The sequence below is a fragment of the Myotis myotis genome, unplaced genomic scaffold (assembly GCF_014108235.1).
Source record: "Myotis myotis isolate mMyoMyo1 unplaced genomic scaffold, mMyoMyo1.p scaffold_m19_p_5, whole genome shotgun sequence".
In the NCBI taxonomy this organism is placed as follows: domain Eukaryota; kingdom Metazoa; phylum Chordata; class Mammalia; order Chiroptera; family Vespertilionidae; genus Myotis; species Myotis myotis.
The window spans coordinates 42,137,230-42,420,984 of NW_023416357.1; the positions used below are offsets into that span (position 1 = coordinate 42,137,230).

General features: G+C 38.2%; 2 protein-coding genes and 1 pseudogene across 10 annotated transcripts; 1 reads left to right on the forward strand and 2 right to left on the reverse strand.

Annotated features, from left to right (window-relative positions):
- Window positions 1-38,535: 38,535 nt before the first annotated feature.
- AP3B1 (adaptor related protein complex 3 subunit beta 1) lies at window positions 38,536-243,274 on the reverse strand. 9 transcript variants are annotated; one of them, XM_036307711.1, is made up of 28 exons: window positions 242,980-243,273; window positions 211,740-211,815; window positions 208,610-208,684; window positions 200,923-201,018; window positions 200,168-200,328; window positions 197,493-197,559; window positions 189,201-189,383; window positions 176,196-176,351; window positions 168,715-168,812; window positions 167,984-168,038; window positions 167,824-167,895; window positions 165,710-165,772; window positions 164,112-164,244; window positions 158,282-158,391; window positions 148,613-148,789; window positions 140,019-140,205; window positions 138,919-139,049; window positions 132,740-132,848; window positions 130,338-130,491; window positions 122,932-123,073; window positions 113,146-113,218; window positions 105,403-105,509; window positions 72,502-72,733; window positions 66,751-66,835; window positions 55,631-55,728; window positions 50,583-50,721; window positions 40,248-40,283; window positions 39,712-39,849 (listed from the first exon to the last, which is right to left on the reverse strand). In XM_036307711.1, exons 1-27 carry the CDS (start codon window positions 243,105-243,107, stop codon window positions 40,253-40,255), a joined length of 3,138 nt encoding a protein of 1,045 aa, XP_036163604.1. In that variant the 5' UTR covers window positions 243,108-243,273; the 3' UTR covers window positions 39,712-39,849; window positions 40,248-40,252. The 9 variants fall into 9 exon arrangements, with proteins under 9 accessions (XP_036163602.1, XP_036163604.1, XP_036163601.1 ...); XM_036307708.1 differs by lacking the exon at window positions 40,248-40,283 and adding an exon at window positions 40,591-40,786 and having other exon boundaries at window positions 39,720-39,849; XM_036307710.1 differs by lacking the exons at window positions 40,248-40,283; window positions 242,980-243,273 and adding exons at window positions 40,591-40,786; window positions 223,513-223,531 and having other exon boundaries at window positions 39,720-39,849.
- Window positions 142,733-144,883, reverse strand: LOC118655643 (uncharacterized protein C9orf85 homolog). The gene has a single exon (XM_036307717.1). It carries the CDS (start codon window positions 143,237-143,239, stop codon window positions 142,763-142,765), a length of 477 nt encoding a protein of 158 aa, XP_036163610.1. The 5' UTR covers window positions 143,240-144,883; the 3' UTR covers window positions 142,733-142,762.
- A 37,646-nt stretch (window positions 243,275-280,920) lies between the features above and the next one.
- On the forward strand, window positions 280,921-281,387 carry LOC118655675 (annotated as a pseudogene).
- Window positions 281,388-283,755: the final 2,368 nt, after the last annotated feature.

Below are 283,755 nucleotides of genomic sequence, written 5' to 3' on the forward strand. Positions count from 1 at the left end.
CTCTGTTGCATATTTAATTCACTTGTATGTGCCTAAGAATAAATACAGGCCAACACCCAACAGGGAACTAGAAAAGAGATGTAGAAATGAAACAGCAACTCTGCTGGGAATTTATCTGAAGAAACCTGAAACACTAATTCCAAAGAACATAGGCACCCCTGTGTTCACTGCAGCGTTGTTAGCCAAGATTTGGAAGCAGCCCAGGTGTCCACCAGTAGATGAGTGAATGAAACGCGGTGGGACATTTACACAACGGAGTATTACTCGGCTGCCAAAAGGGGGAAACACACCCTTTGCCACAGCATGGAGGGACCCGGAGAACATTACGCTAAGTGAAATAAGCCAGTCAGAGAAAGACAAGTACCACATGACTTCACTCACATGTGGCATTCAATGAACAAGCTGAACTAACAAGCAAAACAGAGACAGACTCACGGAGAGCAGGCCGACGCTCTGAGGGGGGCGGGGGTGCGGGGGAGGGGGTGCTGGTGGGGAATGGATGGATCCAGCAACAAAGTAAAACAGAGACAGAACTCAGGGGCACGAACAACAGGATGCTGAATGAAGGGGGAAGGGTGCGGGTGGAAATCTCCTAGGAAGTGTTAAAGGTTCGATCGCTCTCGAAGGCCCAGCTCTGGTACGCGGGAGGCGACCCAAGCGCCTCCGAAACAAGACGTAAAAAACAAAACAAAAGAAACAAAACACCGGCTCCTCTTTCCCCGAACCCGCCCGCGGCGCTCCCGGCAGGGCCGCCCTCCTGGCTCCGGCCGCAGCGCGGGGCGCGGTCCCACACCCTCCCGCCCCGCACCCCAGCCCCGGCCCTCCCAGCCGTGGCCCCAGGCTTCCTCTTATTAATGTTTTTTAAAAGAAAAAAAAAGTAAATCATTACTCAGCCCAGCTCAGTCACCAGGCAAACGGTGTCTAATAAATTAGCCTAATCTATGCCGCAAGTGGGTTGTGAGCGCCGCGTTTCCTGCGGTTAAGGGAAACATTTATATTCTCTCCTCGCCCGCGTCCCGGCTCCCGGAGCCGCTCCCCCGGCGGCGGGAGCGGGGTGGCCGCGGGGCTTTGTCCCGGCCCGGCCCCGCCCGGCGCACCTTCCCCTCTTCCACGGGGCCCCCTTCGCGGCTCCCCACGAAATCATAACTCACGGTGTCACCGGGAGGGAAGAAAGGGATGTAAGTGCCTTGATGGGATTAGAGGAAACCCCCGCAGCGATGATTTAGGGGCCGTGATAATTCACTTAATAGGGGCCTGGGGCAAATTGCTAGACAGGGAAATGGAACTGAACCAGCCCAGAAAGGGCGCCCGGCAAGGCTGTGTGGGAGAGCTGGCTTCATTAGCAATATTTAAGAGATTTCATTTAAGAATAAGTCATAAAACGCAGTCCTATTTTATCCACCTGGTTTGGTGGCCTTTCGCTCTCCTCCGCATGAATATTAAATTTGAAATGGCACTACAGCAACACATTTTGGAAAGTGTTCTTTGGGCTGTTATTTGTATGGTTGGTTTAGTTTCTCGTTTGTTAACCTTTTAAAATGAATATCATTGAAAATGGATAACTGTAAAACCAGAACTCGCAAAGATTAGGGGGAATATAATGCTTTAGAATAGGTTGTTACTAAACTGGGTAAAGGATTTAAGTTTTTATTGATCAACACAAAAAAGGCATAGAGAGTGAGTCAGTAAATGGCCAATTACTCTGACAATTCCCAATTTTCATGCAGATTTTGTGAAGCTGCCCCATTCAAAGCCGCCACCCGCAGCCTGGATGAGACCACAAAGTGGGGAGCACAGATGGGGCCTGCCCACCACACCCTGGAAAGTCAGACAGCTTCAGTATTTCCACAGAGTGCTTTCCTGGGCAGGAAATAGGACATATTCCCACTTACACCTATATAGGAACTTATATTTCATATATAAGATGAAAAGATTCCATTTTGTTCCCAAGAGGCAAAGACTAACTGTAGTTTGATCCTTAAACTATGTCCTTCAAATGTAAATTTTAATCTATGAGAGTGGGGTATGGGGGTTGCTTGGGGTTTTATAGGTCTAAGCAGTTTAAATACAGAAAGAGGTGGGTTTTCCAATGACAGCTATAATGCAAAAGCAAACAAACACACAAAACCTCTCTTTTGGTGTCTATCTTCCTGTCTGGTTTCAATGGCCACTTTCCCATACATACCTGCCACTGAATTGCAGCGTCCCAGCCAGAAACATTTTAGCAAATCAACTTTCACTGGACTGTGTCCCACCTATTAGTGTGGCCTATTAGATGCTCACTTCATTTAATCCAATGCTCTTCCTTTCAAAAATCCTACATTTGCAAAATTAAACATTAACGTTGATCCCTCCCGTTAAAAAATTAAAAATAGCTCTTCTAGTTATGCTGCAACCAATTTTTTTTTTTTTTTTTAAATCACAGCTGCATTCTGTTATTTTCGAAAAACAACTGGCAGGTCTCTATTCACAGAGCTCTTTAGCCACATAGGATACATAAGATGCATAATTAATATGTTCTTTAAAAGACTCGCTTAATCAAAAAAGACACTAACTACATGTAAAATTATTCACTTACATATATTGGTTTGTGCAGTTTTCCACAATGACAGTAAAGTTGGTAGCTAACTATATTTTTATATATCACCAAACTTAGCAAACGTCTTCTGTGAGGCCTTCATGGTGCGGGTTGTATTAATATTTGTGTTCCTCCTGTTTATATTCCACCATCTCCTGGTACAGGGGTTGTATTTTATACCGAGTTGTAAGCCACTTTGAAATATGGTGAGAGGTTCTATTTCAAATAAAATAAAGGTCACTAATGTGCCATATAGGCTGTCTCTGGACAAAGAAGCGTCGTTTAAGGCTGGTTAGTTCCCTTTAGAACCTCTTGCCAGGTCCTCAGGCTCCTGACTTTTCTCAGGGCTTCCCTTCAGGGGAAAGCAGCCAGCACCGCTAACAGGCATGGTCAAAGCTGGGCCAAGTTCTGAGAAAGTAATTCTCTTGGACTTAAAAACTTTCATTCTTTCCTTCCTCTGGTGAAAAGTCAAAGTCTGGCCAAGGGAACCAAAAAAGAAAAGGAAAAAAAAAAGAAAAAGATGCCTATTTTCAGCATCTATTTTTGCTTTCAAGAAATGGGATTTGGCTGCCAATCAGAAAGTAAAGAAACTCTGTGAAATGGGTACGCAAACATACCAAACTCTTGAGTCTTGGTGTAACTGACGTATTTAAATGACACCGCAGATTTAAACAGTTTCCAGCACAGTAAACACAATGCCATCAGACAGTGTGTGTTGGGAACCCACTGTGTGCAGAGACAGCATCTCCAGGGAGGAGCTACCACGCAGGGCCTGTTCTCTGCTGCCCAGAGCCAGCCTCCACACACGGGTCCCAGGACATGCAAAACCTGTCCTCGCCAACAAAGGGAACAGGATTGCAACATTGTGCACATAACCAAACCCTTCGAGGACAGCGGTACTGGGGACAAAATATTTAAAACCAACAAAACTGGGAGGTGGGTGGGTAAGGCAGTATAAATACTTCTACAGTCCCATTTTTCTAATAATAAACCTCAGGGTTTTTCCTCATTACAAAAAAAAAAAGTGGAAAATGCATAGCAGATATTCGAGTTATCTTCTCTTTTAAAAATATTAACTGTTAAAATGTTAGATACTACTTATGAGGACCATACACTTTTTAGAAGGAAGCAAACCTGCATGTGAGTGCACCAGAACCAGCAGATGCAGGCGGCACGCGGCCAGGCCTGGAAGCACTTCCCTGCCGCGTGTTCTGAGCAACCAGGACACCAGGTCCACCATGAATCTCAGCAGATCTCTGCTTTGGGAATCTGCAACAACTTTGTTACAATAATGTGGGTGAAACACATCAAATTTCATTAAAATAAGTTTATACTCTAAATTGGCCCATGCTTTGTGAAAAGTAATTTGGTAATATGCAGCAAAAGCCTAAAGATGCTCACTTCATTTAATCCATTAATTCATCTCTCTGACTAGTTCCTGGGGAGATCATCTGAAATGCAAACAAAGATGTAGGTAAAAAGATGTTTATCTTCTGTATTTATAGTAGGAAAATAAACTAGAAACCACCTGAGCACCAGGGAGGTAAATTATGGCATCATACAATGGAATTTAATAAATCCATATTCAATTTTATACATCTAGGATGCTCTAAATTGTGTAAAACAGTACAGAGGAGACAAATGTTAACATAATTATCTCTGGTTGGCGGAAATATGAGCTCCCCCCCCCCTAAAATTTTGTGTTTTATTGAGATTGCAATACTTTTAAAATATACATCTTTTTAAATAACATAGCAATTTTATATACACACGCAAATGCACACACACAATTCATTAATTCCTTCAACGTTTCTGACATAAGCTGAAAGGCAAACCAGAAATCTCAGTCAAAATATAACTGAAATCAGTTAATTAGATATTTCCCCCTTAACTAACCACATAAAAATAAACATGCATTTCTTTATTCATGTCAAATAATGCATATCTACATATTTTTTCTCCATCCAATAAATAAATTTAATTATCATTGTGGTTTTCTTTCGTGGGCATGTACAGGTAGCACATGCTCCGTGGCTTCGTTAGGAAAACCAGCTTTCAAGTGACAAGCCCCTATTGCATCATGGTCATCGGTGGCTCACACTTGGCACCCCGGGGTGCACATATTTATTTATTATTTACACAAATAATAGCACACGGTGAACCTGCAAGCCCAGCCCTGTTCTCAGGTCATGGTGTTACCTGCAGAAACCTGTTTTTAGCAGCAGACTATCCATACGTTTGACCCCTTGCCTCTTTCTTTTTTTTCTTTTTTAAAACTAGGTCAAGTGGCTGTCCCTGTAGCACCATCAGTATGTTCAATAAAAATCAAGTGTATCTTGTGTTTGGAACATACATTATAAATAGATGTATAGATGGAGCAGATATTGAGAAAAGAAATGGTAAAGATCATGAATATTAAGATTTATATTAATCTATAAGCCTATTAAAGTACAGTAAAACCTGTCCTTCAGACCACCTTTTTAAAGCTATCACCTCCCTGATGGGACCACTAAATTTCGGGCCAAATTATTTTCCCATAAAGAACAATGAAAAGAAAATGATTATATTAAGACTACTTCTACAATGGTTTCTTTTCATTGTTCCGCCAAAAATGATTCCAAACAGTAAAATAACATTGATTTTGACCTTGTTAATGAACCCGAAGAACTTCCTGGAATACTCAAGCACCCATTTCCATTTTTAACAGGAAAAAAAATGGACCCTCTGCCTCCCATTGCCAACAACACTGGCAGCAGGTAGGATCGTTTCATTGGTATTCGGCTGATGTAGCTTATTTTATATTGCTAATGTTCCGTAAGCTTTGTCATGTGGATTTTTCTTTGTGCCAAAAGCTGGAGATGATTGTGTGATTTGTAAAATATTGAAGAAGCCTTCAAACTGAGAGGCTTATTGCATTTCTTTTTGGTTACCAAGATTCCCACATGCAATATTACAGAAGCGATTTTCAGCTTTCCTAAATGCCACTCTCTCCAAGGGAACAACTTTCTCTCCTTTGGCCTTGCAAACACTCCCTATGGCTGTGACAGGCTTTTCTCCCAAAGAAAACTGCCATGTGACTCATACTCCCTGAGCCCCCGGAGGTGGGCCCTGCTTCTCTTAAGCAGGTTTCTTCTCCAGCTCATTCATGTCCGTCAGACACACGAGGCCCTGCCCACCCTTAGGTTGGACTTTCAAGGCATGTTTCCTCTTGAAGTCTGGAATTGCTTTTCTTTGCAGCCTCCAAGAATACAACACAACGTCGTTGCTGTGTTCAGGTCTCCTCACTTGAAGTAGAACTTTTTTCCCACAGTGGATTTAAAGCAGGATTAGTCATATGTAAATACTCTTTAAATTACTCTTCTGCGTACAAGCAACACATCTTAGAATTCTTCAGTGAAAGGTAAACGTGTGAGCAACTGCACAGTGTTGTGGCTCCTTTGAGAGGCTTCACTAGACACCATAGTGAAGGTGGCAGGAACCACGTCCTGTTGTGTCAGCTTTGAGCACAGTGCCTGCCACCGTCAGCTCTCAGTAAGCCAGTGTGGATTTGAACAAAGTTTCAGCCACGCCACCCCAGTCCTGCCCCTGTTCTTTAGCTCGAGGTCTCTAGCAGTCATCAACTCAGACTCACAGGCTCTTGGTGCTAAAAGGGGTCTGAGAGCACAGTGGTCCAGCCCAGCCCTCTCATCTCAGAGGTCAAGTTATTGAGGTGCTGAGGGAAGAGATCCCTCAAGTGGTGTCAATACACAGCCATGAACCTTATGGGTGAACATCATAGGTGTTTATTTGTTCCTAAAAGGAGAGGCCTCTCAAGTACATTTTAGCTGATAGCTTAGGGTAGTAAGCAGCCAGCTGTGTGGTTTGAGCTAAAAAATAAACTATACACATTCACAACATAATCCTGCAAGTATTGGCATGCCATAACAATAAAGTTTCTTTTTCCAAGCAGGATTTGTTTTTTTCACTTTGAGACAGCAAGGCCCAGTGGGCAGTGAGCACCATCTAGTAACTTGGGTTTGAAAGCAAGCTCTATCATTTGCTAGTTGTGTGACCATGGGCAAGTCACTTATTCTCTCCAGGCCTCAGCTTCCTTGTCTGTAAAATGAGCATAATAGTATCATCTGCCTCCTGGAGCTATTTGAAGAACAAATGAGATAACAAGATCTCATACACTGTATAAGGCAAAAGTTATTTGCTTGAAAATGACTGTCAATGAAGAAAAGAAAGCACAGGTAAGGAGGAATGCACACACCTATTTTAACTTAGACATTCCCTGTCTCTTTTGAGCAAGCTAACTGGGTGGTCAGATGTGTAATGAAACACAGACACCAGGGTAATAGTCCAACCAGAACCACAAGGAACACCTTACCAACTCTTCCCGAACAGGCTCCTTGGGGACTGCCACTGCTTTGGAAGAATATCATAACTTGCTTTCTGTTCCTTCAGTGGCCATCTCCTTGCCATTCCTAAACCTGCACAAGGCGGGACGATGTCCTCTCCTTAGTCGCTCCATAGCTCTCCTTCTGAGCTGAGCCTAATGTCTGCCTGCTTCTTCCTTCCCTCTGTCCTTCAATCTGCAAGTAAAGCGAGCACCGTTGGCTTCTTGCATCAGGAATCAGGGGAGAAAAAGCACAGGGCATTATTTCTGTTCCACTTTCGCTGTTTCTATGGGGACACGGCTGGCTCACTTTGCATGCTCACCGCTAAGGTAGACAGTACAAGGCAGTGAATACCGTCATTCTGGATTGAAATTTCCCTTTCTCTGACACCGAAAAGACACTTTGCATTTGCATGTTTTCACTCAACAAACATTTACTGAGGGCTTAATATGTGCTAAGCACTGTGCTAGGAGCTAAAGAAGTGAGTGATGATGTACTCTCCTTCTGAAGTCAGAGCCACTGTGTGTTTCCAGGGGTGCCCTGTTGTTCTCTTTGTGCTTATCCAGCACTAAAGTCAGCCAAAGAGTCTTCCCTCTCCAGAGCAGAGGCCTGATACAGCGCTGGGCACCCATTCAAGGCTCAAGAAATACTCATGAAATCAGAGAGTCTTAGAACTTCTGACTAGATGGCCCCACCAATCCAACCCCTCTTTGAGCCACTGAGAAAATAGAGGCCTATAGAATAAGGAACTCTTCTGTAGCCACCCACGGGGGCCTATCTCCTCTGTCTTGAGTGGTTTAGGTCTGGTCAGTGAGGTGGCTCAGGGATGTCTCAGAAGATGACTAAATGTCCTTTCTGTGTGAGATCCTAGGCCAGCCGTGGGCAAACTACGGCCCGCGGGCCGGATTCGGCCCGTTTGAAATGAATAAAACTAAAAAAAAAAAAAGACCGTACCCTTTTATGTAATGATGTTCACTTTGAATTTATATTAGTTCACACAAACACTCCATCCATGCTTTTGTTCTGGCCCTCTGGTCCAGTTTAAGAACCCATTGTGGCCCTCGAGTCAAAAAGTTTGCCCACCCCTGTCCTAGGCAGACCAGAAATTGGAGAGATCACCTGGCCAACGGGCCCTCTGGAGAGATCAAGAATCTGAAACAATGTGAGCTGCCATGGGTTCCTGCTGTCGCCGGTGTTCGCCTACCCAGGGGTCCTCAAACTTTTTAAACAGGGGGCCAGTTTAATGTCCCTCAGACCGTTGAAGGGCCGGACTATAGTTTAAAAAAAAACTATGAACAAATTCCTATGCACACTGCACATATCTTATTTTGAAGTAAAAAAACAAAACGGGAACAAATACAATATTTGTATTTGCATGTGGCCCGCGGGCCGTAGTTTGAGGACCCCTGGGTCCTACGCCATCGCTATCAGTATCAAGCTCGCTCACTGCTTCGGTAAGTGCTTTTGGATTCTCACGTATAAAAGGTGCTATGTAAAATCAATCGCGGGAGCTCTGCTGCTGGCAGTCAGAGCAGCTACCGTATGCCGTGTCCACTCAATCAATAGTCTCCCGCTGAGAAGGGAAAAGAATACCATTAAAAAGACGTGCTTTTAGAAAAACTTCCCTCAGGTAAGAAGAAAAAAAATCCCACCTTACACAGAGTATACAGAAAGTGGGCAATATATTTTTCCTTCACGAGCAATATTAGACATGGTGGAAAGAGTTGCTTAATGTCTTCCACACACTTTTGCTTTCATTTAAATGATGCAGAAACACCAACTGATACACACTGAGTCTGAGGTCTGGTAGGCCTCATACCAGAAATGGCTATTGGATTCTAAAATCCAGTTATACCCGGTCAATGGCATTAGCTCTCCAGTACCAAGGATAGAAAAACGTGGTTTCTAAAAATTGCTTGCCAAAGAATAGCATGCATGTTTGGAATGCAGCATACCTTATCTGCCATTAATTGTTTAAGTATAACGACAATATATATATAGATGCATTTTTTATCACGTTAAAGAATGGGGCTCCTTGCACAATCCTGAAAGAAAATTGATTTGGGATATTTTGGTTTTCATTTTATTTCAGAAGATGGAAATGGCAACAAAAAAAAAGGTTACTATCTATATTCGCAAATTCATGATATTACTGAAATATATGACAATTAAAGACAGTAATTTAAATAAATGAAAAAATTACGGAGAAGATATCTTAGAGTATTTTTCATTCAAAACTATATTTTGTTAATTAGAGAGAAGTATTGTGGTAGAGAAAGGACCTTCAAAGCAAATAGTGACAAGCACCGAAGCGGCCATGGGCGCGTGCTTTTAAGAAGAAAGCCCTTGAAGAGTTTGCCTAATGACATACTCCTGTGGTCTGAAGGAGTCTTTCAAATCAGTCATCAGTGTCTCCTCAAGTCTTTTCCTCAGATTGTAGTATTAGAGCTCAAATTGCAAAGCGTCAGTGACTAAAAACCTCACATTCACAAGAAAATGTTTAAGTCCAAGCATTTTAAACTCCAGAGTTCAGGGGACTTCTGGGGAAGCTTGCTGGATGCTGACTTTGAGGGCTCACCTTGAGGTGTGCCTAGTTCTACAACATGTGGCTGTTGAATGGTGACTCACCCCAGGTCACCCCACTGGGCCTAGACGAGTCTCAACTGGGCTGACCGGGCACTTCAAGTCTCTGCCATGTATCTGTTCCATGCCAGTAGGCTCCCTCAGGAATGTCCTCATGGAGATGACAGAAACACAAGAAAGAGCAAGGCCTCTCGAGTTGTAGACTTAGAAGCACCATACTTGCACCTCTGCTTCATTCTATTACCCAAAGCCAGGCACAGGGTCAAGTCCAGAGACAGAGGCAGAGGACACTTCAAAGTTAAATGCCCAAGGGGGTGGATGCAGAGAGGGTGAAAGATCATTCAACCCATCAGCAAGACCTATCAATTCTACCTTAGAAATACTTTCCACACCTGCCCAATACTCCTTCTATCTTATTGCTACCACCACTTCAGTTCACCATGATCTCTCTTACCTATCACCACCTGACAGCTCTGTCCAAATCGTTCTTGTCCATTCCTTCTCAGACCATTCTCAATGCAGCAACGAGAATAAACTTAAAAAGAAAACCTGCTCTGACCACTCATTTAATTAAGTCTGCCAAATGGTTTCCTATTGTTCTCAGGATAAAGGTGAACATCCTGACTAAGGCCTGAATTGTTTTCAATTTTCAATTGAGGGGTTATTTTAAAGCAAATAGGTGAACCTGGTGAAAGGGAGAAAGAGAGTGAAGAGGGAGTGTGGGAAAGAGAGGCTTTGTAATGACTTCCATGTGAGGACAGCCTGGGACCCCTTTCTCCAACCTCATCTCCTTCCATCCTTTCTTTCACTTTAAGGTTGGAACACATCATAATTCCCCAACTTGTACACTATTTCAAGCCTCTGGGGTCTAACTTGAACTGCTCTGTGTCCAAGTAGAGTTCTTTATCCCTCCTTTTGGTACGGATTCAAAACCCTCTGCCTTTTTCCTTTCCTTCTTTCAGGGAAAAAGAAGAGAGGATAAGAGGCCTGAAAAGTAGAGAGGAGAAGAGCCCTGATTGGTTTGGCTCAGTGGATAGATGTTGGCCTGCGGACTGAAGGGTCCCAGGTTCAGTTCCAGAGAGAGAGGTGGAGAGAGAGAAAGGTGGAGAGAGAGGGAGAGAGAGAGAGAGAAAGACAGAGAGAGGGAGAGAGGGAGAGGAGGAGGGAGACGTTTTTAGCAAGGCCAGCTTAGGAGTACCCTAATTAAGTTAATAACAATGTACCTACATATATTAAGTTTAAAAAATTTGTCTCTCAAGAGAAATTTCAATCGTTGTACTGTTGGTATTTGGCTCTGTTGACTAATGAGTTTGCCGACCACTGGCCTGGACCACTCATAACCCCTGCCTCCCACCCATCACAGCAGCGCTCTTCTCCCTTCAGCACCTGGCCCTTCTCTTCCAAATGTTTGGTTGCTGTCAAAATGCTTCCAGGATGTTTCAACCCAGAGCAAATGATACTCCTTTTGTGGAGATAATTCCTGAATAGCTTCCCTCTCTTCCTTCCTTTCATAGAGCTCTGTCATCATTTCAGTCTATGAAATTAGAATAGAGTTTAATCAGTTTATTGTATAAAAGTGCTCAGTTATATACTAGTACCAGTTCTCTTGATGATAACTGATTTTAAAATTCTCAAGAACTCAAGGTGGAAGTGGGGAAGGTGTGTGGACCAGGCTGGTATACATCCTAGTTCAGACTCCAAGCTTACAGCTCCATTGGTGGTCCCCTCCTAGAATTCGGCAGTTTCCTTAAAGTGAATTTACTTCCTGGAGTCACTAAATAACACCCAGAGCCTGACCATATTGCCAGACATTCCAGATTAGATCTTCATTTAAATAGTCATAGCTGAAACTCTGGGGGACTTTTTTCTTGGTTGACGTAATTTCATTTTACTCAATTATCTTAAAACCTAGCCATACCAGTGTGGCAGAGACTTAATAACTCAGACACATCCTCAAGTTTGCACCCCCAAAATCATCACAGAAACTCCAGAGTGATTCATGTACAAACCAATCTATAACTCTTCAGCAGAATTACTTAACAGCCTACCAAACACTCCCTTCTCTTCTATGATCGGGGTTATCCCTTGACTGCTCATCACACGGAGAGTCAGGAGAGCCATGGCCATGGGTGATAATCAAACTCCATTCTATGTGGAATTCTGTCCTATTTCCTCTATGAAATATCTTTTCAAACAATGATAAAATCAACTTTGTTGAGTCTTAGTTTCTCCCTGTAGAGCCTGAAAGAGAAGGCAAAAAGAAGAAAGAGTGGACGATAAAAGGGGCAGAAAACTGGAAGAGACACAATATAATCCTAGTCTCAAATAACCAAGACATAGTAACTCTTTCAAATACTGAGAGCTGCTTTAAAATTTTAATTCTGTTTCACAGTTTCCAGGTAAGTGAGCAAAGAATAACCCAATTTTCTTTTTTTAAAAAATATATTGTATTGATTTTTTACAGAGAGGAAGGGAGAGAGATAGTTAGAAACATCAATGAGAGAGAAACATCGATCAGCTGCCTCCTGCACATCTCCTACTGGGGATGTGCCCGCAACCCAGGTACAAGCCCTTGTCCGGAATCGAACCCGAGACCTTTCAGTCCGCAGGCCGATGCTCTATCCACTGAGCCAAACCGGCTTCGGCAGAATAACCCAATTTTCAATTATTTCTTTAATCCATAATTTAAAAAGCCAGTTTTTATGTTCCAGGAAAGTTTTAATGTTTAAATGCCCAAATAATTAATATCGACAAGGTATGACAAAAACATTCAATATTTTTCTTGTATGTTTACAATGTTTATGGCTTGATTAGAATAATGATGTATATGAGAATATCTGGAAGATTTAAGTGTGTGTGTGTGTTAGAGAGAGACATTTAACTTATCTGGGCCTCAGTTTTCCCATCTGCAAGAGGAATTGATGGCCTCTAAATTTCCTTCCAGTTTTAGGTGTCTACAAAGTAAGATCTACAAAGTGTAATAATTGGGGTGAACAAAATGTTTCCTGTGTGAATTCCAATCTTTATCATAACAACATATATTATTTTTTCCCCAGAAAACTTAATATCTACTTGTGCTATTTTGGTTAAGTAGTATTATGTTAATGAGAATGATTAGCTTAAATTTAATGCTCTAGCCAGCAGCTTGGATGGATTTAGAGTTCTACAGATGGATTAAAAATACATCAAATTCATCCAACATGTTGTTAGTCAGATGAAGCTGGGATTTCCCCATTGCGGATCCAGCTTCATGGTTTTCTGAGAGCAAATAGATGAACAGAAATGTCAGTGTTTGCAACCTCCAGAACATGCTCTGCTATCCTGCTCCCTGTGTTTGACAATGAATGGGCTTTCGTGGCCAGCTATTGAAATTTTCAATAGTGAAAACGTATTTCATTCTACTTTCCAAATATGCAGATAGCTAGATCACCATTTTCTGAAAATACTTAAATGGAATGGCACAGAAGGCTGGCTATGGCAGCGAAATCGGTAATTTCAGACAATCCAAGGAGTTCTACAGCCAGGTCACAACTCTTTCGTTGCTTCACTATAAAAATCCCAGCCTCTGAAAGGGAAGGCTTTCATGATGCAAGAGAAATAAGTAGGAGCTGTACCAAAGTACATTAGATTGTGACACAAAAAGCGTAAATCATGTGTGTATGAAAACCATAAGCCCTAAGCTTTAGAGAGAGTTGTGCAATTGACAATCAAATGGAGCTTAAAAGGAATTACGAGGTTTTCAACTAAAGTCTTGAAATAAAGAAAGTAATATTTTACGGCAAAAAATTGCAAATGTCAAGTTTAAATCATAAGACTTTGCACCATTGAGCTACAAGCTAGTTCTATAGCTTCTTCAGTCCTTAACACAGGGAAAGACCAACTTTCATGCTCAATAAAACTTAAGAACTTTAGAAATACATTTAGCAACATAATTCATGTATTTGTGACTTTTTCCCTCCCTGAATGGCTAATTGTAGAAGAAAAATGAGTGAGCATAAGAACTTCTTGGATGGTAACCTATTCCACCATTTGCTTTGGACTGTTAGGAATTTTTGTGTTTTTTAACATAGGACCGCCACCAACCTGGTCATTTACAGGAAAGGGGGGCAGTTTCTAGGGGATTTGGAAAGGCTGTCTGTCCTCTTTTGCTCCTTCAGCCACATCCAGCTCTTGCTCTGGAAAACCCCAGGGCAAACTCCGTTACCCAACAGCCAGCCAACCAACCACCAGCCCCACGAAAAGCTGGAACCCAGCTGCCCAATTCGGTTGCTCCTGCCCAAAGCCAGACAGGTGGCAGCCCAGATTGAATCTGCTGTTGTGGGAATGATTTGATTCACAAACAGGGTGATTAAATTTTATATGGAGACACAGGCGAAAGTCACAAGATCCTGGAGAGAAAGACCTGATTCACATAAATTCAGCTTAATAGCTGTGAATTCGGGAGCATAAACAAAAATTTAATGGAAAGGCATTTCCCCTCCTCCGTCTGCCTGCGCACCCCGCCCCCCCCCCTCCCCGCCCCCATAGATCACCACGGCCAGGGCTGCACCCGGCCCTTTGCAGGAGCCCGCACATTGATCCGAGCCCGTTTTGACATATAAACTCCAATTTGGCCCCAAGTCACTGCGAGTGGACATTGCCACCAACGGCTCTGACACGAGGTTATTTGTTGTTGCCGCTCGCCGCCCCTGTTTGCACATTAATCCAGTGACAATTAGGTGTCAGCGAGCGTTGTTTCTGCTTAGCTGATAGCCTTGGGCTCCGCGCTTGAAGCCCTAATCAGGAGTGTAAACTCTGCTATATTTCAATTTGGAGGAGCGCTCTTCCGCTAAGAGGCCCCTGGCACTGCGATAAATAAAACGCCTATTTACTCTATTGCCACACTCAGACATCTAATGCACTTACTACCAGCCCCCTAATCATGGCCCACCGTTAAAACCGCCCATAAATCACTCCGTCCTCATCCCGCGCATTAGCGCGGCCATTTCCCCGAACCCCGCCATGAGCACTGTTTCCTCTCCTTGTTAGTCAAAAGCTGGATGATTTTTATTAGGTTAAAGACGGGTTCACAGATGGTAAATCGCGTGGAGAGAAAGGAGTTGGCGAGTGACACCTCGTCGGCGCGGACACGGCGCCGGGCCGAGGCGGGATGCGGCGCTTGAACCCGGGCGGCTGGACCCCGAGCGCCCTCCCGTCCGCAGGCCCGCGGGGCGTCGGTGCTGCAGCCTCGCCGGCCCCAGCGCCCAGCGCCCTGGTGCGTCCGGCACAGACCGCGGCCTGGCCTGGGGACCCCGAACCTGGGGAGGGTGGGCTCGACCTGGCACCCTCCTCCAAAACTGCCCGCACCCCGCACCCCCTGAAAAGGTGCAAACCGCCCGGTCCGCCTGGATCTCGCCGAGCAGGGTCCCCACTGCCGCCCACTCGCTGGGAGGCGGGAGGCCCTGCGCGGCGCCGCCCCGGGGGACCGAGCGCACAAAAGCCCAGCCCGCAGCCCCGGCTCCTCGCCTTCCTTTTCAATTCTCCCCCGATCTCAGGTGGAATTAGGAGGATTAAAGCGGCGAGTAAATGAGGCGAGTGTGCAAAATGACTCCTTTCTGAACCAAGCGGCGTGCTCCGTGCTGGGGAAATGAGATGCACATTTAAATCTCATCCATCCACCGCCTGCGGCCACCGCCATGTACCTGCCTACTTAGCCCAAGGGTTAATTAATTGAGGCTTCAATGCACTATTGCAAGAGCATTATTGCATTTGATACTCTACATCTGTGATTTAAAACTCTTTCAGTCCCTTGTCAGCAAGGGAGGGTTTTTAACTAGGAAATTAGCATTCAGATAAGGGAACGCTCTATTTGCTTCTGAAAGGAAGGAAATATTAAGGATGCTGGTGCACAAACCGGGCTGTCATATCCTGTCCCATCCTGGAGGGAGCGCGAGGTCCTGACTCCCCCGGGAGCGCCGGCGACTGGGCCTGGACTCCTACTGCCGACGCCGCACGAGGGGTGGGCGCGAGGGTGGGCGCGAGGGTGGGCGGGAGGGCCCGTGTCGGCCAGCTAGACCAGACTCCTCGCGGTCTCCAGCCTGCTGGGGCATGTTTGCCTCTGCAAGTCCAGTAATATATATATCCCCCTCCTCCCCCCGCCCCACTTCTTCATCGGGGGCTCAGAGAGAGGAAGTAATACAGTTTCTTACGGAAGAATGAATGGTAAACATCGCCGCGGAGTTTTAATGACAGTAAAACTAAATCAGGGACACAACAGCTGTTTGTGATTCTCACCCTTAGTATTTTAAATATTGGAGTCAAGAGTCAAACGCACAAGCATACTTTTCCTACTTCTTCAGCAATTTTAGCAGTTTCACTACATTCCCATATCTATCTGTGTGTGTGTGTGTGTGTATGTGTGTGTGTGTATAACAAGTTAAAGAACAACAAGAAAAAATAGTGGTTGGCAAACTAATGTTCTGAATCAGAAACCAGTTAGATTCCTGTCACCTAAACCTGCTGTAATGTAGACACGGTTTTCATCTAAAATGGACACCTCTTTTAAGTCCTGAATTCTGAGGCAAAAACCTTAAAACAACAACAAAAAAAAACCTGGACACTTGCTAACTACAAGAGGTGGGAAGGAGAATGCTTCTTTTCTAGAGCGCCTCATGGCCAGATAAATTGGGAGACTCAGAATCCTTCATCACAGACAGTTGCCAAGTGCAAGGAATTATAATCTTTTTTCTACTGAAGCTGCAGAACCACGGGTCTTAATTAGGTGGCATAGCATCACCTACAGTGGGAATCAGCTGGGAAGCCCAAGTCAACAATCTGATCTAAACAAAGTTCTTTGGAATTGCCATTAATCAGGCAAAAAATTGGCAAGTGTATTTAATGATGTGTGTGTGTGTGTGTGTGTGTGTGTGTGTAATGTCAATCGTATTTCTTTCTAATAATGATCCAGTCTGTCTTTGGGTACTTCTTCCATTACTAAGAAGTTTCCTTTGCAGATGCTACTCATTACCTACCTCATGAAAATTCTCCTTTCTGCGAGTTCTCAGCAGCATTAAAAAAGAAAAGAAAAGAAAAATCAGAAAAGGCTGGTGATAACAAGAAATAACAGTTGGGGGTATATGTTTGTCTTATGGTTTCTTGCCTATTTCCATTCAAACCTGGAGTCACAATGCCAATTAATAAGTTACTTTGGTCCATTTTGTTGCTAAGAGCCAGTACTCCAACATTGCTGCGTAGCTAACAGTTCTGGTGTTGTACAGCACACCCAGTTCCCTACACCATTGCCTCATGGCTGGCTGTCACCTTCTGCTACCACATGCAGAGAGACCAGATACTTTCCATTATTTTAAATCTGTTTGATATAATCCTTTAGAAGTAGGGAAACTAGAACTTGCTTTTCTGTCAGCTTTGTGTCTCATTTTTCCTACATTGCTCACACTGGTTCCTTATAGGAAGGCTCCTTCCCCTGACTCCCGGGTGGCCTGCATTGGGGTCTTCCAAATAAAGGAGCACCACAGGAAGAGCTCACAGCATTTTGGAAGAGAAGAAACACACCAGTAACTCAATAAGCTCCGAAAATTGGTAAATGAAATGGTGAAATTTTGAATCTACGTACTTGACAGCTGTGCTTTGGGGACATTCAGTGATATCAATCTCCCGGGATTGCTCTGCTTTCACAGCAGAAGGAAAGATCTGCACATTTGGAGTGGCTCACAGGACCAACTGGATGCCACTTGGAGTCCTGGAGGAAACGTGGCACTACATACGAGTCCTGAAAGGCCTGACTGGGATACACATACTTCGAGCATCTTTCCTAAGGATGGAGCCAGCAAACTCTATACCATGAAACACACTCTGTCCCAGGGGTCCTCAAACTACGGCCCACGGGCCACATGCAAATACAAAATATTGTATTTGTTCCGTTTTGTTTTTTTACTTCAAAATAAGATATGTGCAGTGTGCATAGGAATTTGTTCATAGTTTTTTTTTAAACTACAGTCCGGCCCTCCAACGGTCTGAGGGACAGAGAACTGGCCCCCCGTTTAAAAAGTTTGAGGACCCCTGCGTCTGTCCAAATAAGAATACAGTAAGCAGAAAACGAAAGTGACATCTCACTAGGAAACTGGTACCCCACAAAAGTATTCTGCAATAAGGAATGTGAATATCTAAGGCTGCAGAGCATGGAATTAGCCACAAGGGTTTCCCTAATTTACAAGTCTGTTTCTTGCCTCCCCATCCAAGTCCCTTCTAGTACCATCTCTCTCTAGGTCCACCTGGAGCTTCTCTTGCCAATGCCCAAACATGGCACCAAATGTTACCCTCAGCTTTTTACTTTGTAGGGTCTGAGGGGGAAAAGGTACCTGCACCCTGACAGAAGCAAGGACTCTGTGTCCTCTGGTAGCTCCCCACCGCCTGTCACTGAGCAATACCCCAAATAGGCTCTACACAGATAACTCGTTAGAGCAGTGGTTCTCAACCTGTGGGTCGCCCCTTTGGGGGTCGCCTAAGACCATCGGAAAACACATATATAATTACATATTGTTTTTGTGATTAATCACTATGCTTTAACTATGTTCAATTTGTAACAATGAAAATACATCCTGCATATCAGATATTTACATTACGATTCATAACAGTAGCAAAATTACAGTTATGGAGTAGCAACAAAAATAATTTTATGGTTGGGGGTCACCACAACATGAGGAACTGTATTAAAGGGTCGCGGCATTAGGAAGGTTGAGAACCACTGCGTTAGAGCAACTAGTGAAATCCCATTGTGACCCAAGGGGCCATTGCAAATCCTTGGAATTCAGTTCCTTTGTACTGAAAAAATAGCTAAAAAGTGAGCCGGAACCCAGGCCGAGAGGTTTGAAGCGCACACTAATGTTGACCGGTAGAGGTCCTGAGGGCCACCGCCACCTCGAGAGAGGAGGGATTGGAGGCCCCGTGGAGCCCCTGGTTCTTAGATGGCCAACTGCAGTGAAAGTGGAGCCGCTGACGTGCTCATCTGGGGCCTGTTGAGCAATGTGATAAAATAACTATTAAAAGGAACACTAGCCTCTGCCTTGGCCGGGTGGCTCAGTTGGTTGGAATGTCATCCTATACCCCAAAAGGTAGCAGGTCCGATTCCTGGTCAGGACACACACCTGGGTTGCAGGTTCCATCCCGTTTGGGGTGAGTGCGGGAAGCAACTGATGGATGTTTCTCTCTCACGTCAATGTTTTTGTTTCCTCTCTCCCTTCTCTTTCTCTAAAAGCAATAAGAACATATCCTTGAGTAAGGATTAGAAAGATCCAAAAACCAACTAAACAAACAAAACTAGCCTCAGTCTTTCTTTACATAGAAACACTGCTTTTTTGTTTGTGGAGTTTTCTCTTTTAGTTGTTCTGGTTTCTGCTTTCTGAAGGAGGCAGAAATAGTTAGCCCGCTAGCCGCAGGTGTGGCTCCAGAACTCACCACTTGCAGGGCTGGCTCTCAAGTTGGTGCTAGACAACCGAAGGGACAATCGCCCTGCCTCCTGGAGAACCTCTTCTGTGACCCTCTTTTCCAGAATATGGGGCCTTGGCTCCCCCTGACGTGGAATAGACCAGGTGAGACCACAGCCCTTTTGCCAAAGATGCTAACGTGTCCCTGCTTCTGCAGGCAGGATTGATAACAGTGACCCATTTCCCCCATCAGGACGGAAAGTATGGGTGGGGATCCCAACTCAACTCCCCCTCCCATGGTAGGAGGAAAATAATCCTATTATCTTTTCTGGACCACAGAGAGACAGGAGAACGCAGGAAGCCAGCTCCTAGAGCAGTGGTTCTCAACCTTGGCTGCATATTAGAATCACCTGGGAATCTTTTTTAAATCCTGATTTCTGTGCCTCATCCTCCGGAAATTCTGTTTCTTTGTTACTAATGTTGTGGCCCCGCCCCATAATAAAGAACCAGAATTTCCGGAGGATGAGGCACAGAAATCAGGATTTTAAAAAGATTCCCAGGTGATTCTAATGTGCAGCCAAGGTTGAGAACCACTGTCCTAGAGAATCTACCAGGAAAAGCCAGGAGAAGAATGCAAGAGCCACCTCACATTCCCCTGAAATTCAATGGGAATGAGATATAAATAAAAAACACAAAGACACAAGTACATATACAAACTTTTCCTGGTAGCAAAGATACCTCCCGATGAAATCTTGGTAACATTGATGGAGGCAGGTGTGAGCCATTTATGTGATGGTAATTTTTTTTTTTTTTTAGAGCAGAGAGGGTAGTTTATTTGCTTTAAAAACAATCAAAATCAGGTTGGAACATGCCAGATTTTCAATGGGAAGGAAAAAACAGCCCTTGAATTCATGGATTTCTTTTCCTTAATAAAAAAAGTGAACTCCCATGGAAGCGTTGGCAGAAGTGCACAGCTGAGCAGCACAGGAAAAGCAGCAGGCATCTCTGGGGAGTCAGGATCTCAAGGTTCCGAGGCCCAGACGACCTGGAAAGAGATGATTGCGTTAGCCACACCCCCAAAGTTGGCCCTGTTAGCAAGTGTAATAGGACTTCTTTCGGTTTCATAAAATATCTTGATAACTGGAAAGTGCCAGTTAATGGTAACCAGTTCCAACTATGCATTTCACAAAGATTAATATACCCCTTCAGGTTTCTTAAGAGTCTATCAGGAGGCCTCCCCTAGTCTTGGGTGTTTTACAATCTCTGTGGGCACAAACCTCAACTGAAACTACCATTCAACAGCCTGTCATCTTCATCTTCTTCTGGCATAAAAATAGATATTTTTCCCATAATAAAGATTTTTTATAATAGCAATAAAGTAACTCCAGAGAACATGGTTGTCTTGAGATAGCTTAACTGTATCTGGTCTCTCATAACGCCCTGGGGATATGTCAGGCCCATAATATTCCCTTTTGCTGCCATGTCTTTGCTTAATTACGGAATAAAGCCAAAAGGTCAATGCTGGAGGAAAATGTAAATCTTCAAAACTTTTCATTCTTGACCCAAACTCTGTGTCATAAAACCCCAGTTATCTCTGTAGCAAGCAGCACCTCCACCCAGTCAGCTAGGAGGTACCAGAATACACATTACATCATTAAAATATGCTTTTGACACCATGAAAATAAATTCCTGACCTCTGGATTGGAGTTATGATTCTGCCTTCTTACTTAAAGCCCCTCACAAACCATCTGCTGGTCCCCAGTGAGTGGAACGCGCTGGCGGCAGGAGCCGTCTACTTCGTCAAACGTGATTTGCCGCTGTATTTCAGTGCATCAAACATTGTGTTGACTCTCATGCGGGGAGAAGGCGAGGAAGCGAGGTTTGTGTGTTGTAGGGAAGGAAAATGAATATGTAGATTCATCGCTACGGCTTACTTGTTATTCCATTGCTGCTGTGAATGCAAATATGATTTCAGCTCCCATCGCTTTATTAGGCCACTGATTACTGTCCATCATAATGAGCGAGGTGGTCCGGGCTTTGGTTTAGTTTGCTGGAGCTGCAGACTTTGCAATGGAGCTTTACAGACTATGCCACACGTGCCACATTCAAACTGGATATTTTTGACGAGCGGTTCTCATTTTAAACAGGAGATGCTTGGTTCCCTAAACTGATTTGGTAGAGCTGGTACAATGAAATAATAAATATTTACGTGCCCTTAAGAAATAGAACCTGCCTTTCACATTCATGGCTTTGCTAATTGGAGGGAAAGTGTTATTCCATTATGGAACTAATTATATGTCACCTGCTTCTCTCTCAGACAAATAAATGGACAGACAGATGCTATGCTGATCAATTAATGTTGTGATGGATCAATCAATTGATCTGGACTTAGATAATATGTATTTGTGGAAGATGGAGAATGATTTATTTTTCTACCAAATATGAGAATCCAAATGTGACTTTATTGTACAGATGGGAACAGACGATGAGCAGAGTGGCCATTGTATTCTTGCCGTAAGAAAGAAAAGTCATCCTTCTTCTCTTGCTTATATATTCAAAAGACATTACAGTTCAATAAAAATGGGATGTTTAAATATTTGATAAACATGGTGGAGCAAGGCATTGTTAAAACTGCTAGAGTAGCCTGTCAGAGTCTCCTGGAAACATAAATTAGCCTGTTTACAAATGGAACTGTTTGGTTATTCTGGCCTTAAAATTACCTCTGTGTCCTCTCTCACTTTTTTCTTTTCGATTGTACCTGATAGGGCTTGGGTTTTCACTGGAGGAGTTTCAAACTATTCAAACTGTCAACTGCACTAACCGAGTTAAATGAATCTTGTACTGGTGCCTAGACATTTGCAGGCTTCTCTTAGCTTTCACCCAGTGGAAGCAACCGGAGAAGTCTCAACTGATTTCACATCACGGACACACTCCTTACCTCAGCCTGAAAGTCAGCGCCTCAGGTTGGTGTATCCCCATCATCTGCAGCGAAAGTTGACCCTGCCATGCCCCAAGGGGGAGGCTGGCCCTGGCACTGGGTTCTGGGAGTCCCCCTCTCACCAACATGGAGTTTTGTTTGGGCAGAGAGAAGCGGCATCTGGTGGACAGAGGGATGCCAAAGGGGGAGGTGCATGGCTGTCCAGGGGGGTTGCCAAATGCCAGCATTTTATCTAGAAGAGATCTGGACTTCGTGGATAAAATGTAGAAACAAAAACCAAAAGGCACCATGTCTATGTTAGTGTGTGTGTGAGTGTGTGCATGTGTTTACATTTTGACTATTGTGTCACCTGGCCTCTCCTTCATTATTCAGGAATCCTGTCTGCTGCTGGTGTTTCTAAAATCCAAAAACAGTAAATGAAGCTATTGGATTTATAAAATCAAATGAACAACATGCTTGGCCAAGATAGGCTGCCATACCAATAGCTTTTAGTAAAATTAGATTAAGGGTAGGATTATAGCAAGGATCACAGAATGTAGAATTCAAGCACAGAGACTAGAGAGCAAACATTGGAGAGCTTTGAGTTTATGGAGCTGCCAAACAGATAAATTCCCTTGCTGAGTACCTGCTAGAGGCTAGGCGTGGAGCAAGGGGATGCACCTAAGAAGTAGTAATTGTGCAGAATGATCACGCTATAAATAGAAAGTGCTCTGTTTGGGGCACCCAGGACATCAGTATTAAAACCACATGTAGGTGCCCGGGCTCTCCCCACCCCCACACCACCTGACTGAACCAGGTTGGCAGGGATGGGGAGATAAGAGTGAGGTGGAATGGGGGTTGGGAACTACCCCATTTTAAAACAGTTCTCCCAGGAGGAGACTTAATGGAGTGTGTGATAAGTATGTGTTTAGTAATTTAAGGAACTGCTAAGCAGCTTTTCAAAGTAGCTGTATGATTTTGCATTCTTACTAACAGTAAAGTTGTAGTTCCTATATATCCTTACCAACTCTCCATGTGGTCTTTCCTTTGAATTTCAGCAAGCCTAGTGGGTGTGTAGTAAGATCTCATTTTAGCTTTAATTTGTATTTCCCTGATATTCAGTGGTGTTGAACATTATTTTTATGCACTGATTAGCTATTTGTTTATCTTCTATTACCATTTTGTTTACCTTTTTTGCCCTATTTTAATTGGTCTATTGGTCTTACTATTGAATCAACAGTTTTTTATATATTCTATATACATTATTAGGCAAATATTATTAGGCAAATATTGCCCTTCATCTGTGGCTTAACTTTTCACCTACTAACATCAATTATGTTTTAAATTGGGGATTGAAATTAAAAAATACATCTAAAGTGGATAATACAAAACTTTAGACAGGAAAGCTTTTAAAAAGCAAACTAAATTAACTTGCATACATTTTTAGAACTCAGCTTTGGTCTTTAAAATTAGTTACTTGAGAAAGAAAGTCATTTGGATCCCAGAATCCTGGACTATTGTTTTTAATTTCCTGCTTTCAGACTGAAAATTCCATTTCTTCAGCTGTAATTTTCAGGGGACACAAAACAGCATTTGTTATTCCTCAACATTTGGCTGTGTAGCAGTTGTGAACTGCTAATCGTGGTGCTGAGCTCAGACTCCTCGGTGGCACTGACAGACCGAAACGGCGCGTTTGGCGGGGTCTGAGGCTATACATATTGAAGTTGTTTACTTATTTTTTGTTTAAGAAACAGACAGACAAGTTAATCTCACCTCCATTTGGGACACAGAAAAGAATCAATGTTTGCCAAATAGAAAAACACAAAATGGGTAAAGGGAAAAAAATTGTATTTTCAAGCTTCTAAAATGGAATTAGAAACAGAGGAGAGAGGGGGGAAAAGAATTACACAAATGACTAGAGAGCGTCCCTCCTAAAATTGCCTTGGCCTTCTACTTGAAATTCTTGCTTCTGGAAAGTGCCCTGGCGGAAGATTCTGCCCACACTGAGTAGAAAGCAATGTCAAAACACCTGGCTGGCATTTTCAATGCCTGGGCACATTTCAAAAACATGCCGTGCCTTGAGAGGTGGGGTGAATACTAAGAACTGGGAAGTACAAGTGGCTTCCTGCTGGATATACACCTTGTCTGAGGGTTTTACAGGGCACGGCCTTATTTAGCACCCTGGACCTCAGCACTCTCCGTCTCCCAAGGGGGAAAGGTGTAAGTGATGCTCGGAAAACTAGAACCCAAGTCCCCGAGGTCAGGGCGCCCAGATCAGAATGGCCGTGGGCCCCATCTTGGTAGGAGAGTGGGGAGACCAGGACAGAGCCCTCCCCTCAGGCTCTTGCCCCAACACTGCTGAAAAGGTGCCCTGGAGAGAAGTGTTATCACACCATCTAATCTGCCCTCCCGTCAGCCTGACAGGGACTTGGGATGCACAGCTGGCCCCGTGCTGATCACCTTCAGGTGTGGTTAGGTGAGTTAAAAATTCCATTAGCGGTGCGCAGGCAGGCCCGGGGAGCAGGGCTTCCCGGGGTGGGCCTTTTCTAGTTAACGAGGAAGAAATGGCTTCTCATTTCACAGTGATCGCCGGAGAGGAGGCAGGTTTGTTTACATTCTACAAAGGGAACGCCGGGCTCCGCAGGCCTGGTGGCAGAAGCCAGAGCCAACGAGGGAACACACTTTTCAGAGCAAAACCGGGTTGTCCCCAGCCATCAGGCCGGACAGGAGACACGGGGCCTCCTCAGCAGCCCTGGAGGCCACTCAGCCCTGCCGCCTGCCACCCGCTCCTTTCTCAAACTAATTGTTTTTCATTTTCTCATAATAACCCTCCTCCCTCACCCTAAACCAAACACTGAAATGTGCCCTCTATTTACCCAGCCCCAAGGCGTGCAATAAAGGTGAGTGCTTGTTGCTACTCTCTGCCTCGCTTTTAATTTTATTCTAGAAGAAAATCAATTAGGCCATCAGAGTCCCATCTTCCTTCTTTGAGGCTTTTGGGCTTGAATGGCTCCTCGAAGTACTTCCCCTGGCCTCGATATTTTAATAAATGCTTGATTGTAATGGTTTTAAAAGGAAAAATAAAAAAGAGGAGACGAGCAGAGAGGCAACTTCAGAACAAAACTAGCCCTTTGAAAGGCCTCTTCAGGCTGAGCCGTTTTCCACTCGGCAGCCTCCTGAATTGCTGATATTGTTTTCCGATCAGGGCCGGCATCCTGCTCTCCTCCTCACCTGCACACTCAGCCGCTCATTAGCTGAGGACGGGACATCCTGGCCCAACAAGGAGCCAACAAAGCAGCCACGGGGCTGCTGAGAGAGCAGCTCTGTCTGCCCTGGAGTCCTCGCGCCGGGCCCTCCGGGAGCCCTCGCCAGGCCCTGCGTGTGGCACCAGTGAGGCCTCGGCAGCCAGCATTTGAGCATCTGGGGGGAGAGGATGGAGAAGTCGGAGCCCAAACTGGCACCGAGCCAACACCTGGGGGGCTTCCCGCTGACCTCAGTCAGCCTGCTGTTCGGGGACTTCCAGTGGCCTGTCGGGTAGTGGCCCGATGGTTTGTGCACTTAGCCACAGTGGCCAATATATGGACAGGTGTTCGGAAGGGCGCAAGTGCAAGGGGTGCCGAGGGACAGGGCACAGCCAGCCCTGCCAGGCGGCTTTAACAGAAGCCCTGGGACCCCTGTGGCGAAGGCCCCGGGGCCTGTGAGGGAGGACAGGGTGCTGACTTCAGAAAGTCCACACGCAGCCACCGCCTGCGGGCTGTTCCCAGACAAGTCCGTCCTGGGTCTCATCCCCACCGAGGTGTGACCGAGGCCCTCCTGCTGTCCGTTGGGGCTAGAGCATCCTGCGCGAGGAGGAGAGAAGGGCGAGGAGGAGAGAAGGGCGTCGGGGCAGCAGGAGGAGACGCTGGAAGCTGTCCTGTTGAGGGTGCGGCTGCGAGTGGAAGTGTTGGGAAGAGAACACAGAGCCGCGTGCTGGGGTCTGCAGAGGCCCGGAGAGGCCTCGGGTCTGAGAGGGCAGGGGCAGGGGCAGGAGGGGAGTCGGCCCCAGCAGCTGGCTCGCCTCGGCTCTGGTCCCACTGAGATGTGGTGGGAAGCTGAGGGGGCTCCTTGGCCTTCTCCTTCTGCCCCCCCCCCGCCCCCCACACCAATCTCAGGGCTGGTCTGGGCAGTGGTTAGGCATTTGGCACATTTTAATCCTTTGTACCCAGTCGGGTGACTAGGTTTTTGGAGGCAGTGTGCATTGATGACCACCACGGGCCCTGTCCAAGGGTGGCCCACCTCTCAGACAGAGCGGTGCCTCCGACAGGGACGGGGCCCTCTCCCCACTGCCAGTCACGGTCCGCTCTGACTGACGGTGGGACCTCTGCCACCGTCCGGGCTTCCTTTGCTGCGGTCCCCCATCCGCCTGAATGGATGTGGGGTTTATAAAGAACGTTTTGGATTTTAACTTTCTTCCTGGATCTGGGGCTGCTGGAAAACACAGGGCCACTGGCATACAAGGTGCCGCACTTTCTGTGGGATCAGCGCCCTGAGTTAGAGCCCCCAGGCCGCTCTTTTCTCCCAGGACACCTTCCATCCTCCCCACATCCATTCCCCCCCACCTCGCCCCCAAGTGATTAACAGTCCACAGTGTGGTCCTCTTCGCTGCCAAGCTCTGTGTAATTGTGGCCACAGACAATCAGATTAAATGTCCTATCACCCGGCATTGATCAGATTAGCAGCCTGGTGACTATTCATTAATTGCACTATCCAACCCAATGCCAAGTGCAGTGCTCCTGGCATAAAGAGTAAATATGAATGGGATGTTTCTTACGTTTTAAAATGAACTATCACTGCCTTTTCAAAAGGGCATATACGAGGATAGGCAGGTTAATTGTCCTGGGGCAACATAGTTAAGCTAGAAGATTTCCCAAGAGTCAGTTAATTTCTGTGAAGCACCTTTTAGGATTCCCGCTTCTGCAATGCTCAGGAAACTCCCCTCTTCCTTGGTGAGTTTGGGGGCGGGGTGTCCAGGGGGGTGTCCCTGGGGCTACCTTTTGGTGTGGGAGAAGTCACAGAGGGCAGACACAAACACGTGAAGCCAAAGGGATTTGGGCTATTTATGTCAGTGACGGGAGCATCCCCAGCACTGGACAGGGCTACTTATGGCAGGAAGAGGAAGAACTGCTGCCCCGCCTGGGATGCGGAGGTCCAGACACTGGTGGTGCTCCCAGTGGGGGGCGGTGTCCTGCTCAATGAGGCAGAGTCCAGGTGGAGGAGAGAGCTGCTCAGGCAGCGGTTCTCAACCTGTGGGTCGCGACCCCTTTGGTTTCACAGGGGTCGCCTAAGACCATCCTGCATATCAGATATTTACATTACGATTCATAACAGTAGCAACATCACAGTTATGAAGTAGCAACGAAAATAATTTTATGGTTGGGTCACAACATGAGGAACTGTATTTAAAGGGCCAGAAGGTTGAGAACCACTGTGCTAGGGGAACAGGTACTTCCCCTGGTGTCTCCAGAACATCTCTCTGTGCTCCCCACCTGTCCTTGTGGAGAAACCGAGGCCCTGGCAGCTGGAGGCTTAAAGGATGTCCTTCACTGGTGGGAAAGCAAGTGGCCCACCTTCTGCCATGTCACCGGAACCCATCTGACGTCGAAAGCAAACACTTTTGTTCGTTTCCCCCATTTGTTCATTTTCAAGATTCATAGCATTCCAGGGGGAAGGAATTTGGGGAAAAGTTGCTAAATAATTATCCATAAAAATTCCCTGACCGTGAGATCTAATGAGCGAGTGGGCTAGTCTCCCTAGAGAAATGGTTAAGAATGTCATTATTTGGTACTCCGAGCGTTATGTGAGAGGAGGAACCGGGAAGCTGGGGAAGAGAAGACGCTGGGAGAACCCGGATACGCTGGAGTGGTGTCACTTGTGCTGTGCAGTGTGAACGTCTTACGGAAACATTGGCATCTCTCATGCCCTTGGGTGACCGGGTTCCTCCTCCAGCCCACAGTGGAGAATGCCCATGACGCGGCTATTTTAATACAGTAGGAAAAATGTCAGTGATGTAATAGTAAGCTCCAGGCACCATTTGGACACTCTCTCAGTTTTAGGTTCTTGCAGAGGGCTTTCTCACATGTGCCCGAGACCACCCCTCCCGGCTGGATGGCCGGCCAGGGGCTGCTGCTTCGAGTCCCAGGTTCCCTCATCTGTGAAATGTGGATGAAAACAGCCCATTGCACACCCAGCTATTGTGAGGGTACAAGTGAAAAACACGGACTAAAAAATGACTAGCCTAAGACCATGCATAAGAAGTCCTCCATCGGTAGAAGATATTAAAAAAGAGATAATCAGTGAGAATCTACTATCCCCCCCCCCCTTAGCTATTTTCCATATATCATTGTTTATCATTTACATCTGATAGCCCATGAATCTCGCAGGAGCGCAAATGCTTTCCAGCAGTTTGATTGGGGGTAAAAAGGCAGGATTCCTAAGAAAAAGAAGCCCTGGTGGCCATATAAAAGTGAGGGGTAAACATTGCACAGACAGAAAGGCTCCCATGATTGTTCTCCCACGAAAACCTGCCTAATTACTACGCTATAGTGCAGTGGTTCTCAACCTTGGCTGCACATTAGAATCACCTGGGAATCTTTTCTAAATCCTGATTTCTGGGCCTCATCCTCCAGAAATTCTGTTTCTTTGTTATGGGGTGAGGCCACACCATTAGTAACAAAGAAACAGAATTTCCTAGGGTGAGGCCCAGAAATCGGATTTAAAAAAGATTCCCAGGTGATTCTAATGTGCAGCCAAGGTTGAGAACCACTGCTATAGTGACACCTCAATAGGTTAGGCTCAATTCACCCTCAGAGAAATTTTACTTTCAGTGTTACTATTGTTATAATCTGAGGGGTCTCCCTAGATGGGAATGTCAGTAGCAAAACAGGGGCCCATCTGAGAAACTCCTCTCACAGGCAACTTGGGGGCAAATATATATATACTGTTTTATATAGTTTAGCACTAAAATATATTTGAGTAAGACCTAAGAACATGTCTATTTAATTTTAACCAATGGGTTATGGGCATCATCAAAAATCAAACACAATAAAAAGGAACAATATTTATAGCATTTTAAAGCCTATCCCGTTATTGGTTAGTGCTCCCCTCAAATGTTTAACTGCAATTGGTTCCACTTTCTCAATGTGGATGATTTTTATACATCTGAGTTAAAAAATAATGCTGCTTGCAAGTGAAAAGTTAAAGACCAAGACAAGGCCTATTAGAATAACATTACACTTTTTTTATTCCCTGTACTTATTTCATCAATTACTAATTATTTCCCTTTTCCTCTGCAACAAAATAGAAGCCATAAAATCTTTGATTTAATGAAAACTTCCTAACCAAATAGGTCCTCCAACTCTGCTGAAGGCTTATAGGTAATTTATCTACCTCAGCAGGCAATGACCTTTTGTGAATCATGAGTCATTCCTCACTCCTAATGAGACGGATCCAGATGCATCCCACCCTCTGCAGGGCCCCTCCCTCCTCCATCCAACCAGGCTGTGCAGTGCTCGCCTCCATCTCCCAGTGGGGGGTGACTAGGCCTTGCGTGGGGAGCCCCCTCGGGAGGGAAGCCCCTCCTCTTGACTCTCCTTCCCAAAGCCGGCTGCACACTGAATGCTCTCCAAATGGGCCTGAGGAGAAAAGGGCCAGGGGTGGGAGGCCAAGGTAAGTCTCATTACTGTCCGGGAAGTAGGAGGCCTCACTGTCTGTTCCTCCCAAACCCCAGTCCTGGGGAAAAGACCCGGCGCTCGGCAGCACGGAGCCGGCACACTGCGAGCCCCGCCGCGGTCCTGCGCCCGGGAGGTTCTGATGGAGGACCCTCCATCATGTGTACACATGTCTGTAAGATGTAGGCACGTGTTGCTGGTTGTACATTTGTGTGTTATTATGCACATGTATTAACTACTTGATGTATTATAATGGTATACATGGAACATTAATTTCACAAATATTACTATACATGCATATGTATTACCGCCCTGCACCGATAGTATGTTAAGTGAGTTACAAAACAAACATAACAATAGGAGAAACATGAGCTAAATAATGAGGAGGGATATGGGTGTTAGCAGCTGTTCCCAGTTCACTTCTGGATCTTCTTATAAATCTCTCTGCTTTCTGGAGGTCCAAGGAGAGAACGACTCGTGCTTGTTCTGGTCCGAAGTAGGTCCTGACGTGGCCGTAAGCAAGTGCGGGGCGCTGAGCAGGTAGCTCCCCATCGCACCGGGCTCCCCTCCGCCGTCTGAGTGAAGGGGGCGGGCATCAGTCCCTAAAAGATCACGTTGTTCCCCTCGCCCACTCCACCCGACCCTGACCCTGCGACTTGTTTTTCCTGCTCCGCTTGCCGTTCATGAGAGCGGGTGCCCACGAACAGCGCGGGCATGTCCCCCAGAATGGCTGGCGAGGCGATCTGTGGAGTAGGTGGGCAAGTGGCAGGCCAGAAACTAAGCTGCTGGCCGACGAGGAGCCGGCACAGGCCCTTTCAGGAGGCCGATGCAGGCAACTCCATTCTGGCCGAAAATTCCAGACGGCAAGTGTGCCTGTGTGTGCTGGGGGCTGGGGAGGGGTCCCACAGGGGAGAGCCTGTCTTCTCACTGAAAGGTCAGAAGGAAGTGGGGCGGTCTTCCCCGCTGCCTTCACCAGAGGAACACCCACCTAGATGAGGATGTGGAAGTGGGTAGAGTGCGTGCAGGGAACGCGGTGGAGTGACGTCAGCCTGAGCATCCCCATGCCTGATTTTGATGGCTTCTTGCTGCCATGTCTCTATAGCTTAATAGTTAAAAGTAACTGGCAGGTCCATGTGCATAAGAAACCCAAACTTTGAAATGTTTATTCGAGTGCTTTTTAAAATTAATCTGTGTACTCATATAATTAATTAAATGAGGCTACCTTTAAATTATTTTTAAATGCTCGAGGTTGAATTACACTTTTTTTTTCGGGGGGGGGGGCAAGAAACCTAATTCATTTTAATAGGATATTTCCTCATAAGATCTAGATATTAAATTACAATTAAACAAACAGTCATGGACAAATAAACTGTTTTTTGAAAATAATTTATTCAAAAAAGAATAGAATTCCTTATGACTTCTGCATTTGAAATGAGTAAGCTACCAAGCATACTAAACATTTGAACCTACGTTTTAGGGAAATAATTTTCTAAAAAAAAATAATAATAATAACAGAAACCCCCTTCCAATGCACAGTTTCTTTCTAGGTCAATGGTTTTGCTTTATTCACATGTCTGGGTGAGGCTGGCGTGTACAACCTGCCAACAGAGGCCACTGGGTTTGACACATTTCAGTGTCAGCTGTGGGATTTCTGCCTTAAATCTGTCAGGACAAGCCTGTGGCCACTTCTGCAAAAACCCTTGGGGACAAAATTTATTGTTATACCTCAATAGCTTTTTGTTCACCTCCAAAATAGGGGTCCTGGGTCACACTAACGATTGTGGGGAGGCAAAATGCTCTCTCTATATTTTATTAAACAGATCTCTTAATAATTAATCAAATGTGAAAATTATTTTCCATCACCCTGACACTAACTCTAACGTGCTCGGATTTTTTTTCCACAGCCTGTTTCTTTTCCTTTTAAATTGCCCTCGTGGGTTCCCTCAGCTACAAAGCAAGCTGAGTAGAGAGAGGCCAATTTATGACTTGGCTTTTTAAACCATAATCACCCCTCCGGGCTTCCACTGGAGAAGGGTTGTGGGTGTTTTTATAGATTGTCAAATAAACACGTGAGAAAATCTGTTCTTCGATCCCCCAGATCCATCGTGGGGCCCTGATCCTGCGGACAGGCACAATCCCATGGCACCCCGAGCCAGAGTGCGGCGTCGCGCTGCCCCGGGAGGCGGCATTTCCGGGTATGTTTGCCTTGGATAGGGTAAGAGGAGGACGCAGCCTCGCTGAGGTGTTGGCCCTGAGTGCCATCGCAGGGTCCAGCGTTGGCGTGGGCACTGGCTCCAGCCTCTAGCAAGACCCTCTTAGAAGATGGGTGGCGGCTCGGGGCGTCAGGCCCCAGGCTCTGACAGATTGATACCAGGGAAGGGCTTGCGAGGGAAATGCCCAGCAAGCAGTTCTCTGGCCTTTCCTGAAAGGTCAGAGGGAAATCAGAGGCGGTCTTTCATTGCTCCCTTCATCCCGGGCATGCCATCCAACTAGACATGCACCTTGCAGGCGCAGAACTGGACAGCGTGCAGGGGCCTTGCAGCTGGGCTTGTGCTGGGAGAGGCCCCGAGGCCTCTCCGGGAGGAGTAGGCTCTGTGTGTGCACAGCTGAAGCTACCAAACCCGGCGACACGAAAGCCAAGTGGGCAACGGGAACGGTTTAGAAACGCACGGAAGAGCAATGACTGCTGGCAGCAGCGTCAATATTCTCCCTCTGAGCACTAATTACATTATTAAGCAAACAGACCAACACAGGGTCTGCGGGACGGAAGCACGTATTTAGGCTCCAGTCACTCTCCACTTGGCTGTAAATAATCCTGTGCGACTCTCAGTTCTTTCCAAACAAAGCGGGCGCTTTCCTTAACTTCCCTTTACTTTCTAAGGGAAGCTCAGTGTCCATGGCAGCCGTGCCTGGGGAAGTTAGGCTCCACGTTCAGCTACCTGGGGTCTACCAGGTATTTCTGCAAACGGTGGTGGAAGCAGCCACCATCTCCCCAGGAGATGCAGGATGGAGAAGACACAGGCATAGGTTCTGGGAGTGGCAACGTGTATTTCCTTGGTTGCAAACAGCATGCACTTGCTAATTAGATGTTTGCAATACACAGGACCCAACGCTCCTGTGATCTGGCTAAATCCAGCCTAAAGAGGTGGGTGTAAACACAGGACTGGAAGAAATCAGGAACAACAGGGAAAGGATCTGTATGCCATGGGAATAAGTCTGTTTAAAAAAAGTCTAAGAGGAGCCTGCAGGAGGAAATGTGCAGCAGGCTGAGCCAGCCGGGTGAATGGCAGAGAGAATAGAGGCTATTTGAATACTGATGTGGCCCTCACTTTCTTCCATTTCCATTAATGACATGCTCATCAAGGGCAAACAATGGGACCGGCTGCCGGCGCCTGTCACAGTGTGTGGGTGCTGGGATGCCAGGCTGTCATCCCCGGGCTGCATTTAGAGACCTGCACGCTAATAAGAAGTGCTCTGTGCCGTCAATGCAGACAGGTGCTTCCGCGGCTGGGACATGCTCCATTCCCTTTCCCCTGAAACCCTCCTCTCCCAGCCCCCCTGACAGACACCATGAAATGCACAAATTAACAGCCCCATCATGTTGGGCTGCTGCTGCCTGCGGTGAAAGCAGAAAATCAAGTTGTCACCCAGGGTGCAGTGATAGAGCCACAGCCTCATTTCTCTGTTGGTGCCCTGTAATAGCAAACGCCAGACAGCTGGATGGATGGGAGGCTTTAGATTAAGGCCTTGATGCCCTCTGGCCAGAGAATTAGCGGTTGCTGTTTCCATGTAGATATTCTGTTCCAAACCAACATCTGGAGAAAGCAAAGTTTCCTAGAGCAGATATGCCATTTGCTTCTTCTGGAATCAAAGAAAACAGCTCAAAGAGAGTGGCATTTCCTTTAAAAAACAAACAAAAAGCCCCACAAGAAACCCAGTAAGATTCCAACTCTAAATTTGCTTAGAACTTTATCAAGGACTGGTGAAGGTTAAGTTGGCAGAGTCCAGTGCCAAGACCAATCTTGACACAGAAAACACTCTGTGTCCACAGAGCCCGAGTTCCTCATGCCTCACCCAGCAAGTCCACATCACCCACTAGAAAGGCCTCTTGCTTTGGAATGTTCAGACTCCACTGCATAGTCGGCCTAAAGCTGCTGGACCGCAGACCATTCCACTATACTTCGTCATAGACTGAAGTTGCTTCTCATGAAATAATAGATAAAATAGCCCCGCCCTTCTGGCACCATAGCCATTTGGCTCTAAGTCCGGTGGCCGGACCCAGCTGGGACGACGTGGCCACATGTACAAAAGGCAAGAAATGCAGGGGCCTGAGCCCTTCAGACTCCAAGGAGTTTAATGACATAATGGCCTAAGGACTTCAACATAAAACAGGAAGAGCAACTAACGAAACTTACAACATAAAACCCCCCTCCTGTCATTTTTATAGTAACAGTAAAACACTTTATTGAATTTATGAGCTACATAATGACTATGAAGAATGTAACTTGAATTAGAACCAACCTGGAAGTATATCAACTATAAACCCTTTTCTATTACCCCACCCCTCCAGCTTTTTCTGTCCTCTTCCTTTTAACCAGGGGACATCGCCTTCCGCAGCCTTTACACCCGAGACAGGGTTCACAACTTGCTAATAAATCTTGACTCTTCTTCCAAAGCTCCAGAGCAGACAAACCCCCAGGGGTAAGGCACTCTCTGGGGGTGACCATTCCCTTTCAACGACTCGGAGCCATTAAAATGCATTTTAGGAAAAGCCAGTTGGTCTATTCTTTGCATAAAGCCTGTCAAATCGAGTGGATCTCCGGGGATACACATCAGGTATTTCAATATCTGTAACTCCACATTGTAATGGCCTTTCCCAAATAGAAACCATAACCCCTTACAAGTTTATGAAAAGCATCCTTAGCCAAGGACCCCGTGTGTGAGGGCGGTGGGGGTCAGGTTCCTAATGTCTGGCTGGGGTGGGGGTGAGGGATGCACATCACTGGGCTAAGTAAGCAGCCTGCTAGGCTGTGTTTTCTGTTTCCATTTTACTCTTTAAGTCTTTCTGTTCCCCAAGGATTTTTCTGTAGGGGTAATAAAATAAAATGGGTGAAACAAAGCCATAAGCTGGTTAAGTCTGAAAGACATGTCATCTCATCTAAAAGGAAGAAACGGACCATTTCCATGCCGAGGGCTGACAGCAACGCCTGAGCTGGCAATAGTGCTATTCCATTTGATTTATAGAATAATGGGGTGACAAATGATGACAAAAATAAACTTTTACTGCACTGAACTGCTCCTTTATTTATGAAATTTGGCCAAGTAGTGAAATCTTTTATCTGCAAGTTGTAACATGGAGTGGGAACGAGCGATTATGGTGTGGTAATAGTAATCCGGCGATGGAGGCTGAGTCAGTTGGAAATGGATTGAGGTAAAATAACTACCGCACCATGATAAATGTGAACAGCGCTTTGCTGACAGATGATCTAACAGGTGTTCATAACAACTATATAAGAGGATTTATTTATGACCAGCCACAGCCGCTGCACTGTAAATCAACTCCAGCAGCTGTACACCGCTGAAACCAAGTCCCCAATGGAGGAACCGTGCAAGAGCCCAAAGAACACAATTCACTCCAGAATCTTAATCATCAAATAACAGTTTTTAAGGTAATTATACCACAGCAAAGAAATCATAATTACTTTCAATTAGGAAACTGAGCTGTCCACAACTTTGTTTACAACATATTTTTATTTAGGCCCTAAGGTGTTGATGAGGCCTGGGCGATGGTGACCGCAGTGGGACGCTAGTAGGAGGCCTTCTCACGGTGACTTCACTTCTTAAGTCTCAGAAATCAAACTTTACATTGGGAGGATATTTGGCAGCATGTTTGAGTTCACAACTTACTCTTTGTTGTCACTCCTAAATGTACAGTTTACTGACAAACGGGAATAAGCATACAACCATGAACTCATTAGAAATGGGGGTTTAAATTTAGTCTGAGGATCCCACCGTCATATAACCTTTCCTAACTACTTTGCAGAATTTAACATTTTTCTTTTTGTAGGCCAGCCATGGTCTTAACAATTCCTTACTGTTATCCATGAAGATGGCTGACACCTACCATAATGCAAGAGCCCTCATTCATTACATTGCTTAAACACACACACACACACACACACACACACACACACACACACACACACAGACCATGGTTCTTATATGGCTGAGAAGATACGCTTTTTTGCCGGGCACGGGGGGGGGGGGGGGGGGCGGGGGGGCGGGGGAGGGGGGGAGTGATCAGAATCTTGGCTGGGGTACAATTTGAGAGTTACTCTCTTTTCCTTCCTCCACCCCGTCCTCTCCCAGGCCAAGGCGAGGCTTCCCTGTTCTCTCCAAGTGCCCTTGTAGCATCTGCGGTCTAAAGGACTGACACGACTGAGCCCACTGGCAGAAATGCCTACTGGCTAGGTTTTCTAAACATCTCTAGATCTCAGAATAAAGACTATTCTACTTTTAACCTGAATCTTTGGTATCCCTGGTCCTTAAGGTTGTAGATGAGAAGTCATTGTCTTAGAATGCCATTAAAGACAGGTTTGACATTGTAATGATTTCATATTTGAGTTCTGAGGGTTTGGGGTCATTGGTGTACATAATTACTGAACCAGTTAGGAATTACATGTGCAAGTGACTATGTACATAAACCTCACCTGAGAGAAAGACAAAAATGAGATTAGAAATTTCAGTTTCATTTCAACTCATAATCATTTAATGAGTGGTATAGGAAATAACTAAAACCCTAAAGGAAAAATATCTAAAACTATAGGAGAGTAAAACCAATGAAGTCTGTTTTTCCTGCCTCTATACTGTTCACAAGGGCAGCACCGCCCCACCGGTAATACCCAATCATCCGTTTCTCCCGTAAAAGACCACAGCCCACTGAGGAGAGGCTTGGGGTGGCTTCAGGAGAAAGACTGTGGAAGGGGAAAGAAGGGAGGGCAAGGAGAGGAAAAGGACACATCACTTCCTGGTGTGTTGGCAATGTTGCTTTCTGTACAAAGGTATTTAAAAAACATTTTAATTCAGCTTCTTAGCCCTGGCTGGATAGCTCAGTTGGTTAGAGTGGCAAGGTTGTGGGTTCAATCCCTAGTCAGGGCCCATACAAGAAGCAACTGATGAATGCATAAATGAGTGAAACAACAAATCGATGTTTTACTCTCTAAGATCAATAAATTTAAAAAAAGAAATGATACAGCATCAGTTGAGATCAATATACTTACTCTCCCTTCTCCTACTTCTGGAAACTCTAAATGCCACCCTACTTTCAAGACTTACCTAGCTTCTCCGTCTCAGACATCCCTCACCTAGCGATCAGGTCCTCCTCTGAACTCAACAGCTCTACTGCTGTGAGACAATGAACCAGGCAACTGCTTCACTGTGTTTCCCAGAAACCACTTCAGCTTTCAAACGGCTCTGTTCCAAGTTTGCTAATCAAGTGCTCATATGGAATCTAAAACACTTTTCCTCAAAAAGCAATTACACATGGTGGTTAACTTTTAGGTCAGACCTTAAAGTTCTGCTTACTCCACAACACAGTTGAAAATTGGTAGAAAAATAAAAAGAAATGTTGCCAAAACAGGAAGAGAGAAAAGCACCCCTTTAGTTGGACTGAATGCAGTTTGTCAGGCAGTCACATGAAGAAAGCAGGTGGAGACTGAACAGATTCAAAAAATCTTCTGGTCCATCTAACGACATATTTTTCTATTAAACACAATTTCCACATCACTTACCATAAACTTGATCCTCCCTCTACAAATCTCAGGAAGAGAGTAAAAGTAATCATGAAAACTTTCTGAGGTAACTGGTTAAGTTGGAAGGCAGAAGTGAAGAAGAAAGAAGATTTAAAAAAATAAGCAAGTACATGATCAGAAATCAAATCGGCCTTCAATTTAAGGAAGAACTGAAGTGCACAGTGGCTGGTTGGTTTGGTCGGCCACCTGTGGAGAGCTGGAGGTGGAGGTGGATAGATGGGTTTAGCAAGTCTCTGGGGACCGACTGTTTAACTCTGTTGGACTTGGTACCTGAAGCGTGTGGGGTTGGGGGAGGAGGTGAGCCTATATTAGGATGTAAACAAAATCTGTTTGCAAACCAGGGCTCACTAACTTAGTGAACTCCACACTTTTGACATTTCTTTATTGCAACTGAACTGTGGGTTTCTTGGGGATATAGATCTATTTTTGCACAACCCTGACAAGGGTTACTGAAGTTCTCCACATTCCAGAGTGAATGTGGTCTTTAAGTAGCAAGGAAATAATAAGGCTGTTAATTTGGTGTTATAACATGGGGCTCCCATCTATGTGAAAAGAATATTTTCCTACCTTTAAATAAAGTTCCTTATAAAAAAGATTACAGCAAAGAAACAAAAAGATGAAAGAGCTTAGGTTTACCTTTAGCTTGTTCAACCTTTTTTTTTTCTTTAAACTTCTTCTTGTGTTATTCATTCATTCTGGATTCTTGTCTTCTCTAATAGTAACTTCTAAATTCTTAACAACAAAAACCCAGGTTACAAAGGCAAACTTTTGGTAAGCTATTATAAAGTTACTCAAATATTTGCAAATAGTTATTAGGAAGGATAAGTATCCAGTATTTTAACTTGATAAATTCATTGTTCTCATCTCTTCAGAATAAAAACATTCTTCTTTTTAAAAAAATGTAATTTTATTGATTTCAAAGAGGAAGGGAGTGGGGGGGAGAGAGAGAAACATCAATGATGAGACAGAATCACTGACCGGCTGCCTCCTGCGCGCCCCCCACTGGGGATCGAGCCTGCAAACGGGGCATATGCCCTTGGCCGGCATCAAACCCGGGACCCCTCAGTCCACAGGCTGACGCTCTATCCACTGAGCCAAACCGGCTAGTGCTCGCCTTTTTTTTTTTTTTTTTTTTTTTTAAATAAATAAAGCAAATACATTGTGATACTAAAAATGAGGCTCAGGCTGAAATATACTATGAGAGTCATTCTTCAAGATTGGTGCACATCAAATGTCCCATTAAGTGGACATTAAAATGAAAAAATATAGCTAGAATTAAGAATTCAACATTGACTAACTCGACTCAATGGAACAATATAAAGATAATCATGGATTATGACCAAGTTAAAGGAATTATGAGGCAAGGAACTCTGAATCATTGTACCAAAACCCCCCAAAAACCCAAATCTGAAATGGGACTTTGGTCATTCTTCTAATTTCACTTATGTGAAAAATATTTTAATGATATTAAGCTATTGATATTAAAGTGGTTTCAATTGTTAGCATACTACATTATATTACTGATTTAACATAAATTTTAAACCTAAGTTAGCAGCAAAAGTAAAGAATATAACACAATTAGAAACATCTGCTTGGTTTGAAAGTGTTTTTTCTTTCATTAAACCCCATTGCTTCTCTGCATAATAAAACACTCAAAATATCTACGTTAGAGTAAAAAAAACAACAACAAAGCATGCAAACTTCAGGATAATAAACAATTTCTCATTAAAAATGCAAAGGCAAATGCTCTTCATATGCTAGTTTATTCATCTTATTATTCAGAGATAATTTCATGATGACAGTTGTCAATAACCGATTACAATACCAGGAAATTCATAGAACAAAATTTTGCGGAGATCTTGTTGTTTTGGCATTTAATTCTAAAAAGTATCCCATTTTCACATTTCAAGCTGAGAGGCCATACAGACTATTTCTAGGCTAATTTCTGCTTACTGTGGGAAGGAAGGTGATTTCCAATAAACTTTAAATACCCAATTCATGTCCATCATTGTTGAAAAAGGGAAGGAAGATGAGAAGGACAGAGAAAATGCCACATGGACTCAAGAGTTAAGAGAACTGACAGTAAAAAATATGTTCTTTGGTTAGCAAAGCAAAAATGGGGACAGTATTGCATACATGATAGCTACACACTAGCATTCTAAAGCAGGAGACAAGAATGTCAGGAGTGTGTTCCCCCCACTGCCAGATGGAAGGGCTATTATTATAAATGAAAGGCAGCAGTCATGGATGCCAGGCACTTTTGTTGTGTGCCAGATTCTGAAGTCCAGATGTAAGCAGGTTACCCCTGGGACAGGACGGGCTTCAGCTCCCGCAGCAGAACAGAGCCAATCACAGTTTTCTCGGTGTTTATGATAAGCTGTGCCGTAGAGCCTTCCTTGAGTTCCACTGTGACTAGCATCAATGACCCACTGTGCACAGTTTTAGCTGCAAACCTGTTAGAAAAAAGAGAGACCTTTTATCATGAGGGGGGGAAAGGAGACAGCAGAAATTCAAATAGGTTTAAAATGACTCTTTTTTTCCAATAATTTACTACATGTTCCCTACTGCCGAAAACCCAAAGCCAAGCATTCTTCCGGAAAAAAAAAAAAAAATCAATAAATTGCCCAGCACCATGCTTACAACAAGCAGGTAATTTTAGTGCATCTTTAGAACAGAACAGGAAAAGGAAGTCTAGTTTACTTATTAGTTTAAACAGCAGATGCATGTGAATAATTCTCCATTCCTACAAATTGGGAATCATTCATTTGATAATTTAACACTTCACCATGCATAGGGCCACTTAGAATAAACCTCTATATTTTTATTTTTAAAACATGTTAAGAAAAGGTACCTTTCTCAAAGAGCTTGGAATTTTAATTCCTCATATCTGAAAATGATTACGCAAAAAGTTAGATAATTTAATGTGCATTATAAAACTCTTAAGTTTCAATGAATTCACACATGTTGAAATATTCAAATTCAATCTCTAATGTTGATGATACCATGTAACAAAATCATGTGATAGCCAAGTGCAACATCACACTCTCTCCATCTTTTTACATTTTTTAAACGTTCAGAACATTAAATCTTTCTTTTTGCTTTAGGATATAGGCAACTTGAGGTCTAAGGCTCCATTACTAAATTCCAAGACATGAAGAACCTACTAATTACATGGAATTAAAAGCAAAACTAGCCTTTTAAGCACTGCAATTGACTGAAAAGCCGTTGGAGGCACAATGAACTTCTGTCAATCCTGCTAATTCATTCTGCGTGCACAGTGGAGCCCCAGAGACGTGGAGGAAAGAAGGTACCCTCCTGGGCTTCCATTTTCTGCATGGAGCATGTTCCACACATTTTTTGCGGGGGGAGGGGATTTGATTGCAGGGATGACTGGAGAAAAACAAAGTTGCTGCACATGAGCTTTTGAAAACACTAACAAGTGTAGAGCAGGTCTGTGACCTGCTGTGACCCCACTTTGCAGGGCCAATCCCCTTTCCCCTTTCTGTATGACACGTGTCTGAATCTGAGCCATCTGCCTCAATTTGCGCAACATCTTCAGCCACAATGGCACCCAGTTAGCCCTGACAACAGCTCACAATACATAAAAATAAAACTGCCGTGCTGACAGCACGCTGCGGACTATTCAAGAGCAAACCAACTGGTCAGTGTCTCATGTCTGACAATTAGCATGGGCCTCGCGCAGAGCCCACAGCGTCCTCAGGGATCTGTTTAATTACCATCAACATAAAAGAGGGAGTTTATCAGGAGACACTCAGAAAAACTTCACTCCCGACTTAATTAAAATATTAGCCACTTAAGCAGGAAGCAGATTCTCTTTAGATGAAAATTTCTTTTTTGAGGGTGTTTTTGAAATGACATCAAGATCTCATAACACATTAGATTCTTTTTTTTTAAACCTAGCAAGCCATTTTTGACCTAAATAGAATCATGAAAATCAGTTTCCCAACAATCATTAGAATAATGCAAGAAAAGCAAAATATGCTAATTCTACTAAATTGAAAATATTATCAACAATTTTAAGTTGAGTTTTAAAATGGTAGCTAGTGGGTTGCTGATAATGTTAGCAACTCTCCCAGTCATTTATTTGCGTACTCTCTCCAAACACACTGAGACGTGTAAGGAATCAGGCAGTGTTTCTACTGAGCGAAGCAACTGTAAACAACCAGCTTAGGAACAGAAATCACACGGAGTTAAAAGAGGCTTTATAAAGCTCTTAACATACACCTCCATCTGCTCTTCAGTCATCCTCACAGTAGCTCAGGAACTGGGGACCCCAATTTCATCCTGGAGAGAACATGAAGATCACCAGTCCCAGGATGACCTCTCTCTTCTATCACCCTTTCTTGCAGGTTTGTGCATGTCTTTTGTCCACATTTTTGAGGTTCTACGCTTTGGGAGAGTCCTGTTCCTGTACTTCTGTGAAACCACGACAGCAGTGACATGAGGTGGCCCTTTTGTCCCACTCACTTATGCAACTTTCCCCACAGATCTGGTCATCACCAAATACTTCAGTAGTGGCCCCTGTTTCTGATAGAGTTATAATTATGTAAACAATAGTCTTATTAGTCCCTTTATCTACTTAACACTCTGTGCCCTGGGACCACAGAGGAGATTATGTCTGAATGGGAACACAAAAGCACTGTTGTTTGAATTTCAGGGTTACTGAGCCCTAAGGCACATTTTATCTTCTTGCTATTGAAAACTGAAAGTCAGAATAATACAAACTCAGGAGACATAAATGTCAATTCTGATACAAGTACATTTACAAAGATTAAAATTAGTGTCTTGTACATGTTTCTGAAATCCTATTACCACAAAATCCTCAATACTGTAAAGAACAGGGGTAAGCAAAGAAGAGGCATTTGCTTGCACTGCAGTGGAAACATGCTAAGCGAATCATCCTAGCAATAAAACCTGTTAGCGGAGTAAAAGCGACTGCCTTGTAGCCAGTCTCTATGTTCTAGTGGCACAAAATGGTGGGAGCACGGCTTTGAAGCAGAAGACTATGTAGATGTCTGGACGCTCTTGTTTCATAGTTCAAATGGAGGTATTTAACTGGAACGCAGCATGATTACAATTGGTTTGTTTTGGCCCATGGAAAGCAAAAGCCACTCCCTAAAATTTATTCATCCTTTAACTCCCAATTTAAAAGATAGTTATGGAAAGAATACTAATGAGTACATAGTAAACAGCTAGCTTATGGATGTAAGAAACATTGATTACAAGGACAGCTTGGGTCAAAAACTTACATACATTTAATGGCCGACATTAGAATCTCTGAACTTGGCCTCAAACTAAGATCACGTGGTGACAAAGTATTTTCAGAAGGCATGCGAAATTTTTGATCATCGTGACAATAACAGGTGCCATTAATTAAGTGCTTGTGCAGTGGGACTACATACTTCATCACTTGTGCCATTTCATTTGATTCTATGAGGCAGATCACTTTAAAGTCGAGGGAACTGAGGCCCACAGAAGTTGAGAAACTTGCTCAGGACACACACTTCCTGAATGGTTGGGCAGGAATTTGAACCCATGGATCACACACATTCTCTTAATATTTGCAAAAATGCACTCTTAACATTTTTTAAATTAGTCGATAGAATCTGCTTCCTCCTTATTTACCTAATATGCACATAATCTATTAATATTCCAAAAACTTTAAAAAGGAAGATTTTTTCCCCTTTAAAAACTGTGTACCTGACTTTGCAGTATTCTATAATTCAAAGCACCTTCCATGATGCTTTGTCATAACATAGTTTACATTTCTGCCTTTAAAGATTTAAAATATTTAAAACTTCTCCTACCACCCACTCCCTCAAGAGACACCAGCAATGAAAAATACAAAACATGTTGAATGGAGCTGCGACATAGGGAGGGACTACTGGGAGACCAACCAACCTCAAACACCAGTAATGCCACAAATGAGGACAAATAAGTGGATGGCAGTTAAAGATGCATTGCCTATGTAGGCCGGGCTCCGTGGTATTAAAAGGATACCACCTAGGTATTTTTCATAATTTATTTTCATCCTACCACCAAGCACTTGCTGTTTGTAATCACCGAGAAGGTAAAACTGTTCGGATATAGCTGTATTTCATCTTATTAAATGTCTCTTTGTTTATTATCGCTAGCAATTGACATTTAATCTTTGAAACTAAGAATTCTTAAGATTAAGAAAAAGACAAAATACACCGGTTGCCAAACCTAAATGAAAGTATGAACCACTCTTCAAAAAAAAGTTAATTTATTTTAACCTGACAGAATTATGAAAACAGGTCAAATAATAACAACAAATTTGGACAAATGTATTTATCTGTAAAACATGGGCTTGCTTCCTTTTTTTTTTTTTTTAGATTTGTAACCTATGGACCATCAATGCTGTCTGTCAAAAGGAAAAGAAATCCTACAAATTGTTTTAACTGAAACATTAATAGGACAACATGAATTAAAAAATATCAGCGAGGCTGCATCAACCTCCAGGGTAGTCACAAACATAAACTGTTTACGCAGTGTCATATTTGCTACACTTAATGCAACAGCTCTAAGACATGCTTTTTCTTCTCTTGGATAGACTTCCTGGTTTCTGATTTTTCTATTCTGAGTTCAATTTTCTCGTGGTTTCTGTTCTACTGGTTACCAGAAACTGTGACAATGGCCCACTCAGGCTAAAACTTTTTTTCTTACTCTGTACATGAAGCCTTCAATTACTGCCTGCTGAAGCAGACAGAATCCTATTAGTAAGAAAGACGATCACAAGATGCAGTGCCCTGCCCTAGCTGTATAAAAATAATTAGTCCAAAGTTGACAAATGTGTAATGAAGTCGCACAATGATTATATGTAAAAAACACTAGTTTATAGCTTCCTAACATCAAATACCTAAGCTTGGTTATTTGGAGCACTATCTTCCAAAGGTTTTAAAATGATAAATCCTTATTACTCTGAGTTAATAAAACATTTTAAACAGGTAGAGTTTGTAAGTTGTAAAAAATTCCATGTTGTTGACTATAAAATTGTATTTTAGAGTTAAGCTCACTGCACTATTAAATTAACATTGAGAAAAATATTTAGATGTGATTCAAGCTTATAAAATTTATCCAAAGCAATATATTTTTCAAAAAAATCAGCCAGCAATCTTGTATTTCCCTTTAACATGTTGATGAGAAGAGTTAGAACAAAAACAAAACAGAAAAAAAAAAAAAAAGAAAAAGAAAAAAGCTACCATCCTCATTTAGGATCCTCTATTTTCTATTCTAACCTTTAGAGATGGTATAAAATAATTATTCCCCACATTATCTGGCCAGTGATGTTCCTCTTCTTTGTACAGGGGAGCTAAAAAATCAGAGTCCACTTTCTCAGAGAAGACATGAAACATTCTAGCTATTCCAGAGCATTTTTCGCTTGTCTGGGGTGGGATGGGGCTTAACAATAAAAAATTAAACCGTAAAACAAATAAATTCTTACCCCATTGTCTTTGATTCCTTATAGAATTGTCAACCCAGAAGGAAAATCATCAAGAATACCTTTCTTCATTTTTACAAGAAATTAGTTATGTATTCCTATTAGTAAAACTGTTGCATTGTAGAATATTACCTCACAAATGGTGAAATTAAAACTTAAATAAAGATTTTTTTAAAGCAAAAATCAGCCGTGCAGTTTGGTTATTTCTGAAATATCCAAATGTGCTTTCTGTGTGAAAATTAACTGAGGCCCACATTTGTTTTTCAATGACATGCTGCTCAGAGCTGCAGAGCCCAGGGCAGTCAGATGAAAAGCAGTGCTGTCCTCTAGTGGACAGCGCCAGCCTGCGAAGGAACTGGCTTCTAAAGAGGTTCCACAAATCTGTAGTCCTGTTTTGAAATCCCAAATCTGTCATATTGTAGAAAAGCCTGAAAAGCCTGGTACCTTAATATTAACAACTGTTTATACAAAATTCTGTTTTACGACAGATTATGTATGGTGACTATAGTATCAGAGCTTTTAAAATTAGGGCACCAAGACATCAAATATTACTGGTCCTTCAAAATTACCCAGGATTCAAATAGTCCATAGTTTCCAGGGAGAAAGAAATAAAACTAACAAAGACAGTAACACAAAGGTTGATCAACCTAAAAACAGAAGAAATGGAAATATCAAAGACCCCACCAAAAAGTGACTACTTCGTATTTGTAATCCTAGCACTAGCAAAATCTGTCACAAAGTTCTTCAAAAAATACTGAATGAGGGAGTTATATAGCTATTTTAGGGTGGAAACAAGTATTCCCCTTTTTGGTAACCATTAAACATGTGTATGATAACAGTGATTTACTGAATGAGTTTAAAGCCTGGAAATGAAACAAGTTGCTCTTTACATGTGCCTCAATTAAACAAAAAGATTTTTATTTTAAACCTCAAACAAATAAACTGTCTTTAAATGTGCTGATAAATTAAAAAGTTGACTGCCACGTTGCCATGGATACATTGTTCTATTCATAGCACCAGACTTGCCTAATAGTTAAGGATGTAACAGTAGTAAAACATTTTTATTCTACGAAGATTGTAATTACTCACAAGTTGTACATGTTCAAAATCTGCAAATTAAAAAAGTGACAGGGTAGACAAAATCTAAACCAGAGCTTAAGATATATAGGGAGGAAAAGGGATATAAGTACTGAATACAAGTTAATGATGAAAGCTGTTGAAGTAAAATAGAGTCAACAGAGACAAGGCTTTCTGTTTTCACTCAAATATCACATTTTCCTCTTATAGGGTCAATTTGTTGTTCACAAAAGGGCCAAATGAGTAGGTGGCATGACAACCCTTTTAAACACTAGAGTATATGAACGTCACAATTCATGAAACTGGGTTAAAATGTAAAATAGTGGAGACTGCTGAAAGACAAGCGCTTACTTATGGTCTAAGACTGTTTTCATGGGTATTATGACCATAACAATATACTCTCTTGCTGGAGGACAGTGGACAGATATAAGAAAAACCTAAATCAAACATCTTGCCTATTGGTACCCCATAATGACTAATCTGTAAAAAGTAAATACATAAACATAGGAAAAATATATCTTAAAATGAGTCATGTGGCTATCATTAACTCTTGATAACTCAGGGCAGCTTCACACTGTGGAGTCTGGAACCCTTGCTGTATAACTTCTTGGAGTGATAGCTAAAATGCAGATTTTGAGGCCCTGAACCAGATGCATTAAATCTCAGTTTTTGGGTGTGGGTTTCAGGAACCTGAATTTTACATAAACTCCCAAATGATTTTTTTGGACCAAAAAACCTTAGAGCTATAGATTTCTAGCTTTCCACTTTTTGGTCACTGTGCGTTGGTGCCTTTGTCAGAGGATAAGCAACAGAGTAAAAGCAAATGCATCCTGGTTTCTGCCTTGTTGAATACAAGCCTCCTTCGTCAACCCTCACTTGATTTCCTTCTCAGAGGAGCACAGAATTTTTCCCTGGCCCTGGGTGAACCCAAGGTTCCCACTGCTAGTCTCTCTAATTATCTCTTCTTTTTAAAACACATTAAATCTTGTGTCCATTCATATACTAGTTTATCACTGCTCATTCTGCCTCCTGAATATGTTTTATTTACATAGGAGTTTATTAGTATTGTCTTAAGTTATACATCTTAAGAATTTTATAATGAAGAGTATCGCATATATTTTAACACAAATATCTAACACAAGACATTAAGACATTCAGCTGCCTATTAAATGCTTTTTGATGATTTCTAAATTCTCATTTCTGTATTACCCTTATCATGTGGTAACTGTAATTTGGAAAACAGCAAATTGGCATAAGGACCATAACTCTGTAGACCCCAATAAGATAATTTTGTTCTCAAAGAGCAGCTTTTTCAACCAGCAAGTCAGTACTACAGAAATGAAGACAAAGTTAAGCTTTTCAATGGTATACTGGTTAGCTTTGTTATATTATTAATAACTTAGAAAATGAAAACTAAATGTCATATAATCTAACAGCAGATATGCTTTTTCAATTCATCTTTAAAAGTGGTTAACTATATAGGAAATGCTTCTGGTTTGGAAGTGAATTCCATAAAACTTGTGCTCCTTTAATTGACTTTTTAAAATGGAGACCATTAATGTTGATGTGTTAGTAGCCACTTTCTATTACGTATTCAATTCAAATTTCTGCTTTATACTATTACACACTCCTGTATATTAATGAAGATTCCCTTTTTCTTAGCTAATTCTTGTATTATGTATTTTTACTTGGTATTTAATGTAAAAATATTCATATTTTGAAGAGTAGTATAAGAATAAATTACTCTAAAACTAGACAACAGGATCGTATTCATCAAATGGTCAAAAAGAATGTTTATTAAAAAGTTCTCTCAGAAATAAAAGATCCTGAAAAATTAGAACAAAGGCCAGTCAAAAATAATCTGTTGAACTGAAGTTTTAATATCTTGAACACTAATAGTCAGAATGCTTTTTATACTCGTTTTTTAAATGTTAAATGGATTACCATTAATAACTACGGGAATGGCTTTGGTCCTACTCTTCATACACTCAAAAAAAACAACCATCACAGAAGAATTAAGGAGGCACTCAGAAATCTTATAGGGATTTAAATTTTATTATTAACAATTAAATAATATATAACTTATTTAGATATATAAAGGCATTAATCTCGCAAGGTAATAGAATACTGAACACTACTGTTAAAAACATTAATTCAATAAAGTGACAAAATGTAAATTTCTGTTATAATATAAACAGTAACATTTCATTTTAAATGCAATTAAGAAAGACATTGGTACAGATTTTGACAATTTTTAATTATTACTGAGTATAAAAATGTTAAATATGCAAGCTAATAATTTTTATCTATTTCTGTGTGAAAAATACAAATCAGTCTATATGTTTATTACCTGGAAACTTACTGAAATTTAGAATATTATGCTAACTATAGTTCAACTATAAAAGCATTTTCAATTAAGACTGATGAGACTTGTGAGGCAAGTTACGACTGCACAGCCTATTCTTAATTAGATATATGTATTTTATTCACTTTTGACTCTGCAGTAACTTGAGCTCCTCCCCCAAGTTACAGAGCCAAACCCAGGCTGCTGATGATGGGGCTGGATTAGAAAAGGGTTGACACTGCGGATGTTTGCAAGGACCAAGAACATTGTTTGAGTGCAATCTCTGCATTCCAAAGCCAAATATAAATGTTTCTCGGTTATGTGCCTCTCCTGCATTAGTATGGATAATTGAGAATTGACTATAATTTAATGTTTTGAGCAGGTGTTAAGTTCCAAACCACCAAGACAAGTCACAGGCAAACTATCCTTTAACAAGAATTATAGAAGTGTCTTTCTCAGTCCGTTTCTCAGTGTCTTTCTCAGTCCATTTCTCAACAAGAAGATGGGTTTCATATTAGTTGCCTTTGAGAAGGTAATGTGGCTATTTTCTTTTAAGAAACAGAAATCTGGAAAGCTGCCACTGCTCTTGGAAAACTTACAAACACACATACAAAACAAAACAAAAACTAAATTAGAGGTTCCAAAGTAAGTAAGGGTTACCCTGTGTCTTTTTGTACATTACGATAGGACATATTAAAACAGGTCTGAAGTATTATGGGATACCAGATGTGTCAGGTGAAATTTGATACCACATAAGCTAAAAATTACAGTTGATATGACATTTGATGTTTTAGTAATTTTAATAAGGATCCATAAATTAAACAGAACAACTTCTGCTAGAGAAAATCATCCAGGAGAGGAAGTATTTAAGGTGGAAAAGAATTAAAGCAGGAAAATTCAGAACCAAAATATTTTCACTGAAAAGGCTTCTATTCATGTTTCCCCTCTTGAACAACATTAACTGACAGATAAATTGTATCTGCTTGGTAGCACCAGTATGATTACCTTAGATCAGTTTTATTACTTTGTCCCAGCCTTGTGGGAAAGATAGGGCTTATCATAAATTAAGAAATGGAAGCATCAGATCTTTTGAGCAACTTAAGGACCCTTCTCTCAAAAAAAAAAAAAAAAGAAAAAGGATATTAAAAAAACCCCCAAAAGTACAAAGTAAATTTGTTGTTGTTTTTTTGATTAGCACATGCAGTTTTCATTCTGTCATGATTAGTAGATGAAATTAGGTAATTCTGGATAATGGCAGATCAAGACTTGAACTCAGCTCTTGTCAAGTCCAGTGTTCCTTCATAGATACCATAGAATTTCATTCCAATCACCCGTCTTTTGCTTGCCACCATTTCCAAACAGATGAGGAGATTAAAGTCCACAAGGAGCAGTTATAACTTGCACAAGATTACCGAGCCCAATAATGGCAGAGCTCAGTCTAAAACCCGATCATCTGTAGTACTCTCTATATGGGACCTCTTTACCCCTATGTTAATTAAATTTTAAGGTCAGAAGGCATTCCCTTTAATTTTAAATTTAATATACATAAATAAAATAGCATACGTATGACACTGCAGAGGAATGGCAGAGAAATTACAGATGGTGTGCAATGAATTCCCGTAAGCTCACAGAGAACTAACTAAGTAACAAGGGGTTATCTTAACTTTCATTTCAAGCCACAGGCACTCATAAGAACACAAAGAGGGCAATTACATTGACCACATTTTCTGCTACTTTTAAGGACAAGTGACTTGGATCTCATGCTTTCGATGGTTGGTGGTGAAGATATTCCTGGGCTAAGAAACAGAAGCTGCATTTGGCCCTACACTGGTTTTCTAGCCATTCCTCAATCCTGGAAGCAGCCATAGGGGACTGCTATCAAAAGGAAATCTGTATGTAGTACCCAAGCTTCTCTTTCAAGTAAAAAAGGCCAATTCCACTGCTTTGTAAAACAGTGTTTCCTAGAAATCCACTGAATCTGGAGAAATAAGATAAATTCTCAACCATATCTCAAAAGGTACCTTTGCAAACCATCAAGCTATTATAAAATGCAGGCACACTATCTGTATCTTTCAGGAGAGTACTACATGCCAATGTGCTAAGGATTGTATGAAATAGGAAAGAGAACCTTACCCCAAATCAATCAATCAAATATATCATCAGAAAAAAAAGGGGGGGCATATATATAGTTAGGGGTTATTTTCAAGAAAAATTATGAATTGAAAATTATATATTTATACATGTACACAACTTATCCCCTCAACTTGTGTTGGTGCACCTACCTGTGAATATTATCCTGGCCAGAAGGCACTACACCGACGTTGGCCACATTGACAATCTTCTGAAGAATCATAGAGGAAGTGAAGTTCTGTGGTGCAAGGATGATTACAGTAGAAGTTTCATTCATTCCTGTCAGCATTCCTGTAAGAGCAAAGGAAGGCCCCTGTAACTAATTATTTTATGAAAATTATATTAAAACAATTTAATGCTCATAGCCAAAATGTAAACTTCTTTTCAAAAAAAAACCAAAACAAAACCCACCAGGATGTAATTTACAAGACAATTCCCATAAAATTAAAATGAACTGCAACTGTTTCAAAATTTTAAAAATCTATTGTGTAGGAAAATGTGTAAAAATACAGTCAAACATCACTCTTAATAAATATGATTTTAAGTACTATATGATAAAAACTTAGAATCACAAAATGAAATTTCAATTTCAGTCCCTTTAAAATGTAGTGAATTTGGCTGATGTAAACTATTAAGCTTCTACTTTTAAAGAATTTTCCCTCTCATTTTCATGTAAACATCTCTCTTGCCAAATGCTGCTTGAGAACAAATCAAAGTGATTCTGAAATAACCAGCAGCATTACCTGATACATGGCCTCAATGTGATGGGTCAAAGTTATCTCAACAATGACTGAAAGTCCCTCAACAGGTTCGAAAAAATGTACTAGTATACGTAGCTAAGCTACACTTAGTATTTACTTAGTGAATGGTACTACAGTTGCTGACAAAACACCAATTGAAATTTCTGAAGCAAAACACTGAAAACGAAGGAAAAATGTGAATGGAAAACTTTAAATCCCAGAGACATTTCAAATAGTATTTAAGGAAGAAACTAAGTTAAGCAAAATCATGAACAAAACCATTCAGACTTAATACAAGACATGCCATTAATATCAAAATCTCATGTAAAAATGTTCAGTGAACAAATTCAAGAACACACCACTTAGGACAAATAATGAAATTTAGGTTAAAATAAGCAAATAATCTGGATCTGTGATATAAGTCACGGACACCCAATGATATCTATTAAAAATGATAATCTTCTGAGATGTATGATATATGTACAATAGTTTACAAAATGCATGAAAATGGCAAAATTTGATTCCATGTTTTCAAAAGACCCTGCACCTTCAGAACCATGTAGTTATTTATTGCAAATGCAACCCCCCAATTTTTAAAATCCCTGTAATTAGTAGTATGAAGACACTAAAGCCTAACACTGTAAAAGGACCTATCTAGCTTTAAACAAAGAACAGTTTTTACTAACCACTTTCAAACCCAGGACACTGTGTTCTGTCTTAGATTGTTTAACTTCAATATTAGGCAAAAGCTTTAAAAACTACACAAGCAGTCAAACACTGCTTTTAAGCAAAGCACAGTGGCTGCTGACATAACACTGCTGAGAGATGTGTGTACTCATTTAGGATTTAAACCTTCTCCATTAAGCTCTATTGAAGAGCAACTGCTGAATAAATGAATGCAACTATGTTTATGTTAAAAGCCTGTTTCCCGCAGCATGTAATTAAAGGAAATGTTGTACAAAGCCAGTACTTTTGTCAAGCTCCTGTAAATGGAAAGATGGATAGCACTCAGAGAAGTGAATGCATTGCTTCATATTTAACCTTAACACTCTTGTCATTAATGGTTTGTCTAACTTGGTCTATAAAAGACAAGGTACTGCTCCATTGAAGTAAAATTAAAAAAATCAACTAAACCATGCTTTTCAGAACAGAAGATTCATTATCGTCAGCTAATGTATTGGCATAAAGCAAAGTAACATCCTATCAAGTAAGGCACACATTCAATCTGCCTTCCCACCCTCCTTTATTTTTAACTCATGCTGTTTTATTGTTATAGGCAATTTGTACCACTCAGCATGACAGTGTAAACTGAATCAAGATTAATTTACATGCAAAAGAACACTTAGCAGAGCAGCATGGTAAGCAAATGCATTGTCTCGATTGCTGAGGTGGAAAGGAACCTGGAAAGGAAAAAGGGGCTCTAATTAAGGGGCATCAAATATGATTGCTTGTGGTAGTTAAGGGCCAGAAAATAGTAAATGTCTGACCATTTAAAGAATTAGCATCTTGCTAGCTAGGAACCCGTAAGATGGAGACATAAATCATAATAAAATTAAGTAAACATTCTAGATTTCTTATACCACAGATTTTTCTAAATGAAAATATATCAGGTATTCTCAAATTAACAAGAAAGAAAATGCCAAGGTATCATTAAAAGTTTCTCCTATGAAAACGACTTTACACAGATAGCCTGCTCATACATAATAAAGGTAAAGTTACTGGAAAATATTCAAAAATTGTCCAACTATAGAATTTGTTGCTTCATTAGAATTTATCTAAATTTTGGTGAGGCAGTGGACAGCACTTAACTTAGGTTAATCAGTTGTAATTAACTGCTAAAATTTTAGCAAACCAAATAATAAAATTTTTTCCTAAGTTTCAGATTTCCAATTTAATTCATAAGAAAAAAAATGAATAATAGAGAGAAGTTTGAAATAAGCAATTGGCTTAGGTCTCTTAAATTAAGACTGCCCCATGACACTAAATTAAAATTTTTTTAAGTAAAAGAGAGATCTCATGTTATTTATAGCACTGAAATCATTCCACAGCTAGATCATTAACTCACTGTGCAAGACTCAAAACTCAAAGAAAGCTATGAAAAAATCATGCTCTGGTTAAGGCTCGTAATATGAATGTTATGAATATGAATAATATTAATATGCAGGATAAGCCAATCTTTCATTTAGCACTTTGACTATCAACGTTATAAACATTCATCTTTAGCCATGAAAATTTAAATGCAACAATCAAGAAAAAGTGACAGATCAGGCTGTATACTAGAAACAAAACTTTTTCATTTAAAAAATGTTAATATGTATAATCTCTTACAAGGATTCTTATTTATTATACACACATTTTAATTTATGTACATCTTTAATATAAAATTTCTCATTTTTTATTTATATTTTTCAGCTAAATCCAAAATAATACATTTAATGCATTTCTTTAGTCTTAAGATATATGTCTTGTGAAATGAGATATTAAGATATTTATTTTCTTTAAAGTAGAAATATATATATTAAAACTAGCATAATAATGACACACACAGACAGTTCTTAACTTTAGTGGCATTTTGCCTTCCAGAAGTTCGCTGTAATAAAAATTAAGAACACTGACTTTTATTCTGATTTAATATTTTTAATTACTGAGTCATTTCTAGGTAACTTATGAAATAAGCTAACCTCTTCCTTGATTAGCAAACAGATACATGTGTAAAGTTGAAAATTGAGACCTCTATTACCAAATCAGCTGAAATTTATAACTAAAAAGATGCTATTGAAAATACTCTTCAAACCTGTGGTAAATTTGCCAGCATCAAGTCCCGTATCAAAGAATGAATTCAGGAAGACAGAAAGAATGATACAGAAATGCCAAGAGACTTGCAAGGATTTACAAATACTTCATATAAACAAATTTTCAAATAGCTTTATTCAGAGTAGCCTTTCTGCTCTATTAAACATAGCAAACAGCTGCCAGATTTATTCAGACAAATAATCAACAACCACAGAAGTAAAATGGCAGGAGAAAAAGGAATTTTGGCAACAACTCCATCGAGGACCGCAGCTGCTCTCCAAACGCACCTCTCTTACACATTTACGGTTCTGTATGGCTAGTCAGGGGAAAATCCCTCAGTCACAGCAGAGCACAAAAAATTTGATCGAAATATCAAAGCTGAGGGAGAGAAAGGGCATAAGATAATCTGCTGCTTTAGATATACTTCAGCTGCACTTTTCTAAGAAAAGGAACATCCCCTCAACAATAAAGGTGCCCACGCCTTATTCAGTCACTCGGGTGCCACTCACCTTGGTGTGCTGAGCAGGTGTAAAGCAGAGAGGCAGGCTTTAGCCAGCAAAGGATAAGAATAGCAAATGTAAGAATCAATTCAATTTGTCAATAGAAAAACAAAACTACAAAGATGACTTTCTTCTATAGCAATAATCAATTTCCCACTTTTTTTATCACTTAAAAATAAGGCAGGAGAAAGATTACTATTCATTTACAGTCTTGTGTGAGAATTTCTTTGTGAGAGTCTACAACAGGCCTTTTTGAGACTGTGTCTTGGGCACTGCCATGCCAGCCCGCCAGGCAGCAGGCCCTTCTCCTCAGGTGCAGACATTGGTGTGTGCCTACTGCTTTCTGGAAGCTTGACAAACACAAATTCGTGACCTCAAGATGAAGGGACCTTGGTCTGATCACCCCTCCAGACACTTGTACAAACTGCTGACCGCAGCATTTAAATAAGCCCATTTTATAGATGCTATTCTTAATTAAACACTTCAATTCAGACAGTTATTTTCCCTTATTCATGTATGAAATTTTTTTTTTTTACTAGAGGGTATGCTTGACTCTGGGGCAAGCACAAGATATTATACTTCCATTCTGCTGAAAATATCTTTTAGGTGCACCTTTTAAAATGTTTGACAACACAGTTTGTACAGTTTGACAACACAGCATTTCTTTGGCATAGAATTAGGTCAAAAGAAAATGAAGGTAATTTAATGCTATAATTAGGACTTCACTTCAAAGGGTAAGGTACTCTGTGTGCAGGGGAAAACAGATTAGTAGGACATGAAAGACAGTGAAAGAAAAAACAGAAATATAACATTTATAGTGATAGAACTTTGGTAAGTCCCAAACTTCTGACATTTCATTAATACAAAAATACATGACTACATTATTAGGTTGACAAACCATAACTCCCAGAATTGAAAAGTTAATTATGAATCAATTTTTTATTTTAAATACATACTAATCAATTTTCATCTATGTTGGAAATGTAGGCAGATATATACTTTTAAGATTATTTTATAAAAGCAAAGCATTAGCAAAAATTGGAAAACTGTGCACTGACATCTGTTAGCAGCTGAGTATATATGGTAATTTATTTTAGAGACTGGCCAGAAGAAGGAGCACATATTATTTGGGATGTCAGTTCCTAGTAAACTATAGTAACCTCTCACCTTGCTCTTTCTTAAAATCTTTCTCTGACATGGCCACAGGTAAAAGCAGTTCTCCAACAGGTGGCTGAATATTAACATTGAAGCAATCATCCTTGGTACTAAGGAAAAAACACATAAAAGCTGACTAAATGCTTAGTAACTAAACATTCTTAATACTATGTGGTTAAATGGATACATTAAAGCATATGCCAGCATACATAAAATATTAAGATATTCTTGGCTTAAATAACACAGCTAAAAAGGCTTGAAAAATTTCTTAACACTATTTACAGAAAAATATATCTCTTACCTCAATTGGAAAACATTTTTTTTTCAAAATTATGCAGTTATAGTAAATATACCACTTGACATAGAACCTTAAAAAAAACAACGGGTAGGCAGCAAGGGTATGCTGTATTACCAGGGGAACACTCATGCAGCTCACAGAGTAGAGAAGTAATGTTTTATCTTTATTTTGTGTGCTTACAGTACAGAAAATGGAGTGTTTTTATTTTAAATGGTTAAGATTTCTATTTTAAAGTGTTAGATTAGTCTTTAATAAATAAAGTGGAGTGACCATACTTAGATCTGTGCTAAGAAAATAATCCCTCATCTGCAAACTTGCTTTCCTGAAACAAAAACCCTTGTTTTCTAGTAGTGTGATTTACTGACATTATTGATGAACATGTGGTGAAAGTTATTATTTCCAAACTAGAGGCCCAGTGCACGAAATTTGTGCACGGCAGGTGTGTGTGTGTGTGTGTGTGTGTGTGTGTGTGTGCTGAAGGAAAGGGCTGTGTCAGGATGCTGCATTCTTCCCTTTCTTCTCCCTCTTTTTTCTAAACACTTCCATGCCTTGTAGTTCTTTTGCTTTCTCTTCTTTTTCTACTACCCTCCATTTTCCATATCAGCTGGATCCAGAGGGCACAGCTTACTCCTCCTCGGACATCGACACCACCATCAACCATGGCCCTGATGGACCCTTTGATGCAGCCCTTCAACTTGCTGACGCTTCGGGAAGCCTGTCGCCAGTGACGCCGCCCGCTAGCCAGACCAACAAAGACAACCAAACCAACAACTTGAGGACAGCTGAAATCCCTTGACTGAAGAGGCTGGCAACCTTCTACAGGAATGGGGCTCCTTCTGCGCTCCATCCACTATGCTTATAGCTATGCTCACTATCATTGCTTGCCACTCTTCTTCCCAGACTTAAATGGCCCAATCTGAGAGGTGGCCACTGATTTGCATGCGCTATCATTTAAAAAATAAAAAAGGGGGAATTTGCCGGAAGCCGGTCCATCCTTGCTGCTTGACACAGTCGCTGCAGGAAAGAAACATCTGCACAGCATATGTTTCAAGGGACCTGGCGTATATAGCATACTGTTCTTAATATGTTTGCTCCCCTTAGCGCTGTGTGTTTTAACCAAGGTCACCTCTCCAAGAAAGGTTATTTCCCCAGGTAGGAATTTTTCCCTCAAGTCAGGGAGGGGATGCCTCTCCTAGAAAGGTTGTTTCCCCAGGTAGGAATTTTTCCCTGAAGTCAGGGAGGGGATGAAACTCCTTAACTAAGTGCCAGGCGGGTAGTTAATCACTACAAACAATCATGCTTAAGCTACATAATCTTTACTCCCTGGAATGGAGATAAGAAACGCCCTAACCTTTGTAATAGAAATTGACAGGATTAAAATCAACTTGTATAAATACGGATGTAACAAAACAATAAACAGCAGAACTTCGCTGGAGATCCAGACCAGAACTTGGCTGGAGATCCTGGCTAGAGATCCTGGCTAGGCTGCTGATCAACTGAACGTTGTCTCCGTGTCATTCCTTCTTCGCCGACTCCGTCTACACCTTTGGGGACCCCTGGACCTGCTGGGGTTGGACTCCGGCATGTGTGTGTGTGTCCCTCAGCCCAGCCTGCACCCTCTCCAATCTGGGACATCCCTCTCACAATCCTGGACTGCTGACTCCCAACCACTCGCCTGCCTGCCTGATTGTCCCTAACCACTTCTGCCTGCCAGCCTGATCACCCCCTAACCACTCCCCTGCCAGCCTGATCGATGCCAAACTGCTCCCCTGCCAGCCAGACTGCCCCTAACTGCCCTCCCCTGCCAGCCTGATGGCCCCTAACTGCCCTCCCCTGTTGGCCCAGGCACCCCTAACTGTCCTCCCCTGCAGGGCTGGTCACCCCCAATTGCCCTCCTCTACAGGCCTGGTTGCCCCCAACTGCCCTCCCTTTCAGGCCTGATCCCTCCCAACTGCCCTCCCCTGCTGGCCTGATCACCCACAACTGCCCTCCCCTGCTGGCCATCTTGTGGTGGCCATCTTCGACCACATGGGGGCAGCCATCTTGTGTGTGGGAGTGATGGTCAATTTGCTTATTACTCTTTTATTAGATAGGATACAGGATATGAAGAATTTAGTAAAGGCAACGTTCTCTTTGTATCAGCTAGAGCAGTAGTTCTCAACCTGTGGGTCGCGAACAATGAAAATAGATCCTGCATATCAGATATTTACATTACGATTCATAACAGTAGCAAAATTACAGTTACGAAGTAGCAACGAAAATAATTTTATGGTTGTGGGTCACCACAACATGAGGAACTGTATTAAAGGGTCATGGCATTAGGAAGGTTGAGAACCACTGAGCTAGAAAAACCAACACTGAGTGCATGTATTCATTTAAATCTTGACACTATTCTCTACAAAAATGACTAACACTACTTTAAAAATATTTTAAGTTACATGTTTAAAGGTAGGTGGATGAGTGTATCAGTTAGAATGTGTTTGGCTGCAAGTAAGCAGAGAATCCAACTAAATTTCTTGGGAAATAGGAGCTTACTGTTTAGTACTGAACAGGTGCTGGAGTTACCAACCAAAGGCTGGTTCAATGGCTTAAAGATGATGCTAGGAACCCAGGTTTCTCTGGCTTTCATCCCCATCATTCCTAGTGTGCTGGCTCTTATTCTCATGGTTACCATGCAGCTGCATCCCCATGGACCACTTTCACATTCTACCAAAGAAGGAAGATGATGATGGAAGAGTAGTGAATAACTGAGCCAACCAAATCTCTTCCTTCGCGTCAGGAGAGCCCTGCAGAAGGACTTCTACACATGTGTTAGAACTGGGCCAATGGGGAAGTGGCCAGGGAGGTGGGGATTGCGGATAAGAAATACTGAACATTGGTTAAGAAACACTTTATTACAAGTGGGGTAGGGACACATAATGTAATATGAAAAAAGAAAGATATCCATTTTTATTTTATGCTATCACATATTTTATTTTTGTAAGCTGGCTTTTATTTTTATGGAGTAAAGACTAAAATAATATTAAAGAATGTTTTGAATTATCCACATGTGGATTGCCCAAGGCAAAACAATAAACCCTATTTATTAACTCAATAAAATGTACTGACTACAAACTCGATCCCCTCTACTATGCAAGTACATGGGATTTAAAGACAAACGAGATTGGCCCTTGAAGTTCACAAGTCCAGTGAGAGATGCGTTTATAACAGGATGGTAAGTGCTCCATTAGAGATATGTGGGGAGGGTTACAGTCCATGGAAGAGGGGCTGATTAATTCTGCAAGAAGTGGAGGTAGTCTATTTCTGAGAGGAGGGAGAGGGGCGTTCTAGACCAGTGGTTGGCAAACTCATTAGTCAACAGAGCCAAATATCAACAGTACAACAATTGAAATTTCTTTTTAGAGCCAAATTTTTTAAACTTAAACTATATAGGTAGGTACATTGTTATTAACTTAATTAGGGTACTCCTAAGCTGGCCTTTGCTAAAAACGTCCTCAACCTGATTGAGGTACGTTCGCTGAGGTCAACCCCTTCCAGCTCTCCCATCTACACTTGTCTTGTATACTTGTTTCGTCTCCTTTCCGAAAACCGACTTCTGCGCATAGGCCATGAAGTTTCAATCGCACTGTACGTGCGCGCCCGCACGTGTTATTTTGTGGAAGAGCCACACTCAAGAGGCCAAAGAGCCGCATGTGGCTCGCGAGCCGCGGTTTGCCGACCACTGTTCTAGACATTCTAAACCTGTGCTTCGGGAATGGTGAGCAGTGTGGAGTGTCAAGAGATGAGGCTGGGCACACTGTAAAGAGTGTCTTATACAGCATAACCATTAGTCCCAGTTTGCCCACGGCAGTTTATGACGGTTGTCCTCGAGTCCTTTTCAGTTAATGACACCTTTCATCCTCTAATGTCCTGATCTGTAGGACAAAGTGTATGACTTCTTTACTCATATAACTTAAGACAAAGCTGTTTCAGTGTTTCCTGAAGCAACAGGGACTTTTGACATAGGAAAAGAAATGATCCTATTTGTATTTCAGAAACTCTGGTGGCAATGTGTACGGTGGAATAGAGGAGAAACCCAAGGTAGGTAGATCAGTTAGGGATCTAATTTAGTAGTCTAGGCAGGGTGTGTGTGTGTGTGTGTGTTTGTTTTAGCATTGACTGTGCATTTTATTTAGTAAATCCTAACAATGACTTTAAGAGGTAGCTTCTGTTACCTCCAATTTATTGATAATTAAACAATATGTCCAAGGTCACATAGCTAGTAAGTGTCAGCACTGGGGCCTGGCCCCAGGCTTATTCTATTCCAAGGTCTGATACATATATATTCATACTCCACTACACAAGGCTGTTTCCCTAGGTGGGGGCACTGAGCATGGGGAACAGGGGAGGAGCTGAGAGTTAAAGGGACAGATCCGGTGATGGATGGGAGAAAGAGACTCTGAACCTTCTAATGTGAACATTGGGAGGATGACAACTACTGAAGAAGCAGAGTTTGGGGGATTAAACAAAAATTAATTTGTTTTAAGATATTATATTATATCACATTATATTTTGAGCACCACTGAGTTACTCAGGAAGAGATATTTAGCAGATCACTGGAAATACATCTTAATACTCAGGAAGGAGGCAAGGGCAGTATACATGAGTCTGGAAGAAATGAGAGTGAAACAGCGAAGAGCTGAAGCCTTATCAGTAGTTAAGGTCACACAGGGAAAGGGGATATACCAAGAAAAAGGGTAAGGAAACCTGGGGAAGACCTGCATTTAAGTAAAAATGGAAGAAGTGCAAGTTGCAGAAGAGACTGGGAAAGAGTGGACAGGAAGAAAAGGTATGTGTCAGATACTACAGGGAGGAATAAGAAGCAGCAAGAGTAACTGCTGACCTTAGCAAGGCCGAACAGGTTGGAGGAGGAACTTGGGATTCAGGGAGCTGAAGGGCAAATGGGGACATTGGCAGTCAAAAGCAGCAGAAGCTCCCTGCGGCAGAGGCAGAGAAGAATGCTTCAGGAAACCTGAACATGTTCAAAGGCTGAGGGGAAAGAGCCAGTGAGGAGGAAGAAACAAAGCATAGCTGATGCTGGGGTCCTCAAACTACGGCCCGCGGGCCACATGCAAATACAAATATTGTATTTGTTCCCGTTTTGGTTTTTTTTTACTTCAAAATAAGATATGTGCAGTGTGCATAGGAATTTGTTTATAGTTTTTTTTTTTTTTTTAATATATTTTATTGATTTTTTACAGAGAGGAAGAGAGAGAGAGAGAGAGTTAGAAACATCGATGAGAGAGAAACATCGATCAGCCGCCTCCTGCACACCCCCTACTGGGGATGTGCCCGCAACCCAGGTACATGCCCTTGACCGGAATCGAACCTGGGACCTTTCAGTCCGCAGGCCGACGCTTTATCCACTGAGCCAAACCGGTTTCGACTATAGTTTGTTTTTAAACTATTGTCCGGGGCTCCAACGGTCTGAGGGACAGTGAACTGGCCCCCTTTTTATTTTATTTTATTTTATTTTTTTAAAAATATATTTTATTGATTTTTTACAGAGAGGAAGGGAGAGAGAGAGTTAGAAACATCGATGAGAGAGAAACATCGATCAGCTGCCTCCTGCACATCTCCTACTGGGGACGTGCCCGCAACCCAGGTACATGCCCTTGACCGGAATCGAACCTGGGACCTTTCAGTCCGCAGGCCGACGCTCTATCCACTGAGCCAAACCAGTTTCGGCTGGCCCCCCTGTTTAAAAAGTTTGAGGACCCCTGTATAGAGCAAGGTCTTAAGACTTAAGAGGAGAAGAGGAGGTTGGGATTAAGAGCACAAGGGGGAAGTGAACGGGTCAGCCCTGGAATGGAGGAGGGAACTTCTGAAAACAATAGAGAAGGGGTGGTTAAGACAGAAGCACTGAGGCTGGGACCACGCCCAATGCAGTGGGAGGCTAAGAGAAATATATAAAGGCGGATGAAAGAGTAAATGGATAGATATACAGATGTACATGAAATACATATAGTGAACTAATTTAGTGTTAAATATAAAGCTTCAGCTTCAAATGGCTGGAAAAACCAGTGTTCTCCAAAGTGGAAAGCACAAGGGTCTGCTCTGGCAAAGAAAATCCATTGAGAAAAAACCTACTAATTATTTTTTCTCATTCCTTCTGAAGTTCTGTTTTTTTCTGTACATATTTTAGTATGCACATGTTAGCACAGTAAGAGATATACACATGTAATTTAAAAATACATTTATACATCTAGGGAGTACACAGAAGAAAGATTTTAATGTAAATTGTGTAAATGTACACAATTAAAAAGTTAGAGGACCACTGGATTAAATTTGTTGTTCTTGTAAATAATTTTATTCATGTTTTAAAACTGGTTATTCCTACTATATAGAAATGTTAAAGATTTTCATATAATCACATACACATTTCTAAACTCATTAGCTTAAAAATAGATTTTCTGTTGATACTATGATTTCTGGGTTGATAATTATGTTAAATAAAATGATAATTTTGTCTCCGTCTTTCTAGGATTTATACCTTTAACTCAGTGGTTCTCAACCTTCCTAGTGCCGCGACCCTTTAATACAGTTCCTCATGTTGTGGTGACCCCCAACTATAAAATTATTTTCGTTGCTACTTCATAACTGTTAATTTTGCTACTGTTATGAATCATAATGTAAATATCTGATATGCAGGATGTATTTTCATTGTTACGAATTGAATATAATTAAAGCATAGTGATTAATCACAAAAACAATATGTAATTATATATGTGTTTTCCGATGGTTGTAGGCGACACCTGTGAAAGGGTCGTTCGACCCCCAAGGGGTCGCGACCCACAGGTTGAGAACCACTGCTCTGTTTTTACTTGTCTTTCCATATTGGGTAGAACTTCATTATAATGGGGAATAGTGTTGAGAGTAGGTAACCTTGTTTTGCTTTTCTGACTTAAAAGAGAATGCTTCCGATATTTTATGCAGTGAGAGGTAAGTTGTATGGCCCAAAGTCTTTTGCATTTACAACCCCAAGTGGCATGCACATTTATGAGCTATCCTTGGGTTTTAAAATCAGGGTGATACTAGCCTTACAGAATGACATGGATGCTTCCCTTCTTTTTCTTTGTTGTAGAAAAGTTTAAATAATGTAGAGATTATTTCTTTTTTGAAGTTCTGATACCATTTAACTTTTTTATTCATAATTTATACTTTTCTAGGAAACCATTTCATCTAAATATTCCAATTTATTGGTATAGAAGTGTACATAATATTATTTTGTAATTTAGAAGATCTGTTTTATCTCCTTTCTCTTTTCTAATCTTTCCTATGTGTCTTCTTCTTTTTTTTAAATCACATCAGCCCATAGTTTCTCTCACTCTTTTTTTGTACATTCTGTCTTTTAAGAAAATATGTATTTTCTGTATTCAGAAAACAAGGAATTATTTGGAAACATAATAATTATGTTAGATCAGGCTTGATAACCGAATTATTGAAATTTTGTGTGTTTGTATATATAGCTATATGTACCTGTATGTCTATCTATATATCTATCTTTTTCTGATTTGTCATTTTCTGATGAGTTATTAAAATTACGATTATCATGGCTTTGTCAATTTCTTCTAGCACTTACACATATTAGTGAGTATTACCACTATGGGTCTTCTCTCTCCTGGTGGGCTGACTGGACTTAAGTAGATGAGATGACTGGTGGCATGGACTCAATAAATTGGAAGGCGAGTAGGCAATGACCTTATCTCTTCATCAACAGATGTAATATTGGATTTACCCTAGTGGTAGAGGGTTTGAGAATATTACTCTATTAGATACAACTGAGTTTCATCTCATCTCAAACCATCCCTGCCTCCTTCCCACAAATTCAAACCCTGCTATTCCTTTAGACTCCCATATCCACACCAACACCCTTCCTGACAAGCAGTTCACTTTCCTTGCAGTACAATTCTTATGTTTGCAATTAAATGTGTATATTACTGCTGCTAGGGGTCAAGTTGGAGAACTGGAGGTTGGAAGCAATCCTTTAATTTCCCAATGACTTTTGTACCCTAACTTTTCTTTTCACTTGTTCATTTTGTGCTTGATATTCTGCCAGATTTGTTCTTACCATTGCAGTAATTTTTCTCCCATGAGGGTTGGCTCTATGGTTTTTATTTTCTCTGTTATTGTTTATCGGCTCTCATTTGCCTTCTAATAATTCAAATTGTGCTAATAATTCTTCACAATTTCTGGAGAGCTAATGGTTTTCTTTCTTTAATGCTCATTCTCTTTTGAAAATTGAATTTTCTGTCTTTTTCATAGATTTTGGGCAAAAAGAGGGGTGGATGCTAGAGCTCAGCCCTCTAACTGGAGTCAAACCACATTCTTTTCATACTAGCTAATACATTAATATCTGCTGATCACAAAGATAAGAACTGTTTATGCAGTGCATCTACTTTTAGAGAGATACATTTCTGTATATTATACACATTTTCAATCTCAAAAAATTTAATCAAGGATTTAATTTGATGACCATTTAAAATGCAAAGCAAAGAGACATTAACACATCAAGTATCCAGATAACTATATAGCTCCATATGATAATTTTATCTATCATCTATCGAACTATCTATCTATCTACCTACCTATCTATCTATATGTGTCGTATAACTATAGATTTAGAATGAATCTGGAAGCCAAAGTAGGATTATTTTACTCTTGTTCCCTTTCTTTTATAAATAGAAGTATACCTGAAAGACTTATTGTTCATGTTCTCAAAATTTCTGAAGGTTTCTTATCAAATATGCTCTTATTACCCATAATTTAATGTATTGATTTGTATTATGTATTTCAAGAAAAAAATTCAATATTAGCCATTCTTGCCTCCCCCCCTCCCCACTTTTTATTGAACCAAGACTAATACAGCACACATCACTAAGCAAAAAGTGCTCTTTACTATGCAAAAGGCACAGTCAGTGATTGGCATCTAAGACTAATTGATCTACTCATTACCACTATCTCCCTACCCCCACTAGCCCTACTATGAAGCTATTGATTTAAACACTGTCGATCGGTTTCCATTTTCTGATTTTGGGCAGGCCAATTAAGAAAGTGAGTAATTGTGATTACACTGCTTCAGGATCAATTACATTTGATCCAAGACAAAGTGTTCTTTCTGGAACATACACACAAAATAATTTTTCATCTAGTATCCTTATGTGCTTAATAAAATCTAAAGTACATAATTAACTTTTACCTTCACAACAGCAAAACATACTAATGTACATGCTTAAAATAACGAAGGCTATTTTCTTTGTAAAATACATTCATCATTTTCCTAAAATTAGTTTAAGAGAAATTGAGAAAAAACTGTTTATATACACACTCTTCAATGTAAGATAAGAATCAAACACTACCTACATATTTATCTTTAAAGGTATTTAGTTAATTGTGAAAGACAAAATGCAAATCTCACCCAAAGGACTACAGAGGAAATCTTTGTAATAAAAACATAGTTTAAAAAAACCACCTTCATTACACAGAAATATAAAATGTTCTTTAGATAACTTGATAAGAAAAAAAGAATTATTTTAGTTCTTAATTTTGCCCTAACTTGGTGCATGAGCTTTGTCATTGGGCTCACATTGTCAAAATCATTAAAATGAATATACCTCTGGCGCTGGAGGCAAATCTATTTAGAGTGATGTTACTCATAGTCTTGTGCTCAGTAATATTGATCTGTGTTGTCTAATAGAAAAATAATAAACAATTACTAGACAATGTTGGGAAAAGTAATCAGTTTTTATATATCACTAATATAGCAGACCTCCCAAAACATAAAGGTGATGATCTGCATAAAATCAATGTGTTATGCTACATTGCTTATATTCATCATTGCAGGTTCTCAGCAATAAATGGTACAATATTAGGTCTGAATTACTGGAAAAATAAAAAGGCATATGAAATAGAAAGGTTGACTATATTTAAATATAAACTTGTTTTAAAATGTCTGTTTCCTAAACTTGGAGATTTTTTATCATAACAAATACTGCTTTAAGCAAGTTAAAACTTAAATAAAATGTCCCAATTCTTTTTAGAATAAAAACAGAGCAATCTCAAATCAAAATAAGAAATTATATCCTAGACCAGGAAAATACAAAAGAGTTCAAAGATAATTCTTAAAGATGCATGAATATAAACTCTGTACTAATTTGCTAATAGTTTTTGGATTTCATTAGAAATGTATAACACATATAAAAACAATGACAAAACTCAATCCTAGAAAAAGCTCTTTTGAATAATATTCACCTGTTTGAAACCTTTGCCAACTGCATAAGTGTTCTTTTAAATTTTATCAAAATAGTTTGTAAATTAAAGTAAAAAGGGAAAAATGTATGGGTTTTAAGTACTGACAGAATAAATAATTCTCCACTTAAGAAGTTTAAGATAACATATAAGATGTTTAAAAAGATACCTTCTCTGGGCTATTCAGTAATATTAAAGTTTTTTAAAAATTTCTCCTGAATTTTCCTCATCAATTTTCTCCTGAATATTCCAAAACTGTAGAGTTAGAAGAAGTGAAAATATTATTTAGCAGTAGCTTCTTACTTTGACCAACAAACTGTGAATTTCAATCACATATGGCAGACTGTAATGGCTAGTTGTATAACAAATACTAAACATACATTGTACACAATTCATACAACTACTGCATGGTAGTCTAACCATTGCCAAAGAAAGGCACATTTGTTTAAATGTTTTGTCTCTCAAAGAAAAAAAGCTGTTGAAAGCCAAGTTTTGATCTGCTATCCTTTACAGGAAATAGAAAATACAGAAAAACAATTGAACTTACCACAACTGGAAACTGGCAGTCTGAGTGGAATCACAGAAGTCAATACCCACTGAAACAGTAATGGATCCCTCAGGCTCAAGAGATTCTAGGAAATTAGATAATTTAGACATGAATACACGGAGGAGGTGAAAAAGAGGCAAAGTAAACACTGAAAACTTATATAATGCGTGTAGTTTAGACAAAATGGTCAAATTTAATGATGGTTTATAAGAGCACTTTCAAACTAAGAATATTAAAACAAATTACAAAGTAATTTCACTATTGTGCTTGAAAGTTTTCTTTTTTATACTTAATTCTGCATATATTTCAATGAACATGTTATATCATTTCAGAAACATATCTCATCCTGAGAATGTATGTTTTACAATATTATCTTTATAGGCATTGAAGGTGAAAGGGAAACAAATTTAGTCCTGTGTGAAACAACTGTAATGAACTATGGGTGCTTTTAAGAAATTATGCATTCAAAACTATGGAATATTTATCTAGATATAAAAAAGTAAATTTTAAACAATGTTTCAAATTTCCACTGGAAAAAAATCAAAATACAAAAATTTAGAAATGCAAATTAAAGCAAACTGGAAGAAATTAATTTGTTGTACTCAGAAAATAACCAAGACAACTGTCATTATAGGAACAAATGGTAAGTCCAATATACGTACAACACTAATGTTTTTCAGCTAACAATGATAAAACTTAACACCATAACAAAATTTTATTCTTTTTGTGATTCCAAAGTCTGGCTGTACATTAGAAGAATAATGGAGAAATTAAATATATACCTTCTTAGTATAAATATTTATGCATATGTTATACTTATATATATAAAAGCCTAAACGACCGTTTGACCCTTAACTATGACGTGCACTGACCACTGGAGGAAGACACTCAATGCACAGGCATGGAAACATAGAAGAGACTGATGAATCTCAAAGGGAAGGGGGAGGAGGGAAGACAGGAAGAGATTAACCAAAGATCTTATATGCATACTAGAGGCCCAGTGAATGGATTCGTGCACTGGTGAGATTCCTCGGCCTGGCCTGCAGGGATCAGACTGAAACCAGCAGTCCAACATCCCCCGAGGGGTCCAGGATTGCGAGAGGGTGCAGGACAGGCCAAGGGACCCCTCTGGTGCATGAATCCGTGCACCGGGCCTCTAGTATTTAAATAAAAACCATCCACTTTTGATTATCGCTTTGCTAAAAGTCTTCAGTGTACGTACAGTCATACTATACAGTAGCTTTATATTTAGCTACTCTGTAGCTATTCTGTATATATCTTATTAGATAGAAGTATTTTAGCAGACACACTCTAATCCAGTAGACTGTAACTATCCTAGGGCTTGTTCAAAAATATGATTTGCCATTAAATGTTAACAATAACAGAGAAAATGGTATAGATAGAACAAAAGAATTCAATAAGCTTATTATATCAAGAAGTATATTTATGTCTTATAGTCTCGATGAAGACTAGGCAGTATAAGAGGGTACTTGTTTGATGCTGAATTTCATTAGTTTGTAAATTTAACATTGACCAGGATGCTGTGCAAGTACCAGACTTGCTGCCAAAATCTTTGGCAAATAGGTATTACTGTTGAATACATAACTATAATGATCCTTTTTTTTTTTTTTTTTTGCATTTTTCCTAAAGCTACACCTATCAGTTCACAGCTCTGTCAGTCACACTGTTCAAGACTATCCTTTAGTGAATCCTACTGCTTTGTTCTGTGCCGTCATATACTAGGGTCTGGTCTAGTCTGTAGCCGAATACCACACTAGCATATGCTGTCATCTCCATAACATAATGGCATTAATGATTTAGATCTCTCAAATCATGTACCCCTGTATTTCATTTGACAAAGTGACAGTTCTCAAAATGTCTTGTTGATAGCACTCTTTGACATAGTTTGGTATCATTTTCAGTCTTGAGATAATTAAGTGGGAGTTTAGTGCCATGCTAATCCTGAAGGACAGCTCATGATCAATGGTATGTTTTATTATATAAATGCTTCAGGAACAAAGTGATCAGCATAAAATTATTCATATAATGAATGCTCATAATATTTGAAGCCTACTACATTGGAGAAGTCTACCCTTTCAGGTGTCTTAATTTGGATACTTCTCTGGATCTCTACTATATACATGAGAGAGTTAGATAGAAATGGCTGAAAAACATAGGTTCTATTACACCACACCATTAATCATGAAAAATGAAATCACACAGATGCCATCTACTTTGATGTGACAACTGTACAGTAACTAGTGAAATCTTAGCTGACTTCAAACGTGTCAACTGTTAACATAAAGTCACTGAACAGTCACTGAACAGCCTAAGGCTACTCTCTCTTTGTGTGTCTGTTTTACATCTCTTATCTACTGGTCTCTCTGGGGGAAATGTCACATTATGCCTAATATTCTTGCAAGGAATTCAGTTTCACACTTCAAAGGCAGGGTAAAATTCAGACAATAGTCATCACATATTAAACATGAATATAAAATAGATTGGTGACAAATAAGAAATCTGCTGTGGGGGAGTGGTGGGGTGGGTGGAAGTGGAAGAGGGCATAGAAGAGATAAATGGTTTATGGGGAAAAATAAATAAAGTTTAAAAACAACAAGAAATATGCCGAGCTCATTACTATGTGTATATGTGCTTTTTAAATAAAACAATTATCTTAGCTGCCTTATTTCACAAAACATGAAAATACAGTATTTGTTTTTGTTGCAGTTTTAAGATGTTTTTGGAGTAACTCCACTATAATCTATTGATAAAAGAGACTAGGTAGTATTATATACAAATATCTACTGCATGGGAAAGAACTCTGTATCTTGAGGATAATTCAATAAATGCCAGTGAAATGAATGAAACATTATAGTCATAAAATGTGCCTAAGGAAAAAAAAGCCCACTACTAGTACTGAGGCAATGGTATATGTTCATATTTTATTTCTGTGTTAGGGCCATACTATGAAATTTATTATATTTATTTCTTTTATTCCACATAGGCCAGCAAAAGTTCAAGTCATTGACTCACTGTGCCAGCACAAAGAAATGTTAATACTGTTCTACTGTTTTAACCTTTGGATAACATTTTCAACCTTCAGACAATTTATCTATCAGCTGCTTGACACTTCTTAATTTTTTAACTGGGTAAAAAAGGCTTAATTTTAAGCAATCAAAACAAATTGTGATACTCACAAAATAATAAAGAATATGTTACTATATTAATATATTTACATATATTAACTTTACAAAAAATTAAAAATAAGGACACTGTATTCTTTAAATGGTGTCTTGATTACCAAATTATTTTTTTTAAATAAAGGGTAATAAGTGTGTCTGAATCACCTTACTATATCTCTACATTGCTTACTTATAAAAATCTAACATATTCCATCTATTATAAAGTGGTTTATTCCTTTGTGTAAAAACATAACACAAAGAATGACTTCTTTACTGAATGAATGACTATGAAAAGTATATAAGAGGATTCAACAATGTCAAAGAGCTCAGGTAAAGATGAACAAACATAGAATGGCTATGTGAAATAATGAGAAAGAAGGCACAGTTTGGTCAAAAGGCTTTGCTCACTAAAACTTATAAAATAGATAGTATTTGGAACTTTCTGATTATATATTTCAAAGATTCAATGATAGAAACCTTAATTACTTTTAAAATTTGTTTTTATTGATTTCAGAGAGGAAGGGAGAGGGAGAGAGAGAGAAACATCAATGATGAGGGAGAATCATGGATCGGCTGCCTCCTGCACACCCCTACTTGGAATCGAGCCTGCAACCCAGGCATGTGCCCTGATCAGGACAACCTTATATTACTTTAAACTGAAAGCCTGAAGCTTCTCTGAACAAAACTTTAGTGTTGTCTCCACTTACACAAAATAGAAACAGAGACAGACATTCTAATTATTATCCTATTTTAAACTCAAAGTAAGACATACAATTATAACACTTAATTTTTAAAAGGCATATTTTTGATACAGTACTTAAAAATGGAAATAGATGACATCTGGTCAGACAATATCATGTACGGGCCACTGAGGCAACCCAGAACACATGCTGCGTTGGAGGGACAGCCCCTCTACACCGCTGGTCGCGTAGTATCTATATAATATCTATAAAGAGCCAGGGTCGTATGACCGAAGGCTCGACCAGGCCGGAAGTCAGTGCTGGGTTGCTGTGGCGACCCAGCACTGACTGGGGCCGCTGCTGATGCCCCGACCCAGCACTGACTGCCTAGGGGGCTGTGGATCAGGCCTGGAGAGAAGCCTGCAGAGAGAGGGGCAGGGTCTGATCCGTAGCCTCTGTGGCAGACGTTGATCAGAACTTGCCTCTCTTTCTCTCCTGGCTTGGCCAACAGCCATGCCTCCATTTCTCTCCAGGCCTCCATAGGGGCTGCTGATCAGCCCCACCTTTCTGATCAGGCCCCGTTGACAGGCCCAGAGACGCTGACTGGTATAGAAACTGACCAATCAGAATCAAATCTGGGTCAACTGTGAGGAGCCAATGGCTTCCTAGGAGGAGGAGCTTTTGATGCTGACTGGCATAGAAACTGACCAATCAGAACCAAATTGGCTGGCAGAGGAGGGCAGATGGGGGTGAGATCAGGCCTTCAGGGGAGGGCAGTTAGAGGTGATCAGGCAGGCAGAGGCAGTTAGGGGCGATCAGGCCAGCAGGGAAGGGCAGTTGGAGGTGAGATCAGACTGACAGGGCAGGGCAGTTAGGAGTGACCAGGCCAGCAGAGGAGAGCAGTTAGGGGCAAGATCAGGCCAGCAGGGAAGGGCAGTTGGGGCGAGATCAGCCAGCAGGGGAGGGCAGTAAGAGGAGATCAAGCAGGCAGGCAAAGGCAGTTAGGGCCGATCAGGCAGGAAGGCAGGCAGGTGAGTGGTTAGGAGCCAGCAGTACCAGATTGTGAGAGGGGTGTCCAACCGCCCACAGGGATCAGGCCGACACTGGCGGTCGGACATCCCCTGAGGGGTCCCCGATTGGAGTGGGTGCAGGCTGGGTTGAGGGAAACCCCCCCTCCATGCACAAATTTTGTGCACCGGGCCTCTAGTGTGGGAATAAAGACCTAGTACTGCCATAGCATGTGTTTTATTCCAACAAAAATGAGATTTCTGGGTTGGTTTTTAAAAAATGTATTAAAAAAATCTTGATTTTTAAATAGTGGCAACAGATTAAAATATTTTTAAAACATGATGTGTATAAACACCAGTAATATACTCTTGGCTAGTATATATTATATGTGTGGAAAGGAAGATAAGCAATATACTATATAATCTTCCATTCTTCACTCCCTTTCCTTTTCAATTTATGGGATGTGAAAGGAAACAGGGAAGGGGAGGTCTACAATAATAAAGATAGTCTAAAATCAGGAAAGGAAAACAGGTAATGGAAATGTGAAAACAGGGAATGTGAAAGGAAACAGGGAATGGCAGGTCTATAATAATAAAGATAGTCTAAAATCAGGAATGAGACTGAAATAGAGAGGTAGGAGGAAGATGATGCAGCTAGGTAAAGTGGGAGGCAATTTTGATTTTTCAGACCTATCCTTCTGTGAATACTAAGGGCAAAGAAATGTTTTTTATTTTTATTTTGTATGATAAATTTGGTTTAAAAGGGGAAAAACAATCATAAACTGAGTATGCTAATATCAATAAAATATGTATCTACTTTACTTTTAAAATGAACACATTTAATTATCAAATATAGTTCAAATTTTAAATGAGAATATTTACCTATTGGATTAAAAACATGCATTTCCATGCCTGTAGGAAGTTTTTTTTCTCCGATGTGGATATTTTCGATCTTTCGATCTGTAGTATTATTCAGTGTTATTTGTACAGAGACCATCTTATCACCAAAAATGCAAGGCTGTCTTGAAAAGAAGTAATGGGCAGCTAGTCCTTTCCCACTCATGCGATGAAGCAGCACATGAGTTTTCATTGGTACAAAGACAGGAGTACTGACCTATTGCAAGTTGGAAAAAGAAGGAAAAAAATGAATTAGTAAACATATTTAGTAATTCTCTTAGAAAATATGCAAAAATTTCTAACATTAACTCTTGCTTTCCCTAAAGTATTACATAAACCACAATAACAAACATTAGCAGAACATCACACATAGGTAATTAAGTCATAAGTTTTTTGTGAAGTAAATGTCTTCAAAACTATTAATTTTTCTGTACTCTGCAGACATAAATATTTTGAAAATATGTCTAATAAGAGAATATCAGTTATATAAATATATTTTTTATTTTAGAGTTTATAAAGTTTTTTGTTAGTTTTTCCTAGGTACACTATATTTGAACATTTTGCTAATTTTAAAATTAGTTTTAATAATTTATCAGTTGATTTTCTCAGTCTTTGAACTGTAAGACAGTCTTACTTGCCAGTAATGAACATTTTGTACCTTCATTTCCAATCCTGAGTCCTTGAACTTTTTTCACCTTGAGTTTCTTTCACTGTAAATGGAAGACTATGACCTCCTTTAAGGTGGTTTCTTCCCTTGCTTTAGTGATTAAAAAGATCTTCCCTACTTTGAGATCAGGTAACTTCTGCACTTCCATTTTCTTCTAAAGCTTTCTTTCTTTCTTTTTTTTTTCCAAATTCAGTGAAATTGATATAGCCTACTGACCTCATATTGAAGTACTCTTCTATAAATACTTAACCAATAATATGTACATGATTTTTAAAAAAATATTTTCCCTGACCCCTGTACATGATTTAATGTTAGCCGTTCCTCAATGACCTTAAAGTACAAACATTCTAATTATTTATGTACCTGGGAGATAATTTTGGGCCTTGATTGAGGTATTAACCCAGCATCATATTTTTTTTATTTCTTATAGCCCTACAATATGATTAAATTATTTGGCAAAACAAAACATCTCTATTCCTCTTCCCTCTATTGCCCAGTATTTTCTTGCCTAATCATCTCTTTACCCATCCACTGAACTTTAGATTTCTTTAGTTAAATTCTCTGCTCAATCTTGAATGAAATCAGAGGCAGCATAGTAAATGAAGAAATAATCCATTCTAAACTCATGTCCTGGCTATCTTTCCACTCAATGCAGAAGTATTGCATGTGGCTTGACCTGACATGGCCAAGTTTTTTTTTTTTTTAATCAATTTGTAATTAACCAAGCCTAATCAAGACTATTTCCTAACAAGAGCTCTCCCAAACTAGGTTTTCTATTATAAGTGTGAAAGTGCATATTAATCTATTCAACATGTTCACTATGCCACTGATGTCTGATGACATTAAAACCTCATCCTATATAATAAAAGGCTAATATGCAAACTGACCAAATGGCAGAATGACCGGTCACTATGACACACACTGACCACAAGGGGGCAGACGCTCAATGCAGGAGCTGCCCCCCTAGTGGTCAGTGTGCTCCCACAGGGGGAGCGCCGCTCAGCCAGTAGTCAGGCTCATGACTAGCGAGTGCAGCGGTGGTGGTGGGAGCCTCTCCCTCCTCTGCGGCAGCACTAAGGATGTCCGACTGACGGCTTAGGCCTGTCCCTGGCAATCGGATATCCCCTGAGGGCTACAGGACTGCGAGAGGGTGCAGGCCAGGCTGAGGGACCCCTATCCCTGAGTGCACAAATTTTGTGCACCGGGCCTCTAGTTAATAATAAATTAAGATTCATCCACAAAAATCCAAAAGTTAAATATCATATATACTAAATGATAGAGAGTGTCTTCAAAGCATCATTAAAGTATAGTATTCCTTTTCCAAAAGTTTAATCTGTACGGGTGGACAATTTAAAATATAACCTAATAAATACTTAGGTAAATTTTAAATTTTGGCTATATAAAGTAATAAACAACTGGCCTATGTGTCCTATTTTGGCTGTTTGATGATAATAACAATAGTCTAGTATTTTAAGTTTTCAAAGCACTTTCACTTTTAAGTGTAGGTTCTTTTCCTTATAGAAAAATTATTTTCAAAACTCTTCTGTTTCAATGCACACACTAAGTTCTATTTCCTTTACAAATTCGGGGGTGTGGGTGGGGGTGGGAGGTGGTGGTGGTGGTGATTAGCACAACCTAAAACAGCAAACCTTAGCAGTAAACATTCACTCTTAGAGTGGGCATCATAAAAATAAGCAAATGGACAGAGAACGTGTGTGTAAGTTTACACGAGTATACCGTATATACATAATATATTTATAGATTTACACTCAGCAAAAAAATCTTTTTTTCCCATAAATTCCTATGTCACTGAGGCTATGACAATCAACTTTAAACATAAGCCCTTAAATAGATAATTATATATTTCAGTTTCTTATGTTTATTCTCTTAATTAAATAAGCATATTGGAAAAAGTAACCATCTTAGTGTTTTTTTTTTTTCCTTCATTGTTCCAGGGACACAGTTTTCATTATCTCCTTAAATACATGTTGATACAGCCAGTCATGTGGATGTAAAGTACAGCATAGGGAATATAGTCAATAATATTGCAATAATGATGTATGTGTCTGACGGGTACTAGATTTATCAGGGACATCACTTCATAAGTTATACAAGTGTCTAATTACTATGTTGTACACATGAAATTAATATATTGTATGCTAACTGTAATTGAAAAATTTTAAGAAGTGAAAAAAACTCATGAAAGCTTGGGCAACACATCATATGGGGAAATAAAGCTGAAAGTTGGAGGGAGGCAAGTGTACAGTAGAATGAGAAAAGCAGGACAGAAGCAGGGGTTCAGTTTACAAGCAGCCAGGAATCAGCAATCCAAATATCATAAGGTGCTGAGTAGGTACGCCACGCCTGAAGTCATTTAAGAGCTATCAACATGTCTTGGTTGTATTGAGTCTCTCTCTCAATCTAACCCTGGGAAACATGCCCTTAATATCTGTGTTTTTTTCTATCTTGTCTCAAACTTCTGCACCTTTATTATAATAGTTAAAAAGATGTGCAAAGGAAGACAAACAGTATGATTCTCTCTACTCATTTTCCCGCACTCAACCAAGTTCAAGAAGCACTGAATTCAACATTAAAAATGTCCTTCCTGACAATCTTGAAAGGTTACGTGTGATAATACAGAGTTCTATGTCCTCTTCTACAATAAGTAGCATCACACCTGGCACTTTGTGCTAATAATATATACTTCTTTTTTATCTACAGAAAGAAGCTAACTGAAAAGGTTTGTGTTTTTTAAAAAAAATCTGCTTTCTAAGTTCATACAAGTCATATTAAGCCAACCCCCTCTAGTATCTAGATCAACTACAGGTGACATTTTGTTCAATAAACCCAGTAGACTCCATAAATCCTTCACCATTTCCCATGGCTAATACAATTAATCCTGACAGGAAAGCAAGATTTTAGTTCAATATTTTGTACATCTGATTAGATACCTATATTCCAGAAACATATATATGATCTGTGGATGCTTGTATTCTAAGATACTAAACAGTGTGAATGGCTTTTCTGACTTCACATTTTATAAACATAAATTTCATAAATGTAAAAAAACACATACATCGTAAGTTAATTATAGAATGACCTAGATTTGGATTGTGCAAATGACAGTTTTGGGAAAAAAGGTAGATATTTAACAAGTTTGAGCAAAACTGATCTTGGGCAGGGGTCAGCAAACACAGCCCACAAGCCCAAATATGGCATTTTATTGAGTTTTGCTGGCACAGCCATACTCGTTCTCTTACATGTTGTCGATGGCTGCTGTCCAGTGGTAGAACTGAGTCATTGCAAAGCTAACATATTCCCTATCTGGACCCTTTACCGAAAAAGTATGCTGACCCCTGTTCTAGGGGCACAATGTTACACCCTTGCTTCTCCCCCTCCTTTCCCTGTCAACAGGGAACAATTCTCCACAGGTCTCTTATATTTCTGCATGTTTTCTGAACAAAGGCATTAACTACTTTGCTCCTGACAATTTTTTTCAAGGATGTTTGTATAGCAAACAGCCTTTGGAAACAGGTAAACGCCTCTTTCTGGGGCAAAAGTAAGACAGGTTTGCTAATAGCCCTTTATAAAAGACTCGGCTCTTCTATACGCTGGTTCCTCTTAGTGTGTAAAGCAACACACTGCATGTGCAGTCACCATCTGGCCTTCATCGTGTCACCCCATAGAACAGCCGTGGGCAAACTACGGCCCGGGGGCCGGATCCGGCCCGTTTGAAATGAATAAAACTAAAAAAAAAAAAAAGACCGTACCCTTTTATGTAATGATGTTTACTTTGAATTTATATTAGTTCACACAAACACTCCATCCATGCTTTTGTTCCGGCCCTCCGGTCCAGTTTAAGAACCCATTGTGACCCTCGAGTCAAAAAGTTTGCCCACCCCTGCCATAGAAGCTACGCAGACGGTGGTATTCTGCCACAATAGGCCACTGCATTGCTGTGAGTAATCAACTGACCTGTGTTCTCTATAGGTATCTGTGAAACTGTCTCAGGCTAACTTGTTATCTTGCAAGTAGGTAACATCTCATACCCTTCACAGTTCTTAATACCCCCCCAACCCCTTTTTTGGTCACACAACATTCCCAGATCCACTTACTGCAAATAGCTACATTAACACTTAATAGGGCTATCTATCATTATATATACAGCTGTGCAATGGCACCTGACTGAGGGGTGTATGTGAGCTTAAATTCCAGCTTACAATCAAGGGTTGCCATTTTGGAGTCTATACAATGGCACCATATGAGCTAGTGGCTTTGCTAAAGACACTACAGAGTAGAAACTATTTTTTTTTTCTTTTGACTTCCTTTATGATAAAGTCCATGTTATCACCCGGTCAACTATATCTATGGATTTCTGAAGTATCATGATGTGTTCTGAGAGCTGACAAGGAAGTGTCAAGTAAGTTCTGTGACACTGAAGAATACGAATACAATGTTCAGGGCTGCTCCGACCTGTTTGGAGACTCAGTGTTGGCCTTCTTCCCTGTAGCAGTAAGTATGGAACTATCTGCTCAGCACACACTGCCATCTTCTAGGAACCTTGCTGTGTTCAGTTCCTGATGAAGCTGGCATGTTCTCATGCCACCTCATGACCTGGCCACGGTTAATTTGTTCAGAAATGGGCACAAGGCCTGGTGTGTCCCTTTCTGAGGATTTATGGGTTTGGGACCTGGGAAGTCGATCCAGTTTCTCTCAAATGGCTAAAATTCTGAGATTTAAAACTCTAATGTCTGTGGCCTTAGTCTTGCCATATTGTTCAGCTAAAAATAATATGTAATTTTCTTATTTATTATTAGAGGCCCGAAATTCATGCACGGGTAGGGTCCCTAGGCCTGGCCGGCTATCAGGGCCAATCAGGGCCTTCCTTCCTTTGGCTGTCGGCTGGGGCCTTCCTTCATTCCACACCACCCCCTGGTGGTCAGCACACATCATAGCAAGCAGTCGAACTGGTGAGCTGAACTCTCCAGGGGACAATTCGCATATTAGCCTTTTATTATATAGGATGTTGATCTGCCTCTCCACTTATTCCCCATTTTTATGTTCAATTGTATAAAACATAATTGTATCCCTTTTCAAAATCAAAGCATAATTTTACTATTTTAAATGATTACAGAGATTTATAGATACTATAGCTCTAGTGTTGGTCATAACTATACTTTAATAGATGCTGAGTGTTCAATTATAACAGTTTCTAAAAATATTAGTCTTACAGAGCATCTGTGATGACAGGTGGAGATTATCAATATTAATACTTGTTGGTTTTAGGATATGACCTGACTAGAAATTTTCTATTTTATATAACTAGTGGCCCGATGAACGAATTCATGCACAAGTGGGGTCCGGCTGCCCCGCCCCAATTGGGGCCAATCAGCCAGGCCAGCCATGGGGAGGGGATGCGGGCGGTTGGCTGGCCGGCCCTGCCCCCTGGTCAAACTCCTGGTCAAGGGGACAATTTGCATATTAGCCTTTTATTATATAGGATTGTAAAAAAGAAAAAGGAACACGTGCCATATTTCTTGAAAGCACACACAAAGAAAAACATTAGCTAGAAAGACTCCTATGATACAAACACTAATTCCCAAAACATCTAGCTTTAGGTAACAGCATTATTTCCCATTAAATATTAAAACTTGTATAAAGAGGATAGTAGGAAAGACAATATTTGAAAACATTAGTTTTGATTTAATTATTTAACTGCTAATGTTCAAAGAAGTAAAAATCTAGCTGCATTATAAGTAAATAATATGGGCCATCCTCACTACGTTCCTTGAGGAGGTAATTAGTTCAGTAACTGTAATAACTCTAAAATAAAAAGCCTCCTTCTGGAGTTAACTGAACAAAAAGCATCAAGTAAGAATGAGGTAATCCTCTACAAATCTTTACACAGCATATGTTTAAATAATAAAACCCGTTTGTGTACCTTTAGATGGTTTATGAAAATAACCAATCAATTTTGCAGACACAACATTATTTCTAAAGGAAATCTATGTGACTCATGATGCCTGTAGATACACAGAGACAAACCACACATATTTTATCAGTTTATTACAGTAAGCAAATAAGCGTGGAATGAGAGTGCACATAACTGTCTACTTAGCGCTTACTGAAACATTTATAAGAGCTGTTATCTCCCTAATAACAGACAGACAGCATGCAATTTTAGAGAGGAGAAAAGCTTCATATTTTTTAACACTTCACTAAAAAGTAACTGAAGAGTGTAAAATGAAAAATACTCTGTGCAGTTAGCTGGTAATGGACCATATTATCAACTCAAGTTAGATTTATAGGATACAAACTAGTCACTAATAGTTATTTTATGACATAGCATGTCTGCTTTTTTTTGAGATTATTAAGATTAAAGTTGTAAAACTTCTTTTGAACATAGCTGCTCCAAATGATTGAATTATAAAATTTAAATGAGAATTGAAAAATAAAACACAGAATATCAAGTAGGTGACTAAGAATAAACCTTGTTCAATGTCTGCATTATTATTTCAAAGCTGACATATCCATGTAAAGCTTTATGAAACAATGTTTTCCAGCCTTTTATGCTTTAATCCATAGTTAGTCGCTTAATCATTTCTACGTATTTTCAATGTATTCTGGTTTTGGACTTAAAAAATATGAAGATCTGCAGTACATAAAAGGCTCTCTTTGTATCTAGCTTTGTTTTATTTATTTTATAGCATATCTATTTAGATATGTGATTTATAAAAATGACCAGAGATACAGTTTCATCTTTAAAATTAGGATTTTTAAAATCAAATGTGTGTCTCAACTGATAGAGCTGTAATGCAGGAAGCTACAGTATTGTCTTATTTACCCAGTAAATTATAGAAAGTGAGTCTATTTTACCTTTAATCCATAGTATTGGGCCTAGTACTTAGTATAGGATTAAAAAAAGATCAAAATGGCCCTGGCTGGTTTGGCTCAATGGATAGAGTGTTGGCCTGCAGACTGAAGGGTCCGGGTTCGATTCCAGCCAAGGGCACATGCCTGGGTTGCAGGCTTGATCCCCAGTAGGGGGCATGCAGGAGGCAGTCACTCAATGATTCTCTCTTATCATTGATGTTTCTATCTCTTTCTCCCTCTCCTTTCCTCTCTAAAATCAATAAAATGTATTTTAAAAAAAAAATCAAAGTGCAAATGTGTTTAACTCTTACCTATAATGATAAACATAGACTCAAAGAAATAGATTTCAATTTCCCATCAAATATTACTTTAAATAAATGGTTTATAACCCCAAAATAACTTCCTCCTTACACAGAGGTGGTCAAAAGTAGGTTTATAGTTGTAATGTAAATAATAACACAAGAATAAATTCCATGTTTTGTGTACTCAGAACTGTAAATCTACTTTTGCCCACCCCAGCATATGTAAATTTAGGTATTCTAGAAAATACTTATGATAATTCCTTATATTTTATTTTAGTAGTCAATATATATTCTGGAAAACATGAAACTTTTTTTTACCTTTTATTTTGGTAATAATATACATTATAAAAAATATACTTGCAGAAAGAGCCAACTATATTATCAACTGACATTTAATAAGTATCTTACTTCATGGATGGTGTTAAGCAGGAGCCAGGAAACTACACCAGTGGATAAAATTTAGTCCACTGCCTGTTGTTATATAGCCTGTAAACAAAGAATGGTTTCTGCATTTTTAAATGATTGGAAAAAAGAAAAATAACATTTTTTGTGACACTCAAGTCATATGAAATCCCAATGTCAATGTGTATAAATAAAGTTTTATTGAAACACAGCCACATTCAATCAGTTATACATTGTTTATGACTGCCTTGGTATTAGAATGGCAGAGCTCAGTAGTTAGCGCCTGCAGGGCTGAAATTATTATCTTGCCTTTTACAACATTTGCTGACACTCTGGTATAGAATGTATTCAATTTACATTGGTGTTGAGATGAAGAGGAAATTACTTTATAATAATATCCTAATAGAGAGGAACCAAGATGGCGGTATAGGTACACACTTGTACTTGCTGCCTTGCACAACCACATCAAAAATACAACTAAAAGACAAAACGGATATCATCCAGAACCATGGGAAGGCTGGCTGAGTGGAAATTCTACAACTAGAAGGAAAGAGAAAGTGCATTGAAGCTGGTAGGAGGTGCGGAAGTGCAGAGGTACGGAGGTGTGCACGGAAACGGGCTGGCAACTGGGTACACTATTTTCTTTTTCAATTGGGAGGGAGATACAAGCTCCCAATTGCTTTGAACTCCAGTTCAGGGCGAGACTTCGGGGACCCAAACTCATACAGGGAGAAACTAGACTGTCTGGCATCAGGGCGGAACGTGAGGGCAGCTTTCTCACAGAGGTGCTTGCAGTGATCATTGTTCCTGCAAAGGGCTGCAGGACACAGAGACCCCAGGGCCTCTCCTAGGCGGAGCAGGCTGGCAGCCATTGCTGTTTGCTCTGCCCTGATGACTCCCTGAGACCCCACCCCACCCAATTTACAACCCCACCCAAGCTGTGCACAGAAGCTTTTATATATGAATGGCCTGTTCTTTTGCAATCTAAAACTTAACAAACTGCAGCTGGGTCAAAGAGCTCCAAAGCTTCCAAAAGGAGACCTAGACAGCAGCCTGCATTGCTTCACAGCTGGGCCTCATCTGGGCACTTCCAAACCCCAACAAAGAGTAGGAATCTGCAGATCTCTCTGTAGCTCCTGCTGGGTGGCCTCAAGCAGTGGCTGACTTTGCACTTCCTTAGAGGTCCAAGAGCCAGTGTACCCAGTGGTCAGAGTGAGACCATACTAGAGTACAACTCTGCATATCCATAAGTGACACACACAGGGGGCAGACTCAGTGAGCACCAAAACTCCACTGAAGCAAGTCCTGCTCCATAAGGGTGTCTCCAGCACAGCAGTTCTCCCATTGTAGACACAGCTGGTCCTCACAACCAACTGGCCTGGTGGTCAATTCCTCCCAGTGATACCAACAGCAATCAAGACTTAACTACAAGAAGACTGTGCACACAGCCCACAAAGGGGTGCACCAAGAGTGTCCACCTCAGGTAATTGGGGAGGCTGAGCCACTGGGCCCTATAGGTCACCTAGAGCACAAAGCCACTCTATTAACACAGGGAAGAAGCCAAAATGCGGAGACATAGAAACAGGTCACAAACGAAAGAAATGGAGGAAAGCAAACTAGTGGATGTAGAGTTCAAAACCACGGTTATAAGGTTACTCAAGAGTCTTCTAGAAACCTCCAAGAAATTTAGTGAAACCCTCAAGGATATGAAAAAGGACCAATTAGAAATTAAGCATACACTGACTTAAATAAAGAATAATATACGGAGATCCAACAGCAGACTAGAGGATAGCAAGAATCAAGTCAAAGATTTGAAATACAAAGAAGCAAAAAACACCCAACCGGAAAAGCAAAAAGAAAAAAGAATCCAAAAATATGAAGATAGTAAAGAGCCTCTGGGACAACTTCAAGTACACCAACATCCGAATTATGGGGATGCCAGAAGAAGAGAGAGAGCAAGATATTGAAAACCTATTAGAAGAAATAATGACAGAAAACTTCCCCTACCTGGTGAAAGAAATAGACTTACAAGTCCAGAAAGCACAGAGAACCCCAAACAAGAGGAATCCAAAGAGGACCACACCAAGACACATCATAATTAAAATGCCAAGGGCAAAAGACAAAGAGAGAATATTAAAAGCAGCAAGAAAAAAACAGTTACCCACAAGGGAGTACCCATACGACTGTCAGCTGATTTCTCAACAGAAACTTTGCAGGCCAGAAGGGAGTGGCAAGAAATATTCAAAGTGATGAATAGCAAGAACCTACAACCAAGATTACTCTACCCAGCAAAGCTATCATTTAGAATTGAAGGTCAGATAAAGAGCTTCACAGATAAGGAAAAGCTAAAGGAGTTCATCACCACCAAACCAGTATTATATGAAATGCTGAAGGGTATTCTTTAAGAAGAGGAAGAAGAAGAAAAAGGTAAAAATAAAAATTATGAACAACAAAGTGATAACAAATACGTATCTATCAACAAGTGAATCTAAAAATCAAGTGAATAAAAAGTGTGATGAACAGAATAAACTGGTGAATATAATAGAATCAGGGGCAGAGAAAGGGAGTGGACTGAGAATTCTTGGGGGGAAGGGGGTGGGGGGGGTGAGGAGAGGGACCGGCCCAAATCATATACCTATGGATGAGGACAGAGTGGGGGTAAGGGCATGGGGTGGGGTGGCAACCGGGTGGAAGGGAGCTATGGGGGGAAAAAAGAGGAACAACTGTAATAATCTGAACAATAAAGATTTATTAAAAAAAATAAAAATAATAATAATATCCTACTTTTTCTCCTCCCCAAATATAATCTGTAAGCTTCACTGTCAATACTTTTAAGAGATCCACTTCCATGGAAACAACAACAACAACAACAAAAAAACAGTTCCCGAAACTGGATACAAATATGTTATATACTCTTATATATGTTTTACTATTCTTTCCAATATTTTTTTTTCTGACTTTCCTTTTAAGGGTCTTAATAAAAACAAAACTGAGTCTGGTTTTCAAAGTGCTTAGCAGAAAGATTCCTGTAATTGGTTAGAATAAATTTCATTAGAAACAGAACATTTTACATAAGGACATGTGCTGTGTTATTTGATCGATGTGATAATCACTTGACCTTAACAGTTATATTGCTTTCTCATTAACAGTATCAATGACATAATATAAAAAAATAAAAAATAAAAAGTTTGGTGTGCTCTTCCACTGTAACCAAGTTTAGAATCTTGGCGTTATTGTTGATATCCTTATTGCCCTCCAACAACTAGTTGACAAGTTTGATGTCTCTTGTATTCATTTCCTTCTTTTCTGTCCATCTACCACCAGCCTAAGCTGGTTCAGGTCATCATTGACATTTAAAGCACTAAAAAAATTTTTTCTTTCAAATTGCAAAAGTAGTGCATGTTTACTGAAAGTTATTTCAAACTGTATGGGGATATAAGCAAAATCCCTCTTAGGTTTAAGCATAATTAACATTTTGTGTCCCTCCCAATCTTTTGCTCCCTTCTGCTTGCTCATTCAAATTGGTCTCCCTGCCTTTAGATCCCTTACGCACCAATCCATACCACAGATTCCTGTAAAAAGAAGTCTTTTAAAATGTACCTCCCTTATATGTTTAGTGAGGTGTGGTGCAAAGTGCTTGGCTTTGAAGCCAGACAGACCTGAGCTGAAACTCCGGCTCTGTAACTTATAACCTCTATGACACTAAAAAAATTAACTCTAGGGACTTCAATGTTCATAATGTGAAATGGGGAAATTACCATCTTACTTCAGGGTTGTTGTAAATCTAGGCTAAACATAAAAAGAAAATTTGGAGGAAAGTAGTGCCTGAGGAACATGACAGGCATGAGTGAGGGAGTAAAATCAGATTTCAGAATTAAAATAAGAGAGTGTGTGGCTACAATTCAGTACAGGAAAGTTATGAAAACTAAGCAGGTCAAGAGGCTGTGACACATTGCACAAATTAATGTGTACATGGAAGTCTCCTAGGATGATGGTGGGGCGGGGAGATTATGTGTAAGATACCGAGATCTTCACTGAATGTGGTAAGTGATGGAGATATCCCAAGATGAGAATGAGAAGAAAGGGAAAGGGTATAGTAAGATGGGATGGGCCCAATAAAAACAAGGGAAATGAGGATAAAAAGGGAATGGCCTAGCACAGTGATGGCAAACCTTTTGAGCTCGGCATGTCAGCATTTTGAAAAACCCTAACTTAACTCTGGTGCCGTGTCACATATAGAAATTTCTTGATATTTGCAACCATAGTAAAACAAAGATTTATATTTTTGATATTTATTTTATATATTTAAATGCCATTTAACAAAGAAAAATCAACCAAAAAAATGAGCTCGCGTGTCAGAGATGACACGCATGTCATAGGTTCGCCATCACTGGCCTAGCCCTAGCTGGTCTGGTTTAGTGGATAGAACATCAGCTGTGGACTAAAGGGTCCCAGGCTCGATTCTGGTCAAGGGCACATGCCTGGGTTGTAGGCTCGATCCCCGCATGCAAGAGGCAGCCAATCAATGATTTTCTCTCATCATTGTTATTTCTGTATCTCTCCCCCTCTCCCTTCCTCTCTGAAATCAATAAAAAATATTTAAAACAATTTTTTTAAAGGGAATGGCCTAGATGCAACAGCTGGGAGCTTCATATAAACACTCCTGCTGGAAATAATGACTTTGTCAAAGACAGAATTATAGAGCATTCTGAGTCAGGAGGTCATGCTGAGAATACTTCCTATAGGACAGCAAGACCCAAATGGAAAAGCTAGGCTATGTAACAGTACTTTATAAAAGTATGTGAGGGAGGGAAATTGTTAGCTGTTCAACATATTTTACTCATGGGACCACTGCATCTAAAAACTGGCCATGCTGCTTGTATTTAAAGGAATGTAGTGAGGAGAAAGGGGGCTATGGATCTCATCTGGATGAAGTCCTGGAGGAAGAAAAAAAGTGTGTCTTAGATGATGTGCTAATTGGAAAAGCAGCTTTATTACAGCTACTTTAATTTTAACAGGTCTCTTTAGGGAGGCTTTCCTTGAATCTGATAGAGGGGAAGAGGATGCTTTTACATCATGGATGCCGATTAGAGGTGCCATAGCTGCTGAGGAATTCTTGCCATAGAACAAGAATGGGGAAATGGGTCCTTCAAGACCAGAAACACACACACACATGTACACACACATACACACACACACGTATGTTTATTTCTGCCTGATCTGTGCATGTATATTTTAAATGCTTCAGTGAGAAGGTAGGGATGGGGAGAAGAATGTGATTTACTACACAGGAGCCTTAGAGTCTTTGGAGTCCATGTCTGTGGTAGCAAACCTTCTGATGACCCAGCTTTCTTTTCATTAAAGTCTTGAATTTTTCTGGATCAAGTGCTGGGATTAGGTCCTAGGTACTGATACTTCAGCACTGGCCCATGTATTCTGAGGCTGTACATTTTTTTCTTGACATATGGAGCATTTTTCTTCAGAAGTAAGGAAGGCTATACTTCCTTCTTGTCAGGCAGAGTTAGAGTTGGCAGTGGTAAGAAAGAAAACACTAAATTTTAAGTTAGAAGGCACTCAAGTTATTTGATAAGAAGAAAACTAATTTATCTTAGTTTGAATTTGTAAAATAAAGGGTTAACACTACCTAATTCATAGGATTGTTTTATAAGGATTCATAGAAATGCTGCATATGAAAGTGTTTTGTTGATGAAAATACTCTTCTTCCATTATAATTAAAGATGACATTTATTAGCATAAGGGTAAAAATAGTGGCAGAATTAAGATGGGATTTAATACTTTTAAGCATCATTCCTGCCAAGCAATAAGCTATGACTCCTTTTTCAATGTACACAAAATGTTCCTCGTGATAAAGAAAAATAAAGGTCAGCAATGCAAGCAAGTGGAGAGATTTTTTTCTGTTCTTCAGAGCTCTGAATAGGAAGTAGGAAGAATCAGCATTTATTTTTTCCCAAAGATTAATGATAACTGAGGAAATTTTTGTAAATATGATCTTAGTTATGAATCAGTATCCTTAGTCAACAGAATAACTTTCTTTTTTAAAAATATATTGTTATTGATTTCAGAGAGGAAGGGAGAAGAGAGATAGATAGAAACATCAACAATGAGAGAGAATCACTGATCGGCTGCCTCCTGCACGGCCCCTACTGGGGATTGAGCCCGCAACCCAGACGTGCGACCCTGGCAGGAATCAAACCCGGGATCCTTCAGTCTGCAGGCCAACGCTCTATCCACTGAGCCAAATCAGTTAGGGCCAGAATAACTCTCAAAAGCAAACCAATAAAAGGAAATTAGTATTGTCATTAAAATATCTGTTATCTAATAAGCTAGAAACCTGAAAGTGGATTTCAAAGCAAAGGAATCTCAGGAAAAGTCTGGACGTCGTAACATCTCAATGCTTTGAGATATTTTATATTTCTTTATCAGAAATACAGTATTAATAAAACCTCCACCATCTACATATCTATCTTCAGTACTAAACTTATAGAATTCCATTTTTATTCTAAGGAAAAGAAATTAACTCAGTATTTGAACATATTGAAAAGAGAAATGAAAAATATCACTAAAGAAAAAGTAATGAATACAATCTGAAGCAGCTGGATGGGGTACTACACCATATGTCAAGAGACCTGGTTATGGTTTCAACTCGGCCATACAAGCTTAGTGAGACCTCAGCTAAACCACAGCCTCACTGAGCTTCTGTTTTTCTCTTCTGTAAAATGGGGCTAGTTATACATATCCTGTCTGTTTCACTGAGTTCTGAAATTGATTTTTAAGCTGTTCAATAAAAAACATTATTGGGATTATTAGTAAATTGAATTTTCAGTCAATGTTAAAACACCAATGTCATATAACATAAGGTCAGGAAGTTAAAAGTATATATCAAAAAGCTGAATCACCAATGGAGAAGGGCTTTAAAAAACAATAGTGCTGTATTTATTGATAGTACCATCCAGAGGCCTTTAAAAAGCAATCCCTTCCCCCATGTCCTTTTTCTCTGTGTTAGTTGTGGGTGAACAGGACTGTTCTCTAAAAGGTTTCTAAATGATGTTGATGTTAAAAAATATAGTATCACCATTTAACAGCCTTTTAAAGAGCGGTCCCTAGTATGGTCTTTGTTAACAACAGAGGGAGGAAGGGACTATTTTTTTCAAAGGCTTTTAGAGGATGTTGTTAAAAGAATATATAGTGACATCATTTAAAAGCCTTTTAAATAATAGTTCTCCTTCCCTCCCAATTGTAATGTCCTCGGCTTTCATTTATTTTGTACTATAAGCCGAAAGTGGACATGCCAACATATAACTGGCCATGGCAGGCATTTGTTGGCTGGAGAATGATGTATTGCTTTTTAAAAGGTTGGTATCCAGAAATAAATCCAACTCTTCAAGAACATGGTACCATTTTTATACAGGATACTGCCCACCCACCTTGTCATTTGTTTGTCTGCTCTAAGAGTGTACTGAAGATATCACCCAAACAAGTAAGGAGTCAGAGCTAAGTCATTCCAAGATTACTGTGGCATGAATATAGTCCTACCATCCTCTTTTACTTGAGTTAACTCTCCATCCAACTCATGGCAGAATCTAACTTTCAGCTCCTCACTTGCTATCTTTATTAAACTGTTTCTGCCACTATTCCTTTAATTTTAGACTTTGCCCTGTGATGAGGCAGCAGTGGGCTCTTAGGTTCCTCCCATATTAAGCTCAGGGAAGAAGAAATTAAGTCAACCATTTGGTTTAAAGCCCGAAGTCTGACAGCCAGTGTACTTTGAGGTAGGTTAGCGTATCTTTCACATAACATGCCAAAGAAAAAACAACTACCCCTAGGGATCCAATCATAGGATTGGAAACAATTTTCCATCTCTTCTTGTGTGCGGTCTTTTCAGAAAGTGTCATTTCAAGAATAGGAATTCCTACATCTATAACACATTAATGAAATAATAAGCCTTTAAAAAATCTAAAGCACAGTCCTCCAATTTTAATTCTAAGTTTTAGTGCATCCCTTACTTTTTATCAATTTTGCACATAGATCTCCCTGGTTAGTTCCTGATTTACTTAAATCATAAGTAATAAACATACGATTTAAACATCGAATACTACCCATAATACAATGCTCAGCTCAAGCCCCAATTTGTTCATTCAACTCTTTCTGACCATACTTCCAGCTCAAAATGGTATTACTCACATTCTATTTTGATATTTTTTATAGTTTAATTTTCATATTATTATTTAACTTTATGGATTTCATATTATTTAACCTTATTCTTCTGCGCCATGTAAATAAAGTGCTAAGCCTAGACAATTTCTTTGCACATTTTTGCATAATTAAAAAATGTAAATAACTTTTGAATTCTCTCCTGCCTTAATAGTACAAGTTAGTTATTTGTGCTTATATTTATATTTCAGAGTAGCATATACTTAAATGTTTTAAAATATTTTAAAGCCTCTGCATAAAATTCATGTCATTTGAGGTTTGTTTCCATTACCTACTGAGATAAATCAATGAAAAATTCTACTATAATTCTGATTCTAGTAAGTATAAACTGATAAATTTTGAAATAAAAATTCCGATTTTAAAAAAGCATAAAAATAGCATGAGGAAAATATAAATATATGAAATTACCCTAATATGATTGATCTGACAATTTCAGCTGGCAAAATTCCTATAGCAGGGCTCCACTGGAATTGTGGGTACAGTGAGTGCCATGGTTCCATCAAGATCAAGATCAAAGAGGACCCCGTTATGTGCGGCGAGGCACCAGAATGATCTCCAGAAAAGCCAGGACCCTACTTTTCCTCTCCTCTGTAATTTGAGAGGTGAGGCATGAGTATGAGTCATCTTCCTCTCCCCACAGGGTCTATAAGTGGATTGGTATACAAAATCATGTCCTCCCAAAAGTATCCATGTCCCACCCCACAGAACCTATGTCTACGTAATAATGCATGACAAGGGGGAATTAACCAACTGAATGTGAGACGGGAAAATATTCCTGGGCTATCTGGGTGAGCCGTGTAATTACATGAATCTTGTAACAGAAAGAGCGAGGCAGGAGCCAGTGTCAGAGTGACGCAGTGTAAAAACAACTCAATTGGTCACTATAGGCTTTGAAGATGGAAGGAGCCCTGAGATAAAGAGTGTGGCCAGCCTGGAAAAGCTGGAAAAGGCAAGATAAAGGATTCTCCCCGAGAGCTTCCAGAAGGGAACACAGCCTTGCTGACACCTTGAGTTTAGCTCAGTGAGTCCCATTTTGGGCTTCTGACCTCCTGAACTGCAAGATAATAAATTCACATTGTTATAAGCCACCATGTTTGTGTTACATCAGCAATAAGAAACTAATAAAGGTATTTGATGCCTAGTTGAAAACTACTGTTCTGAATGTTTGTGTTGTAAAATCTACCTATGGGTCTATGGTACAAATGTTTATTTGTATACATTTTTCAATGGCTGATCTGCGATCTGAAAAACATCAAAAATTCTGCTTTACCTATAGTATTTCCACATTGGACTTAAGCTTGAACACTAATGAATTTGAGTGGCTCTCAAACCTGGACAGTTATTTGTCAGAATCGTTTAGAGAACTGGTTTTTAAAAATGCCCCTCCACCAATAACCTTTCTATATTTTAAACGAGCATACTGATTTGATTTTTATCCATTCAGTTAACACAGTGGTTCTCAACCTTGGCTGCACATTAGAATCACCTGGGAATCTTTTTAAAATCCTGATTTCTGGGCCTCATTCCAGAGGAGAGCTTCCAGAAAGGAACACATTCTGGAGGATGAGGCTCAGAAATCAGGATTTTAAAAAGATTCCCAGGTGATTCTAATGTGCAGCCAAGGTTGAGAACCACTGAGTTAACAAGTATGAAAACCAATTTAAAAAAAAAAAAAAAAGATGAACTGTCTTCCAAAGGCTCCAACCTAATGCACTGCATGCTATTTAAGACAACCTATTGTCCCTCTTTAGTTAGTATGTATTATTAGTCTTTTTGATCAAATAGGAACATTCTGTATGAGTTCTGTACAAACAAAAGGAGATTTTTGTAAGCAGTAGTAGCCATAGACACTTGGGTGATGAGGCATAAAAAAAGACAAGTTTCAATGGGGAGAAAACAAGAAAATTAAGAAAGGGTTTGGGAGGAACAGAACAAGTAGGTATTAAAAGGGTAATAATTCTGAAGGAACTCTTAAAAACGTTGCTTTTTTCTAGAGCCATTTTTCTCTGAGAAAAGCACAATAAAAACAGTTAGACTTTTATAAAGGTCATACTGAGTCTCTGAATCCAGATTCTTAAGCATTTTGCAACTACTTGTGTAAAGTTAATGTTATTAACTGCTGGGATAAATACTGCAGGTGTACCAATGGGAGTTTATGCAACCAGGTCTATGTGAGAAAAGTTGAACCACCAGAAATATAAGTAAATGATGCTCAGAAAAGAACTTAATTTAATCTGTGTTGGTCTGACAGAAACATATGTAGAATGACAAAACATTTCTTGATAGAAAGTCCACATCTACAAATCATATTACAGAAGGCATTCACTATCATAATCCAAGATAAAAGAATTCATCTCTGAAAATTTGTTAGTGTTAGTCATTTCCTCTGCCAAGAACCCAAAATACTTCATACAAACCGTCAGTACCCCCCTACTCATTCTCTCCTGCACTCTTGTGTTCATGGTTTCCATTTCCATAACAGAAAGATGTGCCTCAAAACTGCAACCATGGATTACTTTTTTAAAAATTTGCTTTAGAATGTAGAAGACACTCCGTTCTTGTTTATTAATAGAAATATTAGTGTGTGTTTTAAACTTGTCACCATAATCTCCAAAGCTTTTACTAGAAGAAAACTAGCTCCATCCACTGATATCAAGTCTGCAGAGAATGTACAGGACATTAACCTGTATTCACTATTCTACCCAAACTATTTTTGGAGGTCTCAGAGAACTGAGAAATTACATATATGCATGCTGGGTAATTTTTATGTTTGATCTGACACTTGTTCAGATCATTTCCCTGCTTCTTGATATATAATGGCTCCTTTTGGTTGATAGCTTTTAAATAAGCATTGAGCCACATATCTATAAAAATGTAACGTAAAAGGCACACTGGTGAGTTTCAGAATACACACAATCTGGCCAGGTATTAAAAAAAAAAGATATGATTCCCTGTGTCCATTTATCGGAAGACTGGAGAATTGATAACCTTCTCCAGATGTGTATCATTCTTTTAAAAATTAGTTAAAATATATCATTTCCTAAGGAAGAAACAGTTCAAATAAGTCAGACACTAACTTCTGAGCATTTCCTTTAACTATTTTACTTACTCCCTGGGTGTTTAAAATTAACAAGGCATTCGAACTTGTTGGGTAGTACATCTATGGATTTTAGCAAATGAAGCTATGTCAAATTTCAAATTATTTTCAAAGATTTTAAGAAAATTTCCAATTCTATCAAGTATGATGGAATTGGAAATTGCCAGTGGCTGGCAAGTATTCACAATCTACCTATGGTTATGCACTGTGACTAAACAGTTTGCTGTAATTCCCCAAAGTAAAACATGCCTGTATATGAACATTTTCTGGCACAAACATGTCCCTGTCACAAAGCTATGTCTAAATTTCAAATTCATACTTAGAATCACTACTTTAGCAGCACTGTCACTGACAAGACCCATGTGACACTTCAAACTGCGTATTATCACCCATTGACAAACGTGACACTTTATGAAGAGCCAGCCCCCTTCACCCTGACATCCTCTGTACCCTGAGTAAATAACAATTCATTTCCTAACCTTGACTTTAGAGTCCAGCCTTTCTACCCTTCTTTTTTTTCTTCTTTCCAAACAAGTGACAAAGAACAAGGAAGCTGATTGAAGGGGTCCATTATGTATCAACTTAAAGAAAGGCAAAGTGATTGATGAAACCAGCAGTCACCTTCACTGCTAGCTACTGCACCTGTATCCTTTTTGTCAAATGACCTGAAAATCCTGCTGACAGTTTAACATTCACTGCAAGGATACAAAGTATGGGACTACAGTTTTCAATATTTCTATTTGCAATGAAATGTTCAGGGATATAATCTGAAAACAAAAGTTAAACTTTATAATTTTCTAAGCTTTGTATTTTCCTCCTATATAGTCTCTGATTGCATCAACTTGCTTTACAAAAATATTGTCAGGGGTGTGTATATAGGGTAGGGAAGTGGTGTGGCAGGGTAGGCAAAATGAATGCTTCTTTTAAACTTTATCATTCTGTCTGTTTTGTTGGCAAAGACAATATTGTTAACATAGCAGGATTCCTCCTGCCAAATTATTTGCTAAGTTATAAATACATTGCTAGACAAAGAAATTATGACTTCTTACTTTTTCTCTGTATCTTAAAAAGGAATTATTAATTAAAATAAAAAGTTAAAATGTAACATTCTAACAACAGTAATATTTTACCTAACCAATCTAAAGTTGTTTCTCAACTTTCAATAGGTGACACAGGCTTAGTGAATTCACTGGATAACCAAGTAACTAAGAATTTCTTCTGTGGATGGATAAAAGTTTACCTAATTCAAAGAACTCATGATATTTCCTTACAGCAGTGAATTCACTCACAAGCTTACTGTATTAGAAATAAAAATTTCACTAGGCAACAGTGACACACTTGGGAGCCAGCAAAACCTCAAAAGAAGCCCAGTTCTTGGTGTGGACATAGCACCATTTCTTCTGGGCATTTATTACCTGTTAAAAACCAATCTTTTGGTGAGTGGCAGTTCAGGGTTTTTGAGAGCAAGCTGCAATATTTCTTCAGGTCTGCAGAGTCATAATTAAAGCTGAACTGAGCGGAATTGGAGAGGGAAGGTCAGCGAGGTGCCGTATGAGAGATGAGGCTGGGCTGATGGGCACCAAATGAACAAATTATGATGGGCCCCACTCAATGTGATGAGGTCAAATGCTTGTTTCTACCCACTGACAGTTCAATTTCCCTGAAATGTCTCTCGGTTCTCTATGAGCTAATTATGAATGAAAAGTTATCAACTGCCCACGCCAAAGGGGGCTTAAATACTATTTTGTGGAGTTCTTAATGTCAAAATATTGTTCAAAACAGCAAGCTGTCCCACTCCAAATATAATGTGTGGGTTAATCTAAATACCAGGGAAACACTATCCATTTTCCCCAGATTTCCCACAATGTATACATAAAGCAAATTCTCCAGCACTTGTCAGCTTAACCAAAAAGAAAAAAAGAAAAAAAATCATTTTATCATGTAAATCTGTATTATACTTACAATTTATTTCCATGGTAATAGTAGTATAGTGCTTGTAGTTTTATATATCATAGGCTACAAAATTTTCAAATAGCACTATATGTTTTTCCAGGAGTGATGTCACTGGATTATTTAGCTTCTAGGCATCAATACTCACATTTGCCCCAGCATACAGATTCATTATACTAAATCAGCTCAAGAGTGATTGACAAAATGTAAACTCCTTTTATGGAACCTCAGTTTCTGAGGAACAATTTTCCACCGCCTGCAGCTATGATGGACAATTATTTTGTTTACATTTATAAGGCTAAATTGGATACAACTTCTCTTTGAATCCTATAACAGAGATAAATATTTAATAGAATTTAGGATTCAACTAATTAAAAATGTATATGGTTTCAATCACAATAATACAAAAACAGATGAAAATAATAACATTTACTGGGGCCCAACTATGTGCCAACTATGTGCTAAGGATGTTTAACACAATATGTTTGGTAGTTTTCTAGTAATATACAACATATTTAAAAGCTTGGCTCAATGTCTCGAGTTAAAGAAAAATAAAGCAATACGAACTGCATAAAATAAAATAGAGCACTGAGCTTAAATTGTAACAAAAAATTATAAAAATATGGCCTGGCCGATGTGGCTCAGTGGTTGAGCATCAACCTATGAACCAGGAGGTCATGGTTCCATTCCTGGCCAGGGTACATGCCTGGGTTGCAGGCTCAATGCCCAGTGGGGGATGTGTAGGAGGCAGCTGATCAGTGATTCTCTCTCATCCTTGATGTTTCTCTCTCTCCCTCTCCCTTCCTCTCTGAAATCAATAAAAAATATATATATATATTTAACAAATTACAAAATATGTAAATGAACTATGCTTAAAAATGACATGTTAACTTTCTTATTGCCACTAGATGAAAAAGAGTTATATCCTCTATAAGAAAAGTAGATTTAAGGTATAAACATAAGTACTTGGTAAGAGTGGGGCAGAGAGAGAAAAAGATCAATGATTACTTAGGCAAAGATAGTTGGACATAAAACTATGAGAATATTTTTTGACATTTGAAAGCATCATATGGAAATATACCTATATATATGTATATAGGTATATTTGTATATATATATATATTTGGCAACTTCCTAATAATGAAAAAGTTTTTAATGTTAACCATCATTTCTACATTTGAGAAAATATGCTAAATTATACAACATCAATTTAAAGATTCCTTAAGAAGTATTATCTTATATATTCATGTTTAGAGATCACAATTTAATTTGTTCATTAAAGGATCCTTTTTAGAAGTTGATTTTTTCTAATTCTTATTGTAATTGTATTGTTCTAATCTTGTATTATAAAGGCAGCTGCTTGCCTATCATTTATACTTTCCTCGTTAATCCTGACTCAGTGAATTAACCTTTAATTATATCCGTTAAAATTGAAATGAGCCTCTTGTCTGGCTGGGGCTGCCCCCTTTCAGTGCATGATTCTGATGAAAATTTTTAGGGTTAATGAATATGTCCCATGTCATGTCTGATGGCTGCTAAAGATGTGAGGAGGTAAATGTTACCTTAGAAAGATGTGCTTTAAATTTTTAGGAGATCTGCTCTATTGACAGAAACATAAAATAAAAATCTTTAGTTTCTCAGTTTACCATGCTGTATTTTCAGCCGAACTAAGAGAGCATTTAAGAAATACAAAGAATGGTTATTAAGATACATTTAATCAAACAACTTAAAAAAACTTAATCTCCATTTTACTATCTTCAATAAGTAATAAAAGGAACATGTAAGGAGCACAACTACTTTTTAGATATGTGCTGAATAGGAATTCTCTCAGTGATGTAATAAACTAACATATTAACAATACATCCCTTTAAACCGAAATCCAGTGGGTATGGTCTCTAATGATAAAGTTGGAAATAGGAAAAGATTAATTTCATTCATTTAGCATACTTTTTTTGATGAACATCCATTATGTATTAAGCACTGGGAACAGAAAGGCAAATAAAAAGGCCCTGTCCTATCTTACAGAGACGCAGAGTCCAAGTCTTATTACTTCTTTCATACTTCTAATGAATACTTCTCACATGCTCATGATGTTTGCTAAAGTATCTCCACTTACTATCCCATAAACTTCTAGAAATTTAGAATTGGAGAGGTTCTTAGAAACAATATTCAGTCTTCTAATTTCACAGGTGACAATCTGAACTGAACTCAAATTTTGGTGTACCAGCTTAAATTTATAAGATAACTTTGTCAGGTCACATATTCTATAAACCATGGATGTCAAAGCCTCACTGAGAATATGAAATAAACAAGTTTCTGAAATTATGTACTTCAAATATCTTATTATGAAAACTTTCAAATGTACCCCAAAACAGAAAGACTAATATAATGAATAAGTGGTACTCATCACTAAGTTTCAAAACGTATCATTTGTCCAATTTTGTTTAATCCAACCTTTTACTCCCCTTCTGAATTATTTAAAAGCAAATTATAGCTATAATCTACTTTTATCAGTAAATACTTCGGTCTGTGTTTCTAACAAAGACTTTTAAAGAAAACTTTCTATTATCACACCTGAAAGAAAAAATTCCCTTTAAGTTCATGTAAAATACAGTCAGTGTTCACATTTCCCTGACTATAATACATGTCTTTTCAGAGCTGGTTTGCTTGAATCAGGATTCAAACAAGATGCACATATTATATTTGGTTGTATCTCTCTTAATCTAAATTATGCATTTTAAAGCAGAACTTACTAAAATTTTGTTTGTTTTTTAGAATAAGTGTAAAGGAGATCTTCAGTATTAATTTAACATATGGGGGAGATATTTATATATTCAGTAATGTGGAACAACTGCAAATTTAAAGAAATAACCCTTATTGCTAGGGCTATAAAAGCCATCTGTAATTATATTCCTGAATGATTTGAATAACAGTGTGTCTGATATATTCTAAGATAAGTGGCTTTTACTCTTCTTTGCTATTAGGGTCATATACTGTACTTATCTATTTTTACTCCATGCTCTCCTCTCTCTAGTAATAAATTAGTTTATCAGTGTTAGTTTGGCATGTGCCTGCCCTACAGTTAAATTCATTTTCTTTTCCTTTGAAGAGTAAGTGTAAGTATCACAATAATATTTTCCATGTTTAGGTCAGGTTTCTGATGGCAAAGATTTAATATTATTAAAATAATACTTAATTTCCATACTATGCCTTGCCATATGTTCAGAAAATTTTTGGCAAGCTTTATAAAAAGAAGAACAAAGGTAACAAAAGTTAACTTGACGTGTTATTAAATAATAACACATGATTGGCCAATGTATAATAATCTAAGATATCTTAAAGCTTAAAAAACATTATATTTCACTGCAACTATAACAATGTACCATACACAATTTGAAATATAACAGTTGACAGTAACACAAAGTTCAATCAACTTTGCATATGTAAAATAAAATTGCCATAAAAGATTAAATCTTTTCTAAACAAGTGATATTTTTAAAACCTCTTATCATTTCCTATTATAGTACATTTAATTATAATAAACGAAAGTTAAAAACCATACCCTTAGAAAAGAAGTCGGTAGATATTCCATGAACTAAGCTCTGAAAACAGTGAACCCAGAGCAAACGAAAGGAACTACTACCACAAAGTAGAAAGAAAAGAATGCCCAAAGCTTTCTTTATCATCTCTTCTTTAATCCTTCAATTTCTTGCAAATTTATATACATATTTTCTTTGTTTTGGTGGGTGACTAGTTCATTACTAACTATAATTAGCATATCAAAAGTGGATTCTTCCTGGTGGAGAATTTTATTATAATGTCAACAAAGCATTATGAGTATTATCTACCAGTCAGGACTTACGATTGTTAGATTGGCATATATTTGCTTAAGCCAAATAATAAATATTTTGCAATAAAACCCCTGCAACTAAAAATGAATTACAGTCTCTTTTTAAAAAGTAGCTCCTTTTCATAATCTAGGGAAGGAAGCAAATATAGTGCTCTTACTAACTCTGAGACGGAAGTAGTGTGGAAATAGAGTCGAAGCAACAGTATGGCACACCTTAAAGTTTAATTTAAAAATTAAAGCTACTCATACCCAGAAGAGAATTAAATAAAGAAATAAGATGGGACATGGCTAGGCAATGGAAGAACAAAATACTGTCAAATTTTAATTAAAAAATGTTTTCAATTTAAGCAGACCCAGGCCAGTGATTTTTCATTATTTTTATCACAGTTCCATGACTACTGACATTCTCATCAGAACAAATAAAGGATTTTTCCCAAATTTGAAATGACAAAATTATTTTTAATTTTGACTTATAATTTATTCCTCCTCTAAACTCAGGATTTTAACTAGACTTGTCTCTTAGCCTAAGGCTTGAATATATCTTACATTTGCAAAGTACAGTGTAAAAATATAAATTTTTTTTAAAAGGTAGTTGTTTTACCTTATTAGAAAACAAACTTTATCACAGATGTATTATCTTTTGTTTTGGGAATGAGATCACATATTCAAGAAACATCTGGCACACGACCTAGTAAATGCTTATACTCAAAGACTCCCTTCAAAGCAATCTGTCTTGAAGACAAACTAGAAGAAAGCTGGCACTCTGGCAGCACAAAAGAAGCAGCCTGGAAAACCACACTAAAGTGCCCTAGCCCAGTACAAATGAGAGAGATTGATTTAAGACAAAAATCCACTTCAGAGAATCAGAAATCAACTTCAATTACAACTGTCATCATTATGATACACACTTATTCTAATAATTCCAAATACGGAAAGCATGTCTGATAGATACTCTTTATCTTCCAATTAATTTCGGATAACTCAAATGGGGTCAGGACCTCATCCCTAATCATGGACAGTTGTAATTTCAATTAATTGCAATATCTGTCAATAACAAAAGCTCTAAGCCTAGTTGCTAGCCATTTTTTAAAATTTATTTTAATTTTATATTTAATCCCCACCCGAGGATATATTTATTGACGAGAGAGAGAGAGAGAGAGAGAGAGAGAGAGAGAGAGAGAGAGAGAAACATTGACGTGTGAGGGAAACAACCTCCTGTACATACCCCAACCAAGGATCGGTCCCACAACCTAGGTATGTGCCCTGACTGGGTTCTCTAGTTGCGCTTGCCTTTTTGCAACTCTGGTTTTTCTTTCATGGGATGTTCTTGGAATTAATTCCTCAATATATTACCTCTATATTCTATAATGATCACTTTTTAAATGAACCTTCCCGCACCTTTTGTGTAAGGGACGATGCTCCAACCACTGAACAACCCAGGCCGGGGCACTAGCCATTTTTCTATATTCCTCAGATAAGGAACCTGACAGAACTAAAGATGCTAAAATTTGGTTTGTGTATAAAAATGCCTTTTCTTTGCCTCACTCTGCCTGCTCAAATTCAAGTTTATTACTTATAGGTTCCCCTCTTCCTACCCTTGAGCTTGTAAATCCTTGAGGGGGTGGGGAGCTTTAATTAAATTACAGGCTTCTTGGTCATACTGATAAACTAAATGCTATCTTTTTGCTGGTCATGGGAAATTCCAGGTTGGTTACCCTTAACAACTTGCAGAGACCTTAGTTTAATGCTGTTGCTGCCACCGACTCCCCCCTGCCATCGCGAGCCTTTACTCCTTCATTGGTGATGAAGTGATGCTCCACAGTACCAATTCAAGGAAAGCAGACAGTGGATAGCATGGACTGTGAAAATTATCCTTCTGCTTCTTATGAATGAGGAAAAGTAGTTCAGATTTCTAAATTTTACACTCTCCTAAATGTCAAAAGTTAAGCTATAACAGTAGAGGGAAATAGGTGGGACTGTGGAGATTAGCCAATATAAAGTAATAGTATTTTTGTACACAATCAGAGAAATAACAACAAATAAGGACAACTTACAGCCAGAGAAATTCCAAAATGGGAAAAACTATGTCACAAATGAAAGTACTTATTATACTTATTATAATTACATGCCTTTAAGGCATTTCTTTTTTATGTTCCCACTTAACTGTAAACTCCTGAGGGCAGGAACCTAGCCCATCTTGCTCACTACTATATGTCTGGCACCTGCCTCATATTCTGGCCTGAACAAATACTTATTGAATGAATAAAACACTTAATTGGCATATGTGTAGTAAGGAATTTGGTTTCACTTAAAGAGAGGTCTGGACTTCGCTTTAGTGCTTAAGAGGTAACCTCTAAACTCTTGGAATTTCCCCAATGATAGCAGTGTCTTTATAATTCATGGTGGGCCCCTGGGGACCATACCTGGCTGGTAGTTTATGCCCATGCAGTGATTCATGGTGGGTCTCTAGATAGCTTATGCTTAGCTATTAACTCAGGATGGGAATGGCTACATCAGAAACACCAATCATATGATTAAAGGATTGGGGCTTTGGACCACTGATAACCAGCCTGACCGGGAGGGGAGGGCTGGAGATTGAGTTCAACCATGTTGCAGTTATTTAATCTTGTCTACGCAATAAAGACTCTGGATGCTCAGTAAGCTTCCCTGGTTGGCGATACTTCAATGCCAGGAGGGTAACGCAGAAGCTTTGAGTTTGGAACTCATCCTGAATCGCCTCTATGTATCTCTTCCTTTGGCTGGTTCTAATTTGTATCCTATTGTTATAATAAAACTGTAATCTCAAGTATCTTGCTTTCCTGAGTTCTCTGAGTTGTTTTAGTGAATTATTAAATTTGAGGGTAGTTTTAGAAAACCCCTAAACTTCCAGGTGGCCTTAGTAGTCTTGGACTGATGTAACCAGTCTGGAGGACTGTGCCCTTCACATGGAGCTTGGCTAACTCCAAGCAGCATATGATATCTAACAGAGCTCCTCTTTTTGCAACTCTGATTTTTCTTTCATGGGATGTTCTTGAAATTAATTCCTCAATATATTACCTCTATATTCTATAAAGATCACTTTTCTTAATGAACCTTCTTGCACACTTCCTTTACAAATTTGTAATAATAATGTAATAACAAAAAAATAAAGAAAATACTTAGTGTTTAATATTACAGGTGAAAAAATATGAGGCACCAAGAAGTAAATCGATTTGCCCAAGGTTGCTCATTTTGTAATCTGCCAGAGCTGTGATTTGAATGCAATCAGTTGGGCTCAAGGGTCTGTGCTTTTAACTGCTACACCATATACTGCTTTGAATGTTTGCAGTTGGTATATGACTGGTGCAAGGGACAGCAAAGGATGCAAGTAGCTTTAAGGGGTTAAGGCCAGGGATGATAGATGCCCTGCAATGAACAGGACACAATAAAGATTATATACCACGTTTCCACAACTTTCAAATGTCATGTTGGACATTCACGAGGTGGTAACTTGTTTACAATTACCAATCTCAGAACACCTTACATGTAAGTACAAAGGAGTATTTTTGCAAGGTTTTAATATACTCAATTTTCCAGGAATGCAACTATCAGAAAAAAACAGTTCAATGTTTTGAAAATGTATGTTATTAATGGCAACATTATAACCCATAGCATTTGAGTTGCTAATACAACACACCAGTCTGCATTTATAGCTGCCACATTCATGGTAGTTCTACTAGTACATATGAGTGACAGCATCATTTAACTACTTCATTACATTTCCAGTGCAGTCATGATCAAGAGGTTAACTATTACTTTATTATAAACTAGAGGCCCGGTGCACAAAAATTTGTGCACTCGGGAGGGTCCCTCAGCCCGGCCTGTGCCCTCTAGCAGTCTGGGACCCCTCAGGGGATGACCACCTGCTGGCTTAGGCCCGCTCCCTGGGGGATTGGGCCTAAGCTGGCAGTCAGACATCCCTCTGGCAGCCTGGGAGCCCTCGGGGGATGTCCATTTGCCAGCGGGGAGCAGGCCTAGCTGCAGTCGGACATCCTTAGCGCTGCTGAAGAGGCGGGAGAGGCTCCCACCACCACTGCTGTACTGGCAGCCATCAGCCTGGCTTGTGGATGAGCAGAGCTCCCCCTGTTGGAGCACACTGACCACCAGAGGGCAGCTCCTGCATTGAGCGTCTGCCCCCTGGTGGTCAGTGTGTGTCACAGTGATCAGTGATTCCCAGTCACTCTCTGTTAGGTTCAATTTGCATATTACCTTTTTATTATATAGGCTAGAGGCCTGGTGCATGGGTGGGGGCCGGCTGGTTTGCCCTGAAGGGTGTCCCGGATAAGGATGGGGGTCCTGCTGGGTTGCCTGGCCAGCCTGGGTGAGGGGCTGATGGCTGTTTGCAGGCTGGCCACAGCCCCTTCAGGGTGGGGGTCCCCACTGGGGTGCCTGGCCATCCTGGGTGAGGGGCTGATGGCTGTTTGCAGGCTGGCCACAGCCCCCAGCCACCCAAGCTCCCAGTGGAGGCTGGCTGGAAGGAGGTATCTGGGATTTATTTAGATTCTATAATTGAAACTTTGTTGCCTTTTGTGGAGGCCACAGCCAGCCATAGCAGGCTGGAAGCTTTGCTTCCTCCATTGCTGGGGCAACCAAGCCTCCTGCTTGCTCCAGCTCTGTGGCCGCCGGCTGCCATCTTGGTTGGGTTAATTTGCATATAGTCGCTTTGATTGGCTGATGGGCATGGCTTGGGTGTAGCGAAGGTATGGTCAATTGGCATCTTTGTCTTTTATTAGCGTAGACTACTTTTATTTCTTTCTATTCAATTAGGGCAACATGTTGATTTTGAAATTATGGATGTACTCTCACCTATGAAGTTCATTTCAAGATCCAAAAGGCTCCTCTATATTTGTTGAGGACCCACATCATTATATGAGGGCTATAATTTTTAAGGGTTTTCCTTTGAGTTCTCCTCTGATGTCTTTAGCCCACGTCTTTCTAAATTTGTACACACAATGAGAAAACTCACAGTTTGTTGCTCATGTTCTTTTTAAAGTACTGTTTTGAGGGCTGGAGGTGAGATTAGGAGCCATTCTGTGTCAGACTATTCAATTTATTTCTACATAAATAAACCTTTTCAAAGTTCTACTTTTCTTTGTTTAAAGATCTACCCCTTTCCTCATGTATGGTGCTGGAGCATTTCTGGTTGCCATTCTTATTACTACTGTTTGATCAATCTGTTAGCTTGTGGGGATGAGTGTTACGATCTTGCTTCACTAGCCGCACCACCGGGAGTTGGTTTGTGCGCACTTTGGATAGAGTGCTTTTCTTTTCCTTTGAAGAGACCATTCCAATACATATTTTCCTTAATTTAAAAAGGTGAATCCTTCAATTACTTTGTAATGAATTAAAATTTACTATAACTTTTCTAATCACAACTGCCTTCTTCTTATAGCTAATAAAGTGTAAGAGTCTACTCAGGGTCCATTATCACATCACTTGTGAAAATATTAGTTAATATTGACTGAGCAATGACAATGTGCCAGTCACTGTTTTAACAGCTTTACATTTATTATCTCATTAATCTCACAACAATCCTGTGAGTTAGATATTATCTTCATAGGAAACTGAGGTACAGAAAAGTTACCTACCAATTTGCCCCAAATAACATAACTAGTAAATTACCAAGTAAGGATTTGCACCCTGGTTATCTAATATCAGCCCAAGAGGTTTATCCACTACTTTACTACCTCCCAAGTTTTTAGGGGCCTCCTTTCCCCTCAAGGACTAACTGCTTCACTTTAGGTTTTTTTTATTACCACTTTCTCTTTACAGCCTACCACAAATACTCAATAAATATTTATTACTTAAATAAGTGAAAGACTTAACTACTTATTTTCACTGCTTTGCCCCCATCTCTTTTAATCTACGTTGTCCTTTTAGAAAAAAAAAAAAAGGCAAACTAAAATCCCAAATACGGTTCTTGCTCATTTCTGAGTGGTTAGAAGGTAACTGCACTCTACAGCTTAAAAACAACATTATAAGCTTAATAGTTTTCACCTATACTTTCTAAGTGAGCTGACCAATGCTAAACAGAAATGCATGTAGCTCTTCTGAGTATTTCATGACCTTGCAATCACACTTGCATCGAAGGGGAAATTTATAGCAATAATCTGCAAGAATTGAGCACTCCTCTCTCCCACTCCAGCAGAGCAGCTTTATGCTCCAGGGCAGCTCAGGTCACCAATTACACACCCCTGCCAGCCCTGGAACCAGTGATGCACCAGATCTATTCAAGCTACCTGTGCTCCCATCACAACTCACGGTTCTATCTCCTAGTTTGTTAGATTTCTGACACAAATTAACAGGAGGCCAAGTGGATTATATGTCCTAGGCAGCACACTTGATTTAGGGTGAAAGGTTAGTGATCTAATATGCTAACACAGAAAAAGTTCTTGTTCTTTCTTTCCCTTCATCTCTCTCTTAAATTAATTTAAAAAATTAAAATTTATTTTTTCAAAAAGTTTGACTCAGTTGGTAACTCAGTTGGATAGAGCATCATCCCAATATGCCACGGTTGTGGGTTCAATCTCTGGTCAAGGCATACACAAAAATCAATCAATGAATGCATGAATGAATGGGACAACAAATCGATGTTTCTCTCTCTCCCTAAAGTCAATTAAAAAATAAAAATAAAAAGTGATTACACTTTCAGATTCTATAACAGTCTGATAGAGGAGGCATTATTTGAGATAGGCAAACCTCTGGCCTCTCTTCCAATCACACCCCATAAATAACACTAAAGAATTTAGACACCAAAGCATGTAAGTAAATGCACAATGATACAACTGAGAGAAAAACACAATATTGAATTTTCAAATGAAAACAGTCCCATAATTTTAATAGCCTAAGGTAAAAAAAACCCAGCATGGTAGAAACAGAATGATTGTGAAAATAAAAGTCTGTTAATGTAGCCGAAACCGGTTTGGCTCAGTGGATAGAGCGTCGGCCTGCGGACTGAAAGGTCCCAGGTTCGATTCCGGTCAAGGGCATGTACCTGGGTTGCGGGCATATCCCCAGTGGGAGATGTGCAGGAGGCAGCTGATCGATGTTTCTCTCTCATCGATGTTTCTAACTCTCTATCTCTCTCCCTTCCTCTCTGTAAAAAATCAATAAAATATATTAAAAAAAAAAAAAAAGTCTGTTAATGTAGACAATAATTCTTTATGGTAGAAATTTATGTATATAAACTAATTCAAAGTGTCAAAGAACCCTTATATATTACAGATGGAGAACAGTGCCAGAGAAAAATGTACACATAATTAAATGTGGATAACTTTGCAGAAGTAAATTGAGATGGTTTGAGTAGAGCAAATTAAAAAATATTTACAGAATGAAAAAGGTCAAATAAAAAATGCACGTGTTAGAGGAGGCATTGTCCAAGACTAAGAATCTACTTCAATTCTTTGTATTTTAATAAAACCGATTCAATAGCATCATTTAAAAACTGAGTTAATATATTTTGAAAATTACTTACGTTGATGACTGATGAGGAAGTTGACAAATTTAAACCTTCAAGATCAGCTATCAGGCTTGGAGAAAGAGCTGGTGTGGGACGTGTAACTGGAACAGATACCGGGTTAACTGGAAGAAAAGGCCCAAATTAGCAAATGTGCATGAAAATTTAATTCATATTATTAAAAGCAACATTTTTATTTTGTTAGTAAGTCTAATTAAATTACATTGATTAATAAATTTATGGCAATGCTATTTAACATCTTGATGTAGTCAAGTTATTAACAAGTCATGGCAATTATTAGTCTTAGCTTTCAAAACATAATGGCAAATCCTATAACAAAATAAGGATATAAATATCTTGAGTAATAGTTTTTGAAAATTTTTATCACATAACATTATCACTAACATTTATCATCCAGCAACTTCACTAAAAGAAAAAGGTAAAGGAACATTTTTTTCAAAGAAATAAAAATTAAAAATTAAAAAAAGAAACTTTTTTTTCAGACTAATATAAAGAATAACAATAGCTTTCAAGGGAGTTCTCCAGTTTAGTTAGAAGTCTTAAAAGAGTGTTTAAATACTTTCTCTATTTTATTCTCCACTGTAATAATTATAGGGACACAGGCTACCTAATTCCCTTCTAATTATACTTTCAGCAAAAGCTATGTACTACCTAGGGAGCACTTCCGGCGCCAGAAGGTCACCAGGAAGTCCGCAGCAAAAACCGGAAACGCCACTTCAACGCCGCAAGATCCTGCTTCCCCGCTCTCCAAGGAGCTGCGGCAGAAGTACAGCGTCCGCTCCATGCCCATTCGCAGAGACCACGAGGTCTCGGTGTTTCGAGGACACTACGAAGGTCAGCAAATCACAAGGTAGTGCAGATGTACAGGAAGAAGTATGTTATCTACATCGAGCAGGTGCAGCATGAGAAGGCTAATGGCACAACTGTCCACGTGGGTATTCACCCGATCAAGGTGGTTATCACTGGCTAAAACTGGACAAAGATCGGAAAAAATTTTTTGAACACAAAGCCAAACCTCGACAAGTTGGAAAAGAGAAAAGCAAATAAAAGTAAGAACTTACTGAAAAAATACAGGAATAAATATAACCTATGGTGCAGCCACAGCTTAGCTGTAGGTTTTTAGCCTGGTGTGTATTCCTTTGAAACTTTTCAAGGTGTCTCTGGAATATTTCTTCCCTTCCAGGTTTGTTATTGATATATGGTTCTGTAAATCTATTGTCGTTTTGATTAATTTTATAAATAAAAATTGGAACGATTTCTTTAAAAAAAGCTATGTGCTAGTACTAGAGATCAGATACCTGAAAGTTTGAAAATATTTTTAAAATGCAAATCTGATTATGTTACTTCTCTCAAGACTTTTTTAAAAAATATATATTTCATTGATTTTTCACAGAGATGGAAGGGAGAGGGATAGAGAGTTGGAAACATCAATGAGAGAGAAACATTGATCAGCTGCCTCTTGCACACCTCCCACTGGGGATGTGCCCGCAACCAAGGTACATGCCCTTAGTCGGAATCGAACCTGGGACCTTTCAGTCCGCAGGCTGACGCTTCATCCACTGAGCCAAACTGGTTAGGGCTCTCCTTAAGACTCTTGAAAAGCTCACAATTGCCTGCAAAAAGTCCAAATCTTTAATTAAGTGCACAAGGTGCTCTATAATCTAGCTCAGCATTATCCAATTGGACTTTCTGTGATGATGGAAATGTTTTGTAGGTGAGCTGTCCAATGTGATGGCCAGAGGCAAATACACACCTAAGGCACTCTTGAAATGGTGCTATAATGACTAAAGAACTGCATTTTTATTTTTAATCAATTTAAATTTTAGTAGCTATGCATGGCCAGTGGCCACTAAATTGGAAAGCACAGATCTAGCTTACCTCCAATTTTATCAGCTGCCATCAAATATTTTCCAAGATCTTACTTCATATCTTTGAGCCTTTTATTTTTTATTTCCTTTGCCTAGAAGGTTCTTCTCTGCCTTGTTCACTTTGCAACTTCTACCCATTAAGATACCACTTAGAGGGAAAGTACAACCTGACTCACCTAAACACAGCTTATATGTGCCTTCCTTATTACATAGAAATGTGTGGACATACTTCTACAACCATATTTCTCTCATAATACAAATTTGTCTTTATATGTTTTTATTTCCACTAGTCTGTATAAGCAGACTTTTTTTTAGTACTAAGTAACTGCTCAACTGTTTGCTGAATGAAATAAATGAAAACGTGAAAAAAGTTTTAGCTTCCTTCAAATTCTCACTCCAAAATAATACTATATTTGACATCATTTTTCAAAGCATCATTTTCTCATTTTAGTCTCACAATATCCCATAAATTAGACAGAACAAATATTAATTAATAAAGTTAGCAATAAATATTTCTTGAATGAGAGTAAGGGAGAGACAATGTTCAAATTATGGTTCAAGATATGTTCCCTAACTTCAAATAACTGAACATCTAATTAATAAAAAAGATACACATGCTTAATGTAAAAAAATAAAACTATACAGTCCATATGATATTGCCAAAAGAAGAAAAATTTCAAAGGAAATCTTAAATAAAATCTCAACATATACAATAGAAAAAGCAGCGGAGATTGGGTGAAGGGGAAATGGAGCCCTTGCTTTCTCATCTGCACTCCTTTGCTGTGCCCGAAGCGCTGCTACAGATCCTCAGGCTTCCTTAGACATATGTTGAAAACCACTGTACAGTTAAGCAAGTGCCATGGGGAGTTGGAAAAAAAAAAAAGATCAATGGGGATATGGTGGTAAAAGAAGGCTTCATGAACAGGAGGGAATGAAGTCTAATTTTTCAGTAAGATAGGATCTGAATAAGAGGAAAGAAAGAAATTGGTTAATTACTGGGTAAGAAAATGTAAACAAAGGCTGACAGGTAGAAAATTGGAAAGCTAAGAGGGTTGGATTTATCTTGTACACTAAAGGGACAGTTAAAAATCTACCAAAAAGAGGATATCAAGTGGTAGTATAAGGGACAGACTGAAGAAAAAACACTTAGGTTGGAGTGAGGAAGAATTTACAATAGTTTTGGCAAGATGTGAAAAGGACTGAAGTAAGATAATGGCAGTAAGAAGACAGAAAAGACATTTATACTAAAGAAATTGTAAACTGAGGCATAAGGAGATCAAGGCTTGCCAAGGTCATAAAACAAGTGAATGTAGAACCACCGTAGGACTAGAAATGGGTTCTTCTAACTTGGATCAAAATATGTTGTCTTTCCAAGCAGCAGGTAACTTTTCTGGTGGATTCTAAATGCATGTTTGTCTGTCCATCCATCCATCCATCCATCCATCCATCCATCCATCCATCCATAATATTACATGCCCATGTTTAATAATAAAAAGTGAGTTAAGAAAGCCTCTCATTTCAACTATGGCTCAGCTAAAGACTTAGGAAAAAGGTATCCAAGACTAGAGAGGAAAATTCATATCACAGACAAGTTTGACTCTTAAAGATAGGCTTTTAATATCATTTTAGAAGGTAGAGGCTCTGGTATTAAGGAAATGATTGCAATCTGTTAACAGGTCTGGCAAGATGAAAGCTGACACTGAAAGTTTATTCTAAATTGGATTCTGAGGCCAGCTGACTATGCTGAAGTATTTAATTAATGTGTAAAAAACAAAATGACTCTATGCAGTTTTTTTTTTAAATAACATGGCATAGAAATTAAAATGAGATACCATTTCCACCTATCATATTGGCAAAGGCAATTTTTAAATAACACAAATTTCAGCAAAGGTAAGGTTATAAGGAATCTGGCACTCTCATACTAATACTGTATAAGGTCGTATAAGCTTTGTGGAAGGCAATTTTACCAACAAAATTCTTTTTTTTTTTTTTTTTTTTAAATATATTTTATTGATTTTTTACAGAGAGGAAGGGAGAGAGATAGAGAGTCAGAAACATCGATGAGAGAGAAACATCGATCAGCTGCCTCCTGCACATCTCCCACTGGGGATGTGCCCACAACCCAGGTACATGCCCTTGACCGGAATCGAACCCGGGACCCTTCAGTCCGCAGGCCTACGCTCTATCCACTGAGCCAAACCGGTTTCGGCACCAACAAAATTCTTTAAAGTGTTTGTCCCAGCAATTCTACTCCTGGGAATTTATCTTAAGGAAACAGTCATGGAGATAATGCAATAATATACTTATGGTGATGTGTATTGCTTCACTGATTATGATAGCAAAAAATGGAAACATGTTACATGTGTAATAATAGTAAACCTGTTAAAGAGAATTTATTACAACAATATAAAGAATAACCATGCAGTCATTAAAAATAAGGTTGTTAAAGAATATTTATGGCATGGAAAGGAATGTGTATGATAAAAAGAGAAAGAAGCAAATAACAAAACAGTGTGTCAGTATGATTCAGTCTGGGGGAAGAGGAATTCGAAAAGAACTTAAACTGATTGTCAGAATGTAAACCCAGGTATTTGGATTAAAACCCATTTTTTATTTTTCTTCCTTTTTTTAAAATAAGAAATTAAAATATTTTTGGTAGCATACAGGGCTTTTGCCAGTTCCATTAAGTTCAGAGGGGGAAAAAACCTCTACAAAAAGTTTTTTCTTTATTAAAATATATTTAATAAAATAATTATATAATTATTTTTCTGATTAAAGTTTTCCTTTAAACTTTAAGAAGTAAAACTTTCACATATAATAATTTAATGTGAAGTCATTTAACTGGTTGGCATCTTTGTTGGCATCATCTCTGTCCATCATAGCTCACCCTTACATATGCTTATCACGTGCCAAGCACAGCTTTAAGTGCTTTTACATTTATCAACTAATTTAATCCTACTAATGCTTCTAAAAAAGTATTGCTATTATCCCAATTTTATAAATAAAGCAACGAAAGCACAAGAGATTAAATAACATGCCCAAAGTTACATAGCTAGTAAGTAATAGAACTGGGATTTGAACTCAGACAGGCCCCAATGTCCTTAGCCACTCCACGCTACTGCCTGTACTGCAATTTACTCAACAATATGATATCACATATGATAAGGCATATCTGAAGCATGATTACTGTCAGGTGATATAAATTTTTAAAAGTCTTCACAATTAGTTAGTTGTAGTAATAGTGTAATTACATAGGTTTACATTTCCTATAAAAGAGCACCAGAATATGATTGCTGCTTTATGATCATCCTATTGTGATGACATGGTATGGGGTACTAAAAAATATTTTAATTTCCATAAACATAAAATATGACTGGAAAAGAGAAGGCATATTGCTACTTCTAAGCCTAATCTATCATAGGGCCATACATTACCTCAGCATAAATATTTTCTAATGTATTATCAACTGACCTCATGAAATAGTCATGTAATTTCATAACCTAATGGAATTGTAGAAATTATCAGCCATTTATTTTTTACTTTACAAATGAATAAAATGAGACACAAATTAACTCAATTGATTAAAGGGCTCTGATTCTCAACAGATAGAGTAAGGAAATATCAAGTTACTTATTCAAATCACAGAACTGTTTTTAGTAGCCAGTCCATTGCTAGGGTTGCTAAGTACACTTCCTCAGAGAGAAACTGATTACTTCAGGCACCAGAGAGCTCTTACTCTTCCTTGCAGTTACTTCCCTTACTTTCTTCTCCTACCTCCAACTGCTTACTAATTCTTACACTCAGCTCAAGCCTTATGCTACATCTGGAAACTGCTAGGTGGGTTCGTACTCCAATACCCAACAGCATTCTGGGCATATCTCTATCTCATTTTATTTATAATGTGTCAATCTAATGGCCACTTTATATGTTTCACCTATGACATTCTGAGAGTTCCTTGGGTAGGGACAATGTTGTATCCGTACTCCAGCATGTAGCAGATTACCTAGATCATAGCAAGTGTTTATTTAATAAATGTTTTCTGAATGAAGACAGATAAATTCAGTACTTCCAGTTTTCCTGGTATGTAGTGTGTACCGAACAAATAACCTCTGTGGATTATGATGTGCCTCTTATATGAAACAAGACGCCCCCCCTTTTAAATTCCTTTTTTAAAATTTTTTTTTATTCATTTCAGAGAGGAAGGGAGAAGGAGAGACAGAAACATCAATGATGAGAGAGAATCACTGACTGGCTGCCTCCTGCACACCCCCGACTGGGAATCAAGCCCGCAACTTGGGCATGTGCCCTTGACCAGAATCAAACCCAGGACCCTTCAGTCTGCAGGTCAATGCTCTATCCACTGAGCTAAACCTGCTAGGGTTCTGCCCCCCTTTCAAAACTTATCAAATTCTCACAGCTTAGAACTTATGCAAATGGAGAATAACTTTTTAATTTTTGATCAACAAACTGCTTGCCATGGACAATAGAGAACTAATATATGCAGGCTAATAAGTAGTATAAAATGAAGTCAATATTTTAAGAACCATTATCAATAATGCTTTTCTCCCATAACACTCCACTTGTCTGTATCTGTAAGTGTAGATCATACTCCTGCCACAAGCCTTTGTAGCTTTTTGTTTCCCTCATTTTGTTACTATACTTTGCAACTCTATTATATCTCTTATATAAGTTGTTACCTGTTCAGGTATCTGGATCCCTGACTACATCTGTAAGATAAATTCCTAGAAAAGAATTGCTAGGTCAAAATTGGTAGGTGTATACAATTGAAATTTTAATAGATATTGTTAAAATGACTCCAAAAAGCTACACCTATTTATATGCCTATCAAAAACATATGGAGAATGCCGGTTTCCCTAAACCTTTGCAATAATGGATGTTGCTTTAAAATCTTCGCCAATAGTTAAAAAATGATGTAAACTTTAAAATCTTCGCCAATACATGAAAAATTATCCAAATTTGGCTCCAATTTTATTTTAATTTCTCTATATTAAGTATGTCTCTGTATCATATATTTTGATTTCCCTATATTAAGGAATTTGTCATGAAACAGTCCAGGTAAATGATATAAATACAATAGCTTTATGTTCTGTTTATAAGAATGAAACAACCTACAAACATAACTCACCTTTAGCACAGGAAAACTATATTGAAAAATGATAGTAGTTTAATATTCATTAAGTCTTACTTGTTACTCTTGTAGTGCAAAATGTACCTACCAACAAAGTCAATTCCACTATCTCTTTCTCACAACAAAGGAGAAGATGGGTATATATCTTTGCACACCTAGGTTAGTATATTTGTATGATTCTAAGTTCTTAGAAGTGGGTGTGCTGAGACAAAGATTTTTTTGCAGTTAAAATACTGATAGGTATTGCTATACTGGCCTCCAAAAGCTTTTTGTACCTAATTCTGTTTCCATCAAAAGTGTGGCAAGTGGAAGATGGTGGTGTACTTTATATTTGTAATTACTTTCCTAATTCCCTACCTCCTTAAGTTAAATGTTTCAATCCCCACAGTCAACATTTAACAATGTAGGAAGTTGTAAAATATAGATAATTATTTACTAAAACAAGTATAAATTACTAAAGCAAAAGATCTTAAAAATATTTTGTGCACTTTTGTCTGAACAATTATATTTATTCAAGTAACACATAGATTAGATTAAAAGATACTAATAAAGATATTAAATAGATTAAAAGATACTAATAAGACCAATTTCTAAAATTTTCTTGCTATATGTATCTATAATTTTTTAATAATAGATGTTAATATACTTTGAGACATGTAAATGAAAGGTACTCCAAAAATAAAACATGTCACTAAACACAGAAGAAAAAATTTTAATACTTACAATCATCTAGATCAAGAAGTGAAACATCTTTGGTAACAAGATTTCTATCTTGCTTTATTTTTGTTTCTTTCTCCTATAAAATAAGAAATATATAATTTATTGCATGTTCTATTTAAAAAAACCTATGAGGTAGTCCTTTATGTTTTAAAACAAACGTTTTCCTCTGCATAATCTTATAAGAAAAACAAACTTCTATGTAGGTACACAAAATGGTTGTTTTGAAACAAAATTTTTATTTTGGTTAGCATACGGTATTTCTTAACCACCATGCAAACTGTTAATTATTTTAAAATATTTTGTGTTTAAAGATTATAAAGAACCTTCAAAAGAAAACTTAAAGGGAAAGAATTATTTTATAATCGGACAACGTTTTGCTAACATAAAAAATGTAACGTGAAAAAAAAAAAAAAAATGTAACGTGGCCCTGGCCAGGTTGCTCAGTTGGTTAGAGTGTTGCTCCAATATGCCAAGGTTGAGGGTTTGATCTCCGGTAAAAGCACATAGGAGAAACCAACAAATCCATAAGTAAGTATAACAACAAATCAGTTTCTCTCTCTTCCTTCCCCTCTCTCTCTAAAAAAAAGAAAAAAAAAAAAGTAATGTGGCTCTTTGTTAGAAAGAGTACAAATATTTTTGAAAATAATTTTTAAGCAAGTTGATTTAAGAAAAAAACAAACAATATATGAGATGGTCAATAGCATGTGATAGTTCAGCCTTGCTGAGATGTAGTTTGTGACATACATGGTACCAGGTACTTAATATTTCAACACGGGGTTGGTTGTGTCAGACTTCTTCTGCCAAAGGTATTCATTAAAATCTGTAAGTGGGCCTGACCGGACATTTTCAGGTTCCTGCTCTTTAGGATGAAAAGAATTCACTAAGTTTCTTTACTGTTTTCCTTTGGGGAGAGAAGTATTTCAAAACATACCTGCACATAATTAGGGCTTCTTCTACCTCAGATTTGCTTATTCAGTCTACTATATTTTTGAAACTTGGATAACCATGGACTAGAAAAGTGTCTCTAAGCCTGAGGTATACATAGTTTGCTTAGAGATTCAGAAAAAAATGTGTAATCTTTAAAAAAAAAAATTAAGTGCAGTACGGAGTAGCATCATCAACAATTAAAGACAAACAAAGATTAGGGTGTTAAATAGATGTATTTGAATCAAGGTCATCACTTCTCTTTATAATGTTTACCTTCTTTTTGCATTAAATCTTCTCAAATTAAAGGCCAAAACTTAAGTTTTTGCTAAATTGTTTTGTTCATTCATTCATTCATTCATTCATTCATTCATTCATTCATTCATTCGTTAATAGATATATATAGAATTTTTAATATGTATCAGATTCTGTGCTAAGCAATGGAAATAACATACCCAAAACAGACATAATCCCTACTTCAGATAACTTATAATTTATCAAAGGAATTTATAGCTTATTGTATATGTAAATTATTACAAATGTGTTTGAAGTATTTTTTCTAACCACGAAAATTTAGCAAGCTATTACTACACCATGCCTACATGAACAAGAGCAATACACCAAATTTCATGTTAGGTAACACTTTAAAAAGATTTTAAGTTCTGTTTATTTTTCCCCTACTGCCAATACTCAGAAAAAAATATTTTCAAGACTCACACAATAATACATATTAAAACACTAAATAAAAACATCTGCATTGATTTTTTTTCAAGTTAATTATTTCTGCCATCGAAAACTCCAAATCAACTAGATGGGTTTTAATTTTCATTAGTTATTATAAACAGCATTTACCCCTCTCCCCACACCTCAAATGAATAACAATTTCTAGGGGTACGGGAAAAAAAAGAAGAAATGTTAGTTTTGAAGCTGAAATGTAAAAGCTGTAAGTAACAAAAACAGGCTCAGAAAGCAAATGTCATCTCAACTACAATATCATCCTTGTGAAGAAAGAATGTATAACAAAAAGAGCTTATCACCCTGTGACTTATCAACATGCTATGCTGAGCACAATGGGTGTAGCTTCCTATAAGCTACAATGGTGCATGACTGTCTTTATGGAACTGTAACCTCCCTACCTGAAAAATTAGAAACCTTTCCAATTGAGATAAAGTTAAAACTGCAGGCAAGTCTATACCTTATTTTCTACTTCACAGCTAAGAGTTTGTAACAATATCTATTAAATACACATCAGGTCACATACAACACAGGACAGAGCTGCATGTGAAATTGGTTTAAAACCTAAAACATAAAGAAAAAATGGTTCTCAAAAGGACAGAATTTCATTGACTTTCTGAGAACAGCAAATAACCAATGACTGAAATACAACATTAGCAATAGATAATGGTCATTTCTACTAAATTGAAAAAGCCTTGCATTTTGAATCAAGGCTATAAAAAGCTTCATGATATGCTTGGCATTCCTCTCTTATGTTATATTTCATTTTTCATTTTAAAAAATCCATAGTAAGTTCAAAACATTTTCATACTTAAAGGATCTACTATAAAAATAAAAATCTGAATTCTAAACAAAGAAGTTAAGAGCCCTATTCCATCAAACATTTCTCCATTTGCAATTCATCTTGGTAATAGAGACAGAACCTGGGTAAATGCATATAGGACTTGAGGCAGGAGATTTTTCTTGCTCAATGCATAATTCATGTGCTCCGCCTGCAAAGTGTGTAAAATGAGAATTTCACACCGCAGCATGAGCCATGGAGCTGCAGAGAAAAGGCAGATGAAATCATATTTTACTGTGTGAATTTTATTCCTTACCCTCCCAATATTTATACAAAACCATCATTGACAAACCAAACACATTGACAGATCACCCACTGTTTCCATTGTGTTAGTACTTGAGAAGATATCAGGCAGAAACACAGATAATTTGTTTTTGTATATATTTTTTTAAATAGAGAATTAGGTTTTTAACAGCTGAGTGACTGTATTAGTCTTTTATAAGGACAACAGTAACTGATCTTAAAATCTCACTACAAAAATACCTAGTTATCAATTCATCACCCTCAAGTTCCCATTTTGTTTCTATGGTATTCGATTATACACCTCAACACATCAACATTCTCAAAATGAAATACAAAGTTACAGGGTTAAGAAACTAATTTTTTATTTAATATATGTCATTTCAAATAATAAAAGATCCTGGAAATTCTTATTAAGCTCCAAATAATACAAACAAAATTATGTTTGTATTATATCTGTAAATATATCTGTAAAGATTTTTTATGCATTATGCATGCTCATTTTCATGCTGATTTTTTTTTAAAAAAGCAAGTAGAGAAAAAAAGATCTTACATGACAAGCACCAAATATGCTCCCTAAGAGGAAACTATCGCAAAGAGGTTTGAAATTTAAACCACAGAACAGGTTAAGTATGTAAAGTTTGTTAAACCCATGCCGTGCTGTGTAATCAACAAAAATTCAAGGCTAACTTTTAGCCTCACTGAGCAAGATATTTGCATGGAATATTTTCAATTAGAATTACCAAGCAAGTACCATTTAAAGACTCTCTTGCCTTCAAATCATCTAACAATTTTGATTTTAAAAATCTGAGGCTCACACTTACACTGTGCTTTAAAACAAAAAAGTACATTATCAATACATTAAGACTTCTTTGTAAGTTAAAAATTAGTCTAAACTGTTAAACAAATCTACCCTATTAAATTATATCTACTTCAATAAGAAAGCTTGCTTAATGGACTTTACTATTATTTAAAGATTTCAATTGAAGTCAAATAATATTTCTATTCTGGAGAACTTAAAACGTCATCAACTAAACTGGGAAAGATATAAATTTAAAGAGGCAAAGCTTTGAATTTCAAGAGTAAAAAACCAATATTCTACGATATTCACTTAAGTTATATAATTGCAACATACATAAATACTTGTGAAAATACAAGTAAAACTTGTTTCCTACATCTCAAATAGGGTAGAAAATAGTTCTTTCCATTCTTTTTTTTTTTATTTTATTTTGTTGATTTTTTACAGAGAGGAAGGGAGAGGGATAGAGAGCCAGAAACATCGATGAGCGAGAAACATCGATCAGCTGCCTCCTGCACACTCCCTACTGGGTATGTGCCCACAACCAAGGTACATGCCCTTGACCGGAATCGAACCTGGGACCCTTGAGTCCGCAGGCCGATGCTCTATCCACTGAGCTAAACCAGTTAGGGCAGTTCTTTCCATTCTTATCCATAATCTATCTCAGACCAAATGCCAAAAATTTTTTAAACCCAATTATTTGGGGCAAAAGAATTATTTCACAAAAAGGACTAGACTCAAAATATTTCTCTATTATAGATATTTCACAAACAAACACTTAAAAATAAAAATGTGCTTGCCCATCAAAATAATTGTAACTGAAAAACAAGGTAACTTTCTTTGGTCATTACTGACAATATCTGATCTCAATTAAGGACATCTCTCAATCAATAATACAAAGAGCCTGGCCAATGTGCCTTAGTGGTTTAGCGTCGACCCATGAACTAGGAGGTCACAGTTCAATTCCAGATCAGAGCACATGCCTGGGTTATGAGCTTGATCCCCAGTAGGGGGTGTGCGGGAGGTAGCTGATCATTGATATTTCTCTCTCTCCATCTCCCTTCCTCTCTCTGAAAAAAAAAAAAAAAATACAATCTTACAAACATAACACCAGAATGTATGACTATGGTTTTGCGTCCTATGAATCTGCTCGGGTATGGTGTCAAATGACAAACACTTCAGGAACATAATTCAACAGAGAACAGAGATTCTTACCATTTGACTGTCCCTACACCATTCACATGAGTAATACTCTCTCATCAGTAATGGTTTTTATTCCATACAGTCTTTCCCAACTACATGTGGAGGGACCACCCTTTTATAAGGGGCCACTTTCTCCTCAGCTTGTATTTCCTATAATAAGAGAAGTGTAAGAGGAAGAACAAAGACATAGAAACGGAAAAGTATACAGCATGTTAAGAGAACAAAAAATAGTATATTGGGATCCGAACACAGGGAACACAAAGGAGATTAAGTCTAGAAAGGAAGGTTTGGACATGTTAGTCTGAGGATTTGCTGAACTTGAATGATAATGGAGCACATTATAGGTAATGTGAGCATTAATCTGGCAGCTGCACAGAAGGACTGGGATTGGGGAAGCTCTGCAAATGACCAATGGCAATGGTCTACGAGTGAGGTAATAAAGAACTGATCTAGAATGGTGGTGGTAGAAAAAGAAGAAACAGGTATGAGAAAAAACTAACAGAAACTCTAAGAGTTGGCAACTGTATGAACATGTAGGATGAGGGGGGAATCAAAGACAATTCTGGGGCTACAGATCTGGGAGAAAAAAGTCTGGTACCAAATGGCTGAGCATGTGTCCTTCTGGCTATATCGATAGGTTTGGGAAACCAGTGGCTCCTGACAGATCTAAGAAATTGGCTTGAATTTGGGGAAAAATGTTATAGCTGTTGAAGGGACTTAGAAATGTTATTATGTAAGACTTCATATAAGTTTTAGTTAAAATTATAGGAGTGAATAGGTCTCACAATAGGAAAAATTGTAGAGAAAAAAAGACAAAACAAAATATTTCACATTAACTTTTATTTATTAATGTAATGTATTTTTAAATTAAATTTATTGGAGTGACAATGGTTAAAAAGGTTATACATGTCTCAAGTGTACAATCCTATCATATATACAGATGATGTATCATACTATTTTTGAAAAATAACATATACTAAGCACTAACTTTGGGGCAATGTTCACACTTGGGTGTCAGAAGGTGGTAAAAGTGAAGCAATCAAAAGACTGAAAGGTCAAACAAGTCAAAAGAAAAAGGATGCAGAGTTTCAAGCAGTAGAGGAAGAGTCATGAAAGTTCCGAGAAGGATAATTACTGAGAGAAGGCCACTGGGTTGGGGGAAGATCACGGCTGACTTTTCAGAGCAGTATCTGTAAGAAGTGATAAAAGTGAAAACCAATTCCAAAGGGACTAAGACATAATTAAGAGGCAGTAGACAGAGAATATCTAGATTATATTTCTAAACTCTCATTGTCACACACTCTCACTGTCTCTGACTCTCTTCAACTCCCTCCTCCCTCTCTCTCTTTAAATGCTGGTAAAAACTTGAGTGCTTTGGTTAGCAGAGGAAGCATTATGGAAGAAAAAGACTAAAGGTGCAAAGAAAGCTGATGATTCTCAACAAAACAAGGCCAAAAGGAAGGAGGACTTATTCTTGGTTCAGTGGATAGGGTCACTTACTCAGAGCTATCAGTATTCAAAGAAAAATAAGGGTAAACAGATTGTGTGTTAGAGAGCAGAGAGTGGTAGGAGACACAGCATATGGCAGCTCAGTATTCTGCAGGAAGTGGATGAGATCACAAGCTGCAAGCTTTAAGGGGTCATCCCTGAATGTTGACTTATAACTTAAATGGTATAAAAAGATGAAAAAAAACATACAGAAAACATAAGAATTATTAAAAAATGTTGGTTCCTTTTAGCATTGGTGTTCTATAATGCTAATATTGTTGCTCTCTCATGGAATTAATGTACAAGTAAAAATATGTTAATACTGCCCTGGCTAGTGTTTCCCATTGGTTAGAGCATCAACCCACATATTTAAGGGTTGCAGGTTCGACTACTGGTTAAGGGAACAGGGTTACAGGTTCATGACCTGGCCCCAGTCGGGGTGCATGTGGGAATCAACCAATCGATGTGTCTCTCTCATATCAATCTCTCTAAATATATATCTCTTTCTCTCTCTCTCTCTCTTCCTCCCTCTTCTATCCCCTGTCTCTATCTAAAAGCAATGGAAAAAATCCTCAGGGGAGGATTTTTAAAAAGTTAACACTGATGTTTTATATTTATATAGTGCTTTACAATGATTTTCCACATTAGATTTTTTATAACAGTACCTGAAAGAAGTAAAGTAGGTATCAGCATTTCTACTTTATAGATGAGGAAACCAAAGGATAAAGATATTATTGCCCAACAAGTACAACACTGTGCCTAACCCATAGGACCACCATATTCAAGGTACCTCAAGTTCTCATTTTCGTGCTCAGTATTCCCAAAACACACTGTCCAAATAAAAGAAATGAAAGAAAAAAAGTAAAAGTATAGGATCTAGTTTGGCTGCAGATTTAAATCTTATGAATTTTCAGAACTAAAATACTGTCATACTAAATTAATGTAAAGTACCCACAATCTGCCTTTATTACTCATAATTTATAGCAGAAGCCACAACACTTGGTGCAAGAAGGACTCTTCTATAATTACAGAGTTGCCAATGATTAGAAAATTGGTATACTTGTAATTTCATGGTAGACTCCAAATCACTCAGAAAAAAGTAGAAAGAAAAAAAATAGTTACGGGGTTCCAAGATAGAAAATATTCCAACTAATAAATTAAAAAAACCCATTGTGTCTGTCTATTACAGACAGGAAAAGGCATTCTATTATAGAGAAAGTAAGCTACATAAGCAAAACACATAGACATAAAACTATTAACAACATGAATAAAGCCTGAATTTCTCAAGAGTCTTGAATCATTGAAATATTTTGAAATTTTATAATGATATTCTACAGTAAAATATTTTCAATTATAAAGAAATTCAATCTGATCATTGATAGTCTTTAACAAACAAGAACTAAATTGAACTGCTGATCTGCGGTACCTCTGTGGCTTTTTAATGGGGTTCTAAACCCCTGCTTCCAATACTATACAGGCACTAATTTTTCAACTTTTACAAAACTTCATAAGATAACTCGTAATACATTAAACTATAAAGAATTTAAATTAAAAAAAAAAGAATAACTCATTTTAATTCCACCTGCTTGACATTCACTGATTTCTTGTTTGGTCATTTTTAAAAACACTGACTTCTTAATCTGGGTTATACTTACTGTTAATTTCTAAAGCCCCTTTATTTCATTTTAAATAACACCTTAAGCTTTTTGTAATTTAATATAAGTAGAAAATGAGAGGATATCAAACTCACTATGTAATAAGTTTTATACAAGGTCAGGTTAATAAACCTTTAAGATTTTATGTAAATTTTTGAAAAAAAATCTTAGATATATCTCTATATATAAAAGCCTAAGTGACCGTCCAACCATCTGACCGGTATCTATGATGTGCAATGGCCACCAGGGGGCAGACACTCAATGCAGGAGCCACTGAGCTGTGGAGACTTGGCAGCTGAGGTTCTCAGGTGACTCACCCGAAACCAGAGAGGAGGGAGCCTGATTCCGGGGTGCATCACCTGAGAACCACCCTCTTGCAATCCGGGACCCTCTGGGGGATGTCAGAGAGCCGGTTTCGACCCAATACCCACAGGCCAGGCCGAGGGACCATCTCTGCACAAATCTGTGCACCAGGCCTTTAGTATATAATATAGAGACAAGTTTTGAATATAAATTCAAATTTAAAATAGGTTTTACTATATGCAAGGATATTTGAAAGATGGTAAGACTAATATTAATTTTAAACATGCTTATTCTTTAACAATAAATCTCTGAATAGAGGAGGGCAATTATATACTTCAGTGGATTTATTTTCACCCTTGGCTACTCCGATGAGAAACTGATAAGTAGAGAACAAATAAATGGGGGGAAAACTATTATGTACAATATTTACTTTTGATTTCAAATATTCTTTTATTATATAAAAAGTATTTTTTATTTCTGAAAGATGTTTTATCAATAATAAATGCTGTCTTATTGAATTCTTCTTCAGCAAAAAAAAATTGAATTCAATTTAAAAGATAAGACTTGACCACATTTTCAACATATAGAATGCAGTTTATTTTTTAAAAACCTCATTTGAGCCCAGCTGGTGTGGCTCAGTGGTTGAGCATCAGACCATGAACCAGGAGGTCAAGGTTCCATTCCTGGTCAGGGCACATGCCTGGATTGCAGGCTCCATCCCCAGTAGGGGCATGCAGAAGGCAGACAATTAATGATGTTTCTCTCTCATCAATGTTTCTATCTCTCTATCCCTCTCTCTAAAATCAATTTAAACACACACACGCACACACACACGCACACATAAAATTAATAAGTTTAAAAACAAAATAAAAATGCATTTGAAGCCTACAATCAACATGATCCATTTATAGGAAGGGAGTAATAACTAAAGATCAGAAAGATATTTATTAGGTTTGAATTTTGTATTAATAATAGCACTTTTGCAATTTATACTTTTTTTTTTGCTGCTAAGCAGACAAGGTTAAAAATATATCAAAAAGTATAACATTCTATTACATAAATGGTTCTTTCCTTTGCTTTTAAATACATGGCTACTGAATTTTTATTAGTTAAGGAATGTATATCCTCTGATTAAAGCTTTGAAAATATTATCCAAAATACCTGATATTTTAAAAAAGGTTATTAGTCTCAATTTCATAGGCCACATTTACATTTATATTCCTTTGCTCAATACTATTTCTGCACTTCCTTTTACTTCCCCTTTAGCAAAGACTCCTTTGTCACATCCTAGCCAAGAACAACAAAGGCCATACTCATAACTACTGAGCTCTTTAATTTCATGGCAAATGATGAGGTTAAAAAAAGTTTCTAACTTTTCTGCAGGGTTGAGTTATAAGGGAAGCAATTACCTAGAAAAAAATTATATAAAATCAGAGGTGCAGATGCATGAAGATAGTGTTTTAGTTGTCAGTGACAATATTCAATTCCTTTCTTAGATTCTTGGATTTTCTATAACACTATTTTCAGAAATATTTATTCTTAATTGGGAAAAGGCTATGAAAACATTTACTTTCAATTACAACAAATGTGTAACCTCTTACCTTGGTGACTTTTCTGGATTTAGATTCACTTTCTGATTTTGATTCAGATTCTGAAGAACTGTCTTCTATTGAACTAGATTCTCCACTGGAAGAATCTGAAGTTTCAGATTTTTCATTTTCCGTCTCCCCACCTTCAGAATCACTATGTAGAAGAATAAATTTTGAAATATCAACTTTAAATCCTTTATATAAACAAGTTTAAGTAGTTTGAAAAAAATCAAATGACAAATGTTGACATTTGTCCAGTTTGCCTATAAATCCTAACATTCACTAGAGAAGAGTATTTCACTGAGAACCACTTCTTTTTAGTATTTAAAAAGATGATGGCCTGGCTGGTGTGGCTCAGTGATTGAGTATCGACCTATGAACTAGGAGGTCATGGTTTGATTCCCCAGTCAGGGCACATGCCCAGGTTGTAGGCTTGATCCCCCAGTAGGGTGTGAGTAAGAGGCAGCTGATCAATGATTCTCCCTCATCACTGATGTTTCTATCTCACTCCCTTCCTCTCTGAAATCAATAAAAATATATTTAAATAGATAGATTGATAGACGATAATATGGTTTTAAAATCCCAGAATATAGTGAACTAATAATATAGGTTATAGTATCTACAATCAAATAAATTAGATCCCATTCAAAACTAATTATACCATATCACACAATCTCAAATGCAAAAGATCATAAAATAACCTAAAATTATATCCTAAATTGAAAAAACTAATAATTAAATGTTTGATTTACCAGGAATATATATTAAGTGCTAACAGTAATGACTTTAAAGATACTTAGGCTGATTTTTAAAAAGCTGTCTCAAATTATTAAGTGTTTGTTAATAAGTTTAAGTATTTATACATGGACTTGTGCTAATATAGACTTGCATTTTATAAATTTTCTGTCCAAGAAAATTATTTACCTATGTTCCCAAATGTGACCCTAAAACATATCATATGAGAAAATGTTGCCCAGTTCAAAAGAGAATTCTTCTAATGCACTTAAGTCTTACTTTAAAAAAAGTAGGATAATTAAATATAAATTTTTAAAATACCACATGATCAAATCTAAGTGCTGATGCCATTCATTCATTCACTTTGTTTCTCATTTAACACATATTTGATTGCCCACAAATAAATGGGGGGAAAACTATTAAGTACAATATTTGCTTTTGATTTCAAATATTCTTTTATTATATAAAAAGTATTTTTATTTCTGAAAGACGTTTTATCGATAATAAATGTTTGCACTGTTAGGTGCTGAGGATAACAATGATGATCTCCACGTGCCTGCCTTACACAGTCTGCTGTCCCTGAAGACACAGAGAAGTAAGGTGCCATTGACAAGAAAGTAAGGTAAGTAATAAAGTATAGTGTGCCATAAGAACATGTCGGGGGGCATCTCAACAAAGGTTGCCTTCCTGGGAGATGGCAAAGAAAGAATCTCAAGAACTTGAGGAATTTGCCCAAACCTATAGGTATTGCAGGCAAAGCCTGATGGCAACTGTGTAGCTTGGGTTCTTCACCCTGAGGGTTAATTAAAGCTCAATCTGGAGATTCCTTAAAAGATTCCAGCAAAGAAGATTTAGGAGAGCCTATATGATAAATTACTATTCTTCTTGTGTTTATGCAAATAATCAGGCCAAAATGAAGCTGGCTTTAATGCAGCAAATTGGTCATAATTTGGCTCTTTGGTAAAAATGAGGATGATTTTAAGGGGAAAAACTGTTTCAATAGAATCTGTAATACATAGCTGTGAATATTAGAATCTAATTTAGTTAGTTGTCTTCAAAATTTTGTCACCCATAAACTGAACTGAATTATGAATTTTTTTGTTTTCTTAATATTTGGCTATAACCTTCCAAACTAATGTTTCCTTTCTATCCCATCCTTTGACTTGGAATTATTGAGAACTAAAAATTTTGTTTCTGAGCTTTGTACTTGCAAATTATAGCCAAAGAACTTGATATAACCTTGAGAAATAGCCACAACAGCTCATTCATAACCGTCATAAATGATGTTATGTAAACCATGCAGAATTTACATCTCCAGAGATATTCAAATAAGATATGCAGATAAAGAGAATCTATCAGATTGTCACTGCTTGCTTTCATTCTAGAAAATAAAACAACTTTGAGACTTACATCTAAAAATCTCAACTGACAGCCTTACAGACTTAGAAACTGGTTTGTAATTTGCTCTGGTCATTAACCTTTGTCTTTTTCCTTCTGTTTTCAGAGGCACACCCTTATTAAATACCTGACTGCTTGTTTACACAACATCAGTCTCACTTTGGGAGCCCACCTACATCACTCTCTTCTGAACTGAGACTCAACAATTTCACTGAACTGACTTAGTATCAGGACTACATGATTAAGTTAATGAAATATGTTGCAATCTACCAACTTTGATTCTGGATATAACAATTAGATATTAAGACGATGATGCTTTGGGGATTCTGGACCATCAATACTTTGGAAGAATCAGCTAACAGACTGTTCCAGTCTGGGGTCCCATTCCCTTGTCTCACTTAGATCAGGCAGGAAAAGATTTCCATGCCCTATATGTGCAAGGACTACAGCCCTTGTCAGCAGGAAGCAGTTACTGAAGACCAACTGACCTCCCTCAGCAACCTTAACAGATTTCAGAGATAGACCTCTCTGAGAAAGAAATGAGACAGGCCAATAAGCCAGGACAAGCAGAATAGGTAAACTGAGACAGTTAAATGGACAAACAGCTTACAGCCATCTGGTATATCAAGGACACTTAGTGCTAATGGTTTACACTTCTCTTCCCAACCAAAGGGAAGATAACAGAAATCCAATTAGTGCCATTTGTGCCCATCATACCCAAGAACAGATGAAGTCACTGGGAATAAATCTCATTTTGGCACATCAGCATAAAGCTGATGAATATCCTATTGAGATGCTTCCCCAAGATCTCCCCTAAATTCCCAGTCTTTAAAACCCTCAAGGCAAAGAGCCTAGCAGGTGCACTCCCTCTCAGGAGCCTAGGGGAACTTTCCCCTCCCCCTTCTAATCCCCCCAAAGCTTGTTAGCTGTGCCATTCTCCATCCAGAGCTCCAAGGGCCCTTCTGTCTCTGTAACTTGTTTCCTGAGCCTATGCAGCCCAGTTGGCTCACTTCTTCTATCTCTGTAACTTTCTAAATAAACTATCTCTTACGATTTGGAAAAAAATAAAAGAATGTATCTTGTGCCAGGCATATTAGGAATTTCATACCAATCATCTAATATAGACATTCCACCATATTTTTACTGAGAATCATTATCCTACTAGTGGCCCAATGCACAGATTCGTGCATATTGAAAGGAAATTAATTAGCAGAAAGATTCGTGCAGTAATTAGATTACTGCAAAAATTACATGTCAAAATAGTATATATAATATCTATACTAATAAAAGGGTAATATGCTAATTAGACCAGACGTCTTCCGTATGTCCTTCTAGACCAGGGGTGGGCAAACTTTTTGACTCGAGGGCCACAATGGGTTCTTAAACTGGACTCAGAAGAAGGAGCTGCGGCCATGTTTCCCGACGTTGCCATGTTAACACTGCTGCTGGCGAAGGAGTGGAGGGGAGAGCAAGAGAACCCTCCACTCTTTCGGCTCCGCGGGCCGGATAGAACAGCCGAACGGGCCGGATCTGGCCCGCGGGCTGTAGTTTGCCCACGGCTGTTCTAGACAAAGCCACAGCTGCTGCGAGGGCCTGCCCGTGTAGGAGAGGTGGTGGCACGGGCTGGTCCAGCCCTATGGCCCCTTACACAGAGGCAGTTTGGGAGAGGAGGTGGTGAGGGAGAGGTCGCGGCGTGGGCTGGTCCTGAGCCTTGGCCCAGTCCGCAGAGCCGGGCTAAGGGAACCCCTCCAGTGTATGAATTTTCATGCACCAGGCCTCTAGTAGTATTATAAAATTAAAACATGTGTGCCATTGGTGCGAGAGCTTTATATGTATCACACATGTGCGAGTCACCATTTATTTTTAAATTGCCAGTGGGCATCATATCTACCGGGTGGTCGGTTGGACAGTTGATGAATAAATCGCAATGTGGTTCATGTTGAATGTCAATAACAACCAAATTCATGATCAACAATGACAGATCGAAACACACGCATGAGATTGGCACCAGTGAGAGCTTTATATGTATTGTGCATGAGTGAGTCAACTTTTTTAAATTGCCAGTGCGCGTCATATGTACCGGCTGGTTGGTCAGTCGGTCACTTAGCCATCTTCTACACTAATAAAAGAGAAACATGGTAATTGGCGTATGACCGCTACCCTTCCCATTGGCTAATCAGCGAGATATGCAAATTAACTGTCAGCCAAGATGGCGGCCGGCAGCCAGGCAGCTTGAAACTAACATGAGGCTTGCTTGCATCAGTGACGGAGGACTCCAACGTTCCCCGCCTGACTTGCTGGCCTCTCAGCTGCAACTCTAAGCAACTATGTTGCAAATGTAGAAGCTAAACAAAACCCCAAAAACCTGCTTTACTCAGCGGAGCTTCAGCCAGCTGGACCGCAACATTGTATCAAATACAGATGGTAAACAAAGGCCAGAAACCTGTTTTCAGCAGCCGAGGCCTCAGAGCTAACGCTGGCCCAGAAGAAAAAAAGAAAAAAAGAAAAAAAGGAGCGGCTGGGAGCTTCAGTCACCCGTCAGCCTGAAAATGGCCCTCAGCCCCTCAGCCAGACTGACCAGGCACCCCAGTAGGGACTCCCACCCTGATCCAGGACACCCTTCAGGGCAAACCAGCCAGCCCCCACCCGTGCACCAGGCCTCTATTCTATATAGTAAAAGGGTAATATGCCTCCCGGCACCGGGATCAGCGTGACAGGGGGCAGCACCCAAACCCCCTGATCGCCCTGCGGCTCTGTGTGTGACAGGGTGCAGCGCCCTAACCCCCTGATCGGCCCTGCTCTGTGTGTGACAGGGAGCAGTGCCCCAACCCCCTGATCGGCCCTGCTCTGTGGGTGATAGAGGACGGCGCCCCAACTCCCCCCCCCCCCCCCCACGGGCCCTGCTCTGTGTGTCCCCATCGGCCCTGCCCTGAGTGTGACAGTGGCGGCGCCCCAACCCCCCAATTGGCCGTACCCTGAGTGTGACTGAGGGTGGCATTTCAACCTCCCAATCCGCCCTGCTCTGTGCATGACGGGGGCGGCGCCCCGACTCCCCAATCGGCCCTGCTCTGAGCCCAACCAGGGGCTGCACCTAGGGATTGGGCCTTCCCTCTGCCACCCGGGAGCAGGCCTAAGCCAGCAGGTCGTTATCTCCCGAGGGGTCCCAGACTGCGAGAGGGCACAGGCCGGGCTGAGGGACCCCTCCTCCCCCCCGAGTGCACAAATTTTTGTGCACCGGGCCTCTAGTATATATATATATATATATATATATATATATATATATATGTTAGAGGCCCGATGCATGAAATTTGTGCAAGGGGCTCGGCCCTTGCAGCCCTGGCTTCGTCCAGAAGGTCGTTCGGCTGTCCAGTCTAATTAGCATATTACGCTTTTATTATTATAGATAATATTCAGTAAAGTTAAGTAAGTTGCTCAAGGATACATTGCCAGGAGGGGTAGAACTGTAATTTGAACTCATGTCTGTCTTACTCTAAAGATCATATTTACCCTACTACACCATAATAGCTCCCTTCAACTGAACACACTTTGGAATATAAAACTCAAATTTAGTAAAAAATAATTATGATTAGCAAAGGGGTTTTTTGAAGATACTTAAAGCTCCCTAGCTTTAAAAAACTACCATATAGTTATACACTAGCAAAGTTTAAAAAAATTCTGAGAGACAGGCAGAAAAACACATTGGAAGGGAGAATGGTGAGGCAAGGGAAGAATCGATAGTTCCTAGAATTGATTTTTTGTGGAGGAAATATGATTGCTATTTATTAAAAATAGAGTCATGGTAACATCTCAGAGCACATGTAATTATATTTGATGACTAAAAAGTATGTTTTTTTCCCCTAGCAAAGAATAGCAATTTATTATCCCCAATAGTTAAAACATGTACTTAAAAATACAAGGTTAGAATGCATCTGAGATTCCCTTTGATGCAATAAATAATTCTTTTAAACTCAAACATGAATAAAGAGAAAAGTCCATTTCTGAAAGAAAAAAATAATGAAACTAATCTAATACATGGTTATAAATTTCTAGCATACTGGCTTTTGCTATCTGAAAAAATATTGAGTGCACTGAACCCAACTTTCCTTTCCTAGAAATAAGACACTTTTTATAAACTATGTAATCATAGCTATTCTGATATTAAACTAGAAGTACAGAATTTCTCTCAAAGAAAAGTCTATTACAAACCAAGTAACTCCTTTGTTGCAACAAGTGAGTAATTCTGAATATATTTAACTTCCAGCTTTTGAGATAAGATTTAAAGGTATAAGTGTTATTTTGTTATGCATCACTCAATTTTGATGGGTAATTATTGTTTACCTTACTGCTTAGAGTTTCAGATGTTAATCTAATGAAAAGAATTTACTGGTAACTAGCTTTTTAACTTTGCAATGATGAAAAGCCTGTATTAATTTAACCTACAGATTTCATTTGTTCTGAACAGGAAAAACAATATAAATCACTTTTAAAATCATTAAATCCTGACTTAAATTAATAAAGTCATAATTAGGGTATTATGCTGTGTTTGTTATGGAAGTGGCAGGGCGAGCTGCTTTAATTACTGTCTGTAATAAAAGGAGCAGAGAGCGTACTGCGCCCCAATCAGTGCTGTCAGCCACGACTGAGCTGGGCTGCAAGCTCATCAAGTGAGCGGGCAACAGGCCCCGAGGAAGGGCCATCGTGTCTGCAGAGGCCACACACTGACAGCAGGGAGGAAAACAGACTCTTATAATCCAAGGTATCAGCCCCAATTACTCAAAATTTTAATGACACTTTAATACACGATAATGTTGTTGATAATGGGAGATCTTAAAAAGCACTAGCACTTAAATATCTTATGACCGTCTTCCTTCACAGGCCCTGACTCTAATATTTGGATCATAATCTTTTTAATATAACATTATTTAGAAAAATCAATTGTCTTAGTTACGTAATGGCAAAGTCTTGAAGGATTTAATTTTAGCCCTCAGCAAAATTGCTACAAAAGGTAATTAAGTGTTTCATACCTACTGCCTGATCACTTAACTCAGCCTTCCAAGGTTATACCAATTTTTGAAATGTAGCCCCAAGATTTGTTCAAGTTCAAAATGAAAATAAAGCACTGTAAATAGTAGAATAATGTGAACTAGTATTCTAAATTAATTTTACAGGATACAATATCTGTTCAGGAAAAAATACACATACTTATTTTCTCATTTTATGAGTTAAAGGGAAATGTTATCCTGGAGGAAAATGCAACACAACATTTTTTGAGGAAAATAATTTACCCTCTTCCTTTGGTTTTGGAGTTCCTCTTGGCCTTTCTTTTGTTTTCTACGTCTGACTCACTTCCACTCTCACTCTCACTGGAGGAGTCCTCACTGCTGTCTTCACTGTCTCCTTCCTCCCCTTGTTCTCCACTTTCACTTCCAGATTCACTCTCTGGAAAAAACAAACAAACAAGCAAAAAACAGGTGCTCTTTGATTTATAGCCATTTACTTATACATAAGGACAACTGTCAATATTCATCACAAATGAAACCAGATGTTGAAATTTAGTTTACTGGCCCCACTTGTTCACACTGTTTCAACACCCATCATTCGGACTTCTGGAACCCTGCAGCAAGGTGAGTGTGGAGGGACTCCAGACACAGGAAGGCTCTTGATAATGACAGGAAAGCAAGCAAAGATGAACCAAGTAAGTACACTAAATCTGAGAGGATCTCGCTTCTCAAACCTATAAGTATCTAGCTATGGCAAAAAAAAAAAAAAGTTAAGAATACAGAGATAAAAAATAATTTTAAATTCTTCTATTGATAATAGTTAATTTTATTTAGAGGAGAAAAGGGTAACAAATAGTTGAATTTCTTAAGAACAAATTTTGAGAGGGGAAATGAGTCATTCAAATCATCTCAAAACATTTCTAAATTCAAATGCAACAAGCAAAATTTCTAATTTAAAGTTATTACTTACTTTAGTTAGTATAGGAGTTTTCCATAGGTCAAAGAGATGAAGAATTTTCCTTTTAATTTTTTAATGTATAAATTATGGTATATAGGACTCTTTGTAGAAGTGCTGCATATAGTATATTTATGTGTATTTTATTTTTATTATTTTTTTGGTTAATTCTCACCCAAGGATATTTTCTCCATTGATTTCAGAGAGAGAGGGGAGAGGGGAGAAGGGAGAGGGGAGGGAGAAAGGGAGAGGGGGAGGGAAACACAGATGTGAGAAAGGCACCTGAAACTAATATAATATTGTATGTTAACTACAATTGAGAAATAAAAAATGATTTTTTTAAAATGGCATCTAACTCTATCTCTTCATTGATTAGATATAGAGAAAGGTAAGTGCCTTGTTCAATTTGCAAAGCTAAAACCCAGGATTCTGATTTAGCATTCTTTTCATTGTATATGGTTGTTCTCAATCTTTTAACTCTTTGTTTCTTTATAATACACAAGGGATTTATTAATTTTAGCTTTATCTCTATATAGGTTCATGTAGAAATAAGAGTATAAAATGGATGAAGAACAGATTGCTCAATATTTAAATAAACTTTACATTTTTATAAAGGAAGTTACTGTTAAAGGTGCCACTAAAGACTTATATCAAATGCAAAATCAGGATTTTCAATGCACCAATGAATATACTAGGTAGTGTGGGTTAGAATTCAGAAAAGCATGAGTTCCTTTTTCAACTCTATCATTTATTAGCTATGTGTCTAAGAGGCAATCTATCTATATAAAACCCTAAAATGCAAATCGACCAAATGGCAGAAAGACGACCAAATGGCGGAATGATCGATCACTATGATCGCACTGACCACCAAGGGGCAGATGCTCAATGTAGGAGCTGCCCCCAGCCCGCAGGGCGGTGTGGGGGCGGGGGCGGTGAATAAGTGGCGCCAGGCCAAGGTGAGTATAAGCGGAGGCCCTGAACGCCCTGCCAGTTTCCCCACAGATAGACCCTGATCGCAGGCCAGGCCTAGGGGCCCTACCAGTGCATGAATTTCGTGCATTGGGCTTTTTAGTGTCAAATAAGAAGGGACTGGAGCCCTGGCTGGTTGCTCATTGGTTAGAGTGACATCCCATGTACCAAAGAGTCTTGATTTCAATTCTAGGTCAGGGCACATAATCAGGTTGCAGGTTCGATCCACAGTTGAGGCTCATGCATGAGGCAACTGATCAATGTGTTTCTCTTTCTCTCAAAATAAAAATCAATTAAAAAAATCAATTAAAAAAAAAAAAAAAAAAAGGAAGGGCCCTAGTTGGTCTGGCTCAATGGATAGACCATCGGCCTGAGGACTGAAGGGTCCCAGGTTGGATTCTGGTCAATGGCTTGCTTGCAGGCTGGATCCCAGTTGGGCATATACAGGAGACAACCAATCAATGTGTCTCTCTCACATCGATGTTTCTCTCTCTGTGTCTCCATATTCCCCTCCCTTCCACTCTGTCTAAAAATCAATGGAAAAAATATCCTCAGGTGAGGATTAACAATAAACAAAAAAAGGGACTGGAAATTACTTTGAAAACTAAACAGTGATATGTAAATGAAAGGAATTATCAGAATAGCATAAACCTTTTTTAAACTCACTTGTCGAATTTTATGTACTAGGCCTTATTGTTTTTTTTGGAGGCATATCATGTAAGCTACAGCGAATAATGTTTTTTTAATAAATTATAAAGCCCACCACTGTCACTGCTGCTATCGGAAGAGTCCTCTTCCTCCTCAGATTCAGAATAAAATTTCTTAGCAGGTTTCTCTTTCTTTGCTTTTCCTGATGGAGTCCATTCTTTTGCCTGTTTAAAAAGAAAAAAAGTAGAAATGTAAATATAAAGCAATTCCCATTGATGGATTCAGTCTTCTGGCTAACTTAATCTTCAGATCATTCAATCACTGTGAACCCAGAAGAAAGTTTAAGGCCTCAACAGCGAAGGCAACTGTGACAAGTCCTGGCATTAAGGCTGACTCCCCTTCACTCCTGAACAGAAGAACACAAAGTCTCAGGGCCCATTTTATGTTAAATTAACAACCTTATTTTACATACAATTTTAAAGACTTCTGCATTTGAAGATTTAAACTAAAGTCTAGAAGAGATTAGGGCAATTAGAGGTAGGTGCAATAATAGCAATAAAAAATTCAAGTTCACAGCTTGATATTGAGGTAAGAGAAAAACAATGAAAATATTTAGGGTGGACAATAAATAGACCTAACTTTCTCAACAGCCTAAATCAGTGGTTCTCAACCTTCTGGCCCTTTAAATACAGTTCCTCATGTTGTGACCCAACCATAAAATTATTTTCGTTGCTACTTCATAACTGTAATGTTGCTGTTATAAATCATAATGTAAATATCTGATATGCAGGATGGTCTTAGGTGACCCCTGTGAAAGGGTCATTTGACCCCCAAAGCGGTCGCAACCCACAGGTTGAGAACCATTGGCCTAAACCCTAGAGTAATCCTTGACTTCTCTCTTTCTCTCATTTCCTAAATGCATAATCCATCGAGAAAGCCTTTAGCCACCTTGTTCTTTCATCACCTTGGCCAGAGGCATCTCTCTGTCCTGGATTACTCCAACAGCCTCCTAACTGGCTATCTTATTTCCATTCCAACCCCTAACCCCCGCTCCGAGTTTGCTCAACACAGCAGCTAGTATAATTCTATTAAAATCTAAGCTGGACTATATTATTAACTATATTTCCTATACTGTACTTTACATCCTTGTGATTATTTTTGTAACTACCAATTTGTACTTCTTAACCCATTCACATTTTAATAACTATGTGTGGTACCAAGTGGGTACTAGAATTACTGGGGGAATCACGTCTTAAAATTATATCATTGTCTTACCACTATGCTGAACACCTGAAACTAATATAAAAGAATACTGAATGTCAACTATAATTTTAAAAAATAAAATAAAATAAATAAAAAAAACATAAAACCTAGTCCAATCAAGTCCGTTTGGCTTAAAACCCTGCAACAGCTCCTCATTTCACTCAGAGAAAAAGCCCAAGTCTTTAGAACAGTCTGCATGGCCCTATATGCCCATGCCAGCCCCCTTGCCTACCTGACCTCCTTCTGCTGTTCTTCCTCCTTCACATTCTGTTCCAGCCACTCCTGACTATTCCTTCAAACACCCAGGTAAGCTTCCACCTTAGGGACATTCCCCCTGCTGATATGCTAAGTGTCCAACCATTCATTTGACCATCCGACCAGTCGCTATGATGTGCACTGACCACCAGGGAGCAGATGCTCCGACCGGGAGGTTAGCTTGCTGCTGTGGTCCAGCCGATCAGGACTGGGTGAGATGGCCGGGACACGCTCTGGAGCCCTCCGGCGGTCCTTCCCCAGCCGCCAACCTTCCAAGGTCCCTCCTTGGCCCTGGAACCAGCTCTCCAGCATCCCCTGAGGGATCCCTGATTGCGAGAGGGCACAGGCCAGGCTGAGGGACCCCACCGGTGCACAAATCCATGCACCAGGCCTCTAGTTACTATAAATGAACATTAGAAAAATGAGTAAAAATTACTCAAATATATATATATATATATATATATATATATATATATATATATATATATATATATGGGCTAATATGCTAAGTGTCCGTCTGGGTAATGATGTCACGTAGCAAGGCCCGGCTTCCTCTCCCTAGCAACTAGCCTCCTTGGAGTTTCTTCAGCCTAGGCACATGACTTGCTTTATAGCTAGGTGCAAACATTTTACACTGTAACCAAATGTCTGTGAAGCATTTCCCGTGCCTCATCTTATTTGATCCTCACAGAAGTCCTGGAGTAGGTAGATAGGAGACTCGGTGGAATCCTATTTTCTTTCCATTAGCCGGAAAACGAAGATTTAGAAAGTTTACAAACTTGACCCGACTGAAAAGAAGTGGACCTTGAAAATGACTTCAGGTTTTCTCACTGTGCAGAATATAGTCAAACACTGTTGCAGTTAAATATTTTACCCTTTGTTCTCCCTGCATGATCTACAATAATAATCTATTTCGTGTTGATATTTACTGCTGTGTTGCTGACAATTACCTGAAAGAGAAGTTGGGGTGCTTCACTGGGCTGGAAAAAGTTTAGCTAAATCAGAAAGCAGGTCTAATTAAGCAAGTTTATTCTATATATATAAAAGGCTAAGTTGACTCACGCATGCGCAATACATATAAAGCTCTCGCTGGCACCAATCGCATGCGTGTGTTTCCATCTGTCATTGCTGATCATGAATTTGGTTGACACTTCTATTATAGAGAAAGGGCGAATAGCAATATTAAAATATTTCTTCTAATTAATTCCCTTTCAATGTGCAAAAATAAATGCACCGGGCCACTAGTACTTGAATAAGATACTTATGTAATATCAGCAATATTGCTTTCTTTCTATATAATTAAAATGCTTGGTACTCCAAATATGAATATAGTATTCTATGAACAAAGTTTTCCTATATTTAGTAAACACAAAAGTTCATATTTTTCTTCAATCCAATCATTTTATAAAGTTTGGTAAAAAGTGTATCAGATTAATTTATGGGGAGTGGGAAGGGAGTGGAAATTACTTAATTAGACTATGGCTTTCAAGGTAAGACTAAATTGACAAATAAGGGAAATTAGGCTTCTATGCTCAAAGGGCAAATTACCTTGGCACAGCTACCAACTCAATATTCATGGCATTTTAAACAATAAAAATATTTTAATTTTTGTTATAATCTTTTGTGACTATGAGAATCATATCATTCTAAGCAAAAGAAACAATAGGGAGCCCTAGCTGGTTTGGCTCAGTGGATAGAGCGTCGGCCTGAGGACTGAAGGGTCCTAGATTCGATTCCGGTCAAGGGCACATGCCTGGGTTGCGGGCTCAATCCCCAGTGGGGGTCGTGCAGGAGGCAGCCAATCAATGATTCTCTCTCATCATTAATGTTCCTATCTTTCTATCCCTCTCCCTTCCTCTCTGAAATCAATTAAAATATATATATTTTTTAAAAAGAAACAATAGGGAAAAGAGAAGAGGAAAGAATAGCAAGACATTAATTTTAAAGTTCCTATGAGGGATAAAATATTGATAATAGATGGGTTTATAAAGCAAAATACCCTTGATATGCAAAGAACAGTCTTTCTGTAATTGAAGAGAAAAGGATATTCTAGAACTAAGCAAAAAAATTCTAATGGACTTCAAAACTTACTGTTATCATAATATAAATAGACATTATATCTGATATCCTAGAAATGGTAGTATGCGATTCAAAGTGACTTCTAATGTCAACCTGACTAGGTTTCCTGTTGTTTTGATTAAAATATCAGAGTATCTAAACCTAAGCCATTTTTCTAAGTTATCACAGTGACCCTGTAAGATCACTTTACAGTGAAAGTAGGATAACACTGTATTATGTGTATGAAATATATTGATGCGACTTAGGAGAGATGTGAGGTAGAGTGAGAAGCAAGCTTTCTGCATTGTTACAACTGCATTTGCTCTCTTTATATCTGTGTCTTTTATAGTATAACTAGAGGCCTGGTGCATGAATTCGTGCATGGGTGGGGTCCCTCGGCCTGGCCGGCAATCAGGGCCCATGGGGGGAGGGATGGCTGGCCTGGGGAAGGGGCTGCAGGAGGTTGGCCAGTCGGCCAGGTGGAGGGACCATGGGAAGTTGGCTGTGGGAGCACACTGACCACCGGGGGCATCTCCTACATTGCGCATCTGCCCCCTGGTGGTCAGTGTGCATCATAGCAACCATTCGACCGGTTGTTTGGTCATTTGATCACTTAGGCTTTTATATAGATAGATTTTAAGCCAATACATCCAGAGACCCATAGATTGAAACTATTTTTTGCATGGCATCAATGGATAGTAACAGTTTTCTTCAACCAGATTACAGCAGTTTAATTATTCTCTATAAATAAGTTACCAATTATTAATTCACAGAATGTAGTCAGCAAGTTAAAAAAATAATAATTTTGTTGCTGTTGAACTGGGCAGGTAATATTAACACAAGAAAATAGGTTATTTAAATACTGTCCCTGTAAGAAGAGCACATGAAAATGGAATAAGCCAGCCAACCAACCAATCTATCAGCCAAAATAAAGATACTGCTGAGACCAAATTAAATTGCATAACATTGTGATCAATTTCTGAGAAGATAAATTTATTTATTTATGTTTGTTTATTTATTTATGGAATGGGGCAACAAGGAGGAGATGTGGGTGGAAGTGAGGAAAGGATAAAAGGATGGCTTTACTTGCATGTACCCAATAATAAAAAAGGATGGAACCATAAAAACAATAAGCAGGCATAATATGAAATTAGGAAAGAGAGTAAGTATACCTATGGAAAGAATCACAACAAAGAATATTCTCTTTGTATTCTAGCATCTGACCAAAAATTGCACAAAGGACCCAATTTTTTTGAAGAGTACTTTAGAGTATGTAGATTTGAGTGAAAATCAGCAAACTTAATTGCAAGGAGGAATAGACATGCAATTAGTTTTAATAACTTCTACATTTTTAAAAATCATCTCTAAATAGAGTTAATTTGTCACAACATGAAAATGATGGTGCTCTAAGTACTAAAAATAGTACAGATTTGCAAACAAGCTCAAGCCTCCTCTCTTCATGTTACAAAACACTAAAATGCACTTCAGAGCATGTATAAAGGACTGACAGATTTAGGTTAGAATCTCAATTCCATCACTTCCTAGCTATGTGAACTTGGGCAATTTATTTAGGCTCTGTGAACCTGTCTCCTCATCTGCAAAATGGGTACAACAACAACCAACACTTATAATCATTATGAGGTTTAAACAAGATAATGTTTGCAAACATTATCAAAGTACACTGCCAGGGTTTGCAAAATGGAACCATTATCAGTTATTATTGCTTCTGGCCATGCTCCAAAGCCAGAGTAAGGACTGAAGAGTTAAGAGAAATGTATTTCTCAAAAGGATCAAATTACATGGCTATGCACATTATAGAAATTCTGTTTAAAGTAATAAATATTTTCTTCCACTGTATATAAGTTAATAGGCAAGAAGGTTAACTGACTTTCTCACAAGAATTAGTGGTAAAGAACTCTGGCTATCTGAATCCTTGTTCAATATAACGTTTCTACCAAAAAAGCATCTAGAATGAAATACCTAATTGTTCATTTTTATTAATTCTACTTTAAAAAGTATGATATATATTTCACATAATCAAATCTCTAAAGACAATCAATAGACCCTCTATTTTTCTTTTTTATATAAGAGATAGTATTTAAAAATAAAATTATTTTACTTTAGTAGCCAGCATTTTTTTTTAAAGATCTAGGAAAAGATGATTTATCTAGAAGTTGGTTTTTAATGTGAAGGCAACATATTACTCATTTTAATTGTGACCTTGTCTAAGGACATTTTTGGTACACAATGCTCCCTATTTATGTCTAGGCTTCACTTAAAACAGGTTCATCAGAAAATCCAGAACACTTTGTATGGTTTCTTTGGAATAGAACAGCAAAAATTATTGAGAAAAACATTGACAGGAAGCTTACGAATCTCTAAACAAAGTAGAAAAAGCTCAAGCCAATGAAACCAAATACCTTAGAAATTGAATCTACACAGCTACAAATGCAATACCACGAATGTGGGTAGCACTGATGCAGAGAATTCAATTCTCTATTTCCTTGAAGAAAAGGAATAGTACATGTACAATAATGTAGGAACACTACAATTTTTAGTTCCCATAACAGTGAGATATACCTAACACATTTCACTTAGAAATACCAGAACAATTTTCAATTTTCAACCCCCCCCCCCAAAAAAGCTTTTATTTGAAACAATCATTATTCTAGAATATCCTACTGCTTGACAACATTAATTTCAGAAAGGTCAACTTACCAACTCTATTACTTCTACATTTCGAACTGATGGGTCAGGTGCCACCTCTGGCCAATTAGATAATTCCATGTACCCAGTAGCTTTAGTGTTGAGAATATGAGATAAAGTTCCAAGCTGGAAATGATCCCTATCTATTAAAATAGAGGAAAATATAAAATAAACAATATGAGCTGTATATAACATAGAACAGTCCTAATCAGAGCTCAAGATAATTGGCATATTACCTCAAATGTCAAGGAATAAATATAAACTAGGAAGCTCTTCATAGGTCAAAAAACTGATTTCAGTCCATAGATTACAATAATCTTCCCCATAATGGTCAATAAAAAAGCTAATCAGTCAGTGTGTTTGGAGGTGTTGCTCTGAAATGTAGCTTCTCTAAAAATTACTTTACTGTGAATATTAAGAATGACAGCACCGTTAAACAATCCATATACATGTCTTGGCACAAACACATTCAGAATTTTAATAGTTTTTCTATGAAACTGAACTGCTTATTATCACTTTATAAAAATAAATAAGGAAAAATATAAAAACCAAGGTATAAAATCATCTGATTCCAATTGTAATGGCTACTTGTGAAACTGATCAATTATTCCTTTTAAAAAGGTGGGAAAAATAAGTCAACTTCCATCTTTAAAAAACGTTTAAATATCAAAAAGTTTTTATGAAATAACTGTTCCTAGAAAAGCTTGTTGGGATACATAGAATATTTAATTAATAACAACTCAGTATTAAGGTGAATTATATTCCTTATTAAATAAAGGTATCTATTTAAAATAAAAGTTAATGTCTATAAGAACAACACAGTTTTTATATATTGTTCTTTATGCTTAATAAAAAAAATAAAATCAGAAGATTGAAATTATTTAGGTAAATAAGGTCCATAAAAATATAAATTTTAACTAATATAAAGCTTGCTCTAGAGAACAGATGAATGAATAGAAAGCACACTGTTTTTATATATTTATATATGCTAGTCATTTATATTTCCTAAGAGATAAATTTAAGCACATTATAAATGGAATATATTGTCTATTTTTCAGATAACATATTGTGCAGTTATATTCTAATAATAATAATAATAATAATAATAATACCTTTAAAAGGAGACTCAAGCAGTGGTGCAGGTTTTTGTGCTAGGAATATTTTTTTGGCATATTTACTTAAAGCTCCACTCTTCTCATTCGGAACAATAAGCTGCCTAATAAATCTTGTACGGTCTCTGATGTCGTAGTTTTGATCATACTTGCCGAGATTTAATATGTACTGGGTAAGCAATTTTGTCTGTTGGAAAAAACCCCACAACAGAACAAGATGAGAATACAGTTATTTATGATTATTGATAACTCTGGATAAACATATTTAAAGAGGTAATAAAAATGAATGGTTATGTCAAACAAATGTTGTTCCATAGGGAATATGCATTTCTAACGCTGCAAATGGAATTTTGAAGCCAAAGCACATGTCCTCTTCAGAATTGGGGAGGTGAATGCTGAGTACTGAGAAGCAGCCATGTGCTAGATTATTAAACTGCTGAAGTGGAAAGAAAGGCATCATTAAAAAAATAATCATATATGGCAAACCCGCTGAAGGGTCTACGTGAGAATAATGAATGTGGAAATACAACTAAAAACATGGCACTCAAAACTTAATCGGAAAAATATGCAGGACATCAAAACATCAGAGAGTATTAGGGGGTTGGCAAACTGCTTCTCCTGAGGTGTGTTTTATGAAGAGATACTGTCTCTGGCATAAGCAGTGTCTGCACTCTGACTGCACTCAGTTACTTTACCCTGAATTATGACCCATTAAAGCAGACACATGAATCACTGAACTGGATTACTGCAAATTATTTGCAGTGCATTTAGCTGTTACTTTTTCATAAAAGCAAGCTGCTGATGCCCTCTAAAAACTAGGATAAAAGACTCCTTCCATTTTTTCTCCCATGCTGCTTATAGCCGCTAGTAATATTGGTCATTTATTTATTTATGTAAGGGAACAACTTATTATAGTAGCTTTTACACTGCAATAAGATTCCCTAAGTCAATTTTTTAATGTACTTACATTAACATAGAGATTTTAATATTAAACCAAAATTGAAATACTAACAAAATAGCTTTGTATTTAAACTCATTATTTTGTTGAAAAAAACATAGTTTTAATTTAGGTTACACTCATACAATTCCAGCTATAAATTAAATATAGAAAATTTACTTACATAGAAATTACATAGAAAAAATAAACACCTATATTTAAATATTTTACAGATATTAGAAACATAAAATAATAAAATCAATCATGTCAGGCAAAGACAATTCTAGAACAGTAAATCAAAGTATAGGAATGGTGTGGCAAACTCATTTATAATAATGGGTTGAGACACCTGATTTGGATAGAAAGCAACCTTCTTTCAGTAACAACGTATTTAAAAAGCATTAACCTAGTTTAATAAAGTAGAACTGTAAAAAAAAAAAAAAATACAAGAGAAAATGTTGATAGAGCTATTCTAAATTTGGTTATCAACAATTGCTACTTACTAATTACTAGATCATATTGATTCAACTTCAGATGAGAATAATTCTATGATTCATTTTTTAAAATTAGCAAAATATTCACCAAATGAGAAATACAGTGCAAAAGAAAGTATAATATACTAGACAGTATAATTGACTTGCTGAGACAACTGGGGAAAACTAACCATTAGCTTCCTCAAATACAGAGTAAGAATTTTTTTTTTTTTTTCAAAGCAGTATTCTTTGTAATAGGGAAAAATTGAGATAACTCAAATGGCTCTCAACATTAGAGAGTATAAAATCATGGTACATAAATACAATAGAATAAAACAGAGACATCTAAATGAACTAGTAACAGCTTTTGCAACAACCTGAATCAATCTCACAAATTTCATATTAATAAAATAAAGAAGAGGTACAAAATAATGTGCATACGTGTATTCAAAACTAATGCCTGCCACTTATTTTTAAATGGTTCAGCAAATAAAATATATATCCATATCCACCTATTCAGATACAAACAAAATGTACAAACTGTTAACAAATATGAATCTAGGTAGGATTATACAAAGGTTCATTGCATTATTTTGCTACTTTTCTTTAGGTTTGAGATTTTTCATAATAAAAAGAAAAAAAGTTCAAAAATCAGATAAAGCTAATTTACATTGTTTCGGAGTAGTTCTTCATCTGTGTGATAGACGTATGAGTTTTCTTTATAAGTATTTACTAAACTATACATACATATTTTATGCAGTTTTCTGTATGTATACTTTATAAAAGAAAAAAGGTTAAAATGTGATGATAAAAATACATTTAAAAAAACTGCTACATACTTGTTAAACATTATTATTTAAAAAATCCCTTTCTGCTTTATAAAGCAACCAAACATTAAGTTAGGGGGCTTTTGTTTATGGGTCATTTACTTGAGATAAATTTATCAAAAGGAACACACCTGAGGACCCATTTTTGAGGCTAGCAATAATGTCATCGGATTTTTTCTATGAGATAGTTCTTACAAAACCATCAATTCTGAATCTTGTTACTTTGATATTCTTCTATATAATTCCCATGAACTGCATTATGATACCCCAGTGCTCACTGGGCAGATCTTCTAGCATATGCTACTTAGAAATTTATTGTAAGAAAAGTCTGCATAAGTTATATAATTGTTCAAATATTATACACAATTTATATTGTCCATGTATAAATGTTATCATTTTCTATAGGTTATTCTAAATTCTTTATTAGGATTTCACAGTATTTTTCTGTAAAACCCTCAAATAAAAAGTTGTTCAGAATTTCATGTTTTCACACTGACTTTTAATATATTAATCTATTTGATTGTCATCTTCTTCTGAGTCATCTAAATCAATATTAAAATCTAAGTCATCACTTTCTTCTTTATTTCTTCTGCAGCTTCTTCTACAATTGGAATGTGGATTATTTTCAATGTTTTCTGTCCTTTCTGTTTCTTTATTAAACGGAGTAACAATGTCTTCTTTCTTTCCACATTTTGCGCAAACTTCAAGTTCACAGGCACATGGTCTACATATTATGTGATAAGAATCTTTCACTGTCTTTTGTAAACATTTAACACATTTTTTAGGCTTTGACAATGGTTTGTATTTGCTGTATTTTACACGCCATTCAAGAACTTCTTTACAGCGCTGACATACTCCATCATGAAGTTTTGTATTAATTTTCTTGGTCTGAACAGTCTTATCAAACTTGTCATTTTTGAAGCTAAACGTGTTTTGATGTCTCTGAGGCCTGGAACGGGCCACGTTGCCTCTATGGGAGCTCATCACCGAAATCACAATCACCAAACGCTGGGAGTAGGAAGATTCAAGAAGCCACGAACTACCTCGTGGAGAAGACGCCTGTCACTGACCCGGAGGGAACTGATTTAGCTTTCTCGCCCCGCCCCCGTCAGTCCACGTGACGCCGCGCGGAGGTCAAAGGACATCCTCGGTCCCTCGGCAACTTGAAGGCTCTTCCTCGAGGTCAAGATTCGATCCCTCCGCTCACCCTCTCTCCCAGAGTAAGAATTTAGGCTATTCTAAAGTCACTTGAGTGTTGAGATTTAGAATGTGCAACCTAAATAAATCAGAGTAAGAAAATAAGTCTGTTCACTGCAATGATATATATTTATATATTGGCTAATAGAGTGATACATTTTGCTTATATTTCTGATCCCTGAAATTAATTTTTAAGAAATGAAACTATTTCAATATGTTATCTGACAATTATTGAGTTATATTGGGAATTTTAAGTAATTAAAATTACGTAATTTTTAAAAATATGTATTTGTTGATTGTAAAACTTGTTTTACTATGTTGGTGGGCTTGTTTTCATTAAAATGCATTTTCAAATATAAAATTCTTTCTGTAAGATAAAAACATCCGTTTATAATGAAGCATTGAAAACAAGCAGAATTACCCACTGTATAATCATTTACTGTAATCACTTTCTTAGCTGTATCTGCCTCTAATACTAAGTTATTGGTATCTCTATGAAGAATGTGTTTTTGTAAGGTCTTATTATTTTGAAGTTTTTTAAATAAAAATAAGGTTACCTACAATCTTCAAAACTGAATTTTATGATCAATAATTGTGACACTGTTGACATTTTGAAGTTAATCTTCTCTATAAACCATAATATTTTTATTGGAGAAAACACCCTTTTTATTGTATTAGATAGTCTGATAAGTGCAGAGAAATTCTGTTGAATGAAGGATATTATATTAAAATGTGTAAATATTTCAAACCCAGATATTTAGCTTTTCCCCCTCGTCAATAAAACTTTTCTTTATAAGACAAAAAAATCACCAAATTTAGATACTACAAAATCAACTGCCTTCTAAATGTCATTTCACTTTAATACAAAATATAAATTTATCTAATTAAAAACAGAAGCTCCATCAAGTCTTCACAATCGTTGAGATATTGTAAATGACACAACTTCTAAAATAAATCTTGAACTCTTAGGACTTAATTTTTCAGTTCTTCCCTTGTTTTTATAGAGATAAATTTCAATGTCTTCTTGTTTGCAAGATTTGTTTCCAAGAATTGCTATTTGCTAAAATTTGCAAAAGCTGAAGAATTTGACACTGTATTTGGTGAATACTTTAAAGATTTCCAAATGATTCTGAATAAAAACCTAACCAATACAAGTATAAGTTTCTTTACTCCCTTCCACTCTAGCCCCCCAACAAAAGCCAATATGACACTTAGGTCAATTTACAAAGCAGTTTTTCACAAAATCACATTTCTAAAATGCCACTGGTATCATGCAGCAAAGAGAGTTGCATATCAGAGTGTGTGTTGTCATCTGAAATATGTTCAACATTATACAACAACCTGATGCACAAAATTCGTTCAAGGGGCTCGGGCCTCACGGCCCCAGCTGCCTTGTGGCCCTGGCTGCCTCATGGCCCTGGCTGCTTCGTGGCCCCTCGCGGCCCCCCACCCACTGGTTGTTCCAGAAGGTCATTCCGCCATCAGGTCTAACTAGCATATTAGCTCTTTATTATATAGTATCAGCTTCATTATAATAACTTTATAGTTCAGTGAAACTATACATATCAAATACAAATAAATTTGACCATTAGTTTTACTTCAATTGGCAGAACAAGCAGATTTTGTTTGCATGCACCACAACCAATTCCTCAAATATCTCTGCTCTAGTTTTCACAATAGAAACAATGATTTTACCATGACAATATCTTTTTGGCAGAAACAAGTAATTTTACTTTCCATGTTGGGCTTTTAAATTTACAGAAGCATTTACAGCATTTCTGACAGAATAAACTTCCAAAAGCTTTACTATGATTCCTTTTATTGTACTGACAGAACAAATTTATAAAAGCTTTGAGTAAAAAATATAGAACTATTATTGGAATTAATTGATTTTCTATTTTAAAAGCAGCATTGTTTAGGGTCCTATTTCTGCTAATGGAATAAAAACTTAACAGTTATTGCTTCATTTTTCATATGTGCAAAAGAAAACTTGAAATAAAAATTGAACAAAATTAATTTTTAAAAAGTTATTTGATCTAAATGAGATCATGTTTCATAAAGACATATGTAAACATCTTTTGCACCTAAATATATTTGTCATTTTGAGACACAATCTTTTTCAAATAACTCCTAACTTTTCAAATAGATGCTGATACTTTTTTAGCAGATTTGTCATGTCTTTTGATTAGTGTGTGGTCAGCGATATCACTATAATTATCATGGTGGATGGTAAATGTTAATAAAGATTTTGAGCATGTTAAATATTGAGAGAGAAATTCAGTACTTCATTCTTCAACACACATACATTAATTTTTAAAAATTCATTGTTGCTGGGTTTATAACAACAACAAAAAAACTGCCAAAATATAAACTAAATAGGTTTTAGATTTATGCTACACAACAAATGACAAAACTACTATAGCAAGAGGGCTCTGTCCACTCTCTTTAATGATCTATAGCAGGACTATTCTGTCACTCTCCTGTACATATTTCACCAAACCCAACCTCTAACTTCCTGTGTTTTTCTCTGATTCCATCGGCTGACAGCTGGGAATCGCATGCTTCACACAGGCCATGGCAGAACTTGCTAGTATATCAAGGTGCCTGCAGGTGAGCGCACTTACACACTTATCTCACCAGCACTAGAAAAGCAAAGGACTTAGCTTTTCCTCCCTGCCTTGTCAGGGCACACTTCATTTTATTAGCACACATTCTGCATGCTGCTCCTTTATAAGGGAGAAGTTAGTTATGGTGTTTCTCAAAAAGGTTGAAAAAAGAAAGATGAAGTCTTTCCAATGTAGATTTTACATACTAACATGAAATCTCTTCACTACACTTGTACCTTATATGCTACTAGATTAAAAAAAAACCATGGTAGACGATATAAGTACAATGTGGAAGTCTACAACTTACTGTCTTTTTAATACACACACACACACACACTAGAAGCCTGTTGCACGAAGATTTGCGCAATAGGCCTTCTTTCCCCTGGCTGAAGGCACCGGTTTTCCTCCAGCACCCGGGACCCAGGCCTTTGGTCCGGCCACAGCGGAGAAGGAAAGCCTCTTCAGTCTTCAGTCTTCACTCTGGCTGGAGCCTTCAGCCTTCACTCTGTGCCTGCGTATGCAAATTAACCGCCATCTTTGTTGGGTTTATTTGCATGGTCTCTGATTGGCTGGTGGGAGTAGCGAGTGACACCAATTTGCACGTTTCTCTTTTATTAGTGTAGATTATTTATATATATATATATATATATATATATATATATATATTTATATATTTATATATTTATATATTTATTTATTTCAGAGAGGAAGGGAAATTCTCAGAGACAAAGAGATGGAAACATCAATGATGAGAGAGAATCATTGATCAGCTGCCTCATGCACAACCCCCACTGGGAACTGAGGCCAAAACCCAGGCATGTGCCCTGACCTCCTGGTTCATAAGTTAATGTTCAACCACTGTCCCACACTGGCCAGGCTAACTTAGATAACTTTAGAGTAGCCAAACCAGACATAAAGTCATTATAATCATAATATTCTAGGTATTATACTAACTTTCCCAATATTGTATGATTTTAGTGAACACGAGTATAAGGCTAAAATGATGTTTTTACTTTATACTAGCAGCCCATCGCACGATATCGCGTGCAGTAGGCCACCCGCTGCTTCTGTGGGAGCCAGCAGGAACCACAGCACGCCGTGGGAGCCATGCTGCTTCCACAGGAGCCGTGCAGCTTCCGCAGGAGCCGGGAGGGAGCTGTGCCACTTCCGCACGAGGTGAGAGGGAGCCACGCTGCTTCCTCCAGAGGCGGGCCTGCCGTGTCCTCTCCGGGCCTGTGCTCAGCTGCAGAGGCTGCGGGCCAGCCCCCCATCCCTGTCCATGTCCACTCCGGCTCTGTGGAGCCAGCCCAAGCCGGGGCACGGCGGCTTGCTGGCCCTGTCTCTGTCTCCATCTCCGCTCCAGGCCTCACCTGCGCACACAACCTCCTCCTGTCTGTGACCCATTACGGTGTCCTGGCCTAATTTGCATATTTCCTCTTTTCATATATCTACAGATTGGTATTTACTTACCAATATATAAGAAACTCAACAGTAAACATAGATTTCCTTTCTTTTATTGTTTTTGAAAAGTAACTCAGTGCACAAAGAAATCTATATGACATTTGGAAATTATTAACTGATTCATTTCAAAGATTGACTTAAATGCAAAGATAAAATCTAAGTCATGGAAATATACTCAGAATATCTGTAATTATTTGGTCATAAATCTTGTACACCAATCAGCAAAAGCAACAATAACAAAAGTCATATCACAAGTGGGGATAAATTTGAGGAGTCAACCTGAAAATTCTGAATGGCCAACATCAGGTTACTAGAGAGTGAGTATGGGTAGGCAGAGAAGGCAGAAAGAGAGGGAGACGATTGAGAGACACACAGCAAACACAAAAAGAGAGAAAGATGAACACTGATGGAGAGGCAGGAGAGAATGACAGACACAGGCATGCAAGAGGCAAACTATTGAAGTGTTTCTCTTTCATATCGATATTTCTCTCTGTCTTTTCCTGTCTCTTCCACTCTCTCTAAAAATCAATGGGAAAAATATCCTCTGGTGAAGATTAAAAAAATAATATAAATTAATTAATTAATTAATTAAAATATTTACTGGTTTCCCCTGTACCTGTAGGACAAGGTCCACAGTATTTGCCACTCCAAGTCCTGGCCTGGCCTAGCTCTCCAGACCACTTTAAGTATGCTGAAAGCACCAAGCTGTTTCATGACTGACCTGCTGCTCTCCTCTTTCCTTCTTCTGTACAGGAAACCACTCCTTAGAAGTCCATAGTCAGGAGTCTTATCCTTTATGAAACTTTCTCTGACCTCTCTCCTCCTACTGCAGGCTTTCAATAACTTTCTCCTCTGCAGTTCCACTATATCTCAGTACTTCTATTATAGCACTTACCAAATACTCTTTCATTTTTTTTATGTTTTTCTCCCCTACTAGACTAGAATATCATCTCTTTGCACAACTACCATCTATTGAAGAACCTTAAAGAAACAGGCACCTAGTAACTATTAGATAGACTAATGTATGAACAGACTTTAGGTGCTTCATCAGAGTAAAGAAGAAAGTAGGTAGAAGTAAGGATTAGCCTCTTACCTGTTTGGAGTTGGTTAAATACAATTTTGCTCCCAAATTTAAAATCTGCAGTTTTACAAGATCATCTTCATTTGTAAAGCTTTTAGCCATCTTCCTTAAAACATCAGGGGCAATTACAGGAACTCGCTCACAGTTTTCTCCAATTAGCCAAAGAATACTTGCTCTAGCCACAGGGACCTAATATTAGAAGCAGACAATATGGTTACAAATAAGATAACAATGCTCTCCTTAATATTAACATAGAAAAGTCTTTAAATATTACCAAGGTGTTACATCTATCAATTCATTTAATGTATATCCAGGAAGTGCTCTTATATTTATGGATTTTCTTTAGTTATCAAAAAATAAACACACAGAAAATCACAAAACTGATTTCGGGATAATGTTTTAGAAAAGATTCATAGAGGAAAAATCATTGGTCTACAATCTTGATTCTATCAGAGATCTGTGAATTCTTGGGCTGAATCTGGCTGGCCATGCCCATTTGTTTATGTATTATTATTGCTGATTTATTCAACAAAGTCCATAAGAATAGCAGTTTACAGAAAAAGTTTGCGGACCTCTGCTCTAGGGCACTGATTTACAAACCTTGATGCCCATAAAAATCATCTAGGGTTCCTACTAAAACTGCAGGGCTCTGGTATCGCTCCAACATAGTTCTGTGGTGGGGCCCAGGAATTCACATTTTTATGAAGCATCACGGATGACTCCTGAGACAGGTGGTCTGTCTGCAAACCATGTTTTGAAAGTCACGGATAATATAGAAAAAAGAGTAGATCCACTACAGGATTGATTCCAACTGTTATATCCTCTATCTACAGCACTGGGAATATATAAAACTCATAAGATCATCAAGATTTGGCTTACAAAATCATTAATCCTGGTCTATTATTTGGTCACCAACAAAATAAATAGGGATAACATAAATTTGTACAATAATGCATTTTGGCATTAAATATTTTTAATGAAATTTTTAAAAATAATGTACATAATTTGTTTCTTAAAAATTACTGCTTTGTTACAAATTGGAAACCTTCCATCAACACCATTAAGACCATCATTTCAGAGTATGTACATTAGTTTTATTTCTATCTGTTTACTTGCATTATCCCCTATTCCAAAAGGAATTTGAACAGGTGTGTAAATTAGTTTCTGTGAACATTTTCACCTAGTATGGAAAATTTGCTTTTTATAAGAAATGAAAAAGCCAATAACTATCATTAAGAGATAGCATCACAATAATAGATAACATTCTTTTTAAGAAGTCCTTTTCCAATTCCTCAAATAAAGCCCTACTATTTTCATTACAGTTTCACAACTGCACATATAACTGTTAAAGAAGAAAGTGAGAATAAGGACCTTTGCCCAGCTAAAATTTTATCACAATATCCACCATCTCAAATTATTTCAAAATACCCATTTTATGAAATAACATAAAATTATTAAATAGCCCTAAGTTGGTCTTTCACCAGAATGAGAATGAGGTAATCAAAAAGGCTTTAAAATAAAAATATGTATTTTCAAATAGTATAACAGCATCATCTTAAAATTAATATTAGAATAAGTTTAGTAAGCAAGAAATCAGCATACTTATGCAATTAAGTTTAAGTATAAGTAATAAGTACAATATTAAATGCTATTGTAAATCCATTTATGCAGTATGATAAAACTGATATCCTTACTGTGTATATACTAATTTCTAGAAAGAAAGGGATTATTTCTCCTGTTCCAAAGGTTACACTGCATTACAACCTTACTCCCAATCTATTATTTTAAATTGGGCTACAGAATAATATAATTGAGTGGTACATTAAACTTTCTGGTATGAAGCAATTCAGGTTGCCTGCCATAGTGAAAAGTACCTCTAAATAAGAATATATGGGCAACTTCAGATTTCAGTTATGCTAGGTTTGTTTTTCTTAAATATTTTATTACATATTGCTAGTGTAAAAGAATTTTATGACATATAACAATCTATTACTCCACTTTAAGATATTTTCTTCTGGTAACACACTTATAATTCTTTTCTGCAATTAAAAAGGCAGTCCCAAAAAGTTTTAAGAAATTGTTTCTATTCCTATTCATTAATAAACTAAGATTATTATTGTTATTTGAAATCCTCACCTGAGGATGTGTTTTTATTGATATTTTTGAGAGAGAAAGGAAAAGAGAGCGAGAGAGGGAAACACTGACATGAGAGAAAAACATCTATCGGTTGCCTCCCATATGTGCCCCAACTGGAGATTGAACCTGCAACCGTGGTTTGACCAGGAATCAAACCCGCAGCTTTCTGTTGTACAGGATGATGCTCCAAACAACTGAGCCACCAGCCAGTGCATCTATTCCTATTCATTAATATGCTAAGATTAAAATAACAATATGTGCAGGAGGAAGGTGATTAATTTCTCTCTCTCATCAATGTCTCTCTCTACCTCTCCCTTCCTCTCTAAAATCAATAAAAAGATATTTTTAAAAATAACAAAAAACCCTTATAATACATACATTTAAAACACAACTTGTTGAAAACATTAAAAATCAATAAATTCTCATGCTCACAATGAAAATCTGAAGGTAGTGGTTGTGGTTTGGGGAGGGTGGGTGCAGAATAATATTCAGGGGTAATAAAACTAAGTAAACACTTTGATAACTTAGAAAACTTCTCCATGATAAGAAATATCAATATCAATATGCCAAACTTTCAGTGATGGCATTTTGTTAAAAAGCTTAGAAAATTGGCAAACCCAATGTTTCTGTGCATGTGGAAGGAATCAGAATCCTAAGATTTTCAGATTTCAGCCCTCTTTCTCTCCCAATTAAGTATAGTAATCTCACTTGTATACCACTGACACTGATACTATGACTCCATGGCCACTATATTCAAAGATTTGAAGCAAGTGACAAAAGAGCAAGTAAGAAAATTAACCACTTTTTGTTCGCCGTGATCTTTTCAACTACAGAATATATAGAAACACTGAATTAAAACCAAACTAATAGCACACATGTATGTAGATGATATAATACTTTCATTAGGAACCTCTGCTTTTCAATATTTTGAAGGACAAACCAGATTGTAAATGACTTTGCCTGATTCTTTATTCTAAATGCCTGGAGCATGTGGTTAAGTGCACTTTTTAAACCTTCAACCAGAAGGCAGTTTCCACTGCCATTTTAACCCATTAACTTGGCTGGAAAGCAAATAATGATTCCTAGCTCACCACAGCAGTTAAGAAAGACATCTAGAAAGATTTTACAGATCACTCTGTAAGCAGTTCAATTTAAAAGCTATTGTGTTTCCACACCAGCCCACTGCACAGTGCAACAGTTTAAAATAAATCCTGCAAAAACATCAATTTTATTTATTTAAATTTATCTAAGGCAAAAATCAATAGATATCTAAATAAACTGCACACAAACAGCAAATCAGATCCAAAATTCTATATCTGGACTCAGTATGTATTAAAATTTAAGTCTAAATTAAGCTGGGGTTAACTTGAAAAATGGCAGGAATTCAGGGAGGCACCTTGACAAGAAGTACAGAAAGTACAAAAAACATCTTTCAACTGTTCTTTTATGACATGAAACCCTTGTCTGTCCCATTAAACATTATGTGAAGTCCTGTTAGAACAATCCTCTGGTAGTATGCATTTTATTCTGGAAGAACTTTGCTCCCAAAGCAGTATTTACTACAAGTGAAAGATACTCCAAAGGATAAAATATTCACAATAAGAACACATAAGCTGACTGCACTATCAACATACATCTATTCAGTTAAAATAAAATTTAAAAGTAGGATTAATTTAAATTTTAGTGTTTACATTTTCAGCTATGTTACTTACTAGATAACAAATGGAATGAAAAGTTTTGAATACAGTAAAATCTATGTTCCCTTTAAAAAAAAAAAAATTACACAGCTAATATCTATTGACCTCTTACCATGTACCTGGCACTGTTTTTACGTACTTCACCCGTTTTTCTCAATCAGTTATTACAAAAACCCTAGGAAGTAAGCTCTACCATTATCCCTACTTGATATATGAGGAAACCGGGCACAAGGGGGTTAAGAACTTGCCCAACATCTCATAGCTTGTGATAGAACTCAGACTGAAATTCCAAGTCTGAATCCAGAGTTCACCAAGGTAACTGGGCAGACAAAAAAGAGTGTGCTACACAGGAAAAATACGAGCCAGCAAGGCAAGACGACCGGTTCCTGCTCCCAGAATAATTGTGTATATTACTAGAGGCCTGGTGCACAAAATTCGTGCATGAGTGGGGGTCCCCTCAGCCCAGCCTGCACCCTCTCCAATCCTGAGGATCGGGCTTAAACTGGCAGTCGGACATCCCTCTCATAATCCGGGACCGCTGGCTCCTAACTGCTCACCTGCCTGCCTGCCTGATCTCCCCTACTGGCCCCCGTGCCAGCCTGATCACCTCTAACCACCTCTGCCTGCTGGCCTGGTTGCCCCCAACTGCACCCCCCTGCCGGCCTGGTCGCCCCTGCCACCCCTGCCGGCCTGGTTGCCCCCAACAACCCCCTCTGCTGGCCTGGTCATCCCTAACTGCCCCCCTGCCAGCCTGGTCACCCCTAACTGCCCCCACTACTGGCCTGGTCACCCCCAACTGCCCCTCCTGCTGGCCTAGTCGCTCCTCACTGCCATTCTCTGTCGACTTGTTCACCCCTCACTGCCCCCCCCCCCACCCCCACCGGCCTGGTTGCCTCACGCAGCCTGCTGGTTGGTTGGTTGGTCGCCCCTCACTGCCCCCCCCTGCCAGCCTGGTCGCCCCACACAGCCTGTTCGATCGTCTGTTTGGTTGCGATGGCCCCTGGCTCTTTATATATGAAAATTTCACTTCAGTGGGTCTAGTTCAGTGGTTCCCAAACTTATTTGGCCTACCACCCTCTTTCCAGAAAAAATATTACTCAGCACCCCCTGGAAATTAATTTTTTAAAAAATTTTAATAGCAATTAAACAGAAAGATGTATGTATTAATGTTTCTACCTTTTTCGTAAAATATAGTAAAGAAAGGTGTAAATTAGAAACATTGAAGTTTGAAATTATGAAACTATTTATTGAACTCAGAATAGAAAGGTAACACAAAAGAAGTTAAAACAAATGCACCTGTGGCCATCAGCGCCCACCAGGGGGCGGTAGTGCCCACTTTGGGAATCACTGGTCTAGTTACTCATTAATCAAACCAAGGCTCACTCCTGTTCTTCCACTACTCTGTGCAATGGCTCTCTTATGGCCTTCTGCAGGTTCCCTACAGCCAAGGAGGGTCTAGGTCAATCTCTAGTCTACTCCTGTGCCCAACATGTTGGGGCCTTTTCCCACTACTGTTCAACTCTTGTTTTATGAATTAGTAAGGTGGCCAGGGTGGAAAGAGGTCCTTCTTCTCCTCCAATTCTGTTCCCCTCCTCCCAGAGGGGAGATGAGCCAGGAGTCACTAAAAACAAGCACAATACTGTCCTCTGACTCTGGTCAGTTTGACTGTAAAACTACAGTGGTTTAAGATACTATTCTTAGATTTAGGGTGAAATAGGTAGAGAATCAGAAGAGCTCTCATTTAAAGCTCTGAGACTATGCCACTCATTTTAAAATCTCTTGCCCATAATTAAGAGTTATCCAGTATTTGATGAGATTAATAAAACCCTGCTTTCCTTTCCATGTGGCTATTGTCCTTATGTGAATAACTCTTGACTGATCAGAGATTGTGGAATTTCAATCACCCCTCTTTCCTGACATTAAAGCTGCTGTCTGCTAATCCCTCAGCACCTCCTTCTGGAGTGACTTGTGCCTCCAATTGTGTTAGGGTCTGCATCACAAACTGTCTTGCCTTGTCTCACTTCAAGAACTTCAGCTTCCTCAGATAATGTTAAGGAACAACACATAATCATCTTTTCATTTCCAAAAGTTCAAGTTTTTACTACAGAATTGCAAATAGTTTTCTTTGTAATTATTTTAATCTCTCCTATATTACATTCCCAATTTGTCTATTGTTGCTTTCTCTCTTTACCTTTTCAGACTCAGGAAGGGTTTACTATTTTATTATCTTTCCAAAGGACCAAATTTAACATATATTTATCAATTTCAACTTTTTTTACATTCTATTTTACAAAATCAACTTTGATCTTAAATTTTATGCTTTGTTTCATGGGTGTGTTTTTTTCAAATTTGTATGGACAAATACAAATTCTTTTATTTTTAATCTTTTTATTTTAAAAAATGGTAGCAGTTAGCCACATCCCACACATTTTGTAGTATGTTCTTTTTCTGTGTTTCATGGAGAGCTTGTATTTATTCTCTTAACTTTTCCTTTGTTCTAAAAGTGTATTTTCTTACTTCACATCTAGTCCGGTATGCTTTTAAATGATTTAATTCTAACTAAAACTTAAATCTTTTAAGTTTTCTTATGTCCAACTACACTCTTAAATTTTCTATGGATATACCTATAAAAGTGGGTATTATCTGTTCAAGAGATATAAGGTTTTAGCTAGACTTACTAAATCAAGCATTTAGTCTACTATTTAATTTCCCTATGTCCTTAAGTCTACATCTTCTTTAAAATCTCCTAGGTATATCTTATATGAGAGAACTATATTAAAGTCACCCACCAAAACTGTATTTTATATTTGTCCTTGTATTTCCTATAGACTTTTCCTTTATATATTTATGCAGTTGCCATTTTTTTGTGTGCAGATAGGTTTGTGCTTCTTCGTTTCTTTGTAAATTGACCTATTTTTCATTTTATGATGTTCCTTTTTATGTTGTTAAATGCTTTTAATTTTAAATCTCACTTCCTCATTCGTGTTCATTTAAATATCTCTTTCCCTATCTTATTTTCAACTCTCATCACTTCGATTATATTATTTAATTATAAATGGAATGTAGCTAGCTTTTGTTTTTCACTCCAATTTGAAAGTCTGTTTTTTAATGAGAGAATTCACTCCATTCATAGTTAGGGTAGAATATATTTGACTTTTACTTTTAAAAATTTATTACTTTAAAATATTTATTTTACATTATTGCTTTTTAAAATTTATCATTTTAAAAATTATTTTACAATTTTGTTTCCTTTTTTCCCTTTATGAATTTGGTATCTCCACCATATTTTTATATTCCACTAATAATTATCTTCTGACAAAAAAATAAAAACAAAAACAGGCTTTGCTATATTAGATCCATAAGAAAATATTTAATTGGGCAATATTCCAACCACTATTGTAGAGAAAGTTGAATAAAATGGCCTCATGTATGTATCTCTATTCTTTGTCTTTCTCTGTCTAGTATTCCACTATCTGGTTATTGGTTAGAAAAGTGATTCTTACTGAAGGATATACCACATCCCTAGAAGGTATCTAAATATATGTAGGAGTATTTGTGGTTGTTACAATGACTAAAAATGCTACTGTAATTTGATGCTTGTTATGCACAGCTGCTGGATGTCCATCTCAGTGGACTTGAGGAAAAAGGTGTACCCTTTCAGCTCCCATCAATAGACCACTGACAAATAATGTAAAACATCTGCTTCATATTTGGGCAAACATGGACCATGTCCATCTAATGTCCAAGTTGTCAATGATTTGGGGCAACAACAATAAAGTTCTGGCCAGGTCAGTGAGTAGGACAGTGAATTGAATACGAGAGAGAGAGAGCGAGCGATCAAGAGAGAGAGAGAGACAATGACTAGAAATGGAAGAGACAGCATAATGTATTAGTTATAAAAGCAGACCTACTAGCTATGTGACCTTAGGCAAGTTACTCAACCTACGTGTGTCTCAGTTTTCTCTCATGTAAAATGGGAATTCTAATAGAATCCACCTTAAATAATTGTTATTAAAATTAATAATTTTTATTTTTAACATGCTTAGAATAGTACCTGGCATATGAACAGCATTATAGGAGTTCTGTTAAATATATAAGTAAAATATAAAAGGGGCCACGAAATCACTTACTAAATTTAAACTTCATTAAGTGTGTCTCCTTTAAAGACATTAAATATACTCATGATCATAATAACAGTTTACACTACACACTAAATGTTTCACACACATTGACTCATATTCTTCATAATAGGTCTCAAAGTTATTCGTATTACTGTTCCCATTTTACAGATGAAAAAACTGGAGCATAGAAGTCAAATAACTTGCTTAAATTCACAAAGTTAGTAAAAGGTAGAGACTAAATTTGATCCCAAGCCATCCAGTTTTCCAATCCACTCTCTTAAGCCCTATACCTCACATATACAATCTTTATGAGAAGTCTTGACTTTGATCATTAATCAACAATAAGAGTGGATATGAGGACAAAGGAACTCTCTGGTGAGAGATGTGGTAGAAACTCAAATGGTAAGTGACTCCTGTTGAGTCTGATTCTCAGCTTCAAGATAAATGTGTAATTGCCCTAAAGCTTTACTAACACCCTGAGGGAAGGGAAATTTTGCCATCAGACATTAAAAATTGGTAGGCTCCAAACCTTGCCATCCATTACCTTTCACTACACAAATATAATCCCTCTGAATAGGCTAACAGTATAGATTACCCAATCTTTAAAGAAGGAAATTATATAGTCCCTTCCCAAAACACAACCCTTTCAGTTATAGAACATTAGTTGTCAAACTATAATATTCAAACAACAGGCAGAGTAAAAGGCAAACACAATGGAGAAGAATTTGAAAAAAATATCAGGTAAAAGCCACAGAGAGCGTGTTTTAAAAGGGAAGAAGTGGTCAGTAAAATCAAATGTGAACAAAAGATCAAGAAAGATATGGAAAGCAAATTATCTCCAGGATTTAATAAGAGGGAGATAGGGACCTTGGAAAAAGTAAGAATCAAAATCAGACTGTGATGTGTTGAAGAGTGTGAGGTGAAGAAATAAAATTATTTTCAGATAATTTTTTCCAAAACTTTAGTTTTAAAGGGAAGAGAATGAAATGAGACACAGATAATAACAGCTAACATGCAGTACTCCTATTATTCAGAGCTTTACACATCTGTAATAATAAAAGCGTAATATGCTAATTAGAACGAACAGCCGAACGACCTTCTGGAAGAAGCCAGGGCTGCGAGGGCCAACCCCCTTGCAAGAATTTCATGCATCAGGCCTCCAGTATTAAGTAATGGAATACAACAATATAGGTTCTTCTACTATCACTATTGTGCAGATGGGAAAAGTGAAGCACAGAGATTTTAAGGTAAGGACATGGAACTGGTAAGTGATAGAACCAAGATTGATATTTATTTTTTAATTTAATTTTTAAACATAATTTCAGATTTATAAAAAATTGGTAAGAAAAGTAAAAAGAACTTCTGAATACCCTTTACCCAGATTCCCCAAATGTTAACATGTTACTATATTTGTTCTAGCTTTCTCTCTACGTATACAAATACATTTTGGTTTCTGGATAGATAAAAATTGTAGACATGCCCTTTAATCTCAAAATACTTCAGTGTGAACTTCCTAATAAATGTTCTTGCATAACCACAGTAAAATTATTTAAAAATTAGGAAATTAAACAGTGAACCAGTACTATTATCTAATCTACAGATTTGATTGAGATTTTGCCAATTGTCCCTCTACAATCCTTTATAGCAAAAGAAAATCCCCATTTATTTTAACGAAACTATAATATACTGAGTAAAATTCAGTTTGTCCAGCAAAAATTGGTACTCACAGTGATACTGTCCAAGAGTTTGGCCATATGTTTAATAATTTCACCATGTTGTGCAGGTTGCATTTGCAGTAATTTCTTAATAACAACCACACTTTCAGCAACAACTATTTCTGAAAAAGAGATTATTCATATTAAACATGTATTATTCAATTCTAATTCAAATTAGCAAAATATTCTACATGTCTTAAATGACTAGGTGAAAACTACAACCATGCATGTACTTTGAAATTTTGGGGGTGAATATCCATCTTAAATAGAAGAGTATACTCTTTAATTTCTAACATGTTATCGTCTCCTGGTTTATGATATCCCTTTCTAACCTCTGCTTCTTTAAATCGTAAACATTTTATTTTTCAATTACAGCTGACATACAATATTATATTTGTTTCAGGTGTACAACATAGTGATTAGGCATTTACATACCTTACAAAGTGATCACCCTGGTAAGTCTAGTGCTTATCTGACATCAGACATAGTTATTACAATATTCCCTATGTTGTACTTGATATCCCTGTGACTATTTTTATAACTCCAATTTGTATATTTTAATCCCTTCCTCCAATCCCCTTCCCATCTGGTGACCCTTTGTAGCTATGACTTTGTTTTTGTTTTATTTGTTCATTTAGTTTGTGTGTGTGTGTGTGCAAGATTTCACATGTAAGTGAAATCATATGGTATTTGTCTTTCTCTGACTTATTTCACTTGGCATAATATCCTCCAGATTAGGGGTGGAGAATGTCCAGTCCACGGGCCCTATAAGGCCCACAAAATCATTTGGTCTTGCTCTACCAAGGCATTAGGGGTGAGTTAATTAAAAGCTTTGCCAAATATAGGCTATTTTTTAAGTTGATAATTTTGTATGGCCGGTAAATGATGTTGTAAATATCCAAATGGCCCTTGGCAGAAAAAGGGTCCCCACCCCTGCTCTAAATCCAGCCATGTTGTCTTAAATGGTAAGATTTCATTCTTTTTTATGGTTGAGTGAATGAGACCTGGCCCTCATCAAACTTACACGCTAGTTGAAAACACTACATGGTTATGTAAGTAATTACTACACAAAGTAACATATGATCTAAGTGTGACTTTAAAGACTTCTTAGTATAAAAATTTTTAATTTTAAAATATATTATTGTAAAGTTAGCCCGAATAAGAAAAAATGTTTAATTGTAATTATACTCATGCAGAGGCAGGATTGGCTATAGTTGAAGTATATACTCGATATTATTTATTCTTTGATGCTGTATTAGTTCCCCATTGTTGTTATTACAGATTACCAGAAACTTAGTGCCTTAAAACAATACACATCTATAATAATAAAAGCATAATATGCTAATTAGACTGGACATCCTTCCATACGTCCTTCCAGATGACCTTCTGGATGAAGCCAGGTCTGCGAGGGAAGCCTGGGTCCCAGGTGCCTGCCGGCAGCTGGAGGGAAGCCCAGGTCCCGGGTGCCTGCCAGCAGTTGGAGGGAAGCCTGGGTCCCAGGTGCCAGAGGGAAGCCGGTGCTGGCAGCTGGGGGAAGGAAGGCCTACTCTTGCACGAATTTCATGCATCAGGCTTCTAGTTTATTATAACCTTACAATTCTGGAGCCAGAAGTTAACATGAGTTTTATGGGCTAAAATCAAGGTGTTGACAGGATTAAGTTCCATGGGAAAATCTGTTGCCTTTTCCAATTTCTAGAGGTTGTTGGCATTCCAAGTCCCCCTTCCAGTAGTGCCATCACTCCAGCCTCTGTTTCTGACATCTGACTTTCTTGGCCTCCCTCTTTCCCTTAGAAAGGCCCTTTGGATTACACTGGGTCCACTTGAATAATCTCCCCTTGGTAAGAATCTTAATCACATCAGCAAAGTCCTTTTTGCCATGTAAGGTAATATATTCATAGGTTCTGGGCATTAAGATCTGAACATCTTGGGGTACGGTGGTGCATTATTCTTCTTACCCAGATGCCTTCTCATTCCCTCCATTTAATTCCACCCTACTTTTCCTTTATGCTACCTCCTGGACTTCAAAGACATCAGTACTGTGGGGGTACTCAACCAGAAGCACAAAATAATACTATGTTCTTGACCTTTCTTAGCTTCCCTCTTGTCCTCTACAGAACTTAATGGTCCTCATTCTAAGAAGTACAACCTACTGTTTCAAAATTTTTTCATATTATTATAGTAACTAGAGGCCCGGTGCACGAAATTCGTAAACAGGGGAGTCCCTCAGCCCGGCCTGCACCCTCTCGCAATCTGAGACCTTTTGGGGGATATCCGACTGCTGGTTTAGGCCCAATCCCACAGGAATCCCAGATCAGGCCTAAACCAGCAGTCGGACATCCCTCTCCCAATCCAGGACCACTGACTCATAACTGCTCACCTGCCTGCCTGATCGCCCCTAACCACTCACTGGGGGGCAGGGCCAGCCAGGGCGAGGGGCTGTGGTGTTCTGGTCTCTAGTCGTTCTAGTTGTTCCACTGTTTTGGTCACTGGGCTTTTATTATATGGGATAACACTTAACATGAGATCTACCCTCTTAGCAAAATTTCAAGTATACAATACATCAATGTTGACTAGAGATACAATGTTGTACAGGAGATCTCCAAAGTTTATTCATCTAGTTTAACTGAAACTTTATGCTGACTGAACAGTAACTCCCCATTTCCTTTTTCCCCAGCCGCTGGCAACTAACTTTTGCACTCTTTGATTCTATGAATTTGACTTTTTAATACTCCATACAAGTGAAATCATTTGGTATTTGTGTTTCTGTGACTGACTTATTTCACTCAGTAAAATGTCCTCAGGATTAGTACAGTCGTCTATTATCCTCATTTTACAAATGAGGAATCTGAAGCACAGAGAGATTGGGTAATTTATTCAAGTAACATTACCTATCAAACATAGATAGGAAGTCTAGTTCTTAATGTAAGGAGATGGCTGGCAACTAAGCAAGTGGTTAATATATGGAGATAATAACATACCAGGTACTTGTTTTATATTACTGCCTCCCTCCATTAGATTGTGAGCTCCACAATGGCAGGAACTTTTTATAAGCTGAGTAAGTACCTTATTCATCTATTAAACATTTACTAAATACTTCAACTGATTTAAGTCCTCAATTAATGCTCACTGAATTATATAAAATTTAAACAAACAAAAATAATCTTCTTACAGTACATGGAGGAAACATTATTCAGAGAGCGGATTTTGCTGATATGTTACTTAAAGTAAATTACCATAAGGAATTAAATTATCTTAAGCCAACTGAAATGCAGATTTCTTCTATAGATATTTTTAAATTTTATCAAATTAATCTTCATGATATTGGACTATTTTAGGGCTAGTTTCATGTCTGCCTGGAAGGGATAAATTAACATTATCTATGCCAAGAAGGGATAAATTAACATTAAAAAAAGAAAAACCAAAAGACTACAGGTCTAATAAGAATATATTAAATACATGTAAAAACAATGAAGTCTAAATGCTGTCACTGAGGTTTTAAGATATAAAATCCAAAGAGATGATGATGTATTCATATTCATACTAACATAAAACCAAAGAATCACAAATCCTTAGAGTTTCAAAAGATCTTACAGATTTTAAAGAAATTAAAGCCTCCTTCATAGCATTTATTTCCAAAAGAAGACGTTTTAATAGGAATCGAAAGGGGCTCTGTTGTCAACATTGGCCATTTTAAAGTTTAAAATATTATTAATTTCTTTAATGATTTAATATAAATATTTTCATTTGTTTTACTGCTCACTTATACTGAGCCAGATCTCCAAACTACGAAAGTGTAGCACATATGATAAAGAGTTAAAGAATCAAGTATTACGGGCTAATAATGATTATGCAAACATAACTAGACAGTATTTAAGTTTCTTAATATAAAAACTATAGAAAAAAATCATGGTTCTAAAGAGAGAGTTTTGGTTTACCAAAAGCCTAAAAACATTAAAATATCAATGCTTTCATGATTAAATCCTCCTACTTTTAAGAGTGATTATAAATTATATTAGTCTCCCATTACCTATTTATAAAATAATCTATTCCTCCTTTAAAAGTGCTACAGGGTAGAATATTCATCTTTTAAATCAAAGTCAATAAAAATATTTTTAAAAATATATTTTATTGATTTTTTACAGAGAGGAAGGGAAAGGGATAGAGAGTTAAAAACATCGATGAGAAAGAAACATCGACCAGCTGCCTCCTGCACGCTTCCTACTGGGTATGTGCCCACAACCAAGGTACATGCCCTTGACTGGAATCGAACCTGGGACCCTTGAATTTGCAAGCTGACGCTCTATCCACTGCGCCAAACCGGTTAGGGCAATAAAAACATTTTTTGAGATATTAATGTGCTATAAGCTTAAGTAGAAAAATATACTTTTTCACAGCTTGAAAATTTCACAAGAGAAAAAAAGGTCAAAATATAAAATTGAAAAATCTTGAATATATTTTGTACTTAAAAAAACAAATTTGTGTTCTAACTAATTTGTGGTGCTTTACTGTATGCAATTAAATTTTAAAATAACAACTACCATGGTAAATCATGGTTTAAAAACTGTAATTTTAAATTTAACCCAAGAAGTATGTCTTATTTGATCAAATAGAAAGTCATTATTAAACATGTAAGAAAATAAAAACATGTTTTTGAACTCATATTTTAAAGTGTGATATAGGAATAGATAAAAAGGAAGTTATTAAAAGTAGAAAATAGATAAAATGTATAGTTAGCATCCTATTTCCTCTAGTTACCTCCCACAGTCAATTTGTTTAAAGAATCTATAACCTGATAATTTATGTTGCCACAGTTATTTAGAGTTTTACTACTACATGTAGAAAAGTAGTCTATCAATAATAGCATCTTGAGATTATAGGTAAAAGATTATAATTTTATGTTCACAATAAAAAACACTCTTATTTGGGGATGAATTTTGTTTCAAAAGATACATGTGAGAAAAAAGATAATTAGGAATAAAAGAGTAATTGTAGTGAAAAGTGACTTTTCAAATAAAATAATCAATTTGTTATGTTTAAACTATGGTTGCTATGTCATATATGCCTGTGTCTAGATATGACATAATTTAGAATCCCACAAATAATTTCAATGATTTTACATTAAAAATTATGCTTTTTAAAAAAAGAATCTCATTTTAATCAAATACATAATTATAATAAATGTCTTCTACATAAACTATTTTAAAGGTGACAGGTGACTCATTTTTCTCTCTCTCCACATGGCCTCATTTAATCTAAAGCCATACCATAGAAATAACTGACATTTCACCACAGAACAGTATCTAGATTATATATTTTACCTATCTAGTTTTACAAAATGTTTAGATATTGTAGGGCTTAAAAACATGAAACTGTTCCAACTGATGAGTTCTAAATCTAGGATTAATCTTGGATTTCTGGGAAAAAACTTTGATGGTAACACATTCAACATACTTTTTTGATCTAGTAACTTCTCCATGGCATAGAGTCATTTGCCTGCTTTTAGCACCCTCTGCAGGTGAACCAATATTATACATGGCCTACATGCCACTGAAAAGCAAAATAGAGCCTTTGAGACAGGGTACAATAAAGGTGATTAAATTGTGAAGAAATAAAAAAAAATTATACTTTCTTAGTTCTGTTCAGGGAAGACAGATATTGTTTATAAGTTAATTACCCAATTTACTAAAAACAAACAACAACAAAAACAACTGTGTGTGTGTTTGTGTTTCAAAGATAAAATGCTACTCATCATTACCATGCTACTGACATATAGGAAAAAATAAAATGCAAGAATATTCAAATGATTAATTACTTGAAAAACAAAATGAAACTGTCAACTTACCATCTTTGTTGGACAGCAGGCACACCAGGCCATTGAGACATGTGTCAGTGACTTCTAAGATGTTTGTTGCACATCTGCCTATAGTTTGAATAGTGGCTGCTGCAAATTGCTTATCCTGGCTTTTCACATAAGTCTAAAAATATTATTTCAATTAGTTTATACACTGGTACTATATCAAGTGAACAAAACAATGCCTTTCATATTGTTTTGTCAAAAATTGCAGCATACATAATCTCATCTATAAGTACAATGGGAGAACTAACTGATGACTTAGCTAAATTTAATTTCCTTTTTACTTAAAGAATGTGCCTATAAAAGAGGTACATTTTCAAGCCAGATTCATTCACTTGTGGCTACAGTGGCTTACGACTCCAAAACAGACAGTGGGGAGCGGAGATAGCAATAACCCAAAGATAGCAATTAGTTTAAGTGCAAGGCTGAAAGATAGGATGAGAACTCTCACTTTGGAGGTTTCAGTTCATTTAACCAGCAGCATCTGTGAATCTATGAAAAAAAGGGTTGATTTTTCAGAGACACTAAATCTAAAAATTGGGAGAAGAGGAAGAAAAAAACCAATATGCTTCCAAAAATATTTTACTTTTAAAATAGTTTCTGAATAGTAGTAACACCAAAATAGTTATAGTGAACAACATTTCAATAAAGACTATAAATACTCAGTTTACAATAAAACAAAATATCACACTTTTAATAAATAGATTTTCTTTAAAATAATTTTTAAAGATACATTGTAAATAAATATTTATACAAACTTAAAAATAAATAATTCAATTATTTAACAACAGGAAGTTAAGAGATTTTTACAAAATTTATGATAGCCCTAAAGAATTTCACTTGGTTAAACTTTCCTAATTTAAAAACTCAGTTTTTATTCTTTACAGAAATGAAAGCACTTTCAACATGCACATTTATATATATGATATATATATAATAAATTTTAAAATCCAATATTCAACTGAAATCCCAAGCTCAAATGAGTTCATTCTGTAGATTTAACACTATGGTTATCTAACATGGAAAATAGAATACATTTAAATGGCGCCTAAATGACAAATGGAGGAGAAAAATCTAAGTATATCTAAAAACTTACAAACTTAGTGAAAATGGTAGCAAAAACATGATTAATTGTTGAAGAAATAGATTAAAGAAATAAAAGTCTCTTAGTTCCACTTAGGAAAGATCAATTATATTTAAAAACTGTTACCCAGTTGGTTATCTAATTTCCTCAACTAAAAATAAGAGTCTTTAGAAAAATTCACTATTTTACTCAAAAAAATTATAAGTAAACATACCTATGAACATAACAAACACAAAAATAAGGTACAAAGATAAAAAATGATAAAATGGATACTGAAGTAATAATATATTAAACAATGGACCTTCTTAAACATCTGATATTATATCACCAATATTCTGAAACAGGTCCAATGTGTCACCTCTATACAACTAACTGCATAAAATTACCCCATCCCAAATGACTGTTTTATTTAAACAATTATATATTTCAAAGTTCAGAAAGATGTATATTTATATTTAACTTTAAACTGAACAAATGTTAAGAATTAGCACTGTATACAAACCTGAAATTCTCGAAGAAGAGTTGATATGTTGGCTTCATTTGCCAAGTTTGTCAAAATTTCAAGCTATAGTAGAAAAAAGAAGAAGTAAACATTTTGAAACAAACTAAAAAGATGAATTTAATAGAGGCTAGGCATTTAATAGAAAGGTAATTTGTGTTTTTAAAAGAAGCCACAGCTACAAATGTTGTGAAGCATTACACCCTTCAAGTGAATTTTGTCTCCCTACATCTACATATAGAGAATAGATATTTACAGAGTGCTTAAAAAGTAATTACAAAAAAGAGAATCCAACATTTTCCCTAATTGTTTGTCCCAACTTTACAATTTATATCCAATTAACCTAAACAATTTAAGGTAGTTTGACTTCTTTTATTAAGAAAATTAGAAAACTACTGCCCTCCATGTAATACCTCTGTGTTCCAGATTAATTGTCTTACTGTTTCCTTCATCCTACCATCCCAAATTCTTAGACATTTTAATTATTCTGGATTTAGAGTTACAAGAAATATGCAACTAAAAGCCCATTTCCAATAAGCTCACTAAAAAGATGCTTTTACTCATAAAAAGTATCCAATTAATCTGAAGAAAAGCGTGAAAAAGGAAAAAAGCAACAGAGAACAAATGGGACAAAGAGAAAACACACAAGATATAGACATAAACACATTTATGTCAATAATAACATTAAAAGTAAATGGTCCAAGCATTACAATTAAAAGGCACAAATTGTAGAAGTTCTTTATATATTCTAAGTACCAGTCATTTTTCAGATATATGTATGGGTATATTTTCTCCCAGATTATGGCTAGACTTTTCATTTTATTTTGTTGAGGTCATTTAATTTTTCTGTACAATTTAAAAAATAATCTCAACATATAAAAAAGGTAAAAATAACTATTTTTGATCTGAAACATTTGAGACCATAGTTGTCAATTTGATATTGCATTGTCCCCAAATACTATGCATATTTCCTACAAACAAGGACATGTCTTATAGACCACAATACAACCAAGAAAATCAAGACATTTACACTGACACATCACATCAATGCAATTGTCACTCTCTAAGTTTCACCAATTATCTCAATAATGCATAATAAAAATATCCAGTTCAATATCACACATTGTACTTGGATGTGTTTTAGATTTTCTTATGATTAAACTCAGTTTCCATGTGAATAACCAATAATTCTAATATTTATAGTCCATCCTTTCCGCATTGGTTTGTAATGTCTCCTCTATTACACAGTACACTTTCATATACACTGATCTATTTCCAGGTTTTAATTCTATTCCACTTCTTTTTCTGTTTTAATATCACATTGTTTTAATCCATATAGTGCTATATCCAAACTACACTCTATACCAGTGATGGCGAACCTTTTGAGCTCAGCGTGTCAGCATTTTTAAAAACCCTAACTTAACTCTGGTGCCGTGTCACATATAGAAATTTTTTGATATTTGCAACCATAGCAAAACAAAGATTTATATTTTTGATATTTATTTTATATATTTAAATGCCATTTCACAAAGAAAAATCAACCAAAAAAATGAGTTCGCGTGTAACCTCTGACACGTGCGTGTCATAGGTTCGCCATCACTGCTCTATACTGTAGTTATCATTCCCTCAAAACAACTCTTATAATCCCTTGTGTTAGCATAAACTGTGCCCATCTCCTACTTGCAACTCTACAACTTCCCAATCAACCTACTAACCAACAACAAAATTCCCAAAAATGTTATTATTTTAAAATCCACTCAAACATCATCTTTTTCACAAGTCTTTTCTAAATCTTTCAGAGAAGAAGACTGTTTTTCACAGCACTCAATTAAACTCTCCATAATATCACATACTGTTAAAATTGTCTATTTACACATCTGTTTCATTCAGTATACTGTGAGTTATTCAGGGTGTGGGCAGCATGTTTTCACTTTGTATTATTAAGATGTAGCACAGTAACTAGTATATAATAATGTAGTTTAGAAAGTTTAAAGAAAATCCCTAAATGATCTGTTTTTTTTAAAAAACAGATTTCCATTTTACAGATGCTAGAAGCTATAACAGTATCTTCAAAGAAAACACATATTAGAATATCAGAAAAATAAGAGCATGCCTACCTTAAGTGTCTTGATCATAGTTGGATCGGTTGACCTAACATAGAAACTCTTCAAATAAGGTTCAAACATACCCTAAATGACAAAAATAAATATATGAATACATTTAATGGTACTAATGCATTCATTTCTCTCTTAAATTATGTACTCACAATGTACATACCTTTCTTTGAATTGACATAGTTGCTATATTCTGTAGGACAATATACTGCACCTCCCTAGAAATTAAACAAGAATTTTCACTGGGTATATTTTCCAATGAAATATCTTTAAGTACATTAAAGAAAAGTAATTAGTGATAAGTTTCATATTAAATGGAACTCAAATATAATATTGAAAAGTTTTCAGTAAATTTTAGATATTTATGCCTTATTTTAAAGTACATTTCCCTACAAACAATAAGTTAGATTTGATTCATGATGATTAAGAGTTAAAACCAATTTTATAATACTGTATTCCTAATATGTAAAGTCAATATTGTAGCTGCTCAGAACACATGCAAGGAAGTTATTCTTAGGCCTGATGAAACAAACATGACCGCAGAGTTCATATAAACTGATTCTGTCAATTTTGCCCAGAGAAACATCATAATGAGAGAATCATTGATCAGCTGCCTCCTGCATGTCCCCTACTTGGGATTGAGCCTGCATCCTGGGCATGCGCCCTTACCAGGAATTGAATCGTGACCTCCTGGTTCATAGGTCCACACTCAACCACCTAGCCACACCAGCCGGGCCAAAAGATATTTTTAATTCCTTTGGGCTATTTGGGTTTGAGGTTTCAAAAATTCAATATTTATCATAAACTCTGAGATAAATGAAAGATACATTTTATTTGTTCAAATATTTCCTTTGAAGGAATACAAAAGAAAACGTACATAAAACCATGTCCTACCTACTGCTACGAAGTAAACGCACTAGTGATTTAGAAATAATGCCAGCTTCAGATTTTGGTGATATGTGCCAATACAGCTGAGCAACTGCCATAACCACCTAAAAAATAAAAGCATGAAAACAATCAGAACTATGAACACTGGAGCACACTACAGTTTCAATAACATTCTTACATATTATTGCCTTTAACTCCTACAAAATTCCTATGAAATACGATGAATATGTTACCTTTTGTAGCAGGTAATTAGTGTCCCTGCCCCAAAAATTCATGTTCTACCCTCAAATGTTACCTTACCTGGAAATAAGGTCTTTGCAGATGTTATTAATGTAATGATCAGGATGAGATCATACTGAATTAGGGTGGGCCCTAAATCCAATGAAAGTGTCCTTATAAGAGACAGAAAAGGACACAGAGACACAGAAAAGAAAGCAAATTGACAACGGAGGCAGATATAAATGGTAAAGTGATAAGCCACTCAAGGAATGCCAAGAATTGTTGGTAACTGCCAGAAGCTAGCAAAAGGCAGTTTTTCCCTCAAAGCCTCTAAATTAACAGCATTTTTAATATTTTTAAAATTTATCTTTATTGTTGAAAGTATTACAGATGTCCCTTTCTTTTCCATTGACCCCCTCCACCCTACACCTGCCCCACCTAGCCTTCACCAAACTACTGTCTGTGTCCATGGGTTATGCATATCCTATCTAATAAAAGAGAAACATGCTAATTGGCGTATGACCGCTACCCTTCCCATTGGCTAATCAGCAAGAAATGCAAATTAACTGCCAGCCAAGATGGCAGCTGGCAGCCAGGCAGCTTAAACTGAACATGAGGCTTGCTTGCTTCAGTGACGGAGGACTGCAACGTTCCCCACCTGCCTTGCCGGCCTCTCCTCTGAGCTTGCAGTTTAAAAAACATTGTAACAAATATAGAAGCTAAACAAAACCCCAGAAACCAGCTTTCAGAGAGCTGGGATCTCAGAGCTGGAGTTGATACAGAGTTTCGATTATAGAACCGAAACAAACCAGATACCTGTTTTCAGCAGCTGAGGCCTCAGAGCTGGAGCCAAGCCTCAGAGCTGAAGCTGGACCAGAATAAAAAAAAGAAAAAAGGCCGAAACCGGTTTGGCTCAGTGGACAGAGCGTCGGCCTGCGGACTGAAAGGTCCCAGGTTCAATTCCGGTCAAGGGCATGTACCTGGGTTGCGGGCACATCCCCAGTGGGAGATGTGCAGGAGGCAGCTGATCGATGTTTCTCTTTCATCGATGTTTCTAACTCTCTATCTCTCTCCCTTCCTCTCTGTAAAAAATCAATAAAATATATAAAAAAAAGAAAAAAAAAAAAAAAAAGAAAAAAAGGAGCAGTTGGGAGATTCAGTCCCAGCCTGAAATACCCCTCAGCCCCTCACCCAGACTGGCCAGGCACCCCAGTGGGGACCCCCACCCTGAAGGGTGTGTGACCAGCTGCAAACAGCCATGATCCCCTCATCCAGGCTGGCCAGGCACCCCAGTGGGGACCCCCACCCTGATCCAGGACACCCTTCAGGGCAAACCAGCTGGCCCCCACCCATGCACCAGGCCTCTATTCTATATAGTAAAAGGGTAATATGCCTCCCAGGACCTGGATCAACGGAGCTGAGAGGTCTCCCGGCACCGGGATCAGCATGACAGGGGGCAGCGCCCAAACCCCCTGATCGCCCTGCGGCTCTGTGTATGACAGGGGAAGGCGCCCCAACCCCCTGATCGGCCCTGCTCTGTGCCTGATGGGGGGAGCTCCCCAACCCCCTGATCACCCTGTGGCTCTGTGTGTGACAGGGTGTGGCACCCCAACCCCCTGACCCCACGGGCCCTGCTCTGTGTGTGACGGGGTAGAGCCATAACCTCCCCATCGGCCCTGCCCTGAGTGTGAGAGTGGCGGCGCCACAACCCCCTGATCGGCCCTGCTCTGTGGGTGATAGAGGGCGGGGCCCCAACCTCCTGATCCGCCCTGCTCTGGGTGTGACGGGGGGCGGTGCCCCAACTCCCCTATTGGCCCTACTCTATGAGTGACAGGGGGGAGCTCCCCAATCCCCTGATGGGCCCTGCTCTGTGCGTGACAGGGGGGAGCTCCCCAAACCCCTGATGGGCCCTGCTCTGCGCGTGACAGGGGGCAGCACCCCAACCCCCTGATTGGCCCTGCTCTGTGCATGACAGGGGGTGGCGCCGCAACCTCCCCATCGACCCTGCCTTGAGTGTGACAGGGGGCGGTGCCCCAACCCCCCATTCGGCCCTACTCTGAGCGTGACTAAGGGTGGCATCACAATCTCCCAATCCGCCCTGCTCTGTGCATGACAGGGGGCGGCGCCCCGACTCCCCAATCGGCCCTGCTCTGAGCCCGACCAGGGGCTACACCTAGGGATTAGGCCTGCCCTCTGCCACCCGGGTGCAGGCTTAAGCCAGCAGGTCGTTATATCCTGTGGGGTCCCAGACTGTGAGAGGGCACAGGCCGGGCTGAGGGACCCCCCCCAAGTGCACAAATTTTTGTGCACCGGGCCTCTAGTCTACACTAATAAAAGACAGACATGCAAATTGACCATACCTTCGCTATGCCTTAAGCCACGCCCATCAGCCAATCAGAGCGACTATATGCAAATTAACCCAACCAAGATGGCGGCCGGAAGCCACAGAGCTGGAGCAAGCAGGAGGCTTGGTTGCCCCAATGATGGAGGAAACCAAGCTGCCGCGGCCGGCTCTGAGCTCCACTCAAAGCAATGAAGTTTCAATTATAGAAGATAAATAAATCCCAGATACCTGCTTTCAGCCAGCCATGGCCATGGAGCCGTAGCGAGCAGGAGGCTGGGTTGCCCCTGGCAATGGAGGAAGCCAAGCTTCGCTCCTGCCCACCCTGGCCAGCTCTGAGCTCCACTCAAGGCTACAAAGTTTCAATTATAGAAGGTAAATAAATCCCAGAATAAAAAGAAAAAAAGGAGAGTCTGGGAGCTTCCATCACTGGGGGGCTTGGCCAGCCGGTAAACGGCCCTCAGCCACTCACCCAGGCTGGCCAAACCTCCATGAGGTGAGGGTCCCCACTGGGGAGGCTTGTCCAGCCTGCAAACAGCCATCAGCCCCTCACCCAGGCTGGCCAGGCACCCCAGTGGGGACCCCCACCCTGAGGGGGAGTGACCAGCTGCAAACAGCCATCAGCCCCTCACCCAGGCTGGCCAGGCACCCCAGTGGGGACCCCCACCCTGAAGGGGGTGTGACCAGCTGCAAACAGCCATCAGCCCCTCACCCAGGCTGGCCAGGCACCCCAGCGGGACCCCCACCTGATCCGGGACAACTTTCAGGGCAAACTAGCCGGCCCCCACCCATGCACCAGGCCTCTATCCTATATAATAAAAGGGTAATATGCAATCTGACCCTAACAGCAGAACGACTGGGAATGACTGGTCACTATGACACACATTGGCCACCAGGGGGCAGACACTCAATGCAGGAGCTTCCCCCTGGTGGTCAGTGTGCTCCCACAGCGGGAGCTCTGCTCAGCCACATGCCAGGCTGACGGCTGCCAGTACAGCGGTGGTGGTGGGAGCCTCTACCGCCTCCTTAGCAGCGCTAAGGATGTCCAATTGCACCTTAGGCCTGTTCCCCGCTGGCAAGTGGACATCCCCTGAGGGCTCCCGGGATGCCAGAGGGATGTCTGGATTGCCAGCTTAGGCCCAATCCCCCGGGGGGATAAATATAAATATATATATACACACACACACATATATTGACTTCTGAAGGGTTATGAATAGATATTTTTTGTTAGCCTTATTCGCAACTTTTACAAGAGACTGTAAGAATTTGTTTCAGTTTGTTTATGCATATGTATATGTGTGTTTGTGCTCATATGAATATATGTAAATAGTTTTACATAAAATTTACACTTTTCTTTTTTATGGGCAAGGGCCTTGTCAGTATTTGGTTCATTGGCTATAGCAGGTGCTCAGTAAATATTTGTTGCATGAACAAATGTTCTACAACTTGCTCTATGTTAATAAAGATATGTCTAATTTAAAAAAAGAAATATTATATATGTATATATAATCAAATAAGCAGGATAACAAATAACAAAACATACTGGAACAAAAAGTTAGCCACCTCTACTTGTACACAACCAAATAAGCATGGAACCAGAACATACTGGGACAAAAAGTACAATCTACCTCTATATGTTTCACTATTCAAGAACTTTTTGATCAGTATTTGTACTACAAAATCAACTTCTAAGACAAAGATAAATTAATAGTAGGTCAATTATAAAGTAGAGTCTTAGGTGGCAAGTAACAGCTACTTCACAACCGTCTGGCCAAGCATATTTACAACATTAGTAAAAGAATAATTTTTTATTACTTTGCATGGTTATTTAATAATGATTCAGAAACTAAATTACTACGTATAAGATAAAAAGGTTTGCTAATTACTAACACATATATACAAAGCTCATATTCTAAATTCTCAAGCATCAAAAAACAAAATTCACATTAAATTCCTCATTTTCAAAGTTTTTGCTAATTCATAAGAATATTTTAATTGAAAAATTGTAATAAAATGTTTAACTTGAATCCATCAAGCCTTTAGCTATAACTTCCAGTTAATAGGAAATGCAGGTTATGGAAGAAAAAATTAAATAGCACTCTATATAGGAATCAATCAAATAAACACAGAAGAACATCCTGCAAGAATTGAGAGGTTTAAAAGGGATAACAAGCAAGTGAAATGTAGCAGATACTGGTTTAGATGAATCACTTATAAAAGATAACTTCAGATAAGTTGGTATTAAATGAGATGAAACTTTATTGAAATAGAAAGGTGGAGAGGACTAGAAAATAAACAGGTTAAAAATACTACATACAGTATGATTTCTATCTTGATTTAAAATATATATATGTATAGACGTACATATATGATAATATATGTATATTTGTGCAGAAAAAAGATCTGGAAGAAAATACATTAAGATATTGTGACAGTGAGTTCTTAGTGATGGGAACGTGATGTTTCTTTGTTTTTAGTTCTGCTAGTCTGCATTTTCTAATTTTCTATTATGCATGTATATTCTAAAAATAAAGAATTATTTAAAATAAAAAGGTTAAAATAAATAAAAAATTAGGATATAGATACAGATTATTTTTAATAGTTATTTCTATCAGTTAAAATTTACTATGTGAAATGGAACAGGAGAACCAAGATGGCAGCATAGGTTAACGCTGGAGTTTGCTGCCTTGAACAACTACTTCAAAAGTGAAACTAAAAGACAGAACGGACATCACCCAGAACCACAGGAACGCTGGCTGAGTGGAAGTCCTACAACTAGGAGGAAAGAGAAACGCATACGGACACTCAGAGGAGGCGCAGTGCTGAAGTCAAATTCTGAGGTGCAGAGTGCGCGGAGCGGGCTGGTGGCGGAGGGCGCGGTTGGCGTTTTCAATCGGGAGGGAGTCGCAGACTCTGAGCTCCAGATACAGGCGAGTCTTTAGGGACCCAGACTCAAACGGGAGAAGCGGGACTGTCTGGCTTCGGTCAGAGCGAGTGCAGCTTTCTCTCCGAGGTTTGCAGCGGGTGCTGGGACTCAGAGAGGCAGAGCCCCTGGGGACAGGACTGAGAGCCGCCATAACTGCTCTCTCTGGCCCACCCTGTTGATCCTGTGCGACCCGCCCCACCCAAGCCCTGCACAGAGGCATTTGCCGGATAGCCTCAGGCAAACGCCAGATTAGCACCTCCCTAGAGGACAGAAGTTCTCTCACTGCAGACACAGCTGATTCTCATAGCCACTTGGCCTGGAGGTCAAACCCTCCCTGGTATTAGCTACAACAATCAAGGTTTAACTATAAGACTGCGCACAAAGACCACTAGGGGGTGCACCAAGGAAGCATAACAAAATGCGGAGACAAAGAAACAGGACAAAATTGTCAATGGAAGATATAGAGTTCAGAACCACACTTTTAAGGTCTCTCAAGAACTGTTTAGAAGCCGCCGATAAACTTAATGAGATCTACAAGAAAACTAATGAGACCCTCGATGTTATATTAGGGAACCAACTAGAAATTAAGCATACACGGACTGAAGTAACGAATATTATACAGACTCCCGACAGCAGACCAGAGGAGCGCAAGAATCAAGTCAATGATTTGAAATGCGAGGAAGCAAAAAACACCCAACCGGAAAAGCAAAATGAAAAAAGAATCCAAAAATGCGAGGATAGTGTAAGGAGCCTCTGGGACAGCTTCAAGCGTACCAACATCAGAATTATAGGGGTGCCAGAAGATGAGAGAGAGCAAGATATTGAAAACCTATTTGAAGAAATAATGACAGAAAACTTCCCCCACCTGGTGAAAGAAATGGACTTACAGGTCCAAGAAGCACGGAGAACCCCAAACAAAAGGAATCCAAAGAGGACCACACAAAGACACATCATAATTAAAATGCCAAGAGCAAAAGATAAAGAGAGAATCTTATTAACAGCAAGAGAAAGAAACTCAGTTACCTATAAGGGAATACCCATACGACTGTCAGCTGATTTCTCAACAGAAACTTTGCAGGCCAGAAGGGAGTGGCAAGAAATATTCAAAGTGATGAATGCCAAGAACCTACAACCAAGATTACTTTATCCAGCAAAGCTATCATTCAGAATTGAAGGTCAGATAAAGAGCTTCACAGATAAGGAAAAGCTAAAGGAGTTCATAACCACCAAACCAGGATTATATGAAATGCTGAAAGGTATCCTTTAAGAAGAGGAAGAGGAAGAAAAAGGTAAAGATACAAATTATGAACAACAAATATGCATCTATCAACAAGTGAATCTAAGAATCAAGTGAATAAATAATCTGATGAACAGAATGAACTGGTGATTATAATAGAATCAGGGACACAGAAAGGGAATGGACTGACTATTCTTGGGGGGGAAAGGGGTGTGGGAGATGCGGGAAGAGACTGGACAAAAATCGTGCACCTATGGATGAGGACAGTGGGTGGGGAGTGAGGGCGGAGGGTGGGGCAGGAACTGGGAGGAGGGGAGTTATGGGGGGGAAAAAAGAGGAACAAATGTAATAATCTGAACAATAAAGATTTAATTAAAAAAACAAACAAAAAAAAATTTACTATGTATAAGGCATTATGTTAGGTACTTTTATCAAGTAAATACAAATATAGACTGATATCACATTATGTACCCACAACTACAAACTAGCAATAGAGAAACATATATAGTCTTCCAATCAGCTCAGAAACATCTTGAGCTCATATCTTAGGAAAAACCAATTAACAAACCACAAAAAAGTAAATCAAGTCCAATAGGCATACTACTATCAAACCAAGTAATATCATCAAAACTTTTTTTATATAAAGAAATAAACAAATGCTCCATTAGCACACTCAAATATAAAGACTTGTTTACTGAACTTACATACTTTTAGCCATAAAAAGAAATCTGTGAGAATTATTTCTTATAAGTATGTTAACATACCGCTGCATTTCTGCTCTGAAGCAAAGGTTTTGTATTCCGAATTAAAAGCCTATGGTCTGGATCCATAGTATAAGGCTTCTTTCTCTTGTCAACCTTTTCTTTCTGTTCCTCATCCGACTCATAGAAATTCTTTTCGTTGTCCTCTAGACCATCATCCTATAGGAAAGAAATCCAATCCCATGTTTAGTTCAGACCCTGAACAGCCCAAACATTGCAAAAAGAAAAATTTTTAAAACTTCTACAATAATGATAATATTTTACTGTACAACAAAACTGTTGAGGTGATTTCAAAATACTTGCTACTTATATACAGGTCTTGATTTTTCTCATATTTTATAACATAGTAACTGTCCCTTAGTGCTATAGATGATACTTCTTTTATATTATACAGGAAAACTAAAAAATATTAAATCCCCATATAAATAACCATAGCTACCCAAAAGGAAAAATCTGACAATTAGACTCTAACAAAGCCTATAATATGAGACTACCTAAAACCTAAAAATTGTTTCTATAAATTACCAGCCACTCTGTAATTGATCAATTGGTCAGAAAAAAAGAGGGTAATTTTTTGAACTGCAACACATAAAGGAAATCATAATAAAGCTTGACAGGTTTACAACTAGTGATTAAGTAGGTCCCTATGTTGTCAAGAAAGACTCAGTTTGAGCTTTAGGTATATCCATAATAGTTGATTCTGTTTTTGTCCATTTTATTTGAAGTCTTTATTATCTTAGACAATAAAATCAGTCTATAGGCATTTAATCTTAAAAATAAACAAAAAAACACAAAAATAATATCTACCTGAATCAACTACTATTTAGAGGTAACTTCTGTTATCAAGTTTCTGAAATGTACTTTCTACTTCTGAGAGAATGAAGTAGATATACTGTTCCCTATTTTTCTCACGAGGTACAACCAGAAACCCAAGATATTATATATAGAACAAGCATTAGAAAAAGGAAAGGCAGAGAGCAGAAGAGTGAGTAGAGACCTCAGGACCCAAAGAATAACTATAGTGCATTCCTTAGGTTTTCATTTTTTTTTTAATTAAATCTTTATTGTTCAGATTATTACAGTTGTTCCTCTTTTTTCCCCCCATAGCTCCCCTCCACCCGTTTTCCACCCCACCCTCCGCCCTCACCCCACCCCCACTGTCCTCATCCATAGGTGCATGATTTTTGTTCAGTCTCTTCCTGCATCTCCCACAACCCTTTCCCCCCCAAGAATAGTCAGTCCACTCCCTTTCAATGCCCCTGATTCTATTAAAATCACCAGTTTATTCTGTTCATCAGATTATTTATTCACTTGATTTTTAGATTTACTTGTTGATAGATGTGTATTTGTCGTTCATAATTTGTATCTTTACCATTTTCTTCTTCTTGCTCTTCTTAAAGGATACCTTTCAGCATTTCATATAATACTGGTTTAGTGGTGATGAACTCCTTTAGCTTTTCCTTATCTGTGAAGCTCTTTATCTGACCTTCAATTCTGAATGATAGCTTTGCTGGATAAAGTAATCTTGGTTGTAGGTTCTTGGCATTCATCACTTTGAATATTTCTTGCCACTCCCTTCTGGCCTGCAAAGTTTCTGTTGAGAAATCAGCTGACAGTTGTATGAGTACTCCCTTGTAGGTAACTGGCTTTCTCTTGCAGCTTTTAAGATTCTCTCTTCGTCTTTTGCTCTTGGCATTTTAATTATGATGTGTCTTTGTGTGGTCCTCTTTGGATTCCTTTTGTTTGGGGTTCTCTGTGCCTCCTGGACTTGTAAGTCTATTTCTTTCACCAGGTAGGGGAAGTTTTCTGTCATTATTTCTTCAAATAGGTTTTCAATATCTTGCTCTCTCTCTTCTTCTGGCACCCCTATAATTCGGATGTTGGTATGCTTGAAGCTGTCCCAGAGGCTCCTTACACTATCTTCGTATTTTTGGATTCTTTTTTCATTTTGCTTTTCCAGTTGGGTGTTTTTTGCTTCTTCGTATTTCAAATCATTGACTTGCTTCTTGCGATCCTCTAGTCTGCTGTTGGGAGTCTGTATAATATTTTTTATTTCAGTCAGTGTATGCTTAATTTCTAGTTGGTCCTTTTTCATAACCTCGAGGGTCTCACTAGATTTATTGAGTGTCTCACTCAATTTATCAGCAGTTTCTAGAAAATTCTTGAAAAACCTTAAAAGTGTGGTTTTGAACTCTATATCCAATAGTTTGCTTTCTTCCATTTCTGTCATTTGTGTCCTGTTTCTTTGTCTCCACATTTTTTTATGCTTCACTATGTCGAGAGAGTGGCTTTCTGTACTAGGTGTCCTATAGGGCCCAGTGGCTCAGCCACCCCAATTACCTGAGGAGGACACGCTTGGTGCACCCCCTTGTGGGCTTTGTGCACAGTCTTGTTGTAGTTAAGCCTTGATTGTTGTAGGTAACACTGGGAGGAATTGACCTCCAGGCCAATTGGCTGTGAGAATCAGCTGTGTCTGCAGTGGGAGAACTTCTGTGCTGGAGACACCCCTCCGGGGCAAGACTTGCTTCAGTGGGGCTTTGGTGCTCAGTGAGTCTGCCCCCTGAGTGTGTCCTTTATGAATCCAAGGAGCTGCAATCTGGATGGTCCCACTCTGACCACCGGGCACACTGGCTTCTGGATCTCTAAGGAGGTGCTAATCTATCCTCTGCCTGAGGCTATCCAGCAGGAGCCAGCTGTGCGGCAATGCAAGTTGCCCTGGGGCCTTGGGCCAGCTGCAGTTTGTTAGGTAATTATCAGATTGCAAAGGGCCAGGCCTTTCATATGCAAAAGCCTCCGTGGCTTGGGCAGGGCGAGGTCCCAGGGGATCTACAGGGCGGAGCGAGCAGTTATGGCTGCTCTCAGTCCTGCCCTCAGAGGCCCTGCTTCTCAGTGTCCCCGAAATCGCTGCAAGCATCCCCGAGAGAAAGCTGCCCTCGAGTTCTGACCGATGCCAGACAGTACAGTTTCTCCCGTATGAGTATGGGTCCCCAGAGACTTACCTGGAACTGGAGCTCAGAACTTGAGACTCCCTCCCGATTGAAAAAGACAACCGTGTCCTCAGCTGCCAACCCTCTCCGCATGCGCCTCTGTATCTCTGTATATTACTTCCACACCACACCTCCTCTAAGTCTCAGTATGCTTTTCTCTTTCCTTCTAGTTGTAGAATTCCCACTCACCCAGCCTTCCTGTGGTTCTGGATGATGTCCATTCCGTCTTTTAGTTGTATTTTTGAAGTGGTTGTGTGAGGTAGCAATCTCCTGTGTTTACCTATGCCGCCATCTTGGTTCGGCTCTAGGATTTTTTTTATCTCATATTTAAGACTGGGTGCTAGAGAAGCAGGTAACCCAGAAACACCAATAAGCACAGATTTAAAAAACAAAATAAAACAAAACACTTCCAAAAGTCTGCCCTATGTTGCCAAAGGACCAAGAAAGGGAAGGTCTAGCAAGAAAACAACTTTTTAATAAAATAACTGCTCTATTGCAGCCAACACTAGAGAAAATACGATGGTCCCATACCTATCCTCATCCACGAAGGATAAAAGGGAGAGAGTAGACTTCTACCCTCACCAGACTGTAATGATACCCCAATCATCCCACTGTGGTGGTATCAGAAAAGGACAAGACATCACTGAGACTTTAATTCTCACCAGGAGTTAAGTGAGGTAGCCCAATGGTTCAGTGGAGACCAAGTGGGGAGCTTGGACATTCAAGCTCACCTATAAATAAGGAGGTGACCTTATACCTCCTCACAAAGCTAATGCAAAAGGGATGCTTACTGGACACTCAAAACCTGCAGCACGCAGTAGTAACAAGGACATACCACTCTGTGGTGTTAGTGGAGGATACATGTATACAGAAATGATGCACTTCTATTCCTTACAGACAAAAAGCTATCAGGGAAGTTTTAGTGGGGAGCCAGAAATCACACATTCACTCACAGTAACATTAATAACTACAACCTCTGTGACAACCAATGGAGGCGGAGAGGAGAACCTAAACTTTACCATGACCTGGCAATAATAACAAGGTATTTACCTCAGTTTGAATAAGATCAAGAATTTCATAATACCCACAATTTCCATGTTGAATCAAAAGTCGCTCTTCATTCCAAGAGCCCAGCGGATCTCAAACTGGATGAAAAAAGATAACCAGTAAATCCCAACATCTGAGAAGTGGGGTGCTGCTATAATAAATACCTAGAAATGTTGAAATGGCTTTAAAACTGGGTAATGGGTAGAAGCTAGAACAATTTTGATTTCCATGTTTAAAAAAACCAAGATTGCTTTGAAGAGACTGTTGGTAGGAAGATGGATGTTAAAGTTGATTCTCATGAGGTCTCAGATGGAAATGAGGAAAATGTTACTAGAAACTGGAGGAAAGGCAATCCATGTTATAAAGTGGCAAAGAATTTGGCTGAACTATGTTCTAGTGTTCTGTGAAAACTATAAGTTAAACGTGATGGATTTGAATATTTAGCTGAGGAGATTTCTAAGCAAAGGGTTGAAGGGTCAGCCTGCTTTCACCTTGTTACTTACTGTAAAATGTTAAACTGAAAAAATTTAAGCAAAAGTTAGCCAGAACTTGAAGATTTAGAAATTTCTCAGCATATCTTTTTGGCAAAAATCAATAAAAAGTCTTCAGAAAAGAATGCCAAGGGTATGTCTAGAAAATCATTTGATAAAAGAGATCATGGGTACGACTCATGGGTTTAATAGAGATGGAATTTTACTTGCAGAAACACTGCCAATTGGACTAAATAGGAGAGACAGGACAAAATAAAGGAGGGCTGTCAGACTTCTGAGATTCCACAGGACAGGACAGTGTGAGGACACAGAGAGAAGACATCTATAAGCCAAGGAGAGAGGCCTCAGGAGAAATCAAATCCGCAAACACCTTGATACTGGACTTCCAGCCTCTAAAATGATAAGAAATGGATTTCTGTTGATTGAGCCACCTAGTCTGTGGTATTTTGTTATGGCAGCTCTAGAAAACTAATACAGGTATCAACAAACTATTCACCAAAGAGATATACAAATGGCAAAAAAAAAAAAAAAAAAAAAATCCCACCAGCAAATATGAAAAAATAATCAACTTCATTAGCTATTAGGGAAATGCAAATGAAAACCAGAGCAAGATATCACCACACACCTATCAGAATGGCTCCATTTAAATTTTAAAAATAGTGACAAGACCAAATGACGGTGAGGACATAGAAGAAAGTGATCACTCATACATGGCTGGTAAGAATGCAAAAGGTTACAGACACTCTGGCAGGTTGGCAATTTCTGACAGAACTAAACCTATAATTACTGTATATCCCAGTAATTGCACTCTTGGGCATTTATCACTTGGAAATGGAAATTTATTCTCATACAAAAACCTGCACACAAAATATTCATAGCAGCTTTATTCTTATTAGCCAAAATGGAAACAACCCAGATGTCCTTCAATGGATGAATGGTTAAACAACTGGTTAAACATCTATGCCATGGAATACCACTCATAAATAAAAAAAAACGTATTACTGATACACACAACTCTGATGAACCTCCAGAGAAGTATGCTGAAAGAAAAAAATTAATCCTAAAAGGTTACATATAATTCCATAGATATAGTGTTTCTGAAATGGCAACATTATAGAGATTGAGAAACAATTAGTGGTTGCTGGGGATTAAGGGTTGCAGGGTTAAGCATGGGGAAGAAAGTGGGTTTAGTTATAAAATGGCACCATAAAGAATTCTTATGATGGCGATGTTCTGAATCTTGACTGTATCAATATTCTGGTTGTAATTATAGTTTTCCAAGATGCTCCCATTAGAGGAAAATGAGTAATGTTATACAGATATCTCTGTATTATCCTATATAATAAAAGCCTAATATGCTAAGTGTCTGGTAGTCCAGTCATCTGTTCAACCAATCAAAGAGTAATATGCTAATGATATGCTAAGGTCGCTCAACCGCTCGCTATGACGTGCACTGACCACTAGGGGACAGTCAGTCAACCAGTCGCTATGACATGCACTGAGCACCAGGGAACAGACGCTCTGACCGGTAGGTTAGCTTGCTACTGAGGTTCGGCTGATCAGGACTGAGAGAGACAAGCCAGCACACCCTGGAGTCCTCCCGCAGTCCCTCCCCGGCCCTGTGCACCAGTGGGGTCCCTCAGCCTGGCCTGTGCTCTCTTGTAATCCAGGACCCCTCAGGGGATGTCAGAGAGCCAGTTTTGGCCAGATCCCGCAGACCTCACTGGTGCACGAATTTGTACACCGGGCCTCTAGTTTCTTATAACTGTATATAAATCTACAGTTATCTAAAATAAAAAGTTTTAATAAATAAAACTAAGGGAAAAATTAGTAAATCACATAAAATCTATTTGTACATATTTATTATTATAACAATAAAAGAAATTATCTAAGCCCTGGCCTGGTGACTCAGTTGGTTGGAGCATTGTCCTGTACACCAAAATTCCCAGTCAGGGCACATACCTACGTTGTGGATTCAGTCCCCGGTTGGGGTGCTTACGGAGGCGACCAATCGATGTTTCTCTCTCACAATGATGTTTCTTTCTGTGTCTGTGTGTGTCTCTCTCTCCTTTCCTCATGCTTAAAAAAAAATCAATAAAACATACCCGACACAGAACTTAGAAGACAGAACCTACACACAGAACTTAGAAGACAGAACCTACACAGAACCTAGAGACAGAAGAACTTCGCTGGAGAGAACATGGCAAAAGATCCTGGACTGAACCTGACTATAGAACATGGCAAGAGAACCTGACTAGAACCTGGTGACTGAACCTGGCTGGAGATCCTAACCAGAACTTCGCTGGATATCCAGACCAGAACTTCACTGGAGATCCAGACCAGAACTTGGCTGGAGATCCTGGCTAGAGATCCTGGCAAGGCTGCTGATCAACTGAACGCTGCCTCCGAGTCTTTTCTTCTTCGCCAACTCCGTCCACACCTTTGGGGACCCCTGGACCTGCTGTGGTTGTAATAAACCCAGCAGTTTATTACAGAAATTTGACATTTTAATATGGGTTTCAGTGCAACCCCTTTAAGGCAGAGACATTTTATTAAAAATAAAAAACAACTAGAGTTTAAAAAAAAAAAAAAGAACAAAAAAAAACCCTTGCATAAGGATAAAAAAAAAAAAAAGAAATTATCTAAAATGTCATACTTTAGATTGCTTGTTGTTGGTTTTTTAATATTACATTGTATGAGTTCTTTATATATTTTGGATAGCCCTTTTATCACATGCATATTTGTAAATATCTTCTCCCATTCAGTAGGTTAGGGCTTCAATGAATAGCTTTCAGGAGATACAAGCATTCAGTTCATATATACCACAGCAATATATTGGTAGAACATCTGACACTGGGTTAGATGTCCCTGACAAGACCACAGTAGGTAGGTGATGAGCATGATCACAATCACTTAGTTAAAATAGCTATTCAATATGAATAGCATACCTTATGAGAGAAATACATTCAGTAGAAAAATGTCATATGTAATAAAAATTTAAATTTAATATTTTTTGCAAAGAAAAATGAAAGAAAAAATCTCTTTCCCCCCAAATTGGGTCTATATAAAAAAAACCACCCAAGGATATGAATACTGGCTTGGAGATTTTTTTTTTCCTTTTGTGAGGTAACTGCTATGCTCTTCACTTTACATGTTTTATACCATAGCCCAGTGACCACTATACCACACAGGTAGAAGTGTGGGTTTGAGGACCATTGAACACTGAATCTCCCTCAATACATCACAATTACAGAAACACCTGTGCCCAGTAACTTTGTGTTGAGCCACTATGAAAATTCAGTGTTCAATTGCCCACAACACTTCTCATTTCTTATGACTATATGTTCAGCTCCAGAATATAAAAAACACGTTTTCTGAATGCAGGAGTTTTCAAGTTTTTGTAACTGAGAAATCTGGATGACCTACAAAAGGCATTTTTCCAAATTCCTCTGAAATAAAATATACTCATGTTGAATTCAGGCCTAAAGGTTCCAAGGCATCAGAAAAAAGGGTCCCAATTATATGAAAAATAACTAATCTCTATCTAAAGATGGAAAATAATTGCTTTTTGTTAAGCAGAATGCATTTTAGAGTGGTTCTCATTCAATCAGAGAGTTTAAAATTTATAAGTTATACCTCATGAACTTACAGTTTCAGTCCTCACTAATGGAATAGCTTGATTGTATTAACACTCTGATTTTAGGAGCCAACAACATAAGTTAAAGAAAATCCAATAAAAAATAAATAGATCCTGAGGCATAAAAGCATGGAACAGATTGTGGAATCTCAGAGGGAAGGTGGAGGTGGGTGGGTGGGAAGAGATGAACCAAAGGACTTGCATGCATATATGCATAACCCATGGACACAGACAACAGGTTGAAGGCCTGGGGGGGGGGGGGGGGTGAGTAAGGGGCACAGTTAATGGGGGTGGGGGAGAATGAGACATATAATACTTTCAACAAAAAAAATTTAATTAAAAAAATGTACACAATAGCAATAGTCTCATTAAAAGTATCAACCAAAAGACTTGTACGCATGCATATAAGCATAACCAATGGACACAAGACACTGGGGGGTAGGGGAGGCTGGGGGAAGGTCAAGGAGGAAAAAATGGAGACAAATGTACTACTCTTTGTAATATTTTAAGCAATAAAAAAATACTCAGTAAAAAAATAAAAGTAAGTAAAATTAAAAAGTATATGAATAAAAAAGGTAATTATTTAAAATAAATAAGAACATAAATAATAAGGAATCTTTAAAATGAATGCTTCATAACTAATAGAGGCTTCATTTCAATATCATCAGCACATGGTCCATAGTTTCACATTAAACTGTACACTGAACGCTTCATCAATAGTTGCCTGAAAGAGTGCACAAAAACTTTTTATTCACATTGTAAAGCATGATTCTACCACAATTCTTCACTATTTCGGTTTTTAAAAGTTCCACAGAATAGTAAGATTAAAAAAGAGTCCACTAGCAAGAAAGAAAGCAAAATTTACAAAAAAAAATTAACCCATAAAGTTAAAATTCAACAAAAAAAAATCATCTCTAACACTTAGATCCTTTAAAACAGGACCTAAATGTGGAGTTTTGAACTCTTTCCCAAAGTGCCTTTGTATTTTCAAAGAACTGCTAATCAAGAACTATGTACAATAAATGAATTTTGTGTTCTGATGAGTTCATATTTTATACCTATCCCTAAAAAACTTAAGAAACTTATTTTAAAAATACTTTAAACAAAATTCTAAACTTGGAACTTTCTTACACCTACAAAGGGTTTTATCACTGAAGTACTAATACATTGAGAGAAATAAATGTAGATGAATCACTCCAAATTTCAAAAGGCATACATACTGCCACCAGAAATATATTTTGGGTTCATATGCAAAAAGAACTGTGAAGTTATACAGTTTTAAGTTCCAAATTAATAAAGTATTTTGATATTTCTCGCAAAACTGTCATCTCCTTGAGAAAGTTCAACTTTAATGAGATAGATTAATAAAATTAGAAACATTCCTGTCAGACCCAATGCCGGAGTTTTATTTCAGTTTATAATTAATGCCACTAAAAGCTTGTTTTTTTAAATCACTTTTAAAATTTACTTGATGTTTTATAGCACTTTTTAAAGTCCATTACTTCTACAAAAACAACTTTAGTCTTAGAGATTTATACTTATGCTTCAAATATTCTCCCATAATAGCCTGAATGACACAAAGAAAATATTAAAGTAATTTTATGTCCTTGAAAATTATACAAACTTGACCTAGAATAAAAAAACAACCCACTAGGACTGCAAAGAGTAAGGTAAATTTAAGAAAATAAAAATGCAAATATGCATTTTAGCAGTCTCTTGAATTTATTAACCTAAAAGGTTTAATTTCCATTTTCCTGCATCAGCTTTATTTATAAAATGTCGTGCCCTATAAATACGCTGTTATTTTCTATAGTCAAGCACCCTCTTAACAAATCTTCTCATTAATATGTAAATTTAAAGTCAATCGGTCTTCTCCCTGACAGTCCCATGAATTCCTAGTGCTCTGTATAATCGGCTTTGACTTGGCATCCACTATTTATCATCAAAGATGTCAGTTAGAAAAATTATAGAAAATGCACTGCAATTGATATGACTGAAATCTACTTTGTCAACACTTAATTGTTCCTCAATTCATACATTTACATATAAACAGCCTAAATACTGATCTATAATGATGCAAATAAACTAAATTAAAAACCTCTTTTGCCTCTGAAGAAGCCTATTTGTATATGATGTGTTCATTTGAGAACTTAATGACAAATGCATGTACATCAGCTCATCTCAAAAAGTATTTCCACTAATTTTTAATTCCTCAAAAAAGAATTGTGCTACCTTTCAAGCCCATAAACACAATTCTTTTAAACACTGTTTTAAAGAATTCAATGAGAAATATTACCTCTATTTGTGAAAAGCAAATTTAATTATGGTTGTTAGCTAATTGCGATCTGAGTATTATGGATTGGGGACTTCAATATTAGCTTTGACTGGAACATAATAAGCAAACACATAGAAACTTATTAAAGTAAACAAAAGGATATTCTTAAGCAGTTCTTTACTTAATGGTATGCTTTTTACATGAGAAGTGAAAAATGAGAGCAGATATAAATCCCAAATACTTCTCCGTTCCTTCCAGGTATGCTCAATCATTGCTTTATAATTCAGTTTGCCAACTTTTAAAGTTAAAATCACCATATGGAGTCCTAAAAAGTTGGATGCAACTTAAAGTCTAGACCAAAAAGTCTTCAAGTCTAAAAGTGGATGGCCTGCTCACTCAAAAGTTTCTCTATAAAACAGAACTGTAACTAGGCACAGAAAGTCTGAGATGGGTTAAGTGAAAGAGTGAGCATAAACATGGTCTAAATCAGTGGTTCTCAACCTGTGGGTCGTGACCATCGGAAAACACATATAGCATATCAGATATTTACATTACAATTCATAACAGTAGCAAAATTACAGTTATGAAGTAGCAACAAAAATAGTATTATGGTTGGGCGTCATCACATGAGGAAATGTATTAAAGGGTCGAAGCATTAGGAAGGTTGAGAACCACTGGAAATGATGATAATCCATTTGAACTTTATTTTTGTACGATGTATTTGTAATAAAAATCTAACATCTTTGACAATCAATACACACATCAATACACACATGTATTGATTTCAGAGAGGAAGGGAGAGGGAGAGATAAAAACATCAATGATGAGAGAGAATCATCAATCATTGCCTCCTTGCATGCTCCACACTGGGGATCCAGCCAGCAACCGAGGGTATGTGCCCTGACCGGAAATCGAACCTTGACCTTCTGGTTCATAGATTGACACTCAACTACTGAATCACAATGGCTGGGCAACAATCCCTTACTTTTAATGATACCATAAAGGATGACCTTTCAAATCTTTTCCACTGGTAATAAACAAAACATATGTGTATCCAAAGAGATACAAGCCTGTTATCTTGATTATTTGTGGGTGAACTGGTATCATTTTAAATTAATAAAGTGAAATGTGTTATCTAAAGTAAAATTTATAACCACTAGAACAAATGAAGTTAAATGGTTGCTAGTAATTGGCTCTAAAGGGTCTACGAAGATGTTATGAAAAGGATGCCACTTATTTCACAGTGTTCTTGAATTGCTTCTATGTTTTTAAGAATATATACAATTATAGTTAGCTAAACCTTTACTCTTCTATTTTACTGGGGGTCTTTCTTTTCTTTTAGCCCAGGAATCTTTCTAAAGGAAATTATATGCAAAGCTGCATTTGAAAGGCAGGCAAAGGCGGAGCCTGCTCGGTTTGGAACAGTCTAGACTCTAGAGCACCACCCCCTTGGTTGGTCCAGTGGCAGTACCACAGCATCCTAGGGCAGAGGAGCACACCTGAAAACTACTGAATTAGTCCATTAACCACATAATTTAGAATAAAGCCTAGGTCAGATTGCAAATAAGTGGCAAAGATAAGAAATTATTTAGCCCTATTCCAGTGTACCAGGACAATGACCAGAGTTTCATCTCGTGTTTGTAATAATACTAGTAACTAAGGTTCACAGAATTAACATGTAAAAATAAAGAATGCATATAGTACCAATTTCTTAAATTATCTGTCAAAAGAATAAATATATAGGTAGTATAAAAGTTAACTTCTTTGTTTGGCAAATAGCTTCAAACATGAATTTTATCTAAAATGAAATTAAATTCAAGAAACATAAATAAATAGACAAACTATAAAGACATATTTTTAGGAGATATGGTAAAGAATGTATATATTTTAACTCCAATTTTTACATAGTGACAAAGCAAAGGATCATTTGCATAAAGCTACTAAAAGTAATTTGATGCTGACAGGAAAGTACATTAAAAAGTTTTATTAAATAGTGACAGTGGCTAGGTAAGAAAATTACCGATAAAACAGGAAAAAAAAAATCTGAATAGCAATCTGGAAAAGTGCTGGCTGAAATTAAACAACTAGCTATTAGCAACAAAAATCTCTTGTCAAAGTCACCATTTACATTAAAGGGCCAAGACATTTACAGCATGGACATGTTGCTTAATCCAGCTCAAATGCCATCAAAAGTTTACTTTGCTAAATGATAAATAAAATTAACTTTATAAAATAAATGCACAGATGGTTAGTAAAACTGCATCAATTTAAGAGCCCTATGTGATATGACTTTTATATAAGGATAATTCAAAATATACTTCAATTTTTAAGCAGAATAAGCTAAAGTTTTATACACTATGCCATTAAATGTATATCATCTAATGACAAAACAATGACCAGTTATCCCTGCATTTATATCGGTTTCCTGCTTTCTAAAAGAACACGAGAAAAACAAGATCTCCTTGAATACACAGATTTCTATAACTTACTACTCTTAATTTTCATACACATTATTAAAGTGCATCCATTTTCTTAGTATATATTGTAAGTGGAAGATTACTCAACACTTACCTCTTTCCAAGGACTGACAAACTGAGTACGAGCATATCGAGTCAGCATGTGGATTATGACAACCTGTCCCCACTCTTCTACATCAACTAGTAAATTACATAGCTTGCGGTAATTCTTGTGAATCAAGTCTATTCTATCTGGGCATACTTCTTCAAAAGCCATCACAACACTGCCAGCTACCAGCTGGAATAGAAAGAAATAGTAACTCATTAAAAAAAAAAAAAGATTTCCCACCATCAAAGATTCTACTCAGGCATTACAGAGGTGCAATCAGTATTATGACAATCAATGTTTAAAATATTCAGTCACTCAATAATAAATTATTACACATGTTTAAATAACAAATTTTAAAGTGTCACTCCCTAAAAGAATAATTTTAAGAGTTGTAACATGTCTACAAAACTAATAATTTTCTGAAATATTAGTATTAGAAATTGGGGTAATTTTTTATTTCACGAGGTTAAACTTCTACAAATTGTTCACATATGGATTAAATATAATCATCATGCACATTTTTTTCATTTTTAAAGCTAACCTAAATTATAATCTAAAGATTCACTATTTAGTATATGACAATATTCAGAAAAAGAATCAAAACAATAACCATGACCACATATCAGTTTACAATGAGAATGACAATAATTTCACAATGAATGTATCTTAAAATGTGAATGAGAAACTCATAAATGTTTTTGAAACAAGAGCACTTTCATATCTTACACATTTTAATCCACCTGTTTTACCAATATAGTTTACTTACAAAGAAAATGCAGGCTAAAATTTTAGTACAGTTTTATCACTTATGTGCTTAAATTGAAATAATGTATTACCAACAAAAGGCAGCTTTCTCTGATACCAATTAATGAACCATAAATGCTGTTTTTGGAATTCTTATGCTTTTGCAAAGTGGTGAAATCAAGATTTCTTTGGTATAAAAATACAAGCTGAGCAAAATATATGATACACAAATACTTCTATACATGTACCACTGATATATATATATATATATATATATATATATATATGGTTAGCCAACAATATAAAACAACTTGAAAAAATAAATTAATATCATATTCTTTCTGAACACTAGGGATCTTCATTTTAGTGTCTAAAATTTCCCCAATGACTTACAATACACAATTAAGTAGAAATATAACTTACTGAAGTAATATACCGAAACGGTACTTTTTGAAAAATATTAGATACAATGATATTCATATTTTTAATGTTTGTCCCTCTACTTGGCTGACATTTAGTTTATTAATATGCAACCAACAATACAATTGAAAGAAAACAGCTCAGAATATAGACTTGCTATTATGCTAAACAAGTTTCCAGTCCTGTGGGGATTTTATGAATTACCAATCAGTATAAACGTGAAGCTGCATTTATTGACTCCAGCCCTACCCATGTACTGGCGCCTGCTGGTCTCAGCATGTATGCACCTCAATTGAAAAAACAAAGAACTGACTATTTGTATGAACTATATAAAGCTGTATTACACTTATAATTTTCTATTTGCTATTGATATGGAAAGGAAGTTAAGTTTACATTTTGTTTTCAACTTTACATTTTGATGTCTTTTTCATAAATTGCTCTTTAAAAATTATATTCTGTGATAATCGTATTTCAATAGGACAGAATATTTTAAAATCTCTTAAAGCAAATAAGTTTATAGCATCAAACTATAGAATGACTTAGTAATTGTGAAATATATCTATATTTATATATGTTTCATACATAGGCATATATGTATCAATTGGTAAAAGGTGTTCAAGTACAAAAATAAATAATACCACTTAGAATAAAATAATCCATGGAATTGAAATAATAATTCAACAAAGTTTAAATTTAAGAACTGTGTAAAATCAATTTATTTTGCCTAAGCCTAGAGGTGTTTTTTTTTTTTCAAATTGGTAGATGCCAAATAACTAAAAGAAAAATCAGCTACCACATGGTATTAAATCTATTAAACCAAGAGCTATAGATACAAAATAATTCTTAAGTACTAAGAAAGAAGATGAAAAATGAAAGAAAATAATTACTTAAGTACAAATAAAGTTTAAGGAAACAGATAAATAATTAGGAAGGATGTAAAAAAATACCTTTGCAAAATAAAACTGGCTATCTTAGATATTTCATTGTATAGTTTTAACAAACTTACCCTACGTTAAAACACTGCCAGAAGAATTGATAATTAGGGTCTGTTAAATGTTCAATACTCTATAAAACTCCCAGAATTAAAATAAAATGATCTACTCAGATTTTAAAAGCAAAAATATTAGTTTCCCCAAAAAAGACAGTTAATTTCTATCCCACTGTGTCAATAGTAACTGTTTATATAAGGAGAAAAATAAATCACTCCAACAAAACTAGCAATGAGCTCATCAAATTCAAATGCAGTTTTCCATTTATGTATTTTTTATATTAAAGCAATAAACATGGTTCATTTATCTTCCCTTGGTTGCCACGTTTTTCTGTGCTGTTGCTATGAACTTCAGCCATTAGCTGTGCTCCAAGGTAAACTACATGAACCATCAACAAAAGTGACACCCCATCTATGGAGTTCATATTTTCTCCAGATTATCTATGCTAGTTGACAAGCTGGTAATGAAAAAAATCACACTAAGCAAATGGTTCCACTAATAACAATAAATTTTCTATAAAATTATGAAGGGTACAAAACGTTTCCTTGCATCTATTTTGTCATGAATTCTAATTAACGTTGCAAAAACCTGAGAGTGCTGGGTCATCACAAGAAGTGCATCAAGGTTTGATTGATAATATGGTGTAAGCTGGCCAATGCTGCCAAGATTTTCTTCTCCTAAATTAATGGCCATCCAACCTGCCCTAATCATACAGCCCAAATGATATTCCCCTTCTTATTTCAATTTTCTTGAGGCATGGAAAATGGGAAAGATCCGTCATTTATCTTCTAATAGCTGGATAATAGATCTATCACAACAAAACATCTGCACAAACTCAGAGGTGTGGGGTTTTTTTTGCCCACAACAGTGAGGCTTTTACCAACATTAAATCAATAACTTAGAAAATGGTGTCTTATCCTCACAGCTTAGTAATGAACTAACAATATACTCATTAAACATCACTTTGTAGCTAAATTAAGTAGTGGAAACTTTCTCATGATAAAAATAAACAACTCAGTTTTTCAGTAGCCATGGATCAAATTTATTTTCCTAAGTAACTCTCTTTTCTATTAGAAAGTTAAATGCCATCAAAAGAATTTCTTTAAAATTAACCTAAAAGGAAAAACAAATAAGTACCAGCCTGCTTTTGAGGTGTACTAAATAAGAGACACTGTCCGCTGCTATGCTTAACTTGCTCAACAAATATGGATTTCTGCATTAAAAAAGTGTTACAAATTTAAAAAATGAATTTATAACTGAAAATCAGGAAAGGTTTATAGTAAAGAAGTGTTCAGGATATTTTAAATAAATAGGATGAAAATGATAACTGTAGGAATATAAAATAAAGAAATTATATAAAGAAAACTTGTAATGATTGATTGGGGAATATAGATAAAATATTCCCTTTTAATTTCATTGACTGTAGTTATGAGGTTTCCAGTATAGTTTTTAAAAATTTACAGATTATTCAAACAACAGTTAGGTAAGTAACACTAACATGTTCTTCCAGTTATATTACCAAAACTATATTCCTAAACCCAAGGTGGTTTATTTTTAGGAAAGAATTAGTAATATGACAAATATTGGTCTTTCTCTAGTAAAAGGGAAAAGCCAATCTATTATATTTTAATATGTATATATTCCACCTTTCCTTAAAGTGAGAATTATAGAACTAGTTCTCTTTGAGACTTATCTCAATTGTAAGAAAATCTTCTTAGGCTAAAATAAGCAACAGCCCGGCTGACGTGGCTCAGTGGTTGAGTGTTGACTTCTGAACCAGGAGGTTACGGTTCAATTCCCAGTCAAGGCACATGCCTGGGTTGCGGGCTCAACCCCCCAGTGGGGGGCGTGCAGGAGGCAGCTGATCAATGATTCTCTTTCATCACAGATGTTTCTCTCTCTCTCTCTCCCTCTCCCTTCCTCCCTGAAATCAACAAAAAATATATATTTTTAAAAAATCAACAGAGGTTAAATGAAGAAAACTTTTTAAATATATTGACACTCCTCAAGTTTATATTTATCAGCAGCAACAGCAATGTCATCGTAATAATGATCCCAAGAAGCTCTGCTGATAACGAAGACATTCTTTTTCACAATGTGGAAATAAATTGGACCTGGCTCATTTAATTGGGAAATTTTTAAACAAACATGGTTTAGAATTCTTACTGATTTTTTTAAAAATCCTCACCCAAGAATATTTTTTCCACTGATTTCCAGAGAGAATGGAAGGGAGAGAAGAGGGGGAGAGAGAGAGAAAAAAAAAAGAAGCATCGATTAGTTGCCTCCTTCATGCATCCCTACTGGGGTTGGTGGACCTGCAACCCAGGTAACATGCCCTGGGCTGGGAATCAGGCCCACAACCCTATGGTCTATGGGCTGATGTCTAACCACTGAACAAAACCAGCCAGGGCAGAATTCTTATTGATTTTAAATGTCAATGCTGACATTATTAATTTGGAGAAAAGAAGAAATATAGCTATCTTCCTTCAATTTAGTATTACATGCAACAAGCAAAAGTAGTAACAAAGATAAGATCCATAATATCTGTATAGATCTCAGAATATTTTCATTCTATCTATAAGAGATTATAATCATACAAAGGAAAAAAATCAGAAGACATTCTCAAAACTAATTTAAATACTACTAAAACCTGGGTAGATCTGAATTTTCCATTCCAAACCCAGAAAAACTAAAGATGTAAACCTATGTCCTAAGTATAATTAAAACTCAGAGAATCTCCAAACTTCAAATTTCATGTAAGTAGAAAAGTCAATCTCAAAGAGTTATCTTTCATGCTTATGTCAGAAAACTTCACAGAGACCTATGTCAGTCTGATAAAATGGCCCAGAAGAAAGCAGACAGGAGTTGGTGGTAGGTATAATAGCAACAGCAGAAAGAGAACCCTATGTGTGAAAATACTGCAAATAATTCCTGGTGAATCAAAGCAGATTATGAGGAAGGATGCTTTACAGAGTTGAGGAAAGGGAGCACCTTAGGAACTGTAAGGTGACAGAAGAAAAAAAAAGAGGAAAAAATTCAGGCTCTTAGAAGTAAAAAATAATAATAATCAAAATAATCTAAGGACATATATCCCTTTCTATGGATGCCCTTCCCATAAAAAAGCAAAAACAAAACAAAAAAAGCCACCTAATTTTTTTAAAAAAACATACTTTGCTATTCTGCTATTCCGCTATTCTGACAGAGAGTGCTCTTATACTAGGAATTTTGCAAAGTTCCTCAAACTCACATCACCAACCCTGTTAAAAAAAAAAAAAGAAAGGTAAAGATGCAAGTAAGTACTAAAGTAAGTACTAAAAACAGAAAATAAAAACAATTCAACTGAATAAAAATTACCCACAAAATAATCAATGATGAAGCAAAAGAAAACACAACACTCCAAATGAATAAGCACTCTCACAGCAGCATTTGGAGAATGGAAAAATTACATGAAACAGAAATTCAAAAACAGAGAACAGAAATGAACAAGAGACATCAGAAATAAAGCCGGAGTTGATTGAAAACAGGTAAGAAACAGAAAAAAATCAGACATGATGATTAAATTGCAAAGTGCCCAACATTAAGAAATGTGGCTCACACTATCCACAGTATAGTTATTAGCTCTGTTCCAGAATGCAGAGAAAGTGTTGTTTCAGAATTGCTAATGTACCTCTGTGGGGAGTAGTAAGATGGAGACAACTGAGTTAAGCAGTGGTTTAGAGTTGCATTTTATCTTGGTCTTACTTTTATGCTATTATAAATTGAAATTGCTTTATCACTATATAATTGAACTTGCTATATTGGCATATAAGAAAGCTATTGATTTTCTGTATGGTAATTCTATAACCTGCTTCTTTATGAACTCTTTTTTTGTTTGATTTAGTTTTGTTTCTTCTTGGTTTATTCTAGAAAATGAATATCATCTGCAAAGAGAAGTTGCTGTACTTCCTTTTTTCTAATTCCTATGACTAATTTTTCTTGTATAATTATATTGGCTTATACCTTTAGTACAATTTTTAATAGTAGTGGAGAAGGTGGGTATCCTTGCCTTGTGTCAATCTTAAGGAAATGCCTATAATATGTCTGCATTAAGTAACATGCTGACCCTGAGGATTTTCTGCTATCTTTGAAATAAATTTATTTATTAAGCAAAACTATACATGTTTATCTCTTACATTATACAAAATATTATAGAAGAAATACATTGTAGATTCCTGCTACATCACAGGTTAAAAGAAATTTGCTGGATGGCCTAGGAATAAAATCTCCATGTATAATCTCATGTATAATACAATATTTTTAAAAATATATATTGAAAACCTCATTAAAGGAATTAAAATGTTCAACAGAACATATTCACTTAATATAAAAACAAAGCAGTAAAAAAGGAATGAAGAACCAAAAACAAGTAAAATAGCTTTAAATTCAACTATATCAATAATAACATTAAATGGGAATGGATTAAGTAATCTAAGCAAAAGGCACATATTCAAAACTGGATTAAAAAACAAAATCCAACTATATGCTGTCTACAGGAGATACACATTAAATTAAAAAATACCAACAGGTTGACAGTAAAAGCAAGGAAAAAGATGTATCATGTAAACAGCTACCATAAAAAAGCTGGAGTGGCTGTACTTATAAAGGACAAGATAGACTTTAAAACAAAAAGTATTACTAGAGATAAATTGACATTTTATAATGACAAAAGAAAAAAACAATTATAAACATAGATGTACCAAACATCAGAGCTCCTAAATATATGAAGTAGATACTGACAGAATTAAAAAAAGAAATAGATAGTTCCACAGTAATACCAGTAGACTTTAATACTCCAATTTCAATAATGGATAAAACCACCAGGCAGAAAATCAAACAAAGAAACAGAAGACTTGAACAATACTATAAACTAATTAGGCCTAACAGACATAAAACACTTAAACATAAAACATTCCACCCAACAACAGGAGAATACACATTCTTCTCAAGTGCAAATTGAATATTCTCCATGATAAATCATACACTACACCAGTGATGGCGAACCTATGACATGAGTGTCAGAGGTGACATGCGAACTCATTTTTTTGGTTGATTTTTCTCTGTTAAATGGCATTTAAATATATAAAATAAATATCAAAAATATAAATCTTTGTTTTACTATGGTTGCAAACATCAAAAAATTTCTATATGTGACACGGCACCAGAGTTAATTTAGGGTTTTTCAAAATGCTGACACGCCGAGCTCAAAAGGTTCGCCATCACTGCACTACACCAATCTACAATAGCTATAAGAGGCTAGTGGCTACTGTATTTGGATAGATGCTGATATTATCCTAAAATGAGCTGGCAGACTTTTCCTCAATAGTAGAGCCATATAGGTGGGTGCAGAGGCCTCCATCAAAGAAACCATTATATCAGCTCCTCCAGAGGTCTGCTCACAGAATCCATGGTTCATCACTATTCCTAGATCTCATTATCACTACACACAGAGAATGGGAGTGAAAAAGAAAGAAGGCAGGATTATGTACACTCCTAAAAGATGACTCATATCAGCCAGTAAGATCATTCTTACCAGTTAATAAAAGTCTTGTACATATGAAATGTTCAGTTATTTTTTTAAAAATTCTAATACTGAAACACACTTTTCTAATTTTTCAATATCTCTAATACTTTTTAAAACTTTATTTTAAAATAATTATTTGTTCCCAGGTGATTCAGCCTTTAAAAACTCTAATAAATCATTGCTTGAAATAAAAACTTTGGCACTAAAAGCAGTCAACAATTTAGCCACAGATTAAAGAAAACATTTTTTATCAACTTGCTCTTCTTCAGATTCTGATGAAGAAACATGTAACAAATGAAAATTATGGGTTTTTTTTAATCTTTATTGTTAAAAGTATTACATATATCTCCTTTTCCCTCCATTGACCCCTTCTAGCCCACCCCAGGCCTTCACCACCGTATTGTTAAAAAAATAATTTTAAATGCAATCCTTCCCTTTATATGGATACTTTTATTCTTCATGGATTGTAATGTTTACTTTTATACCATTCAAAAATAAATAATAATTACATCAAATATACAACAGTAAAATGATACTCTGTAAGTAAAATATAATTGTACACGAACATAAGAATATATTACTTACTGTGCTTTTATCCTTCAAAAGTTTTTCAATAACTTCAATTAACATTTCCTTCTGCTCTGGATCAAGGCTAAAACATAAAGAGAAAAGAATATACATTAAAATTTTTCCTTTAATTCTAACTTTATATGAAGCTAACCATTTCAAAAATATTGAGAAACATTTAAAGAGGGAGGGGAAAGCAAGAATTATGTAAAGATAAGAAGAATTAAAAAATGAATTTAATGTAAAATGGGATGCTTTTTCTTCCAAATGTGACCTATTCTTTCTCTCTAAAGTTGCTCATATTAATTAAACTCAGATACCAATACCATTAAGAAAGTATTTAAAGAACAAGTTCGCCCTAGCTGGTTTTGCTCAGTGGATAGAGCGTCAGCCTGCGGACTGAAGGGTCCCAGGTTCGATTCTGGCCAAGGGCACATGCCTGGGTTGCAGGCTCGATCCCCAGTAGGGTGCGTGCAGGAGGCAGCCGATCAATGATTCCCTCTCATCATTGATGTTTCTCTCTCTCCCTTTCCCTTCCTCTCTGAAATCAATGAAGAAATCTATTTTAAAAAAAAAGAACAAGTTCACTTCATTAAAAAAATTAGAAAACATTAACAAAGTAATTACAAATAGATAAACCACAAATTCTTTTCGTAACTACGAGGGAAAATAACAGGATAGCAATCATTTTCTATTATTGATACATAATTGTCAAGACAAATATACAGAATTTCCAAATAAGAATTTTGTAGCATTCTAGTTCACTGATGGAAACATATACTATAAAACCTGCCATCTAAAACCAAAAAATATAAGCAAAAGTTTACATATGTACAGAATTAAGAAATGCATCTTAATAGCAGCTCTAATCACTAAAACGTTGACAATATAATTTCTTCCTAGCATGGAATTCTATAGTTGTTCATTCACAGAGAAGCTAAAAATAGATATACAAAGATAAATAAGCAGAAGTTAGCCCAGCCAGGGTAGCTCAGTGGTTGAACATCGACCTATGAACCAGTGGTAAAGGTTCAATTGCCAGTCAGGGCACATACCCCGGTTGCAGGCTCCATCTCCAGTGTGGGGTGTGCAGGAGGCGGCTGATCAATTATTCTCTCTGATCATTGATGTTTCTCTCTCTCTCTCCCTCTCCCTGCCTCTCTAAAAATCAACAAAAATATATTCTTTTTAAAAAGAGAAAAAAATAAGCAGAGGTTAGTAAAGACAGTGCCAAATATAAACACACCATATAACAGAGAAATGTGTAAGGGATTATGCGGATAAAAAGGAAGGGCACCAATGGAGACAGGAGGGTTGTGGAGGGTTTCTTAAGGAAGTGATATCTCAGAAGAAGCTTAAACAATTGACTTTGGAGCTGGAGTAAGGAGGAAATTTTCCAGATAGAGACTGAAGGAGGAAAAAGAGATGGTAATGAGATAAAAACATTTTATGTAGAGGACTAACAGGCAGTAGTGAGCTACTAGACTGTAAATTCAAGGGAAGAAGAGTAAGAGTTGAAGGGGAGAGAGAAAATGGAGCCCAGTGATAAACTTTTAAACCATCACAATGAGTTTCAATCTTATTCTGCAAGTTTATAAACAAGAAAAGATAATGAGTGAGAAGCATGATATAACTTTGGCAATTAACCTAAGAAAATTAGTTTTTATTTTTTAATATTTATTTTTATATGTTTATTACTATTATAATTATCTGAACATTCAAACCTTTTAATTCTTTCAAATTTCAGCGCCAGTTTCCCTTCTCCAGGAAGTCTTTCCCAATTAATGCCATTTCATTATGAAACCCCATATGATAATCTCTGAGCCCTATCCTATTACAGATATTGTTAGTGTACCTTTGTGTGTGTGTGTGTGTGTGTGTGTGCACGCGCACGCGTGTGTATATATATATATATCTCATATGTTAATACCATATTCAATTATAGACTGCCTTTAATTACTTGGCATATGTTTGCTTTTTTTCCTTAAGTATATGATAATACATCTTCTACTTTTTTCATACATTTTACACATATTTCACAACACCAAGACCCAAAATAATATTAACAAAAGGTTGTGGAATTAATGGTAACAGAAAATAATACCAAATTATTGCAGATAGTATTATTTTTACTTAAGCAATATGTTTACCACGGCGATCAAGAAATGTATGGTATTTTAATAAGTATCATAGAAATATGGTATGGAGCTATATTAAAAAATTATTTACTAAAATAGCTCTGGGAAAGAATCAGACCAGGAAGGAAACTGCAGGACCAAAGATGAAGAAAGGGAAACAAAGTGAGTTGAGAAGATAACATACTTATGATTCCTACCCTACAGTAAACTGAAAATAATAATTTTCTAATAATATATGTGTATGTGTACATGAGAGGTAGATCATATAAATGAGAATTCAAATTCTGATTATTTTTAAGTTATAAAATCTATAAATCTATGTTACAGGCCTTAATAGGCTCACAAGTAAAAACCTGTGTAGGGTTTCTATAACCTAAACAAGATGTCTAAAGAATTTTTGTGGTGGGATAAACATAGTCACTCTTTTAACTCTTTCAAATGACTACTTAGTATAAGAACAGATTAGTTACAAGAGCTAAAAAAAAAATAAGCCTCCACAGATTATATAGCACTCCATATAATATTAGAAATCTTTGGCATTAACAAGGCACCTACCTGTACAATTTTTGTATTGCATGGGCTGCATTCTTCCTAACATATGGTGATAAGTCAGCAGAAGCTTCCTTAATAGCAAGCATCATAATAGGTACAATAATTGGCACTCTAATACTTGATAGAACTCTCAAAGCACTTGCACGAATTAGCTGATTTGGGTCCTAAAAATTATGCAAAAATATTCATCAAAATTTCAAGTTTACAGTATTTCAAAGACATCTTTATGACACAGTTAATAGATGCTTATAGGGTACAATGAAAAAATAGCAGGGGGAAAGCTACTTAATTTACAATAAATAATCAGTATATGGAAATTGGTAAAAAGAGGATTAATAAATGTTTATCTGAATAATGTTTTAATAAGAAAAGTAATGGTTATAATTCTTATTGATCATTTATTACTAAACATACTAGGTTTTGAGTTTCATAATAATAAAATGCTACAGGTCATAAATTTTAACTTTAAAAAGTCATGTTCCCTTTTTGTACACTTTCATCTAGTTAGTATAATGATGAAGAGTTCTCTGATGCATGATAATGATTATACTAAACACAAACTGAAACAAACAGGGCAAGGTCCAGTTGGTTATATAAATTATTTTCTAAGGGTATTGAATAGGCACTGTGAGAGGCCTTTTAACTCTTTCAAAACACTACTGCGCCATTTAGTGAATTATTGCTCCACGTCTTTAAATGACACATCTTCAACTGTGCAGAAACCTTGTAGCTATTTCCCTGCTCACTCTATTATTTACCTTCAGAGCTCGCTGAAAAGTACTTATGGACAGGAGTGCCAGATCCTGCTGTTCTTCAGCATATCGAACCAGGTAAACATATACTAACTTCTTGATCTGTTAAAAAAAAAAATCATTTAATCCTAGCCAGAGTGAAAATTAAAAATTCAGTATTTTCTATACCAAAATCCATTCTTAATTTTCTTGAAGTAAATAACTGAGCCTGGTCATAGCTTAGATTATAAAATAAAGAGAATATTGGGTGGGTTAAAAGTAGGTTTATAGTTCCACACAGAAAATAATACAATAATTAATAAACAGTAATACAAGAATTACAGTTTCGTGTACTCACAACTTTAAACCTACTTTTGCCCCACCTATATATATTGTAGGATAATGAATGGTAACAGAAAAAGCTTGTGAAATAGGAATTTCAATAATCCATCCTATAATAATAACATCCTATCAAGGTGTTCTTCCTCTCAAGGGGAAAAAACATCCCTGAGCAAAACTTATAAGGAAGACAGTATGGAGTTTCCTTAAAAAACTGAAAATGGAACTCCCATTTGACCCTGTGATCCCACTTCTAGGAATATATCCCGAGAAACCAGAAACACCAATCAGAAAGGATATATGCACCCCTATGTTCATAGCAGCACAATTCACCATAGCTAAGATCTGGAAACAGCCTAAGTGCCCATCAGTAGATGAATGGATTAGAAAACTCTGGTACATCTACACGATGGAATACTATGCTGCTCTAAAAAGGAAGGAACTCTTACCATTTGCAACGTCATGGATGGAACTGGAGAGCATTATGCTAAGTGAAATAAGCCAGTCAATGAAGGAAAAATACCACATGATCTCACTCATTCATGGATAATAAAGACCATTATAAACTTTTGAACAATAATAGATACAGAGGCAGAGCTGCCTCAAACAGATTGTCAAACTGCAGCGGGAAGGCCGGGGAGGGTTGGGGGGCAGGAGGTAGGGGGGGAAGAGATCAACTAAAGGACTTGTATGCATGCATATAAGCATAACCAATGGACATAAGACACTGGGGGATAGGGGAGGCTAGGGGACGGTCTAGGGCGGGGGGATAAAATGGACACATATGTAATACCCTTAGTAATACTTTAAGCAATAAATAAAAAAATAAAAAATAAAAATAAATAAAAAAATAAAAAGAGATAAACTCAAAAAAAAAAAAAGAATATTCAAATAACTGAACTACAAAAATAGTTTCAAAATGAGGGATACAAATAATACAAAGATCTTGGGTTCCACCCACTAATTATATGGTATGGTACATTATGTTTCCTCACCTGTCATAAAGTGCTGAAGCTCCAAATCTATTTCTATGGTAATATTCACATTCCAATATATGTTACATAATATCTTCAGCTCAGTAAAAATAACATGTGACAAAAATGCCAAAGGATGGAAGTGTGTTCAGAAAAATGTTTTTAAAGGCAATTTAATTAATTTATAACAAAACTATGATAAACAGAAAAATTAAATGAAAATTAGAATTTGAGTTGAAATCCATCAATTGCCTCCTTCTGGCACTGCTCATAGCCTGTATCTCCCTTTCAAATATCTTCAGCTACCACTGCCTGATTAATTTCCTTATATATCAGTATAGTACATACCTAAAAGTTTATGGAATGTTCAGAGAGCATGGGAAATGAGTGAAAGTCGTTAAAAATAGCTGGAATTGATGCTGAAAAGGAAAATCAGTGCTACACTGGGCCACATTCCTAAGATTACAACAGTGTCAAAAAGTAATTAACATTTGTAGGTTGACTAATTTATATATAGCAATTTCAATATATCAAATCAATACACAAGACGTATTTATGTAAGACTGTTTCTCAAATCAACTTTGGAATGAACACGAGGTTAGCACAGAAATCATTCCTTACTTATCTCTACATTTCCAGTACCTATCAATGTACCTATCACAATGCCTGGCATATAGTAAGAGCTCAATAATTATCAGCTGATGAAACATCACAGTCCAATGGTAGACTGAAAAAAATTAAGACATTTCCCATTAGATTGCTACATCTAGGGTCTAACTTACCACCAATGGTTATAATTCATACCTTTTCAGATGTCTAGGAGGACACCAACATACTGTGAAGAAATGATAGGTATTATAAAGATTGCCTCTAAAGCCTTTAACTTGTAGGGTTTGAAAAAATTAATCACTTCAAATACTAGTATTCTTTCTCCTAACTAAGTATATTCAGACTTCAGCCTACAGTTTTCTGGAAAGTTTTGAAAGAATGGGTTAGAGTCCACCTATTCCCTCATCCTATTGTGATTTCTTAGTTAACACCTTTATTTACCAAATAACTGGTATAGCCAACTTTTAAAGGTGAATTATAAACTCCAGAATATATCCAGAAGTTTATATTGGCAACACTGAAACATTCAGGACCACAGCTGAGCTAGTAGGTATTGCTATAATTATCCACTATTACAGAAGGATTCTGTGACTGTTACAGCAAAAAGCATAACAATATTAAATCACAGAAGGTTGCAAAACACTAAATTTGTTCTAGTTCTGTTATAAGAATCAATCAATATTGACCACAAGAGGCCTATGCACTGACTGGCTGCAGGTGTGCAGAGAAAACCTACTTTCCCTGAAACCATTCTGTGACCAAAAATGGGAGTACTTAAAGCTCCGTGACTACACCATTTTCTGATCAGTTACTTTCATTCAATGTTACAACACTCCTTGCTGTAAAGCTAATCATAGCAGAGCCCCAGTAGGCTGGAAGAACACAGGCAGATCTGTTTAATTAGTTTATCAATACTAGTACATCAAACTTCATGAGTTATTGACTAAACCTTTGATTATTTTTGTACTATAACCACCGATTGCTTACTAGGTCACTTTTGGCATCATTTAACATCAAATGGCAGATGATGTATAGCTCAACTGTGTGTCTAAGGCAGCAGGTACTTATAAAAATGAATTTTGCACTTGATAGCAATAAAACATCAATCCTCTTAAGAAGTTTAAGTCAGTTTTCGCACAACATTAGAGGATTAAGCATGTTTCAAAAATAACCAAGTATTTCAATAACAAAAGAAATTCAAACAAACAGACTAGTAATTATGCTTATAGTGACATTTTGTTGCAAAACATTATGCAACAAACCAGAATCTGATTGTAAATGAAAACAATAAACAAATAGGAAAGTTCAACTATTTACAGTGGTTCTCAACCTTCTGGCCCTTTAAATACAGTTCCTCATGTTGTGACCCAACCATAAAAATATTTTCATTGCTACTTCATAACTGTAATGTTGCTACTGTTATGAATCGTAATGTAAATATCTGATATACAGGATGGTCTTAGGCGACCGCTGTGAAAGGGTCCTTCAACCACCAAAGGGGACGCAACCCACAGGTTGAGAACCGCTGAACTATTATAACTATCTGAAAAGTACAAACAACTTTGAATAAACAATAACTAGAACAGAATTTTCTGTTTACAACAAGAAGACTACAAGTTCAAGAGAACTTGTTTATTAACTACAAATTTCTAAGGAAGGACGTGGTCATTTCTACCCACATTTAAAACAAAAAATTTATACCAATGCCAGATACCTCCCAAAGGACAGCTAATACCAGATATTGATTAGAGATCAAACTAAGGTGTAAAAAGGAGGAAGGAATCATCAAACAGGAAGGATGGCTCTAAAAGGGGAATGGTCTAAGACTGGTTCTGAAGCCAACTTACTTAGCTTTAGACTCTTAATGTTCCACATACGAGTTGTGTGACCTTGGTCAGATAATTTAACCTCTCTGCTACCTTGTCTCATGGACTGGAGAATGTTAACAACTTTATGAAAATAAACTGACAACTTAGATGAAATGAATAAATTTCTTGAATGACAAATTACCAACACAGATCCAAGAAGAAATAGAAATTTGAAATAGTCCTGTGTTGGAAGTCCACAAGACTATCTTAAGGCTTAATGGTTTGCTAGAAGAACTCAAAGGACTCAGAAAGTTGTTATACTCAGGGTTACGGTTTATTAGAGCAAAAGTAAAATCAGCCAAAGGAAATAGCACATGGGGTAAAAGTCCAAGTTTCCAAGATCTCTTCTGCTAGTGGAGTTCACCTAAGACCTGCTTAATTCCTTCAGCAACGAAGTATAAAAAACATGTATAGCCCTAACCGGTTGGGTTCAGTGGATGGAGCGTCGGCCTGCGGACTCAAGGGTCCCGGGTTCGATTCTGGTCAAGGGCATGTACCTTGGTTGCAGGCACATCCCCAATGGGGAGTGTGCAGGAGGCAGCTGATCGATGTTTCTCTCACATCAATGTTTCTAACTCTCTATACCTCTCCCTTCCTCTCTGTAAAAAATCAATAAAATATATTTTTTTAAAAAAAAAACATGTATAAAGAGCTGACCACCAGCAGAGCTTTGTAAGACAGACTGTCCAGGCTTCTTTTTAGGGATCATATAGGTGTTGTATGTCTAACCCACATACACTATCATCAGTATCTATGGCATTAGTAACTAAAGTTCCTGAGCATAGAAAGAAAGCAAATTTTCACCATAAATCACATGTTTAGTATAAATGATTGGACAAACTGGTATACCATGGATCAAGACCCCAGACTTGTAAAATACTCTTATCAGACAGAACAGTCCAAGAGCTCAGAAATAAGGACATACAGATAAATCAATGAAACAGAAAAAGTTCAAAAATATACTCACAGATAGGTCAATGAAATAGAAAAAAGTTCAAAAATATAATCAAGGATTTTTCACAAAAATGGAAAGGTAATTCAATGGGGAAAAGATACAGTGTTCTTAATAATTGATACCAGAATAACTCAGTATCTAGGGGCCCGGGGGCGGGGCGGGGGGTGGGGTATCTCAAATCTTACCTCCCACCACAGAAAGTCTGCTTACAATTTGGGCCTGACTGGTATCTGGGAATTTCAATTTTAGAGGTATTTCCTCATTCCCTAACTAATAAGTGTGGTATACACACAAACTATATGGTTTGCGCTAATATCTGCTCTCTTTCTGGGAGTCTGGAATTTTGGTATATGCTAAGCAGTTAATGCTAACATGAACAACCCTCAGTGAAAGACTTGGGCACTAAGTCTCTAATGAGCTTTCCTAGTAGACAATATTTCACACATTTTATTACAACTGATGATGAAAGAACCGATTGTCAGTGGGAAAATCACTAGAAAAGGATTCTTGGAAGTTTGCATCTGGTTTCCTCTAGACTTTGTCCTATGCATCTATTTTGGTACCACCTTTTGTTATGCATCTTTCTTTAATCAATCATAATTATGAGTGCGACTACATCCTGATTCCTATGAATCTTCCCAATGAATCATCAAATCTGTGGGGCGTCTTGGAAACCCCACCATGACACGAATCATAGATCTAAATGTCATAGAGGAAACTATTAAACTTTTATTTTTATTTTTTAATATATATTTTTATTGATTGCAGAGAGGGAGGGAGAGGGAGAGAGAGACAGAAGCATCAATGAAGAGAGAGAATCAGATTGGCTGCCTCCTGCACGCCCCCTAATGGGGAACAACCTTGAAAACCAGGCATGTGCCCTTGACCAAAATCGAACCCAGAAACCTTCAGGCCAATGCTCTATACACTGAGCCAAACCAGCTAGGGCAAAACTATTAAACTTTTAGAAAAAACTAGGAGAAATCTTTGTGAGATTCAGTTAGGCAAAAATTTCTTAAACAGGTCACAAAATGGCCTGAATTATCACTGAAAAAAATCAATAAAATGGACTTCATCAAAATCAAATGTTTGATTTTTAAAAAACCTAGTTATGTGTCCTGACTGGAAATCGAACCTGCCACCTTTTGGTGCTTGGGATGATGCTCCAACCAACTGAGCCCCCAGAAGGGTGAACAAATATTTTAGAAAAGAAGATATATGACTGACAATTAAGATCATGAAAATATGCTGAACATCACTAAATATCCAGAAAGCTGCAATTAAAAGCACAATGAAGTTACCATAAAGTCTACCAAGATCAAGTGTTGGAATGGATGCAGACCAACTGGAGCTCTTCATATATTGCTGGTTGGAATGCATACAGCCACTGCACTATTTTCTAAAAATTAAACATATACTTCCCAGACAATGTAACAAACCTATTCCCAGATATTTACACAAGTAAAGTTAAAATATATGCCCACACAAAGCACTTAATTCAATCCAATTATGTTTCAACTGATAAATGTTAAAACTGTGAGATACCCAGATTACAGCAAAAAGAAACAAAATGTGAATACACAAAACAGCATAGCTGAATCAGTTTCCTAAGTAAAATAAGTCAAACACAAGATTCCATACTATATAATTCGATATATAAGAAATTCTAGAACAGCAAAATTATAGTGACAAAAAAACAGGTAACACCATACACAAAAATGAACTCAAAATGGATTGCAGTCCTTTATATAAAAGTGTTTAAAATTATTTGGGAAAAGACAAATATAAATCTTCATGACCTTAATATCAGTTTCTTAGATATGATAACTAAAGCTTAAGCAAACAAAGAAAAACTAGATAAATTGAAATTCATAAAAATTAAAAACTGCTTCAAAGGACACCATTAAGAAAATGAAAAGATAACCCCTAGGATGATCCAGAAAATATTAAGTGGAAAACTCCAGAAATAGGCAATTTATAAGTTTTAAATTTTAAGCCACTCTGAGTAGTGTAATAAAATCTCATGCCAATGCACTCAGTCCCACCCAGGATGTGAAATCATCCCTTTATCCAGCTTATGCACACTGCAGTCACAGTGTAGTTATCAGACTGACTGTTGCAGTATCAGCAACAGTGCTTATGTTCAAGTAATCCTTATTTCACTTAATAATGACCACAAAGCCATTCACTTAACTTTTATTACAGTATATTGTTATCATTGCTCTATTATATGTACTATTAGTTATTGCAGTTAATCTCCTACTGTGCCTAATTAAACTTTATCATAGCTATGTATGCATAGGAAAAAATACAGCATATATAGGATTTGGTGCTCTCTGCGGTTTCAGGCATCCACAGGGGCAGGAAGGGGGAAGAGTAGTGTATAATATCACTTGAAAATAGATAGTGGTAACTTAAAGATGTATATTGTACCTAGTGGCAAACTGTAATAAGTTAAAGATGTACACTGTATACCCAAGACTAAACACCTACTGAATACATAAACAAAACAAAGACTGAATACTTAAACACCTACTGAATACATAAACAATACAACTTTAAGGATATTAATAATACTTGATTATAAGGGGAAAAAAACTTCCTATATCCTTAATTTCTACCTGTGATACTCCATTTATGACCACCTAAAACATCTGCCCCAATGAAACCACGTCCTTGAAAATATTCTTCAGTGGAGACTGTTCTTTCTCCTAAACTTCCCAGACTCAAAAGGAGGACCAGGCATACTCCTTGATGCTAACAGTTGCTAACAATGCACAAATAGGAAGCATGTGTGCTGGCATTTTGAATTTTATGCAGATATCACTACTTCCTACTGAGTAAACATACTTTCCTCAGAATCAGCAAAAATCTAGTGATACTTAAATATCTTATGGTGCATTTTAAGTGAAAGCATATTATTCTTTTCCTAAAAAGAAAATCATGAAAATTATGAACCAAAACAGTACCTCAATATTTTTACTGGCCACATTCTTCACAACAGCAGGAAACAGTTCAGATGCATTTTTCCCTTTTGCAATCATCTGAAGAATAAAAGTGAAATATGAGGACTGAAACTTCTCTTAAATTATTCATTTGAAAACAAAACGTAAATTCCCCATTAAATATTTAAAAAGACTGACTCTGAAAATAAGCTATGGAATTAACAAGCTGAACTCTTTCTGCGTCATTTTATTCCAACTATCTTGCAGCAAAGAACAAAGAACAATCAATTGCTCGTGTGACAATGTAAATATTTTGAAGAAAATAATTATTTTCCCCTTGGTTTTATTTCATAGGTTCACTGACTTCTCCAACCATTACTTTTCAAAGTTCCCTTCACCAAGTCCTCTTTCTCTGCCAATCAAAGTTACATGCACTACACTCTGAAACTGCTAAGATTTCACTCACCCTCATAACTCTAATCTCTATGGGGATCATTTCCACAAACTCAAGCTCTAACTCTGAGTCCTAGTTCTACTTCTCTAATTAGGTATCATTAGATGTCTCTCTGATCCCAAACTTGCTGTCTAAAACCAAACTCAATTCTCATGATAAAATGGTACTTTGCTAGAATTTCCTATTTCTACCAATTTTCCTCAAAACTATGATACCAAACATTATATCAAAAAACTATACCAAACATATCAAACAATTATGCCAAAAACCACAGAATTATCTTGTTCTCTTTTAACTAGGACCTATTGTGATTTTTATCAAAGAAAACTGATCTACTTACTCACTACCAGAACATTCTCTGGCTCCTCTATGCCTAAGCTCATATCATGCCCCCAACCCAATGCTTTTTACTTTTCTGAGTTCTAACCTTCTATCCCAGGTAGCAATTTCTCAGAAGATCTTTCTAAAACACAGCTTTAAGACACTCTAACACATACACACACAAAAAAACCACTCTAACACAGCTAGTCTTTTCGTATTCTATTTGCTGACCTATGATGTTATTTGAGTATTTTATAAAATCGGCTGAGTATTACAGAATATTCACAAAATACTGCAGCTACAACATCTTTACTAGTATATGATTTTTAAACCTCTCTCAATTTCCTCATCTGTAAAATAAGGAGTGATTAATGTTCTCTAGGACCCCTTCAGTTATTCGATGATTACTTCAAGTCAGAGATCCTGTCCTATTATATCCTGTTCTAAGGCTTCCTTGACTTTATTCTATAGTGTGCTATTCAAAAGGATGTTAATACCTGAGAGAAGAAAAAATACCGTATAGTCAAATTCGTTCAATAAATAGTTCCTGAGAGGATACTACATGCCAGGGATTATTCTAGGCCTTAGGGATACAACCAAGACAATAGGAAGTCCTTGTCCATTGAAGCTTACCTTCTACGGGGGGTGAGGGACACTAAACAAATATGTGAAATGGTAAAAGAGAGCAGTATATGGTATGTGCCCTGATTAGGAATCAAACTGGCAACCTTTCAGTACACAGGACGATGCTCAACTGAGTTTTATATATTTGGAGTTTCAAAACAACTCACCTTTTAACAGAACATACTGATACCCATGATCATCTCTCATAAATGAAATTTGGACTTTGACATATTAAAAGGCAATTTCAAACTCTCATATGGTGGCAGTGGTGTTATCACCTTATTACAATAGCTTATTTGTGCAATTATACAAATTTATTACATTATGACCTCATCATATAAAGATGTGTAGAAAATAAAATCAGCAATGGTGGTGATAAAAAGTATAATGGTAATAAGAAATACAAGTTTTGTGAATTTAATTCCATTGAACCGAAATCAGAACTATTTAGCATTAGATAGTCACTAAATTGAGCCAGTTTTTTTTCACTCTAAATGTAAAAAAATCAAACAAAAAGACAGCAAGTGCAACACAAATTGCAAAAATATTTTATTAATATTTTATATATAATTAGGAATTGTGTTATATCTATTTAGCTCCACTAACATTAGCCAATTGTTTAAATTTTGCATTACAAGTGAAAACTGGGCAATTCTCTTAATGTTTATTAATAATCATTAGAAGATCTATATTACTAAACTAGAGGCCCAGTGCACGAAATTTGTGTGCGTGTGTGGGTGCGGGGGGAGTTCCTCAGCCTGGCTTGCACTCTCTTGCAGTCCAGGAGCCCTCGGGGCATGTCCGACTGACAGCTTAGGCCCAGTCCCTGCTAAGCTGGCAGTCAGACATCCTTAGCGCTGCTGCGCTCAACGGCCGTGAGCCTGGCTCGGGGCTTCTGGCTGAGCTGTGATACCCCTGTGGGAGCACACTAACCACCAGGGGGCAGCTCCTCAATTGAGCATCTGCCCCCTGGTGGTCAGTGCGCATCATAGCAACTGATTGTTCCGCTGTTCAGTCCATTTGCATATTAGTCTTTTATTATATAGGATTGAATAAAACATTTATATTGGAGTTAATAAAATGTAAAACACAGAAGAAAGCATGTTCACAGTTTTTGGGTCATGAAATGACCCCCCCAAAAAAACAAAAAATCCATTAGCTAATTAGTATCCCTCTTTGTAGGAAGTCAACATATTGTGTAAAATCTACTTGTGTGCAAAATGATTAGTTCTCTTTATCTCATAGAAGAAAGATCTTTTTTTATTTAATATATTTTATTGATTTTTTACAGAGAGGAAGGGAGAGAGAGAGAGAGCATTAGAAACATCGATCAGCTGCCTCCTGCACATCTCCCACTGGGGATGTGCCCACAACCAAGGTACATGCCCTTGACCGGAATCAAACCTGGGACCATTCAGTCCGCAGGCTGACGCTCTATCCACTGAGCCAAACCGGTTTCGGCAGGAGAAAGATCTTGATATAAAGAGGTAGGGAAATCAAAACACAGAAAAGATAAAATTAGAACTCAAATTTCTGAATTTCAACACTTCAATATTTCTTCCAAAACATTTTAGACAGGTAATTCTTATTTACTTATTTATTTTAAATTTCTTTATTGGTTACAGGTAATTCTAAGTTAATACTGAAAAGCAAATGGCATGTTCAATTTGATATTCATCATATTATTATATATATATATATTTTATACAATTAGTACGTCATTTTCCAAAAATTAAAATGATCTATTTTACCTACCCCAACAATCCGTTTCATAGCATCCAATTTAGCAGAATCTTTGTTGCTCTCCAACATTTGCTTTAGATCTTCATTCCTATATACATATTTAAAAAATCCATATTTAGATTTTCACATAACATAGCTATTAAAATATATCATTTTCATAAGAATTAGAAATATGATGGGCAATGTTAAGTTAGGGCATTCTTATTTATAATTAGATATATATTTCTCATCTTAAACCTACACAAAATAATATCAAGTGTTATGGTGCCATAAAGCCCACCAATTAAACAAAAGCATAAAACTGCATCTCAGTTCTGGGCAAAATATCAATGTAAACACAGATTCTCTCATTCCAAAATTTCTTCTATGTAATCATCATTTAAAAAATAAGAAAAATCCTTGACTCAGCATTAAAATATTTTAATAAGCCAAAGTTAAAACTTTCTTCAGAATATCTCAAGAAAGAGAATTAAAGAAAAGCTTTGTGTCATTTATACCATCCCTTTTTATCTCCCTACTTTCCCTCTCAAAAAAGAACATAAATATGAAGGGAAACGCCAAATGACACTCCCTAATTCAAACAATTAAGTAAAGGCAATTTTAATATCTCAACTAGATACATAAGACAACTCTGATTAATCTCCAGATAAATATGCTAAGTTAGAAAAGTTACTAATCCTAACATACTGCATTATTCCATTATATAAATACTAGAGGCCCGGTGCACAAAATTTGTGCACTTGGGGGGAGGGGGTCCCCTCACCCTGGCCTGTGCCCTCTTGCAGTCCAGGAGCCCTTGGGGGATGTCCAATTGACAGCTTAGGCCAAGTGGGCCTAATCCTTAGTGCCGCCGTGGAGACGGAAGAGGCTAAAGCTACCGCCCCTGCGCTCGCCAGCCATGAGCCCGGCTTCTGGCTGAGCGGCGTTCCCCCTGTGGGAGCACACTGACCACCAGGGGGCAGCTCCTGCGCTGAGCGTCTGCCCCCTGGTGGTCAGTGTGATGACCGGTTGTTCTGCGGTTCACTCGGGGGTAGGGAGTCCCTCAGCCCAGCCTGCGCCCTCTCGCAGTCTGGGACCCCTCGGGGGTGACCACTTGCTGGCTTAGGCCTGCTCCCCAGAGGGTTGGGCCTAAGATGGTAATCAGACATCCCTCTGGCAGCCCGGCAGCCCTTAGGGGATGCCCACTTGCCAGCAGGGAGCAGACCTAACCTGCAGTCAAACATCCTTAGCGCTGCTGAGGAGGCAGGAGAGGCTCCCACCACCGCCGCTGTACTGGCAGCCAACAGCCTGGCTTGTGGCTGAGCAGAGCTCCCCATGTGGGAGTGCCCTGACCACCAGAGGGCAGCTCCTGCATTGAGCATCTGCCCCCCGGTGGTCAGTGTGTGTCATAGTGACCAGTCATTCCCAGTCTTTCTGCTGTTAGGGTCAGTTTGCATATTACCCTTTTACTATATAGGATAGAGGCCTGGTGCACGGGTGGGGGCCGGCTGATTTGCCCTGAAGGGGGTCCAGGATCAGGGTGGGGGTCCTGCTTGGGTGCCTGGCCAGCCTGGGTGAGGGGCTGATGGCTGTTTGCAGCTGGTCACACCCCCTTCAGAGTGAGGGTCCCCACTGGGGTGCCTGGCCAGCCTGGATGAGGGGATGATGGCTGTTTGCAGCTGGTCACACCCCCATCAGGGTGGGGGTCCCCAATGGGGTGCCTGGCCAGTCTGGGTGAAGGGCTGAGGGCCGTTTTCAGGCTGGCAGGTGACTGAAGCTCCCAACCTCTCCTTTTTTGCTTTTTTGCTTTTATTCTGGGATTTATTTACCTTCTATGGCTGTCACTGGAGCTGAGAGCCAGCTTTAGCTCTGAAGCCGGCTCCAGCTTGAGGCCTCGGCTGCTGAAAGCAGGAATCTAGGGTTTGTTTGGGTTCTATAATTGCAACATTGTTTCGGTCCTGCTCGCTCCAGTTCTGACTGCTGAAAGCAGGTTTCTGGGTTTTGTTTAGCTTCTATAATTGCAACATTGTTTCTTAGAGTGCAGCTCAGAGGCCGGCAGTGGCAGGCGGGGAACCTTGGCTTCCTCTTTCACTGGAGCAAGCAAGCCTCCTGTTCGCTTCAGCTGCCTGGCTGCCGGCCGCCATCTTGGTTGGCAGTTAATTTGCATATCGCCCTGATTAGCCAATGGGGAGCGTGTTGGAGGTACGGTTAATTACCATGTTTGTCTATTATTAGATAGGATTGTTGAAATAAAATTATGGAAATGGGGGAAAATTAATAGTTACTAAAGGTTTAAGCTCAAGAAAGGGAAGGAAAGATATAAAAGGATAATATGAGAGCCCTGTGGTAATGGGACTGTCAGTAACTTTACTGTCATCATGGTTACATGAACCTACATGATAAAATGAAATAGAACATTCTCTCTTTCTTTCTCCCTCCCACTCTCACTCCCTTTCTCCTCTCTCTCTCTCTCTCTCTCTCTCTCTCTCTCTCTCTCTCTCACACACACACACACACACAAATACAAGTAAAACTGGGGAGATCTGAACAAAATTGGTAGATTATATCAAAATCAACATCCTGGTTGTGATACTGTACTACAGTTTATCACTGAACGAAACTGGGTACTGGGTACACAGAATCTCTCTGTATTATTTCTTGTAACTGCAATATGAAGAAATTACACAATTATCTCAAAATCAAAAGTTTACGTTTTTAAAAGTTATATAACAACTCACTTACAGCAGAACCATAGGCCAATAAAAAAAAATGGTCAAAAGAGTTAAACAGACACTTTACAAAAGATTAGAAATGCCAATAAGCACATCAAAAAATACGTAAGATCATTAATTCTCAAGGAAATGCAAATTAAATACCATTACACACCCACTAAAGACTGACAATAACAAATGTGGCCAAGGCTATGGAACAACGACAACTCTCACACACTTCTGGTGAGGATGTAAAAGAAAGCCACTTTGAAAAACCGGGAGTTTCTTACAAATTGAAACATAAAACTACCATGTGACCCGTCATTCCACTCCCCAGAGAAATACAAATGTATTTCCACATAATGACTTACATGAATAATCATAGCAGCTTTATTCATAATAGTAAAAAACTGGAAAAAATCTAAATGTGTATTAGTAAAATGTGACTTAGCCATACATTGGAATACTACCCAGCAATGAAAAAGAATTAACTACTGATACATGCAACAAGATGAATTCTCAAAACCACTATGCTGAGTGAAAGAAGAAAGATGCACAAAAGCGTAACTTACTCATTTAAAATTCTAGAAAATGAAACTAATTTGTTATGACAGAAAGCAGACCAGTGGTATCCTGGTGCCATAGGGTAGAGGAAGAAACGGACAGCAAAGCGACATAGAAAATTTCTCAATTCATAAGATGATGGAAACATTCTGTATCTTCTTAACTGTGATGGTGATTTTACAAGTATATGATTAAGATCTTTTATGTCAAAAGATCTAATTATAATCTTTAGATGGATAATTGTTACATGCAAATTATAACTCCATAAAGTTATTACTGAAAAGTTTTATTGTGTTTTTTCACATGTGCATAGAAGCTTAGTTCTGTCATTACAATAAAAAAATGAAAGCTAAGGAGATTTTTTCCCACAAACAAGAGGCAATGAAATTCATCAGAAAAAAGAAATTACTCTTCCTTTCCAAGCAACTCATAAAATTAAATGCAATGGTAACCACTAGTGGGACACAAAAATTAATAATTACAAGACTGACTTTTCTCTCATTAAAATACAGCTAAAAATATGTAAATAGTAGAGACAGCAATATATAAAAACTATATCTGAGGATATACAACTACCAAATATTAAAATACTATAAATGTTCACTGTAATGAATTTAGAAACCTTTCTTAAAACTTCTGACTTCCTCACATTGCACAGGTAACTGAAAAAGGATAAAAATTAATGGAACCACATACAAAGTTTTTTCTTTCTAATTTTTTGTTATTTTCCTATTTTACTTAATGATCATGTATACATTTTATAAATGAAAAACCTAAAAGAAACCTAAAAAACTTTACTGAGGTTAAGAAAAAAAACACTAAAGTAATTAGATAGGAACTGAATAGAAAGAACATGTGATCATATTATGCATGTCAAGAAAGAATGAAAATTCATTTTCTTCTTCCTGATCCCCTTTAGATTTCCCCAACAGTTTTTCACCATTCTACTCCACCAGTGTTACCTGGAGAGAGAAGTGAGCAATGAATAACGAAGTGTTCACTTCCAGGAAGTCACAACCTTTAACCCCAGGAATATCTTATCCATGGCCTAATGGAAACTGGTTTATTCCTCGTAGGCTTGAGATGCCAGAGCCCCCTTAAACTAAAAATAAAAGAACAGGAACCCAATACTACAGCCAAAGGTTTCGCTGTTCTTGTTTAATAGAAAAGACAGTCTTCAACAACAAATATAAATATCTTTTGTATCAACACAGGCAGAGCAATAACTTTGAGGTTTAAATTCTGATATAAAGTACATATTTCTTCCCAAATTCCTCTTTGCTTAACACCAAAGCAGGAAAGATTTAGAAAACTTAACACCATAACACCTAACTTACCCTTACAATATGTTTACTTGTACTGAGTCATTTAGTTCTACCTCCTTCATATGTGGATTCAAATATGGCCTATTATTGCATTAACTTAGAAATTTAAAAATTCTTTCTGATAAACATCAAGAGTTGATTCAAGTTAATGCTGGACTGGCAATATTTTCATTGCTGCTGCTGAAAACCAACACCTGTTTCAAATAATGTATTATTTTATTTGCCTAGTTCTTCATTTACCTATTTACCTATTTAGCTTTGCAGCTTTGAGTATTAGGATACAAACTTTATTTTTACACAAGTGACACCTTGTGGTATTAAGTGGTATAACCTTTCATGTTCAAAATATGCCTGTTTTTATAGTTTCAAAGAACAGAGAAAAATATGTAACTGTATTGTTAAAGAAAATCTTACTATCGCCAAGAAGCCACTTTATTTCAGCACCAGTATAAAGCAACAGCTATAATCGAAAAGCAAAGAACTTAGGTAGTGGTGGGACTTTTAGACAATATGAATTACCTCTTTTTTAAAAAATCTATAATCCATAACTCTTTACTAACTTCCACTCCTGTATGCGATATCAGTACTCAAAGTATGATCCAAGAAAGTCTGGTCCAAGAACCATTACCAATCCACAACGTTTGTTACTAATCAATGAGGAGTTATGTACAGAAACTGAGAGCAAGCACAGTGAGAAACCTGACAGAGCAATTCAACAATGTAATTTTATACCTTTTGAGTCTAAGAAAAATTGGGGCTTACATTTTGCATGTTTTTTTTATTTCACTTTCCTAGTAATTTATTTTTTGTTGTAGTTTACTGAAGTATCTATCCATGATGGACTGAAAATTTTAAAAAGGCCCTTCACCAGTGATAAGGAATAGCAATTTTCAATCAGAGGTACATTTCAAAAGGGTGCATCAAAATCGTTAAGATGGGGAGAACTGGAACCTCTTCAAGCCCTGCCAAATATTCTGTAACATGGGCAACTATACCTCTTCATGCTTTGATAACCACTCAAATAAAAGATGTTCCTGCCCCAAGTGGTGCATTGTACACATGAACAGGTATGTAGGAAAAAAGGCTGGTAATAAGAGTCAAAATTTGTTCTTTCCTATATGCTATGCAGTTGAAGGGGTTGGCCTCCATAGTAAGTTTTATGTGCACAACATGAAGGCTTAGTAACTTTCAGTTCAGATAGTGCCATCTTGTATGATACTCAGAACCTTGTATAGTTTTTGGCATAAAGTATTCATTAAGTAAATAAAAGAGTAAGTAAAACAGGAAAGTCCAGCTACCTAATCATCCATCTATTAACCCTCTAAAAGGAGGAACCACAAATTATCCAAGTAAATATGTATGAACTTTTCCTCCTATACTGTTCACAAAATTAAAGAGTCTACAATTGCTATCACCACTTCAACACTTAGTAATCTTACTTGCTCCTACTCCTCTATTAAAACTTCTCGCACAAAGGTAACAAATAACCTCGTAGTTAATAAATCCAATGCAAACTCTCATAAATACTTTTAGATTATGCCTCTACATTTTATACAATTGACCACTACTCCTCTGTCTTGAGATTCCCTCCTCCCTTAGATTACTGTAACTCTATTCTCATCTGGTTTCCATCTGCATTTGTGACAGATCAATGAACAAAAACAACAAAAATCCTTGCATCCTTGCCCTCAGAGTTTTTATATTTGTCAGTGTTATCTCCGATAAGGGTTTAATCTCCAATATTTTCCAGGGAACTCATACAACTTAACAAAAGGAAGATAAACAATCCAATCAAAAAATGGGCAAAGGATCTAAATAGACACTTTTCGAAAGAGGATATAAAGAAGGCCAAGAGACATATGAAAACATGCTCAAAGCCACTAATCATCTGAGAGATGCAAATCAAAATGACAATGAGGTACCATCTCACACCTGTCAGAATGGCTATCATCAACAAATAAACAAATGACAAGTGCTGGAGAGGATGTAGAGAAAAAGGAACCCTCATGTGCTGCTGGTGGGAATGCAGACTGATGCAGCCACTGTGGAGAACAGTATGGCGTTTCCTCAAAAAATTAAAAATGGAACTCCCATTTGACCCAGTAATCCCACTTCTAAAAATATATCCCAAGAAACCAGAAACACCAATCAGAAAAGCTATATGCACCCCTATGTTCATAGCTGCACAATTTACAATAGCTAAGATTTAAAAACAGCCTAAGTGCCCATCAGCAGATGAGTGGATCAGAAAACTGTGGTACATCTACACAATGAATACTATGCTGCTGTAAAAAGAAGGAATTCTTACCATTTGCAATAGCATGGATGGAACTGGAGAGCATTATGCTAAGCGAAATAAGCCAGTTAGAGAAAGATAAGTATCACATGATCTCACTCATTTGTGGAATATAATGAACAACATGAACTGATGAACAAAAATAGAACCAAAGTCATAGAAGCATCAAACAGACTATCCTACCTATGAGGGAAGGCAGGGGGTAAGGGGAGTAAGAGATCAACCAAAGGACTTGTATACATGCATATGAGCATAACCAATGGACACGGGGGGGGGGGGGGGGGGGGGAGTGAGGGCATGTGCTTGGGGCGGCCTGGGAGAGATCAATGGGGGGAAAAGGAGACTTACGTAATTCTTTAAACCAGCGGTTCTCAACCTGTAGGTCACGACCCCTTTGGCGGTTGAAGGACCCTTTCACAGGGGTCGCCTAAGACCATCCTGCATATCAGATATTTACATTACGATTCCTAACAGTAGCAACATTACAGTTATGAAGTAGCAACAAAAATAATTTTATGGTTGGGTCACAACATGAGGGACTGTACTTAAAGGGCCAGAAGGTTGAGAACCACTGCTTTAAACAATAAAGAATTTAAATTAAAAAATAATAAGTAAAAATACCCAACAAAAATAATAAACAGCCCTAGCCAGTTTGGCTCAGTGGATAGAGCATCAGCCTGCGGACCAAAGAGTCACAGGTTCAATTCCGGTCAAGGGTACGTACCTTGGCTGCAGGCTCCTCCCCAGCCCAAGCCCTGACAGGACTCATTCAGGAGGCAACCAATCTATGTGTTTCTCTTACATTAATGTTTCTGTCTTTCCCTCTCTCTTCCACTCTCCCTAAAAATCAATGGAAAAATATTCTCAGGTGAGGATTAACAACAATAACAATAAAAAATAAATAAAACATTTAAAATTATTTAAAATAATAATAATAATAAACAGGCAAAGTATAAATCATGAGGTTCATGGTATAAGGGAAAAGTAAAACAGAGGGAAAGAGAATGCAGAAGGGAAAGGAGGAGGCAATTTTAAATAGGGTGGTCAGAGTAGGCTAAATAAAGAGACAGCTGAAAAAAATATCCTTGGGTGAGGATTAACAAACAAAAAACCTGAAGGTGAAATAAAGTGGGTTTCAGACAAATAAAAGCTGAGGATCTGCTGCCAGGGAACAAAAGGATATCATTTAAAAAGGAAAATGACATAATTCTATATGTATATATGTCCTAAGTTTATAGTTTCCATCTATAAAGCAAAAGCTGACCGAATAGGAGAAGAACATACATCCACAATCATAATTGGCAATTTTAACATACCTCTCTCAGTAAGTGATAGAACAAGCAGACAAAAAAAATTTCATAAAGGTTAAGAAAATCTGAACAATTAATCAACTTAAGTTGAGACACACAGGGCACTATATTCAACAACTGCAGAATAACGTTCTTCTTAAATGCACATAGAACATTTATCAAAATATATGCAAATAAGGTCTCAACAAATTTCAAAGGTCTGAAATCATACAGAGCATGTGAAATTTAACTAACAATCAATATCAGAAGAATAACTAAAAAATGGCCAGATGTTTAGAAATATAAGCAACATACTGTAAATGACCTATGAGCCAAATAAGTCACCAGGGAAAATTTAAAATATTTTGCACTGACTAATGAAACTGCAACATATCACAACTCATGAGATGCAGCTAACGCGGTACTGAGAAGTGTAAATTTACATTTCTAAATGCAATATAAAAGATTGAAAATCAATAACCCAAGCTTCCATCTCAAGAAACTAGAAAAATAGCAAATTAAAGGCAAAGAACAAGTTAGAAAAGAAGGATAAAAGAATTCAATAGAATAGAAAGCAAACTATAACAGAAAAATCAACAAAACTAAAGGTTATTATCTACTTCAAATAAGTTGTTATGAAGACAATGAGAAATGCACTTATCACTGGGCCTACCACATTCACTTATTCAATATCCACTATGTGTCAAGAATTATTCTAAGTAGTGGGGTCCCTGACTTTTTGAGACTTACTTCCTAAGTGAGAATTTAGGGGGAAGGAAGTATGAGGGGAATTACAGGAGGAGGAATAGGGAGGGAAGGAGGAAGAGGAGAAAATATTAAAGATTAGGGGAATCTCAGAAGCAATAAAAAACTGAAAATTATAAGCAAAGAATCTTGTTAAACTTCTGCATTAAAAAATGACATAAGCCCTGGCCGGTTTGGCTCAAAGGATAGAGCGTCGGCCTGCGGACTGAAAGGTCCCAGGTTCGATTCCAGTCAAGGGCATGTACCTTGGTTGCGGGTACATCCCCAGTGGGGGGCGGGGGGTGCAGGAGGCAGCTGATCGATGGTTCTCTCTCATCGATGTTTCTAGCTCTCTATCCCTCTCCCTTCCTCTCTGTAAAAAATCAATAAAATATGTTTTTTTAAAAAATGACATAAACTAACAAAAAATAAATAAAATGAATTTGGGATTCATCTGACAGAAGTAGCGATTTTCTTAAAATACAAAGAGCCTTAATTAATCAATAAGAGCTGACTCAATAGGGAAATGGACAAAGGACATTTAAAAGTATTTCACTGAAAGAATAAACCAGGGGTCCTCAAACTACGGCCCGCAGGCCACACGCGGCCCGCCGAAAACATTTATCCGGCTCGCCGGGTGTTTTTGCCACCGCTGCCTGTTGCTTAGCAGCCGACTAGTTTTTTTTTAAATTATAGTCCGGCCCTCCAACGGTCTGAGGGACAGTGAACTGGCCCCCTGTTTAAAAAGTTTGAGGACCCCTGGAATAAACCAATACATATGAGAGAGAAGAGTTAATGCACTCACAATTATAAGGATTCAGTGTAATAACACTTTACACTATAAGATTGGCAAATATTATGAAATTTGATGGTATCCAGTATTGGCAAAAGTATAATGAAAACAGACTTTACTGTTGTTGCAACCCATCTGGAAGGTAATTTAGCAATATCTATCATAATTTAAAATGTAATAACCTTTGATCTACAACTCTATGTCTAGGATTTTTTTCCTACAAATACCTGGTAGATACATTCACACAATTATGCAAAATTTTATGTTTCAATATTGCTTATACTCAACAAAAGTATTATCAATCAAATATCCCTCAAAAACAGAACCAATGAAAGAGAGTGCTAAGAAATATTACATAGTGATGAAAGAGATTGAAATAGCTTCATATGCTAACATGGAAAGGCCTCCAAGATATATGAAGGGAAAAGCAACATACATGGAGGTTTTTATATATATTACTATATATTACTAGAGGCCCGGTGCACGAGATTCGTGCACTGGGGGGGGGGGGGGGGGGGGCGCCTTCACCCTCAGCCCGGCCTGCACCCTCTCAGTCCATGAGCCTGGCTTCTGGCTGAGCGGCGCTCCCCCAGTGGAAGTGCACTGACCACCAGGGAGCAGCTCCTGTGTTGAGCGTCTGCCCCCTGATGGTCAGTGCATGTCATAGCGACTGGTCATTCCAATGTTCGGTCAATTTGCATATTAGCCTTTTATTATATAGGATCATTTGGTTTTTAAAACATTTTCTGGAAAGATACGTACAAACTTGTGCATTGTAACTAACTCTGGGGTTTTGGTCATGTGAGTTACATCCCTTCTATATCATGGATTAATTTGCCACTAACACTTGCATTTATAATATATAATTAACTTATTTAGTCAAGTGATTATAGTATTATTTTATAGAACTTATAATACTATCTAATTTTAGTATTACAAAGTCTCTATGAAGCATGTTTGGCTATTATTCCCATTTAATAGATAAGGAACTGAAGCCTAGAAATTATAAGGGCAACACAGAAGTAAAAGATTATACAACATAAGAAATTCTTAATTCATATAAACTTTTAAGTATATGACCAGAACTAGAAAATGACAAGAAATTAAACTTTTCTTGTTTTGAAACCAACATTCTTCACATTTATCACATTGTTGCCAATTTCTACTATAAAGTTGAGCACATTATATGAACACATTTCAAGAACTGTAAAGTAATACCTTATAAGTATAAATCCATAAGCTACAGTGCCATACTTCCTCCCTAATCTATAATCTGCTACAAGAAAACTGTTGTTGTTTTTTCTCTTAAATTCAAATTTTTTATGAAAAGAAAACTGATCACTGGAATCATAATATACACTAATTCTAACTATCCTCAATAGTAATCTAAAACATCTGTGATACACTTCCGTCTAAGTCAAAATAAATTTTATTTTCACTGACATTATTTTGACTGTATTTAGTTAACATTATCTCATGTAGATTCATCAGCTCAAAATTAATTAGTATTACTGAATAGTGTATTCCATCCAAACAATTCGTCTTTGTTGGCTCACACACCTCACTGCTATTGGCATGCCACTGTAATAATGGGCATGGTGCCACAGTAACAGATGGGCATATACACAGACATGCCAAAGAGTTAGTGTGTGCATCAAGTCTGAGTATTAGCATTAGGTTTTCCTCCAAGAAATTCATAAACTATGGTAGAATAAATGTAAGTTTTCTAAACTGTGTTAATAAGATATGCCAACTCAAAGCTAGATTAATTTTTAAGTTCTTTAAAAATAAATAATGAAAACTTTCTAAGGCCACAGAAGGCAAGTTTTCCATCTGATGAGTTTGGATCAGCCTTCTGTGTAGGGAATTGAGGAAACCAATATGCAATCTCTACCTCAGAAAAGCTCTGTCCCTGAAGCATTTGAAAAATCTCAGGAAAAAATTGTTTTTAAAAAGTTACATAGCAGTATTGCAAGATTAAAAAGTCTTGAGATATGTCACACAACACTGAATATACTTAACACTATAAAACCATACACTTAAAAATGATTACGAAGGCAAATTTAATGTCACGTGTTTTTTACCGCAACTAAGGAAAAAAAGTCACATAGTCTTGCCAAGTGTCCTGATGAAGGCTATCCAGGCCTAGAAAGAGAAAAAAGGTCATACAAAGTCCTACTTGACAGGAATAGAATCTAAAAGTGCAAATAACTGAAACTTATATAATTATTTAAAATTTTGCCATCTATTGAAAAACCACTGTCATCTAAAAAGTATCCAATTTAAAAAGACTAAGTTATTTCACATGGTTTTAAATTTTTGAAATATATAATATACATACTATTGACCAAACTATATTGAAAAGTTTTATCATTTTTACATTAATGAAAACAGTTTTAAAATACTAAGAATGATAAGGAAAAAAATCATTTGTGGACACTATCATCCAAAATCATTTAAGTAATGTTCTAGGCACCAGAATAGAAGGTTGTATGTGCGTGTGTGCGTGCGTAAATAGAAACTATCTCTGACTCCTACTTCCAAGCATTTAACCACATTTTTTCTTAAAAAAAAAACAATGTTCAGCCCAGCTGGTGTGGCTCAATGGTTGAGTGTCAACCTATGAGCTAGGACAGGGGTCCTCAAACTTTTTAAACAGGGGGCCAGTTCACTGTCCCTCAGTCCGTTGGAGGGCCGGACTATAGTTTAAAAAAAACACTATGAACAAATTCCTATGCACACTGCACATATCTTATTTTGAAGTAAAAAAACAAAACGGGAACAAATACAATATTTGTATTTGCATGTGGCCCACGGGCCGTAGTTTGAGGACCCCTGAGCTAGGAGGTCACAGTTCGATTCCCAGTCAGGGCACAAAGTCCTCTACATACACAAATCCAAAACTCACTTGTTAGTAATCATCCTACTTGACCCTAATCATACTACTTGACACAATTACTCCAGGAATGTGATCTCCTCTTTTTACACTCATTCCCTTGGTGTCTCATCCAGTCCATGATATTTAATACCATCTATTACCTGATGACTCCCAACAATTGCAAACCTCCAGCTGTTCAGGCAAAAAACCTTGTGGCCATCCTTGATATCTTTTTCTCTCACATACCACATCCAAACCATCAGCAAATTTTATTGGCTCTACCTTCAAAATACTGTATTTTCAATCACTTATCTCTACTACCACCAACCTAATTTAGTCATCATCTTCTCTTGCCTGGATTACCTCAATAGACTCTTTGCAGATGTCCTTGCCTCAGATCTGCGAGTTCAGAAGGCAAAGTGATCCATTTAAAAAGTAAATTGGATCATTTCATTCCTCTGTTCCAAACCCTCCGATGGCTTCAGTTCTCACTCGGAGTAAAATCAAAAGTCCTTAAATGACTTACAAAGCCCAAATCAATCTGGCACCTTAGGTCTCTGACCTTCTCATCTACTAACTTCCCCCTCCTCTTCACTCACTCTCCCCCAGCTATACTGGCCTCTTTGTTGACCCTCACACAAGTCAGAAATTATCCTGCCTCAGAGCCTGAGCACCTCTGAATACTCTTGTATTCTTCTTACTGAACACTCTTCCCCAGACATCTGCATGTTACTCCCTCACCTCATTCAGACATGTGCTCTATTAACAAATTCTCAAGGATCTTTTCCTTGACCCTGCTTTTTCAAACTCAACCCAACCTCCACTCTCTCTATCCTATTTCTCTGCTTTATTTTCCTCCATAGTAACCCTTGTCATCAAACAACCAACTATATATTGATTTGTTTATTGCCTATCTACCCTCCACTAGAATGTATGCTCCATGAGAGCAGGCATTTTATCCACTTCTTAGTCCCTAGCATCAAGAACAGTTCTTAGCATACAGAAGGCACTCGTATTTGTTGAATTGATAATTTCTAGTTTTTTAAAGTTTGGAGAAAAAACACAAGAAATAAACAGGTCCCAAGTACCCTGGACTATAACCTCTTTGAAGCAGGAAATATATCTGGCATACAACAGGCACTTAATAGTTAATGACTGATTAAAACCCATTCTGCTCAAAACCCTCCAATGGCTTGTCTTCTCAGTGGAAGTAAAATTCCAAGTTCTTACCAGGCCCTACATAATCTGGTCCCCTCACCTTCTACTCTGCTCTTACTTCTCTGCCCTCATAGTACTGATTTCCCCCCACCCTTCACGACCACATTTTTAACCTAGGCTTTAAGAAATGTAGAGAAAACCCATTCCTAGAGTAAAGTTGGGTGATACATAGCTCTGCCAACCCATAATTTTGGAACCAGGCTTATTCATGAGTCTCTTCCTTGTCCAGCTGCCATGCTAACTCACTCAGCTGAAGGATTAAAGACACTGGCCTTCCAATTAGGTCTATTCCTACCAGAAATACAAATAATCAGCCCATCAATAAGCAGACATCGACCATAAATTGTTCACTTGTGTAAATCTATGAACTCTTTCCAGTTGATATGCTAAATAAGTCTTCCCTAAGTACACAAACCAGCAAATGTTATTCACAGTAATATGAAATATATGAAAATCGTTTCTTCCTGATTATTCTACTTTGGGCTCTTCACTTTAAATTTTGAATTTGGACTGCAGGCAATTTGTTTTTGTCAACAGTTCATTTATATACACAACTGCAACAGTGTCAAATTATTTCACTATAATACATTTGTCATACCATGAGCACTTTAACTTTTGATGCAATAAAAGAAGAACATGTCAACCAACCATCTGTCTGCCGTTTTTGTTTTAATCATTTAGTTCTACTTTGTAGTTCTAAATTCTAAGTTTTTAAAAAATAATGTTTTAAGTAATGGTAAGATTTCAAATTTCTAGATTTCCTCCTCAATTTCACCAAGTCAGTGATCTTAAAATATCCTATATCAAAGGATGAAAATCCTTTTGATTGAATATTTGTTAAGATAATTTGTAAAAGTCAGAACTGACTCTCCTCCAAGAATAAAGCAAGCCAAGCAAATACAATGGAACACCTTTACAATCTGTTGGAAAGGAAAACTCTGCTTACAGGCAGTATTTCATCTTTTTTTGTTGTTTAATGGATAAAACCTTATTTGATTTTAACTGTATTTAAAAAATTAAATTATAGAAGGCCTACTTGAGTAATCAACCCTTTGTAAAACTAGCAGTCTTATTCACGTGAAGACAAAACAACTCATCCAGCCAGGAAGGCACTGCAGATACCACTACACAGTTTTTTCTCTTAATAGACATCTTGGAACAAAAGACAGTTACTTAAGTGAAACATCAATAAATCATTGAAGTTGGCTAATATTTTATGTGCCCTTTGTAAATAAAATAAAGTAGGATTCAATTTACATAAAGGGGCGGGCAAAAAGAAGTTTATAGTTGTGAGTAAGCAAAACATAGAGTTAACAAAGCTACTGTAATAATCATAATCTGCATGTCTTTTTCCATATGAACTGTAGACCTACTTTTGCTCACCCCTGTAAATAGCATGGCAAGTATGTTAACATCTCCAGAACTAGAGCTAATGACCATAAATTTCAACCAGTTAGGCAGAATTAACAAAATAGATTTGCTATCAAAACTGGAGTTATTAGAATTCAGTATGCAACAGACTGCTGTATTTCAGAGGAAAGAGGGTAGAGGAAAATTAACCAATGAATTTATATGCATACTACAGGCCTGGTGCATGAACTCATGCATGGGTGGAGTCTCTCAGCCTGGCAGGCAATCGGGGTCGACTGGGGCCACAGGAGGTTGGCTGGGGGGAGGGGTCACGGGAGGTTGGCTGTGGGAGCGCACTGACAACCAGGCGGCAGCTCCTGAGTTGAGCGTCTGCCCCCTGGTGGTCAGTGTGTGTCATAGTGACCAGTTAACTGGTTGTTCGGTCACTTAGGCTTTTATATATATATATATATATATATATATAGACTAGAGGCCCGATGCATGAAATTTGGGCCTCTGCCTCAGCCCCCGCCGCAGCAGCTTCATCTAGAAGGTCATCCAGTCTAATTAGCATATTATGCTTTTATTGTTATAGACATGCACAGCCCCTAGACCAGGGGTGGGCAAACTTTCTGACTCGAGGGCCACAATGGATTCTTAAACTGGACCGGAGGGCCGGAACAGAAGCATGGATGGAGTGTTTGTGTGAACTAATATAAATTCAAAGTAAACATCATTACATAAAAGGGTACGGTCTTTTTTTTCAATAGTTTTATTCATTTCAAACGGGCTGGATCCGGCCCACCGGCCGTAGTTTGCCCACGGCTGCCCTAGACAGACAACAGTGTGGGGAAGGCCTGGGGAGGGGACAGGAGTGGGGTAGAGGGTGTCAATGGGAGGGGAAAAAGGGAACATTGTAATACGTTCAACAATAAAGATAAATGCTAAAAAAAGAAAGAACTAAAGGGATTTAAATCTTCAGAACTTGAAGATGATGATAAGGGCAATAGTATTGTTAATGTAAAAATATTCAAACCTGCCCTAACTGGTTTGGCTCAGTGGATAGAGCATCGGCCTGCGGACTGAAAGGTCCTAGGTTCGATTCCGGTCAAGGGCATGTACCTTGGTTGCGGGCACATCCCCAGTAGGAGGTGTGCAGGAGGCAGCTGATCGATGTTTCTCTCCCATCAATGTTTCTAACTCTCTATCCCTCTCCTTTCCTCTCTGTAAAAAAAAAAAAAAAAAAAAAAAAAAAAATCAATAAAATATATATATATATTTTAAAAAAATATTCAAACCTCTAAAGAATTTTTGTGAGTTTATTTGAGCCAAACTGAGTAGAATCTCAATGGTTGGGATAATTCTCCAGAGAATGGTGGTTTTTCACCTTGTTTTATATATTATAATCAAAAAAGGAGCCATAAGTGGGTTACATGAAATCCATTGGTGACAGATTAGGGAGGCAGGAAAAAGCAAAACGGGTGGTGGGGGGGGGGGGGGGAGGGAGTAGGGAACCTCTGGGATTGGATAAAAAGTAAAATGATAGATAGACACTTCTTTTACTTAGGTGGGTGCAGGATAGCTAACAGTCAACAATCAACATGGTAACAATAACAATGAAGGAATTTATGGGCTCTGTCCTAGAGTCCAGGGGTCTGGAAAAAGGAAAGTTACAAGTTACTGACATTTCATAGGTGTGTTATCTTGCATGCAAAAAGACAACAGGCTCAGTTAAGATAAAGACTGACCTTGTGCCTTGCCTGGTTTGGCTCAGTGGATAGAGCATTGGCCTACAGACTAAGGGGTCCTGGGTTAGATTCCAACCAAGGGCACATGCCCGGGTTGCGGGCTTGATCCCCACCCAGTAGGGAGCATGGAGGAGGCAGCCAATCAATGATTCTCATCACTGATGTTTCTCTCTCTCTCCATCTCTCCCTTCCTCTATGAAAAAAAAAAAAAAAAAAAAAATGACCTGGTCAGGGAAGATACCAGCTTAGGACATGACTACCTACCATAACTGCTTTTTAGTTAAAGTTTTAATTTCAGACCATCCTTTGTGGTTACTGCAGGCCTTCTCTGAGCTTGTCAGGTTAGCATGCGCCCCTTTCGTCCACAGTACGCCATAGAAATCACTATGTGCGTGCGTGTGGACTGTATTTTCATGCCTGAAACCTTGGACTCCTAAGCACAAGAGAAAAGAATACAACGAGGAAAGTCTGTACCTCTTCATAATATGCCAACATTTCAGCATCTCAAACTAAAACATGTTTGACATTTCAAACTCCAGCATTTCAACTTTCTTCAGTAAGTCATACTTTATATTTAAAAAGGCTTACAATAAATACCTTTTGGTAGGTATATTACACTGAAAGGTTGAGAATTATTTCACAATTTAATATTAGTTATATACTTGTAATACTGTTAGTTTTCACTGGCCTTATCTCGCCAACTAAATTCTAAGTTTCTTAAAGGCAAAGTAAAAATCTTATAATTATTTTGTATTTTTGTGCTGAAAACACAGAAGAATAAACTATAATCCCAAATTTACAAATAAAGATGTCTTTGAAGAGAAGAGAAATTTAAGAAATCCTGATTGTAAAGTTCATTTAACACCTATGTGACAATTCGGAGTCAATTAACCCTAATCACAGCAAAGACTCAAGCAATGCTGACAAATAACTGTAATGCAGTACAACACAACAGGGATACCAGAGCAGGTTTTCAGCCTGTATAAGGGCCTCTGAATCAGTCATGCTTTACTTTTCAGTACACTGGCTAAGGACACGGTAAATGTTAGAATCTGAATCATTCAACTGAATAAAGGACCTGGTGCCGGAAGCCAGTCCCTCCTTGCTGCTTGACACAGTCGCTGCAGGAAAGAAACATCTGCACAGCATATGTTTCAAGGGACCTGGCGTATATAGCATACTGTTCTTAATATGTTTGCTCCCCTTAGCGCTGTGTGTTTTAACCAAGGTCACCTCTCCGAGAAAGGTTGTTTCCCCAGGTAGGAATTTTTCCCTGAAGTCAGGGAGGGGATGAAACTCCTTAACTAAGTGCCAGGCGGGTAGTTAATCACTACAAACAATCATGCTTAAGCTATATAATCTTTACTCCCTGGAATGGAGATAAGAAACGCCCTAACCTTTGTAATAGAAATTGACAGGATTAAAATCAACTGGTATAAATACGGATGTAACAAAACAATAAACAGCAGAACCTCTCTGGAGATCCAGACCAGAACTTGGCTGGAGATCCTGGCTAGAGATCCTGGCTAGGCTGCTGATCAACTGAACTCCGTCTCTGTGTCATTCCTTCTTCGCCGACTCCATCCACACCTTTGGGGACCCCTGGACCTGCTGGGGTTGGACTCCGGCATCTGGCGCCCGAACAGGGTTCCCTTAGGTAAGTCCCCCCGTACTTGGGACGAATAGGACTGCACCGTAGGGTGCTGCAGACCCCCCCCCCCCCCATAGAGAATAAGTAGGGTAAGCGGGTAGTTAGTACAGAACTTAGATTGACAAGATGGGTCATACTGAGTCTAAAGAAAAAAGACTCTGTATTAATCTTTTAACGCATATGCTTACTAGCAGAATTGGAGTTGAGGTTTTTCCCAGTGAGACAGAAAGTTTTATAGAAGAAGTATGTCAATGGCTTCCAGAGGATGGAACTGTTAATTTAAAAACTTGGGTTGAAGTAGGAAAACAATTAAAGAAACACCATGAATCTGACAAGGTCCTGCCATGTTTCTTTTCCCTCTGGGATTCAATCTGTGACACCTTGGCACCAGAGGCAAAAACGGTTGAACTTTCTCAAAATTTAAATAGTCCCTCGGCTCCACCCAGAGAGGACACATCATCATTGTCTTCAGCTCAATCTAAAAGCAATTTAGCTATGCCTACTGATCGGGAGGAGAATAAATATCATAAACATGACCATTGTTCCTTTCCAGTCAGTAGAGAGGAGAATGGCCCTCCCATTCAAAACAGGCTCCCCAAATTAGAAAGGAAGCCTAAACCAGGTCCTGTGGCTCCTATGAGCTCCATGTCTAAATTTCAAAGGGCAATAAGAGAAGCTGAAGCTAATGGAGATCTTGAATTCTCACTCTGCTTCCCAGTTACATATGAGAATGAGTCTGGTGGGAATAGAAACCCCACCTTGGAGCCTATACCTTACAAAGTACTTAAAGAATTAAAATTGGCCTGCTCTGAATATGGACCTCTAGCTCCTTACACACAAACCTTGGTAGAAACCCTAGCCAGTAAATGGATGACTCCTTATGATTGGTCACAGGTTTGTAAATCCTGTCTCTCAGGAGGCGATTACTTATTATGGAAAACTGAATATGAAGATCTTGCTAAGAAAGCTGTAGCCACTAGCGAAAAAACCAGAAAAAGAATAACCCTAGACATGATATTAGGAGAAGGTGATTTTAACACGGCTGAGGAGCAAATGAATATGCCCACAGAGGCACTTACCAAAGTAACCAGTTGTGCAGTAAGTGCCTGGAAATCCCTACCTTATACAGCAGGAAAAACCACCACCCTTACAGAGGTTAAACAGAAGGTCGAGGAACCATATCAGGATTTCCTTTCTCGCCTCATGCAGGCAGTCAAGAGAGTAATCAATAACAAAGAGGCAGCCGATATCCTAATCAAACAACTGGCTTTTGAAAATGCTAATAATACCTGTCAGGCTTTATTAAGGCCGATTCACAGAACAGGAACTATAAATGATTTTATAAAACAGTGTGCTGATGTAAGTCCAGCATTTATACAGGGTGTAGCTATAGCTGCAGCTCTCAAAGGGGAGACATATCCTCAATATGTACAGGCTATAGGACAAGCCAGCAATACTACAGGTAATAAAAGAAATATGAACTGCTACTCTTGTGGCTTATCTGGGCACTTTAGCAGAGAATGCCCAAATAAAAATAATAATACTCAGGCCAGATGGCAAGCTCCTCGACAGCCTGGAAATACATTAGGGAATAATATTAATCCTCCAAAAACCGTTTGTCCCCGATGTCAGAAAGGATTCCATTGGGCAAAGGAATGTAGATCAAAATACCATAAAAATGGTCGGCCTTTAAACTCTACAAATAGCTCCCAAGGAGGTTATATCCCATCACCTCAATCGGGAAACTTGAGAAGGGGCCAGCCCCAGGCCCCTGCAATAATAGGGGCATCAACCTTCAACCCCTTTGCAAATTTCGATCAGTCAGTGACCTCTTCAGGGCAACCCCAGGCAGTGCAGGATTGGACCTCCACTCAACCACCCATGCAGTACTAACCCCAGACTCGCCAGTAGCAGCCATTCCTACAGGAGTGTCTGGGCCACTGCCTGAGGGAACTGTAGGTTTAATATTAGGACGGAGCTCCACCTCGTTACAGGGGATCTTAGTCATCCCAGGAGTTGTTGATGCAGACTACACAGGAGAAATACAGATTTTACTTTCCCCACCCACTACAACTATACAGATTCAGCCCAACCAGAGAATTGCACAATTAATCCTGTTACCAATACATAAAATAGGGACAGCTGTTACCCAGGAATCTAGAGGGGCCGGAGGCTTTGGATCTAGTGATGCAGCATTTTGGATACAAGAAATCCATGCTACTAGACCTACAAAAATTTTACAAATTCAGGGAAAACCAATTGAAGGTCTATTGGATACAGGAGCAGATGTTTCCTGCATAGCAGAGAAGGATTGGCCCTCTTCATGGCCCACGCACACTACCTCCACTTCCCTAGTAGGACTAGGCAAGGCATCTAATGTAAAAAAGAGTTCTCAGATTCTAACTTGGACTGATGAAGATCAACATTCAGGAACATTCTGTCCCTATGTAATTACGACTATCCCCTTTACATTATGGGGAAGAGATATCTTGTCTCAGATGGGAGTTCTATTATATAGCCCCAGTGATAGAGTAACATCACAGATGCTAGACACAGGATTTAATCCAGGAAAGGGATTAGGAAAGGAAAGTAATACCTCACACTCCTCGACAGGATCTGTAATTGGGGCCATTGCCCTTAGGACTGCTGATCCCATAGTCTGGAAATCGTCACAACCAGTATGGGTTGAGCAATGGCCCTTAACATCTGAGAAAATATCAGCAGCCCGACAATTAATTGATCAGCAACTAGCAGAGGGACATATAGAGCCATCAAATAGTCCCTGGAACACACCCATATTTGTAATAAGAAAGAAATCAGGCAAGTGGAGACTTTTGCAAGATCTAAGAGCCATAAATGCCACCATGGAAGATATGGGCTCCTTACAACCTGGATTGCCCTCCCCTGTGGCAATTCCACAGGAGTATTGTGTTGTTGTTATTGACTTACAGGATTGTTTTTTCACTATACCTCTTCACCCAGCTGATTGTCAAAGATTCGCATTCAGCATACCATCAGAAAACTTTAAACAGCCTTATCAGAGATACCAATGGAAGGTTCTCTCACAAGGGATGAAAAATAGTCCTACATTATGTCAAAAGTTTGTAGATCAGGCATTGCAAGTTATTAGAAAGAAATTTTCAGATCTATATCTTATTCATTATATGGATGATATTTTACTAGCTCATAAAGATCGGGCTACTTTACAGGAAATTCTTACTCAGACCATCCTTGCTTTAGAAGAACATGGTCTAAAAATAGCCCCAGAAAAGATTCAGACTGAACCTTCTTTTTCATACTTAGGCAGAATATTACATACCTCTACTATCACCCATCAGCCTCTACAATTAAGAAAAGATCATTTAAACACATTGAATGATTATCAGAAACTATTAGGTGATATCAACTGGGTCAGGCCATATCTAAAAATAACCACTCTTGACTTAAAACCTCTATTTGACATTTTAAAGGGAGATTCTAACCCTAAGTCTCCCCGACAATTAACTGTAGAAGGAGAAAAGGCTATAGCAAAAATAGAACAGGCCATCAATAAACAGCAACTACAGTATCTAGATTATTCCAAATCTTGGGCCTTAATTATTCTAGCCACTAAATATACTCCTACAGGATGCTTGTGGCAGGAAGGACCATTAGAATGGATACATTTACCTGTCACTCCTAGGAAGATTGTACCACCCTATCCCTCCCTAGTGGCCACTCTCATTATCAAAGGTAGACGTCGCAGTATCGAACTCTTTGGAAGAGAAGTTACTGAGATAATAATACCTTATAAAAGAGAACAATTAGACACACTATTACAATTTGAAGAAGAGTGGCAAATAGCTATAGGTAACTTCCCAGGACAAATTTTACATCATTTGCCAAGATCACCTATATTGCAATTTCTCTCCCTACATCCGTTTATATTTCCTATTAAATGTTCAAAAGAACCATTATCACCTCCTGCCTCTTTAGTATTCACAGATGGTTCCTCTAATGGTAGGGCAGTAACAATCATTGACTCAATAACCCATGTTCAACAAACTCTAGAGACGTCAGCTCAGAGAACAGAGCTTTTGGCAGTCATTTATGCTTTTGAACAATTGCAACAGGTTCCCTTTAACTTGTACACTGACTCTCAATATATAGTTAAATTATTTCCTCATATTGAGACCGCCTCTCTCCCACAAGGAAGAACAGCCATTTTCTCTTTGTTAACTCAGCTACAAACTTGCATTCACAAACGAGAAAAGGCTTTCTATATTGGACATATTAGAGCTCATTCCTGCCTACCAGGACCCTTAAGCGAAGGAAATTATCAGGCGGATTTACTAACTCGCCCAGTAGTTTGTACAGCTCTAGAAGAAGCCCGGCGGTCTCATGCCATTCACCATCAAAATGCTTCTGCTCTCCGTCTATATTATCGCATATCTAGAGAAGCTGCTCGAAGTATTGTGCGTGACTGCGGCCATTGTCCTACTCATTTTCCTAGCCCTGCTACTGGAGTTAATCCAAGAGGACTTAGACCCTGTGACTTATGGCAGATGGATATTACTCATGTCCCATCTTTTGGCAAACTTTGCTATGTGCATGTTTGTATTGATACCTTTTCTCATGTTATCCTTGCTTCTGCACGTACAGGAGAAGCCTTTAAAGATGTAAGTCAACAACTATTCCAATGCTTTTCCTACCTAGGAATACCAAGGGCACTTAAAACTGACGATGGGCCTGCCTATACCTCTAGAGCTTTTAAAAACTTATGCTCTACATTCGGCATCGCACATACTACAGGAATACCCTACAATCCTCAAGGCCAAGCAATAGTAGAAAGGGCTCACCAAACTTTAAAAACACAAATTAAAAAATTACAAGAAAATGAGTTTAAATATTCCTCTCCTCATCATGTTCTACAACATGCTCAATTTGTAATTAATATACTAAATGTAGATTCTGAGGGAAATTCCCCGATGTACAGGCATTGGAACCCTGATCTAACTAAACCTAAAGCCCTCGTCAAATGGAGACTCTTGCTTACAGGAGCCTGGAAGGGACCTGATGTACTTTTAACCCAGGGGAGAGGATATGCTTGTATATTTCCACAGGACGCAGACTCACCTGTGTGGATTCCAGACCGTCTAGTCCGACCTTATGTCTCACCGCCCGCCATCTCTGCCTCATCATAGCACACCTGACCAGTGCCCGTCTGCAGCAGATGTGCAGCCCTGAGCTGGAACAATCTGTCCATTGGGAGGATCACATGTGCCTCCTTTTTGTCTTTCCACATGTCCCAGCTTTGCCCCACATCTCCTTTCCTTTTTCCTTTTTTTAAAATCTAACTACTTGTTTGCTGGTTCTTTGGCCTTTCTCCTTCTTTCCTGAACACAGCGTTTTCTAGAATCTCCCTACCCTACTGTTCCAGGAAGGGCACCTCCCTTTTATGCCGTGACTAGGGGTGTTTGGTATATGCCCCATACATGGAGTTGTCTTTTGCCAAGAGCCTGACATCCTGGGCTGAGAAAGCCCTGTTCCAGGACTCTCCTTTGTCATGTATTGGCGCCTCTTACCCTTGTGCCAAGAGGGACCCTCTTCTTACAATCCAATTGCCCATAGCTGTTGCCTGAGCTCTCTGTTCATGCTGAGGTTGAAGCCTCATGGTGGCTGGTACCATGGATCTGTCTCTGGCCCAATGGTGTAAGCTAGGCCCTCTCTAGAGAAGAAACCTGAGTTCCCTATGATCAATGCCAGAGCCCCGCCAGCAGGCGAGGGAATCCAAAGGCAGTTGCTGGGCATGGAGGCCAGAGGGACATAGGCTATCAAGGAGACAAAACTGAACCTCCCATCACCCTACTTGGCCCAGAGATGGCTGGTAGTCAATGACGGGTAAGACCCCACAGGGTGGGGCAACCTAAGACAGGCACAGTCGAGGGCCAGTAGGAGAGAACTTGGGGTTCAACAGAGGTGGGGCACAGATCCTCACCCCCCCCAATGGTTCAGGGGCTTGAACACTCGCCCCTTCTGAGGAAGGTCTCCTGTCCCCATGGCTGCTTCCCGCTTCCCACGCCCAGCTCAGATTGGGACCCAGGTAAAGACAGAGACTGCCTGACAGCAGCTGCCCTCTCACTGCAACAGGACTTGTTTCCCATTTATACCTTGGACCACGGGAAAAGGGTCAGATGAAGGAAAGGGCTGTGTCAGGATGCTGCCTTCTTCCCTTTCTTCTCCCTCTTTTTTCTAAACACTTCCATGCCTTGTAGTTCTTTTGTTTTCTCTTCTTTTTCTCTCTACTACCCTCCATCTTCCATATCAGCTGACCCAGAGGGCACAGCTTACTCCTCCTCGGACACCGACACCACCATCAACCACGGCCCTGATGGACCCTTTGATGCAGCCCTTCAACTTGCTGATGCTTCGGGAAGCCCATCGCCAGTGATGCCACCCGCTAGCCAGACCCACAAAGACAATCAAACCAACAACTTGAGGACAGCTGAAATCCCTTGACTGAAGAGGCTGGCAACCTTCTACAGGAATGGGGCTCCTTGTGCACTCCATCCACTATGTTTATAGTTATGCTCACTGTCATTGCTTGCCAGTCTTCTTCCGAGTTTTAAACGGCCCAATCTGAGAGGTGGCCACTGATTTGCATGCATGATCATTTAAAAAATAAAAAAGGGGGAATTTGCCGGAAGCCAGTCCCTCCTTGCTGCTTGACACAGTCGCTGCAGGAAAGAAACATCTGCACAGCATATGTTTCAAGGGACCTGACGTATATAGCATACTGTTCTTAATATGTTTGCTCCCCTTAGCGCTGTGTGTTTTAACCAAGGTCACCTCTCCGAGAAAGGTTGTTTCCCCAGGTAGGAATTTTTCCCTGAAGTCAGGGAGGGGATGCCTCTCCTAGAAAGGTTGTTTCCCCAGGTAGGAATTTTTCCCTGAAGTCAGGGAGGGGATGAAACTCCTTAACTAAGTGCCAGGCGGGTAGTTAATCACTACAAACAATCATGCTTAAGCTATATAATCTTTACTCCCTGGAATGGAGATAAGAAACGCCCTAACCTTTGTAATAGAAATTGACAGGATTAAAATCAACTGGTATAAATACGGATGTAACAAAACAATAAACAGCAGAACCTCTCTGGAGATCCAGACCAGAACTTGGCTGGAGATCCTGGCTAGAGATCCTGGCTAGGCTGCTGATCAACTGAACTCCGTCTCTGTGTCATTCCTTCTTCGCCGACTCCATCCACACCTTTGGGGACCCCTGGACCTGCTGGGGTTGGACTCCGGCAACCTGGAAATACTTATTAAGCAAAATTATGAGCTGAACGCTTTGCTAAGCAGCTTCATATAAATTATACCATCTAATATTATGTGATTGTGTGAGAGATTCCTCTATACAACATTCAACAAATAGTCATTGAGTCACTATGTAATCTGAGAATACTGAATGAGATAAAGTTATCAATGAGAAATACTAGGACAAGTAAAAACGAAGTGGAGCAAACTTTGAACACTGAAACTATAAAAGTGCTGAATGAAAAAATTACAAAAATATGGTATACCAGTGGTTCTCAACCTTCTGGCCCTTTAAATACAGTTCCTCATGCTGTGACCCAACCATAAAATTATTTTCGTTGCTACTTCATAACTGTAATGTTGCTATTGTTATGAATTGTAATGTAAATATCTGATACGCAGGATGGCCTTAGGCGACCCCTGTGAAAGGGTCATTCGACCGCCAAAGGTGTCGCGACCCACAGGTTGAGAATCGCTAGTATAGATCCTAATTAAAATAAGTTATAAATAAAAATGGAAACAGTCACACACAAAAAACAAAACAAGTTTAGAAGCTCCTATTAAGTGACATCTGGGACTGGTTTTCTTCATTTTTAATAAACTCAAGAACATCCCTATAAAAAGGTTATGCTAATTCAGCTGCAATTCTGTATCCTTCCTTAAAGAGAGAAAAAGTAGTGGAGCTATATTTAGATTTTCTGTAATTACAGACAAACTACAGACCCACATAATCTCCCTAGGAGACTCCAGTGGAAAACACTAATGTTAAAGGGTTATATGAAATGCAACTTTCATGGCTGATGTTATAATAAAATTGACAATAAATAAAATTTAAGTTAAAAATAAGCAAGGCTTTACTAATGCAATGAAAATACACTTATGTAGTACTGACTATATCTTAACTACACAGGAAAGCATATAATCTAAACAAATGAGAAGTCCACCCAATTTCAGCAGGGACTAAACATGCTACCTTTCAAAGTGTTTCAGATGGCACTCCACTGATAAGTTACTAAGGTCACTTTTAATTGTTAAACCTAATGGCCTCTTTTCAGCCTATATTCTATTTGCCCTCACTATGAAATTCCTAACATAGTTAACTATTTCCTCTTAACTTTCCTCCTAGCTTCTTTTTCTTTTTTTAATCTTCCTCTGGTTTCCTACCCCTCTGAGCACTGTTTCTCTTCCTAGTTCTTCTTCCATTCACACCTTAAGTGTAGGGACTTGTCTAAACTGCCTTTTCTTCTAACAAGAAAAGTTCTCCCTGGATGATTTTATCCATTCCTGTGCTTTAATTACCACCTACAATTCTAAATGTTGGTGCCCTAATCTGTATCTCAGCTGAAAATGCATTTTCTTTTGCAGTTCTCCTGGTTTCTACAAACTTTGTCTGAAGAACTCCCCCTTTCCTCCACCTAACAAAAACCTTCTCAGCCTTTAAGACTTAAAATGTCACCAACTCAGTTAAACTTTCACCACCTTTTCAAAATAGTGTTAGTTAATATTCTAGTTTAGAAATCACTTATCTCACAAAATAGGCAAGCATTATCATGGAGATCAAGGAACTTGAACAAGGCAATATTACAAGTGGAAACCATTAACTTAAATCCAGATCTTCTCACTCTAAGTCCAATGCTCTTTCTAATACACTGAGTTGCTCTCAAAAGAAACAAGATTAGAAAACTCAGTCTTACTATTCTTAAGAAAATGTCATTGGTCTTGTCGCTTCTTTCTAGAAATTAATCCCTAAGTAAATGTTTAATCCAGAAATAAAATTATTAAAATTATTTTTAAATTATACACACAGCCAAATGGTAAAGATAAAACAAGAGCTTCATTAAGTTAAAGAAAAAAATGATTTAAAAAAACTAAAAGCAATAAAAGTTTACAATAGTCTCAAAACAAAGGAACACAAAAAATTTAATTCTTTACATATTAAATGAAGAAACTGAAAATCCTGAAGCCAATAATCTAATACACAGACTTGGTTAACCAATAAATGATATATAGGATCTTTCATAAAACCACCTAAAACTCCCTAATTATGGTTTTGTTTAAAGGGGTTAGGGAATAAAGAAGACTAATAAATGTGATTAAATTTAGAAAACAAAAATCATCAATAATCCTGTGACTAGGAAGTGATTAGGCATGCTGGAGATGGTCAGTGAAGGATCAAAGACAGAGCTCTAAAACAAGAGGCCACAGAGCAGAATACTGGAAAGAGTCAGAGAGTTGAAACATTTTGCAACCATTATGAAAAGACTGGTTCAGGAGATTCATCAAGGGTTGCTAAATACAGGGGTAGTGAATTTAATGAGAAGCAAAATATCTGCATGGTCCCAAAGTGTCCCCCCACAGACAGATTATGGGGGGCGGGGGGAATAATGGACACCTGGACAAATTATCATGAAGATGGGTATCCTATGCCTCTGGATGTAATAGTCTGAGAAGGCCGCATCAGCTATGGTAGCACTATAGCTAGGGATACATAACATGAATCTAAACAAGAAGAAAAAACACCAGTAAACCCAAATTGATTACCATGCTATAAAATAATTGGCTTGCATTTTTCAAATGCCAAGTTAATGACAAACAAAGACTAAGGAACTAGACCAGATTAAAGAGATTACATAGATTAGACAACTAAATGAAATACAAGATCCTGTACTAGAAGGGAAAAAATGCTAAAATAAAAAATTATTTCTTGGAACAAATGACAATGCTGGATTACAGATTGTAGACTGTATTGATGCTAAATTTCCTAAATATAACAGTACTGTGGTTGTGCAAGAAAATATCTTCATTCTTAAAAAATACACACTAAGGTAAAGGGACATGAAGTATACAACCTAGTCTCCAATGGCTCAGAAAACATAATGTGAATGTATGTGTATGGGGAGAGAGAGAGAGAGAAAGCAATGTAGCACATTTTAAAAAATTGTTGAGTCTGCATAGAAGGAAGTTTTCTGTATTATACCTGATTAGGCATCTTGGAAATAGTCCAATGAAGGATCATCATTTTTTGTATATCTGAAACCATTTCAAAGTAAATCATCAAAAATTAGAGAAGAGGAACAGGGTAAGCTTTTACGCTTTTTACATAAATGTTGTCATTTGGCTTGTTTTTTTCTAAGCAAGAAATATAACCATTTTATGAGAGAATATAGGCTCAAAAAAGATTAAGTGACCACTTCCAGAACAGGAGTCTCCTTGTTTCTATACAACCCCATTATGTTGCAATTCATTGGCCAAAATGTTTCTAATTCCTGAAAGCTTCAAGTTCACACTGTCTACAGCTACTACTCAAAATCTTCAACTTTTAATGAGTTGTAAGGCTTCTCTAATAAAAGCACTATAAATTTCAGCAAATAGAATAGCATATCCATTATTTGTCATTGTATGTATATTGTTTCGTGTTAATTTTTACAAAATCACATGGATACACTATTCTATGCTACTTGAGAAAGTAGCGTATCCTAGCGCAGTGATGGCGAACCTTTTGAGCTCGGCGTGTCAGCATTTTGAAAAACCCTAACTTAACTCTGGTGCCATGTCACATATAGAAATTTTTTGATATTTGCAACCATAGTAAAACAAAGATTTATATTTTTGATATTTATTTTATATACTTAAATGCCATTAAACAAAGAAAAATCAACCAAAAAAATGGCTCGCCATCACTGTCTAGCGTCTAGGTGCAAATTCAGTCAGTGCAGTGTTCTAGCGTGTGTGTGTGTGTGTGTGTGTGTGTGAGAGAGAGAGAGAGAGAGAGAGAGAGAGAGAGAGAGAGAGAGAGATCTTGAGCAAATTAATCATTTGTGCTCCAATTTCCTAAATTGCAAAGTGGTATCAAAGAAGTATTTGGTACCAAGCAATAGAATTGTTAGTCACACTGAATGAGATAATAAAGGTAAAGTATTACGTACAAATGTATAAGCACTGAATAAATTTTAGCTATTTTTATTTTTATTTTTTTATTTTTATTTTTTTTATTTATTTTTTTTAATCTTTTTTTTTATTTTATTATTATTAGTTAAGGTATTACAAATGTGTTAGCTATTTTTATTTTAATTCAACCTCTTTAAGTCACCTCAACTGGTCATAGTCAAAGTCATACATTTTCCCCCCAATATCTGATGAAATAGGATATCAGAGGCTCTAAGATGAAAACATCTTAGATATTCACAAACCCGAAAAGTAATTAATTGTAAGCAAATCACATTCAAAACAGACTGACGCAGACTTATGGATTAATTCAACAGCTGAAACCTTTTGCTAATAAAGCTGTAGAGCTGCAGCAAGCTCCTTGTTGAAACAATCCATCATCTAAGAGCACAGATGAAAAGAAATTAGTTATCTTACTGTTAAATTTTTCTAACCTCAGAATAAGTAAAAAAAAAAAAACAAAACAAAACAAAAAAAAACCCTGTATTTTATATGCTGCATATAAGATTTCAATCAGCTTCATACGGTCAAAATTTAATCCCAATTTCAACTCCTAGCACTGCCCTCTCTTGTTAGTAAAATTTAAATTTAAATTTAATTATCCGCTTTGGTACAGGTACTTTACCTTAATTTAACATGAATCCAGTGACAACCTATTATGTGACCAAAGCTTTTAGTACTGACAGATTAAAAATAAGAAAAAATGTAAAAATGATGACAATAAAATGTAAAGTTACTATGATTCTGTAAGTTTAAACCCCCCTCCCAAAACAAAACCATTTGGAAACCATTTTTCGGTGGTACTTACATTTATTTCTCCTTAACTTTTTAAAAACAAAGTGTATATTGTTTCGTGTTCATTTTTACAAAATCACATTATTAATTTATAAAATTTTAGGTTTGTTCATCATAACACTAAATACTCTCTAATCATATGCGTGTTATTGGTTGCGACTGGAGGGGGGTCTGCAGGGCAAAGGCTATCGTCCGAGAACATCAACGTCTGCACAGTCTGCCCACTCACCGACGCCTGCCCCCCTTGCTTCCACGCCAGGAGTTTCCCGTAAGCAACCCTCACACTCCAGCACTCCCCCTCACCTCCCCGAACTCGCCAATGTGCGAATTTCTCCAACTCTGATCAAACAAGCAGTCAATTGCCTACAAGTGTTTAATCAAATTTCCGTGTCCCAGACCAACTCGGAGTGTCCGGGGAGGGAACTGAAGCTCTCCAAAAGGTGGTTCTTTCACTCAAGTTTGAAAACTGCTAGAGACCCCCACAAACTCTCTCCCCCGCACCTCCCACCACTCCCAGCTGACTCGCCCCCACCCTCCGGAGGGAACGTTACCGCCGGACCCGGACCGGGTGCGGTCTCGGGACCGCCCCACTCCTCTCCCGGAGCCCGAGCCCGGCGCCCCCGGGGGCCCAACTCCTCGGTCCCATCCCTGCACCCCAAGCCCGTCTCCTCACTTCTTCAAATCGCTGCTGAAGAGGCCCACGGCACCGGAGTTGGAAATGGCTGAGGTCGCGTCCTGACCCAGCTCCGTAGCCTCCCCGCCCCCGGAGTTCTCATTGTAAGCGAAGCTGTTGCTGGACATCGCGGCGGTGCCGGCGGGGGTCGGGCCGGTCCCGCTCGGGGTTCTCTCCGAACAGCAACTGCCCGCAGGACGCGGAACAAAACTACTTCTCGAGCGGAGGGGCACGCGCGGGCGCTTCCGGGCTCGTCACGGCTGCCGAAGCCAACCCCGCGGGCCACCCCCTGCGCATGCCCAGTGTGCAAGCTGTCCCGAGCCCACCGCAGGCCACTCCGGCGCCGGCCTGGATTTCCCTTCTCCGGGTTTTTGCGGTATCTGAGAGGCTCCAGCCCCAGCGGTGCCTAAGGCTGGTTTCCAGGCTTTTAAAGTTTCATGGAAGGGAGGTACCCATTCTGCCCATTTTGATCCTATAAAGGAGCTTCCCGGACCCGCGTGGCTCCTGCTGTAAACCAGTACCTTTCAGATTTCTCCTGAAACACCATTTACACACCAGATCAACTTTCCTAAACACTTCATGATCTCTTTTCCCATTTAAGCTGGTTTCTCCTCTCCCTCCAGCCACCCTGGGCCCTGCTTTCACAGCCAGCCCAGGAACCTTGATCCAGTAGCCCTCCATTTGAATGAAACCTTTCTCTCCACTGCATTTTGTAAGATGAGCATTACTGATTTCCACACCTGAATTTTTTTAATACAAAAAAGGAGAGCTATATAATTTTCTAAATAAAATACGAAACAAGTATTAAATGCAAACATTAAAATTACCCAGTAGTTTTTTTTAAATATATTTTTTATTGATTAAGATATTACATATGTGTCCTTATCCCCACGTTACCCCCTACACACACACACACACACACACACACACACACACACACCCCTCATGCCCTCACCCCCTTGTTGTCCGTGTCCATTGGTTAGGCCTATATGCTTGCATATAAGTCCTTTGGTTGATCTTTCCCCCTTACCCCCACCCTCCCCTACCTTCCCTCCAAGGCCGGACAGTCCAATCAATGCCTCTCCGTCTCTGGATCAGTCCTTGTTCATCCGTTTATGTTGTTCATTATATTCCACAAATGAGTGAGATCATGTGGTGTTTATCCTTCTCTGACTGGCTTCTTTCACTTAGCATAATGCTCTCCAGTTCCATCCATGCTGTGGTAAATGGTAAGAGTTCCTTTTACTTCTTCCTCTTCTTAAAGAATACCTTTTAGCATTTCATATAATGCTGGTTTGGTGGTGATGAACTCCTTTAGCTTTTCCTTATCTGTGAAGCTCTTTATCTGACCTTCAATTCTGAATGATAGCTTTGCTGGATAAAGTAATCTTGGTTATAGGTTCTTGCTATTCATCACTTTGAATATTTCTTGCCACTCCCTTCTGGCCTGCAAAGTTTCTGTTGAGAAATCACCTGACAGTCATATGGGTATTCCCTTGTAGGTAACTGACTTTCTTTCTCTTGCTGCTTTTAAGATTCTTTGTCTTTTGCTCTTGGCATTTTAATTATGATGTGTCTTGGTGTGGTCCTCTTTGGATTCCTTTTGTTTGGGGTTCTCTGCGCTTCCTGGACTTGTAAGTCTATTTCTTTCACCAGGTAGGGGAAGTTTTCAGTCATTATTTCTTCAAATCGGTTTTCAATATCTTGCCCTCTCTCTTCTTCTGGTACCCCAATAATTCTGATGTTGGTACGCTTGAAGTTGTCCCAGAGGTTCCTTACACTATCTTCATATTTTTGGATTCTTTTTTCTTTTTTCTTTTTCAGTTTGGTATTTTTTGTTTCTTCGTATTTCAAATCTTTGACTTGATTCTTGGGATCCTCTTATCTGCTGTTGGATCTCTGTATATTATTCTTTATTTCAGTCAGTGTATGCTTAATTTCTTGTTGGTCTTTTTTAATATCCTCCAGGGTCTCACTAAATTTATCAGCGGTTTCCATAAAATTCTTGAAAAACCTTATAAACGTGGCCTTGAACTCTATATCCAGTCGTTTGCTTTCCTCCATTTCTGTCATTTGTGACCTGTTTCTTTGTCTCCGCATTTTTTGTGCTTCCCTGTGTTGATAGAGTGGCTTTGTGTGCTAGGTGTCCTGTAGGGCCCAGTGGCTCAGCCTCCCCAGTTACCTGAGGTGGACACTCTTGGTGCACCCCCTTGTGGGCTTTGTGCACAGTCTTGTTGTAGTTATGCCTTGATTGCTGTTGGTATCACTGGGAGGAATTGACCTCCAGGCCAATTGGCAGTAAGAATCAACTGTGTCTGCAGTGGGAGAACTTCTGTGCTGAAGACACCCTTCTGGGGCAAGACTTGCTTCAGTGGGGCTTTGGTTCTCACTGAGTCTGCCCCCTGAGTGTGTCCCTTATGGATCTGAGGAGTTGTAATCTGGATGGCCCCACTCTGACCACTGGGTACACTGGCTCTTGTATCTAAGGAGGTGCTAATTTAGCCTCTTCCTGAGGTTACCCAGCAGGAGCTAAGAAGAGAACTGCAGATTTCCCTTCATTTTTTGGAGTTTGGAGGTGCCCAGATGAGGCCCAACCGTGAAGCAATGCAAGCTGATGTGGGGCCTTGGGCCTTCTCTTGGAAGTTCTGGGTCTGTCTGGCCCAGCTGCAGTTTGTTAGGTAATTTTCAGGTTGCAAAGGGCCAGGGCATTCATATGCAAAAGCCTCTGCCGCAGCCTGAGTGGGGCGGGATCTCAGGGAATCAAAGGGCGGAGCAAGCAGCTATGGCGGATCCTCAACCCTGCCCTAAGGGGCCTCCCGAGTCTCAGTGTCCCGATAATTGCTGCAAGCACCTCTGAGGGAAACCCGCCCTCAAGTTCAGAGTTCTGCCTGCTGCCAGACAGTCCAGTTTCTCCCCGTATGAGTCCTGGGTCCCCAGAGACTTCCTGGAACCGGAGTTCAGAGCAGTCGGGAGCTTGTGACTCCCTCCCAATTCAAACAGACAGCCGTGTCCTCAGGTGCCAGCCCCTTTCCGTGCGCTCGAGCCTCCGTACCTCTGCACTTTACTTCCGCAGCTCCTCTGAGTCTCAGTGTGCTTTTCTTTTTCCTTCTAGTTGTAGAATTTCCACTCAGCCAGCCTTCCTATAGTTCTGGATGATGTCCGTTTTGTCTTTTCGTTGTATTTTTGAAGTTGTTGTGGGAGGCAGCAATTTCCGGTTTTTACCTATGGCGCCATCGTGGTTTCCTCCTACCCAGTAGTTTTTTATCTGATAAAAAATTTTTAACATTAAGAGAAGTATTATACTTGTTATATAATTATATTTTATATATTAATAGATATTGAAAACTAATAACACTTCATCAGTTTTCTGGTTTAAATAAATAGTAAACTAGAAATAGAAGGAAATAGTCTTACTGTTTTTATGCTTATGTAAAGAGATAGATAATGTTAAAATACCTCCACAAAATATACAAAGTAAAACACACGTCATATTTAATAGTGAGACACCAAAGGCATTCCAGCTAAAGTCAGAAAAAAGACAAATATGCCTATTAACACCATTACCATTTAACACTGTTTTATAGATCCTAGTTAATGTAATAGGACAAGAAAAATAAGTAGTGAAAAAGAAGAGAGAGATTATAATATTTATAAATATGATTGTCTTGCTGGACAATCTTAGAGAAAATTATTAGACCTTTAAAATGATTCAGCAGAATGGCCAGATTCAAAATCCAATAACACTCCTATACACTGATAATATCTAACTAGAAAATGTAATTTTAAAAAGATCCTATTCCACAGTGGCAACAAATAAGCCTTAAGAAATGTATTAAACCTAAGTGAAGAAAAATTATAAAATTTTATAGTTTAAATATGGGGTGTGTGGGTGAAGACATGAAAAGAAAATATGTTTCTGGATAGGAATATTCAAGTAAATCTATATATTTAATGCAGTTTCAGTCAAAATAATTTCTTCTTACTAGATAAATTGAATCTAAAGTTCATCTGAGCCCGGCCAGTGGGGCTCAGTGGTTGAGTATTGACCTATGAACAAGGAGGTCATGGTTCGATTCCTGGTCAGGGCACTTGCCTGGGTTATGGACTTGATCCCCAGGGGCATGCAGGAGACAGCTCATCAATGATTCTCTCTCATCATTGATGTTTCTATCATAACTAATTAATTGTCCTAGTACCATTCAGTTAGGAAATACTATATTCAATGAATGGTACTAGAACAATTAATTAGCAAAAAATAAAGTTAGATCTCTATATTAGCTTCCAATGACTACTGTAACAAATTATTACAAATTTAGTGACTTGACACAGCAAAAATTTATTCTCTTACAATTCCATAGTCCAGAAGTTCGAAATTAAGGTGCACAATCTAAGGTATGGGCAGGGCCACATTGTCCAGAGGCTCTAGGGGAGAAGCCCTTCCCTGAATTTTCTTGCTTCTAGAGCAACTTTCCTCATATTCCTTGCATTCCTTGGCTCTTGGCCCCTTCTTCCACTCTTCAAGACCAACAGCATAGCATCTTTAAATCTCTGCTCTGTCTTCACATTGCCTTCCCTTGGTCTGTGTGGAACCTCCCTCTGCCGTCCTCTTATAAGGACACATGTGAATACATTTAGGGCCCACCCCAGATAATCCAGGATAATCTTCCCATATCAAAATCCTTAATTCAATCACATCTGCAAAGACACTTTTGCCAATAAGGTAATATTCACACTTTCCAGAAATTAGGATTTGGGAATATAGTGAAGGTCATCATTCAGCCTATCATAATCTCTAACTCACAGAATACTTATAAGTAAATTTCAGATTGCTTAAAAATAAACCACAAAAATTGAATAAATTTCAGGAAAATATTTTAGGAATTGAAGGGTCTCATGGTTGAGGATTGGACCAAAAAAGCCTCTCAGCATAAATACAGGGTAGAAACAATAAACAAATATTTATAAAACAAATCCTATATAATAAAAGCCTAATATGCTAAGTGTTTGGTCGTCCGGTCATCTGTTCAACCTATCAAAGCATAATATACTAAGGCCGCTCAACCACTCTCTATGGCGTGCACTGACCACCAGGGGGGCAGACGCTCCGACTGGTAAGTTAGCTTGCTCCTGGGGTCCAGCCGTTTGGGACTGAGCAAGATGGGCCGGACATGCCCTGAAGCCCTCCTGTGGTCTCTCCCTGGCTGGCCAACCTCCCACATCACTCCCTGGCCCTGATCATGCACAGGTGGGGTCCCTCTGCCTGGCCTGCACTTTCACAATCCGGGACCCCTCAGGGGATGTCGGAGAGCGGGGTTTCAACCCGACAGCAAATGACCAGTCGCTATGATGCGCACTGACCACCAGGGGGCAGACGCTCAATGCGGGAGCTGCCCCATGGTGGTCAGTGCACTCCCACAGGGGAAGCACGGCTCAGCCAGAAGCCTTGAGCCAGGCTCACAGCTGATGACCACAGTGGCGGTGGCGGGGAGCCTCTCCTGCCTCCGCGGCAGCACTAAGGATATCCGATTGACGGCTTAGGCCCATGGGGAGTGGGCCTAAGCCATCAGTCGGATATCCTCTGAGGGTTCCTGGACTGCAAGAGGACACAGGCCAGGCTGAGGGACCTCCCCGCCCCCCCGAGTGCACAAATTTCATGCACTGAGCCTCTAGTTCTATATAAATAGTTCTAGCAGTCTTTATAATCAGAAAATGACTCGTGTGTGTGTGTGTGTGTGTGTGTGTGTGTGTGTGTGTGTTTTAATATTTCTTTATTGCTTTCAGAGAGGAAGGGAGAAGGAAAGAGAGATAGAAACATTAATGTTGAGAGAAAATCATTGATTGGTTGCCTCCTGCATGTCCCCTAATGGGGATCAAGCCTGCAACCCAGGATGTGCCCTTGACCAGAATTGAACCTGGGACCCTTCAGTCTGCAGGCCGATGCTCTATCCACTGAACCAAACCAGGTAGGGCTTCTTATGGTTTTTAATAGAATTTAAACTTTACAGATTAGTGAAGACAGGAGCTTTGAATTTCACAAGTATTTTCTAAGTGTTCATCATTTGAGTTTATTATTATAAGGAATAAAGCTACTTCTATTTTAAAAAAATATTTAAATTTGAATTATAAACAATAATATGATCTTTAATAACTATGAGTTTTCATTTGCTAAGCTCTTTTTAAAAAAATATTTATTGTTCAGAGTATTACATATGTCCCCCTTTTCACCCACTGACCTCTTCTAGCCCAGCCCTGCTCCTCCACGCCCACCCCAGGCCATTTGTTAAACTCTAAAAGTTTGAACCTCCAAGTTAACTAATTTACATGCACTTATCATGCTCCTAATTGATCTGGCCCTCCTTTACATTTCTTGACTTCATTGTCCCTAGTTTACTATACTCCAGACAGTCTGGCCTTTCTGTTCCTTGTAATCTACCAAGCTTGTTCTGACTTGAAAGACCTTACTTCCTGAGCTCTCTGCCAGCAACATTCTTCCAAAGGGTCTTCAAAAGGCTGGTTCCTTCAGCTTTACTGAGACTTTATTCTATTCATCTGTTAAAGCAAATATCACCTATTCAGAGAGGTCTTCCCTAACCACCCAATCTATTATGACACCTCCTCCTGATCCCCACCCCCAGTGGTTACAGAATTGATTGGCTCAGCTGATGTGTTTAGGTAGCTATGGGCCACTCTCTGATACATATTCCTCTGGAAGCTTTGCAATGCATTACAAAAAGGACAATTTTTTTCCAGATAGAGTACAAAGTTTCTTTTGCCAAATGAACATGAGTTGCCATGCCCTCCTGTTTAGAGAAACCACATGATTAATTATTTTGGGACATGAAGAACTCTTCTGTAATTGAATTTATGCAATCCTACAATTTACCAAGCATTTGCGGATTTTCATACTTCAGGTTTTCTAAAACGGTACACATCTGCAAATGTATACCTTAAAAATGTCATGACCTCAGTATTATATTTTATAATAAAACTAGTGGCCCAGTGCACAGATTCATGCACATTGAAAGGAAATTAATTAGAATATTTTAATTTTGCTATTCGCCCTTTCTCTATAATAGAAGTGTCAACCAAATTCACGATTGATGATGACAGATTGAAACACACATGTGCAATTGGTGCCAGTGAGAGCTTTATATGTATCATGCATATGCAAGTCAACGTTTATTTTTAAATTGCCAGTGCATGTCATATATATGGGCCAATTGATCAGTCAGATGGTCAGATGGACATACGGTCGATCACTTAGCCTTTTATATATATAGATAGATCTGAAAAAATGAAATGTGATTAACCCTGATTAGATAATTACAAATGTTTATTTCAACTGATGATTTAGGAATAGAGAGACTATATTATTAAACTAGGGGCCCAGTGCATGAATTTGTGCACCTTGAAAGGAACTGTGGGCCTGCTCAGCTGCAGTAGGCACAGGGGTGGGTCTCAGCCCATCCTCTGCACTCCCGCTCGGCCCCTCCCACTGCGACTCCCAGGTCTCCTGTCTGCCAGCAGCCCCACTCCTGCCACCGCCACTCCCACGTGCTGACGGCGCTGGCCTTGCTCGCACCTGCTGAAGGTGCAGAGCGATTGGGGCCGGCGCCATCAGTGGGTGCGAGCAGCAACTGCTACCCCAATCTCCCCTCAGGAGCAGGGGTAGGTGGAGAAATCCTCAGGGGCAATCAGGACAGACAGCTGCTGCTTACACCCACTGATGGCACTGAGCAATTGGGACCAGTGCTGGGCACTGGCAGCGGGTGCAAGCAGAAGCTCTGGAACTGGCTGCGGGTGCAAGTGGGGCCGGCACCAACAGTGGGTGTGAGAGGCAGCTGATTGCCCTGATCTCCCCTCAGGAGCAGGGGGAGATGGAGAAGCCCTGAAGGGCAATTGGGGCCGGCAACCACCATTCGCACCTGCTGATGGCACCGAGGGATCGGCGCTGGACGCCAGCAGTGCGTGAGAGCGCCAGGCAGGACTACGGTGTGCAGGAGCAAAGAATTGTCAGTAACCACCAGAGCCTTGCCCCGATGGTAGCGATCAGTGCCCCACCTTGGTCTGGTACCCCCGCTCACCTGCTCCACCATCCCACTGTGGCTGATGCCTGCCATGTTCTGCGCATGCCCCCTGGTGGTCAGCACACGTCAAAGTGACCGGTTGTTCGGTTGTTCCAGTTGTTACACTGTATAGTCAATTTGCATATTAGCCTTTTATTATATAGGATACCACAAAGGGAATATTTTAGGCCATCCTATATAATAAAGAGGTAATATGAAATGGTCATGCTGTGATGCATAACAACCGATCAGCAGGAGGGCAGGGCAGCGAGCTACTTGCGGCGGAGAGCTACCAGCAGTGGTGGGTGGGATGGCCAGCTGAGGCAAGCAGCAGCGCGCATGAATTCGTGTGCAGGGCCACTAGCTTATATATAATTCCCTTATTTTATTATTATTATTTTTTTTAATATATTTTATTGATTTTTTACAGAGAGGAAGGGAGAGAGATAGAGAGTTAGAAACATCGATGAGAGAGAAACATCGATCAGCTGCCTCCTGCACATCTCCTACTGGGGATGTGCCTGCAACCCAGGTACATGCCCTTGACCGGAATCGAACCTGGGACCTTTCAGTCCGCAGGCCGACGCTCTATCCACTGAGCCAAACCGGTTTTGGCTATAATTTCCTTATTTTATTTAAGAATTTAGATGGCCTTATCTCAGAAGCAAAGGCTTATGTTATACAAAATGATCATGTGTTGTTATACTTTTTCTTATAATACATTGAATATTTGTAATCAGTCCTGGGTTTTGAAAGAAGTTTAAATAGCTAGGGAGTGTGCGTAGCCAAGTGAAGCACGACTGAAGTACAGGCCTACTGGTAATCTAATCTCATGTCCTCTCTGAGTTTCACTGAAGTCAATGAATATAGATTTCCTTTCTTCCTCACTTTTGCAGCAGGAAGGGTGATCGGCCAGACTCAGATTTGAGCCCTGACTCCATCTCTAGCTCGATGTATGGAGGCAGGCAAGTTCTTAACCTTTCTGAGACTCAGAGGTTCTAAAAATCATTATTTAAAAATAAGACTCCTTTTTTTTTCTTTTTTCAAAAAAGAATATTTTTTTAAAATTCTCACCTGAGGATATGTGTTTATTCATTTTTTAGAGACAGAGGAAGGGAGAGGAAGAGAGTGAGAGAGAAACATTGATTTGGTTGCCTCCCTGATCTTTCGGCGTAGAGGATGATGCTCCAACCAAATGAGCTACACGGACTGGGGCAAAAATAAAACTCCTTTTTGAAAAAGGAAATAACACTGTACCAAGTAGAAGTAAACTTCCTAACTTCTATGCTAATAAAATCTCTAGACTTGCTCCTAAATGTTGAAATGATGTGATCAGCTCCCTTAGACATCCTCTAAAACTACTCTCTAAATGTTAAAGCTCTGAAGTATTTACATGCAGAGAAGCATATGAATATTTTATTAATACAGTTAACAAATACATATGGAACTCACCTGGAACATGCTGGAAATCATATAGGGCACACACTTGAGGACTAGCCAAGCCTTATCCTCAAAGACATTATAATAATAGAGGAGATAACCCTCTACAATGACTAGGTACAATACTACAACACAAGGCAGTACTGATGAAAATATTTAATAGCAATATATTGGAAAATACTTAATTTTTCTTTTTTTTATAAATTATATTACATAATCCAAAAATCATTCACTCACATCCCATTCCATTGTTATAGTTCAATTGTCTTACTATGTGCCAGGCACTATTCTAAGTTCTTTGCATGCATTAAGTCATTCAGTATTCATACAATCCTATGAGGTAGTAGCCATTATTAGCATCCTCATTTCACAGTTGAAAAAAACTGAGGAACTGGGCTTGAGAAACTTCCCCAAATTCACAAAGGTAATAAATAGTAGAGCAGGTCTTTGAACCAAGGCCAGACTCTGAGGTCCACACTTCTAATTACTGTAACTATACCACTTCTTCACATACTTAATAATATATCTTCTTGCAGGTTGTGTCATATCGATATTTACAAAACTTATTTGTTGCATAGCGTATTTCATTATACGACTAACCCTCTCATGATGAACTTTTGACTTTTTTCTAATCTTTAGCTATCACAAATTATGCTTTCATCATAATTTGATGGTAATATGTTTTGTAGTATATTGCTACCTATGATTCTCTGCAAGGCAATTCTATGACTATTACAGGACCCTGACGTGGCATCACCCCCATTACTGCATCACTTCTCACAGATACAAGGGAGATTTACTAAGCGCAATGAGAGGAGAAAACAAATTGTGAGCAAATGATAAAAGAAATCACAGAGAAAACAATAACATTTGAACTAGATCTTAAAATATGGAAAAGTTAATTTATGCAGGTAAATGAGGTACAGAGAGACTTCATAGTAATGAAAGAATCAGAGGCATTTTCATAGACATTAGGATAATAGAGTAATTCTATATCTGAAGTGAATGTAAAAGTCTTAAAGGCTTAAAATTGAACAATATAGTTTTTGAGGTTAATAGTTAAAGGAAATCAAAAAGCAGGTCCTACAATGGTCAGAAATAAATCCTTGTGATACTATAAAAAATTTCCTAAATCACTGACGTAGCACACTAATGCATTCAAATGTGTCCATGCAGCTGGAGCAAATGGTGCCACAACATTTGGTATAATCACAGATGGAATGATTATAATGGAAGTAAAAAAGCAAAAGGGATAAAGCAAAGCTGAATGGCCTTAAATTAGGTGGTAAATCACTCAATTTAAAATCTTGTAGTTCAGAATTCAAAGCAAGGGCCCATGTTTGAGGAAACTAATGGAAAATTGGCTAGAAGTCATTCAGAAGGCAATGAAAAAGAACACTGCATTTATAATGGAAAATATTTCAAATCACTTTAAAATTCAATGTTAGAATAGTTAAAGAAATCATGGCACTACAACTTGAGGAAATATGAGCCATTGTATATTATTAACATGTGTACTATTTTCTTAATCAGGACTTTTTTTGTTGCAAGCAAAAGTATCCCCATTAAACCAACTTAGCAAAAAATAAATGGGAAAGAAGGGTGTGGGGGAAAAGATTTATTTTTTTCTATTTACTTTCTTTTTTTTTTTCTTTATTGATTAAGGCATTACATATGTGTCCTTACTCCCCCATTACCCCCACCCTCCAACTTGTGCCCTCACATCCCCTTAGTGTCTGTGTCCATTGGTTATGCTTGCATGCATGCATGCAAGTCCTTTGGTTGATCTCTCCTCCCCTCCCTCACCCTCCCCTGCCTTCCCCACTGAGGTTTGAAGGTCTGATCTCTGTCTCTGGATCTGTTTTTGTTTATCAGTTTATGTTGTTCATTATATTCCACAAATGAGTGAGATCATGTGATATTTATCTTTCTCTGACTGACTTATTTCGCTTAGCATAATGCTCTCCAGTTCCATCCATTCTGTTGCGAATGGTAGGAGTACCTTCCTTTTTACAGCAGTGTAGTATTCCATTGTGTAGATGTACCACTGTTTTCTAATCCACTCATCTGCTGGTGGGCACTTAGGCTGTTTCCAAATCTTAGCAATTGTAAATTGTGCAGCTATGAACATAGGGGTGCATATATCCTTTCTGATTGGTATTTATAGTTTCTTGGGATATATTCCTAGAAGTGGGATCACTGGGTCAAATGGGTCACTGGGTCAATTTTTAGTTTTTTGAGGAAACGCCATACTGTTCTCCACAGTGGCTGCACCAGTCTGCATTCCCACCAGCAGTGCACGAGGGCTCCTTTTTCTCCGCATCCTCGCCAGCACTTGTTTGTTGATTTGTTGATGATAGCCATTCTGACAGGTGTGAGATGGTACCTCATTGTCATTTTGATTTGCATCTCTCGGATGATTAGTGACTTTGAGCATGTTTTCACATGTCTCTTGGCCTTCTGTATGTCCTCTTTTGAAAAGTGTCTATTTAGGTCCTTTGCCCATTTTTTGATTGGATCATTTATCTTCCTTTTGTTAAGTTGTTTGAGTTCCCTGTAAATGTTGGAGATTAGACCCTTATCGGTGATAATATTGGCAAATATGTTCTCCCATGCAGTGAGCTTTCTTGTTTTGTTGATGGTTTCTTTTGCTGTGCAGAAGCTTTTTACTTTGATGTAGCCCCATTTGTTTATTTTCTGGAAGAGATTTATTGACAGAGGTTGCACTGCCTTCAGATATTAGTGGATCTAGGAGCTCAAATGATACCCTCTGGGTTTTCTTTCCCATCTCTCAGCTCTGCTTTCTGCCTGTGTTGGCTTCATTCTTTTCTACCTCAGACAAGCCGAGGATATAGCTGAAGAGAGCTTCAAGTTTACAAGATTACAGTTTAGCAACCCACATGAAGTGGGGTCTATTTTCTAGCAAATCACCAGGAAAGAGCTCTGACTTGCCCAATTTGGATCATGTGCCTATCACTGAGACTAACCACTGTGGCTGTGGAGATACATTATTATGACTGGTCAGGCCTAGGTCATTGGTTCACACCTTTGACTGAGGGAAGTAACCTAGAATTAAATGATTGAAGTGAGGAAGGCACAGTTCCACAGTAGACAAAGGGGTGCTGGTACTGGATAGGGGAGCAGGGATGCTAAATAGACAGAAACAACAAATTTCAACATCATATAGCAACGGTGAAAATACCTGTTACAAAATGTTACGTAAAAATAATAGAATAAAAAATTGTATCTATGCTATGATTACAACTACATAAAATTTTTAATTCATATTGACCAGAGTAAAAGGAAAATTATGAAATAAAATAAGAATCACTACCAAAATAAGAAGCATTTGGCAATAGTTCCCAAGCAGGTTCAGTTTTGCCTACCCACCTAGCTCCGTGGCGGGCGGGGAGGGACATTTGGCAATATCTAGAGACTTTTTGGCTTGCCACAAATGGAAGAGTGATACTGGCATCAAATAGGTAAAATCCAGTGATGCTGCTAAATATCCTACAACGCACAGAATAGCACCCTTTGCCCCCCAAAACAAAGAATTACCTAACCCAAAATGTCAATAATGCTACTATTGAGAAACTCTGGCAGAAGTGAAACAGAAAAAACAAAACAAAAAACACACAGAATTTTTTCTTTAAAAAGATATGTTGTTGTTTGCTCAATAGAAGCAAGGAGAAATAGGAAGGAAAGAAAAAAAATGGAAAAGAAAGCAAATAAAAATGATGGATGCTGATCTCAGAAATGATGAAAGAATTAGGGGCACAAGTATATTGGAAATCTAGTCCCTTCTCTACATTTAACTGGCAGTGTGACCTTGGGACTCTGAGATTCGGTTTCCTCACTGGTAATATAAGGAACTGAGCTTATTAACTTGCCCCTGAGGTTCTTCCAGCTCAAAAATTCTATAACATTATCAATGATAGTTAAGCAGACTCAGGAAAAAGCTAATCAAGTTTTAATGATCTACATATTCCTGGCTACTTTTAAATCCTGGACTTCCTTGCTATTATGGACACATTATTGGATTTTTCCTTTTGTTAACATTTTTGGTATGAAATGAGTTATGTTGCCAAATAGACTTTTTTTTTTCAGACACTGGCAACAGAAAAAAGTAACACACAGTCCATTTATTAGTGCTCTTTTTTTTCAAATTTTTAATTTTCTTTTAGTAAGAAAGAACACATAAGTCCGGACTCTGAAAAATTCTGTTATGAGTCTAAAAAGGCAAGAGAATTACTTTAGAATAAAAGAGATTAAATAAAGACCAAATGCAATATGTGAAACTTGATTGGTTCCTGGATTTAACAAATAGTATAACAGATATCTTTCAGACATTTAGGGAAATGTGACTATGGACTGTATATTAGATGATATTATTGAATGAAAGTCACCTTTTAAGGTGTCATAATGATATTGTGGTTATTGTCCTTATTTCTAGGAGGTGTATGCTGAAATATTTATGGGTAAATTATCCTGATACCGCAAATTTCAAGCGGATCAGGAAGAATAGTCTCCATAAAACACACATAAAAGATATAAAAATGTTTTGATATACCTATCTATCAAGAAAGAGAAATGTGGCAAAAAATTAATATTTGGGACTCTAGATAAAGAGTATACATGTATTCTTTGTTTCATTTTTTAACTTTTCTATCGGCTTGAAATTTTTTTTGTGTAAACAAAAAGAAAAAGCACATATATCTGAAATGTCAAGGTTGTAAAGGCTCTTAAAGTTCTAGCCAATTTCTTTAATGTACCCAATAGAGAGTAGACCTCAGTATGAATTGGAAGCCTCAAGTGATCTTCTTCGCCCACGTAAACTGCTGATCTGCATGACTGAACATTATTTTGTAAGAGTCATCCACTAACACCATTGATAAAGGAAATGGATTATTAACTTTCAATTATAAAGAAACTAGAGGCCCGGTGCACAAATTTGTGCATGGGTGGGGTCCCTCAGCCTGGCCAGAGATTGAGGTCAATCTGGGCAATCTCACCCAGTCCCAATTGGGGCTGATCAGGGCTGGCCAGCTAGGGGGAGGGCCTGCGGGGAGGTTAGCCGGCTGCAGGAGGTTGGCTGTGGGAGCGCACTGACCACCAGAGGGCAGCTCCTGCATTGAGTGTCTGCCCTCTGGTGGTCAGTGCGCATCATAGAGATCGTTTGACTGGTTGTTTGGTGGAGCGGTTGTAATGGTCGCTTAGACTTTTATATATATAGATGTGATAATAACGTAAGACCCCATCACCACACAAACAAAATAAACAGAAAAATACACACAGCGTTTTTCCAAGAAATGCACTTGCCTATTAGTTATATTTATCTCCCCTCACCTTTTCCATTTTAAGCTTTGAAAATCAATGTAAAACATCTCATGATGTTAAATACTCTCTTTATACCTATCATACTGTACTCATCAAGTATTAGAAAACTTGATTGTTTTTATACATCATGTCTACATCACAGAAATTTTTAAATAAGTTTTCACACTTAAAACTTATCTAGAAACACATCAGAGGCATAGTGTCCATTACAATCAGCATGATTTGTTGACTAGTGGGTTATGAGGGGAGAAAGGTGAAACTCTGTGGTCTACTGATGCAAATATGCCATCCTAGTCAATGATACAGGATTTCTCTCAAGCCAAAGACATTGAAAGCCTGTCCTTTCGCATAGTAGCTGGAGCAATAATGTGCTACAAGTTACAGTCACACTGCCAATTAGTTGCAGAGATGGGACTTGAATTGCTTTCCCAAGTCAACCAAATAAAATGCTCATTGAATTAGTGTTTTATCCTCTAGGGATCAATGGATTTTATTTTGTCTACAGAAAGATCACTAATGACACCTACATTATCTTTCAAAATATATTTGTCTCTTTTAGCAAAGGTAGGAGGTAAAACTTATTTTAAGATAACTTTAAGATGAGAGCCAATATTATTCCCATATGTGTCCCCCCCAAATGATTCTAATAAATCACAGGATTAAATAAATTATTTTGGACTAACTTTAACCAATCTGTATGTCTCCATTTAGATTAAAGTTTCTCAAGGGTAGTGACTGTATCTTACACTTCTTGATGTCTCTCTACCTAGCACAGATTCAGTAAATGCTATTGATATTTCTTGCAATGAAAATAAAGGAAACTGCTAACTCTATTAATCCAGTGCAATTTTTGAAAGATAATAAAATTCTTTACTGTATAGTTATTTGATACTAGAGGCCCAGTGCATGAAATTTGCCAAGGCCTCACTGACAATTGAAGTGCAATGTCTGGCATGGAAGAGCAGGTCCCAGCTGACCTCTAGGCCATTGGCAGCACCTGGGCCCCTGGGTCCCGTGCGCCCACCTCTGCCTGAGTCACGGCACCCGAGTCCCCATGCGGAGATGCGGTGGGCACGACCAGACGCTGCAGGCCGGTGTGCAGCGTGGGCGTCTGTGCTGCCCAGTGGCGCTGCACAGAGCTGGGTGGGCAGCATGCTCTCTCCTGGCCGGCCTCGCAGACCCGCTCCTGTGTGAACCCACGGGGAGCCTGAGTGGCCCCTACAGTCCCAGCTGCTGCTGCCAGGCTCACCCGGAAGATGCTGTGCAGGGGCGGAGCAGGGTCCTCCTGGGAACCCTGCACTTGAGCGTGGGGGCTTCCCCGGTGCGTGAGCCCTGGCGTCCTGGTGGAGGGTAGCAGGGGGAATGAGAGCGAGCTTGGCGGACACCCCACATTCTCAGCACACCTCTGTTCCCGTCACCCCCATCCCCACGTAGCCAGCGAGAGGTCACCTCGCATTGCTGATGCCTGCCATGTTCTGCATTGCCCCCTGGTGGTCAGCATACATCATAGGAAGCGGTCGAACTCCTGGTCTCCCAGTCAAACTACTGGTCGAACAACCACCTGAGGGAAATATTTGCATATTAGCCTTTTATTATATAGGATTGCCTGGGTAAAATTCTATTGTTTGAAGAGTTTAGCAAAGGTTATAAACTTTAATTAACTCAGAGAGAGTGATGCATACTTGAGAAGATTTTATTTCCCTTTCATAATTGCAATCGATAGGATAAAATTGTCCTCAAGCAGTCATTCCTGTCACATTAGCATGTACAGTTAGTTTGACGTCCCAAATGATATGTTCTCCCATTGTTTCATGTTTCTTGACTGTTAAGGCTAATAGAAAGGGCCCGCATTCATTAGAATAAAAATGTACTAAAAATATAATCTGACCCAATTAGTTAAAGAAGCTCTTTGTCTGGGGAAAGTGGTAATTCCAGTTGTCGGCAGCAGAGGTAGTTGTTTTCACAGAAAACATGAGATACTAATTGCTTATATTTGAGTTTCCTAATATAATTTTAAATGTTAAAATCTTATAAATTATTGATTTTAAGTATTATAATTCCTTATCTTGTCTTTTTCTTTTTGTCCTCCCCCCCCCCCCTTTTAGCAAGTTTATTTTACTATACAGGTCATTATTATCAATAATTTTTTGTTTACTCAGTTTTTAACTCTCTAATTGGGTCCTCAATACTATGATAAGCATAAATATCCCAGGTTGACACTAGCATAATTATACTACTTTTATACAATGACTGTTTCCTGTTGCTCCTGTAAGAAGATTTTAAATTAAATTTAACAAATATTTATTAAGTAATCATACAGCGATAGTACTGTGGAAGGTGGCATGGGAAAAATAAAGATGAACAAATGTCTACTTCAGCACAAGAGGTTTAAAGCAAGAGTCTGGGGATAGTGATATCAGACACTCACCTTTGAAAACGATTTCATTCCAAATCCTCTCATGTGACTATGTTAGGGCGGTAGTGTCCTGAGATTAGACTAGTGTCAACATTCAAAAGAATAAGAACAAATCCATGTTGACCTATTTGGTCCCTTTCTTCTTCCCCATTAATGTTGCTGCTAGAGCAATTACCTCTACTTACTGAATAATCAGTGAGACTGTGAGTGAGTTACTTAACCACTCTCAAGTTCATTATCTCCAACAGTAAAATGAAGATAATATGAGTTTTAGAGGATGATAATGGTGGCCAAATGAGATATGGAATTGTGAAAGTATCTTTATAGTGCCTGTCACCTGTAGGTGCTCAATAAATATTAGGTTGTTTTTTTTCTCTCTCTCTTTCTGTGTGTCTCCCAGTAGCACATCAACCCAATTGGAATATCTAGACATTTAGGACCACAAAGGAGTATGGCAAAGATACATGATAATACTAGGCTGTTGCCAGTGATAATACTGTTAAGATGCTGACTTCAAAGCTTCTATGCAGGATAATGTTCTTCTATTTAATTTGTGTTCATGTCCCCTGCTCCCCTCACTCCTCAACCCCTACAGCCCTCCTGAGAGTCCCAACCCTCCAAGGCCCCTTTCCCACTGAGTACCACACTTTCATAAAGTTCCGTAGTTAAAAAAAGTTGGAGATAAAACACAGCAAAGCACACAAATGTTGATAAAGGAATAATAATTTAGATGGCCCCATGAGAGCAAATACAGGAATAATAATAATAAAAATTTAACATATTTTATTTTTCTGATATGTGGGAAATTGGGCAAGATTTCTAAGAGAGAATGGATAACTTCAATCACTTTAAGTATGGTAAAAATCATTTTAAGATATTGCCAATGAGTCAGCGAGATAATGCCTTATAAAACTAGAATGTATTTGTTTTTATCATATCCATGATGGCCTGTAACAGTTTTACTGCATAGAAATAGATATGAATGTGTGCATCTGTGTGAAGCCCTAGGCAAGTCAGTAAGACTAGCACATTGTTTTTACCCTCTTTACACAGAGGGCAAAAATAAATAATTCAACCAGAAACTGGTGTCTTTTGGCTGATCATGCACTTAATTTCAAATAAATATAGCCCTGGCTGGTTTGCTCAGTGGATAGAGCGTCAGCCTGCGGACTGAAGGGTTCTGGGTTGGATTCCTGTCAAGGACACATGCCCAGGTTGCAGGATGGGTCTCCAGTAAGGGGGATGCAGGAGGCAGCTGATTAATAATTCTCTCTCATCATTGATGTTTCTATCTCTCCCTCTCCCTTCCTCTCTGAAATCAATAAAAAAATTATATTAAAAATAAAATAAAATAAATATAGAAAAATTCCTGAAATATACAACATGGAAGCTATATTGGGACTATGTTGGGGAAAACTTTTGTTTTGTCCTGATTAAAGAAATTTTACAAAAATTGAAGTAGCAAGTGCTAACATAATAACATTTTATGTTTACCAAAAACATACTTTCCTGGAGTATTTTTATTTAGTCAATTTTTTTGTCTAACAAGATAATATTTTACAGTGAAAACCTGTGACCTGATTTTATTTTTTTCTGCTGAACTCAAGAGAATACAATTAAACCAGCAATTACTAGAGTTCAGCAATACTAAAATAGCTAAACAGCTGAAATGGTATTGATAAATTATTCATAAAATGTAATTTTGATGATAATTTAATATTATTTAGTAAAGAGTTTAATTTCCTATCTAAAAGTTATTATTTCCAACTAGGAAGTCTTACTCCAAATAAATTTATATTTTTGTTATATAGTAGCAAAAATTACTTGAAATGGCTGGAGGCAAAAACAGAATAACTCTCTGAGCCCAGCAAGTCATAATATTTTAATATAATCTAATGAGTAGAGTGAATCAGTAATACAAAATCATTGTCGACTATTTTTGCTCTTCTTTCTGGCACTAGAGTGAAGAACAGCATCTGTGGAATACTGAGCATTTCAAACAAGAGCCAATGTAATTTAAATTTTTATTGCTACATTTAGTCCTTGGCTTTAAACAAACAGAAAAAAAGAAGAAAGCTCAAAAAACATAATTTGCTAAATCATAGTACCAATCAAATCATGAACAATCCAAATGCGACATTTGGCTTTCCTTGGTTTCCTTTTGTGTTGCTAAGACATTGGACATGACTTAATGACAAGCAATATTTTGCAGAAAAGGAGTTCAGAATGTTCCCTTGACAAGGCTGAGATAGGAATATGGAGTCTGAGGCTATCTTCTTATTCTGTAACTAAGATGCTTTTGCTGCACTTCCCTCTTACTATTAATTGCCCTTGGGATGATTAACATTGGTTCCAAATTCCCAGTTCACAGGCTAATCAATCTGGTGAGGCTCCAGTAAATCTGCTAAGTAGTTTAGGTCAATTACATAAAAAATTCTATTCTTCCTCATGGAACAGAGTGTGGAATCTCAGAGGGAAGGCAGGGGAGGGTGGGTAGGTGGAAGGTAATCAGCCAAAGACCTTGTATGCATATATGCATAACCTATGGACACAGACAATAGGGTGCTGAAAGTCTGGGGGTGGGGGGGAACAGGCTGGAAGGAGTCAAAGGGGGAAAAAGGGGACATATGTAATACTTTCAACAATAAAGAATTATTTTAAAAAAATTCTATGCTTTCTTAGAGGAGCAATCAGTGACCCAACATGTTAGTCATCAGGGTACACACACACACACACACACACACACACACACACACACGCACACACACACAGGGGTTTTAAATATAGCATAACCTTTTTTTTGCAGTTAAAATCTTAAATTTGAATCCCCTTCAATGAGCATCTAAAATACCAGCAAGCCCTGGCTGATTTGGCTCAATGGATGGAGCGTCGGCCTGCGGACTGAAGGGTCCCAGGTTTGATTCTGGCCAAGGATGCATGCCTACGTTGCGGGCTTGATCCCTGGTCGGGGGTATGCAAGAGGCAGCCAGTCGATGATTCTCACTCATCATTGATGTTTCTATCTCTCTCTCCCTCTCCCTTCCTCTCTAAAATCAATAAAATATATTTTTTTAAAAAAATAAAATAAAAAATAATAAATATATTATTTTAAAAATCACTTAAAATGTATTGATTTTCTACTACATAACAGTTTACTGTGCTGGACACAGTGAATATTAACTTCTATAGCATCAGATAAGTATTTACTGAATGATTACCCTGTGCCAAGCACTATTCTATGTCCTTCTTTGTATGAATCAGTCCAATTAATATTTGCAACAACTCAATAAGCAGGAATAAGTCATGAGTTCTTCTCTTAGATTTGGGCAAGAAAGGCCCCACTCTGGTCTTCGTCTGGTTATACCACTTTCTGCAGGACAAGACAATGTGCTTTCCTAGAACCTGCCACCTCCCTTCTTAACCACTTTGGTCACATGAGACGTTGGCAATGCCTGGCTAAATGGTCTAAGACCACTTCAGGGACTGTGTGACCCTTTCCCCTTTGTCCATTTTGCTTAGCAGTGATGGCGAACCTATGACACACATGTCAGAGGTGACACGCGAACTCATTTTTTTGGTTGATTTTTCTTTGTTAAATGGCATTTAAATATATAAAATAAATATCAAAAATATAAATCTTTGTTTTACTATGGTTGCAAATATCAAAAAATTTCTATATGTGACATGGCACCAGAGTTAAGTTAGGGTTTTTCAAAATGCTGACACGCCAAGCTCAAAAGGTTCACCATCACTGGAGTAGAGCATGCCACTTCTATTGCAGCTGTAAGTCCTTTGATCAACTTTGAGAGTTTGTCGCTCCATTATCTTTGACACACTTTCTTCACATGGCTTTTGGCTCATCATTCTCTCTTGCTTTTTCACGGAACTTACTCACCTGCTTTGTCTCCTTTGCTATTTCCTTTTTATACTCCCCAACATTTGAATGTTCATGAGCCGCAGGGCTCAGTCTTCAGTCTTCTTTTGTCTTTGCAGTCCATTTCTTTTTTTTTTCTTAATTAAATCTTTATTGTTCAGATTATTACATTTGTTCCTCTTTTTCCCCCACATAACTCCCCTCCTCCCAGTTCCTGCCCCACCATCCGCCTCACTCCCCACCCACTGTCCTCATCCATAGGTGCACGATTTTTGTCCAGTCTCTTCCCGCATCTCCCACACCCCTTTCCCCCCCAAGAATAGTCAGTCCATTCCCTTTCTATGTCCCTGATTCTATTATGATCACCAGATTATTTATTCACTTGATTCTTAGATTCACTTGTTGATAGATGCATGTTTGTTGTTCATAATTTGTATCTTTACCTTTTTCTTCTTCTTCCTCTTCTTAAAGGATACCTTTCAGCATTTCATATAATACTGGTTTGGTGGTGATGAACTCCTTTAGCTTTTCCTTATCTGTGAAGCTCTTTATCTGACCTTCAATTCTGAATGATAGCTTTGCTGGATAAAGTAATCTTGGTTGTAGGTTCTTGGTATTCATCACTTTGAATATTTCTTGCCACTCCCTTCTGGCCTGCAAAGTTTCTGTTGAGAAATCAGCTGACAGTCGTATGGGTACTCCCTTGTAGGTAACTGAGTTTCTTTCTCTTGCTGCTCTTAAGAGTCTCTCTTTGTCTTTTGCTCTTGGCATTTTAATGATGATGTGTCTTGGTGTGGTCCTCTTTGGATTCCTTTTGTTTGGGGTTCTCTGCGCTTCCTGGACTTGTAAGTCTATTTCTTTCACCAGGTAGGGGAAGTTTTCTGTCATTATTTCTTCAAATAGGTTTTCAATATCTTGCTCTCTCTCATCTTCTCGCACCCCTATAATTCTGATGTTGGTACGCTTGAAGCTGTCCCAGAGGCTCCTTACACTATCTTCGCATTTTCGGATTCTTTTTTCATTTTGCTTTTCCGGTTGGGTGTTTTTAGCTTCTTCACATTTCAAATCTTTGCCTTGATTCTTGCAGTCCTCTGGTCTGCTGTTGGGAGTCTGTATAATATTCGTTATTTCAGTCCCTGTATGTTTAATTTCTAGTTGGTTCTTTATCATAACATCGAGGGTCTCATTAGATTTGTTGAGGATCTCATTAAGTTTATCAGCGGCTTCTAGACAGTTCTTGAGAGATCTTAAAAGTGTGGTTCTGAACTGAATATCCTCCATTGACAGTTTTGTCCTGTTTCTTTGTCTCCACATTTTTTATGCTTTCTTGGTGCACCCCCTAGTGGTCTTTGTGTGCAGTCCTCCTGTAGTTAAGCCTTGATTGTTGTAGTTAATACTAGGGGGATTTGACCTCCAGGCCAGCTGGCTGTGAGAATCAGCTGTGTCTGCAGTGGGAAAACTTCTGTCCTCTAGGGAGGTGCTAATCTAGCCTTTGCCTGAGGCTATCTGGCAAATGGCTCTGCGCAGGGCTTGGGCGGGGCGGGTGGGTCGCTTGGGCTCGGGATCAATAGGGTGGGCCGGAGAGAGCAGTTATGGCGGCGGCTCTCAGTTTCGTCCCTAGGGGCTCTGCCTCACAGAGTCCCAGCAACCGCTGCAAACCTCGGAGAGAAAGCTGCCTTCGAGTTCCGACTGAAGCCAGACAGTGCCGCTTCTCTCGTTTGAGTCTGGGTCCCTAGAGACTCGCCCGGATCTGGAGCTCAGAGTCTGAGACTCCCTCCCGATTGAAAGCACCAACCGCGCCCTCCGCCGCCAGCCCGCTCCTTGCGCACTCCGCACCTGAGTATTTCACTTCAGCACTGCGCCTCCTCTGAGTCTGGGTATGATATTCTCTTTCCTCCTAGTTGTAGAATTTCCACTCAGCCAGCCTTCCTGTGGTTCTGGATGATGCCCGTTCCGTCTTTTAGGTGTGTTTTGATTTGGTTGCTCAAGGCAGCAATTTCCGGCGTTAACCTATGCCATCTTGGTTCTTCGCGGTCCATTTCTAAGAGGCCCTATAAATATGGGCAGAAGATTCTAACAAATCTGTGTTGCAGACAAACTAGAGTTCCCTTAGAAGAGCCACCAAAGTGAAGGGCTCAAAAACAGCTTAGGAGAACAGTTAAAGGAATTGGTCTGGAGGAGAAATGTCAGAGTGATGCAATGATTGTATGTCTTTAAATACTACTTTTAAAGGCTTCCAGGTAGAAAAGGGATTAAGCTTTTTCTGCATGTCTACATTAGGGAGAATCAGGACAAGTGAGTGGGAGCTTGAGAGTTGAAGAGATCAAATAAATATGGAGCTTTCTAGTCATCATAGCAGGAATGGCTTTTCTTGACAAAGAAAAAATGCTCTGGCACCCAAAGTATGTGGTCATGGATCAGGGATGTGGGGTTGGGGAGAGGGGAGGGAGTAATCCTATAAAATCGATCTCAATCATTGGAAGGACTATAGAGTTAGATTATATAATGTTTGAGTCTACTCTAGTTTGGGGAACCTATAGTTAATTCTCACATTAATAAACATAACCATGATAGTCATCACAATTCCAGAAGAGAAAATTAAATCTGGTCTATGAGAAGTTAAATCCAAATGAAAATACAAAAATTTTGTCATTGATTTAACATTCACATTTTATTCTGTCCTCTTTCATTTTCAGAAAGGAATCCATATGAAGCAAATCTACAAAGGAGAGCAGTAGAGGTGAAAATATCACAGAAAAGGCAAGTAGTTTGACGAGTAAATTCATCGAGTTGAAACAAGTATGAAAACTCATTACAACCTGAATTTCTCACACATTTCAGTTTCTCCTCCTCTTTAAACTTCCTAATAGAAAAAGTTGAATTCACATTATTGCCAACTCCACTATTTGTGCTCACTTCAATAAAAAAATAAATAAATTAGAAATACCTCCCTTTCCACATTTATTTTAATTTGGAGTGTTATGATCTCTCGGGATTTATTTTCTGGTTTCTCAAAAGACCAAATCTTGAAAATCTCACTTTTAAACCCATAGGGAATATGTCTATTTCTACATTATTAGAGCAGGTAAATTGAGAGGGAATAAGGTTTGATTTAACACCTGTTAAATTCTGTAGACTATATATCAAAGAAAAAGTAAATACAACAATAAAGTTCTTTTTTATTTTATACTTGAAGATAATCTTGCTGACCATTGTATAACTTGTATATTAGTGAAATTGGAAAAGAATAAATTTATAACCTCATCAGCGTTTATCGGTGTATATGTTTCTTTCTCCAATTCAACAGTTTTGTTAACTCATTAAAGGCAGAAAAAGTCTTTTTTTAAAGTCATCAAGTCTCAAATAAATCACAGATAAAATAACAGTGATTCATTGAACACGTTTTTGTGTGCCTGGTGCTTTACATATATTATTTTCTATTATTAGCAAACTGCTTTGTATTTACAGATGAGAAATCTGATACTTAAAGAGTTTTAGTTACTGCTTTTCCAAGGACACATAACTAATAAGTTGCAGGGTCTCTAGATTCAAAGTCTGGCTTCTGTTACCCCATCCAACAGTCTTATCTACTACTAGAAGCCTGGTGCATGAAATTCATGCACTTGGGGAAGGGGGTTCCTCAGCCCAGATTGCAAGAGGGCGCAGGCCAGGACAAGGGATTCCACTGGTGAATGATTGGGGCCAGGGAGCGATGCAGGAGGTTGGCTAGCTGGGGAGGGACTGCGGGAGGGCTCCAGGGTGTGTCCATCCCATCTTGCTCAGTCCCTATCAGCTGTACCCCAGCAGCAAGCTAACCTACCAGTTAGAGCATCTGCCCCCTGGTGGTCAGTGCACATCATAGCCAGTGATTGAGCAGCCTTAGTGTATCATTAGCATAATACACTTTGATTAGTTGAATGGATGACTGGGTAACCAGACACTTAGCATATTAGGCTTTTATTATATAGGATGTTACATTCCTTATAAAGCATGTGGCAGGGGCTGTTTTTGCCTACCAAATATCCATTCTCTCCCTCTTTCTTATTGTAGCAGAACACTGAATTTTAACTGAGCACTGCTTTTCAGCCTCCCCTGCAGCTAAGAATGAACAGGTGACTATAAAACATATGGAATATGTAATCTGTAAATGGAATGTTTTCTGGAACTTCTTTCTCCCTCCCTACTCCACCCTTGCTTTGTGAGATGTCCATGTTATACCTAGAGCTGTAGCAACTATTTTGACCCATCAGAGGACTGATGTTGTTCCCCTCAATGTCAGGCTAAACTCAGATGTTTTGAAAAGGATAAACTTTTGAAGGATAATTCCTTCATAGATAAAACTTAGAAGATAATGTAGCTAATATGAAGTGTATTAGGAATTAACTATTAAAATCTTTCTGTGTACTGTATTAGGCCAAAAGTGCTTACATTTTTACATGTGAAAGAATAACATAAAGATGTCTCTAAAATGCAGAATCCTGGGCTCAAGATTTAGAGAGTCTGACTAAGTTGGTCTGAGGGGATCTTTGTTTTTAGCTAGCACTCAGAGGCATTCTAATGTTGATGCCCTGTATCCAAAAACTTTGTTTCGAAACTATTAACTCTTTTGTGCCACATATTCTTGTTATCCATTTAGCCATTGTTAAATAAATTTGAATTTGACTATGTATACGCTATGCTCATAAAAATAAAATATTATTTAACTAGAGGCCCAGCGCACGATTAAACCGTGCACGGTTAGGATCCCTAGGCCTAGCTGCAATCAGGGCCATGTCCACCGCCCCGCATTGCTCCTCCACCTCCATGGCCCCTGCCCCGTGAACCTCCATGCTCACAGCCTCCACCCCGCGAGGCTCCTTGGCCTCGGCCGCCCAAACCCCGAGACACTCCTCTGCTGCCCCACGAAGCTCCGTGCTCATAGCCCCCGCCCCACTCCTCCACCTCGCCTCCACTGCCCTGCGGAGCTCCACGCTAACAGCCTCCGCCCCGCGAGGCTCCTTGGCCTCACCACCCTGCGAAGCTCCATACTCTCAGCCCTGTCCAGTTCCTTCACCTCGTGTCCACCGCCCCTGCCCCGCAACGCTCCTCCGCCTCAGCCACCCAGGGAAGCTCCATGCTCACAGCCCCCCACCCCGCAAGGCTCCCCAGCCTCTGCGGCCCCACCCCACCACGCTGTGAGAGCCGGACCGGCCCTTTGGTCATTTGGGCTCACAGCTCCCTCCTCCCGCCGCTGTGCCATGGGTGGCCAGGGGTCCACAGCTCCCACTCCCTCAATTCCCTAGCCTGCTGTTTGGTCGTCTGCCCGGTCGTGATGGCACCTGGCTTTATATATATATGAGGATTGCTTCCTTAAAATATACCCTCTTAATGTGGGACACTGTGGGATGCTCCCAGATCAGCCATGCTTGGAGCCACCCAAATAAATGGTAACTGTCATTACCACATGTTCTACAAAATTTTTTAAATTTTTGAATAGATATTCCATTTGCCAGGGTTAAAAAATCAAGGTGTCCTGTACACCAAAAGGTGGTGGGTTTCATTCCTGGCCAGGGCACATTAGTGGCTGGAGGTGGAAGGAGTGAGAAGTGGCTGCTAATGAGTACAGGGTTATTTTAGGGGTAATAAGGATGTTCTGGAACTAGACAGTGCTTGATAGTTGCATAACTTATGGATATACTAGAAATCAATAAATTATATATTTTAAAATGGCGACTTTTACATGTGAATTGTATTTCAATTTAAAAAATAACTTTGTACATATCATTTCATATGAGTATAGATATTCTTATAGAATAAAATCCCAGAAGTGGAATTGGTGTGTCAGTGTGTCAGAAGTCATGCACACTTTTACTTTGCAATTGTCATAGATTTTGCTGAATTTTTCTCTAGGTTTGTGTGCCAGTTCATACTCTCATCAACATGTATGAGGGGGCTTGTTTTATCATAACCTTGCCTACACAGTGTGTTGTCAAACTTTTATCAATCTGATAGATTTTTAAGTGATATCTTGGTATTATTTTAATTTGCCGCTCTCCTATTATGCATGAAGTGGAGTTGTTGTTTTTTTTTTTTTTTTTTTGTGTGTGTGTGTGTGTGTGTGTGTGTGTGTATTTATTTATTTATTTTTGCCTATTTCCTATCAAATAACTTTAATTCATTGGAAATGTTTGCTTGTACTGCCATGTTTTACAACATAAGAATCTGTAATTCTTATGGCAAGAAGGAGCTTGCTCTGTTTCCAACCCTCTCAATCAACCCCAATTTTAGTTTTACCCTTCAGCTCAGTATATAATTACTCAAATTGCAATGATTCTCTCTAGCTACAAATTGAACCTTTACAGAAAACGAACCAACTGATATCAAGAGAAAATAATTGCTGAGTTTTTAGCCTTTGGATCTGAGCTTTGAAAACCAAACAAAAGGTTGCAACCTCTCCACACTACAATAATCTCTCAATCCTGACTTCTGAGTCCCCCCGCCCCACTCGCCTCAGGGTTAAATCTATGATTTATAGCTCTTTTCTTCTAGCTAGAAACATAGACCATATAAACACTGTTCATTACTTAAACACATTTATTTATATAGTTCCCTTCATCACTGATGATTAATGTGTAATAACTTGGATCACAAAATGTGCCCATTTTCTGGGTGGAAAAACAGGTTCTGATGAGAGTTTCCATGTTGAGATCAATGGCTAGTCTATCTGCCAATAATGTACAGCTATTTCAATTTTCAGCGGTAATATTTTAGATTCTACAATTTCAAAACAAATATTTTTACTGTAATTTCTAAAATGCTCTCAATTAAATTCATTTCTAAGCAGATGCATAATTTAAGACTTAAGTAGTACTTTACACCAATTTTCTCTTAGGATTTTCCCTACCTAGATCTGAAGGCTTAACATCTCTGAGTCTTAGAAAAGTTGTTCAAGATTGTAGAAACAAAAGTCACAATTGCATTGGTTATATTACATTAGTGTACAAAAGCCACGTGGTTTGTGGCTGCCATATTTGACAGTGCATTTAAAATAATTCCATCATTATAGATAGGACCAGCTTCATTGGTGTGCAACCCAAGCAGCTACACAAAGCCCCAAGCTTAGAGGGATCTGTGTTTGGTTTAGTGCTTTGCTGTTGCTGTCTTGAAATTCTTTATAATTTTTAGACAAGGGGCCTCACACTTCTATTTTGAACTGGGACTGGCAAATTATGTGTGGATCCTGATGGAAGAAAGTTGTATTTGGAGTGCATTATTATGCATCAAAGTAGTAAAGAAGACAGGTTATAGTTGCAATAGACCTTATTGGAGAAGGGAGATTTGAACTGCTCAGTGTTGCCATGAGCTTGTTTCTCCAGCCTAGAATAAAACACTTGTCCAGCCTCCCCTGTGGAAAAAGGGCCAACCAGATACCGATCTTCACACAAGATTTGTACTTGTGTGCAGTATAGCTGGGTCCTGCCCCCTTGGGACTGCCTCTTGCACTGACCAGCTGCTCCTACCCCATGTCTATCCTGGAACTAACCCTAAAGAAAAATTTTCCCAAAACTCACTCCAAACAAACAAAACTCTGAATTCAAAATCAGTGAGCAAGTTTTTACGTAGGAATAATTCTCACATGGGTACAAATGTCATTTGAATCCAGTCTTCTCATTGCCTAAATACTTTCAGATAAAGTGCCAAGGTGAGAGGCAAGCCCATATCTAGATTCATAGCTGCTCCATAAACTGCAACAACCAAAACATGCTGACTTATCTGAACTACAATACCAAACCTTACATTTTCACCTTCCCATGCCACAAAGTTTTCACAATTATGATAGGTGGGAATGTTCTGTATTTTCCCGTTTTCCCATGCAAATCCTATGCCTGTTTTTTCGCTTACTAAATAAACTTACCCCATTATGGTGATAATAGCTTTTAGAGAAGCATGGAGTAACAGAGCGTAGCAGCCAGTAAAGCTCTTTCTGAGGTGTTTTCCTTGAAGTTTAGGAGTTAAGGAGCTATTATTTGTCAAAGAGAACAGAGGGATTTCCAGATGTATAGCATTGATGAATTTATCTCAAGGAATGTTGGGAAATGAATAATGGAAGGAGCACAAGCTACGTGCCTGGGAAGAAAACTTCAGGACAATAAGGAAAACCAAGTGGTAATTAGCTCTATTGGTTAAGCTAATTAAGGGAGCAAAAATTACTTTGAGAAAATAAAATTTCAGATGTTTAATATTATAGCATTTTTACTACAACTTCAGAATAGCTTTGAGAACATGTAAGTGTAATTTAGAAGATAGTTCTCTATATAATGGAGTGGTAGGAGTGGCAATAAATGGTGGTAAAAGCACATTAAAAGCTGTATGTAATTCACAAGTCCATACTTTGGATTAAGCATGCCAGAAAGTGCTTGTGTTTAATGTCATATCTGAGCCTTCATTAGATTGTTGTGCCTTTGAGTTTCTGCAACTGAAAATTATAGTTAGCCATAATATTTTCCCCACCCAAATAGTTGAAATCTGTGCTTTTATCATTATACAATACAAAGAAAAAAAGGAATGTCTTATATCAGAATTATTTTGTACTTTCACAACCAAAGTTACCTGAATGAAGACCCTTTACCCATCCAGCTATCCATTCATTCATTTGCTCATTCATCAAACACCAAGATTCCCCCATTATTCTTTGCCAGATGCTGACCTAGGTCATAGGGTCACAAAAGCAAGCGAGGTAAGGCTACTGTCTTCAAGTAGCTTGCAGTCTGGTGGGAGTAGAAATATCTGTTTGGTGGATGACATTAATTTGGAGAAATTCTTAGTCATTATTGTTTCTGATATGTCTTCTGTTCCTTTCTCCGTTCTCTTTCTAGTATTCCCATTATGCACATGGTACATCTTTTGTATTGTCCTACAGTCCTTGGATATTCTGTTGTATTTTTTCAATCTTTTTTTTTGTTTGTTTGTCTTTCATTTTGGGAGGTTTCTATTGATATATCCACAAGCTCAGAGATTCTTTCCTAAACCCTGTCCAATCTACTAATAAACTCATCAAAGGCAGTCTTCATTTCTGTTACAGTGCTTTTGATCTCCAGCATTTCTGTTCATTTCTTTCTCAGGATTTTCACATCTCTGCTTTTATTGTCCATCTGCTCATGCATGCTATCTACTTTATTCATTAGAACCCTTAGAATGTTAATCATATTTGTTCTAAATCACCAATCTGATAATTCTAACATATCTTCCATGTCTAGTTCTGATGCTTGCTCTATCTCTTCAAATTGTGTTTTGGCCTTTTGGTATGCCCTGAAATTCTTTTCTTGATAGATGGACATGACATACTGGTAAAAGGATCTGCTATATACAGGTCTTTAGTAATGTGGTGGTGAGGTTTCTGGGGAGGGAAGCATTCTGTAGTCCTAGGACTAGGTCTCAGTTTTTTACTGAAAATATGCCTATGGCCTGTGAACTACTCAAGTGTTTCTCAATTTTTCCACCCTTTATGTGGGACAGGATGGCTAGAATTGGCTATTCGGTGGGCTGGAATTGGCTATTTCCCGTCTCCCAGATTAGTTAGGCTCTGGTAATATAGATCCCAGCAGGTTAGGCTCCGGTTGACTAGTTTCTCCTGAGGGCAGGCCTTGTGAAGAAGAGTGCTCTGGCATTTCAACCTTGTTCCTTTCCCCCTCCTTCTGCCCACAACATGAGGGGATTTCTCTTCAGTATTCACCATGAGAACCTGGTCAAGCTTTTGAAGGTAAAAGCCAAAAAGTGTGGGGCTCCCCTATGAGTGGGTCCCTCTGGAGTTTTTAACTCTCAGACTTGTGTACATTGAATCCCCAGCAATTTGTCTATTACAATCCAGGTTTTCCTACGTTGGCATTGTGTCCTCTGGCGGTTTCTGCTTGTGAGTCTTTGCTCCGGTGAGCCATGACTCCTTGTCTTCTCCAGTTTGTCTCTCTACTCTTGAGGGCAGTGGTTTTCCCTGTGTCCTCTTCTCTCATGGATCCAAGAAGAACAGTTGATTTTTCAGTCTGTTTCTCAGTCTTTTTTTGTATCTCCTTAGATACAAAACCAGAAACCAGAAGTAGAATATTTTAATACTATTTGTATTGTCAGATAAGGGTAAAACATTTTAATTTCCACTTCCCTGACTTGTGGTGACATTGGCATCTTTCATGTATGCCTTTGAATCTAATCTTAAAAGATGAATCAGTGTTCAGCAGAGGGAAAAATATGAGCAAAAGCATAGATGTATGAATTGTCCACAGTTCCCAGGGTGTTTTATGGGCACTGAAATTGCTTAGGATAGAGGATGAGAGAGTGACTTCAAGAAAAATGAGGCTTAGAGTAGAGAGGGCCCACAGTGCCAGTTGTTTGCACTTAATCCTGCCCCATAGTGCAGAGCTATTGAAGGGTTTTAAACAGGGCTGCAAAAGGTCAGATTTGTTTTGGGGGAAAAAAAGTAATCTCTCAGCTGTGAGAAGAGTGAAGTGGGATGAAAGCACAGAGACTGAAAAGAGAAGATCAAATTGGAGGGAACTGCAGTGGGAGGGCAGAGGTACAGGGCCTGGAGGTGGAGGAGTAGCGGGGCAGATGGGAGAGGGGTTAGGAAGACAGAGCCATGGCACCACCTGCCAATTATCTGTGAGGGTGGGAAAGTGGGAAGCCAGTTAGAGAGTCAGTTTTCCATCTGAGTGTTGCTGTGAATGGCTTTATATAGAAAAAGACAGTTACAGAGTAGTTAAATTTCAGTAGGGTTTTTACAGATATATTTTTTTAACTTAAAAAATGCACATTTACTTAAGAGACAGACAATATTGGCTGACAAGAACCAGTAATAAATGAACTGCAAGGGAAAACTAATAGAAAAATATTTTTTAAAATGGATGAAGGGAAAAAATGTAAAATACAGGTGAATGAGGATATGAAAGAAAAACAGAGAGGTTTTAATATTTGTTTGTTTGTTTACATATCCTTTACATACAACAGCATATGCTCTGAGAATATAGAATATTAATTTATGGGAGGTAATAGATTCTGAAACATAAGCCTGATGAAAATCTCAAAGTGACCACTACTCCAAACCGCCGTTGTTGAGTTCTCTTAAGATCCTGAGTATCACCGTGCAGCACTCCCTTAACCTCCTAATGCTGTTTAATATAAAGAGAAATTATTACCCCTATTTTATAGACTGGAGTCCTGAGGTATGAAATAAGTTATCTGTTAGTTATTTATTATTAGGCACTTATTTCATTGCTGGGGTAATTTTCATCTGAGTTCTGAAATCCCTTAACATTCCTGGACTGCTTCCCTTCCTCAGAGTGTTTTAGGCACAGCAATTACTGATGCTATTTCTCTAACTCTGTATATGCCAACCTTTGGATAAATACTGATTTATCTTGGAATCAGTGAAACTTTTTAATGTATGTCTGTAAAAATCATCTTTGGTTGAAAGGTACTGTGGAAAAAATACCCTTTGTATTATCATCTTCCTAAAACTTCCATGAAATAAAACATATTAACTTAGGGAATGTATAATAGCAACATTGGGCATTTCCATCATTTTAATTTTATAATTTAATTTTTGGATAGTTAGCAAATATGCTGTGAATGTTGTTGCCCCCGCCCCCAACTAAGCCACAGTGTAATGAATGGTGTTAGGAGGTGGGCCTCTAGGAGATGATTGCATCATGATGCTGGAGCCCTCCTGAAGGATTAGTGCTCTTATAAGAGAGACCCCCTGCTTCTCCCACCATGTGAGGACATAGCCAGAAGGTGCCAGCTATGAACCAGGAAGAGGGTCCTCACCTGCAGTGCAGGTGCCTTGATCTTGGACTTTCAGCTTCCAGACTGTGAGAAATAAGTTTTTGTTGTTTATAAGCTACCCAGTCTGTGATATTTTGTAGTAGCAGCCCAAATGGACTAAGACAAGCACAAAGAAAAAATAATAATCATCTATATTCCTGCCATCCTTAACTAATCACTATTATCATATTGTCATTCCCCCCCCCCCACACACACACATTTTAAAAAGAAAAATTAGTCTAGTCTCATACTTGTTTCAGGGAATTCAAATAATAGAATTTCACAAAGAAAGAAAAATTAAAAAGAAACTGTTGAACTGGAAATAATTTTGTTGTTGTTGTTAATCCTCACCCAAGAATATTTTTTTTAAATTGATTTTTAGAGTGGAAGGAGGGAGAGAGAGAAATACATCAATGAGAGAGAGACACATCAATTGGTTGCCTTCCTCACACGCCCCAGGTCTTGACTGGGGTGGGGATTGAGCCTGCAACCCAGGTACATGCCCTTGACTAGAATTGAACCCAAGAACCTTTAGTCTGTTGGCCGATGCTTGATCAGTTGGCCACTGATCAAAACCAGCTAGGGCTGTAAGTAAGTATTTCTTTGCCATAAAATATATTATTTCCTGCAGGACTCTAACTACTCTAACATGTTAAAAGGCTGGATTCACTGTCCTTTTTAAAACACACACACACACACACACACACACACACACACACACACACATTTTAATTGGATATATCATCAATGACTAATGACTTTCTGCTAAAAAATGAGAACAGTAGCATCTTTACACTCGCTCCAATCTCTATCCTACCCCAGTTCAAAACATTACCTTCTATTTTATAATCATAACTCTCATATAAATTTTAGCAGGCATGGCTAATGCACTGAAAAACCCTCTGTCTAAACCTCTGCCATTCTCAATATTTTCCATATGGAAGTAGCTGCTCCTGAAAACTCTCTCCCCCACTGTCAACTCCCAACCACAGCTTTTCAACACAATCAACAAGTCTGACTTCCTTTCTCCTGCCCCACCATCTCTAATAAGGTCCAAGAGAAAGGTAAGTGGGAAAATGCCTAGAGAATTAATAACTACAGAGTTTTACTTCGCTTGTGGGAGAGGGAAAGAAGCTATGAACATTCATGCATTAATAATTTTGACTCTATGACTTTTTGTAACACTGCAATGATTTGGAATGAGGAATGTAAACAGTAGAACTCGGGTGATACAACTGGCTTCTGAGAACTTAACGAGGAAGTGGTGACAGGAAGTCCAGGGAGAACAGGGTCAAGAGGCAAAGAATGATGGGAAGGGTATTTCCAGTGTTTCCAGTATCAGAGAGCCTGGCATAGGGGCTGCACCCCCATCTCAGGGGAGTGCAGCCAGTCTCTACTCATCTCCAGGCTTCCTACTCATTTAAACAGAAAGCTCAGTATTTAGAGCTAAACATCTGGCTTGACAGCAGGGAACATGTTTTAATGGTAGTTCAGAGGAATTGCTGTGTTTGCAGCTGTTTCTTCTTGATAAAATAATTGTTGTTTCAAATGGGAAATTATTATGTAGAATCAGAGTCAAATGAAAAAGTGGTGTCTTACCATAGCTTGATTTAGCGGTATATAAATAGGTTTTGGGAAAGGAAGGTATAACATTATAAAGCAAGATCATTATAAATAGTGGATAAGCACTTTCCTAAAGAACAAAAGGGAACAATACCAGAGAAATGTGACATGTGACAAGAGGCTTGGGTCACATGTCAAATCAATGACTACACGCGTTTTCTGACCCTATTTCATAGAACACACACACACACACACACACACTTGTTTAATCTGCTTCGCTCAGATTACAAACTTAGTTGTTTACTGAAAGGCACAGAAAAGCTGGTTGGAGCAGCTATTTGTATGATTTAAAAATATTTCCAAAGTATTGAGCCAAGGGTCAAACTGTAATTTACTTGCAAAACTATTAGTTGAAGAAAGAAATTAATTTTAAAAATAATTTTTTTGCCTGTATCTGCAAAGAGCAATTGAGAGAGTGCAGATGACTTAGGTCCTAGGGTGAGAAGGTATCCTGGGGGACTAAAAAGAAACAGAAGCTGAGAAAGAGATTGCAGAACATGCTGCATGTGCTGATTTTCTTTTCCTGTGATACTTGGCCATGGTAAAGACCCTAAACTGGCTAAACATTAAAACTGTGAAGGTCTTATGTTACAAGGGCAGAATAGATGGAATTTGGTAAGTACAGGGTAGCAAGAATTTCAGAACTTGGAAAACACAGACAAAGAATCTGGATGTAAACTGCTCCTCAGACTGGAAGATCACAATTGACTGATTCATTTTTCTCAACTCACTGATTCATTCTTCTGCCAGCTCAATCTTCTATTGAACCCCTTTTGCATGATTAATACATTTTATTTCATTAAAAATATTAATATAGCCCTGGCCGGTTTGGCTCAGTGGATAGAGCGTCGGCCTGCAGACTGAAGCGTCCCAGGTTCGATTCGGGTCAAGGGCATGTACCTTGGTTGCAGGCACATCCCCAGTGGGGAGTGTGCAGGAGGCAGCTGAATCGATGTTTCTCTCTCATCAATGTTTCCAACTCTCTATCTCTCTCCCTTCCTCTCTGTAAAAAATCAATAAAATATATCTTAAAAAATAAAAATATTAATATACATGTACCATATAAGCACTTACATTTTTATATTACCATGAAATATTTACAAAAAATTGGTCATATTTTAGGCTGAAAAGGAAATAGTGCAAAGGGTATAATTTGTATTTGCTACATACTCAGATCACAAAATGCAGTAAAAAACTAACCACTTTGAAATTTAAAAACACCCTCCTAAATAACTATTGGGTCCAAAAAATAAAATTAAAATGGAAATAACTGATAATTTGGACATTAATAATAGTGATAATACCACACTTAAAACAAATGGGAGTGGTTCTTATTTTTAGAGGACAATTCATAGATTAAATAATTTTATCATTGCAAAAAAATTTTAAGTTAATAACTAAGCATTTACCTAAAAATCTAGGAGCATAATTGCAAAATAAACTTAAAGAAATATAATTCATAAAAATTGGTCACATTAGTGAATTAGAAAAAGAAAAACAATGTATAAATCCAAAAATATAGTTTCTTTAAAGTTATATTTTATGTTGTTGGTCTTTAAGATAGTGATAGATAGATAGATAGATAGATAGATGATAGATAGATGATAGATAGGTATTTGTATTGATTTCAGAGATTAAGGGGGAGAGAGAGAGAGAGAGAGAGAGAGAGAGAGAGAGAGAGAGACATAAATGATGAGAGACAATCATTGATCGGCTGCCTCCTGCCCCACATTGAGGATGGAGCCCACAACCAGGGCATGTGCTCCAACCAGGAATCAAACCATGGACTTCCTAGTTCATAAGTCTACACTCAACCACTGAGCCATGCTGGCTGGGCTAAGATGGTTTTTTATAAAGATTATGAAATAGACATATTTTGGTCAAAGCAGGTCATTCATAGACAAATCAGGCCATATCTAGGGCCTTACATAGGCTATATACTACTATAATTTTTCTCTTAATATTCAATAGTTTTTACTTGATAATATTTCTTATTTTATTCACACATATGTTGTTTGAATATCCACACAATATCAATGTGCCTGCATTTCCACCTATATCTCTAGGTGGAGGTATATTTATAAACATTTCTGCAGCAGAATAAAGTAAATATTGTCAGGAAAGAAGTGCTGTTTGAAATAGAAAAACATAAACATGTTTCTCACTGGACTTTGGACTCTGTAAGAACTAACTGCTCTTCTGGACAACTAAATCAACAGAGATTTCAACCAGCTGGACTATAATCACACACCAGTGTAATTGGTGCCTCAGGGAAATCGGTGAAACTGGAAAACCAGTTAGGACAGTGGTGAGCTGTTTCTTGGATCCTGGAATTTTTCCTTAAGCCTGGGTCTGCTGCAACCTTTTGCAGCAAGGATTCAGGATCTAGAGAAGGGGCTGATGTACAAACGGATACACTACACAAGAAATATAAATTTAGAAGGCATGAGGAGCCAGGTGGAGACCTTACTCTCTAGCAGAGAGGCTCTCTGAATCCCCTGACCCATTAGCTTTTATTTACTAGAATACACATTTGCCCTTTAGCAAAGCAAACAGGCATATCAATGGTAAAGTTTGGTAAACAATAAAAGGATTACCAGGTTAGGGGATTGCTTTCAGCCATTAGGCCAAAAGCAGGTCAATATTATGCTGATTTTCAGCCCTTGCTGAATATCAAAGTCCATTAGCCTTCCAGTAGACTTCTTGCATAATTATGCTAACTACTTGTTGGTCTTAGCCTCCTGCATGGGTCTTCACTTCTCTTTGTTCTGGGTGTGGCTCCTTTGATGAACTTCTAAAATCATTTTGTTACAAACAAGGACCTAGCCATTGTTCTTGTGGACACACCAAACGGAATGCAGATGTTTCCAATTGAGATAAATTTTGTTTAGAAATATAAATTCTATGTCTTTCTTGAATGAGGCTACTACAGAGTTAGGAGGAAAAATCTTTGCACTAAATTGAAAAGAATTGTTCTTGAGAGATGAGAGTGCCTTTTTATTCAGTTATTAGAGGCCCAGTGCACGAAATTTGTGCACTCTGGGGGGGTCCCTCAGCCCGGCCTGTGCCCTCTCACAGTCCGGAAGCCCTCAGGGGATGTCTGACTGACGACTAAGCTGTCAGTCAGACATCCTTAGCACTGCCACAGAGGCGGGAGAGGCTCCCGCCACCACCTCTGAGCTTGCCAGCTGTGAGCCTGGCTTCTGGCTGAGCAGCACTCCCCTTGTGGGAGGGCACTGACCACCAGGGGGCAGCTCCTGTGTTGAGTGTCTGCCCCCTGGTGGTCAGAGTGTACTTGTCACTTTTCATAGATTAGGGGGGACCAAAGGATCTTTGAGGGTGTGGATTGGGAAATCTCTTCTGGAGAAAGAATAAAGGTGGTCCCCCCTACAGCCATGGCTGCCATAGTCGCTGCCCCTGGTCCAGGTGCTCCCCTGCCCCGCAACGAATTGCTTCTGAAAGGTGATGTGGAGAAGACTGAGGAGGAGCTGGAAGAGGATGAGCCCAATGAGACCCGGAGAGACTCTGGGGTCTAACGGCAGAGAGGATCTGGTCCGCAGCCGGAGCCACTTTTGAACTCTCTCTTTTTGTGGCTCAAAAAAATGTACAGGTTTCCAGGGCAGCCTTATGGATCGGGACACCTTCCTTCATGATCCTGGTTCTTCCTGTTCTCTTTGAGACTGAGAAGTTGCAAATGGAGCAACCGCAGCAACTGCAGCAGCAGCAGATACTCCTAGGACCAAACAGGGCTGTCAGGAGGAATGCCAGGGGCTCTACCTTCACTTCCTGGAAAGATCTAGATTGTTACTGCTCTATTTGACCTGTCTTGGTGGGAGAAGTTTGCAAATTCAATACTGTTTGAACCGATTTTTTTTCTTTTTCTTTTTGGCACCAAAAAAACCTGGTTGGGGAAAATTTCCCCTTCATTGTCTCATGGAGAGACTCCCAACTTGCAACTGTGCCCTCCAAGCCTTCCTGACTGACTTCTCTCCTCACTCTGACACCACAGTGCATCGATGCAGATGGTCACTCCAACTCCAGCCATGCTGCCTCTCCCTAAGTTACTCCTAACCAGAAGGTCTCCTCAGCGTCTGGTTGTGGAGTAGGAACTGATGCCAGTGGGAAGGATGTACCCCTGACCATTAACGACCATTTTGTTTGACATGCACACTATTTGAAATACAAAATGCATTACAGCTGTAGCTGGAAAGCAGCCACTGTGGATTTCTATGTCTGTTGGAAACGAGGGAGGGCTGGCAGCAGTTTTAACCACAGGATGGGTACTGCGGAGGGCAGAGCAGGAGCTCACTTCCTCTGCACCTTTTGGCCATTAGACCTGTGTGTGTGTCTAAAAGAGAAAAGAAAGTCAGTGCTCACTTTTGTAATTAAATACTTAAAATGATTTAAAAAAATAAAGGTGGCCTTAGGTTAGATTAGAGGAAGAAAGGGCTTCATCTTCTCTCTTGGTTGATGGCAACAGGACCAGACTCTGGTTGAGGAGGACATGATAGAGACACATAACCATAGATGACAGGATGACCTTGGCTATTTGTGACACACTGAGGACTAATGAGGGAAATGGCTGCAGAGGATCCGTAGTGCAGGCAGTGGATGACTGACTCTAGGACCAATACTTAAATTTCCATTTTATATTTTTTTCTTTTGTATGTTCTAATTCTCTTTTTATGTTTTTGAGCCTTCAGTAAATTTTTAAGTGCTACAGTCCAAGGTTCTTCATGTGGGGAATTAGGAATGGGGCTGTGTTTATAGCTGAGACAGTAGTTTACGAATGTGAATTTTCCTCCTTCTGTACTCTTCCTGAAGTCAGCTTGGTGGTAGTTATCAGAAAATTAAATTGGCATTCTGGCTGAGTAGAGAGTCACATGCAAGGCAATAAGCTGAGTGCAAGTGGACACTATTGCCAATGTGAAACAGCTTCCCCACCTCCAAAGGGGGGAAATTGGTTAGGGGTTAGGCATGTTTTGATATTATATAGATGGGGCTATCTAGCCAGCAGATATTTTAGTTGTAGATGTCAGTCACATAGGAAGAGTCATTCATGCCAGCTAGGCTAACTTGGCAATTAAATTGTAACAGCTTGTGGTACTTTACAACTACTATAGAAAATGCAACTGAAGAAATAAATTACCCATGGTTAATAGTTAATTATAAAATAGTGAGATTATTACCATCTCCAAAATGCCTAATATTGAGCAGAATATGATAAACACAGAAAATTGAGTTATACCAAATGAAAACCAGATTTAAAACGAATGCAGCCTGCTTCCCATATGAGTTTCTCTCTATAATCTCTTTGACAAGATTGAAGGGACAAGTTGACCATCAAGACATGGAAACAAATGTTTATATGTTAAAACAGGTATTGTTTGGCATCGCTTTGTTTATGGGCCAAAGGTACAAATTTCTCCTGTTTCTTGGGAAAATTCTGTGGTTTTTGTTGCTGTCATGTCATGATTCCTATAATGCTGCTTAGGAGTCTTAAACACATGCTGAAGGGATTATTTGCTTTCTACTATAGCATGGTGGGAAACTTAGGTTGATTTGCAAAGTACTGTAGTTCTTCAAAGGCACAAACATTTATTTGTTTGTTTATTTATTTTATTATTATTATTTTCAATTCTCACCCGAGGATATTTTGCCATTGCTTTTTAGAGAGAGTGGGAAGGGGAGAGACAGAGAGAGAGAGAAACATCGATGTGAGACACATAGATTAGTTGCCTGTTGCATGCTCTCTCCCTCCTCTCCCCTCACACCAGGGGCCTGGCTGGGGAGGAGCCTGCAACCAAGGTATGTGCCCTTGACTAGAATCAAACCCAGGACCCTTTAATCCACAGCCTGACACTCTATCCACTGAGCCAAACCGGGTAAGGCAAGGCACAAACATTTTAAAAAATGTAATTTAATATGGGCAGTTAAGAGGAAAGTGCACATAAAAAAATAAGTATCTTTATTTTCAGCATCAATTTTGTCACAAATATGTTGCATTTTAGTTATTCTGTGTATATATAAAATTTCTGCAAATTTTGACAATTGAAGAGTCTATTTTGATTGGTAAGATATAGCTTGTTTGGACACAATTATGAATTTTACATTCATCACAATAAATTATATGTACACTTACACTGTACAGATATTTTAATGAGCTAGAACAGGGGTTGGCAAAACATGGCGTGAGGACCAAATTATCATTTTTACGTATTTTCTACAAG

Bases quoted from the DNA above. Each gene is read 5' to 3' on its own strand.
- LOC118655643 (XM_036307717.1), bottom strand. From the start codon at position 143,239: ATGAGCTCCCATAGAGGCAACGTGGCCCGTTCCAGGCCTCAGAGACAT.
- AP3B1 (XM_036307708.1), bottom strand. From the start codon at position 243,107: ATGTCCAGCAACAGCTTCGCTTACAATGAGAACTCCGGGGGCGGGGAG. The intron at 130,492-132,739 runs GTGGGCTTTATA...TGTTTTTTCCAG, and splicing joins CGATAGCAGCAGTGACAGTG to AGAGTGAATCTGGAAGTGAA. The intron at 40,787-50,582 runs GTAGGTGCACCA...GTTTTTCTCCAG, and splicing joins GGCCAGGATAATATTCACAG to TCATCCCTGCAATCAAATCC.